The following is a 245,028-nucleotide window of genomic DNA, read 5'->3' as shown; positions in this document are numbered from 1 at the left end:
GCACCTGGGTGGCTCAGTGGGTTAAAGCCTCTGCCTTAGGCTCAGGTCGTGATCTCAGAGTCTTGGGATCCAGCCCCACGTCCAGCTCTCTGCTCAGCGGGGAGCCTGCTTCCTCCTCTCTCTCTGCCTGCCTCTCTGCCTACTTGTGATCTCTGTCTGTTAAATAAATAAATAAAATCCTTAAAAAAAAAAAAAAATGATGTAGCCTCTCTCCAGGTAGGCTTTAATGATATTTCAAAGTTTGCACAACTATAGATATGAATTTGTCATCCAGGAGTTCAAATCCTGTACGTGGCTTTTATTAATTCATCCCCTCCTGCAGCCACCCGATCCCTGATACATGTCAATTTTCCCAAACAATCACCTCCCGTAGACCCCCTATCTGCCTGCTAAATAAAGAATACCAGGTTTTACTGTTATGCCTGGTTTATACTGCCAATGTGAGACCCCGGGAAAATAAAACAACGAGCAGAATCATTGTGCTTTCCTGCGGAGCAGCTAGCCTTTAGCAGTGAAACCCCTGAGAAACACAGCTGATTGGGGTTCCTGGAGCCCTCGTTCCCCATTCAGTGAAGCATACTGCCAGAAAGTGGCTCCCCGGCTAAGCGGGTGGGAGAATTTGATAAGTTAAACAAGGCTGCCCTCTCGTGGCCAAAAAAATTACGTATGTAAAATAAAATGCATTTGATTTTCCATACACAAGAAATTTAGGGCACCCTATTGAAAATATGAATAATACTGATAGCTTCTAAAAAGCAGATAATTTACAGCACACTTCAGTAAACTTCTAAGATAAAATGAGTGATAAGTAAGATTGTAAGTGAAAGGTACATTCACAGCTTAAAACCTGCTCTAGATTGAATTATAATCATCATCAAGTAATCATGGCTGGTTCCAGAATTTAAAGGCAGATGGAATAATTCCTTGATACATGGGATTTCTTTCTTTCTTACGTGATTTATTTTATACTTTGGTTGCCTTACACAGCAGTAACACAATTTCCATTCATACATTCATTTGCTGAGAAATTATCTATAAAGTAAGTACTTTACTAGGGAATTTCAACAATTCTAAGATATTCTTTTTTTTTTCTTCTCATATTTTAACATTTCTGATGCATTTTTACAACAATGGTGTGTTATCATTTCTCTTCAGGCAACAGATATGTATGTATTTGCCATTGCCTGGGCATGTGCACTCTGCTTCTTGTTGCTGGGGACTCACAAAACCACTGCAATACCTTGATGTTTTGGTCCCAAATCTATTTAAGGATCATTTGGGCGAGGGAGTGAGTCCTGCTTCTTGTCTGAAAAAAACTTTCATTGACACTTTCTGGTAAGATTTTTTTTTTAAGATTTTATTTATTTATTTGACACAGAGGCACAGCAAGAGAGGGAACATAAGCAGGCAGAATGAGAGGGAGTAGCAGGCTTCCCACCAATCCTGATGCGGGGCTTGATCCCAGGACCCTGGGATCATGACCTGAGCCGGAGGCAGATGCTTAACAACTGAGCCACCCAAGTACCCCAACACTTTCTGGTAAGATTAAGAAAGCGGGGAGATTCCTCAAAGAATTAAAAGTAGAGCTACCCTATGACCCTGCAATTGCACTACTGGGTATTTACCCCAAAGATACACATGTAGTGAAAAGAAAGGCCACATGTACTCCAATGTTCATAGCAGCAATGGCCACAAATGCCAAATTGTGGAAAGAGCCAAGATGCCCTTCAACAGATGAATAGATAAAGAAAATATGGTGTGTGTGTGTGTGTGTGTGTGTGTGTGTGTTGTGTAGTATATATTTATACATACAATGGAATATTATGCCTCCATCAGAAAGGATGAATACCCAACTTTTGTATCAACATGGACAGGCCTGGAGGAGATTATGGTGAGTGAAACAAGTCAAGCAGAGAAAGTCAATTATCATATGGTTTCACTTACTTGTGGAGCATAAGGAATAACATTAGGAGAAGGAAAGGAAAAGTGAATTGGGGGAAATTGGAGAGGGAGATGAAGCATGAGAGACTGTGGCCTCTGAGAAACAGAGGGTTTTGGAGGAGAGAGGGGTGAGGGGATGGGTGAGCCTGGTGGTGGTTATTAAGGAGGGCACGTATTGCATGGAGCACTGGGTGTGGTACATAAACAATGAATCTTGCAACACTGAAAAAATAATAATAAAAAAATAGTAAATAAATAGATAGAAAAGAAAGCACCACCATTGAAACTTGCAAAATAGGTGTCAACAGCTTAAGAAAAAATAGTAGGAGAGTGTAGAGGGCACTCTTAAGAAATGCTGTGTTCCCAGTGCTCTTAATGGCCCGGAGGATGACATGGTGCTAGAAAACGCATTGACACACTGACATCTCGAAGTCAAAGAGTGAGTCGGGAGCGTTTGATCCTGTATGGGAAGGAAAAAAAAAATCTTTCTTAAATTTATTTTGCTTACATTTTCCATTTCGTATGTAAGCAGAGGTCCTGTGTACAAAAAAAAAAAAAAAAAAAAGTCTAGTTCTAATAAGTCTCAAGGGGTTATTTGAGTTATTTGAGTAAATATAAACATTCTAAGTGATAAAGAAGCGGGAAGTCATCATTTAATTCAGAACTTTTTATCTTTTAGTAGTCCTTAAAATACAACAAGGCATCTTGCAACAGAAGGCGTTTTAGGTTCAGTGAACTATGGAAAGTACTGAGTAATGCAATGATGGACAGAACAGACCTTTCTCTGCCCTCACAGAGCCAGATGAGGGGAAGACAACGATAAACCTGCAAATAAAGAAATGAGACCATTTCCAATACTCGTAAGTGCTATGAAGACAGTGACACAGAGGAATAGGATAAAGAGAGGCCAGCATGGAGAGGAAGGCTTTAGATAGCACTACTAATCGGGAGAAGTCCAGGAAAGTGCACCATCCCATTACAAGCGGTAAGAGAGGACGTGTGTTCAAGAAACAGGCACAGTTAGCGGGTGACAAGTGGTTTTAGGAGGGAAAGCAAGATGAACGAGAGCAGTCTGTCCTTAGTATTTGCATTTGAAAGGGACCTTAAAGCTGGACTGACTTGGGCTGAGGATGACTGGGGAGTGTGGATGTAGGAGTAAATATTCATCTTTTTGGGTGGGTCTGCTCTCAGGGGCAGGTCTTGCTCACAGGCAATGCAGAGTGGCTAGAGAGTGTGTTTTGCAGCATATGGGAGGCAACAGTAAATCTTGCAAACAGGCGACAAGTAAATACTTGCCCAAGACAATTTCAGATTACAATCAGTGTCATAAAGGGCATAACCACGATGGTATGGTAGAAAGTAGGGAATAGGAGCCCACTTTATTTAGGCTTTGGGCTTCAACAATTAGTGCGCACCAGTGATATGCCAAGGCATTTGTTAAAGGTGTTCCAATGTTGTCATTTAATCTTGAGACCTGCTTTTTGAGAAATGTGGAATTAGCTCCATTGTTCTAGATAAGGAAACAGGTTCTAAAGGAATGATTTGCTGGTCCAAGGCCATAGTTGGTGAGTAGTGGCAGTGGGATTTGAACCAATTTTGGCATCTAAATGAAAGGCCTCTGTTCACCTTGCTGTCTACCTTCTCTTTCAAGGCTCTCCTGTGGGATAAAGCTCCCAGTAGCAGCCCCCTGGGCCTTCCCTTCCTTGACTCCAGCTGGAAATCCCATTTCCGAGTCTCCGGGTTGTTCAGAGCCCTATTCCCACAACGCCTTTCTTCAAGTACATTGTTCAGCAGATTATTCATAATGTGCTAATAAAAACTACATGTGTGATGACTGGCATAATGTTAGTGAGTGTTAATAGGACCCTCTTTTCCCAGACAGGTAACACCTACATATTTAAACATGACGTTTAGGGAGATATTGCCAAACCTCACTATTTCAGGCCACCTGGTAGGCTGGATGAAGGAAAAAAAAAGATAACTAGTTAATATTTATTTAGCTTTGTTACATGCTAAGCACCATTTTAAGTGCATACATTCGTCATCTCATTATTTTTTGAAACAACCCTATGGAAGTTGGAATTATTTTTATCATCTGAGAGCTGGGATTTGAACCAGGCGAGCTGACTTGCACATCTGAGCTAGATTTTCAAAAGAACACACAGGAATTAAATTACAAACCCCAAATGAGTTAAGTGTGAACTGATGAGATCATGAAATCCACAGAAAGACAGTTGGCTTGGGTTATGAAAATACTGGTTCCCTTAGTTTATTTTCCAAATAAAATGGATCTTAAGGTTCACAAGAATTCAGCCAACAGATTCCCTTTTGTCCCGGATCTCAAGGAAGATTCTTAATTGTAAGTATGATGAGGGAAGCTAATGAAAGCACTTCGGTGGTTTGAAGTTCAATTTTGGAGCAAGGGTCAATGTTTAAAGTCAACACACTCCTACTTGTCACTGCTGGATGAGGACCACTGGGCTAGATGCTGCAGGTCCTCCTTGAGATCCAGGACATGATCCTTTCTCTGGGGGCAGTGAGATGAAATGGGAAAAGGATCTAAGCTTCGGAATGAGACAAGCCCAAATGCATCCCCTGATTCTGAGTAACTTTAGGGAAGTGAGTAGAATAGGAATGATTCTTAAACTGTAAGATTATTATGAGGCTTACTGGAGATACCAAAGCACTTTGTACAGTGGCTGACCCAGTAAAAAGTAACAAGGGTTAGATTCCACCACTCTTGTGTGCTTTGTCTACTCTCACCTTGGGTCTCTGAGTTTGGCTGAAAGCCCACAGACATAGAATGAAAAAGTGCTTGGCATGGGGCTTGGGCAGAGAAGCCCTCTCATGGGAAGCTGATACAGGTGATCCCAAGAGCTGGAAGAGAGGGAGGGATGAGCTTTGAAGGTAATCTCCAGAATCCGGAGTGGCCAAGATTGAGCATATTAAAAATAACTGTGGAAATAAAGTCAACATATGTGTTTGTATATATGGTCTTCAAAAATAATTGGTAAATTCTTGTGTAAAAGACAGTAAATTTTATTTCATTTAAAGATTTTATTTATTTATTCATGAGAGACAGAGAGAGAGAGAGAGAGAGAGAGAGAGAGAGACACTGGCAGAGGCAGAGGGAGAAGCAGGCTCCCTTCGGAGCAGGGAGCCCAATGCAGGACTCTACCCCAGGTGCCTGGGATCATGACCTGAGCCGAAGGCAGACACTTAACTGACTGAGCCACTCAGGTGCCTCAGTAAATTTTAAAGCTAAATAATACATTTGTAGATGCTCAGGTTCTTGGCCATGTTTGGGAAAACTCAGGCTTCAGTCCAATTTCATCCCTAAACAGTATTAAGGCTTATGGCATTTAAGAACTGCCAGACTGATCAGTGTCTGTAAAGGGAAAAAAAACAAGGAGATAGAGATATAAAGAACACATGGTCAGGGAGAGGGGATATATTGAAAGGAAATAACTGGCAGAAAGGGAAAAGTTGGGGACAACTTTAAGATATTTTATTTGTGGAATAATGGGACCATTAGCCCATATGGGGATGTTTAAAAGTCTTGATGCCCTGGATGCATCCCAGGCTTGTGAGATCAGAGTCTCTGAGGCTGAGACACAGTACTGAGACACATCAGTACTTGCTACAGCAATCCATGTGACTCTAATGCATCAGTAACTGCCTTCCTCCCTTCCTCAAAAATGTCAGATAGGGGGGCACTTGAGTGGCTCAGTTGGTTGGGCATCTGCCTTCGGCTCAGGTCATGATCTCAGGATCCTGGGATCGAGCCCCATGTTGGGTTCCCCGCTCAGTGGGAGCCTGCTTCTCCCTCTCCTCCCTACCCTACCCATGCTCTCTTCTCATTATCTCTGTCTGTCTCTCAAATAAATAAAATTTAAAAAAAAAATGTCAGATAGGGGGGTGCCTGGGTGGCTCGGTGGGTTAAAGCCTCTGCCTTCAGCTCAGGTCATGATCCCAGGGTCCTGGGATTGAGCCCCACATCGGGCTCTCTGCTCAGCAGGGAGCCTGCTTCCCCCCTCTCTCTCTGCCTGCCTCTCTGCCTACTTGTGATCTCTGTCTGTCAAATAAATAAATAAAATCTTTTAAAAAAAATGTCAGATAGGGTATTGAGATGATAGAGAAAGCAGATGAGTATAATTCTAGATATATTAAGGTTAGGACTCTGACAAGGCATCCAGGAGGGAATTAAGGACTGGATCTCAGAAAGAATAGAGAAGTTCAAGATTTAAGAGAGCTGTTTATGTATTCCATAAACATCCCTTAAGGTCTGTTAAGTGCCTGGATAGCAAGTCCTATCAACAGGGTCCTATTCCCTTGGGGGACTTACATCTCAGAGACAGGGAATAGATTCCTAAACAAAGAAGTCATATAAAGTGTTGTGGACTGTAAGACACAAATTTATGTGTAGAAAAGAAAAGGAAAACTTAATTCCCTTGGGACTGGTCAGAAAAGACTAGAGAAGGGACCAGAAGAAGCTATCCCGAGGAAAAACAGAGACAGAGGAGAAGGCAGACCATGGAACTGTGGAAGGCTAGAGAGGAAAATGAATCCCAGTGGAGATCATGAGAAATAGCAGTCAGAAAAAGGAGTGCAGGATACAGAAGTGCCCTGAAAGTGAGGGGTAGTGGGGAGAAAGATGGCTAATTGGAAGGGTATCAGAGAGTCCCCTCACTAGCAAAGTGACTATGTGAAAAATGTGTGTACTTTGGTTTTTCTAATCTGTAAAATAGTAATAATGTTACTGGTTTCATAGAGCTTATGATAGGACTAAGTGATAATGCTTGTATTTAGAGCATAGCTAGCATATAGTTCTAGTTCAGAAGACATAGCATTCTTGAACAAGTACAGAAAGAACAACAGGGCTCTGTACCAGCGAACTATATGCCTGCCCCTATTCTTATCTTCTTCAAGAGGTTTCTCTTAGAATCAAACAGATTCTTTTAAAAGGGGGGTGAGGGGGAGATGTCATATTTTTGAGCAGATTCACCTAGTAGCGATATAAGCTTTAGAATCAGGCTGCCATTATTCAGACTCTAGCCAAGCTATGTATTAGCTTTATTTTTCTTAATTTCAGGTTACATATTTGTTTTTTTTTTAAAAAAAGATGTTATTTATTTATCTGAGAGAGAGAGAGAGCATGAGAGGAGAGAGGTCAGTGGGAAAAGCAGACTCCTTGCGGAGCAGGGAGCCCGATGTGGGACTCGATCCCGGGACTCCACGATCATGACCTGAGCCGAAGGCAGTCGCTTAACCAACTGAGCCACCCAGGCGCCCCCCAGATTACATATTTGTAAAAATAAAGTGAATCCCACTTGCCTCCAGGAATGTGGAGACTATATGCAGGTAGATTTCTAATTCCAGGTACTTCACATACTTTAAATAAAGGTTATTTTCTATGCTTCCACTTTGCATTCTAACTTACATATAAATACCTGGGTTTTTTTTTTTTTAAGACTTATTTATTTATCTATTTGACAGAGATCACAAGTAGGCAGAGAAGCAGGCAGAGAGAGAGGAGGAAGCAGGCTCCCCGCTGAGCAAAGCACCTGATGCAGCGCTCAATCCCTGGATCCTGAGATCATGACCTGAGCCAAAGGCAGAGGCTTAACTCACTGAGCCACCCAGGTGCCCCTAATACATGTTTAGAAAGTGTTCTTTGGAGGGGCGCCTGGGTGGCTTTGTTGTTTAAGTGCCGATTCTTGGTTTTCAGCTCAGGTCATGATCTCATGGGTCTGGAGATTCAAGCCCCAAGGGAGTTTGCTTGAAAGATTCCATCCCTCTGCTTCTCCACCCACTCAGTCTCTCTCTCAAATGAATAAATAAATCTTTTTTTTTTTTTAAGTGTCCTTTGGAATAGAAATTTTGGTGAGAGTTTTGCTCCTGGTATCCAGAAATTTTACCATTGTTTCTTTCTGGGATTCTGTCCCTTTCTCTGACCTTAGCTTGGTTGTGAATTCTACTGTCCTGCTCCCAGACCATATTAACATTGGCTGAGTTAATTTGCACCCCTGGGACATAGGGGAATCTTGCAGAAAGTGGCAGAGCACAGAAAAAGGAGACTGCAACCACCATAACACACTTATAGGCACATGGGGAAAGAAAAACTTCTCCCCAGGCATAGCTGAGATCTTGGTTCTGTTTACCTAGCCATAGCATCCTGAATATACTTCTTGGTGTAATTTCTCCTGTTCTCAGTGCCTCAATTCTGTAACACAAGAAAATTTAAAAAAAAAAAAAAACACAACAACTCTCCCATAAGAAGTTAAAAATCTGTCCAGGTGGTTGGTTCCTTCCTAGTTTTCAATCCCTGTTGGAAGGCCACTGACACCACTAGCAGCCTACACTAAAGCTGACTTTCTCTTTAAGATTGTTTGATTGAGGGTTCAGAGAAGGTGAAATATCTTTCTGGAATCTAAAACATGGATTGGAGATTAGGTGGGTGATGTCACAAAAGAGATTTTCAACAGTGTCAGCAGGCTGTAGTTATGACTAAGTAAGTGGCTAACTGGCACCATCTGAAACAGCCACTCACCCTGGATAAGCAGGTGGAGAAGATCGGTTACAGGTAGGACCAAACCCACCAAAAGGGAAGCCATCGGAATAAAGAGGTTTCATTCTAGATTTTAGAATCCCAGGTATTGGCTCACGTAGGTCAAGAAAAATTTGAAGTAACAGAAATAAGAAAAACAAAACAAAACAAAACAACAGTTGGTTCACCCCTTGGCACCACTACAATTGGTTTTGACGTCTATTTTAAAATTTAAGACTAAGGGCGTACGTAAGTCAGAACAAGCCCTCTTTGATCTCTTTAGTCACCATTTCCAGGGCCAAAGAGGGCCTTGTAGCCCTGGGCCAAGCTGACCGCAAAAAGCAAGGTCCGGAGGCACAGGAAGTCCATCACCTGTGACACGGGACTCTTGAGCAGTCTTTGGCATCACTGGAGATGGTTAACATGGCTAATCAGATGTTAATCGAATGCACAGGAAAAGGAAATAAATTCCGCTTCTGAAAGGCAGCTGGAAAGGGCTTGGACTGCTCAGGCTCAGATTTACATTCCAAAGCAGTTCTGCAGCCAAACACACTCCCTGCCTGAGCAGGAGGAAAGCCCCTCTCCTCTCCTCAGCTTTACTGGAAAACACAGCTCCCGGGAGGGAGGGTTAGGAACCCACAGCCTCCTTGGCGGCGCCCCGTAGTCCCTCAGGAAATAGAGCCGAGACAAAGGACGCCGGCTTCTGGGGCGTCCCTACATTCGAAGCCAATCCCTCTTCCCATATATCACCTCCTCTAAGGGACAGGGAACACACCTCAAGATATCTGGGGTGAGGGAGGGGGTAGGAAGTAGTTCTAGTTACTCGATTCATTCAGTGGTTAAATATTTATTTTGTGGGTACCAGACACCGACCTAAGCGGTTTACATCCTTAATTCTCACAATAATCCTGAGATTTGTGTTATTAACCCTGTATTTCCTTCTCTACAAAGGGGAGCAAGAGGCGCAGAGAAGAGCAGTAACTTGACCAGTCAACGGCGGTGTCAGAGCACGGGTCTCTAATCCCCAAGCTGTGACCCCAGAGCCGCCGGTTCCGCGGGGACGACAACTCCACCCGGGTCCCCCAGCCCCGCGCGCGCCCCGCGGCTCTCCCGCGGGCACCACGCGGCAGCTGCCGCCCGCCCACACCCCCGGCGGCCCGGAGCGCCGCCTCCTCGCCGCTCCCGCGGGGCACGTGGCAGGTGCGCGGGCGTCCCCGTGTCCCCGCCCCCGCGCCCCACGCCGGGTGCCTGGCGCCCCGCAGCGGTCGGGCAGGTCGCGCAGCCTCTGCAGAGCCCGGGAAGCGCCCGGCCGAAGAGGAGGAGCCAGGGGCACCGAGCGGGTGGAGTCGGGAGCCCAAGAGCGGTGGAGGCGGATTTCCTGGGCCCGGCTCGGTGGGGCTACTATGGCGTTTGGGAAGAGTCACCGGGATCCCTATGCGACCTCCGTGGGCCACCTCATAGGTAAAGAGCGGGAGAGGGAGACGCCAGGGCAGGCTTTGGGGACCCGGGGCCCCCTTCCCGCTTGACTCCATTCTCGGCCTCGTCCAAGTTTGAGGAGATCCTTCCCCTCCCCCTGCAACTTTCCCAGGGCACCCGAATCCCACCCACCCAATCTCTGGCCCCTTTGAGGCATTTCTTTATGGCTGACACCCCCCCGGAACCCCTCCTTAAAATCTGCCTTCCTTTTTGGTGCTGTCTGGGGCGTGGGACCGAACAGGTGACGCACGCCCGGGATTCAGGTGTGGAGTGTTCGGGCCTGTGCGAGGAGAAAGGGTCAACTTCTGAGCCAGGGGAAAGTTGTCCGTCAAGTTTGCTACTCCCTGGAGGGCCCAGTGTGGCTGTGTCTGTTTTACAGGGAAGGGAAAGACGGGTTCAGGGAGGTTGCGTGATGTGACTTCACTGTGAGAGGCAGGTTCCTTTAAACCAGTTCTCTCTCGGCGTCGAGCCCTTAACAACCTGAGTTACTTTTTCTGGGTAAACAAAGAGAATGAAAATGCCTAGCCCTGGAGTGAAGGAAGCGGGGAGTAGGGGAGCAGTCGGGGGTCACAAGAGGCCTCTGGAGGGACCACGCATGTATTTGCCTGTGTCCTTTCTTCTGTGGCTGTACTCTGAATAACGTAGTGGGAAGCAGAACCCAGGGACTGGACTGTTTTTACCAGCACGGAGCTCCCTTCCTTCTGCTCTCCTCCAATTCTCCCTTGGGAACCGGGTGTGGCACGGTGCCTGTGGGTGCCAAACAAAGCGTGATAATGTCAGGAACTTAGTGGGGTGATGAAATCCTAAGAACTGAGAACCTGGCGGTTACAGTAGGGAGACTCAGGTCTGGACAGTTTTGCCTGCAGTTCAGTTAACAGGGAACACACCACTCAACCTGAACCTTGTAAGGTTCCCCCCCATCTTTGGAAGATGGGGAGAGTGACTATCACTGAGGGGCAAAATGCTTTCTAAACTGTGGCGGGCTGTATTCCTATGGATATTAAAATGAATTTTGAGCAGAAATAGATTCAGACTACATTTTCATAGGCTGATGAATTATCTAATACTGTAAATATTTGCCCACTGTCAGCTATATGCCTGGACCTGGATGAAGCAAAGATGAGACATGGTCTCAACCCTAAGGGAATGTGCAATCTTGTAGGGAAGACAGACACAGTTATGTAGTAACTACAGTATGGTACCTTTGCAATGCAAGAAAACTGCAAAACACTTAAAACTTCAGAAAAGGGAGAAATTTTGTCATGGCTTTTGAAGGATGAATAGGAGTTTTCTAGGAAGATGGGAAGGTGGGAGGAAGTGCGAGGAGTGGAGAACAGGGAGTCTGGCAGAAGGAACAATGTGTGTCTAAACAACATAAAGTTAGTCAGATTTGTCTTTGGAATGCCAAATTCAAATAGATCTTTTCCTAGATTGGAAGCAGGCTAAGCTTTGGGGTTCTTCCAGCCAAACCCTATTCTTTCCTCTTCATTATCCTTTTTAACTTCCTCTCCATTCCCCCCTAGACCTGATGTTTTCGTGCTGAGGATCTTCTCCTTTCATGAAGGGAATATATTAAGGTTATGTTATATTACTTTTCCCAGGTAAAATTTGGGGTTCTTAAGGAGAATGTGTGGAGAGGGGAAAATAATCTGATTGTTTGGAGTTCAGAAGCATTCAAGTCCACCTGGGGTAGCTTTGGTTAGTTCACGTGCTAGGAGTGACCTTGCTCTAATACTCAAGGACACAGACAATTTCAGTTCTGATCTCTTTCTTTCTCAACATGCCCCCCTCCCCACCATGACTTTAAAAAAAAAAAAAAAGTTAAATAATTTGAATTAGAATGCTAGTTCTACCTTGTATTGGCTGTGTAGCCTTGGGAATTTCCTTAACTTTTCTGAACTTCTGTTTCACCATCTATCACAGTGGGTTAAATGAAGTTGCATAAGATAAAATACATTGCACTATGCACTTGACTTTGTAGGTAGCTGCTCGATAGGGGCTTGTCTTCAGAAAGGCCAGCAGATGGACATTTAGCCAACCGGTCCTGGCCCTACCGCCGGGTGTTGTGTCTGCAGCTCTTTTATTAATAGGTCATTCATTACTGCAGTAATGGTAGCACTCTGAACTCGAGTTCTGATTGATTCCCGAATTACTGGGAATTGCTCAGGAAAAAAAAAAAAAAAACCTCTTTGCCTTTTGGTAATATAAACTTAATGGTACTTGTTAGTGAACCCCAGGCAGATTATTTCTGGAAGACCAGACATTTTTCATTCTGTTGTAGCTCAGACTCAACACAAGAGCTTTTTCTTTGCAGAAAAGGCTACATTTGCTGGAGTTCAGACTGAAGATTGGGGCCAGTTTATGCACATCTGTGACATTATTAACACTGCCCACGATGGGTGAGTACAGTGTGTGGTGCACGCATTTGCCTCTGATAAGAAACATCAGAACCACAGCACTTTTTCTCTTACGCTTTTTGGTTTTCTTGTTGAGTGTTTTCATCCCCCCTAGGGCATCACTATCTTTTAAAGACCTGTCTGGTGAAAACATAAAGATAGCTGCTTATTTCAGCATGTGGAATATCTGAGAATCCATTATAATTTTTCTCTTTGCTTTTTCTTTAATAGTTATAAATTTTGTCTTTGTGAAGCTCCAATTCCTTTTTCTTTAAAGAAAGCAGAATTGTTTCCTTCTTTAGAAATTCCCCCTACTCTGATTGCCAGTATTTTATGCTACTGTAACTGAAAAATACTATCCAGAAGCTAGTGAACTCCTGGTGGTGACCTTTCCTGGGCAGTTGTCGTTATCAACCAGGAAATAATCTAGCAATCTTTTTTTTTCCTCATTATAAGACAATTTTTTCTTTTTCTTTTTTTTATTTAAAGATTTTTTTTTTTTAATTTGTCAGAGAGAGTGAGCACAGGCAGACAGAGAGGCAGGCAGAGGCAGAGGGAGAAGCAGGCTCCCTGCTGAGCAAGGAGCCCGACGTGGGACTCGGTCCCAGGACCCTGGGATCATGACCTGAGCCGAAGGCAGCTGCTTAACCAACTGAGCCACCCAGGCGTCCCTACAATTTTTTCTTAATGTCCACTCACCCACCTTCATGCTGTGTTCTTAAATGATGTGCTATCTTTTGTTACACTTCTTAAACTTCAAGGAATTAAAGATTTTTTAAAAATCATTAAGGCCAACTATTTGTGATTTTAGTCTAATTACAAGTTGTTGTAAGAGATACAATTCTGTTAATTTTCCTGAGCACATTCAAGCACATTCAACTGATAGCAAAAAGGTTTGGTCTAGTTTATGTTGATTGTTGATGAAGAAAGCATTCCATTTAATTATTGACTGTATTAATTGAGTGTATTAAGGTTAGTTCTTTAAGGTGGTTATGTTGTTTTCCCTATAATGTTGTTTACCGTATTTGGTTCCTCTGAAACTTTTCTTCATGGATAATACTAATTTCTTCATTGATAATACAAAAACAGAATCTCAAAATAAAACTTTTCCTTTCAAAAAAGTATCTTTATTCTAAACTTTTCTAAGAATTTAATACTAGATTCTATATGCAATTCTTTAGAAATGTAGATATCTATATATTTATAATAGTTGTAATTCTATGTAAGCATGTGTAATTGTCACATAATAGAAATTCTACCCATACAAACACAGACAAAATTGGAAGGTAATATGTAAAAAGGATTTGTATTCTTTCTTCAGTTTTATTGAGATATAATTAGCATTTAAAGTATATAGCATTCATGCAAAACATGCAGCTGAGACACTGGGTCGTAGCAGTGTACAATTATCACTTTGACTATTCTACCAGATTCACCCCAAATTATGGCCTTCCTTGATCTGGATCTAAACTGATTCTTATATAAAATGGAATCTGTAGTCACTGTTCTTCCAGTATAAATCATACACAGATTTCAATATACTTCTTTCTCTTTAGGATTCTTTCTAAAAAGGCTTATAGTTAGTTTCAATTGATACCATGATGTCCTGTTTAATTTTTCCTACTTAAAGAGTCAATATTTCTTTCAGAAAAATGTAAATTTAAAAATCTGTACTTTTTAAAATGATATATTTTCCCCAGAAAAATATTAAAATTAAAATAGAATTGGTTAATGATTTTAAAAAGATAAAGTGGCTTCGCTATTACTTTTTTCAAATCACATACTTCATGGGACTGTAGTTTTTTTTTTTTTTTTCCCTAGTTTAATTCTTTTGAAAATTGTGATTCATGTTGCAGATACAGTCACAACTGGCTATCTTTCCAAGGAATGGGTCATTCCATCAGGACATATGCAGTTTTCTGTTCTCTAAAAACAGTCTCAGCAAGAAATGGGCAATGGAATTTTACTGATAACAAGGCAGAATTCTATAAGACACGTTGTAATTTTGAGATATATCTTGTACATCACCTTGAATTGATCCTTTAATACTGTTTTTCCATATGACAAACAAGAAATATGGATGGCCTTATATTTCTTGTCATTGTAAAAGTAAAGTATGCTTATCATATAAAAAGGGGGGAAGCCAAAGGAATAAAATACCGTATCTTTGACAGTATGTGTATGGTAGGAACACAGATTTTAGTGTTTAATTGACTAGGTTCAAATCCCATCTGTGCTGCCAACTAACTGTATGATGCTGGGAATGTTACTTTACTTGTCTCTGCCTTAGTTTCTTTATTTGTAAAATAGAGATGATGTTAACAGTAACTCTGCTCTAGGTTTGCTATGAAATAAAATGAGCAATTCGGAAAAACCTTCTGAAAAAAAAAATAAAGTATATAGCATAATGATTTGACCTACATGTATTATAAAATGATTACCACAATAAGTTAACATCTGTCACCTCATATAGTTACAAAAAAATTTTTTTTCCTTGTGGTGAGAGCTTTTAGTGTCTACTTTCAAATATACCATATAGCAGTGTTAACTGTGGTCATTATATTATACCTTATATCCCCAGGAGTTATTGATCTTATAACTGGAAGTTTGTACCTTTCGACTGCCTCAAAGTAAATTTTGATCCTCTACTTTTACATAATCCTTTGTTATATAATGTAAAATGGTAGTTGACCTAATTAGTCATAATTCCTCCCATATCACCTACCTTGGGGGGTGCTCAGGATATAGTCTTAATCGAAAATGGTAACCTTCATTGTTTTGGGAATTACATTTCCTGTAAACCAGTTTTGTGCAATGATAGAGGGATAGGGATATGAGTGCATTTCACCTGTAGTTCTTTCTAGGTAATACTATTATGTGAATATTCTGTTTGATAGGTGGGAGGTATTGTCTGCCTAGATGTAGGAGGAAACACGTGTGAGAAGTTAAGTACTCTGCTCAAGCAGAATCAAGGCCTTGGTCTTCTCCTTAACTACTCCTCTTTCCGCAATGCACGTTACTTTTCAGAGTGCTTATTTTCAACAATGCCTAATTGTTGATTTCACTATATTTATTGCTGTAGGCCAAAAGATGCCATAAAAGCTTTGAAGAAAAGGATTTCCAAAAACTATAATCATAAAGAAATCCAACTCACCTTGTCAGTAAGTACTTTTAATGTTATAATCAAGACTCTAGGATTTCCCAAGCAATAGACAGATTTTTAGTTTTAGGTTAAAAAAATACATATATCAGCAAAAAGCTATTTAGAGTATGATTTAAAACTGAGAATTACAGAATTGAGAGGGTTTTGCTGATTGTCACAGCATTTAATTTCGTGGAAAGAGTGTGTTCCTAAAAAATCAGCCTTTCCTGGTCAGGAGATGGGAACTGGTAATTCAAAGCCTGTAGATACTGAGCCAGTTAAGAAGTCTGTGTATGTGTTACCCATGAGGAGAACTGAAGTCTTGAAAAATGCTTCCCTGTTAGCTTTTTACCTCACTTGAACAGCTCTGTGGAATTCTGAGGTACTGGGAGCTCATTAAGTTTCAACCAGGCTCTCCTGCATAGTATAATTCAGAGACTGTTCTTTGTCGATTTAAACAGTGCTGTACACCTTATTGTCTATGACTTGGGTGTGGGCACTTAATGGATACGTTCCCATTTTTCCCCTCATCCTCGGCCATATGACCTCTTCAGTCACTTTGGTGAGTTGCCATTTTTACTATGGTATGTTTTGCCAACCCTGCCTGCCGCCTGAGAGTGAGCTGTATGGCTTTCTCATTGCTCCCGCATGCCTTTGTTTACCTCAGCCAGGCCCCAGACCACAAGGTTAGGGCCCCAACAACCAGGATCACCCTCCCCTTAGGGGCTCTGGGTGTGTGTTTCAAGAGGACTGAGGTGGGGCTGAGGTGCGCACAGCTCTAGTGTTTGAGTTTCATGGGGGAAGAACATTCACATCTTGCTGGGAGAGTAACAGAATGAGAAGAAATGAAATGAATTGAACGGTCTTGATGCTAACTCTGAAGAAACCCTTCAAGTTAGGATGTGAACATAGTTTTAGAGACCTTTTCCTTTTTTGTTTGTTTTTTGTTTTTTGTTTCTTTTTTAATTTTAACCTCTCCCTTGTCCTTTACTCATAGCAGCCACCTCAGGGAGGTCCCAGAATGGAAGAACTTGAGAGATGAGTAAGCGCTAAAGTAGAACCACCGGAACCGTGGGTTGATAATGGGGAAAGCCTGTGGTACTTAATGGATGCTCTTGCCAACCCTTTGGAGTAGTTCTGTTCTTTTTTTTTTTTTTTTTAGATTTTATTTATTTATTTGACAGACAGAGAGCACAAGCAGGCAGAGAGGCAGGCAGAGAGAGAGGAGGAAGCAGGCTTCCTGCTGAGCAGAGAGCCCGATATGGGGCTCGATCCCAGGACCCTGGGATCATGACCTGAGCCGAAGGCAGAGGCTTTAACCCACTGAGCCACCCAGGTGCCCCTGGAGTAGTTCTGTTCTTAACTGTTTCACAGATGAAGAAACTGAGACTCCGTGAGGTTGTGGGGTTTTCTTTTTCTCCATTATTTAAGAGTTATAGGCAAGATATCAACTCAGTCCTCCAACTCTAAATCCCAGGCCCTTATGTCATAGCACTTTGCTTCTTAGAATGGATCATCCTCCTCTGAAGAATGACTGCTGTGTTTCATCGGTATCTTCAACTCCTTAGTACCTGGTGCAAGACCTGGTATATCTGTGTTATCAGGGACTGAGCCAATTGTCCTTCAGCCCCAGTCCCACTCTCCTGGTATCCAGGAAGACTCCAGGGCTAATGGAATATACTATAGAACTGGGGTAGAAAGCGATGTAGCTGTGCCCTAAAGTGGAGGGGATCTGGGAAATCTCAAGGTTGCTGAAGGTTTGGAGTATTAACTGAAGGAGATAGGGGCAGAAGATAAATTTATACTACCCATGTTTTACTGTGTGGTATTTCACCTTCTTACAGTTGTTTATTCTGTATACTGGGTGTGTCTTTCTTGTGGTACCCAGACTTCCTAGCATTTCTGTGCTTGTTTCTAATCCTTTTTCCCTCTCTTTCTCCATCCTGATTCCTTCTTCTGATACTTAGCTGGGACCCTTCCCTGAGGAAAGCAGGGTTATTTTAGAGTGTTGTCTCTTCTGGCCCTCCATTTCTCTTTGGGTTCCCATTCTTTCTTCCCTTCAGGTAGTATGATCTCTGAAGCCGTACTAGTGACCCGTTCCCATTACCTATCCCACCTCAGTTAACTGTATGTCTTCCACCTTGTGTTTTACACACCAGAGCATGAGAAAAAGCGAATCTAAAACCTTTGCGAAAATAAGGGGGAGAGTCATGGGTTGGGGATCGGATCAGCTCCTCAGTTTTAGGGTTAGAGTTCATTAAGTTACCTACTTCTTGGGTTTTCTTTAAATAGCCCTTTGACTCTTGATGGCCTCCTGCATATCTGCCCGTCACCTCACCTCTGACTACTCATTGCATGGTAGAGGTGTTTATGGCTTCAGAATGGACTTTTAATATTAACTTAAGCCAGACTTAATTATGAGGGAAGTTGGTCATAGAAAGAATCATCTAATGTCTGTCAAAGCAATTAAATGTTTACCAATCAATTCTTTAAAATTGAATCCCCAAATATGACATTTTATTACTCTGAAGTGATGAGATCCTGTCAAAGTCAGTTATAAATGTTCTTTGAATTATGTGTCATTTGGTTTCTCCATGGACTTGTTAGCTTTGATTAGGTCTTTGACGGGACTGGACTACACTGTGATTTCCTACCATCAGTTGGTGACGTTTTGTCAAGAAGCCAGTAGTTTTTATTTTTTAAAAAAGCAGTTTGTTACCAAGCTTCGTAAGTCTTAGCCAGAAGCTAACTCTTTGAATGAGGCAATTGTGATAAGTCTCAGCAAGACACTATTATTGTCAAGTGGGAAGCTGTTGAACAGGTTCCTGGAAATCAATTAATTAATGGGCCTTTGTGGAACAGCACTGAGGTGGTGAGCTGTGGGGGCTTCAGAATATGCGTAAAGTGTGTCCATTCCTCCACGAGTAGAGAGAGCTCATCCTCTAGTGTGGCCATACCTTGGTGGGGTCTTCCACTCTGGATGGCCCCAAAGCCTCGTTTACTGCGCTTGGTTCAGAAATTTATTACAAGAACTGAAACTACCAAGTAGCTCTTTTTCCAGTCTTTCTAAGAAGAATACATATATCAGCTAATCAACAGATTCTCTCCTGATAGGAAATTATCTGGAAACAGATGATCAAAATAGTTACCATTAGGGGCGCCTTGGTGGCTCAGTGGGTTAAAGCCTCTGCCTTCGGCTCAGGTCATGATCCCAGGGTCCTAGGATCAAGCCCCGAATCTGGCTCTCTGCTCAGCGGGGAGCCTGCTTCCTCCTCTCTCTCTCTTCTCTGCCTGCCTCTCTGCCTACTTGTGATCTCTGTCTGTCAAGTAAATAAATAAAATCTTAAAAAAAAAAAAAGTTACCATTAAGTCTTGATGGATGTCTGGCTCTTCATATATATTATATTCATTTAGGCCTTAAAAGAAGTCTCTAGAGGGAGGTATCATGGCCCATTTTGCAGATAAGAAGACCAAGGCTTAGAACAATAAGCAAACTCTGAGTGAGGAGATTAGTGAGGCCTAAAGTCTTACTCTCTCTCTCTTTTTTAATTTTTTATCATTTTATTAACATATAATGTATTATTAGCCCCAGGGGTACAGGTCTGTGAATTGCCAGGTTTACACACTGAAGCACTCACCATAGCACATACCTTCCCCAGTGTATGTAACCCAGCCACCCTCTCCCTAGCCCCCTCCCCCTAGCAACCCTCAGTTTGTTTTGTGAGATTAGGAGTCTCTTATGGTTTGTCTCCCTCCTGATCCCATCCTGTTTCATTTTTTCCTTTCCTACCCCCCAAATCCCCTACGTTGCCTCTCAATTTCCTCATATCAGGGAGATCATATGATAATTGCCTTTCTTTGACTGTAAAGTCTTACTCTCTTTAGTCTCTCATGTTCCCTTGGTTTCTGGGTTCCCTATCCCACCTGAGATTATGGTGTCTTGGTTGTCCTGTTTCCAAAGATAGGATATCTGAACATGTAAATCCACCAAAACCCAATTTTAAAATGTGTAAAAGCAATGTATTAATTTTTCCAATTTGCCACAATAGATTTTAGTGCTTATCTCTGTGGGTTGTGGGGTGAAAGAGGTACCAGTGACATAATGAAAGAGGTGAGCTAGAAGTAATGAGTCCTGAAATTCTAGATTCCAGTGGGAAAACACAAAGAGCCATGATTTGTGATCTCCAGATGTTAACTTCCTCAACATTTCATGTTGACTCTCTGATTTTATGCATGTAACCTCCTGGGAATGATACCTATTACCATAAAATCTCAGTGATCCAAAGATAAAAATCGGTTTGTGAAATATTTGGCAAGAAACTCCCCATTCGTTTTACCATTAGGGAAAGTGAGACTTGGGGGCTCTCCAATGAGGCTGCCTGATGGAGTGGATGAAGTATTTCCGTAAATTCCCATTGAACTAGGGATTATTTTCCTCTCTGCATTTCAACTAATAACTCATCACAGCGCATCCAGCAAAAAGTCATTCGTTATTCAACTTTTCAACTTAACTTTCTCTAAACAACTTGCCTTCAAATATTCATCTCAACAGGTTTCAGGTTTTGTTTTTATTTTCCTTCACTTTAAATATTTTCTATATTTCAGGGGTGCCCAGTGGTGCAGTCAGTTGAGCATCCCTCTCTTGGTTTCAGCTCAGGTCGTGATCACAAGGTCTTGAGATCGAGCCCAGCATAGGGCTCTGCACTTAGAGTGCAGAGTCTGCTTGCGAATCCCTCTCCCTTTGCGCTTTCCCCCTACTTGTGCACGAGCTAATGCACGTACTCTCTGTCTTTCTCACTCAAATAATCTTTAAACTGGTAAGAACAAGTACTACACTTGTTAAAAATCAATAAATATTTTCTGTGTTTCAGGTAACTAGCCCCATGTGTTCCATTTCTGTATTTTCTGATTGCCTTCTTAGCCACATTGCCCTTAAAACTACAGCTCTCATACCTTTTTGTATTGCCATTCTAGGGACACAGCACAGAGCAGGGTGGAGAGTCCATTTTCAGGGAGGCTTTTCTGCAGAGATGATCATGCCTCTCCTGGTCACATTATGGTTTCTGTGACCTCTCTAACTGGAGAGGGGGCAGCACAGAAAAATAGATGTAACTCTGTTTTTAGATCACTTGTAGAAATCCACATTCTGCATGCAGGTCTTCAGTGCCAGCTCATTTCTTCTTAGCCTGACTTCTGCTCATGTTGCTTGATTGAAAATGTCCCCTCAACCCCACTAGTGGGACTCATGACCCCAGTAATCGACCTAGCTGAGTTTTTTTCTCCCTACACATCCTTAGCTGTTTTGACACACGATCCTTGTAGAAACTGCCCTCTTTTGACTTTCCCAGTGTTATGTTCTCTATATTTTATGCTTTAGTTTCCATTGGTTGCTCTCTGGTTGCCTTCACGGAGTTTTCTTCTGGCCTGTGTGGTAGGTGAGCCCTAGCGTGCCAGCCATTCTTCCCAGCTGTTCCCATGCAGCCTTGGTTTCTCACGTTAGGCTCTCTCCCTCCTAAGCCTCCCTCCCTCCCTCCCTCATAGATAGCTCCGTTAAATACCTCTACCTGAATGTCCCACCATCTCTTTTGCCTTCATCATCTTTGGGCTGCTGTAATAAAAATACCACCTACTACCTGGTGTAAACAAGAGACATTTACTTCTCTCCGTTCTGGAGGCTATGAAGTCTAAGGTCAAGGTGCCAGCAAATCCAGTGTCTGGTGACAGCCCACTTCCTGGCTTGTAGATGGCCATCTTGTCATTGCATCATCACACAGCCAGGAGAGCTCATCTCTCCTCTTTATTTGGGCACTAATCTCATGCCTCAGGTCTACATGCTCCCAATCTAATTATTTCTCAAAAGACCCCGTTCCAAATACACTCACATTAGGGATTAGGAATGTCAACATATGAATTTGGGAGGGACACAGACACTTAATCCGAAGTACTGTGAAACTCAAAATATCTAAAATTCACTTCATTGGGGTGCCTGGGTAGCTCAGTAGGTTAAGTGTCTGAATCTTGATTGTGGCTCAGGTCATGATCTCAGAGTAGTGAGATCTGAGCCCTGAGCTGAGCATGGAGCCTGCTTAAGATTCTCTCTCTGCCTCTCCCTGTGCTCCTACCCTGCCCCACTTGCATGCTCGCCCTCTCTCCCAAAAGACAAAAATTAATAATAATAAATAATAAAATTCATCTCATCATTTTTACCCCAGACCAAGCCTGCAACCCGATCCACTTCCAAATTTTCATCCAAGGTGCCATCAGTGTCCTGCAGAATAACAGTGGCTTAACAGTCAGCCGTCCTTTTTCCAACACATGTCCATTGTAAAGCTCTGCCTTCATACTTCTCTCCTGTCTTTACTTTCCTCGTACCCATACCACCCTGGTTTGGGCCTTTCTGCCTTGGTTCTAGTGGGTCTAGGACTAGTGGGTCCCTATTGGATTCTCCATCCTTCCAGGTCCCCTTCGTAGAGCGCTGCTTGAAAACCTTCCCAGAGGGGTGCCTGGGTGGCTCAGTGGATTAAAGCCTTGGCCTTCGGCTCATGATCCCAGGGTCGTGATCCCAGGGTCCTAGGATTGAGCCCCACATTGGGCTCTCTGCTCAGCAGGGAGCCTGCTTCCCTTCCTCTCTCTCTCTGCCTGCCTCTCTACCTACTTGTGATCTCTGCATGTCAAATAAATAAACAAAATCTTAAAAAAAATTTTTTTTTTTAAATTTAAAAAAAGAAAACCTTCCCAGAGTATTACTTTGCACTTATAAACCTTTCTCTCAAGTTCAGAATGAGGTATCATGGTGACCAACTTAACAAGAACACTTCACTGGCTTCTTAGTGCAGTGGCCAGACTCTTCCCATTCACTGCCACACATTTCTCTAAAGTCTGTATAATGTCCCTCCACACTATCCATGCTGGATAAAGACACTTCCCAGTGTCTCTAGTCTGCCTCCATGAAGAAGCCCCTGCAAACCAGAGTACTCATTGTCCTCCTGATAGCTTAAATGCTTTCATACATTCATTGATTCATTCATTTAGATACCACTTACCTGCCTAGAATATAGCTCTGCATGCCTTTGTACTTAACTATTTTTTAAAAACCCAGCTTAGGACCAGCTTTTTCCAAAAGTCTTAAGACCACCTGGCCCTAAATTATCCCTTGGTTAATTATCTACCCGTAAAGGTCTATAATGAGGATGACTGGGTAATTTATCATCCAGACCAGGACGTGTTAGAGAGTGGAAGGAGTATCATCATTAATAAAGCCACCACAATACGAATGTACCAGAACTTCTCTGGAAAAACAAGGACACTGTCACCTAGCCTATAGCCCATGTGTCTTTACAACTTCCCATTTGGTCCTTGGCACTTACTACCTTGTATTGTTGTTCATGCTCTAATGATGGTGTCCCGACTCCCCAAGGAGTCTGTCCTCAAAGCTCTTCCTTCATGCCTTATGTACTTCCTCACATTCCCAGAACCTAACGCTTTGCCATCAATTTTAGTAGACACTAAATCCTGTTTAGTTGGAATGCTGGTAGAAATCATTACTTAACCATTTTTACCTTCTATTTGGGAGGTGGTTTTGCCAGAGATATAATTGAATTTTAATTTTTCTGTCTAATTTAGCTTATTGACATGTGCATGCAGAACTGTGGTCCAAGTTTCCAGTCTCTGATTGTGAAGAAAGAATTCGTTAAAGATAGTCTCGTTAAGCTGCTCAACCCCAGATACAACTTGCCATTAGACATTCAGAATAGAATCTTGAATTTCATTAAGGTAAGTCTTTTGTATGCCTTATGGGATGGTAGACCTCTAAGATTAGAGCCCTAATTATGTACCTCCCAATCGGTTTAGTGTTCCTCTACAAACCTAGGATCAACCCAGGGAGCATTTTACTCTTCCATTTTCCGAGTCGTGATAATTTCTTGGTATGGCATGGTGCCCTTTTTTTGAGGAATTTGTAGTTTTCTCCCTACTTTCTCTCAGTTTTTATCTTGTTCATGTCAGGTAAGAGAGTATTGTGTACATTTATTTGACATACATGGAAACTGTGTTCTAGAGTACACAACGGACTACTTTCCAATTTATTTGGCAAAAGAACTACTGATGCTATTTTAGAATCTATTAATTCTGGATTCAGTACAGTGAAGAAAACAATAAGTACCTATTCCAGGCTTTCTTTAAAATTCTAAGGCATGGGAATTTGATGATTTAAAATATATTGTTTTTCTAGTCTCTGAAAATGTACATTTTTATCCATGGCATTCAAAAACCAGCTTTCTCTTTCTGAGTAAGATGCATAATTGTCAGTTTCTCATTTTCTGTCACCAGCTTAAAAATTCTGTTTTGATTTTCTGCTATTTTAACTCTGGAACCATCTCTTTGAATTCAGACTTGGTCGCAAGGTTTCCTGGGAGGTGTGGATGTCAGCGAAGTGAAAGAAGTGTACCTTGACCTTCTCAAGAAAGGTGTTCAGTTTCCTCCCTCAGAGGCAGAGGCTGAAACAGCGAGACAAGAGGTAGGACACCTCTCTTGGGCTCATACAGAATCAGATAGTATATTCTGTGAGTCTTCTCTTTTTGAAAGGGACAATCCTACCTCCGTCAAATCTAAGCAAAAAGGTGAATTTATGAGAAGGCCATTGCAATATCTTCTAAAATAACCAAGTCACAAGAAGGTTGGTGTTAGCTGGATCTTTGAAACAACAGAGAACCAACCACTCAAATATCTTACGACTTGTCTTTCATTGCAGACCAGCTTTCTCCACATAGTAGATAACATAGGTCTTAAATTGTCATGTAAGAGCTTTAGCTTTTTCAGATTCCAAGCTCAAAAATCTTGGAAAAGGGACCAACCTAGGTTGGTTTCTTACTTCTGAACAAATTAACTGAGGTCATATAAGAACATGGTGGCTCCAGGTGGAAATCATTTGTAAAGAGCCAAGGAGGGGGCAATTTTCAAAGGAAAGAACTCATGCTAGACAGGCAGGGTTCTCTACCATGGGGAGTTATGTATCAAATAATAATTTTTGCAAATAAGGTTCTGAACTTGTAATACGTTGAGTACTGGTTGTCATTCAGCTCTTAACTCTGTAATTTATTTCCATAATGTGAAAACAGTGATTCTTCCCTTGTGTAGATCAGTGAGTCCTGCCTTGACGGAAAAGCAGTTCAGGTGTGTACCAGAAGTCTGATCTTTGTGGAGGTCTTGTCCAGAAGGCTCACACTTCTACTTGTGCTGTCTGTTCCCTGGCCACGAGCCCCCTGCCCCAACCTCGTAACTTCCATGAGTCTGTTCACCATGCCCCTTTTAGTCTTTCTTTCAAGGCGAAATGTAGTAGTGGTGTAGGACCTTGTTATGTGATTTGGGGTAATTGAACTCCTCATTTTTTACAGGACTTCTAGGTGACTTCTCTGTACCTAATGTCAAAACACTGGCCTGAGCCCTGTGCTTCGGGTTCTCTGCTCAGTGTTGTCAAGGAGGCATTGACTTTGAGAAGCACTCATTAGGGGAGAAGGAGGTGTCTTTCCAGTTGTGGCCTAAAAAGATTTGACATGAATTGACTTAGCATTTCTTTTTAAAAACCCAAAGAGAGGGCAGCAATAATCTCACATGGCAGTTTATTTGTAGATCTTTGTTCGAAGCTAAGAGCACTTTATTAAATTATAATTTAGTTATTATAACAGCCACCTTTTATTGAACACTTACATATTATGGGCACATTAATAGCAGTCTTCTCAAAAAATTCTGGGCAGGTTGCACACTTGACAATTGACTCTGGGCTGACACCCTCTACCCAAGACCTTGGGTTGAGAGAAGTGATCGAGCCATCTGAATGGAAAAACTGGGCTTGGGGTGGCTGTGTTCATTCCAGTAGTAATATTTCCGTGTTTCGCATTGATAGGCCATTCAGATCTCCTCGAACCCATCAACATCTGTTCCTACTGCACCAGCTCTTTCTTCCGTAATTGTTCCCAAGAGCTCTACTCTTACACTGGTCCCAGAACAGGTAACAACAGTGACAATTATATATACTGATGACTCTTTCTAACTTACCAGCACCTCATATACAGTTTATTTCTTCTTCTTTTTATTTATTTATTGATTTATTTGAGAGAGAGCACAAGCGAGCATGCATGCAGGGGGAAGGGCAGAGCAAGAGGGACAGGGAGAGTCCCAAGCAGACTCCCATGCTGAGTGCAGAGCCCGATCTCATAACCTGAGCTCAGTCTCACAACCCTGAGATCATGACCTGAGCCTAAACCAGGAGCTGGATGCTTAACCAGCTGAGCCACCCAACTGCCCCTACAGTTTGTTTATTCTTCTTAACAACGTTAGGAGGTAGGGGCACATTATTACCCTCACTTTATAGAGGAGGACATTGAATATGTCATATGACTTAATCATCATTCAGTTGGAAGTTGAATGAATCCTTTGGATTCTACCTGATTCTAAAGCCCAAGCTTTTAGCCATTGCGCTTGGCTAGTGGCTTTGTCTTTGTGGAGGCTGGGCTGTGGAATGGATCTTGTGTCAACCAGCTGATTCCTGTTGCTCTCCATAGGACTGTCCATATCTCATTTCAGGGAGCTCAGTAAGTGGTAGCCTTATTACTGGCATTAATTGTGCCAACTGACTTACATTTACTTTTTTTGTTTATATCTGTTTATCAGAGGTCCAGCTAATCAGTTATTACTGATGCTTATTTATGTTCTGCTCTGAAGGAACTGCCATTTAAGACTTTATATTATTATTCAGTATTCTATAAAAATTCATGTGATTGATTCCTCTTAGAATTTAATGCAAGAAGAAAAAAAGTGTTTTTCTCTTGATGTTTTTTCTCCTTTTCTTTCTTTTTTTTTTAAGATTTTATTTATTTATTTGACAGAGATCACAAGTAGGCAGAGAGGTAGGCAGAGAGAGAGGAGGAAGCAGGCTCCCTGCTGAGCAGAGAGCCCAATGTGGGACTCGATCCCAGGACCCTGAGACCATGACCTGAGCCGAAGGCAGTGGCTTAACCACTGAGCCACCCAGGCGCCCCTTTTACTCTGGTTTCTCTTCAGATCGTATAAATCTTTCACCTTTTTTCTCCTTTTCTAACACCATGGGAAGTAGAAAATGTTCATTTTTTCCCCCATTGGTTTTGCCACTAATATTTGTCATTTTGTCCGGTTCCTACTATAGTCATCTTTTCCCTTCTCCATATTGATTCTAATCTAAAATTTTTCCCCTTTGCTTTTAACTTTCTTAGCGCATATTTCTAGCATGAATCCAGAAATTTGTTACGTAAGGTCTCAAGTCCTTTTAGAAGGTAACAAATTGTGCGTTTATTAAACAATTAGATACTTACATAAATTTGAAAATATTAAATTTGAAAAAGCCTTTTCTCTACTAGAAAATATCTCCTTGGTAGCAGAAAACAAGGTAACCATTCTTCATGTCACACTTGTGATTGTGTTGCTCCCCACAGATTGGAAAGTTGCACAGTGAATTGGATATGGTGAAAATGAATGTGAGAGTGATGTCCGCCATATTGATGGAGAATGTTCCTGGGTCTGAAAACCGTGAAGACATAGAGCTTCTACAGGTGTAGTATGATTTCAAGAACAGTCACACAGTCTTTTAAGGTGTCTTCTATTTCAAGGCTCTAAGAATAACTTTAATATTATCTAGTTAATCTTCGGTGATTTCTAAACTTAACAAGGAGATGTGAGGAGGTCTTCATCACAAACATAATTGTTACTTATACATGGTTCTTAATCTCTCACAGTAAATAATTTAGCAATGTTAAATCATTTATATTCTTGGTCATGTACAATCTCTGTTAGCCACTAACTGTTTTAAATATGTACAAGTCTTTATATCCATCCACTCAACAAACATAATGAGTAACAACAATGGTGCTAGGATATAGAAGTGAGGAGGCTGTTTTAGTCCCCAAGGAACTTACGTCTAGTGAGCAAGATTGTTTTGTCAACAGCCAGTTTAAGTATTGTAGATGCTGAAATAGAAATTTGTTTATCATGCATTGGGATCAGGGGGTAGGGGGTACAAAGAGAATGGTGAAGGATTTTGGAGAGGATTAGATGAAGGCAGTACTCACGCTGTGAAAGAAGACATGAACAGTGCGTTTGTACCTGTATGTGCATGTGAGGAAAACCACGGGTGGTTCATTATTGCTGAAACCATGGCCCTCCTAGACGTTTCCCTGTGTCTGTATATCCCTCTAATAATTCTAATTCCCAACTTTAAATTTCTTTTTTTCTCTTTTTTTAAAAAAGATTATTTATTTATTTATTTGATAGAGAGAGAGAAACAGCAAGAGGGAACACAAGCAGGAGTGGGAGAGGAAGAAGCAGGCCTCCCGCTGAGCAGGGAGCTGGATCCCAGGACTCTGGGATCATGACCTGAGCCAAAGGCAGTTGTTTAACGACTGAGCCACCCAGACGCACCCACCCTCCAATTTTAAATTTCAGCACACACTTTAACACATTAACTTAGATGGGGGAAAATCTGTTTCTAAGTCTTTTTCTCCAGACCACGTTATAGAATTTTATCTTATTTTTACATTTCTCTGACTCCCACTCCCCACTGCTCATGGTGCTGTTATCGTTCCTTTAACTGCTTATACTACTAATAGGTAACATTGTTCTTGATCATTGCTTACTTGAGAAATAAATGGTAAAAATTTCCTCTTTCAACATTACTACTTAAATATTCCTGCTGTGTCATTGAATCACTACTAGTGGTAAACTTTGGGCATTTGCATGTCCAAAAGTGTCTTTTTTTTTTTTTAAGATTTTATTTATTTATTTGACAGACAGAGATCACAAGTAGGCAGAGAGGCAGGCAGAGAGAGAGGAGAAAGCAGGCTCTCTACAGAGCAGAGAGCCCGATGCGGGGCTCGATCCCAGGACCCTGGGATCATGACCTGAGCCGAAGGCAGAGGCTTTAACCCACTGAGCCACCCAGGCGCCCCCAAAAGTGTCTTTTTGCTGTCATATCAAGTGCTAATAGTTTGACTAGATACAAAATTCTCAGTACAAAATTCTTCAGTCCTTCCAAATACTGCTCCATTGTTCTCTTACACCCAGTGGTGCTAATGAGAAGTATAAGTTATTCTGATTCTGTAAAAAGTGTTTTATAAAAAGTTTTTTTTTTCTTGTTGCATTTATGAGTTCTGTTTACCTTAATATTTCTGAAATTTCACTCTATATGTCTAGGGATATCTGTTTATGTATGTGCCTGTGTGTGTTCCCTTTATTTATCCTGCTTAGAACATGATAGGCCTTTTTACCCTATTCCTATCTGGGTATTTTTATTCTGGGAAATTCTCAGCTTTCCAAGTATTTCTTTTCTACCATGTGGTCTCTTCATATGCAACTTTTCTTAGATGACGAAGCTTCCAGTTGTACTTTTCTTCTTTCTCAACATTTTTTTAATACTTTTTCTCTTCATTATTTTGTGTTGTAGTTCTAGGCAATTTTCTCCGTTTCATGCATTTCTCTGAAATTTTCATATCAGTTTGTCTCTTCAGCCCTTCCAATGAACATTTTATTTCAAAAACTATTTTTTCTCAGGGCACTGGAGTAGATCAGTCGGGTAAGCATCCAACTCTTGATTTTGACTCAGGTCATGATCGTGGGGTTGTGAGATCCAGCCCTGCATGGGGCTCCTTGCTCCGAGGGAAATCTGCTTGAGATTCTCTCCCTCTGTCCCTCTTCCCCCTCTTTTTCTCTCTCTTTCAAATAAGTAAATCTTTTAAAAAATTGTTTTCTTAAAGTTTGGATTTTTGTAACTTTTTTTTTCATGGATATGCTCTCTCCTTCTGTCTTTCTAAGGATAGTAATTATTTTTAAGTTGCTTTTTCCATTTGCTGTATGGATTCTCATTCCTTGATTGCAAATTCTTCATCACTTCTTTCAGTTATGTTCCTCAGGTATGTGCTGGATTGCTGATAATGAGCTCATTTTTGGGTGCACTTCCCTGGCATCAGCTGCATTGTGTGTGACACAGCTCACCTGTGCCCGTGGGGAGGACACTCACAGAGGCATGTGCTTGCTTGGTACCATTTTCAGAGTGTGCGGGATTGGCAGGGAATCATGCTGGGTGGGCTGTGTTGGTAGCTGGTCTTCTGAGTTATATACTTCCTATCTTTCGTTCATGCTACCAGTAACTGGAAGTAATACCCCATGTCTCTGCCCCAAGCATGACTCTCACCTGGCAAGAGATACTCCTGTCTCAACTCTTTGGTGTCAGATGGGGAGAGAGGCATGGGCCTGCTTGTCCTGCCTGGTTGTTTCACATCCGTCCCTCAGCTGTCTCTTAGCTGCCTCTTGTGCCATTTTGTTCTAGCCTCTGTAGTCTCTGGGAATGGAGCATCCATCCTTCATTTTCCTTCCATGTTCTGCTGCAGTACTCCTTGTGGGCAGTCTTCGATGTCATGGGTTGTTCTTTCCCCTCATCCAGGAGTTAGCAAACTGGCCGCTGGGCCACATGCAGGCCTTGGTCTGTTTTTATGCCCCCTGTGAACTCAGAAGGTTTTTAAATTTTTAAAAGGTTGTTAAAAAAATTTCAGGGGTGTCTGGGTGGCTCAGTCAGCTAAGGGTCTGCCTTTGTCTCAGGTCATGATCTCAGTGTCCTGGGATGGAGTCCCTTATCCGGCTCCCTACTCCGCAGGGAGCCTGCTTCTCTGTCTCTCTCTGCCTGCCTCTCTGCCTACTTGTGATCTCTGTCTGTCAAAAAAATAAATCTTTAAAAAAAAAAAAGATTTTATTTATTTGACAGACAGAGATCACAAGTAGGCAGAGAGGCAGGCAGAGAAGGGGGGGGGGTAGCAGGCTCCCCGCGGAGCAGAGAGTCCGATGCGGGGCTCGATCCCAGGACCCTGAGATCATGACCTGAGCCAAACGCAGAGGCTTTAACCCACTGAGCCACCCAGGCGCCCCCCTGCAAGTGCTTCTTAATCTGCCCCTTACCTCGCTCATGTTTGTGCATGCACGCATGCTCTCTCTTAAAAATAATTAAATCTTTAAAAAATTTTAAAAAGTTCGTGTCTTAAGCTATATCTGTGCAGGCCCACTTCCAGAGAGGAAGTGGGCCTGACTAGGGAGTCGGATAAACCTCTTAAGGAACCCTGCACCACCCCCCACCCACTATTAATGGATTTGAGTTTGTGATACCTCTCAAGTACCCAGAGATAAGAAGAGGATTTAAAACCACAGCTTGAGAACATAAAGCCCCAAGGGAGGAGTGGTCAGATCTGGTCTATACAGGTTATTGAGGACTTTCTACTCACTCCGATGGCAGAAGGGAACCCTAAAGGGATAGAAGCTGAAGGACACTATAACTCGATAAGATTTTTAAAAGATTCATGTGGTGATGTTGAGATAAGTTCTAAAGAAGTAATACAAAATTCTAGGAAACAGTTGAAGACATCATTTACCACTTATCTTATATTACATTCTGTGTGTGGGAAATGACCTCTGTGGTCAAATAGGTTTGCAAAACTACCTATTATATTTCTCCTCTTGGAGGTTCATAAAGCTTCTTAGTATAGTAAAGGTCCCTCAGAGTCTTTGTTTAACCCTACATTTACAAATGTATTTGACCAGAGACTCTACATTGCTGAGCATGTTGGCATCCTACAGAACATCAGCATAATATGCCTTGAGGAACAATATTTTATTTTATTTATTTATTTTTTTAAAGATTTTATTTATTTATTTGACAGAGAGAGATCACAAGTAGGCAGAGAGGCAGGCAGAGAGAGAGAGAGGAGGAAGCAGGCCCTCCGCTGAGCAGAGAGCCCGATGCGGGACTCGATCCCAGGACCCCGAGATCATGACCTGAGCCGAAGGCAGAGGCTTAACCCACTGAGCCACCCAGGTGCCCGAGAAACAATATTTTAGATCAGAGGCTGTAAGTATATTATTTTTAGAATATTTTACAAAGGAACCTCACATCATTTTGCTAAGGAATTTTGGGGTTCTTGGCTTTGGACAGATCATTTATTATCTTTGGACTTTTTCTATATATATAAAATAAAGAGCTAAGAGGATACTTTACAAAGGTAGTATTAATATATCCTATTAGGAGATTAAAAGGAAAATTAATCATTAAATACAGTTCCTATGTAGTAATCCTTTTTAAAAAAAAATCCTCCACTGAAGGCTTTTACAGATAATAAACTTTGTGATTCCTGATGTGTAACAAGCATGTTAACTAACATTTAAAAACTAAACATCAAAGTAAGACTGTGGGATGAATAGTATTTGTCAGAAATAGCCACAGCAATATTTCCAGTGCCACATGGGCTTCCCAGCCTTTCCAGAGCTTCTAAAGTGACATGATTTGTGACTTTTCTCCTCTCTTCACCCATCTGTGGCAAACAGTCTATCATTAAAAATGTACACTGAGGGGCTCCTGGGTGGCTCAGTGGGTTAAGCCTCTGCCTTCAGCTCAGGTCATGATCTCAGGGTCCTGGGATGGAGCCCTGCGTTGGGCTCTCTGCTCAGCAGGGAGCCTGCTTCCTCATCTCTCTCTGCCTGCCTCTCTGCCTACTTGTGATCTCTGTCTGTCAAATGAATAAATAAAATCTTAAAAAAAAAATGTACGCTGAAACATCCCCTTTAAATATGCGAATCCAGCTTTATACTTTGTGCCATCTTGGAGAACACAGAAATGGTTTTTGTGCCAGAGTCTTTGGGTACAGATGTTTGATTGCATTTTGCAAGGATGATGCTAATATGCTGTTTGGATGCCAGTGTTTAGGGCTGTGTGTTGCCTTGAATAATAAGGAGACTTGGGGTGTAAATCAACATTAGAATACCACTCATGGGCCATTGAAGCTGAATGGGTTCTGGCACCTGACCAGCTTGTTGTATGGAGCCTACTGAATGTGTAACTTTATTTTTCTTTTTATGTTTTTCATTAGTAACACAGAGAGATCTCATGAGGAGTGCTCTTCTTACGTTCTTTTGACAAGAATTGAAATTTTTTTCTTGGACGCTCAATTAGTTCGTAAAAGAAAACTATTTTTCTTCTCACGACACTTCTTGACACCAAGTGTGAGAGGCTTTTTTTCCCCCCTCACATTAGACAGTTCTGACGCTAACTACCCAGAGTTAGCACAGACCCCACAGGTGAAGGGCTCAGTCCTGGGACACCATCCCCACTTCAGAAGCCTGTTGCAAAAATCTGAGGATCCCATACTTCTGACCAGTAAGCTGTAAATGGGGGGTTCCCACAACCCCCTCCTTTGGTTGGACCATTTGCTAGAATGCCTCACAGAACTCAGGGAAATATTTATATTTGCTGGTGTTAAGAAGGGTACAGATGAGTAGTCAGGTGAAAGATATATAGGACAAGGTCCAAAAGGCTTCCAAGTGCTGCAAGAGATTTTGTACCCAGGGAGTTGGGATGTAGATGTGTTCACCTATCTGGAAACCCGCTAAACTTCTTGTTTTGGGGTTTTGCGGAGGCTTTATCACATAGACATGTTGACAATTACCTCTAATCTTCAGCCCCTCTCCCCACGCAGAAGATGGAGGCTGGGGGTGAAGTTCTAAGCTTCTGATTGTGGCTTTGTCTCTCTGGTCACCAGCCCCCTTCCAGGAGCCCACCAAGGGTTGCTTCATTAGAACTTAAGATGCTCCTATCACCCAGGGAAGTCCCAGGGATTTAGGAGCTCTGTGTCAGGAATCAGGGTCAGAAACCAATATATATATTTCTTATATTACATGTAGGTTAGCTATTTAGGTGTCCCAGCTGTATATGGGCGTCTTTGATCCATCATCCCACCTTGATAGCCTCCAGCCTCTCAAAGTTACTATATCTTGACAGATGGGTGCCTTTCAAGCCTTGTACCTTTATTTCCTCTCCTATCCTTGGGGTCCTATATGGTTTTTCAGCCTTTGAGGGTTTCTCATTTTTTTCTTGAATGCTTAGGTATGTATGTTAAAATAGCATTATATTGTACCCAGCTTTTTTTTTTTTTTTTTTGGTATTTTGTTATTGGGAAGGTTTTCAGGATCCTGAGTATAATACTGTGCTGGAAACCAAAAACTATACAGCTCGCTTTTTCTAAGAATGTAGGTAAAATCTACACAATAAAGAATTAACTAGGGCACCTGGGTGACTCAGTCAGTTAGGCGTCTGCCTTCAGCTCAGGTCATGATCTGGGAGTCTTGGGATCCAGCCGCATTGAGCTCCCTGATCAGTGGGGAGCCTACTTCTCCCTCTCCCTCTGCCTATACACCTGCTTGTGCATACACATGTGCATGCACACTCTCGCATGCGTGAATCTTTTTGAAGAAATAAAAAGAATTAACCATCTTAAAGTATATGATGTAGTGGCATCTAGTACATTCACAGTGGAACCATTTCTTCTGTTTGGTTCCAGAACTTTTGGAACTAGTTCCAAAAAGGAAACCCTATACCCATTGAGCAGTCTCTCCCCCTTCCTGTCTTTGCCCAGTTCTACCTACCTGCTTACTGTTTCTGTGAATTTACCTATCCTGTATATTTTATGTAAGTGTAACCATTGACTGCATGGCTGTTGTGTTTTGTTTCTTTCACTTCTGCATCACTAACCTTGTTTTCAAGGTTCATTCATGTCGCACCTGTCAGAATTGCATTCCTTTAGTGGATAATATTCCATTGTGTGGATATGCTGCCTCTTATTTATGCATTTATTACTTGATGGACATTTGGGCTGCATTCACCTTTTGGCAATGAATGCTACTATGAACATTCATCCACCAGTTTTATTTTGTATTCCTGTGTTCATTTCTTTTGAGCGTATATCTAGGAGTAGCACGCTGAGTTGTATAGTAATTATGACTCTGGGTTTAACTTTTTAAGGAAGTATCAAACTGCTTCCCATGGTGGCTGCACCATTTTACATTCCCACCAACAACGTACAAGAGTTCCAGTTTCTCTGCTTCCTTGCCAACACTTGTTATTCTCTTGGTTGTTTTTTTTTTTTTTTTTTTAAATAAATAGCTGTCTAGCAGGTGCGAAGCGGTATCTTACTATGATCCTGATTTGCATTTCCTAATGACTGATGACACCAAGCATCGCTATATAGCTTTTTAAAAGGTAGAATACCGGGGCGCCTGGGTGGCTCAGTGGGTTAAAGCCTCTGCCTTTGGCTCAGGTCATGATCTCAGGGTCCTGGGATCGAGCCCCGCATCGGGCTCTCTGCTCAGCGGGCAGCCTGCTTCCCTTCCTCTCTCTCTCTGCCTGCTTTTGATCTCTGTTTGATAAATAAATAAAATCTTTAAAAAAAAAAAAAAGGTAGAATACCTCATGTCGTCCTTGCTTGGAACCATCCAGTGGCTTCCCATCACACTTGGAATAAAACCCCTGCCTCCTTATCCTCGCCACAAAGCCCTCTCTTAGCAGCTCCTGCTACCTCTCTTTCTACAGCCCACAGAGCCTTCTCTTTGGTCCATTACACTGGCCACTCCTGTTCTGCAGACACACCAAGTTTGTTCTTAACAGGGGAGGATTTCGTGCTCAACCATCATGCTCCCCCTCTCTTCTAATGGCCAGCTTTTTCCCCTGACTCTGAGCTGAGTATGTCACCTCCTCTGAGAAGCCTGTCCTGAGTCCCCAGGCATTGGACTCTTGATTTGTCTCCTGCCCCATCACCATTTCATCCTCCCCCTAGCTCTCAGATGCTTTTCTTGAATATTTATTCAGCTGCCTCTGCCTTCCAGAATGGAAGCTCCACAAAAGTCATCAGACCTAGAGCTCAGCTTCTGGCTCGCAGAGTAGTGCCTGGCATGATATAGTCACTCAATAAAAATAGCTTTGATAAATTAATGTTTTCTTTCCCCAGATTTTATGTAGTTTAAAATAAAAATCTTGGGCTCCTGGGTGGCTCCATCGGTTAAGCTAACCGTCTTCCTTTAGCTCAGGTCATGATCTCAGGGTCCTGGGATGGAGCCCTGCATTTGGCTCCTTGCTCAGTGGGGAGCCCGTTTCTCCGTCTGCCCCACCCCCCACTTTGTACTTGCTTGCTGCCTCTCTCAAAAATAAATAAAAGATAAAAAATAATCTTTGGGGCACATGGGTGGCTCAGTTGGTTAAGAGTCAGACTCTTGATTTCAGCTCAGGTCACGATCTCAGAGCTATGGGATTGATCCCCACATCGGGCTCTGTGCTCAGTGCTGAGACTGCTTCGCATTCTCTTTCCCTCTCCCATTTGTTCACTCTCTCTCTCCCTCAAAATAAATAAAATCTTAAAAAAAAAAAAATCTTTATCCTTGCAACGAGAGACAGAATCCTTTTTTTTTTTTTTTTCCCATTTCAATGGCTGGTTGTCTAAATAACATTTACTAACAGTTCATACCATCTCCATTAATTTTGAACACTCCTTCATCATATTCTGCATTCTAATACAGGGACATCCTTCTGGAGGCTGTTTTGTTTTGTTTGGTCTGTTTGTTCAGCCCTGTGCTGGCATCCTACTATTTTAATGATTCTCAGTATGTATTTTCATGCCTTTGTAGGGTTTGTCAGTGAAACAGATGGCATGCTCAATTTAGATAATTTGAGGAGAGTTTAATCAAGGTACTATTTATTCCAGCAAGATATTGCAGGGTTTAGGGAAACGACAGGAGCTAGTTCACTATCCTCCGCTATTAACTAATATCCCGAGGCCTAAATAAGCAAGAGGGAACTTTTGCCAGAACCCGAAGGAAAGAATAATGGAGGTGCTTTTGGTGGAAGGAGTAGAGGGAAATATATCCAGATGTTACTCTCCTTCCTTCCTCCCACTTCCTGCCAGTGGTATTGCTTGCTAGGCAGGGGACTTGGTGAGGTGTTCCCTATCAGCCAGGCCCCAGGGCGTGCAACAGGCCAGACTGTGTGGTCGGTGCATCTGGAGCACAAGAAGCATTCAATGCTTAGGAAAACTGAATTTCACTGGCTTTTCTTGTATATACACGTTAGCAGTGGTCACAGTCTTCTTATGAAATTTATTAATGTTAAAACCAGCCTCTGTGCTTGGAATCTCTCCTGTTTTTGTCTGTGGGCGCTTACCTGCTAGTAGCTCTTCTGTTTATTGGAGCCCGTTCTCTTGTCTGTGTCCCTTCATCTGAGATCTGGTATGTCAGAACTCCCTTCTCGGTTCTTCCAGGCCAAACAATTAGACCCTGAAGCCCCGCTAACTAGCCGGGCTCCTGCTCTTTGTGAAACTCGTAGGCGGAAAAACTATTTTGTGTAGTACACACCTTTCCCTGCTGCCATATTGCTCGTGGGCTTTGACCTTCACTGGGGGTGGCCCCAGAATGGGGTACAAAGATTCTGAGCGGTGTCCAGTCTGAGTGTTGTGATGAATGAAGAGGGTCAGCTCTGGTCACAGGGTTGAAACGTCGTGGAGTGAGTCTTCTTTGCCTTCTTGGCGTTTTACACTTGGCTTTGGGCTACTTTACTCTTACCTTGAACAGCTCACATGCCTGTACCTCTCGTTTCAGTCTTCTGTTTTTGCCTAGCCCCAGTAGGGCAATGAAAGAATGCTTTAGTCTTCTGTAGGAGAAAGCAAGCTCTGATTTTTCGGGGTATAACAGGAGATGGGGCACCTGGGTGGCTCAGTTGGTTAAGCGTCTGCCTTCAGCTCGGGTCATGATCCCAGGGTCATGGGATCAAGCCCCACTTCTCATCAGGCTCCTTGCTCAGCAGGGAGCCTGCTTCTCCCTCTCCCTCTGCCTGCAGCTCCCCCTGCTTGTGCTCTCTCTTGACATCTCTCTCTCTCTCTGTCAAATAAAGAAATAAAATCTTAAAAAAAAAAAGTACAACTAGAGAAAGCCTTAGTCTAAATTAGTAGAGAAATTTAAAATCAAGTCAGTCTAAAATTTCATCCTATAAGGATAATTTGTTACCAGTTTGGAGGATGGGGGTAAAACAGTAAAATAAAAAGCCCTCCACTGGACACTTACTGCCTCTACCATTCAGAAACCTGGGGAAGGGACTTGCAGTGTCTTCCTTCCTTTACGGTGGCAAGTCATGGAGCTGGAGGGAGAACCTTGTTCTCCTGAACCAGTGTTCTATCCATTATACCAACTTGCTTCTCATTTTGAGTCCAGAATTAACTTTCTAGTATAGGTGGCTCACCTGTTTTTTCCTAGCTCTCTAGCTAGGTTGGAAGCAACTTAAAGGCAGTAACCAAGTTGTATGCTTTTAAATCTGTACAACTATGCATGTTTATTTATAGCACATACTTTGCACACTGAATGAGTTCATTAAATTTCTTTTTTTAAGATTTTATTTATCCATTTGAGAGAGAGAGCACGAGCAGTGGCAGAGGCAGAGAAGGAGGGAGAAGCAGACTTCCTGCTGAGCTGGGAGCCCAACCGTGGGGTTCCATCCCAGGACCTGGATATAATGACCTGAGCTGAAGGCAGACACTTAATCAACTGAGCCACCCAGGTGTCCTGAGTTCATTACATTTCTGTTGAATTGAATGGATTGATGCTCTTTGTTGAAGAATTAATGATTTTAGGACAAAGGAGCTAAGGAGTTACTGAAGACAAAGGCTTTTGGGGAAACAAAGTGGATAATATTTGGTTAGGAGAAAGCATCAGGATTCTACTTAGTTAATGATCTTTTTGAGCATAATTTTTTTAAAGACTTTATTTACTTATTTGACAGAGAGAGAGGGATCACAAGTAGGCAGAGGCAGGCAGAGAGAGGGGGAAGCAGGCTCCCCGCTGAGCAGAGAGCCCGATGTGGGGCTCGATCCCAGGACCCTGAGATCATGAACCGAGCCGAAGGCAGAGGCTTAACCCACTGAGCCACCCAGGCACCCCTTGAGTATAACCTTGACCGTTAATTTTTTCAGCTGATATCTGTATAAGGGAAAGGACTATAAGCAAGTGTCGCTGAGAACTGCTCAGTTTTAGGTTGGGAGGGGTAGCTTTTAATTTTTTTTCAGATAAAGATGTTCTCTGGAGCTCCTGCAGTCTGGATAGGGAGGACAGAGAGGGAGGAAATATGTTATGGGCTGATAATAAGAATATCGCCATGCAGATATTATTTCCAGAGAAGGCTTGCAAGAAACACATTTCTTCCCGTTTTCTTTTTCAGGGAAGATGTTCAGGCACTTCTATTTTTCTTTTTATCAAGTTGCACTGTGTTGCTGAGAGTGGGCTGCTTACAGTTGGAGTTGAAAGTGCAAAAGGACCTCCTTCCTTAATTCCTGAGTCCTCCGTGGAAGACTAAGAGCCATCTGGATGTCAGGAGGAGAAGCCCTTAATGAGCTCTTTGTTTTGCTCCAAAGACTTTTGAATTGATTGTTAAATTCCCTTGAACTGAGAAGCCTACCTTTGCTTTGATATGGTATTTAAGGGGGGCAATTCCAGGGGCTCTGTGAGGGACATATGCACCAGCAGCTGTTACTCTGTTTTGACTCTCTCCCCCCTCTGGTTCCCCACATCCACAGCCCTGCAGGTGCCTGCCGTGGGGGATCTTCTGACCCATCCTCTTGGTTCATGGTGCTTGATCTAGGCTCTTTCCAGGTGGCGTGGCCCTCCTCTGAGACAGACATCAATTGCAGAGATCAGAGTGGGCTGTCTTTTGAAGAGGTTTTTCAAATTCTGCTCTGCAAACCTGCTGAGAAATGTGGTGTTCCTTTCATGTTTCCATTCCATCTGTCTTTTGAGAGGGCAAGGAGAGGGTCTTCATGTGACTGGGGGCTATTGATGTTGGCTACAAATTCATTTCAAATTAATTTCTACATTTTTGTCACGGGCGTCTAACAGCCCTTGTATTTCCTTGATCTTGACATTGCTCTAGCAAGGCTGCCAATGAGCAAGAACAATTTCATTATACTCGGTAATGGGAAAGTTCTCCTTCATCATGGGGGTTATGTTAAATGCTGTTCTTTTTTCTCTCCTTGGAATAATATTGGGTCCTGAGTAAAGGTGTATTACAGGGTTGTATTAGCTATCTAGTTAACTTTCCAGTGATACTTCCTTATGCAATCATTAATACATTTATTGACTACCCACCATATGCCAAGACACCCTGGGGTTTCAACTTTACCGTTTCCTATTTTTTTTTTTAAAGATTCTTTTTTTATTTATTTGACAGACAGAGATCATAAGTAGGCAGAGAGGCAGACAGAGAGAGAGAGGGGTAAGCAGGCTCCCTGCTGAGCAGAGAACCTAACTTGGGGCTTCATCCCAGGACCCTGGGATCACGACCCGAGCTGAAGGGAGAGGCTTTAACCCACTGAGCCACCCAGGCACCCCTACCGTTTCCTATTTTTTTTTTTTTAAGATTTTATTTATTTATTTGACAGAGATCACAAGTAGGCAGAGAGGCAGGCAGAGAGAGAGGAGGAAGCAGGCTCCCCGCTAAGCAGAGCGCGCGATGCGGGGCTCAACCCCAGGACCCTGGGATCATGACCTGAACTGAAGGCAGAGGCTTTAACCCACTGAGCCACCCAGGTGCCCCCCCCCATTTCCTATTTTCTGAACAACACTGCAAGATACTTGTTATCCTTGTTTTATAGATGTGTAAAAAGCAAAACAAAACCGAATCTAAAATTTAACTAGATAAATCCCATGTCAGATATGCATATGGGAGTGGCCTTTGGTGTACCGAGTCTAAAGTCTGCTCTCTTTGCACTATTCCAGGAGACCATACGAAAGCCAAATTTAGCCTGCCACCTGTCTTTGTTTCATTAGGATATGACCAAACCCACTTATTTGCATATTACCCAAGGTTGCTTTCATGTTATAATGGTAGAGTTGGGTAGTTGTGTTCTCTGACAGAGAACATATGGTCCACAAAACAATATATTTAATACTATCTGGGCCTTTAAGAAAAAAGTTTGCCAAAAAAAAAAAAAAAGTTTGCCAATCTCTGCTGATAGTGGCCACGTCATTAGCAAATAGGGCGGTTTTTCCAACTGCAGATGGGGGTTACAAAAACCAGAGTCTATCCTTTATCTGTCTTTATTGTTTTTTTGCTTTTCATTTCCCTTTGTCTTCTAAATATTTTTGTTAGGATTCTATAGAGGGTAGTGGCTTTTACTTCTGAGTCCAAATGCCAATGACTAATGCTCTGATGGGTTTATTTAGAGATTTCCTGTCAGGACTCTTGTAATAGATGGTTAGAGATTCTAAATGGTTTTGTCTGTCTTTCTTGAGGGGAAACGAGTCAGATAATGGAATAGTCTGATGATCTAGCAAGTTCTGTCACTCTCATTTTGAAGGTGTTCTTGCCTCACCTTAATGGACTATTATGTTTACAAATTCTAGCTGGGGTGGGTTTGAAGAAATATGAGTATTAGTTATATGCTCCTCAGGCTTGCCTATAAGGATATAAGTTGTAAGGAAGCAGTTTTCAAATTGTCAGTGTACATAAGAAACACTTGAGCATGCTTACTTAAGAAAAAAAAAAAAAAGATTCCCAGACCCTCCTCAGCCCTGGAGATGCTGAATCAGTGTGTCAGCTGTAGGTGCCCGTGATGCTTATGAGGAAAAGCTAGTTTGGGGAATGCAGTCCTGGCTTAATGCAGTGACTCCAAGTAGTCCTAACAAGGATAGTATCCCTGACTTTTTTTTTTTTTTTTTTAAATTTTGATTCGGTTTACCTTGGAATCCGGTACTGTAAGTAAACTTTAAATATTTGTTTAAGTAAAATGTAATAGGAAAATTGTGCCACTATAAACGTATTTTAACTACTGCTTTCTTCTACTGTCACCATAGCGATGGTAAGCATTTTGTGTTTTATGTAGTGCTTTATAGTCCTAGAGTTCCTCATTTCATATCTCATTTGCTTTTTATGTCACCCCTTGAGGTAGATGTGGCAACCAGTATAACTTTCATTTATCAAATGAGGAAACTGAGATTTAGAAAACAGGTGATTTCTGTATTCTGCAGTTGTAAGCAGTACCTCTAGAATTCCCACATACCAGTTCTAATTTCTAGTCTAGTGTTCTGTGCGGTGTACCGTAGTATTCTTATGACACCTATTTTGGTTTTTAGAGAAAATATAATCATGTGTAACTCATTGCCTTCTGATAAGAAGGACACGTTGTACATAATTAAATACTCTGGTAATCTCCCATAGGTGACTTATGGGGGACGTGATCAACCAGCATACACGCATTGGTGCATCAGTTCTTTATAGGACTTCCCTAGCGTGGAAAACGAAATGTCTCTCCTTTCTTTGACAGAAACTTTATAAGACAGGTCGGGAGATGCAGGAGAGGATCATGGACCTGCTCATAGTGGTGGAGAATGAAGACGTAACCATTGAGCTAATTCAAGTGAATGAGGATTTGAATAACGCCCTCCTTGGATGTGAGAGGTGAGCCGATGTGCATCCCCTCCACCCTCTCCCACTTGTGGTTTCTTCCACAGTGACTCGGCATTCTTGTAAGAGTACCTGCTGGGTAAATACTCAGTTAAGATCAAGGCTGCCTTCCTTCCAAGAGAGGGAATGTGGTCCTGGCCTTCTGGGAGGTTGTGATATGGCTCGCAAGAGTAAGGGCACATCTACACAGTGCTGGGAGCATTCTTGGGCATTCTCATGCAGCATAAACATCTGACCACAGCAGGGCCTGGATCTTATTCACCTGATACTGTCTGCAATGAGCGCATTGTAGACGCAAACAGATGAACAGTATAAACAGAGCATCTCAGTAAGAGTAAGGTTTATCCTAAATTCGAGATGGACAAGAACATAGAACAGTGCAGAGGAGAGGGGAGGACATTGTGTATGAAGAAAACAGTCTGTACAACACCAGAGCAGTAGTGAGGACATTTTGTATATGAGCATAGTTGTTGTTTTTTAATTTCCATTCAGAAAGCCATGAAGGCAAAAATTTTAAATACTCATCATTTTGTCACTAATGTTTTCATATTTTTTCTACATTTTTTAATAGTTGTGATCATGTAAAGAACATACGCTTCTGTTTCCCTCGATTTTATTCACCGTGTAACAAGTATCTTTGTGGTCTGTGCTTTGAATTCCTTTTGATAAGCTGTTATGTTTAAGCACTCCGTAATAGTCTGTGTCTTTCCCAGTTCACTTATTAGGCATCTTAGTTGTTTCTAATTCATTCATTCATCAAAATAAAAGTCTTATAATCTATTGGAATAGACAAGGCTCTAAGTCAGAAAAACGCCTTTAAGTACAAATAGACACACTTGGAAATTGAAATAAGTGCAGTGAAACAAAGTGCAGGAAGTCTGCTTGGTAAGAGTATCAGCCAGATGTAATCCAAGTGGAGAGGAGGGAGGGGAGTGTTGATGAGGAAGTGCAGGTGTGGTGAGTACTGCAGAACAAGTGGGCATCGATGGGACAAGATGCAGAGCAGAAGCTCGGAGGGTTTGTGAAGCTACAGAAAAGCACACAGGCCTGGGAAGAGAGTGAGCAGCCAGGATCCAACCTCCCCGCCCCCGACCAGGAGCTAGGGCATGACTAGACTGACAGGTGACTTTTTCCTCTGTCTTAATGTATAAAAATATAGCTTCATGTGGAATCTAAACAAACAAAAAAACCCAGCAAGAAAAGCAAGAACAACACAAAACCAACCACGTTCGTAGATGCAGAGGAATTCAGTGCTGCTTGCTAGAGACACAGGAGGTGGGAGGTGAGAGGAATGGGGAGAAGGGGGTCAAAAGGTTGAAAAAAATTAAAATTAAAAAAATAAAGGAACAACAACCAAATGTGGTGTGTGGGCTTTGCCTGGATCCTACTTTGAGCACGCTAACATTAAAAAACATTTAGTTGCTAATGGGAGAAATTTGAATATGGATGGAATATTAATTTTTTTTTTTAGATTTTATTTATTTATTTGTCAGCGCACAAGCAGGCAGAGTGGCAGGGAGAGGCAGAGAAAGAAGCAGGCTCCCTGCTGAGCAAGGAGTCCGATGTGGGACTCGATCCCAGGGCCCTGAGATCATGACCTGAGCTGAAGGCAATGGCTTAACCCACTGAGCCACCCAGGCACCCCTGGATTGAATACTAATTAATATTAAGAGCTTAAGGGGGAAAATACAATGGTTAAGTCAGTGGTTAAGCTGAAACATGTCTTATTTTTGGAGAATGCCTTCTAAAATATCTAGGGATGAAATGTCATGGTTATATATTTTAATGTATTTATATTAAATAAACAATATATTTAATATAAATGTAATAAAGTTATATAACATATAATTTTAAATACTTCAGCAAAAAATACATAAAGCAAATATGGCAAAAGATACACAGTTATCAAACTTAGCTGAGGAATACAGGGGTGTTCAGTATATTGTTCTCTTTACTTTCGTATGGGTTTGAAAGTTTCCTAATAAAAAGTTAAAGTAAATGAATCTGAGTTAACAGTTAAAATCTTTTTTTGTTTGTTTGAGGGGTTTTTTGTGTGTTTTTTCTGAATTAACAATATTACCTATATAAAACAACTTATTTCAGTGCTTTTAAAATATTGTGTAAAACGGTGTACATAAATGCACCCAAAGATCCATTATTAGGAACCTGAAAAAATAAGGGGGAAAAAAAAGCCCCATAGCTCCAGGCAAGTCTTGCGGTCTCTTTCCAAAACTATCCCTAGGACTTCCTGTCCTAGTAATTCTAGAGCATCTGAGCTCCCCACACTTTTTCTAGATCCTCATTTCTCAATAGGAATGATGTTGGCATTGTGGGTGAGACAGTTTCCCCTTGTGTGGACCATACTTAGTGGTTCATAAGGGAAATAGGGGAACAGGGCTGGATTCAAAAAATTTTTTTTATGAATCAAATCTTGATGATTTCTGGGAAAATCGCTTACCTTTTTAAGACTTAAGTTTGTTCCTGTCTATTAAAGAGGATAGTATTACCTCTCTTCAGGGTTTCATTTTTGTTTTGAGAACTAAATGAATTAATGTATATAAAAGCACCTTGGGGAGTGCTAGCATGTTGACACTCATTAAATATTAATTTCTCCCTCCTCCTCATTAGTATCCCACTGGGCCATTTAACTTACTGATTAGATTTTTCTGTTGATCCATGAATGAACCAAGAGAATCAGTGACATAAAACCAGTAGCTGTGAAATGAGTTTTTTCCTTCACCGTCTCTTACGTACTACCTTATCAGAGACCACAGGCCCTTCATGTGAAAAGATGACTGTGCATTGACTGAGCATGTGAGCCCAGCAACCAGTGTTGTCTGAGCACTGAACAAACTCAACTTCTTGCCTTTTGTTTTGTGCGGCATAAATCTTGGTTAAGTGGGAAGATACCTCAGGAAGACCACGTGGCTGTCAGCAGAGTGCTGCCTTCTGGTTTGCATTTTGGCGAATTCTCTTACAAACCATTAAGACCATGGACTAAAAACTTCTTCTGAAGGGGAATGTCTAGATATCAAGAGGTTGGGTTCCTTTTGTGAATGGCTCCTTCCGGTTCAGCTCTGAACCATGTGTGCCAAAAGCAACTACAGTCAATCGTGGGACAGAAACACTTCAGTCTGAAGCTTCAGAGAAAAATGTTTTACCTGGAAAAGATACTAGTCTTGGTGTATTAGTTACCTATAACTGCTGTAACAAATCATCACAAATTTAGTGGTTCAAAACAGCATAAACATATTACCCTACAGTTCGGTGAGAGTCCAAAAATGGGTCTTGCCAGGCTAACATCGTGGTGTCAATAGGGGTACGTTCGTTTTTGGAGGCTCTAGAGGAGAATCCATTTGCTTAACTTTTGCAGCTTCTCAAGGCTGCCCACTCTCCTTGGCTCATGATTCTTTTTCACCATCTTCAAAGCCAACATCGTCTCGTTGAGTTTTTTAATATTGTATCATTCTTGCTTCCTCTTCTGCCTGTCTCTTCACATCTAAGGGCCTTTGTAGTTACATTGCTTGTCTGTACAGTCCAGGCTAATCTCCCTATTAAGGCCTTCCTATTAAGGCAACCTTCCATATGCCTTCCAAGTTAACACATTCACTGTTCCAGTGATAGGATATGGATATCTCAGAATGGGGGAATCTCCATTCTGTTCATCACAGTCTGCCCTCTGTTCCCCCAAAGATTCTCATCCATCCATGTGCAAAATACATTTGCCCTATTCCAACACCCCCTAAAGTCTCTGCTCATTACATCTAGAGATGTAATACATAGAGTTGTGCAAATAAGAAAACAGAAGTTTGTTGCTCGAGGGCTGATCTGTGAGGGGTGATTCATACCCAGCACATAACTAGTGTACAAGAAGCTAGTGCCATAAGGAGGTGGAGGAAAAAACGTGTTTTAGAAAGGGAAAAATGATTAAACCTAAGTGCATGTTCTAATTTAGTATGTTGCTAAGGCAACTCTTAGTTTGCAAAGCATTTCCGCATTAATCCACCTGTATTATCTTTCTCAGGGTCACCCCTGAAAATAACTTTCTGAGGAAATGCTTCAAATGCTGCTATCCTCTTTTAGCAGATAGAGAACTGAGGATCAAAAGTTATATACACAATCCTATGGTTTTGTGATAATAAAGCTGACACTTGATCCTTGACTACTGCCTTCAACTTCACTATTCTTTCAAAACTATTGTTTATTTATTTATCTGCTCCTCTTTATTCCCAATGCATGAGCAATGTAAATTTTAAATTGTAAAAGGTCAATATTTTTAGTAACTATCAGGTGTCATAAAATTCAAGAGAAACAATGAAAATAAGTTGAATGTATTTGAATTTTTATGGAACAGTATTTATAATGGCAGGATTGGAAACAAGTTAAATATTTAAGAGTAGTTAAATGTGGGGATGCCTGGGTGGGTTAGTCGGTTAACCAGCTGACTTCATCTCAGGTCATGGTCTCGGGGTCCTGGGATTGAGCCCTTTGCTGGACTCTACACTCAGTGGGGCATCTGTTTCTCCCTCTCCCTCTCTCCTTCTCCCTCTTTTCCCACTCATGTGCACTCTCTCTCTTTCTCTCTCAAATGGATAGATAAAATCTGGTTGGTTGGTTGGTTGGTTGTTTAAAAAAAAAAAGTAGTTAAATGTATGCTATGTTCATAAGGTAAAATATGCAGCCACTGGGAAAATGCTTACAACACAACTGAATTAGGATACAGAACTATGTGAAATATAATCTCAAATAAGTTTAAAAATAGATTAGTTCACAGAAAAAGATACCAAAAGGAAATACATCATGATATTAATAGGGCCCATTTCTAGGTGATGGATTACAACTAGTTGGTTGTTTTTTTTTTTTTAAGATTTCATTTATTTATCTGAGAGAGACAGTGATTGAGCGCATGAGCCAGGGGTAAGGGTGGGGAAGGGCAGAGGAGAGAGAGAGAACCTCAAGCAGACTTCACGCCCAACATGGAGCCTGATGTGGGGCTTGATCTCATGACCCAGAGATTACAACCCAAGCCGATTATCAAGAGTCAGATGCTCAACCAACTGAGCCATCCAAGCACCCCTATTACTAGTTTTTAATATATATTCATTTTCTCACAGTTTTCTCTAAAGGCATTACTACCCTTATAAAATGGAAAGAAATTTTTTTTAAGTTATTAACATACTTTATTGGGAGTCAGTGGGGATGAGGCTGATTATCTTTGTTCCTGAATATTTGCATGTTAATAATTTGTTAAGGATTATAGCATGTTCATATATTTTTTCTTTCAAATACTTATATTTTTCTAACTCAAACAGATTCACTCGGAACCAACAAAGGATTTTGGAGCAGAATAGGAACCAGAGGGAAGATGCCAATGTAAGTGAACAAAAATGTTATAAAAAACAATTGAATATTTTACAAATTGTAGGGAATAAGGCTTACCTAAAACAAGTCTTAAAACAGAGGAGACATTCGTTAACAATTTGGAGTGGTTTTGGTGATGGTATTTGCCTTAACAACTCAATATTATTAAGCTACTAGTGAGAGGTCATAAAAAGATTGTCTGATTAAGCAGCAACTCACGTAGGTGGTGAGATGCGATTAGTACGAGTGTTGCCTGTTGAATACAGTTCTCCTTCGAGATGCATCCAAATAGGATTTTCCTTAAAAAAAAAAAAAAGTCCCTGGGGAGAAAGCCATGATAAACTACCTGACATTTTTTTCTGAATTGTGTTTTTGTTTGTTTTCAGACTACCAGTGAACCTTCTGCCCCATCCTGTGATCTCTTGGACCTTAGGCATAGTTCTCCAATGCCTAGGGCCACTCTGGGAGAACTCAACACTGTGAATGCTCAGCTTTCGGACTTAAGTAAATAAGTACATGGGCCTTTCAGACCAGCAGAAGAGCTTGATGTGAAACAGTTCTGCTTGGTTTCATGATTAAATGCAACCTGGGAAGGACTGAAGTCTGTTTGAATATCAGAGAACTGTATCAGGAGATGTAGTTATTCCTTGGCAAATGGTTGGGTCAAACCCAGAAGTGGGATATATGGGAGGGGGATCCCTGAAACTCATCCCCTGGCTTAGATTCTCATCAAATCCACCTGGTCTACTTTTTTAGAGGTGGTTCAACATCATGGCCAAACTTAAAATCACTCTGTACCACACACTATGACCTTTGGGTTTCTCTGCTATGGTACAGCATTAGGTAAGGGAATATTTGATGCTGATTGAGAAAATCAGGAATTAGGAGGACTGACCTATATGGTGGTGAAATGTGGAGGAAAAAACACCAGTTTTTGAGGTAGAAGTCCAAGTTGAAATCCTCTGTCTGCTACCTTATAGCCACCCAACCTTTGAGACTTTCCTACGTCGGGGTGTCTCAGGATTATAGGAAGTTGAGAGCTTGGGGAGGAGAGGATAAAGGTCCATATATGTCCTACCTTTTTACTTTTGTGCCTGAGAGAACAAGACACAAAATCCCTTCTATTCTAGATCAGTTTGGGATTTCAGAAAACCCAATATAATAACATTTGTTACCTTCACAACATCCTTTTTTTGTGGCAGCATTTCTCTTTCTGGTTACCATTTAATAATGTCCTTTAATTTCCATTTGAGGAAATGATTTTATGGTGGCAGAAATATGTTTTATTTTTAATGTGGAAAATTGAGCAGAATAACTGAATGACAAAATGCTTTTAAAGCCAAACAAGTCCATTTTGTGTTCTAGATTTTAGCTCTCCAAGTTCTGCCGTAACAAACAACTTGAACCCCAGTCTTCGTCCACAGGTGGATTTGCTAGCCTTGGAAAATATGGAAACATCCTTGTAAGTATGTCCGGTAATACTGCAGAGGTAATACCGTCTTCTTCTGATTCCTTATATTTAAGAAAGCATGACATAAGAGGAAAAGTAGAGACTTGGGAATCAGACAGTCTTGAGTTAGAATCTCAGCTCTGTTTCCTACCAGCTGCGTGACCCTGGATGAGAAACTTCACCAGGGTGAACCTTCATTTTTCTTCTGAGAATACTTCCTAGGGTTCTTGCAAAGATTCTTTGAGATGCTATATGTACCCCCTAATACAGCAGTCTAGGTGGTAAGCCTTCCAAAAATTATTTATTTTTCAGTGGTAACAGGAAATGGGGGGGAAACAAGGGGAACTGAATGACAAGGGAGGTAAAACAAAAAAAAAACGGCCACATGAATTATGGAGCACTTGCCATGTGCCATGCACTTTGCTAGGCTGTGTTTGTTTATTCCATTTAATCTTTGCAAAAACTCTTGGACCTATGCTGTTGTCATTATGCCGATTTTACAGGAAAAGAGGCTGAGATTTAGGGAATAGAAACGGCCCAAGTTCATAAGCTATGAAGAAGCAAGTCAAACGAATTGATAGGTCACCAGACAAGAGGTATGGATGGCCCATAAACAGATGCAGTGATGCTCAACCTTACTTAAAATCATGGAAGTATAAATTAAACTACAGTGACTTTATTTTTCACCTCGGAGATTGGTGAAATGTTTGTTAATGGACTTTACTGGCTGTGGAAGGATAGATACTATCATAAAATTATGCAGTTCTTATGAGGGGCAAGTGGTAATATCTGTTAAAATTATAAATGCATTTGCCTTTGAACCCACCATCTCATTTCTAGGAATTCGTACTTGCTTATGCAAAATGAGGTGATCACAATATTCTTCTTTTTTTTTTAATATTTAATTTATTTATTTGACAGAGAGAAAGATCACAAGTAGGCAGAGAGGCAGGCAGAGAGAGAGGGGGAAGCAGGCTCCCTGCTGAGCAAAAAGCCCGATGTAGGGCTCGATCCCAGGACCCTGAGATCATGACCTAAGCTGAAGGCAGAGGCTTAACCCACTGAGCCACCCAGGCGCCCCCACAAGATTATTCTTGACAGCACTTGGGCATAGCTAATAATTGGAAATGATTCAAGTATGCATCAGCTGTGGCCTAAATATCTACACAATGTATTATTACACAACCAGGGGACAAAAGTAGACACTCTGTGAGGGACAATCACCAATATATTATGATGAAGTGAAAAAGCATGCAAAGTAATGTGTGTATACTTTCTTACATTTGCATAAGAAAGTAGGAAATAATATAAACATTTGCCTCTTTGTGTTAAGAAACACAAGGAGGGTGCAGAAGAAACTGAAAAAAGCACAATTCCCTTAAGGTCAAGGAGAAGCTGGATACACTAGATATAGCAAAAAATAAACCGAAGTTGGATTTTCTGTACATGAAAGGCTGGGTTTTTTTTCCTTTTAAATGTAGTATTTTAGGTAATAGACAATGCATTTCCATGATTCAGGTATCAAAATGATATAAAAAGATCTACAAGGACAGTACTTGACCTCACCCCACCCCATTACTTCCCCTTATGTCACATCTTGCTCCTACCCTGGTAGCCACTTTGTTATTTGTCCTTCCAAAGTGTCTTTGGGTAAATAATGAATATGATTTTTTTACTCATTTATTAAATGCAGCATACTCTACATACCCTAATGAACCTTGCGTTTTTCACTCAACATAGCTTGGCATATCTTGATAAAAATACATGGGTTTTCACATCAGTGGATTTAGACATGTTTTTAGAGTTGCCCAATGTTTTTACTCAAGCACTGAATTACTTTTCTACTTAAAAGGAGTAGGGGGCGGGGGCAGAGAAGGGAAATGAGAAAGGAGAATCAAAGTGGGAAGAAAGAGAGACAAAAGGGAAGAAGAGGACTGAGGAAAGCTTCATGTGTTGGGAAAGAATAGTGTCAGTGGCTGTGTTGTGAATGATTAGTCGGTCAGTACCATCACATAACTGTGACGCAAGTGATGCTGCAATGCTGTCGGCAGATTTCCAGGAAGTTGCTTAGTAAATAATGTGATCCAAAGTAACTGATTCTGTTTTCCTTTATCCTGCAAATAATGTTGTGTAATGAGAAGTGACTATATAGATGAAATCCAATTATAAAAATGTCTCTATAAAGCTTATAAAAAGATCAAATCCTACCTAATAGCTGCTTGTTTTAATCTGTAGTATCAGGAATCTTTAGTGTGCATAAAAATAACTTGGGGGTTATTAAAAAGTAAAATTGCTGGCCCCCCAAAATCTGACTCAGTAGTAGGACTCCTCAGTTGTTGTTGTTGTTTTTAAGATTTTATTTATTTATTTGACAGACAAAGATCACAAGTAGGCAGAGAGGCAGGCAGAGAGAGAGAGGAGGAAACAAGCTCCCTGCTGAACAGAGAGCCCTGCTACAGGGCTACATCCCAGGACCCTGGGATCATGACCTGAGCCAAAGGCAGAGGCTTTAACCCACTGAGCCACCCAGGACTCCTCAGTTTTAAAAAGCATCCCTGGAGAATCATAAAGCAGTACTTTGCTGATCATACATTAGAAACCCTATAATGGTTGTCCACCCAACATCCAGATATCAAAATAATTATAGTTCTTAGAATTCACTGGAATAAAAGATAATGTGTAATATCAATATTTTGTTTTTTAGACTAAGACTTTTGTATCCATTTTCTAATTTTCAGAAGGGCTTATACCTGAGTGAAACTATAATAGTGTCAGGAATTGAAGCACTAAAGTTACCTAATATGTGTACTGTGGGTTAAATATTGTGCCAGAGATCACACATGAAAGGCAAAATTAGCCATCAAAAATATGTTAGAGTCTTGAGAATTTTCTACCCCTCTGTGTTTGTTGTTCACCATCACGGAACAAATGAGTGATGGAATTATTCTAACAAACAAATCTTGAAAAACCATGATTATGGGATAAAGTATAATAGGTCATATTTATAGTCCACTTACTATCTGGCAACAGACTAACAAGAATAAGTAAGGTTGACTAAATTACTTATTAGTGCTCCTTATAGGACTGGGAGGTAGAAATACTATCATTCTCATTTCTTCACAAGTGAAGAAACCAAGGCTGAAGATTAACCTGCCCAAAGGTGTTGCAAATTCAAGTGGGTCAAGGATTCAAATTCAAGTGGGTCTGATTCTAGTGCCTGCTTTTTTTTTTTCTCTGCTTTAATTAACCTTATTTTTAAAATTTCCATAAGGTGAAATTTCATCTATTTAAAATTGTTTTTCTTTGGTGTATGGTCCCATGAATTTTAATGTATGTCTAGATGTTGTAACCACCACTACAGGATATGGGATAGTTCTTCACCCCCCAAATTCCCTTGTGGTATTTCTTTATAGTTATACTGCCCCACACTCACCCGCCCCAAGATACCCAGCAACCACCAGTCTGTTCTCTGTCCCTGTAGTTTGTCTTTTCAAACATGGCATCTTAATAGAATCATACAGTGTGTCCTATTTCTAGAAAACGTTGTGTAAAATTGGCATTTGCTTCATATATCCTGAAGTTCTATTATTAAGTGCATGTGCATTCAGTATTGCTGTGTCTTCTTTGTGAATTGACCCTTAAAGCATTGTATTGTCTCCTTTTCATCCCTTCTGATTTTCTTTGCTCTGATGTCTACTTTGATATTAATATAGCCATTCTAGCTTGCTTTTGATTAGTGTTTGTGTGGTGAATTGTTTTTCATTTTTTTACTTTTAACTATATAAAAATATTTGAAGTGCATTTCTTGTAGATAGCATATAGTTGGGTCATGCCTTTCTATGTACTCTTGTAATTTCTGTTTTTAACTGTACGTTTAGACCATTTACATTTAATGTAATTAGGTTTGGATTTAAGTTTAACATTATGTAACTTATTTGTTTTCTTTGTTGTTGTTGTTGTTGTTTCTGTTTCCTCCTTACTGCAGTCTTTTGGATTGTTTGAATGTTCTCATTCCATCTTATCTACTATGAGTTTGACTGTAACTCTGTGTAGTTTATATTATGAGGAGGGAGGGGAAATGGTTGCTCTAAGGATTGCAATATACATAATATTTTGTTCCAAGTACACCCAATATTTTACCGCTTAAAGTAAAATGTAGGAAATTTAGAGATCCTCCATTTATATTGTAGTTATTGTATATATCTACATTGAAAAAAAACCCAAGACAATGTTATACTCTTTGTGTGCAACCCTCAAGTATATTTTAAAGAACTCAAGAAGAGGAGCCTACCCAGTATTTGCCATTTCTGTTGATGATATTTTATTTTCTTGTATGATTTCCCTTCTCTCTGAAGAATTTTCTTTAGCGATTCTTTTAGAGCATGTTTACTGGCAGTGAAAAATATCCTTTTACTTCATGTGAGAATGTCTTTACTTCGTCGTTGTTCCTGAGGGGTTTTTGCAATGGATACGGAATTCTGGGTTGATGAGTTGTTGGTTTTCTTTTTTTTTTTTCTTTAAGTTTTCAAACATTCCTCCACCCTCTTCTGCCCTATGTGGTTTCTAATGAGAAGTCTATATGCACTCACATCATTGTTCTCCTATAGATAATATGTTTTCTCTATGTTACACTTTAAGAATTTTTTTTCCTGATTTTGAACAGTTTAATTATGATATGTCTGGACATGGATTTCTTTTGGTTTATTCTGTTTGGGATTTGCTGAGAGTATTCATTTCCTATGGCTGCCATCAAAAAAAAAATCACCACAAGCTTGGTGGTTGAAAACCACAGGAATTAATTTTCTCATACTTCTGTAGGCTAGAAACCTGAAATCTGCAGGGCCACACTCCCTGCAGGACTCTTAGAGACTAGCATCATTCTTCATCTCTTCCAGCTTCTGGTGACTGTTAGCATTTTATTTTATTTTATTTTTTTTTTTTTTTGCTTCCTTGGCTTGGCCCACATCACTCCACTTTCTGCCTCTACCTTCATGTTGTCTGATCTGTGTGTTTCAAATCTCCCTCTGCTTTTTTCTTTAAGATCACTCGTCATTGGATTTAAGGCTCATTCAATTAATATAGTTCAATTAATATAACATTACTGTAATCTCAAGATCCTTAGCTTAAAAACATCTGAAAAGATCCATTTCCAAATCAAGTCACATTCACAGGTTCCAGGAATTAGGACAAGGAGATACCTTTTGTGGGTGGGGCACCATTCAACCTACTATACTGCATTTCTTGAATCTGTTGGTTTATGTCTTTCACCAGATTTGTGAAGTTTTCAGCCTTATCAAATACTTGCTCAACACTACATGTTCTACTGTTCCTCTGGGACTCTTAATGACACAAATATTAGATCTGGTATCATTGTCTGGTAAATGCCTAGAGTTCTGTTCCTTATTTTTTTCCACTCTTTTTCTGTTTTGTTTTGTTTTGTTTTTCCTTAAGATAGGATAATTTCTGTTGATTTAAGTTCAAGTCTGCTGCTTATTTCTTTTTTTTTTAGATAAATCTTTTATTAAAGTTCAATTAATTAACATTTAATGTATTATTAGCTTCAGAGTTAGAGTTCAGTGATTCATCAGTCTTATATAATACCCAGTGCTCATTATGCCCTCCTTAATGTCCATCACCCAGTTACCCACCATGCAGCCCCCTCTCCAGCAACCCTCAGTTTGTTTTCTATGTTTAAGAGTCTCTTGTGGTTTGTCTCCCTCTCTGATTTCATCTTGTTTTATTTTTCCCTCCCTTCCCCTATGATCCTATTTTGTTTCTTAAATTCTACTTATGAGTGAAATCATATGATAATCGTCTTTCTCTGATTGACTTATTTTGCTTAGCATAATACCCTCTAATTCCACCATGTTGTTGGCAAATGGCAAGATTTCAATTTTTTGGTGGCTGAGTACTATTCCATTGTATGTATGTATGTATATATATATATATACACACACACATACACATACATATATATATATATGTGTGTCACATTTTCTTTATCCATTCATCGGTCTATGGACATCTGGGCTCTTTCCATACTTTGACTATTGTGGACACTGCTGCTATAAACATGGGGGTGAATGTGCCCCTTCTTTTCACTACATCTGTATCTTTGAGGTAAATACCCAGTAGTGCAATTGCTGGGTCATAGGGTAGCTCTACTTTCAACTTTTTGAAGAACCTCCATACTGCTTTCCAGAGTGGCTGCACCAGCTTGCATTCCCACCAACATTGTAGGAGGGTTCCCCTTTCTCTGCATCCTCACCAACATCTGTCATTTTCTGACTTGTTAATTTTAGCCATTCCAAGTTTGTGAGGTGGTGTTTCATTGTGGTTTTGATTTGTATTTCCCTGATGTTGAGTGATGTGGAATATTTTTCATATGTCTGTTGGCCATTTTTAAGTGGTCTTTGGAGAAATGTCTGTTCATGTCTTCTGCCGATTTCTTGATTGGATTATTTGTTCTTTGGGTGTTGAGTTTGATATGTTCTTTGTAGATTTTTGGATACTAGCCCAAAAAATAAGATACTAGTCTTATCCAAATGATAAGACATTTGCAAATACCTTCTCCCATTATTTCGATTGTCTTTTGGTTTTGTTGACTGGTTCCTTTGCTGTGCAAAAGCACTTTATCTTGATGAAGTCCCAGTAGTTCATTTTTGCCTTTGTTTCCCTTGCCTTTGGAGACACGTCTAGACAGAAGTTATGGCTGCTGAAGTCACAGAGCTTGCTGCCTGTGTTCTCCTCTAGGATTTTGATGGATTCCTGTCTCACATTGAGGTCTTTCATCCATTTTGCATCTATTTTTGTGTATGGTGTAAGGAAGTGGTCCAGTTTCATTCTTCACGTAGCTATCCAAATTTCCCAACACCATTTGTTGAAGAGACTGTATTTTTTCCATTAGATATTCTTTCCTGCTTTGTCAAAGATTAGCTGACCATACAGGTCCATTTCTGGATTCTCTATTCTGTTCCAATGATCTGTATGTCTGGTTTTGTGTGAGTACCATATTGTCTTGATGATTACAGCTTTGAAATAGAGCTTGAAGTTTGGAATTGTGATGCCACCAGCTTTGGTTTTCTTTTTCAACATCCCTTTGGCTATTCAGGTGGTCTTTTCTAGTTCCAAATTTTAGGATTATTTGTTCCAACTCTGTGAAAAGAAGTTGATGGTATTATGGTAAGGATTGCCATCAATGTGTAGATTGTTTTGTAGCAGACATTTTGACAATATTTGTTCTTCCAATCTGTAAGCATGGAACATCTTTCCATTTCTTGTTATCTTCTTCAGTTTCTTTCATGAGTATTCTATAGTTTTCTGAATACAGATTCTTTGCTACTTTGGTTTGGTTTATTCCCAGGCATCTTATAGTTTTTGGTGCTACAATTGTAAATAGGATCAACTACTTAATTTCTCTTTCCTCTCATTGTTAATGTATAGAATGTGACTGATTTCTGTGTATTGGTTTTGTATCATGCCATTTTCAGAATTCCTGTTCTACCAATTTGGGGGTGGAGTCTTTTGGGTTTTCCACATAGAGTATCATGTCATCTACGAAGAGTGAGAGTTTGACTTCCTCTATGCTGATTTGGATGACTTTTATTTCTTTTTGTGGTCTGATTGCTGAGGTTAGGACCTCTAGTACCATATTGAAAAACAGTGATGGTAGACATGCCTCCCTTGTTTCCGACCTTAGTGGAAAAGCTCTCTGTTTTTCCCCATTATGATACTGAGGTATGTTCCCTCTGTCCCTACACTGTGAAGTTTTAATCAAGAAAGAATACTGTACTTTGTTAAATGCTTTTTCTATATCTACAGAGAGGATCATATGGTTCCTGTACTTTCCTTTATTAATGTAGAGTATCACATTGATTGATTTGCAAATGTTGAACCACCCTTGCATCCCAGGAATAAATCCCACTTGGTCGTGGTGAATAATCCTTTTAATGTACTGTTGGATCCTATTGGCTAGTATCTTGGTGAGAATTTTTGCATCCATCTTCATCAGGGATATTGGTCTATAATTCTCCTTTTTGGTGGGGTCTTTGTCTTCTTTTGGGATCAGGATAATGCTGGCCTCATAAAAAGACTTTGGAAGTTTTCCTTCCATTTCTATTTTTTGGAACAGCTTCAGAAGAATAGGTATTAATTCTTCTTTAAATGTTTGGTAGAGGGCGCCTGGGTGGCTCAGGTCATGGTCCCAGGGTCCTGGGATCGAGCCTCACATCAGGTTTTCTGCTCAGCGGGAGGCCTGCTTCCTTCTATTTCTCTCTGCCTGCCTCTCCACCTACTTAAGATCTCTGTCAAATAAATAAATAAAATCTTTAAAAATAAATAAACAAATGTTTGGTAGAATTCCCCCTGGGAAGCCATCTGGCCCTGGCCCCCCTTTTTTGGAGATTTTTTATCACTTTTTCAGTATCCTTGCTGGTTATGGGTCTTTTCAGCTTTTCTGTTCCTTCCTGTTTCAGTTTTGGTAGTTTATATGTCTCTAAGAATGTATCCATTTCTTCCAGAGTGCCTAATTTTTTGACATATAGTTGTTCATAAAATATTCTTAGAATTGTTTGTATTTCCTTGGTGTTGGTCATGATCTCTCCTTTTTTACTCATGATTTTTATTCATTGGGGTCCTCCTTTTTTCTTTTTGATGAGTCTGGCCAGGAGTTTATCAATCATATTAATTCTTTCAGAGAACCAGCTCCTAGTTTTATTGGTCTGTTCTACTGTTCTTTTGGTTTCTATTTCTTTGATTTATGCTCTGATTTTTATTATTTCTAGTCTCCTGCTGGGTTTAGCCTTTACTTGCTGTTCTTTCTCCAACTCCTTTAGGTGAAAGGTTAGGTTGTGTATTTGAGACCTTTCTTGTTTCTCAAGAAAGGCTTGTATTGCTATATATTTCCCTACTAGGATTGCCTTTGATGCATCCCAAAGGTTTTAAACAATTGTGTTTTCATTTTCATTTGTCTTCATGAATTTTTTTAATTCTTTAATTTCCTAGTTGACCCATTCATTCTTTAATAGGATGTTCTTTAGCCTGCATGTATTTGAGTTCTTTCCAAATTTCCTCATGTGATTGAGTTCCAGTTTCAAAGCATTGTGGTCCAAAAATATGCAGGGAATGATCCCAGTCTTTTGGTACTTGTTGAGACCTGACTTGTGACCCTAGTATGTGATCTGTTCTGAAGAATATTCCATGTCCACTCAAGAAGAATGTTTATCCTGTTGCTTTAGGATGGAATGCTTTGAATATATATGTGAAGTCCATCTGGTGCAATGTGTCATTTAAAGCTCTTGTTTCAAGACAAAACCAGAGAGGGAGATAAACCATAAGACACTGTTAATCATAGGAAACAAACTGAGGGTTGCTGGAGGGGTGGGGGGTGGAGGGATGGGGTAAATGGGTGATGGACATTGAGAAGGGTATGTGTTGTAATAAGCTCTGGGTATAAGACCGATGAATTACAGACCTCTACCCCTGCAGCAAATAATGCATTATATGTAAATTTTAATAATAAGGTAAAATAATAATAATAATAATAAAGCTCTTGCTTCTCATTGTTCTGCTGTTTAGATGATCTGCCCATTGCAGTGAGTGGGGTATTTTAGTTTTGTCATTAATTGGTTTATAGAATGGGCTGCTCCCATGTTAAGGGCATAAGTATTTACAATTGCTAGATGTTCTGGTTGGATAGACTCTTTAAGTATGATACAGTGTCCTTCCTCATCTCTTATTATAGTCTTTGGTTTAAAATCTAATTTGTCTGATATAAGGATTGCCACCCCAGCTTTCTTTTGATGTCCATTAGCATGATAAATTGTTTTCCACCCCCTCACTTTCAATCTGGAGGTGTCTTTGGATCTAAAACGAGTCTCTTATAGACAGCATATCAATGGGTTTTGCTTTTTCATTAGTCTGATAGCCTTTGTATTTTGATTGGGGCATTTAGCCCATTTACACTGAGTAACTATTGAAAGATACACATTTAGTGCCATTGTATTACCTGTAAAGTCACTGTTTCTTTATATTGTCTCTGGTCCGTATTACTTTTAGGCTCTTTCTTTGCTTAAAGGATGCTCCTTTATATTTCTTTAGATTTTTTAAAAAGATTTTATTCATTTATTTGAGAGATAGCATGAGCAGGGAGAAGGGGCAGAAGAAGAGAGAAGCAGACTCCCCATTAAGCAGGGTGCCCAATGTGGGACTTGAGCCTAGGACCCCAGGATCCCAATACTAGCCAAAGGCAGACGCTTAACCAACTGAGCCACCCAGGTCCCCTCCTCTTTAATATTTCTTGCAGGTCTGTTTAGTGATCACAAATTCTTTCAATTTGTGTTTGTCCTGGAAGCTCTTTATCTCTCCTTCTATTCTGAAATACAGCCTTGCTGAATAAAGTATTCATGGCCACGAATCTTAGCATCTTGATTCTGAGACCATACACTGTCCCACCTAAGATTCTACCCTGCTTTGCCACTTGAGTGCCTTTCAGGCTGGGATGTCCCTCACCAGAGCAGAGTTCTAAAAGTTCTGATTTTGTGGGGCGCCTGGGTGGCTCAGTGGGTTAAAGCCTCTGCCTTCGGCTCAGGTCATGATCCCAGGGTCCTGGGATCAAGCCCCGCATCGGGCTCTCTGCTCAGCAGGGAGCCTGCTTCCTCCTCTCTCTCTGCCTGCCTCTCTGCCTACTTGCGATCTTTGTCAAATAAATAAATAAAATCTTTAAAAAAAAAAAAGTTCTGATTTTGTGCTCTGCTGCTCTATCACTTTTGGGTAGCCAGCTTACAGAGGCTCCCTCCCCCCATGGTTTATCTTCCAATATGTCACCTCAGATTCATTTCTCCACACCTCCTACCTTGCAGAAAGTGGTCTCTTTTCTATTTGTAGAGTTGCAGCTATTATTTTCTTAGATTGCTGGTTGAGTTCACAGGTGTTCAGAATGATTTGATAGCTATCTAGCTGCATTTCTGGGGCCCAACAAAACTAAGGTGTCCTACTCCTCTGCCATCTTGGATTTCTCTGCTACCTGTTTCCTCTGTCATCCCCATTTTTCTAGGGAGCTCATTCTGTAATTTTTTTTAAAACCTCAGTTATTATATTTTTGATTCTAAAGTTACTATTTGGCTCTTCTTTGTATCTTATTTTTCTTTGAAACAACTATTTTCCATCTTTTTTGCATGAGTGTTCGCAGTTGCTTGTTGAAGCACTTGTATAATAGCTGCTTTAAAATCTGAGATCATTTTAACATCTGTGTCCTCTTGATACCGACTTCTGTTGATTGCCTTTTCTTTTGCCTGTTGAAATTTTTCCAGTTTTTCACATGCCTAGTAATTTTGGATTGTATCCTGGGCATTTTTAATGTTAGGATACACTTCCTCTTATTTATATCCTGTCGTGGATGGGGCTGTTTTGATTTTAGAAGGCAAACAACCTCCTTGGGTTCATGATTCAGCTTTAGCCTACTGCCTTTGTGCTGGATTTGGTAATATGGAGGTCGCTGGTTCCAAAGTAGTTATGTTTTCAAAGCTTTGTTGTGCTATTCTGATCTGTCTCATATGTGCCACCCTGAGGTCTGGATGGCTATGTGTTTAGTTCTCAGTATCTTTTGCATCCTGATTGGGATCAAATCCACAGAGGCACAGATCAAGGAGTGAGCACAGGATGTCATACAATACTTTAAGATTTTTCTGAATTCCCCCCTCTTTGTTATTTCTCTGGTGCTTTGCTTTTCTAGGATTTGCCTTTTTGTTCCTCCAGTCAGAAAACTGGAGATTCAGTTGCCCTGTTATATGTGATGCATTTCCTTGACTGTGCATGTGTCTGGGACCAAGTGGTGGGACAGAAAAGAAAAAACCAGCAAGACAGTGTTTGTGCTGTCCTTGGGATCACAGTTACACTTGTTGGACAAGAAGGGTCCCCTCTGATGAATAAACCTCTGCAGGTCCCTCTTGCTTCTATTGTCACTTCAGCCACTTTGGGATTGCCTCAGGTTTAGAGGATGAGAGAACAGAAAGAAAAAGAAAAAAGGGGAAAGGGGATTTCCACACTGCCTCTGAGCAATTAGGATTTCAGAAGCTAGAACAAAAGAGCTTTTCCTGGAACTGGTTGTCCTCACTGCCCACTCTTGGGTTTTAGGCTGCATTGCATTCAGGTTTGGGTATACAAGAGGGGGGAAAAAAAGTTAAATTCACAATGATTTGGTGATACTCAAAATCTAGTCTTCTTTCCCAGTTATCCTATAAACTATTTACTTATCAGCCCTCAAATATTTGTCCCATGCATCCTTTCCAGGTTTTTTAGTTGCCCTCAGTGGGAAAGACAAGCCGAAGTGTGTGTGCTATCTTACATCAAACTAGGGCCCTTCCTACCTCATTCCTAACCTCTACTCTGGATTGCTTCTCATCCTTCAGGAAATGACAGGGTGGTAGCTTCTCTGATGGAAAAACTGACGGCTTGTTCTCACTAGTATATTATGTGTACTTCAGGATCTCGGGGCTACCACTGCCATGGGATAGTGCTTTGTCTTTATTCTCTTTGGTATTTGGGCATCAAAAGCTGATGGGTACTGAAACCAGATGGCTGTTGTTATATAAAATTAATATTTCATTGCAGTCTGAAGGTTTATTTTAGATTTTGTTCATAGGAAGTCATCTTTTTGCATTTGTGCTCTCACTGTAGGGTAATCAAGCTGTCTTGTCATACTCTCCTAGGTTTACCCAAAGGACCAGCCAAAACATCACCTCAGGTCCTACATATGAAAGTGTAAGTACTGAAACCCTTCCCAGGCAGCACCCTAGTCAGCAGATTATCATGGCTGAGAAGGAATTCCCGGTCATTAAATCTCATGTTCTGTTCAGTGTTGTTATATGTTCTGTAACCTGTTGATACAGTCCTTGTTAGGACCTCTCTTTATCTTCTTTTTAGCCTTTCAAAATAGGCAGGCTGAATCTTCTGTTAGAAAAATGGTTACAGATCAAAATTCCTTTAGTGTTTATAGTAGCTGTCTCCTCTTCTTTCCTTCCATCCTATTTGATGGGTTTCATACAGGCTCTCATTCCTCCCAGTGTGCTGGTATAGCTCTTCTCATGGTATCCAGTGACCTCCATTATTACCAAATCTACTACCGTAATTTTCACCTGATCTTAGCCAAAAGGCCGAGAAGCGATCTACTACCGTAATTTTCGATGCTCATCTTACCTGATTTATCGGCAGCAGGTGACAGAATCACTCACTTCCTCCTTTTTTGCACACGTGCCTTTCAGACACCACTCACTTTTCTTCTCTTAATTCCCCTTCTCTATCTTCTTTGCTGGCCTCCACTCCTCTACTGGCCTTCCAGGGTTGCAGACCCCAGGGCTTAGGCTACAGTCTTCTCTTTCCACATTTGTTCTTCCAGTCTTTTAGTCTCGTATCTTTTTTTTTTTTTTAATTTATTTATTTGACAGACAGATCACAAGTAGGCAGAGAGGCAGGCAGAGAGAGAAGGGAGGAAGCAGGCTCCCTGTTGAGCAGAGAGCCCGACGCGGGGCTCGATCCCAGGACGCTAGGATCATGACCTGAGCTGAAGGCAGCGGCTTTAACCCACTGAGCCACCCAGGTGCCCCTTAGTCTCGTATCTTAAAATACCATTCAGACTCTGACAATTTACAATTGGCATTTCCAGCCCAAACCCCTTCCCTAAACTCAGAACTCACAAATCCTCCTTCCAAGTAGTCTCTTTTTGTGTTCTTTCCAGTCCTGGCTCTCCACATGCTCTTCCTTCAGGCTTCCCCACCTCAGTAAAGGACCCCTCCACTCTTTCAGTTGCTTAAGTCAAAACCTTGGAAAACAGTGCGTGACCGCTACCTTTTCACCTTTTCCTTTCACAGCATACCTATTTTCTAGCCACTTCTCACTGCCTCCACTTCTGCATCCCAGTCCAGTCCATCAGTTGGATATTGCAGTGGCCTCCTCAGGTTACCCTGCTTTAGCCTTCACCTCCCTCTCCACGCCCTTCTGTTTTACTCTGTAAAAACCTGAAATGCTGATCTCTCCTCTCCCATTACCTCTCTAACCTTACCTCTCTTCCTTGGCTCACTCTACTCCAGCCACACTGGTCTCCTCTGCCTCAGAGATGACCTTGTGTCCCCTCAGGTGCTCCCAGCACCCACCTCAGTCAGGGCTCTACCAGTGAGGCATTCCCTGACCACTACTATCACAGCAGTAGCCCACCCCGTCTACCCCAGGCTTTCTTCTCCCTGTTACCCTGGGTTTTTTTTGTTTGTTTGTTTGTTTTGTTTTGGGTTTGTTTTTTTTTAAAGAGTACTTGTTATCGGACATCTATTTACATTTGTTGATTGTCTGCTTCAAGGGTACAGGGACTTGGCCTATTTTATTTATAGTGCCTGGCATCTAGTAGGTGCCCAGGACATATTTGTGAAATGAAGGAGGACTTTACAAGAAGAAAGATATTTCTAAGACTTTATCAGTTCTGATTTGATGTCATCACCTTATGCCCTTCTGTAGGGTTAAGATTTATTTTCCTGTTTGAGGGTGAGATTTTTTAGTCCATGGGAAACAACAGAAGCTAGACTGAACCACACATTTTTTTTTAAAGCAACATGTTAATTTTACATTTTGTATGGGAAATGAGGTACAGTGGGCATGGAACCAGAGAGAAAAGTAGTAAGTGTTATAAATGGTTATTACCTAAAAAAGTAATAGTTCGTAATTTCTAATTCTGGTCCAATTGAGAGTATACGGTTCTTGGAATAGTGCCACTTAGAAGCCTGGGAATCTAACAAACAAAAGAAAAGTTTAATGTAGAATGTTTATTTAAACATTGTGCTATGCTTTCTTCAGTTTCCAGAATATTCAAATTTAGTACTACAGCCAGTTAGTCTGCAGGACATTCCAGCAACACTGTCAAGCCAGAGATTGCCTTCCTTGCCCAGCAATCATCCAGGTACTTGAGACTTATTATTGGCATCGAAAAAGAAAACTGGTGAGAATATAGGAGTCTGTCAGATTTACTTCTGATTGGAAATAGGTATATAGAGAGGAAAAATGAAGACTTCATATGCCCTTTTAAGCTCCATGAAGTAAATGCATGGCAGATACCATTATGACCGACATTAGATTATAAAAATGCTTGTGTTGTGCTGAATGTTGTATTTGGAATGCTGAGGTAAATGGATCTTTAGCTGAAGTTTGGAAGACCTTTTGTTATATATAGATTTGTTGCATGTGGGAGTAACATTAGAATACCAATTGCATTTATTCCTGGTTGTCAGGGTTTCTTAGGGTTTAATGTTTGAAGTCTGAATCATAAAGAGAATATTAATTGTGCATGTGTTCTTGAAAAATACAATGTGTGTTTACTGGTTGGGTGTTTTGTTTGTTTTTGTTTTTTGCCTAAAGCACTGACAAAGAATGATCTCCAGCCACCCAATTACTACGAGGTAATGGAGTTTGATCCCTTAGCTCCTGCTGTCACTACAGAGTAAGTCATTTACAAAATGATTAACTTATTTTTGGTCTTGGTTCCTTTTGGTAACAGAGCTAACAGGGCTTGGTTTTACATTTAACTTTGTTTAGGTCTTGGCAGAAATTGATGACCTTATTAAAAATGACTTACGAGGTTTTATGGAGGCTGTTGCTCTTAGTGGTCTTATTGTGCTCAGCCTTATGACTAAAAAATAAAAATGCTGGGGCTGCACATTAAGAAATAACCAGAACCATCGTGTACATTAACGGGTTCCTTATAGATGCCTTGGGAGAAAGGTTCTCTCCAGCTTGAGAAGGGCACTATATTCGCTAATTGGTGACATAAGTAATACCACATCGATGGATTATTTTAACTGTTCTTTAACTACTAATCAGAAAAAAAAGTTGTTTTTAGTCTTCGCTCTATATGTCAACTTAAAACGGGTTAATAAAGCATTAGTGTAAACGTGTCTTCTTAACTTGAAGGTCTTAGAGCATTATTTTATATCATGTTGGTCAAGTGTATATAAATATTTATGCAACAGTAAGTAGGCTCATTAGAGCTTTAATACTTTGACTGACAATTACCCCCAGAATTCTTAAAAAGGATTAAAGCACGTTTATAGAAACCATTGTTAGGAAACTGGCAGCCTTTAGGCAGTATCTTCCTTACAGCTGTGCTCTGTTTGACCTATGTGGAATTTAAACCGTGCATTTAAAAATTAATTGCCAAAAATTAAAAACTGGGATATCGTAAAAATAATATATATATGTATCTGGTCTTGTGGATTCTTTTGGTACTGTGGCAAAGCAAGGCCTGCATTTTTAAATGCTAGCACTACATTAGGACTGAGTAGTAGCTGCCTCATTAAGGCAAGGTATGTGCTGCAGTTCATCAGGTCCCGGTGGGCCCTCTTCGTCCATTTATTTGATCAGCCTGGCATGTGTTAAACATTTGAGGGTTTGACCCCTGGTTTTAAATTTTAAATAATGCAGTGATCCATTTTGGAATAATTTATGAATTTTAACAGACTTAGAAGCTCATTAAATACTTTTTTTTAAAAGATTTTTTTATTTATTTGACAGACAGATCACAAGTAGGAGGAGAGGCAGGCAGAGAGAGAAGGGGAAGCAGGCTCCCTGCCGAGGAGAGAGCCTGATGCGGGGCTTGATCCCAGGACCCTGAGATCGTGACCCGAGCCAAAGGCAGAGGCTTAACCCACTGAGCCACCCAGGCACCCCTAGAAGTTCATTAAATACTTTTTTCCTAATGTAGGATTGCAAAATTTCCCTACGTCATTCTGGTTGATAAAGTATCACTGAATATATTTGTGGCTTAAGGAATCAGAATCACATAGCATCCAAAGAGGAAGTGGAGTTTATTATATTCCAGTTAATTGGGAAATTATAAGTAGATATGGCAGTGCAACAGATATTAAATGTGAGAGAGAGTGAGAAGAGAAGCTGGAGAAGTGGAGCTTTGGAATCCTCTACCATTATGGTTCTTACTTTCTGAGGGGTAGGGTGTGTTTCATTCCATTAAAATTCACCTTAGGGGGACGCCTGGGTGGCTCAGTTGGTTAGGCAGCTGCCTTCGGCTCAGGTCATGATCCCAGCGTCCTGGGATCGAGTCCCGCATCGGGCTCCTTGCTCAGCAGGGAGCCTGCTTCTCCCTTTGCCTCTACCTGCCACTCTGCCTGCCTGTGCTCGTTCGCTCTCTCTCCCTCTCTCTCTGACAAATAAATAAATAAAATCTTAAAAAAAAAAAAAAAAATTCACCTTAGGAAATTCTCCCTAAGGAAAACCACAAAGCCCTGTAGAAAAAGTTGTGGAATTTTCACATCACTAGTTGTCCATGAACCCTAGGTTAAGAATTTCTGTTCTGGTAGGATGAGTACAATATTTATGTTGTATACATACATTTGCACATGATTCATCTGGCAAATGCTTGAACACTATATGCCAAGGACAATAACTGATGCCTAATTTATAATGTTGAGTGAGAGGCGTCCTCCCCATCCTCATGGAGGTTAAATCTAGCGTGGAAGAAGAAATCAGGGAGCCTAGGTGGCTCAGTTAGTTAAGTGTCCGACACTTGATCTCAGGGTCATTAATTCAAGCCCTGTATCCATGGAACATACTCAAAAAAAAAAAAAAGAAAAAGAAAAGAAAACAGGCAAACATATGTTTACAGATTGTGTTAATGGTATGAAAGAACATGGTGACTTGAAAGATTATAACAGGTAGAACTAATTTAAATGACGGGTAGAGAAAGCTTGAGTAAGTGACAGTAAGGTTGAGACCTGAAATTATCAGTCAGGTGACAAGTTTGGGAATCAGTGTTGTAGGCCCAGGGAACAACAGGTACAAAGACTGTGAGTAGACAGAGTTTGGGCACATTCAAGGAAATGAATAGCTAACGCCAAGAGCAAAGAGAGCAATAGGGACCCTATTATTAGCAGATGTGGAAGAGCAATTTGGAAACCAGGAGGGAGTATACAACTGTGATGAACCATCAAAGAGGACATGATGACTGAAAACTAGTTAATGAATTAAGTAGAAGGAAATCCTTGATGTAAGCTGTTTTGCTAGATTGGTGGGGAGAGAAGCCAGATTTTAGTGTGTTAACAGAGGGGAGGAAGTAGGGATGGTCAGTGCAGATGACACTATAAACTTCCATATGAAGGGGTGGTGGACTATGGCTTAGTAGCTAGAGGTTACTGAGATGATCACTCCAAGCAGACATGGGATTGAGGACTGCCTTATTTTAGAAAATAGGAGACGATGGAGAATCTGTGAATGCTGACCAGTAGGATCTAATAGATAGGGAGACCAGAAGTTCAAAAAGGGGGAAGACTGAATGAGTAACATGTTTGAGAAGCCAGGTGTAGCCAGAAACAGATGGTGGTGACAGAAGATGAAGACTTGAAGATTTGGTGATAGGGAGATGAGAAAGTTTCCATACCACGGCATTTAATTTACTTTTAAGTGCGGTTTCTGACCAAGAGTGGTAAGAGGAGGGGCACCAGCGATTTGAGGAGTGAAAGAAGTTGAAATAGCTTTGTGGAAATAAATTAAAATTTCTGGACCCTCTTGGGTCCTCATACTGTTGATGAACATGACTTCACAGTGCTATGATTTTTTTATAAGATTTTCTTTCCCCAGCCATGTTTTACTATACTGTATCAATGTTGTATTTGTAGGTTTAGATGTTTTCTTAGGTATAGGCCTATGTAAGACAAATATGAAGAATTGAACGATGCCATGAAAAATTACTATAAATGAGGTATAGAGATGACACTTATAAGTTGAAGGGGGCTCAGGAGTTTTGACTGTAATAACATAGGTTAAGAAGATAGAATGTTAGTATTTTTAAATGCTTTGAAACCTGGAAAAAATGAATTTTTTGTTTTTTGGGGGTGGGTTTTTTTTTTTGTTTTTTTTTTTTGTTGTTTTTTTTTGGTAAAGCAGAGAGCAAACTGTCCAAATTTGAGCCACATTTTTCATTGAGTCACAACTAAAATGAATTGGTTGTATGAGATACATATTTGTAAGATGCATGGGAATTACATTAGGCTCTAAGAAAGCTATAATATAATGTAAGCTTCAAGGGCAGAGATCTGTTTTTATTCACTGATACAGCCTGCATACCTAAAATGGCAGATTTTTAGTTAAGGTGTTGGTAGTTAAAAGCCAAAATAGTACTTTGAAATATAATAACCCTTTTGCCATGATGGTTTGTTTGTTTCAGAGCTGTTTATGAGGAAATTGATGTTCGTCAGCAGAAAGGAGCTCAAAGTCATAGTGACTGCTGAGGTAGACTTCAACTTACACAACATACATTCCCCATTCTATAGAATTCCAGTGTAATTGTCACTTTGTTTTCAGTATTTACATTTTATAAAGGCCATTCGAGTCTGACACTTTGAGTGAAATCTTAGTACAAAAGTTTCTCCTAATCACTCAAATTATAATGAAATACAATTTTTGTGAGCTTGTTAGCTAAAAGTAATGAACCTTTGGAATGTAGAAGTTGGTTTATGGTACAGAAATATTAATGCTAACAAAAATAATGATCAATAGAAACTTCTTAAGCACTGAAGTAGACATTTATTTTTTACGTACAGTTAATATCTACTAACTGGTGAAACCACTCATTGCTCATCCAGATAGGCCTGGACTCTTCCTATTTGTCATATTAGTCATCGTGTTTTATTTACTAATGAATGCATGGCCATCAGTAACCCATTAACCTTATTTATTCCCCTTACACCTACCCCCATCGAAGTAGTACATGCCCACCTTTCTGCATTAGATTGTGACTCTCTCATTATGTAGGAATGAGGAAAGAAAAGGAAAGGATGAAGGGTGGCTATATTCTTTCTATTCTAGGGGAAGGCGGATGACCAGCTCACTAACTACAGTAAAGGTGCCAATTCTCTAAAAGGTAGACCCTGTGAAACTTTGAGGCCCAGAAGACAAGACCTACCAGCACATCAGAAGCTTAGTGGAACATTTCTCCTCTGCAGTAATGAAGCTTCACAGAAGAGTAACAATTCCACAGGAATATTTATGCTTCCAGACCACAGTTTAAACTTTATCTCAAAAGAACTTAGTTGTAACATATATTCACTTAAAACTTCAGCAGAAGAAAAATCCATTGTACTGAGGCCAACTAGTTTAATGACAGCAGCTTAGGTTTCACAGGGCTTCCTACTTTTAGAAAAGAAATCCTCACACAGCTGTGATAAGAGTAGATGAAGATTATTTTATTACAAAATAATTATGAAGACTATTGAGTGCCTTCATTTAACTAAGTTGAATGTAAAAGTCAATTTGTACTTTTTATAAATAATACTTGTTTAGAATTATAACTTGTAAAAGCCTTCATGATTGTAGTTTATATTTCAGATACCTTGAAGAGGTCACTGGACTCTTTATTAAAGTTGCCTTTAAATACAATTCTTTATAATACTAGATGATCTTTTTTCTCCCCCTTTACTGTAATATTTCTATCTGGAACAAACACTACTAGAAAATATTTAGAATAAATTGTGCATTCATTTATGTCATAAATTACAATGAGATTACTATTAAAACAATTAATACATTTTTTTTTCCAAGTAGCCTGAATACTTTATTTTTTTAATAAACATATAATGTATTTTTATCCCTAGGGGTACAGGTCTGTGAATCGCCAGGTTTACAGCACATACCTTCCCCAATGTCCATTTCCCCACCACCCTCTCCCATCCCCCTTCCCCCCAGCAACACTCAGTCTGTTTTTTGAGACTGAGTCTTTTATGGTTATACATTTCTTTTAAGAGTTTGTTCATAGAACTTCTGATATGAGTCTTCACAATTCCACACTTATATTTTAACATTCAGGGACTTGAACTATCAAAGGAAATGCTATAATCCTAGTTAATATATTTGTGCATTTTATTTCACTTCATGATGCCAAAATTTCAGAATATAAAATAGCCCTAGGGCCTAAAGGAAAAATAGTCAAATCTGAAGTATGTTACCTCTAGGCAAGCTGTTAGGGCTCAGTGATTCTTCTTCCATTGTGAGCTTTGAAAGTAGTGACTATTCACAATAAAAGAAAAAAGTAGTAACCCGACTATTTTAGAAATAATAAAAATGGGCAGAAGACCTGGAGCCTAAAACAGATAACCCTGGGAATAACAAAAATATTCATTGCTACAAGTATGAAGGGCTAATAATCTGTAAGGGGAGCAAACAGAATTAATCTGAACCATCAAGTCCATGCCTACATATTTAAGAAACAGGAGTTTCTCTTATTGTTACTTACCAATATTATTTATATTACTCTATGGCTTTGAACAGTCATACATTCAAATAGGCATGTGGATTCCTTATGATAGAAACCGTTTAATTTTAAGTAGGGTAAATTAGTTGGGGAAAAAAAAACAGCATTAAATAATATTTAAAATAGCTTCACATTACTGTAGAATATTTCTCCCCTGAGAAGAGTAGATACATGATTTTTCAAAAATCACAAATCTGAAGCAGGACTTAGGCGCTGACTTCAATTATAGCCTGGAACTGGCAACTGCTGTCCCTCCTTTGCTTCAAAAAAAGTGTAGGAAAGTGTGATGAGATCAACATTCACCATTCTTGGATCTTCAGCAAATTCAGGATCAATGTAGAAAAACACTGGCATATCTACTTCTTCTTGTGGATTAAGCCTTTGTTCCTCAAAACAGAAGCACTAGAAGTTATAGAAAGATATTTCTTTAATTTCTTTTAGAATAGAAATATTAATAATTGTCTATTTCTTGGCTTTAGTGAGCATAAAATTGAATATTATAAAAAAATAACTAAATATAATCTAAGTTCTGAGACAAAATGACAGTATCTTTGATTTTTGCTTTAAATTGAGACTCAATGGGCTCCCCCTGCTCAGCGGGGAGTCTACTTCTCCCTCTGCCCCTCCCCTCAACTTTCGAGTATGCACACATGCTCTCTCACTCATAAATAAAATCTTTAAAATTTCAAAAAAAAATACTGAGACTCAACAAAATTGGGTTGGGGGGCAGATGGAGAGTGGGAGAAAGAATCTGGAGCAGACTCCCAGCTGAGCACAGAGCCCACTGCCGGGCTTGATGATCCCATGATCCTGAGATCATGCCCTGAACCAAAATCAAGACTCCAACACTTAACTGAATGAGCCACCCAGGCACCCTGTTCCTCTTCTAATTTTAAAGAAATTAAAATTTGGTTCATCTCAACCTCTGCATACCTGTTTAAGCAATGGAAAAAAAGTTTAATGTTTAGAAGAAATGAATTTTCGGAAATTAGTTTCTACTAAACACTGCAGTAAGTTTAATACTAAAGTTTGCATATATAAGCTGTACCTGTATTTTATTGAAATACTGTCCAGCTTCAAATGGTACAACATTGTATGTAGAAATTCCAATTACTGGTTTGTCTGTAGGATTCTTAGCTTTATAAAACGCCAGTGCAGTCTCTCCTGGCACTACCTGTTTTAAGGAAATACACATCATCAGTATTTCAAATCTCACAGCTCCTCCTTTCCCTTATATTAAATTAGTCATTTTATTTTTCCTATCCATCAGACCACAATACTTTATCTAAACTAATATTGAGGATCAACAAAATAAATTGTGAATACTACCCATGAATATCTTTTTTTTTTTTAATATCTGGTTTTCAAATTTTACTTGCATATGTCAGTGGAACCAGTTTCCTATTCATAATTAATTGTGCATTGTCCTTTTGTATATCTCAGGTCTTCAAGTAATAATATGCAAATTAAATTACTTAAAATGTTCAAGGACAGCCAAGCCTATCACAACCCAAACCTGATTTCTTTTTTTTTTTTTTTTAAGATTTTATTTATTTATTTAACGGATAGAGATCACAAGTAGGCAGAGAGGCAGGCAGAGAGAGGAGGAAGCAGGCTCCCTGCTGAGCAGAGAGCCTGATGTGAGGCTCGATCCCAGGTCCCTGGGATCATGACCTGAGCGAAGGCAGAGGCTTTAACCCACTGAGCCATCCAGGCACCCCCAAACCTGATTTCTTAACACTGATACCTAAATACACTGACTGACATTCTTTTTAAGAGGTTACCAACTAGAGCAAGTTAAACTTATAACCAGAATAAAACTGACTGAATAGAACTTTTATTTAACCAAAAAGCATGAAAACTCTTTGAGAGAACACATTTTTAAAACTTGCAAGGCTTAAAAAAAAAAAAAAAAAAAAAAAAAAAAACTTGCAAGGCTTAAAAAAAATAGATTTCCAAAAGATTCTCTGTCATTTATACCAATTCAGCCACTAATACCTTAAATACTACTATGTGATAAGAATATTAAAAATCATAACCTATAAAACCCTCAATCATTGAAGAGATTCAGTAATGTTTACTAACCTGGGGAAACACCAGTATTTATAAAGGTTTTCCAGTAAGGGTCACAATGAAGCATTTCTGGCTATTCCTCAGTTCATGAAATAATTTCAATTAAATCCTCTAGGATTCCAGTTAGTCAAGATTTTAGGAAACTTTTAAGGTATAGTTTTTCTGAAGTAGAACATGACTATTTAATATGATTACTTCAAAGCTTCTCAATTTTTTTTGATACAGGCATATTTTTGACATAATCAGTAAACTACTTTTCATAGTAATCAATGATTTTCAACCTTTCCCCCTTATCTATACCTGAGGGAAAGTTAACCACATAGCGTAAGAGAGTGAATTCTTAATGTGACTCTAATAAGAACAAATGACATTTTCCATCATTCCAAACTGACTTTTACTACAGTATCACACAATATACTGTTACATTAGGGATAGGGCACTGTCAAAAGTAGTCTGTGAGAATAAAACAATTACATTAATGGAGTCTTAGTATTTTGAGATTAAGTTTACATGAGTGTTCCCTAAATTGTTAAACAGTTTAAGTGATGATAATTTTTACAATGAAAAAAATAATCTTAATAACTACTTATAGTCACTTACATATATTTCTGTTTGCTGCGGTCTAAAATTCCACTGGAGACTTGCATGCACATCTGCATTAAAGGTGACTTTAATAATTCGATCCTTAACAGGCACCATGTTTTCAATCTGGTCTGATGCATGACCTGCTACTGCTGATCCTCCAAGACCAGTAGTCTAGGTATTAAAGATATTAAGAATATTACAGGGTAACATGTCAAATAATACTTTCAGGTGATGGTTTATTGGATAAAAACAAGTTTTAAAAACAATTTAGTAATCTAGTAGAAGCCCAGTTTATATACTGTCACTGGCCACTTCCTATGAATGTGTCAATGGCTTGACCACCTTTGGGGTGTCAAGGGCCTCTATTTGTTAGAGTCACTTTATTTTTTCAGTAATCACTTGGTTATTGGACATAGTAAAAAATGAGTCATTTGAGAGAAAGCAGACTCCCCACCAATAATATATAGCTCAGAATTTTAGCTTAACTTTCCAGTAAACATATTTCTACATATTGCTAGTGTTTCATATACACTACTAGTCATTAACAGAAGTAAAAATTACCCACGGCCCTATCATTTCAATGAAACTAATTCTATTATCCATAGTCCTATCTGATCCTTTTCCATATCATGATTTTAATAGCATAGATTAGTTTGTAGTTTCACTTCCGTATTCTGCTTTTCTCAAGCATCATAAGTATTTTTCCATGTTGGTAAATGTTTTTGTAATTTTTTTCTGTACTTTGTACAGTATAGCTTTTATAAATATCATTGGTTAATCAGAAAAACTGATCCCTTTGGCAACTGAATAAATCACAAGACAACAGAATAATCTGTGTCTGACATTTCTTGCCTATCTTCATTGCCATTAATTATCTCCTTATCATCAGAGATGTTTAAAAAGAAAAATCCTTACTTCCAGGGTCATCATTCTTCTGATGCTTGAGGTTGCCAGAATTCTGGTCTCCGGATAATTAATCTGTTACTATACTAGGAAAAAAATACCAAATTTGAGGCTAGGGGAAGACTCCCAGCAAGATGTAGTATTACTATCTTCCATGTATTACACAAGTCAACTAACTGCACTCAACTGCCCTGCAACATTACTGAATTACATTATAAACCTAAAAGCTGCTAGGGTAAGCCTTTATCCTGTTTAATAAGTAAATTCTTCTGCCCAAGAAAGCTATAGTGCTTAAGTTTTAAGACGTAACTCCTTAAGAATTTTGAGTCACTTGAATAAAGATTCCTTAATGTATTCTGACAGTCTTTGCATATAGATTCTTCAAATTTGCAAATTTGATAATTAGATAACTTAAGAACAGAAAAGGGCAATGAAAATATGTCCTGGGCTCTAGTCTAGTTCTGCTACTAACTAGCTCTAAGAACTGAATAAATCTTACTTTGGGGGGCTCTATTTTCCATATTCGTAAAATGTGTGGTCACTGTATTAAACTTTATATAATTCCTTATTTTTGGCTCTAAAGTTCTGTGACTCCAAAAGTAAAAAAGAGGCTCTTTTGGAAATGTCACTGTGTAACGTCCAACTTGATTTAAGTTTAGGATTACAAATTACAATTTTTACTATCCTGCTCTGCATCTGCATACACAGGTACAAAATACTGTCATTCACTTAAGTGTGAAACCGGGGGTTTCTCAACTTTGGCACTAAGGGCATTTCAGGTTGGATAATTCTTTGGGTTTTTCTGGGTTTTTTTGGTGGGGGAGGCAGGGGAAGTGTCTGTCCTGTGCAGTATTGAACGTTTAGCAGCATCCTTAGCCTCTACACACTAGGACATCAGTAGCACCTTCCCTGCTCACCTCCCAAGTTATGACAACCAATAATGTCTTCAGACGTTACTAAATATTCCCTGAAAATAAAACTGACCCCCTTCTCCCCTCTTGGTTTGCGGAGATTTATACTTGCTACTTTGGATTTAGTTTTATGATTTAACCAACTGCTAGTTTGGGGATCCATGCTAGGTCCAGACTGCCCTCTGGTTAAAACTAATTCACATTCTATCATCATCCTCCCAAATTAAGCTACTGCTTACCCCATAAATACTAATATTAGGAGACTGAAAAGTCCTTTAGACTTCTGCTGTTTTAGTCATTATGGAAAATAGCATCTTCATGTCCAAAAGGAGAAGAGAAGTAAGCGAGGCATTAACAATACTGGCAGTTAACCAGTGATTCCCAAATTTTGCTACACACTGGGATCACCTGAGGAATCTTTAAAGAGTTACAAATGCCTGACTCCCTCTGGGAGACATTCTGATTTAACTGGTTAGGGATGTGACCTGGGTGTCAGGATTTTTTAAAGCTCTCCAGATGAGTCCCCCTCACAACAAAGTTGGGAGAACCACTATCAAACACTTAGTGAATGACGTGAACGTAGCTCTCACTTTTATTTCTTAAAAAGAAATTCCTGGCCCCTTCCCAGACCTAATCAGAATCTCTGGGGTGAGGAAGCCCCAAAACATACTTTTATTAAAGAAGCTCCGCTAGTGAACCTAATGCCTAGCCAAAACAGCAAACTATTAATTAATTATTAATTAATTAATTAATGCCTTAATTCTTAAGGAAAATATATGTGAAATACGTAAATTTACCTTTGTTTATGGTTCTCAAATACTAGTCTGCATCAAAAACAGCTAGGCGACTTATTTAAAGCACAGATTGCCGGGCCCCTCTCGCAGAGTTTCTGATTCAGTAGCTCTGGAGCTTGACTTGGTAACGTGCACTCAAGCTCCCAGGTGATGGGACGCTGGTTCTCTGGGGGACCACACTTGAAGAACTGCATTAGGGTTTCTGATCTAAAAGGGGGCCCCGGGTAAGCAGATTACACTTATGTATCAACAGTGGAGGGAAGTCCCAAACGCCCAACTCATGCCTTTGTAGGGATTAAAAGTCCTTCCAGCTTAAGCCGGATTGACAAACATACTCCCACTTCCAGGGTTAACCATCGCACATAAACCACATATGGTTCACAGAAGGAATGTACCAATGTAATTCACATTTTATAAAAGAACACGTGTGTGAGCAGCCAAAGGGTAAAGCAGATTGGTGGAGAGCAAAGTATAGGATGCGGACGTTTTCAGTAGTGTAGCTCAGAGATGGGAATTCCACTCCCGTGTGGTCGGGATAAGCACGACTGCTATAGGGGCTTGGGTTCTACTTGAAGCTTTACCACTAACTACTTCTGGTAAGCCCGGAAAAGTACTTTTTAAAGCCTGTTTCCCCTCTGGTAGCCAACCTCAGGCCCTTCCACACGACACGGAGGAGCGATCGCTGCCTAGGGACCTGGCCCACACCTCCGCACCCCCCGCCCATGACACCGCCCAGAAGGCAGCACCGCCCCCTACCTGGCAATAGAGCCGATAGAGGGGCACGGCGGCGTACGACGCCCCTAGCATGCCCACGGCGGCGGCGGCCACGTACGTGAGGACCGTCTTGTTCCGACGCCGCCAGTCCTCCTCCTGTGCGCGTGTGAAAGGGTTCGTGCTCTTCGGCCGCCGTGGCGGCTGCAGGGCCAGGTCTGGGCCCGGGTTCGTGCGCCTCCATGTCCCAAGCCGCCTCAGCCCCCTCTCAGCACTTCCTGTCCCACTCCTTCCTGGCCTGAGAAACGGCTCTGCGCTCCCCGCAACCTTGGTCGGGGACCCAGGGTGACTCCAGCGCCAGCCACAGAAGGTAATGCGCCTCCATGCCCCACGCCAGAGTCCTCCCATAGCGCCCAGAGAAAGCTCCTGGCATCGGAGACGAGAAGACAGATCTCGCGATGCCTGGCCAGTCTCGCGACAACTGGGAGGAGCTTGCCGCTGCTCTGGCTACAGGACTCCTCAGGTGGTGGCGCTGGCAGTCGGGCTACGGAGGCCGGGTTACCAGATTACGGGTAAGTTCGCGTTTTGCTTCAGGACTGTTCCTCCCACTTTGCTTTCCTCCAGTGCTTATTCAAAGTTACTTTTAGGGAAACGCCATGCGCTCCGCGGGGTGCAAACACATCATCCTTTGAGCTTGTGTCCCAGGTCTTCCTAAACTCACTGCACCATCTTTTGTCTCGACCTAGCGGCCCTCAGCCTCCTACCGCTGCTTACTGCCCTGGACTTGAGCTCGGGGATCACCTCCTCCAGGAAGCCTGCCTGTGTTCACCACAGCGCACAACTACACTCGCACATCTGCATTTTCTCAGCCGCTGGGAATCGGCTGCCTCGTCTCTGATGCCCCTTAACCATTTGTCCAGTTAAAATAACCAGTTCTGGAGCAGAGAGACGTTGTCAAACGAGTTTGTCCAGAGGAGAATGACCAAGGCATGAAGATGCCTTAAGGAAGGATTGAAAGAAATGGGGATATTCATCTTGGGAAAGAACCCTTTGGGGGATGTAATACCTTTCCTCGCTTGACGCACAGGACAAAGTAGGACCTCAGGGGAGCAGACAGCATAGCCTTTTTTGCTGTAATGGAAGGAAACATCCTTCTAGAAACTATCAGAGTGAAGAAAAGCCCACATTCTGGGGTTCAGCACTGGGGTCATGCCCGCGTCCCACTATCACCTTGTGTTCTTAGGCCAGTTATTTCACCTCTGTAAGAAGTGGCGGCCTTATTAGTAAAATGGAAATCATAATAGTATGAGAATATGCATATAAAGTGATTTTTTACTCTCCTTGAGATACAGTAAAAATTTAGTACATGTTAGGCTCTATTTCTAGTGAGTGGTGCAGGTATAATTATTCCCTCTTTTACGGATGAGGAGACTCAAAGCCTGAGACTTACATAAATAACATTAATTTAATTTAAAAAAAAACACAATTTACTTATTGCACTTTTCTATGGCCTAGACCTTGCTCAAGCTACTGGGACTACAGCACAGAGAAAGGCAAACACGATCACTTCTCTTCTGAAGTGTACTTCCTGCTGGGGGACTACTGGAGATAATCAAGTAACAGATACATAAATGAGGGAATTTCAGATAACAATCAGTACAGTGAGACAATAGAAGAGGATAGTGTGATTGAGAATAATAATGAGAAGGGGTAGTGAAGTCTTTCTGAAAATGTGACATTTGAGTCTAGTCCTGAATCATGATAAGGAACCTACCTGCACAATGACAGTTCCAAGCCGTGCAGAGGCCCAGAGGCAAGTAAGAGCTAGATAGTAGAAGAACAAATGAGGCCATTATGTTCCTAGCATAGTGAGCTTGGAGGAAAGTAGTAGGAAATAAGGTCAAAAAGGTATTGTTAGGGGCCAGATAATACGGAGCCTTTTAAGCCATGTCCAAGGGTTTGAATTTTATTCTAAAAGTAATAGGAAGGTACTACAGAGTTTAGGTTGAAGCATACAAGTGATATGATCTGATTCACATTTTTTTTTTAAAGACCTTGGTTGTGCTGTGGAGAACCCATTAAAGGGAGGGGGTAAAAATGAAAATAGAGCAGTTAGGAGGCAGTTGAGGTGAGTAATGGTGGTCACCTTGAGTGAGTATGAGTAATTGATTAACTTGTAGTCATAGGGCCAGAAAATTGCAAAGCCAGTAAGATCCAGGTATCTTCTGACTCTTTCCTGCTGTGGCACAAAAACCAAGATGCTATGATTCTGCAGATTTATTTGTATTGTTTTATGTTTGAAAATCTTTTCATCTGTACTTACCTTAGTTCTTATACCAGATTGTCAGCTTTTCCAGGACAACACCTGTCATATATTGAGTTTCTTAACAGCATAGACTCAGACCTGATGCAAACATTAATGTCACTGAAACCACCAATACATTCCCTTAACCATTTTTTTCCTCCAGGCACCCCTTCCATGTAGCATCAGGTAGCGGTATAAATGTATCAGTAATAGTGTCTTTGTCTTGGCATCTATTACTTTGTTTTGTAATTACAAATGAAACTATTCCTTTCCAAGGTAATCTTGATAGCAGTAAAATGGTATTAGCTATAATTCTCTTGAGTCTGAGCATGGTTGTGATATTGCATAAATCATTATGATAACTAATGCTAAGTAATGAGTTCTACCGTGAATGGAATAGGAGCACCTCAGGGCAAGGTTAGTACAACCGTGTTCTGCAGGTAGAGATGTTGATTACAAACTTAAAATATCAGAGGCTGGACTGACATTTCAGACTTGGCACCTTTAATTTATATCATTCTTTAGCAGTAAGTAACTAAACATTGTGAACCCTTCCTAGTTAGCTATGATCATGTCCAGTTTTACATAATAGGTAAAATTGGTTGTTATACAAACCATTTAGGGGGCTGGAGGTGAGCAAAATGGGTGAAGGTGGGAAAAGAGGGAAAAATGGGGGGAAAAAAGAAAAAAAGAGAAACCATTTGATAGTCACACATTTTCTTTTTTTTTTTAATATATTTTTAATGGTTTTATTTATTTATGTGAGAGAGAGTAAGCGAGAAAGCACAAGATGGGGAGGGTAGAGGGAGAAGCAGTTTCCCCGCTAAGCTGAAGCCCCATGCAGGACTCCGTCCTGAGACTCCAGAATCATGACCTGAGCCGGAGGCAGACTTTTACTGGCTGAGCCACCCAAGCCCCCTGATAGTCACACATTTTCTTATCTGATTATTGGTTCTCAGGCTTTATGAAAACTTAGAGATTATAAAGATGTATCATGTTAAAAATGTGGTTTGTAATTACATTCTTTAGTATTTTTAATGCATATTATAAACGAAGGAAATTTCTAGTTAAATCTTAATGTGTTAGTCACATAGCTGCATTTCTTAGCTATATGCCTAATAATGCTAGATCCATTTGGCAATGTGAAACACCTAGCAGTTATTCCGAAAGTACTAACAACTCTTTATTCGGCTTCTATATATTATAATAATCTCCTTATAAGAGGAAGAATAATGCATCTCAATAAGTAGTAAGAACAAGTGAGTTATAGTTTGTTTGAGAATAAGCTGGATCATCACAGTTTTCAGTGATTGCAGTGACATCATGAAGTTGTCTCAGTAAATCTTGATATCCTAGTTTCTTATTTCCTGGCAACTTCCTTTAAGCCACATGTTTGAGGAGCTACTCTATTTAAAAGATCTTGGAAAAGTTTATATATTTGATAGACCAGGTGAAATGAGAGCAGAAATCCATCCATAGAAGGCATTTTTAAAAAAAATATTTATTAAGATGAGGGCCAGCTTTGTGAATAGGTGACCTGTGCAGTCACATAAGAGCATCCTTTTAAAAGGGCCCTTTGCCCCAACTAGGGGGAATGACATTTTTAAAAATTTTATTTTTTTATAAAAGATTTTATTTATTTATTTGACAGAGATCACAAGTAGGCAGAGAGGCAGGCAGAGACAGAGATGGGGGGAAGTAGTCTCCCCACTGAGCAGAGAGCCCGATGCGGGGCTCCATCCCAGGACCCTGAACAAAGGCAGAGGCTTTAACCCACTGAGCCACCCAGGCACCCCCGGAATGACATTTTAACATAATTCAGGATAAAGCCATGTCAGCCTTCCTGAGATAAGCAGAGTTAAAGGCAGAAGCAGAAAACTAGGGAAAATGCAAAAGCAGAGAGCTGAATCTCAGGAAGTAAAAGGTAAGAGATAAGGCAAAAGGCAAACTCAGGTGTCCTGAGAATAGTCAGGGTACATGAAATAACATCAAACAAAATCCAGGCTCCTTACCGTGGCCCATAAGACCCTAGGTCAGTTAGACCCTGCCTGCTTCCTGAATTTCATCTACTCTTTCTCTCTCCCCACATTCACCATGTTCCAGCCACACTTCTTTTTGTCTGTAAACATCCCAAACCTGTTTTGCTTCCTTGGGACCTTTTCTCTGCCTGGAACACTTGGTTCCTCGGTTTTTCTCCTGGCTGACCTATCATTTGGATCTCAGCTGGAACACCACTACCCAATCTAAATCAGCCCTTCTCTGTCCAGTCACATTTGTGTATCTGAAATCCAGTTTGTTTTGTTGTTTCCTTTTTTAGTAATTTTTCTCTCAACACTAGAATGTAGATCCCATAAGAGCAGGGACCTTCTCTGGTACACCATATTATCACAAGCACTCAGCATAGTGCACATGGTTGTACTGAGTAAATGTTTGGGGGACGACTGCACCAGTGAAAGCAAGCAGAAGGCCGTCTGCTAGTGTAGGGAAACTTCTGAGAGCAGTGAGCTCTTGCTCTGATGAAGATCCCCCGAGGTTAGGACTCCTCCTTTCAAGCAGTTTTCCAGTGTTTCCCATAGGGCTGGTGGGTGTGTTACGGGCTGTTGCTACGTGTCCACCCCCAGGGCAAATGAGCAGCATTCCTGAACTGCTTAGCTTTTTGTTTTGTTTTGTTTTGTTTCTTGCTTAGATTCTTGGAAGAAAAAAAGTTCATTAGCAGTAGGAATATTGTATTTGGGTACAAAATAAAGGAGATAGTAAAATAAGCCTTTGATTGATCTTTTAGATCTTGATTTTCTAAAACTTTCATGTAATTTTTTTTTAAAGATTTTACTTATTTATTTGACACAGAGAGAGAGATCACAGCAGGCAGAGAGGCAGGCAGAGAGAGAGGGGGAAGCAGGCTCCCTGCCGAGCAGAGAGCTGGAGGCGGGGCTCAATCCCAGGACCCTGAGACCATGACCCAAATTGAAGGCAGAGGCCCAACCCACTGAGCCACCCAGGTGCCCCACTTTCATGTAATTTTTCAAAGATCAATTAAGTCTAGCCCTGGAAAGGAAGCTGTTCCTGATTATATAACCCTGGAATCATTTACGTACTAACGCTATCTCAAAGAATCTCTGCTGTGATAAGGTATAGGACAGTTTGCCACAGTTTCTAAACACTTTGTTTTGTCTCTTCAAGTATAATGCCGAATCTAAGGGTCCAACTTTATAAGAACTATTTAATTGTTTTAATAGTAATGCCAGTTAATCTATAAATAGTAAGCATTTCCAACTTGTCTGTCCCAGAATCCAAACAGATTATTTATTAGGTAACCAGCACCATCATTCCCTCCTCCTCTCTTGAAATTACCTTAATGTAAAATTTTACTATCCAACTCCTTTTTTTTCCCCTCCCCTCCAATTCCTTCCAAATGACCTGACTGCCAGCTGCCCTATCCCATTCACGGATAAGACTGGTCTTAGAGGTGCATGCACATTTTAAAAACAAAGTCCTCCCCTGAAAAAAACGTTGAGGGGCTTGTAGTTTAGTAAGCCAGGAATCGACTTTTTGATTCATAGAACCAAAGAAGAACCTTTAAGGATCACTTAATGAATGATCTTGTCATTCTACATATAGAGAAACTGGAGAGCAGAGTCATTTAGTGAGTCCCTTGGTTAGTGGACGGCAGAAATAGAACTCAAACCTGGATATCTTAACTTCTAAACTACTGCTCTTCCTAATGCAATGCCCTTGTGTATATATATATGGCGAAGAGAATTCTAAAATGGTTAATGAGGGAGGAAATTAACATTACACACTGTCTGTACTGTGAGTTCTTTTCTATAAGACTTACTTCTTTCTAAACTATAGCAGGGAAAAAGTGTCTTTTATTTATTTTTATTGCTTGCCAGTTTGCTTACAAAGGAATAGTTATGAAAAATTATTTGAAGGACATAGCCAGTTTTCTCTGGTAAATACCAGATCTATGTTATTTTCTCTTTCACCTTGCAAAATTTGCTGATACTTTAGCAAATGGAGATAAAAGAAGAAAATGACGTAAAAGGAAAATGACATTAAAGGAGACAGAACCAGAAGGGACTAATTTCCTTCCTCCCTCCCTTCCTTCTTTCCTTCCATCCGTCCTCCAAGAGAGGGGGAGAAAGAGACAGTGGGGGAGGGGCAGAGGAAGAGAGAGAATCTTAAGCAGGCTCCATGCCCACGGTGGTGGTGGTGGTGGTGATGGTGGTGGTAATGATGATGATGATGATGATGAAGAAGGGACTGTTTGGGTTTAGTAGTAAGTCCACATTTCTGTCCTTTGTTGCCACACCTCGTGTTTCTTCCCTTTACTTCTGGTTCATTTTCACTTGAAAAACAACTAAATGGCATTAGAGTTCCTTAACTATGCAGCTTGTTAAATACCTTGAAATAAATAATAGATGTTTTAAAGGCATTAAATAAACAACAAAAAGTTTAAAATACTTAGAAATTAAATGAGAAAGTGTGAGACCCATATGAAGAAAGCTTTGAAAAACTACAGAAGGTCACAAAAGAAAACTTGAGCAAATGGAAGGACATACCAGTTCTTGGGTAGCAAGACTCAGCCGTATAAAGATGGATACCGGGGCACCTGGGTGGCTCAGTCACGCTGGGATCAAGCCCCGCATTGGGCTCTCTGCTCAGCAGGGAGCCTGCTTCCTCCCTTCTGTCTCTGCCTGCCTCTCTGCCTACTTGTGATCTGTCTGTCAAATAAAAAAATAAATCTTTAAAGATGGATACCAATACTTTCTCAATTAACTTGTAAACTTAACTTGATTCCTCAGCAACTGGCATTATTTTGTTTTGTTTTGTAAACAAGATGAGATTTTGAAGTTAATGTGTAGAAATAAATAACCAAAAATAGTCAAGAAAACTTGGTTAACAAAAGAAGTAATGAGGGAGGGTTGGATTTACCAGCTGTAAAACAGATAAAGACCCCATTATTGAGATAGACTAACCAATGGGCCAGAATAAAAAGTACAGAAGTGGGGCCAAATACGTATGAGATTTGATATATGATAAAGGTCTAATCTCAAATCAGTGAGAAAAGATGGATTGTTTAATGATATTGAGACAACTGAGGGATGTTCTTGGGAGAAAATAAGAGTTGGATGTATACTTTTTTTTTTTTAAGATTTTATTTATTTGCCAGAGAGAGAGTACACACAAGCAGGCAGAGCAGTAGGCAGAGGCAGTGAAAGAAGCAGGCTCCCTGCCGAGCAAGGAACCCGATGTGGGAGTCGATCTCAGGACCCTGGGATCATGACCTGAGCCGAAGGCAGCGGTTTAACCAACTGAGCCACCCAGGCGTCCCGGATGTATACTTTATACTGTGTTCTAGGATGGATTCCAAATGACTAAGATTTTTAAATGATATTATAAAAACAGTAGAAGAAAATATGAGAGTTCTTTATAACTTTGGTGTAAATAAGGACTTATATTTGATTTAAAACCCCCAAATCATGTAAGATTGATAAATTTAGCCATAGGCTTTTGTGTAACAACAATAGCAACAAGATTCATAACTAAGAATAAAAGAGGAAAATATATTTGCAATTCTTAGTGAAGACAAAGGAGATAGTCTCCCTGGGACATAAGAACTCCTAGAAACTAGACAGAAAAGAGCTAACCATGAAGAGAAAAACTGGCAGAAGATATAAAAATACAGTTCACATAAAAGGAGATACTAAATGGTTCTTAAAACATAAAAACAAATGTTCGGCCTCATCAGACTTAAGATCTTAAGAGCCCGCTTTTATCAACAAGATTGTAAAAAAAAAAAATCCAATAGTTATGTAATACACCATGTGGGTGAGGATTGGGAGTATCAGGCACTATTATTGGAGGGATGGTAAATTAGGGCAGTTGATGATTGGGGGCAGTTTGGCAATTTCTATCAAAATATCAAGTGTGTGCAAATGCTGATAATCTGTTTTTGTGAATTTGTCATACAGATAAATTTGTACACATTCAATATGATCTATATATAGGGTTTCATTATGGCATGTTTATAATATCAAAAAATGTGAAACAATTTTAAGTATCTATCAATAAGGGGGTAAATAAATAGGGTCCATCCATAAAATGGAATGCATGCAGCTATGGAAAATAAGAATTGGGGGAGTTACCTGGGCTCGGTCAGTTAAGTGTCCAACTCTTGATTTGAGATCAGGTACGATCTCAGGGTTGTGAGATCAAGCCCTACATCAGGCTTCACACTGGGCATGGAGCCTGCCTAAGATTTTCCCTCTTAAAAAAAAAAGAAAAAAAGGATTAGGGTGCTATGCAAAAATACAGAAATAATTCCAGGTTGTACATTAATTAAAAAAAAAAAACAGCAGATTACACCAGAGGACCTGTTTATATCATGTATATGACCCATTCCCTCAGGGGTTGTACAGTGTACAACATGAACAGCTACATGCTTTGTGCTGGTTATAACCTACTTTCTTAGTTGAAACAAAAGCGAAGGAGTCAATATGTATTCATATTTGTTTATGCATAAAGGACTAAAAGTATTCACAAGAAACAAAAACGGTGAGTACTTACATGTGTGGAAATGGTGTGGAGATAGTTAAGATGGATATATACGTTCATTACATATACCTCATTAGAATGTATTAGCTATTTTTAAAAGACTAAAAAGACATACTGTTTCACTATCAATATTATGACCATTCAATATTGTAATTTCATCAAGTCAATGTTTACCATCTTTTCTGCCAGATGTTTTTGTCCCTTTCCTTTTTATTTTCTGTATTTTTGGTCTGGTAAAAAGAACCAGTTTTAGAAAGTATTGTGTGCCATCTCTTGGGGAATATAAATTATTAAGTGTTATTCAAACATATGCATCATGGGCGGGTTTTTTATCTAATGAGCTTTCTAATGATATAGAATTAAAACTTTTAACCAAAGTAAAGCTCTAATTTAAGTTTTCTGGAATAGATTTATTGTATGAAACAAGAATTTTTTCCTCCAGTGTTCCACTTTCTCTGTTTTTTGCTGACCTCACATTTTCCCCCTTATGAGTCACTAAACTAGAAAAACAGTGTATTTTCCTTGAATGGGCATATTTTTTTGTAAAAGAATAGAATGTTTTCCTTCTATGTCATTCATTAATAATGTGAAGTTTGGGGTGTATGTGTGTCTGTCTGTCTGTCTATGTGTGTTTGTAACATAGAACCCCTTTTGGGTGAGGGGCTTGCTAGCTTCTGTAAAGGAAGAAATAGGGAATAAATAAAAGAGAGGGAAAGGAAAGGCATTTTATGATATTTAAGGTTTAAAGATACGACAGTGAATACCTAGCTTATTAAAAAAAAAAAGGCTGCTGTTTGGATGGATAAAATTAAACCCATTTCTGTTTTTTTTTTTTTAAGATTTTATTTATTTAACAGACAGAGATCACAAGTAGGCAGAGAGGCAGGCAGAGAGAGAGGAAAGGAAGCAGGCTCCCTGCTGAGCCAAGAGCCCGATGCAGGGTTCAATTCCAGAACCCTGGGATCATGACCTGAGCTGAAGGCAAAGGCTTTAACCCACTGAGCCACCCAGGTGCCCAATTTCTGTTAGTTTAATCAACAGTATCATCTCCATATAGACAGCCTACTAGTACTGTTAATACTCTCTCATCTTATATTTTCAGAGAATGTTTTCCCACATAAATCAGTTTCTCAGCATGCTGTAGTGGAAAAAGGTTGGGTTTGGATCTTGAGAGAACTGGATTCATATTCCACTTTAAAAATTGTTTAAAATTTAAAAGTGTGCCTGGGTGGCTCAGTCAGTTAAGCAGCTGCCTTCAGCTCAGGTCATGATCCCAGGGTCCTGGGATAGAGGCCTGCATTGGGCTCCCTGCTCAGTGGAGAGCCTGCTTCTCCCTCTCTCTCAACCTGCTGCTCTGCCTACTTGTGCTGTCTCTCTCTGTCTCTGTCAAATAAATAAATAAAATCTTCAAAAAAAATAAAAAATAAAACTGCTTAGTCTTATGGTCATGGACAAGTCACATAGCTTCTCCATGACGAGGTTTTTATTTATGAAAATACCTTTCATTTATATAAATATAAATACGTAATAATACCTGCCTTGTGGGGCTCCTTTGAGGGAGGGTAAAATCTTCTAACATGGTGCCTGGCCACATTGGTGCTTAATGATAATTCCATCCTGGGCAAGTGGCCTTCATCAGTGCTTTCCTAGCCCTCCTGCGCACACCACTGTCAGAGCACCTAGCACCTTCCTGATGTCTGTTTACTTGACTATTCTCTGGGAACAGACTTTGCTTTTTATCTCACCTCCAGCACTCAGGACACTGTCAGGCATGTTAAGTGAATGAAGTAATTTAAACACTTAAATTTCATTGTAATATTTTAAAATGCCTTGTTAAGTTTGACCTTATATGAAATCTGTTGTACAGTTTAGCCACGATATATCCATTAGACCCAGGTTAGGTTTCATCACTTGAGGACTCTATGTCCAGTTAGGAAAAATTACCACTAGATGGGGATCTTACTCACTTTGGCTTCATTTCTCTGCTGCTTTTCATCTGCATGCTTCCCCTGTTCCCGTTGCTTGCTACCACAGAGACTGTGAAAGTTGAAGCAGGATTTTAACATTCAGGCCAGTGGAACAACACTATGTTGGGTTCCCAGAAGGACCATTCAAATGATTTACTGCAGAATCTGTGATTTCTTCCTCATTTAATAGTTAGAGAAGAGCTGGGATGATTGCCTTGACTGTAGTTCTGTGCTTTGTTTTGCTCTCCCTAGAACTTTGGGTTTCTTAGTCCTCAGCCTCTCTGGAATTCTGCAAGACAGGTTCTTCCTGCATCTCCCGCCAGCTGTTTTTGAGGCAGAATTTTGCTTTGAATCAGTTACTGGTGTGGTGAGTTACTGATTTCCCTGCAGTAACTTAGAGGTATGGCATGCCACCTCTGTTCACCCCAGTACACTGTACACATATTCCCATTTTCTCTCTCTGTGCTCCAGCTCACCGATGTTTAAGAAGTCGGGGCACCTGGGTGGCTCAGTTGGTTAAGTGTCTGACTTTTGATTTTGCCTCAGGTCATGATCTCAGTGTTGTGAGGTGGAGCCCCACATGAGGCTACGTGCTGGGCATGGAATCTACGTAAGATCGTCTCTCTCTTTCTCTGTCTCCTCCCCAATCCACCCCCCCCCCCGCCCCGCTCTCATGCTCATTCTTTTTCTTAAAAAAGGAAAGAAAAAAAAGTGTTCAGGAGGCCTTGCCCCTAGCTTTCAGCTTCTGTGGTCTCTCTTTATGAGTTATCATCTTACCATCCTTTTTTTTGTCTTCCAGAAATTTGTCAAACATTTTACATGATGGTTCTTCTCCCATTTATTCATGAATATTATGAGTTTATACTTATAAAGTGGGCTCTTTATGACTTATTCTATAACTGGGACCCTGTACCTCCACTCCCCTTCACCTATTTTGTCCATCTCCCCAGCCCCTTTCCATACTGGCAACTTTAAAGATTTTATTTAATTTTTTTATTTATTTGACAGACAGAGATCAAAAGTAGGCAGAGAGGCAGGCAGAGAGAGATGAGGAAGCAGGCTCCCTGCTGAGCAGAGAGCCCGATGTGGGGCTCGATCCCAGGACCCTGGGATCATGACCCGAGCTGAAGGCAGAGGCTTTAGCCCACTGAGCCACCCAGGCACCCCCCCATTCTGCCAACTTTAAATGAAAATCACATTTAAAAAAAATTTTAGCTTTCTTAAGATATGATTTATTTTTGTTTATTTTATTATTATTATTCTTTTTTTTTTTTAGAGAGAGAGCATGTGCACCTGCAAGGGAGGTGGGGAGGAGTAGAAGGAAAGACTCTTAAGCAGGTTCCATGCTCAGCATGGAGCCCCATGCAGGGCTTGATCTCACAACCCTGAGATCATGACCTGAGCCGAAATCAAGAGTTGGACATTCATCCAACTGAGCCACCCTGGTGCCCCAAGATATAACTAATTTATAACAAAGAGTACATATTTATCATTAGAAAATCTGGTAAGTTTCGACATGTTTATGCGTTTGTAAAACCATCACTACAGTCAAGGTAGTTCCTGTACCTATGAAGAAACTATAGCTTGGAGAAGCCTAGAAGCTCAAATTGGAGTCCAGGTGTCTCTAATGTCAAGGTCCGTGCTTAAGGCTCTGAAGCCTGAAGTGCTAGCTAGAAAAACAACCACTGACTATTTCCTCTGTTTCTCATTTTTGTGGGGAACAGCACACAGTTTCTGAATCTAGTTATTCATTTCTTTAATAAGAGGGTTGTGCTAAATGTTCTTAATGTCTTTAAAGTTTCTATACTTTATTTATATTTTTTATGCAGAGATGGTAAAGGTCTATTCAAATACAGCTTTTTTAGTGCAGTGAAACTATACCATTCTCTTTAATTTTCACAGGGGAGCTATATGCGACATTAAAATCATATATGTATATTTTTTCTTTTCATAGGAAAGTATTTAAGAAGCTTATGGCATAATATGCATCAAAGTAATATAAGATCTGCAGGAAGTCCCTCAAGATAGCTGGTAAGACGATAGGAATTTCTTTTTTTTCCTTCAAGGATGTATTGTATAATTATTTTACACACATTCTGACTATAAACTTTCTAGCCTTGTGATTACAAGAGATATTTGTCACGGTCTTTTATTATTATGTGATTTTTAAGTGTATTAACGATGGAAACTGTAATAGTTACCTGAAGCTTAGCTATGTTCTTCACCTCTGCCAGAAAAGGCAGATTTTATATAGATACAGATAATCATGTGGATGTGGTCCTATAGCTATATTTATCTGTCTGTTTATCGAACTATCTTTGTATTTCTCAGATATTATCAGCATTGACTGAAGTGCCGTACTTCAGAATATATAAAACATACCTCACATGTACATACGTGTATGTGATGTTTTATGCAAAGTTGACATTGAATTTGACTACTCTTAAGACGTGAACATTTATTTTCTACTTCTGCATTCTTAGGAAAAGAAGAATTTCTAGACTCTGCATCAAGATCTTCATTTACCCAGTTAAATCCAAGGCTCCTGTTGAAAAATCATGAATAAAAATACATCTGCTGTGGTATCATCCAATCTACTTGAAAAGTAATCTTTAAATTAAATTTACTTTGTTTTGAGCTGTCCTAGTTTGAAATATGTGGAATGTTAATGAGCTTCTGATTGAAAATTTTATATAGTTAATTGTGGTCTAAGGTAGCATAATAAGGAAGTTGATCAATAGTTACCTTCTAATGTAAATCAGTGTAGGGGATAAATTCTGCATTCTTTTTTATAATTCTTTGTAGAAATTGCTTTTTTAAAATTTTGATCTGATTTTTTTCAAATATCTAAAATATTTTATGATCCCAGTATAAAAATAATGAGAGATTAATTTTTGCTGAGTAACAAATCACCCTAAATGCCTCAAAACAACAAGCATTTATTCTTTCTCATGATTTGGAGTTTGGCTGAGCAGTTCTTCTGGTATGTACCCAAAGTGTAAGATGGCCCCATTCACATGTGTTGGCGCCTCATCTGGAAAGGCTAGACTGGTGTCTCTTTGAACCTGATCTCATGCTCTAGGAGGCTAGCTCAGGCTCTTTCATATGATGGCAGAATGGTTCCAAGCAACACGCCCAAGTGTTTTTTCAAATGTCTATTTCCCTCACATTTGCTTGTGTACCACTGACTGAAGCAATTCAGATAGCCAAGTCCAAATTCAAAGGGTAGAGATACAGACTTTACATTTTAATGGAAGAAACAGAAAAGTCACATTCCAAAGGGCATGCAGACATGTAAACATGTAACACACATATAACAAGGTATATTCAGAGAAGTCATTCTTGGCCTTCATTCACTCTGTGACTTCATTCTTCCTATAGATAACCATTTTTATTCTTAGTTCCTTTTCAGTGCTGCTTCTGTATAAGCAAATACATATAAATATATATGCATGTTATTATATGTGTATATATAACACTGAACAAATGCACACCAGTCCTTCAGCTCAGGCTCACAGGTCTTCCCTGGAGATGAGTATCAAGCCAGTTAAATTCAGAATTTCTTTCTCTGACACCTCCTCCTAAGAGCACTGGAAAACTCTAGTCTCCAAGGGGCACAGGCCAGGCCCATCTATGTGGTATGCAAAGAACTCCATGCACAGAGCTCTATGCCCTGGTGCTGAACAGTTTGACTTCCTGGGACAGCACAGAGTTTTGTCCAACTACTTAAGGCAAAATCAAGCCAATGGGAAAGAATCCTATGACTGAGGCAAGATGGCCCCAGATGTTTTGGCTCCGCCTCTTAGGTTCCACTTGCCAGCATATTCTTCTTCCTTTTTTTTTTTTTTTTAAGATTTTATTTATTCATTTGACACAGAGAGAGATCACAAGCAGGCAGAGAGGCAGGCAGTGGGGGAGAGTGAGGAAGCAGTCTTCCCGATGGACAGAGAGCCCAATGTAGGGCTTGATTTTGATCCCAGGACCCTGAGATCATGACCTGAGCCAAAGGCAGAGGCTTAACCCACTGAGCCATCCAGGTGCCCCATGCCAGCATATTCTTAACAAAAAGGTAGCTATACTTTTTGATCTTGCCTTTTTTTTTTTTTAACTTAAATTATATCCTGTTGATCCTATCAGTCTATAAACGTCTTCATTGTACCTTGTTATAACTGTGTAGGTTCTATCCTATGAATGTACCATAATTTATTCAGCCAGTACCTTTTTTTTTTTTTAATTTTTTTCTTAAGATTTTATTTATTTATTTTACAGAGAATGAAAGAGTACAAGCAGGGGGAGTGGCAGAGGGAGAGGGAGAAACAGGCTCCCCACTGAGCAGGGAGCCCGATGAGGGGCTTGATCCCAGGATCGTGAGATCATGACCTGAGCCGAAGGCAGACACTTAACGGAATGAGCCACCCAGGTGCCCTCAGTCAGTACCTTATTGATGGACATCCATTGTTTGCAAGTTTTGGACATTACAAATTATGTCAAAATAAATAACCCTGTAGACAAGTTATTTTGTATTTTATGCCAGAGTATCTTTGGGATGAATTCCTAGAAAGGGAATTTCTGGGTCAGAAGGTAAATTTAGAGATTACCAAATTATCTCGTTAGGAGTTGTGCCATTTTGCATTCCCATCAACAGTGTACAAGAGTACTCTTTCCGGTATCCTTACCATCTGAGTACATTTTCAGTTTTAAGTTTATGTTGATCTGATAGGTGAGTAGCAATATCTCTGCCTGGTTTTAACTTGCAGTTCTCTGTGATTAACGTTGAGCAGCAGAACTATTTTTAATAGCCAAAAGAAGTAAATAATATAAATTCTTAACATAAGGGGGTTTTAAAATAAGGTCCTTGCAAGGAAATACTGTATGAAATACAGACACTCTGTTGGTATTAGAAAAGGAGGGACCTTTTACTGAAACAATAATATATGGTAGAGATTATATGCTGTCCCCATTGAAGGAAACCCGCATTTAGACGGTTTAAGAGGTTATGGGAGGCACCAAATAAGGTCCTTTAATTCCCTTTCCCGTTCCACTCTCTCATGTCTAGGTTTCACTCCGTTATGCCCGTACAATTTAATATTCCATCAAGAGTGGGCTGAGCTTCTGAAATCTGTAACAGTGAAACATTGTGGACCCAATCCCAACTGCCTCTTTTCCTAGCTAATTGACTTGCCCTAGTAACCAGATAGGCCATCCAACATTAGAGCCTGATTCAGTATAATGCAACCTTGGAGGCTGTCCTGCAGAGAGAGCAAAATATTCAAAGGCAGGGAGGTTTGTAAGGGTTTGGGTTTTTTTAAATATATTTTAATTTCTTTCTTTCTATTTTTTAAGATTTAAGTTTTAAATACACACTTTCTTAAAGATATAGTTAGAATTTCTATGGCAGAAGCTAAGAAAGTCTTTTCTGAAAGCTATAATCATATGTAAGATATGAGGCAACTCTTTTTTAATAGCAGTTTCAGTTTTTTGATATGTTTGAAGATAGCTGAAAGTCCTGTAATTCAACAATGGCTTTAATACAGCAACCAAGGAGATCTTAACACCACATTTTGCTTCTGGAGTAAGACAAACTGGGTTTCCATTGCTGTTCTCCAGCTTCATAACCTTAGACCACCAAGTTAACCTTTCTTGATTTTGGTGTTTTTAGAATAATGAGGGTAGTAATCTTAGGAGTTGTATAAATACTAAGTTGAATGGCATAATGTGTGTATATTCTTAGCACAGTACCCAGTACATCAGAGGAAAGCAGGCAGCCCTAAGCCTCATTTCAAACTCTGTTCAAGCTCTCTCAGACTGGCACAAGTCTCCTCTCTTACTGGAGTGTTCAGAAGCACGACTTGGGGGTATACCTTTTGCAGAATTCTTTTGACAGTTCCTTCTTTTCTAATGGCATTGCTCTTACGTCTGATGGAAATTATGGGTGGAGCACATGCTTTCTATCAGAAAACACTCTTCCTAAATTAAAAAGATAAACTTTTCTCTTTGAGATTCAAGTGGAGGTCAGATTTATTTTGCTGTAAATGGCCACAGACATGTCTTTTAAAAAGTCACTTACCTAACTCACTAAAATAAAATCTTTAATTTTGGAATCCCTTAGTGTAGTCTAAAAGTCAGCTAAAAACACATCTCTTCAGTTATCTTCAATACATCGTTAAATTTATTTAAATCCTGTGTTGAAGGTATTTTTCTTTGTTCTGCTCCAAAGAAATAAGCATTATTGCTGTGATTTCTTCTATGGTTTGATTGTTTCTATAGAAAAATAAATAAATAATAGAGGTAACAGAATCCGTTTGATTGCTTTTCTATCACCATACTTTTCTAAATGTCATTGCTAGTATATACTGAGTATTTCGGGTTATCTAGTTCTAAGAATGTGATTTAGCACGTAGTTTAAAGAGAAAGTAGGCACAGATCTCTAGGCTAACCTGTGAATGCTAATTTACTTTATCTTAGGGATCCTGCCTTTCAGATGATTACAGTTACCAAGGAAACAGGCCTTGGTCTGAAGATCCTAGGAGGAATTAACCGGAATGAAGGTCCCTTGGTATATATTCAGGAAATCATTCCTGGAGGAGACTGTTATAAGGTAAAAATGAAAGTAAAATAACACTTCACAAAAAAACCCAGACCACCAGGGTGAGGTTTGTTTTCCTACTACATCAGTAAATTTTTAGTATTAACTGAATACCACTGTGACCAATTCTCAGTGAAAGGTCCTACAAGAACTGGAAAATAGGCCTTTACCTTCAAAGAGCTTTAACCTAGTGAATGAATAGGAAATAAATAGGAAACTAATAGATTTCAGACTCTTTTAACTAAAGGAGATATATATATATATATATATATTTTTTTTTTTTTTAAGGGAATTTGTTTATTTATTTATTTTATTTTATTTTATTTCATTTGAGAAAGAGCAGGGAGAGGCGCAGAGGGAGAGCGACAAGCTGGTGCTGCACTGAGCACAGAACCCAGCCCTGGGCTCCATTTCAGGACCCTGAGATCACAAACTGGGCTGAAACCAAGAGTCAGATGTTCAACTGACTGAGCCACTGATATGCCCCAAGGTTACATATTTTTAATTATGGGCTGTTTAACTCTTATCCAAAGTCTGGTTGAGAGAAATTGTTTTTGAAGACATGTTCTCTCTCCACTGCTCTGAGAGTTTGGATTAAGTCGGATCATTTAAACTTGAGCTACATTCATTTAGCCTCTCCTAAGTGCAAAACAAACAAGCAAACTCAGCATATAAAAATCTCATTTCTGAATTTGCAATAATTCTTGTTGAGTTTGTTAATTGTATCACTTGTTAGTTGCCCACATGATAAATAAGATTTAGAATTAAGACCAGAACATACTTTTTTTCTGGGGGTGTGGGGTGGGGGATTAAAAAGCCTTACTCTCCTCTTTGCTGTAAGAAGTATGTAAATCGTGATTTCTTTTTTACTCTGGTTGCTAGGAAGCTCAGCTCCAAATTTGAAGCACAATATCAGCAACTTAGTTAAGAAACTAATAGGGGCGCCTGGGTGGCTCAGTGGGTTAAAGCCTCTGCCTTCGGCTCAGATCATGATCCCAGGATCCTGGTGATCGAGCCCGCATCGGGCTCCCTGCTCAGCGAGGAGCCTGCTTCCCCCTCCATTTCTCTGCCTGCCTCTCTGCCTACTTGTGATCTCTGTCAAATAAATAAATAAAATCTTAAAAAATAAAAACGAAACTAGTCAACTATGTTTGCATATTCATTTCTCTTGAATTTCATTTGCCATTTCTGTTTTACTAATATGATTCTATATGTCTATTGTTGAAAATTGCCTCCAGTCCTTTCTGGAGAGAAATAGGATATAAAGAGTTTAATAAAATACTATATTAATGTCAAGGTATATAGCATGAGAAAGGATCCTTTTAAGTTTGTTCATATTGTTGTTTTTCTCTTACTTGTTTTGGTTCGATATATAGTCTTGCGCTTACCCTACCCTCATCCCAGACACTTACTTAGCAAGCATTTTTTTCTAGTCAACTGCATTTTTTTTTCCTTGTTAGGAAAAAAATTAACTTCACCATTGATTTGCACAATAATAGAAATGATTTCAATTGTTTCACGTTTGTTGAGATAATAGGATACACTTACCATGTTGTAAGTATTATACAATAAATTTAGGATATTATAATATAAATTTTAGCTATTGAATTTAAATTATTAACCAAATAAAAGTATACTTAAATACTAAATTTGAACAAAATCAAGCAAAAAATGAAATTAGTCTTGTAAGAATTGAGATATTTAGGACTACTTTAGTTGTGGGATGTGTGTGTGTGTGTGTGAGTGTGTGTGTATGTTCACTATAGCCAAGATAGTTCCTAAACCACACTTCATATAATGCAATAACAGATCATGGTATCTAACAAGTGATAAAAATTTTAAAATTTGCTGTTATGATAAGCGTCAGTTTCTGCTTTTTATTCCCATGAAAAATATTTTTAGTTAAAATAATAAATTGATAGCAGGGTGCTGAGTGATTCTTCATCTGTTATCAGTGGTAACAGACTGAAAATGACGCTTAAATACTTTCATTTGGTTTTTCTTAGAATTTCACTGTTTGTAAGGGTCTCAAAAAGCAGTCACTTACAAACTATATTCTGTATTTACCACTAGAGAGCAGCACAGAGTTATTAATGTTCCTTGACAGTATCTGGTCAAGCTCAAAGGAAGAAAACAGCTAAAACAGAGAAAGGTGGAGACAGTAGCATAATAGGCTTGTGATGCTTACACTTATTTTTTTTTCCTGTCTCATTCATATTTTTATTTTTTAATTTTTTTAACTTCTTTTTTTTTAACTTTTTAAAATTTTTTATTAACATATAATGTATTATTAGCCCCAGGGGTACCGTTCTGTGAATCGCCAGGTTTACACACTTCACAGCACTCATCATAGCACATACCTTCCCCAATGTCCATAACCCAACCACCCTCTCCCTACCCTGCTCCCCCTGGCAAACCTCAGATTGTTTTGTGAGATTAAGAGTCTCTTATGGTTTGTCTCCCTCCCAATCCCATCTTGTTTCATTTATTCCTTTCCTATCCCCCCCAAGCTCCCCATCTTGTCTCTCAACTTCTCATATTAGGGAGATCATATGATAACTGTCTTTCTCTGATGGACTTACTTCGCTCAGCCTAATACCCTCTAGTTCCATCCATGTCATCTCAAATGGCAAGATTTCATTTCTTTTGATGGCTGCATAGTATTCCATTGTGTATATACATATATATGTGTGTGTGTGTGTATATATATATATATATATATATATATATATACCCCACATCTTCTTTATCCATTCATCTGTTGATGGACATCTAGGTTCTTTCCATAGTTTGGCTATTGTGAACATTGCTACTATAAACATTCCGGTGCACGTGCCCCTTCTGATCACTACATTTGTATCTTTTTTTTTTTTTAAGATTTTATTTATTTATTTGACAGACAGAGATCACAAGTAAGCAGAGAGGCAGACAGAGAGAGAGGAGGAAGCAGGCTCCCTGCTGAGCAGAGAGCCTGATGCGGGGCTTGATCCCAGGACCCTGGGATTATGACCTGAGCCGAAGGCAGAGGCTTTAACCCACTGAGCCACCCAGGCACCCCACTACATTTGTATCTTTAGGGTAAATACCCAGTAGTGCGATTGCTGGGTCATAGGGTAGCTCTATTTTCAACTTTTTGAGGAACCTCCATGCTGTTTTCCAAAGTGGTTGCACCAGCTTACATTCCCACCAACAGTATAGGAGGGTTCCCCTTTCTCTGCGTCCTCTCCAACATCTGTCATTCCCTGATTTGTTCATTTTAGCCATTCTGACTGGTGTAAGGTGGTCTCTCACTGTGGTTTTGATTTGTATTTCCCTGATGCCGAGTGATTTGGAGCACTTTTTCATGTGTCATCTGGCCATCTGGATGTCTTCTTTGCAGAAATGTCTGTTCATGTCCTTTGCCCATTTCTTGATTGGATTGTTTGTTCTTGGGGTGTTGAGTTTGATAAGCTCTTTATAGATTTTGGGTACTAGCCCTTTATCTGATATGTCATTTGCAAATATCTTCTCCTATTCTGTCAGTTGTCTTTTGGTTTTGTTGACTGTTTCCTTTGCTGTGCAAAAGCTTTTGATCTTGATGAAGTCCCAATAGTTCATTTTTGACCTTGCTTCCTTTGCCTTTGGCGATGTTCCTAGGAAGAAGTTGCTGCAGCTGAGGTCGAAGAGGTTGCTGCCTGTGTTCTCCTCAAGGATTTTGATGGATTCCTTTTTCACATTGAGGTCCTTCATCCATTTTGAGTCTGTTTTTGTGTGCAGTGTAAGGAAATGGTCCAGTTTCATTTTTCTGCATTGTGGCTGTCCAATTTTCCCAACACCATTTGTTGAAGAGACTGTCTTTTTTCCATTGGACATTCTTTCCTGCTTTGTCGAAGATTAGTTGACCATAGAGTTGAGGGTCTGTTTCTGGGCTTTCTATTCTGTTCCATTGATCGATGTGTCAGTTTTTGTGCCAGTCCCATACTGTCTTGATGATGACAGCTTTGTAATAGAGCTTGAAGTCTGGAATTGGGATTCCACCAACTTTGGCTTTCTTTTTCAACATTCCTCTGGCTGTTCGAGGTCTATTCTGGTTCCACATAAATTTTAGGATTATTTGTTCCATTTCTTCGAAAAAAATTGATGGTATTTTGATAGGAATTGCATTAAACATGTAGATTGCTTTAGGTAGTATAGACATTTTGACAATATTTGTTTTTCCAATCCATGAGCATGGAACATTTTTCCATTTCTTTGTGTCTTCCTCAGTTTCTTTCGTGAGAACTTTATAGTTTTCTGAGTACAGATTCTTTGCCTCTTTGGTTGGGTTTATTCCTAGGTATCTTATGGTTTTGGGTGCAACTATAAATGGGATTGACTCCTTAATTTCTCTTTCTTCTGTCTTGTTGTTGGTGTATAGAAATGCAACTGACTTCTGTGCGTTGATTTTATATCCTGACACTTTACTGAATTCCTGTACAAGTTCTAGCAGACTTACACTTACTTTTGTGTACTTCCTCAAGATGGAGAGTTACGTGCACATTATTCTGCAAGTGCAAACTGATGCAATTTTATTTTTAAATGTTCTTGTTAATAATAATAGCATTTACTATTACTATAATAGTAAATAATAGCATTTACTATACATATACTTCTAAATGAAATTTTATTTTTAAATGTTCTTGTTAATAATAATAGCACTTACTATTACTATAATAGTAAATAATAGCATTTACTATTACATATACTTCTAAATACTGTTAGGCATGTTAATAATATTCTAATCTGCACAAAATTTCTGCAGTAGTAGATGTATTCATACAATAGGAAACACAGGCTCATGAGATTATCCTTATTAAGTTGCAAAACTGAGCAACTTACATATTTTTATATTTTATACTATACTTTTTTATATTTTATACTTTTAAAATATTTTATATTATATACTTTTATATTTATATTTATATTTTTTAAATGCATGTGACTGCTTTTGCTTGCTCTAATTTTATTTTAATATGATATTGTTTCAGAGCTAACAATATATGCAGTCCCCAAGATTATAGATGGATTATATAACATTTATATTCCCAAACTTCACATGTTAAGGGGGCTGTTGGAACTCAGAAGGATAAACATATGTGAATGTTTCCCAATGGCCGAAACAAAACAAAACAAAACAAAAAACAATACTGGTTCAATGACCAAAACACCATGTTTCTTTGAAAAACATATTCAGAGTTAAAACTTGGGACATCTTGACATGTTTTTTCCAGTTGGAATCGAAGGAAAGATTCTTCCAGCGCTAAGTGTTAGAGGAAGCCTATAGGATGAGAACAAATACGCTAGGTACTGAGTTAAGGAACTATGAAAACTTCCACCCCACCAGCCAGTCCCTTAGCAGTCTGAAGTCCTCAGTGTTCAATCTCAAACCTTTCTCGGGCTGAGACACTCCTTTGAGCTTTATTCCCACATATCCAATTGCTTGGTCAGCATTTCCATTTGGATCTCCTTAAGACATCTCAAACTCACTGTATCTGAGGCAAGACTCATAAAAGTCACACCACATCCTCATCTGCCCATCTTTTCCCAAACAGAGCTTCTTCCTCTGTTCCCAGTCTTGGTGAGTGATACCTTCCAGGTGCATAAAGTCAGAAAACCTGAAAGCAGCCTATCTACTTCCTCTCCCTTAATACTCATACCCAGTTGATTAGCATGTGCTGTTGCCTTTTTCTACTCTCTGAATGTCTCTTAAACCCATCAGTCTCCTTGACCTCCACCATCATCACATAGTTTATCAGATCCCACAATAGCTTTGCCTGCTCTCATGCACCACGCTTATCCCCCTCCCACCACCAACCTATCATACTAATACTCAGTTGCCTGCAGAGCTCTGTATAATGTGACCTCTGCCCCGTATTTCTTTGACTCTCCATCTTTACGCTTCCAGAATGGTATTCTTTCAGTTCCTGAAAGCTCTTTTTCATTTGCAATTCCCTCTGACTGATAACACAGCCATGGCACCACTACCATGACTTACAAATATCTATTCAAAGACTAATTCCTAAGGAATGTGTTCTCTGTGCCCTTCAGTTTATTTTATCTTTTTTTTTTTTAAGGTATCGTTTATTTATTTGCGAGAAAGAGGACAAGCAAGTGGGGAGAGGCAGGAGAGGGAGAAACAGACTCGCAATGAGCAGGAAGCCAGACACAGGGTTCAATCCCAGGACTCTGAAATCATGACCTGAGCCAAAGACAGACGCTTAAACGATTGGGCCACGAAGGCACTCCTGTGCCCCCAGTTTATTCCACATCTTTTCTCCTATATGTGTTCCTGGATCCTGTTCCTTTCCTTTGTATCACCTGTCTCAGTTTGTAAACATGCATCCATATCTGTGGTGGTTTTATCAAGTCTGTCTGAACGACAAGACAGTGTGTTTCCTTAGTACAAAAAGTTTTATTCATAATAATATCCTTCATCTCCAATATGATGCCAGGCACATACTAATTGCTCAGTTGATATTTTTGAATGAATGATCCCTTAGGCATTCGGTCATGTTTTTGAGAGTTACTAATCTCCTTGTTTGCTATTCCACTGCCACCATCTGGCTCCATACCAAGTACCTCTCTTCCCTGGCCCTTTGTGTCAGATTCTGAACACGAAATGTCTTTGAAGTTTTCAAATGTTTTTGTTTGTTTCTTTGTTTCCTGCTATTAGCGTAAGGAAAGCAGGCAGTAATCAAAAGCTTTTTCTCAAACCTGATACTACATTTTATATTTCATTTAACTGATTCTAAGACATATAATAAAACACAAACAAGCTCTATGAGATGAGTCTTAACAATCAGTTTCATTTTCTTTTAGCATTTTCTTGTTTTAGTACTACATAAAATAATGGCATATTTTACAAGTGTCACTTTAAATTTTATAAATTCAGGACTTTTGTGGGGGGGTTAAACTCTATAGATAAAGACAATGATCATGCAGCTGTAAAATACTAATGGTTAGTCATTGTTCACAAAGGGTTGAAGTATGGCATATTTATCTTTCAGAAGAAGTCTGGTTTCAGAATATGCTGAGCATATCCCTGGAAGCCTCTGGATGACACAGTGTAAAGAAACCAGTCCCATTGATAGGAGCTGAAAGAAGGAGTAGCAGCCAAGAGCATTCACTTTATAAGTCACTCTCTTTTCTCCTTTGCCATTATTACTTCTTTCAGAGCCACCTTAATTTCCTCAGACTGTTTCCTGCCCCTGATCAGCTGATTGTGGACTTACTCTGTACCCGGCACTGTGCTGGGGGAAAAACTCATGAAAAGGACATGGTTCTGGCCAACTGAAATAATCAGCGCTGTTAGTTTGGAAGTGGGTGGATTAATGTGCTCTAATGGGAGAAAAAAAGATATGTAAACAGATAGGGACACTACAAAGTAAATGTAATAACAGAGGTAAGTTAAAATGCTTTTGAAACAGAGAGAGAGGAACAATTAAGTATTTCTAGGCAGTGGGGCAGACTTAATGCAGAGAAAATGTTTGCGTTTGGATGTGAAGTTTTAAGTGTGAGTTTACCAGAGAAGTGTCAGGGTTGGTGGTGGCATTCTAGACAGGAATTAGGATGTGTAAAAGCATTAAGGTTCCAAAGACCATGGCTGATTTGAAGAACTTTTTTTTTTTTTTTTAAGATTTTATTTACTTATTTGACAGACAGAGATCACAAGTAGGCAGAGAGGCAGGCAGAGAGAGAAGGAGGAAACAGGCTCTCCACTGAGCAGAGAGCCCGATGTGGGGCTCAATCCCAGGACCCTGAGATCATGACCCGAGCCGAAGGCAGAGGCTTTAACCCACTGAGCCACCCAGGCGCCCTGAAGAACATTTTTTGAGACTCGAATGAAGAATTTATGTGTTGAGGAGGGAAGTGAGGCTTTTTTCAGGGAGCCGAAAAAAGTTGGTTGCAGCTAGCTTGTTGTGCTGGGTTTGCAAAGTTAAGGAGTTTCAACTTTTCTTACCCATGGACAGCCATTAAAGGTTTTTGTTGTTTTTTAAGAGAAGGAGGCGGGTAGGGGCAGGGGGAGAGAGAGAATCTTAAGCAGGCTCTACACCCAGCAGGGAGCCTAATCTCACAATCCTGAGATCATGACTTGAGCCAAAATCAAGAGCTGGGCACTTAACTGACTGATCCACCTAGGCATCCCTAAAGGTTCTTAATTTGAGGAGAAACAGGACTAAATTTGCTATCAATGGGAGAATTACAGCAGGCATGGAGTTTTGATTCAACTCACTTTTATTTAACACCTACAATGTGCTAGGATTTTATTTTATATTTTATTTATTTTATTATTTATTTTATTTAATTACTAATAGCAACCTTGCGTGACAGGTATTTATCTCCCCTTTACAGCTAGGAAAATGAAGTCTCAGAGAGATTACGCAACTTGCCTAAGTGCAAATTAATAACTGGCAGGCTATAGAAATTGACAGTTTCTGAAAGTGTGGGAAAGGAACCAGAAGTCTTGCAGGAGCATTCCTTAGTATTTAGGACTAAGGAGTTAGTTAAATCAGAGGTCAGTCTGTGTCCATGGTACGGTAACATAGTAACATGTTATTTAGAAAACTATATAATGGCCATTGTAAGTGAGCAGCACAGGTAGTTTTCAATAGAAACATGTACGTGGTCATGAGTACTTTATTACTTTTAACGCTTTTGTAGATGTTGATGGGAAAGAACGCAGACCCTGACATGTGGAAGGAGGGCATGTGAAAGTTGTACAGTTGCTCAGTAACTGCTGTATCCAAACCCAGACAGTGTGGAAGAAGCCTCAGCATGTCCCCAAAGTTAGTATCTTCACATATACATTCATCCAACTGGGGCAGGGCTCACTGGTTTGAATGCCAGACTCTAACAGAAATAGCTTTGCTTGAGTTTGCAGGTTCTGACTTTTAAACAGGTTCAGAAATTCACACGATCAGCTAAGATCTTGTTCTAGGAGGCTAAGAAAAAAAAAAAGAAAACACCACTGTAAATACTTTTTAGGAAGAAAAAATATGTATAAACACTAGAAGCCACCATCAGAAAGCATTATTCTTCCTTTCTTCTCTGACCCTTGCCCTGCTGGAAAATGCTCCTTCCGTACATCAGTGTGCTGTAATATAAGATACGTTATATTGTGTTCATGAGAGCTTTTCCCACTGTGTTGCTAATACCTCTGAAAGGAGGATGTAGGAGATAGTAGGTCTGCTGAAATTCTACTGCCTGCCTCTGTTTTCTGTAGCTTTTTTCTCTGCAACCCTGATAGCAGCTGTGGTCTGTGTAAGAGGCATGGACACAGGAGCTACCTCCAATAGTTCTGAATGTAGTTCTGTAGATGAGACTGTGTGACTCCCCCAGCCCCTTTCCTCTTCCTCTATTCTTTTATGAACATCTAGCTAGCAAGTTGTAGAGCTCAAGTTTGTATTCGGGTCTGTCCGGCTGCCAAACCTTGTGCTCTTTCCACGTCTGTCCACTGCCTTCTGAAGTCTCCTACCAGTTGAAAGAATTGTCACCTGACAGTATTTACTGTTACTACTGTCTGCCACCCCGATTCTAAAAAATCCTTTGTTTCCTTGTCAATGGCCTTTGTATGCTTTGCCCCAGTGAAACAGGGCTTCTTCATTTTCTCCACTTTTTCTCCTAAATTGTTGCCAGGCTTTGTGATACAAATCAATAGTAGTATAGCCATTAAATTTCAGCTGTAATCTACTTTATTAAGCTGATTCTAGTAAGGAACTCCTTTGTAGATTCCAAATAGGCTAGAGCTGGATTTAACAATGGCATTTATTTAATTTGACTCATTTATTAATATACTTATTTTAAAATTAGATTAAAAATTTATCCATTTGACCCTTATTTCCAAGACCAGTTTTGGAATATAAAACCAAACGTAATCCAGCCTAATTAATTTCGGGCAGATATTATGAGCTCTTTTTATTTTGGGAGATAGAGAATTTCTTTTTTATTTTATTTTATTTATTTTTTTAAGTAGACTCCATGCCCTATATAGGACTTGAATGCACAACCCTGAGATCAAGAGTTGTATGCTCTACCAACTGAGCCAACCAGGCGCCCCTCTTTTCTTTTTTCTAATGTGATACTTGACACATGTAAATTAAGCATAATAATAGAATGAACACCTATGAATCTGCTTAGAGTTCACCACTTGATTTAAAAAGTAGAAAATCTTAAGTGCTACTGAGGCGTTCCTGATCACATTCCCCACATTCCCCACCCTTCCTCCTGGAAATAAGCACTCTGGGATTTTGTTCATTCTTCCCTATTATTAGCCTTATCCTTTTGCCTGTGGCAAAAGAAACAGGTTGTTTCTCTTGTTTACTGCCATTTCATCTTAACTTTGAGTTAACCCTCCCGAAGGTAAAATTTCACATATTAAATTGCAGGCTAATGTATGTGAGTGTCTAAGTATGTCTTGGTAGAGTTGATTTAAATGCATATGTAACCGAACTCTGTACTAAGGTTTGGGCCCAATAAGTACAGAACTGTGTTTACAAAATTTTACAAAGTCAGCTCTTTGATTTCACTGAACATGTAGGATCCTTATGGTGGATGCTCTCTCCATACTGCTTAGTCTTTTCCAGCATTACTATTGTGTTTTACTCCTCATACATTAATCAGTGGAAGGGAAAAAATACAGCATATTATATAGCAAAATATAGTGAATATAGCAATTGTGTTGTGTTCTCTCATTTTGCTAGTTATATTTATAAAATACAAATATCTAAATTTTATGTATTTTAAAATCATTTCCTTTTTCAGTTTAATTTTTAAAATAATGTTTGTAATTTAGAAGGGTCATAGAGTCATTATGCATTTAGATGATAGTGTCTTTTACATAGCATTTGAAATAACATGTTTCCATGACTTTTTTAAATTAATATTTTATATTTATTTATTTATCTTCCTGTGTATTCAGTATTCAGTGTTAAGAGATAGCAGTAAGTGTGTTTTTATTTCTGTTTAAGATTTGTTTATTTATCAGAGAGAGAGAGAGAGAATGGGGAGGGGCAGAGGGAGTCTTAAGAGACAGACAAGCAGACTCCCACTGAGCAGGGAGCCTGACAGGGGGCTCATTCCCAGAACCCTGGGATTATGACCTGAGACAAAGGCAGACACTTAACCAGCTGAGCCACTCAGGCACCATAGTACCAATCTTTTAAAATGGGTCTTTTCCTGGTGTACCTGGCTATGTCTTCATGTGTGTCTTCAGGATTCCTTAGTGTGCAAATTCAGCTCACATATACAGGAACTGTTCCATTTCATTCCGTATGTAAGCAAACCAGGCTTTTGTAAAAACTTTTAGCTAGTGAGGTTTTTTTTTGTCTAAGATTTTCTTTTTACTCCTTCTTAAAAAGACTGTTCCCTGAAATTTTTCTTTGGTTTAGTTGCATCAGTTTTTTTTTTTTTTTTAAACACCATCATTATTAATTTCTTTATATTTATTACTACTTTTGTTAGGATGGACGTTTGAAGCCAGGAGATCAACTTGTCTCAATAAACAAGGAATCTATGATTGGTGTATCCTTTGAAGAAGCAAAAAGCATAATTACCAGAGCCAAGTTGAGGTAACTATCCTATCCATAAAATAGAATGAATTAGTTAGCATGTCTTCTCAAAAACAGTAACCTAAGAGGTTTAAATAGTTTAGATCCTAAAAGCATGCATGTGAGCCGGGTGGGGGAGGGCAGAGGAAGAGAGAGAATCTCAAGCAGACTCCTCACTGAGCAGCAAAACCCAACATGGGGCTTGATCTCACAACTCTGAGATTGTGACCTGAGCTGAAATCAAGAGTCGGCCGCTTTAACTGACCACCCAGGTGCCCCCCAAACAAGTATATTTTAATAATAATTGAAACATTATCTTAAAATTCAGCTGTACTGTATCCACACTATATCCATAAAGTGATTTCTTTTTAATGCTAGGTCAGAATCTGTTTGGGAGATAGCGTTCATAAGACAAAAATCTGATGGCGGTCACCCAGGAAATCCATCCTGTACATCTCTTTTACAAGCTTCAGGAGAACATGGACCTCAAGTCTCGACATTTAGCCTTCTTCCATCTTCCCCTGAAACACTAATTCCGAAGACCTCATCCACTCCCCAAACTACAGATACCATTTTACCTTCTTTTAGGATAAATCAGGTAATCTTACATTTCTCTGTATATTTATGCAGTCTGTAAATCCCCTGTATGTTTTTATGTTTGTTATATGCAATAGAATTTTAACTTTGTTAGTGTAGTTTTTTTTTAACAGATTTTATTTCCTTGAAAGTTCTTTTCTTTTTCTTTTTCTGTTTAATATTTTTATACTGTGCTATCAATAATATAATTTTTCAAGTCAGTGTGTCTTTTGTCCAGAAAGTCATGATCAGGAATGGCCTCGAGGAGATATGTCTAGTTGTCACTCAAAACTATGTTAGGAATGTCATACTTATTTTCAGAAAATCTCTAATATGGTTTAATTTATTCTTATTTCTGTTTCCTGCTTGACTGAAGACAGTCAGTCTTCCTTCTGTTCCTTAGCTTTTTTTTCCTGCACAATGAGGCTAATCCTAATTACCCAGTGTAGGTGGCTATGGTTCCCTCACGTGTGCATGCTAATACCTAGTTCACCCCAGTAGACTCACCCAGAAGAGGGAGTTTCTACATCAGAATCGACAGTTGCTTACTAATTGCAACAGGGCCTTAAAAAATCAAAGTTATAAAATAGAGCATGTACTCTTAAAATATATGTTAGCTATAAAACAAAATAGGAAACTCAGGTAGGCTTTCAGTCAATGGAATAAAATTTGTCAAAGGCAATTTCAGTTTCAGGAACCTGCTAATAAGATACATAGTGTAAGATTTTCTGTCAGCCCCTTATACTTTTTTATTTGGGGTTGTAATACCTTTTCAAAGATAAGGTGCGTGGCCTTATATTTTGTTGTCCTTGGACATGGTAGAACTAAAAGCAGTTGTTCTTTAATTCTGAAATGCTTTGCTTAGAGATAAATATACCAAAATTTTAGAGATCTCATATTTTTTTGGATTACTGCTTTAATCTCTTAAACCATTCTTTTTATGTTAACGTGAGCTTCTAGTCTGGTCTTTGACCTACTTTAGAAAATGACATTTTATGTTCTTCCTTTTCTTTCATAGATGAAAACTGGATACAAGAAAACAGAACAGACTCCAATTACTTCTTCGGGAAACAGCCCAACGGATATGTCTAATACAGGTAAATGCACATTTAATTCCTCTTTATTATTATTTCTTTCAATTACTCTTTCTCAATGAGGAGTACATAATGTGACTTAATAGACTTTAAAGAAGGGTGCATTATGCCCTTTTTCCTTCAGTGAATAAAAGAGCAAAATGAATGTATTGTGCAATGGTCCCTGTTAGATTAGATCTTTTATTAGAAATTTTCCTGAACAAAGGGTTGAAATTTTAAGATGCATTATCATAACGGTGTCTGTGAAGCTGTAGTAATCAATGAACTGTTGAAATCAAATAATGTAAATTCTTCTTTAAATCAAGATTAGGTTGCCTTGTCCTTTTAGGGAAATACTGGTGAGGTTCATTAAATGCACCTTTCAGAGAAATTATAGATGGGAGCATAGCTTAAGAAAAGAAATATGTTTCTGGTTTTTTTAAGAAGAGATCGTATAGATGTAAATTAAAAAGAACATCAGTATTATGAATTGAATATTATTAGTTATAATTACCATGAAATGATTTACTGACTTTTTAAAACAATAAAATGTTAATTGTGTGAGCCACCCATTTAAAAAAATTGCTTTTTATCAAACTGTGAAGTATCTATTTGTGGCTCCAATATCAAGAAAAAAACTTTCCCTTTAAATTATGTCCAAATATTAAGTACAACAACAATCAAAAACCAATGCTTAAGGAAAGGAAGAGTTAATTACATATGTCTAAAAATTATAATGTAATTTCTTACCTGTATATTTTAATTTTTAATAGCATTCATCTAGATCAGAATTGCAAAATAAGGACAAATTAGCATAAAGTACATGGTATCTTCTTCCATTTGGGCTGCTATGACAGAATACCACAGACTGGGTAGCTTATAAACAACAGACATGTATTTCTAACAGTTCTGGTGGCTGGAAATCCAGGATCATGGTGCTAGCATGGTCCCAGTGAGAGCCTTTTTCAGGTTGCAGACTTCCCATTGTATCCTCACATGGAGTCACAATACTAATCCCACTCAGGAGAGCTTCACCCTTGTGACCTCAGCCCCTCCCAAAGGCCCCATCTCTGAATACCATCATCTTGGGGGTTAGGATTTTGACATAGGCGTTTGGGGAGGACACAGACATTCGGACCACAGCACACAGGCATCACACTTATTGGGAATTTATGGTGGATTCCACAGTTTTTTCCTCTGATTTGGAGACCAGTATTTACAGTGGGTTGGTAGCAATCTCTAGCCGTAAATTAAATGCCCTTCTACTTAGTGGGATTCCTTGACTCTTAGAAATTTTATTAGTATTCTTTTTTTTTTTAAGATTTTATTTATTTATTTGACAGACAGAGATCACAGGTAGGCAGAAAGGTAAGCAGAGAGAGAGGAGGAAGCCGGCTCCCTGCTGAGCAGAGAGCCCAATTCGGGGCTCGATCCCAGGACCCCGGGATCATGACCTGAGCCTAAGGCAGAGGCTTTAACCCACTGAGCCACCCAGGCGCCCCAGTATTATCCCTTTTATGGAATTAATTCCATTCGCTTGATGTATTGTTTTTATTTTAAACTGTGAACACATGTGAGGAAGAAAAAAAATATAGATGAAAGAAGTGAATGATGGCAAGGATACATTTATGTAACATGATTTTAATTTTGAAAGTAATTGGACTCTCATTACCTCTCTTAGTCTTTTATTTATTCAAGAAGCACTTACTGAGCATGTCATGTATGTAGAAAACATAGTTCAGTAGGAATTATGAAGGAATTAGGATATTTTTCATGAGATACTTAAGAGTCTATGGTGAAATAAAACATAGGTTAAAAAAAACCTTCATCATTCAGATTAGAAAACATATATGTATGTGTTTATTCTATTGAATAACTACCATTTGCGGTATTCTGTGTTAACTAGAACGGGGTACGGGTGCTTTCTGTACTCGAAGGAACATAACTATCTTGTCCAGATAGTGTGAAGATGTGAACAAAGTGGAGAAGGAAAGAAGTGGCCAGAGTGTGGTGTAGGGAAGGCACAGGCTCTGAATGCGAATGTAGAGATTCATTTCTTCACTTCCAGCTTATTAGCTGTATAACCTTGAAATAGTTGCCTCGTGGGTCTTTATGAATATTAAATGAGATCATGCATATCAGGCACTAAGCATTGTAATTGGTACATAGCATATGCTCAGTAAATTTTGCTGTTATTATTAATATTGCAGAACCCACTGACTATAGGGTAGCTCAGATAGTATTTTGGGGATATTTTTAGACTGGAAACAAAAGCTCCCATTCTTTAATTCAGTTTTGCATCCTCCCCTCACCCCCCAAATTAGTACATAGTAAAGAATTTGTCACAACATGTAGAAATTTCTTAGCAAAAATCAGACATCATCCAGATCATTCAAGAAGTGGTAAACATCGATTGATGGGTGGAGATCTTCCTAAGTGAAGGAAGCACCGTGAGCAAAAGCATAGAACAAAGGATGAGCTAAATATCAGGTTATCCTAAGAGGCAGATCTGATTAGAATAAAGAGATCCCAGAATAATGAATAAAATGAGGTAAATTCACATAAGTGACTAAAAGAAAGAGTGCTATATTTTATAATAGAAAAATGATTTAATGAAAATATATTTGAGTGAGCTGTATGAAAAGTAAATTTTTTTCTTTTTTTTTTTTCAATTAACATATAATGCATTATTAGCCCCAGGCGTACAGGTCTGTGAATCGTCAGGCTTACACACTTCACAGCACTCACCATAGCACATACCCTCCCCAATGTCCATAACCCAACCACTCTCCCTACTGTCTCAACCTAGCAACCCTGTTTGTTTTGTGAGATTAAGAGTCTCCTATGGTTTGTCTCCCTCCCGATCCCGTCTTGTGTCATTTTTTCCTTCTGAAAAGTAAATATTAAAATACAATTAAAATTGAACACTTTTCTAGGGTAGAATTAGCATTGAGTTAGTCTTATTTTTTTTTATTTTCACGTAAGTGTAGTAGCCCAGATCTTTCTAGGGGGAAGAAAAACCAAAATTAACTCCAAATTATCTCTAGGTAACTTACGTACATTGTGATTTGTCTATTATAAGCACTTAATTATAGGTTTTTCCCAAATTGGACCCTTAACTGTCACATCTAAACTTCTTCAGCCAGTTGGTATTTATTCAAAAAATGTAAATAAGTTTTAATGTTAACCTCAACAAAAACAAACTGAATTGTAGCAAATCTACCCATGTTCCCGTCTCAAAATTATTCCAAAGTGTAAAACTGGTTAGAATTTTAAAAATCCATGTAATACTTAAATATGTTTTTAAAAAGCTATTTTATTATATAAATGTCTTATTTCAGAACTCAGAGTTGTTTACTATTGCTATAAGCTGACTAATGCATGAACTTGTGAGCTCAAAGCATACTAAAGACATTCCTGAAAAAATGAGTGAAGAATTATTGCATAAAGAAATATTATCATTACTTTAACTTTACCAGAACACAAACTGTAATCCTCCCACACTAAGGTTTTGTAACTGAAACAAAATAGTGATGGGGGAAAATATCCATGGAGGATTCGTGGTATAAACCAAATGGTTTTGATCCTGCCCTCTTAAAACATTCCCTTTCTTCCCCTAAAAAGAGGAATAGAAGAGAAGATCCAAGAGAATAATAAGCTATCCTTTGAAAATCCTCACTCCCCCGGAGAGGAGCAAATCAAGAGCTTGAGGCCAGAATTGAGAGATGTCACCAGCAAATGGGGAAAGCTGTCTGTCTATGAGCAGCTTTTCAGGTCAAGCTCCTCTGAATCACCAAAGCATGCCGGATTTATGCACAAATCTCCTGAGGTTTTGGCTCAAAGGTACAGGTTTAGGGGAAGGTTGTCCGAAAGAAAGTGAGATTTTGTTAAGCCATGACTGCATATTGTTAAATATGCGGGGGCGGGGGGGGGCGTAGTTACTGTAATTTTACTTTAAATCTCCTGTTTATATGTCTGTTTGTTAATATTAACAATATTCTAAGGGTGCGTGGGTGGCTCAGTCTGTTAAGCGTGTGACTCTCGATCTCAGCTCGGGTCTTTATCTCAGGGTCGCCAGTTCAAGCCCCGTGTTGGGCTCCACGCTGGCCATGGAGCCTACTTAAACACAAACAAATAATATTCTCTAGTGTTCATAGTATTTTTCTCTGATTCTATATTTTACCTTTACAGTTTCTGTAAGGTGCACTATTTTATTCTAACTACTTTACAAATGAGAAAACATGATGAAAGATACTGACGACCTTTAGGAATAATGGCTTTGGGAGTCACAAGAGACTAGAATCCTGACATGGTCACTTTCTAGCTGTGTGATCACAGGCTGGTTTCTTTACCTTTTGGGGCCTTGATCTCTCCATCTTTGGGATGGCAGTAATGACACCTATGTCATTATGGCTATCATAAAGCTTAATGAGCTCATCTATATGAAGTACTTAGTGCATCGCCTGGTTCGAAGTAAGCATAAATAAGAGCTGATCTGCTGTCATTTCCACTGTTACAGACGGCAAATTTTTACGCTTATGTGTAGTAATACATAAGTGAGAATGCATGCCTCAGTGTGTGTGAGTGCTGTGTGTGTGTCTCTGTGCCTCCCTGTCCTTTTCTGCTCTGTCTCCCTCCCATCCCCCAGCCCTTCCACATACTTAACACTTGCACAGGGTAATTCACTCCCAGGAGTAGGATTATTGGTCTGAAATCATGATGAGGCTACTTTGGGTCCACCTAGTAGTGCTCGTGTTCCTTAATTGCAGGTCAGGCGTCAAACTGAAGGTCATTGACAAGCCTCACAAATCCAAACATTAAAAATGAAAAATAAAGTTTGACTTTCCTGCTCTTTGGTCTTCTATACCACTCCACTCCATGCTGATCTTTTGTGCCACACTGTAGGTCTGGCACAGAATTTCTCTTAAGAGAAAAAAAGAAAAAAATACGTATATATATATATATATACTATTTTTTGTCTCATGGCTAACAATTAAGTATCATGATGACAAAAGAGACTTTGCTGCTTTTATCAGAAATGTAAAAATTCTATTATACTAAAATCACTCTTCCCCAAGGTTTGATTCCATTTGAAGCTAAAAGTCAGTAACCATTTTTTTTATGATCTTGACACCTATAAGCTATATTCAAGATTTTACATAGAATGTTAAGGATGTGTTAAAGGTTTAGAGGAAGACTATTTATTTTCATATGCGCTTCTTATGTTCTTAAGAAAGAGAATGCAAATCATTTTGTACTTAGAGACAGATGCTCTGAGAAATTAAAAAAAAATTAAAACACTGCATAAAGATGTGACATTTCAAAAAGTTTTTTCTCTTCCTCTTGTTTCTATGTAGAACTAGTAAAATACCATTTAGAAGTGTATTTAGAATAGTGACAATTTAGATACAAGGATTGACATGAATTACAAGAATTTGTTTTACAAACTTTGACATATTAAAACAAATAATTTTTCAAGGTCTAATCCTTTGTGGCATATGATCTCTTATTCATGCAAAAAGGACAAAGGCTCATCTAAATCATCATTGTAGATTAAGAAGGTATTAGAATGGATGAAAGGTGAATGAAACTCAACTCTTGGAAGTCCATCTGTGCTTCCTGAAATATAACCTTAATGTAAAGTGAAAAATGGGACTTGGGGTTCCAAAAGTTCCTAGTCTGTATCATACTTTATGTGCAAACTTGAAACAATTTGCACTTATGAGTTTTTCCATAGTACCTTCAGAACTCCATAACAAAACCACTTCTGCCAAAGAAATATCATGATATTTTTGAATTCCTAACTTGATTTTACTTCTTTTGGAAGATAAAGGCTTGACTTTACAATTAGTAAGGCATTTTGATGATGGGGTACTGGTGGGATGTATGTTTATCTTTTAAATTAATAGTTCCATGGGATTTAAGGCATAATTGGCCATTCTTTTTGTATTACATCTTTTAGTGCTCAAGTGAGGGTGAATTATATGATACATTTTAGATTTAAAGAAAAAAAATAATGAAAACAAAAGTAAAAACTGCCAACTGATTAGCCAGAATTATTTTTGAACAGCAGGAGCCCAGAACACATCCTGTCAAATGAAAAGTTCTATTCCAATTAAGTTTCCAATTAACGTGCACCCTGTTGTCTCTTAGATATTGCCCCTGCATGGACTGATAATTATGGACCACAAGGAAAGAAGATTTCCCTAAATCCCTCTGTTCGCCTCAAGGCAGAGAAACTGGAAATGGTAAATACTTTAAATTTCCATTTTTCTTCTGTAAAATAGAAGTAAGGAAGTGTTCTCATTCTCTGAGAGGATAAAGGAAGGACTGGAGCCATTACTTTCTTGAAGAATTACTTTTTTACGATTAAATGAATGGCAGTTTGAGTTTTAATTATTTATGTTTGAGTCAAGCAGCCTACTCACAAGTACAAAATAGAAATAAAACCTTTTGTAACCTAAATTGACACCAAATTAATCAGTTTCCTCCTGTGTAGGAATAAAACAAACGTGATGTTTTACAGTGTAGAATCAAAGGAAACAGAGAATGAATTATGCCCAAATATGTGTAATAGCAGTAAGTTCAACTTTTTAAAAAGCAAAGGGAAACTAAATCCTAAAGAACAAAATAGATGCTCACTAAATATAAAGAAGCTGGTAGCAATGTACTAAGAGGCACCAAAAATTAGTCCTGGGGAGAGTGAAATATTGAGAGCTTCTGTATGTCAAAGAAATGTAGGTGATTAAAACGGAAGAAGGAAAAGTAAAAAAGCATTTTAGAGCTTTTCCTGTCAGGTGACCTGGGAGCTCACAGCAAAAATGTGCTATGTCTTTTTTTAAATATAAAAATGGATATAGTGCTGCAGGTCCACAGCCTCTACTTTCCTGTCATTTTTCATGAATAATGATTTTTTTTTTTTTTTTTTTTTACATTTTAGGGAGAGTTTGAAAGTGCACAGCTACCATAAATACACTTTGCATTTAATCCCACAGTCATACCTATGCATTTTAGGGAGAGTTGAAAGTACACAGCTATAATAAATACACATTGCATTTATTCCCACATTCATACCTTTGCTTGAATGGTCCTGTACCAAATAACCTCTTCCAGAGTCAACTTGACTCTTGCCCAGTGTTCACATGCTAACTCGATTGCAACTCCTGTGTCCAGATTTTGCTAACTATTATAGTTTGGGTTAATATTGCCTTATTTTGCACATCTATAGCACATCACTTTGTGGTACTGTACAGTCTTTTGTGTATTTTGTTTTGACAACAAGATTAAGTTTCTTCATGATGATATCTAGTACACCTACCACTGTTTAAGCACCTGGTCTGTGCTCATTAAACTTTCCAATTAATTAGATACTTAAGATAGCTTGTTTAGGTTTTCAAAATCCTGAATCTCTTTTGCTAACTTGTACTCTCTTTTTATTGGTGACTTAAATATAAGTTCTGGCTAATGCCAAGGTTTACAATCAGTTAATATTAACATTTTTAAAAAATGTATATTTGAGGTGTAAAAACACCTATAAATATCTAAAAAATAAATAAGTTATTGTTTTTTAATGATGTTTTTAATGATGCTTTAATATGCGTTTCTAAACATCCGGATTTAATACTGTTTCTCTGGGTAAGGATAAAGTTATCCAGCTAATGACTTGACTTGGCAGCCTTTGTTTTCTTATTCAATTTAAGTTTTCCTAGCACATGATTTTTTAAAAAATCTAATTAATTGCCTTAGATATGAAAATCATCTAAATCTGTATTGATTCTGAGAAATTTGAGTTGTTTGACTGTTGAATCAGAATTTCCAGGGTTTGGTCCTCCTTTTAGCCTAAACAAATTATTGTTCTGGAAAAATAAAATGGCAGTATTATAGCAAAGGTGACCCACATTCTGTGTTAATTCAGCTTCTTATTCAAAGTATATTTAGTGACTTTATTTAATAGAGCATTCTGTGTTTTCAGAGTATGAAACGGCATCTTTCTTAATAAGAATTTTTTTTTTCCAGAATCCAAATTAGTTCCTATCTATCCAAATATTTGCTAAGCTACTCTTCCTTTTTTGTTTGGTTGCATAATAATGTAATAATATCTGTATCATTCCTTTCGAAATAGGTCCTTCTATTTCAGTTGCTATTTTGTAGACAGATTCAATTTTATTATCTATTATATTTTTAACATATTTACTATTTAGTAACAGATAAGGCCAATGTGATCAAATATTTAAAATGAAATAAAATTATCTTTTTCCTTTATCTTCTATAAATATATTACATATAGCATCTAGAAAATTTGTGTTATAATAAGATTTCACAAGGAAAGGTGTTGACTAGTCATGTGGTTATTAAGTAAATAGCCTACTCAGTACAATTCTTAAGACAAATGGAGAAATTAGAATTTGCTAAAGGAAATTACCTGTCAAGATATATACATATATATAAACATATATATATACATATATATATCTATTTATGGCATTGTCTTCATGAAATCCTCTATGTTTTACCAGTCTAAGTAACCAGTTTTGTGTCACAATATACTAGAAAATGATTTCTAATACTAAACTACTTATTTATTAATTACTTTTCTGAAAAATGGATTGCCTCTTTCTACGAATACTCTGAGGATGATTTAATAGACAGATATTTTAAAATAATTTCACCATATGTATTTGCAGTGCTGTATTTTTAAAGCATTTTTATGAGTACTGTGGGTCTCATTTAATCCTAATGTTAAACTTATAAGTAGGCACGGTAAACACAGCAAGTAGGTATACAGTTTATTAGTTGGCTTGAAGACCAAGAATTATTGTACTTCCATCCTGTGTGTATTTTTGTACCTGAGAAAGATGCTTTGGGATACAGATGCCATTTTGCTGATATTTACTTTACCTCTTGCCATTTCTGTAGCATTTGAAGAAAGCTGTAGTGAGCAATGGCATACCCCATGTCTGATTACAGTTAATGAGTTGTTCTTTATATTAGGTTGGGAAGTATGTGATGAATATTGTAAAGAAGTGACATTTTTAAAATTCATCATTCAGACATTAGAAAGAGTTAAGGACTTTTATTTGTCCATTAAACAGTTTGCGTTTTTGCTTAAGGTTAAAGGTTAAAAGATGACATTACTTATTCAAGAAATTTTTGGAACTTTATGAGCTTACCTCACCAATATGCTGTTTTTATCTAGAGTAAGTTTCTAAAGTTTGGCTCTAGATAAAGTTCCATTGTAGTTAGATAAAGTTCCATTATAGTTAGTATAATAATAATCATATATTTTGTACCTTCTGTGGCAGTTGTTTTGTTTGCATTACTTTTGTAAAATTGTTTTTATTTCTTTGCATGAAAACATCAGTCATACACAGAATGATTATACTGTGTATGTACAGTTTAAAGAATAATAAAACAAACACACCTGTACCCACCACCCAGCTAAGAATCAGAATTTTTGACATTGCCTGTGTGTTTCTTCTTGACCATATACACCTCTCCCTCTCCCCAAGAGACAATCTGTTTTAAATTTCAAGTTTATCATTTATATGCTTTTTTTTTATTTTTTTTTTTGAGGAAGAGGAGGAGTGGGAGGGACAGAGGGAAAAGGAGAAAGAGAATCTTAAGCAGACTCCACACCCAGCATGGAGCCCGACACAGGGCTCTATCTCACTTCTCCTAGATCATGACCCAAGCCGAAATCAAGAGTTGGATGCTTAACCAATTGAGCCACCCTGATACCCTATCATATATGTTTATAAAAACATGAAATAATGGTATGCAAACATGCCTGGGAACTGTCCATAAAGAACTCCATAAAGAAAATACAAAAAAGTAAAAAGTTGTGCTGAAAACTGGGAGAAAATACTTGTAATACAAATAATATAAAATATTGCTATCCAAAATACTTTTAAAAGTCCTACAATCAGGGGCGCCTGGGTGGCTCAGTGGGTTGAGACCTCTGCCTTCGGCTCGGGTCATGGTCTCGGGGTCCTGGGATCGAGCCCCACATCGGGCTCTCTGCTCAGCGGGGAGCCTGCTTCCTCTCTCTCTCTCTCTGCCTATGTCTCTGCCTACTTGTGATCTCTGTCTGTCAAATAAATAAATAAAATCTTAAAAAAAAAAAAAAGTCCTACCATCAACCAAAAAAGACCCACCAATACTTCTCCTGAGTATACGCCCTAAAGAAAGTTGTATCCAGGTGCTAGAGCAGATGTGTACAAGAATGTTCATTGTTAACATTCCTGGTAAGCAGAAAGCCCCAGTGTACTGGAGGGTGGATGAGTAAATTGTGACATATTCATCTAATCAGGTATTTATCAATGAAAATGAATGTGCTGATGTTAAAATAGCATATACAGATGAATGATGAAACCATACTGTAGGGTGAAAAAAGCAAGTTTCAGAATTATGACTACCTGCAGCATTTTTATGAAGCTAAAATATAGCAAAACAAAATAACACATTAGGGATACCTATGTATGTGACCAGGCATCTTAAAATAAGTCATATGGGGATGATAATCCCACAGTTCAATAGTAGTGGTTACCTCTCGTGTAGTAGGACAGGAGTATGACATGAATTCAGCCCTATTTGCAGTTTTGTAATTCTTAAATGTACTCATGGAATTTTTATTTTATTGCCCTGCTTTAAAACATGTATATCTATTACATATTTGTTTTTAGTAGATACCAAATATTATATAATAAAATACTCAGGAATATTAAACCAAATGTATAAGATGTATTACCTCTAGGGAGAAGTTCAAAAGGGACTTTTGTAATGTTTTGTTACATTCAAAATTTGAAGTATATATACTTGAATGTTAAGGCACTATTACACCAGTTTTGAAAAGTATGCAAAAGATGCAAAAATGTACAGAATAGAAAGCTATGATATATTGGTTTTTTTTAAAAAATGTATAATACTGTATAGCATAATTATTATAAATAAATACATAATTTATGTATATTTAATATTTAGGTTCTATATTCAAAGAAAATTTTCAGAAAATTATACACCAAACTATTAATAATAGTGTTTGTCTCTAGAGAAGTAGTTCTCAAGGAGGATTTGTTTTTTTGTTTTGGTTTTTTTTCCTTCCCTCAGGGACATTTTGCAATGTCTACAGACAGTTTTTGTTTCCATATTTGGGAGAACATCACCAAATTAGAAATCACTAGCAAAAAATACTTCTCAAAACTGTGTAAAAATTTAAGACATATTGCTAATTGATTTACGAGTCAAAAACTTTGCTAATAAACATGTAAAAGAAGTTTAATCTCACTTGTAACTAAAGGAATTCAACAGCATCCAAATCATATCAACATACTGACAAAATTTAAAGTGTGAAAACAACAAATGCTCTTAAGAATGTAGAAAAATAGGTCTTATTGCCAGTGGTGTGTATAAATTGCTGCAGCCAGTTTGGAGAATAATTTTACAATATCTAAAGTTGACAAAATATATATGTATACACACACACACACACACACACACACACACAACATATGATTCAGCATTTCCTCTTTTAGGGATATACTGTAGAGAAATTTTCACACCTCTGTACAAGGAGATATATATAATGTTTTGTAATATTTTTTTTTAAGATTTTATTTATTCATTTGTCAGAGAGAGAGAGAGAGTGAGCACAGGCAGACAGAGTGGCAGAGGGAGAAGCAGGCTCCCTGCGGAGCAAGGAGCCCGATGTGGGACTCGATCCCAGGACGCTGGGATCATGACCTGAGCCGAAGGCAGCCGCTTAACCAACTGAGCCACCCAGGCGTCCCAATGTTTTGTAATTTTTAAAAAAGCTGGAGTAATGATAAAAGCCCATCCATCAGAGAATATATAATTTGTATTTATACAGTGGCATACCATTTAAAGTTAAGTGAACTAGTTTCACAGAGAAGAATATTGAGCAATTACAAAATCATAACATGGAGGTAAAAACAACAATAATTTGTGAACAAATAATTTGTAAATTTATAAATAATAATGTTTATAGTACACTATTGATGTAAAGTTTAAGTGCATGGGAATACATAACATTAGGGAATACATGTAGTAATGGTATCAGATCGTGGACAGAAAGCATATACCAACCTTAGGATAGTTGTTCCTGCCGAGGAACAACAGCGAAAGCTTTCAACCAAGTCTGCAATGTTTATTTCTTAAAAATATATATAATTTCAAGAAAATACCAATGAGTATTTGAGTACATGGATGTTCTTTGTATTATTGTCTTTCTGTGTATGTCTGTGTGCTTGGAACATTTTTGTAACTGAAGGGAAAGAACTCCAAAAGTTAACAATTATTCCATGTTACACAAGGCAAATATTTATGACCATGTAGACAGAGCAGGAAGATGATACTTAGCTAAGCTCTAGAACCACTCTTGAATGAATCTATGACTCTTTCCTAATCTTCATTTCTTCTGTCTCTTCTCACTGTGCCCGGCCACCTATACATGAACAGGTATGTTTTGTAATGCTACTTATAGAAATTAATGTTTAATCTGATTTAATAGAATTTCCTTGCTATTATTTCTTCTGCCATAATCACATATTTTAAGCTAAGAAATTGAGTTTTGGTTCTAGGGCTATGCTTATAAATTTGGCATCAGCCAAAGTGCTAGTCTTGCAAAAAAAGGGAAAGAAAAAAGAAAAGAAGCAAACCACAAAAAACTGAGGTGGTGGTAGAATCGGGAAGCTAATATTTTATAGAAAATTAATCCATAAATAGCCAACAGACTCTCTCTGGGCATGTAATTCGGGTCCCTGTTCCTGATATTGATTCTTTTCATTGGGTTGTAAAATAAAGTTGTAATGAAAAGTTTTATTCTTCGGAGATTTGAAAAATTACTTCACATGAGTCCTTTTCCTTCCAGGCTCTAGATTATCTTGGAATTCAGCCCACAAAGGAACAACATCAAGCCCTGAGACAGCAAGTGCAAGTAGACCCAAAGGGGACAGTGTCTTTTGGAGGTAATATTAGGTATATCGTGTTGTGTCATCACAGAAGCTTGGTGGGAGAGTTATGGTGGCCTATTTTCATTATAGTGCATCTTCTTTAGAAGGAGATAGGGAAAAATAAGACCACATCTGTTTCAAGTTCCTTAGTCAGTACCCTAAAATGTTGTCTAGAATTAACTTGGCCTGGCTGGGTCAGCAGAAAGGCGACTTTCCTAGAATCTTCCAGCTCGAAAATACCTTCATTCTATCCTTCTTTGTTTCTTATTTATTGTAATGTAAAGAAATGTAAACATTTCTCACTAATAACAAAAGAAACAATATAAAATATCGAACTTCTAATTCTGCTGCTGGGAAATTTCATACTTTTTTCCAGCTAATATGACAGAATAAATATTTTTATGATGCTATATAATTATTCTTATTAAAGTTAGAGTAATTTTGACATACTTAGTTGATGTACTATAATATAAACCCTTTCTACTTTTGGGAATTTTGATGGTTTCTCAGTAGCCGATAGAATAAATAAGTCTATATTTAACATCATAATGTTTTTTCCTTCTTTTTCTTAGGATAAATTCCCACAAGTGGTTTAGAAATTTGATAGGTATTCATAAGTTGTTTGCAAGAGACATTATACATAGGCATTTGTTCTGCCACTAGTAATGTTTAAATATAACAGTTTTTTATATCATTGATAACATTCAGTATTTAATTTTTTTCTTATACAATAGATGCAACATTGTATCATTTTTAAAGTATCTGTATTACTAAAAAGAAATTCACTTTTTAGTTTCAAAGTGATAGAAAAAATACACATTTGCGTTCCTCTCCTGTTTGAAAATTACCCCAAAATAGGGAGGAGAACAGAAAACAGATTTGCATATATTAACCAAAACCATGATATGAAAGGATGGAATGTGGATAAGGATAGTCAATGAATTAGTGAATAGAGGCCAAAAAGCCCAAGTGATATTTCCCCCAACCTAAAGCAATGGGGGAAACACAATAGGAAACAAGCTGATTTGCCCCTAAAAAGGCTTAGGAATTAAATCAGGTACTTCTGAAGGCCAGGTGTAGGCAGGGCATTTCAAATAGGGTTGTTAAAAATCTGCATAAGAAGTTTTTATCGAACTGTTACCTGTCCCCTCTCAAGCAGCCCAGGATGTAACAGTCCGTTATACCTGCAAAGAAAAGAAGTATATTCTCTTGAGAAATTAAACCAGAGAGCTTCTGAACCTATAGTTGCCAGCAGTCAGGGAATTTGGAGGAGTGTATGGTTAGTTATCACAATACACACCCAGATTGCTTGGAGAACTTTGCAGTCATGTTTATCCTCTGTAGGCAAGAGACTGTAAGATTCTCACTGAAGAAGCTGCACCAAAATGTCAGTTGGCCCCCGATTGCTCTGTAGTGAAACTGGCCAGATGACAAAGCAAGTTATGTACACAAAATTTCCAATCAGTGTTTTGGTGGTGATTCTTGTTAAATGTGAACTCATAGCCAAGGGTCACCAGACATTTGGAGAAATTCTCCAACGTAAAATAGAAGAGCCCAAAACTTTCTGACAAAGAGAAAAATAGAACCCTGAAAAAGGAGGAATAATGCAAAATCAGGAGAGAACTTCAGACAAACCACAGTGAACATCTTTGAAGAGGTTAAACAAAGATAAGGCATCCAGGAAATAAAGAATGGGATGTTGTAAAATAGGAACCATCAGAGAATACAAAAAAAGGATCTTTGGAAATTAAAAGTGTAATAGCTAGAATTAAAAAATTTGAAGATGCATAGATGAATGGGTCACACTAATGTTTGAAGAAGCTTACAGTTTGCTAGCCAGCATCAGGCAGGTTTTGGGGGGTCTTTTTTGTTTTGTTTTTTTAAGATTTTATTTATTTATTTATTTGGCAGAGCAAGAGAGCACAAGCAGGGGGAGCAATAGAGGAAGAGGGAGAAGCAGGATCCCTGCTGAGCAGGGAGTCAGATGCTGAGCTCCATCCCAGGACCCTGGGATCATGACCTGAACCGAAGGCAGACTCTTAACCTGCTGACCCACCCAGGCACCCCAGTATTAGGCAGTCTTAATTAACAGTTGTTAAGAGTATATTATTTGCCTTGGAGTCGGACCTTAAATGGAATTCTGGTCTGCTACTTACTTGCCATTTGGCCGTGGAAGTTGGCCGTTAACTTGTCTTAGCTGCCATGTGTAGAATGGAGAGTATAAGAGGACCTATCTCAGAGAATTGTTGGGGAGATGAAATAGCAAAGCACCGTGCTGAGCACAGAGGCTGTTCTATAAATATTAGCTCCTGCTATTATTATTATTAAACCTCTGGCTCCTGCTAGAAAAGCTGCAAGTCACAATATTGTCCTATGTTTCAGAGGGGTTCTTGCTCATGATAAAAGAGTTGCAGAAATAGATATGCCTGTGACATGTATGTGCTTTGTTGTTAGCTTAACTGATTTATTAACCTCAGGAAAGTTAACTGAGGTTAGTTAAAACCAGTTTATCTCTCACTTTTTATTTGAGGTTATATTTCTGTCACTTCAGTTAATACCACTTTGAGGTAATCCACTGAGAAGTTAAGTTTGAAGTGTTAGTTATCACGCATAGCTTCAACTTCATTTAGAAAAAGGTAAGATGTATTTAGATGAGGTTAAATGCCATGTTCCTACTGAAGTGCATTCCATTTCAGATTTTGTCCAGGTTGCCAGAAACTTGTTTTGCTTGCAGTTGGATGAAGTGAATGTCAGTGCACGTGAAATTTCCAGCATATTAGATTCACAGGTAGGGTATGCCTTATGGAAATGTCTTGATTGTGCCTGGATCCTAAGTCTTGACTGTTATATGTCATATATGTAGCCTTTTTTTCATTTTTCACTTTAAAAAATTATGCAAATAATAGATACTTCTTCATATAGCACACACAGATTAATTTAAAATCAAAAGTAAAATTTCATCTTGGTCTCTTCTGTTCCTCCTCTCTCAGTATTACTCCCTAAATTTATCACAGAAAGTACCCGTAAGTGTATTCCCTCTGAAATTTTATAGTCTGAACCATCCTCATACATCAGCATCCAGATCAACATGAAGGATGGCATGCCTGCTTGGCCTCTGCCTGCGTGGCCTCAGTCCCTTAAGCATTCGACTCCTAGTTTTGGCTCAGGTTATGATCTTAAGTATTCTTTTGCCTCCTCTTTTGCCTTTTTTGTGCTTTATGTAAAATGTAATTGTGAAGCCTGTTAACTTCACACATCCTGTGTTCTACAGAACTTTGGCATTTAGGGGTGCCTGGGTGGCTCAGTCAGTTAAGCGTCCAACCCTTGATTTTGGCTCAGGTCATGCTCTCAGGATCCTGGGCTTGAGCCCCCGTTGGACTCTGCACTCAGCAGGGAGTCTGCTTGAAGATTCTCTCTCTCCATCTGCCTTGCCCCTCCCCCATCCAGTCTCTCCCCCATTCTCTCTCTGTCTCTCAAAATAAATAAATCTTAAAAAAAAGAACTTTGACATTTATTATATTTATATGTCAGATTTTTCAGGCCTTTTCCTTACGGAGATTCTGTGTTATTGTATCATTCAGGAAGGTCTTCCCAATTTATGTATTTAGTTCACTCAAAATCTGTTCTTATCTGTGCATGAGTTAGGGCTCCAGAGAGATAACCACTTGCCCTTGTTCCACCATCATTTACTTAGTAAGTATCCTTCTTCATTTTTGCCACTAATTTGAAATACAGACTTTATCCTATACTAAATCTCTGTTACACAGATCTGTTTCTAGACCCACCGCTCTGTTCCATTGATTGATTTCTCTCTGCCAGTACATTACTATTTTAATTATTCTAGGCATATATTTCTAGGTTGTTGCTATGTGGTAGGCTAAGTCCTTAATTTTTTTTTTTTTAACTTCTTGGTTTGATCTTCTAGATGTTAGAATCATTTTTGCCATGGTAATAAAAATTTAATTGGGACTTTTTAAAATTGGAATTGCATTGAATTTAGAGAGTGCTTTGGGAGAGATGAACGTGGTTTATTTCCACATTCATTTAGGTGTTTGTTGATATTTTGGAAAGAGAAAATTGTATCTTGCTTCATATATGTCTTAAATATTTCTTGTTAGTCTGAATAGGTATGTTATAGTTTTATTGCTATTAGAAATGGGATTTTTTTAGCAATATTTTCTTTTTTTTTTTAAGATTTTATTAATTAATTTATTTATTTGTCAGAGAGAGAGAGGGAGGGAGCACACAAGCAGGCAGAGAGGCAGGCAGAGGCAGAGGGAGAAGCAGGCTCCCCGCTGAGCAGGGAACCCAATGTGAGGCTCAATCCCAGGACCCTGGGATCATGACCTGAGCCAAAGGCAGCGGCTTTAACCCACTGAGCCACCCAGGCACCCCACAATTATATTTTCCAATTGATAATTAGTAAAGATATTAACTTTTTTTAAAGACTTTATTTTTAGTAATCCCTACACCCAGTGTGGGGCTGGAACTCAGAACCTCAAGATCAGGAGTCTCATGTTCTACCATCTGAGTCAGTAGGCTCCCCAAGATACTAATTTTTGAGTGGGTATGTTGTACAATACAACTTTATTGAACTACCTTAGTTCCCCTATTTTCCTGTTGTCTTGGGTTTTCTAGGTAGGCTTTTTTTTTTTTAAAGATTTTATTTATTTATTTGACACACAGAGAGAGATCACAAGTAGGCAGAGAGGCAGGCAGAGGGAGAGGGGGGAAGCAGGCTCCCCGCTGAGCAAAGAGCCTGGTACTCGCCTGGATCCCAGGACCCTGAGATCATGACCTGAGCCGAAGGCAGAGGCTTAACCCACTGAGCCACCCAGGTGCCCCTTCTAGGTAGGCTTTTTAAGTTAATTACATTTTTGTCTCTCCCACAAAATTTTACTTTTTTTCAGAATTACTGTTGGAATAGGAGCTACAAAAGTGACCAAAAATCTTTTTCATGATATTTGGGCCATTTTATATTTTTAATTTTTTAAAAGAAGCTAGCATTATCTTATTTAATAAATAAGGTTTGTAATATATCTACTTACTTAAAAATTACTTAAACATTTTTAAATTTGTAAATACATTTATGCCATTTCTGTTTTCTGTAACAGCTTACATAATAGAAACTTTATCTCTTCCTTTAAGGTTTGAAAGTGTTTCATATGCCAGATGGTCTAGGCCTAGGTCTTTTTGGAAGAGGAGATAGTTCCTATTTTTTAAATGCCTTCTAGGATTATTTTATTCAAGTTTTTGTCCTTTTCCTGAATAATTCTGTTAATGGATATTTTCCTAGAAAATTTTCCCTTTCATCAAGATACTAAAATTTGTTTAAAAAAATAACACAGGGGGGCGCCTGGGTGGCTCAGTAGGCTGGAGCCTCTGCCTTCCTCAGGCTCCTCCTCTTTCTCTGCCTGCCTCTCTGCCTACTTGTGATCTCTGTCAAATAAATAAATAAAATCTTAAAAAAAAAAAGTAAAGAAATAAGAAGATAAAAAAATAACACGGAATTTTTTTAGGTTTGATATATTTTTGTGATACTACTTTTTATCTCATAGGTGGTACTACACAATTCTTACAAAGTTATCACAGCCACAAATTTCTATAGATCATATCTTAATTATCATTCAGTATGTAATATTTCCATTGTCATTGCTTCTTTGACTCTTATTTTGAACTGTTTTAGACATTTTCTAGTTATATAGTTATATAGTTATATAGTTCCCTTCCGGTTGCTGATTTCTGGTGTCCTTCACTGAAGTCAGAAGCACATTCTCCATGGTATTAATCCTTTGACCATATATTCAGCATATAGCCAATTTTATGAAATATTTCCCATCTTTTGAAAAGCATGTCTGTTCTGCCCTGAAGTGAGTATAGTGTTAGTATTCCCTATGTATCAGTTAGGTCAAGGTTGTTAATCATGTCATTCAAATTTTCTGTTCCCCCTTTTTTTTCCCCCAAATTTTCTATTTCCTTTTTTATTTCTTATCTTCTTTTATTATCAGTTATTGAGCAAGAGGCATTTCATTTTAAAGTTTCCCTTAGTTCTGCTAATTTTTACTTTCCATATCATAGGCTGTATTATAGGTATATTAGGATTTTAGAATTGTTATATCCTGACAGGACATTGAATCTCTTGATCTCTAGAATGTTTCCTGCTTTAAAATCAACTCAATCTAATCATAAAGTGATACCACTTTTGTTTTTGTTGGTGTTTTGATTTGGTTTCCAATGACTATAAATACTTCTCTTTAAAAAAAAAAAACTGTTATATAACCCTTTAAATGTATCTAATGGAATCTAACTACTATAGTTTTTGGTACTCATAATCATTTTATTTAAAAGAAAATTCATTCATGAATTCTTCTCAGAAATTTATCATCTTTCCTTTTTTTCTGCTTTTATTTTTATTCCATGTTACCCTAGAATATTATCTTGATATATCATAATTTCAGGAATATAGTATACTGAAGTTATAAATAAATAAATATAAATAAATATTTTTAAAATATGGTATACTTAAAAATAAGTCATTGAAAAATATCAGTCATTGATCATATTCTGTTGTAAAAATTTAAATAATTAAAATGTATTTGTTTTAATTTACTGTATTCATAAGCTCTGACATTAAAATTTTCTTCTGAATTGAGTAGTAATTCTGCCTTATTGGTACACAATCAAAAATATAAATATATAAATTTTCATCAATTATTTTCATAAAGGTAACTTTTAAAATATAAATTCATATTTCAGGGGATGAATTATTGCATTCCAGCTCTGTCATTTATAAGATTTCCATATTTCCATGGGCATTTTTAGATTCTTCAGTACTGACATACTATATGGTGACTAACATAACATAATAAAAAATAATAAAAAGATACATATTGATATCTAATATTGCATTCTTCCACTTTGTTCTTCTTTTTAAATATTGCTTTGGCTAATCTTTTTTCTTGTCCAAATAAATTCTAGCAAAAATCTTACTATACTGAATTTCTACATTATTTTGGAAAGAAACAACATTTTTATAAATTTAAGTCTTCCTACCTGCAAGCATGTTTTGACTTCTTAATTTTATCTTCTTGAATAGCAAATAATACATTTGATATATTTTTCCCAGTATGAGCTTTATTAATCTTTTGTTATATTTCTAGTTACCTTTCACTTTTTTGCCTTTATAATAAATGGTGTCTTTTTTTGTTTTTAAGACTTCATTTTTTAGGACTTCATTTTAAGACTTCATTTTTAGGTTCACAGCAAAACTGAGGGGAAGGTAGGGAGATTTCCTACCTGCCCTCAGCCCCAACACGTGTATAGCCCCCTTCATTATCAACACCCTGCACCAGAGTGTGGTACATTGTTACAGTTGATGAACCTGCATTGATATATCATTATCATCTGGAGTTCATAGTTTAGATTATGGTTCACTCTGGGTGCTGTACATTCTATGTGAGTTTGGACAAATATATAATGACATGTATCCTTCATTATGGTATCATACGTAGTTTTTTTTTTTTTTTAAGGCTTTATTTATTTATTTGACAGAGATCACAGATAGACAGAGAGGCAGGCAGAGAGGGAGGGAAGCAGGCTCCCTGCTGAGCAGAAATCCCGAAGTGGGGCTCAATCCCAGGACCCTGAGACCATGACCTGAGCCTAAGGCAGAGGCTTAATCCACTGAGCCACCCAGGCACCCCCATAGATAGTATTTTTACCACTCTTGATTTTTACTTCTGTGTGCTGCCTGTTCATCTCTCCACACCTGCGCCCCTCACCCCGGCAATCACTGATCCTCTTATTGTCTTCATAGTTTTGCCCTTTCTATAATGTCATATTGTTGGAATCATACAGTATGTAGCCTTTTCAGATTGGCTTTCCACTTAATAAAATGCATTTAAGGTTCCTTTGTATCTTTTCATGTCTTTTCTTTGCTAATTAATATTTCATTATCTGAATGTACCACAGTTTATCCATTTACCTATTGAAGGATGTTTGCTTGCTTCCAAGTTTTGGCAGTTGTAAATAAAGCTACTATAAACATCCATGTGCAGGTTTTTGTGTGAACGTAAGTTTTCACCTCCTTTAGGTAGATATCAAGGAGCCCAATTGCTTCTTCCTATAGTAAGAAGATGTTTAGTTTTATAAGAAACCATCAAACTGTCTTCCAAAATGGCTATTCCATTTTGCCATCACAGGAGCAATAAATTAGAGTTCATATCATTGAGAATGAGAGTTCCCATGATCTAAGTATTTGGAAACCTTTGGAAGATCACCCAGTCTTCTAGAATTGAGGCACTGATTTATCAGAACTATTTAGTAGCATTTAAGGTAGGAAAACTGACCCTGTAGGAGCACTGTTTTTCTTCTGCTGTTTAAGGTGTTCTGTATTTTCCCAGCTAAGGTTGACAGCAGAGCATTGTTTTCTTACTGTCAAACAGTTCTCAAAGCTACTGTCCCCACTCTTGATAAGGAAGGGCAACAGTGGAGGTTGGGTGGCTTACGACATAAGAGAAATGGGGAATTCAGAGGACTTTGGGTGAGCATGCAAAGGTTGCTCAGCAGCTGCAAAAAATACTGGTGCTCCGAATTAGTAATTTACTTCCTTTCTAACCAATGATTTTAGGGCAGATAAAAGTGTATTAAGTCTGTGATACTTTGATGACAAAAGCCAAGTGCCAGTGGTAATTGTGCAAGGTCTTCTGCATGCCAATAATTTCCTGTCTGTGGCTTCAGATCAAAATGTTGTGCAATTGTCATTATATCAGTTTATAAGGCTTCCTTTGTTGTGTTCTGCTTGTCAACATGTAGAAGATATCCCCATAAAATGTTACCTTTTTTTTTCACTTGAATCCATAATAAGAATACCTTTTACTTTACCACATTTACTTATATAACTGAAACAAAAGTCTCGATGTAATACTTCCATTTTCTACGTCATTGCATTGTTATTTAATATTCAGTTCTATTTCATTAAATATTTGGACCTAAAACTCACTGATGGGTCATGTACCACAGTTTGAAAAATACTATAAAAATCACTGCTTGTCAAGTAGCTCATCAGAAACAAATGAAAAATATCTTAATATTGTATTAGTATTCCTAAACTTTCTGTTGTTGTTGTTGAAAAAATCACCATAGTGCCTCATCTGAAGTATCAATTGATCTGTGGTTGAGGATGCTGACAGTCTGTGAAAGTAGGGAAATTCCACTATGGTTACCCCCTCAACCATCTTGTCACAAACAACAGAGTCAAATCTTATAATCCATCTGTTAGGGATGGTTGTTTTTTACTTGTGTTTTCTTTTTCTGGCTTGTCTTTTCCTTAATTTATTTTTTTAAAAATATTTTTGCTGAAGCATAATGGACACCCTGTGAAGTGTAAAAATCTCAAGTGTATGATGTGATGATTTCTATTAGTATCTTGTGTATAATCACCACTCCAAGACTCCATTGTACCAACTTTGTCCCAGTTAGCTACCGCTCCCACCTTCACAATGGAACCACTCTTCTGACTTCCATTAGCGTAGATTACTTTTGCCTGTTCTTGAATGTCCTAATAAATAGAATCACCCAGTAGATACTCTTTAGTGATGAGCTTCTTTTGTTCATCATTTCACCTGACTCGTAAGATTTTCTGAGATGCCATGTTTCAAGAAAGAAGAATTGCTAGGTCAGTCTAAGTCAGTCCTACTTTTGTTTCGCTGACAAAAAAAACCCCAAAAAACAAAAAGCTGATTTTGGAATAATACAGCATTTAATTCTAAAAATGTAATTATCCTACTGTGATTGTAATCATCATTGCTATATTAAAAATTCACACCATGCTCTACCTGTGGCTGGGGCAAGGTTACATACAGAAAAGCAAGGTTGGAGCCTAGATTTAGCAGAATGCTAAACTTAGCAACCACAGACTTGAGTCTATCATAATAATATGGTGGGTTTACCATCCTAATTAAATATCATACAGGGATTATCTTAAAATCACAGAGAGAACACTGTAAATTCCCTAAAGTAGACTTTTCACAGTTTGGTTTCTTGCTAAATCAATTTGGTGGATCGCAACCCCCCATTTTAACAAGTGAGAGAATACAGTGGAAAATATCATAGTGAATTGTGTGTGCATTAGTAATGTTTCACTTATACTGGGGTCATAACAGAAAAGGCATTTCTCACTATATGTAGCAGTATGTACTCCTCTGTAAAACATTAGATATATACATTGAACAACTATAGCGTGTGGCATTGTGTTAGCTGCTCCAGTTTATTATTAAAACAAAACTCAAGCCTGTCCCTCAAGGAACTTAAGGGTATTATGTAAAGAAAGGCATGTGCACAAATAATTATAGTTTAAAAAACCTAAGCGTTGCATGATAAGGCCGTAGTACTGACAGAGCTCAAAATATTTAGGGAAGATTCCTAACAGTCTTGGCATTTGAATGAGTTTTAAATGATATACAGGATTTTATCTGCTTAAGAAGTGGATGGAACGTGCTAAGAGAATTAGCATGAATAAAAATGTATATATATAATGTAATGGTAAGCAGAGAGTATCTAGTTTTTTTTTAAAGTGAGTACATGCAGATCAGTGAAGGGAGTTAGGCCTAAAAGGGCAAATATTACACTTAGAAGTTTATACTTTACTAGTCGCCAATGAAGAGCCATTAGGGAGAATTTTATGACATGATCAAAGTAATTAGAAATGGTAATCTTGTAATAGTGTTGATTATCTTGGAAGGGAATGAAACTGGTGGTAGGTAGCCTAGATAGTGGGCAAAGGAAAGAGTCCAAATACAGAATATTAAGAACTAAACTGTGGTGAAGTTGAGGATAATGGGAAGGAATAAAGAGACAGATATATAATATTATATATAACATATATATAATAAGTATAATAATATATATAACATATTTTTATAAATAACATATGTAATTATGTATACAATTATATGTAATATAATAATAAGTGTATTACCATTAAGACTTGCATTTGGGTGTAAGAACCAAGGGAGAATGAGTTAAAGATAACTGAGAGTTTTGATTCGGATGATTAATAATAGGTTGGCTCTCAGTAGAAGTAGGGAAATAAGTGGAGATGATGATAGTTGGATTTTAAAGAGTAAATTCAATATGCTGACAGGTGTAAATAATCAAAAAGCCATTGGAAGTAAGGAATTGGACACAAAGGGGGATTGGGGAATGATTTGGAGAGCAATGGTTGAAGTGAGGCAGTGAACATGAGCACTCAGGGAGAGCTGATAGAGAAAAAGGGAGAAAGGAACAAACTCTGAGGGACCTCCCCTCTCCCATTTAAGGAGTGGAAATGAAATTAAGTCATTAGAAACAGCGTAAATATTCTGAAGGTTAGGTGAGATGGTGGGATATCAAAAACCTTAGGGAAGAGAAAATTTCAAAGACAGATGGCTTAAGCAATGTTACATGAAGCAGAGAAGAAAAGTTGATGGAGGGGTGCATTTATTTTGTCAAATGCTAGGTTAGCTACTGACATTGAACATAATTATTTTCAAAATGCGGGGACGGGAGGAACAATTAAGCAAATTACAAGAAGTAAAGGAGGGAGCAAGAGAAAGGAAGGAGAAAATAAGGGAATATACAGAAACTTTAAGGAAAGGAGGAAATTGAATGGGTTTCTAATAGAAGGCTTTCATCCAGGGGGGAAAATTTGACCTGAAACAGACATTATTGTTCTGTTGAAGATGAATTGAGTTTCAGAATGAGAACAGTGAAATAGTAGCTATCCAGAGTAGAGTAGAAATGATTTACAATATTGTTTACGGGGTGTTTCAGAGGTCAGAATTTCAGAGGTTGGAGGACCTGAGGATCACAAATGATACTGGGAGAACTAGACAGGAAAGGAATGGAGAAAGGTAAGGGTACAGTCCAATAACTGGAAGGAGGTTAGAAAACAGTTATCTGTCTGAATCCTTTGAGGTTAAATAGCAAAAATTCATTTCATCTGCTGCTTGCTTATTTGAAGCATATTCAAACTCTTATTAACATATGACTGAGCCCGGAGAGGCTTTTCACAGAATTCACAGGTACCACCTATGAGCAGTACTCTGGCTATAAGTTTTCACTGCTTAGCCCAAAATAGCAATAGAATTATAACACATATTGTTTTGTTTTGTTTTTAAGTCATAGTTTGTTCTGTGATTGTTCAAGCCTAGTGTTTTGTCTCCTAAAATGGTACCATGTGCCTTTTTCTGCATGATTTGCCACCATGTTTTAAGCTCAAAAGTTTTTAATTGCATCCCTAAAATCCCTGTCTATAATTTCACTTATTTACAAAAAAAAAATATATATATATATATATATATATATAATTAGCTCTGTTATCTAGATTCTTATTTAAACTTTTGAATTATTTCACATTTAGGTAGCATGCAAGATAACAATAGGCTTATCTGAATACTGAGTAGCTGTGTTTCCCAGAACACTTTGTATTTGCAGACATTAGTCCAGTGAGGTGCCACAAAATAAATAAAGGTGGGACACCTGGGTGGCTCAGTGATTAAGCCTTTGTCTTTGGCTCAGGTCATGATCTGAGGGTCCTGGGATAGAGCCCCGCATCGGGCTCTCTGCTCAGCAGGGAACCTGCTTCCCCATCTCTCTCGGCCTGCCTCTATGCCTACTTGTGATCTCTGTCTGTCAGATAAATAAACAAAATCTTTAAATAAATAAAGGTGTAGTGGTCAAGGGTATGGTCAAATAACTTGAGGAAAAGTAACAAGTTACTAAATTTTATTTCCTTTGGGGATATTAAAAATGCTCGTTAGCATATTAAGGATGTTGGAAGCCCTGCAGGAAAGAAGTTCATTTTTTTCTAAATCCTAACATTTCTCAAATTTACCTGACCACAGGGTCAGCTGCCATCATCACCACCACTCAGTTTGGCTTTTGTGCAAACCTAGTTAATATCCTTTAGAACATACTTTGGGAAATATTGTTACATTTGAAAATGTCTTAAAAACTAATCCTAAACAGTATAAGAATGAATTCTATGAGTGTGTGTTGAGTACTCAAGAAAGAGTAGAGTAACAGAGACAGATGAAGATGATGTGATGATGTAAATTGTGAAACAAATAGATACTCAAAGGTAACTGTCAGGACCAAAGGAAACAGTAGTGTGCAGGAAAAATATTTCTCCCCCCAAATTGAGGAATGGCTCCTACTTCAGTTATGCTAGGATTTAGAAATCAAACCTGAATTTATCGTATTTATTCCATCATGATTTCTCTTGGGCAGTTAGTAAAAATCCAACTAACGTCAGACTTCTGTGGGAATCTTGGGGTGGCCATTTATTAGCTGTGAAACCTTACATAAGCTGCTAACCTGAGCCTGTTTCCTCCTCTGCTAAATGGAGACAAGGTTATAGGAAGGTATTGAATGTATGTGGCCCTTAGCAGTGTGTCTGCACATAGTAAGTTCGTAATAAATGTGATACCATTAATTTGTTTTTAAGATTTTATTTGTGTATTAGAGTGAGAGTGTGTACAAGTAGGAGTGGAGGGAGGGAGTGGGAAGGGCAGAGAAAGAGGGAGGAGTAGGCTTTCTGCTGAGCAGGGAGCCCATCGTGATCCGGGGTCATGATTTGAACCAAAGGCAGAAGCTTAACCACCAGGCACCCGTATCATTAATTATTTTTATTACCTTTTGTCACTCTGCATTCATCTCTCCTTTCTGAAAGGCTCTGCCTTAAGCCCATACTTATAAAGCAATCATTTTCTCCACGTAATCCTTTAAATTATATTTTCTGAACTTTTTTTTTTTAGTTCTGTTATAATCTATACATACAAGATGGCTATAATTAGACTTGGATTTTTATCTCTGATTAGATTGTCATTGTTTTTTTACCTTATAATTGACTGTCAGAGAGATCATGCTAGCAGTTAGAGAAGAGGAATTGCCATCCCTGCTATTTTGTGGTGGTGGTGGTTCACTTGTGCCTGAATTATTAATATTACCTTCAGTCCACCATTTCTGTGCATGAATCTTTGTAAGCTGCTTGGCTGTTAACATTGCATTTCATACAGATAAAACAAGGTGTGGAATCAATCAGTGACCTTTACTGGGTTCACATAAACTCTCTTGGTTGATAATGTCCAGTGTTTTGCTAGCCTCAGATGCCATGTACATGGGGTGGATATTTTGGGGGAGTAGTTTTTTTTAAATTTTTTTATTTTTTATAGTTTTTTTTATTTTTAAAATTTTTTTAATTAATTATTTTTATTAACATACGGTATATTATTTGCCTCAGGGGTACAGGTCTGTGAGTCGTCAGGCTTACACACTTCCTAACACTCACCATATCACATACCCTCCCCAATGTCCATAACCCAACCATCCTCTCTACACCCCCTCTCCCCCCAGCAACCCTCAGTTTGTTTTGTGAGATTAAGAGTCTCTTGTGGTTTGTTTCCCTCCCGATCTCATGAAGTCTTTTTGACATCATAAACACAATCGTAGAATTTGGACTTTTAAGGGAAATTATATTGTTAAAATTGATGACATAAAGGTGACAACAGGGTATGTATACCTTATAATCATCTAGATTCTGTTATAAATAACAGCAGTGCAAACTCAAGCTTAAATCAAGTTACCCCAGATTGCTTTAACATTCTCTTTCATCTAATCAGATGACTCCAAAGTAAAAAAATAAATTTGGTTATTAAAATGCAAAAGCTTAACACTCGTCAAAAAGGGTTTTTGTGCTAGTTCTCATAATTAGCATCTAATGCATAACTTTTTTCTTATGTTTTAATGTTGACAGCTTCTTCCCCGTGATTCCTTAGAGGCAGATGAAATAGAAAGGCTTAAGCGTGAAAGAAATGATGCCTTAGAGGAAGTGAATATGCTCAAGGTAATCTCCAATTTCGCCTCCTTACGTTTTGTTGAGAAAAAAGAAACGGAAAAATATTACTATAAATTATCAAATATTTGATATTATTTGTGTTCATATTAATACCAAATATTTTATAATTCATTTATTCAGCAGATCTTTAAAGAGTCCTTTTGTGCGTGTGTGTGTGTTTACGTACTTTTATTTCCAAATACCCTTGTAAGACTCAGTATAGACAGTGGTTTTTGCTCATACCTGCGGATCTGGCTACTTCTCACACCTTTTTGCTCTCGTGTTGGTGGCAAAGATGAGAAACCAACAAAGGTTAGATGAGTCAACAAAGCAAGCCATGACCATTTTGAATCCTTAAATGTTTACTGGGAAATACATTTTTTCATGTTCGTAGGCATGTTTCAGAGGCCTCTTGTTTTGGTAATATAATTTGGAATTAAGGTAATACGATTAAGAGAAAAAGACACACAGTGTCCCCAAATATACTTTAAGATTTTGGTTCTTTTTTATATATTTTCATTCTGTTCTTAACAGGATATTAAATTTAAATTATACTGTAATTTTCACAGAAATCCATTGCATTTTTCAAGTCTTCAAGAAAAGTTGTATAAACTACTTGATTTACCCTTAATTCACTATAGGAATACTTTTTTTCAATTATTTTAAATTATTTTCTGAAATAAGTAAAATTCTGTGTTTATTTACTTAATTTTTATTAAAGCAAAATCTTTACACCCCCCCAAAAAGGAAGAAATTTCCTTCCTGCCTTAGTTTTTAAATTCCAACCCCTAGAGGAAGCCATTGTTAAACACACCTTGTTTAGCCTTTCAGAGACTTTTTTCTCTCTACAGCCAATTATATTTCCAAAAATAAATGTATATATACATTTTAACTTTTATGTAAATCTCTTTACACTGAAAACTTTTTTACAACTTGCTTCCTATTTCTTTTTTCTCTTTGTTGGCCTTATATCTTGGGCTACTTTTTGAGTTAATATGTGCAGATCTGCCAAAATCTTTTTTTTTTTTTTTAAGGATTTTGTATATTTATTTGTCAGAGGAAGAGAGAGAGAGACTGAGCCAGCAGAGTGAGCAGCAGGCAGAGGGAGAAGAGCCTGATGCAGGGCTCAATCCCAGGACCCTGGGATCATGACCTGAGCCAAAGGCAGATGGTTAACTGACTGAGCCACCCAGGTGTCCCCTGCCAAAGTCTTCTTAATGGTTCTCCTATCATCCAGTGTTTCTGTCCTAGATTATCTAGCCAGCTCCTTTTTTTTTTTTTCTTTTAAGATTTTATTTATTTATTAGAGAGAGAGAGTGAGAGAGCACGCACACATGCATGGGAGGGGGGCTGGGGGGGCAAAGTAGAGGGAAAGAATCCTCAAGCAGACTCCCCGCTGAGCAGCAAAATGGATGTAGGGCTTGATCCCAGGATCCTGGGATCATGACCTGGGCTGAAGGCAGACTTGTAACCAGCTGAACCACCCAGGCACCCCTAGCCAGTTCCTTAATAATGAATATTTAGGCTACTTCCAGTTTTCCTCTACTAAAAATAAGTCCATTATAGATAGCTTTGTAGATGTATCCTGGGGCAATTTGTACAATTGTAAATGTACAAACTGAATACATTTCTGAAAGTAGAATTGCTTTATCAAAGGATATGGACACATAAAATTTTATACACATTACTAAGTTACCCTTCAAAAGGCTTTACCAATTCATGTTCCTTCCAAGTGTGTACGAACATTCCATTACTAAAGGAATATTTTATAGACTTTTTTTTACAACTTTGAAACCACTTCTCATTTTTTGTTATAATACTTGAGAATAAAAATGAAAAAATATAAATTTAGTTTTAAGAATAAATTGACAATGATTTCCTCATATTCTCTTTGAAAACATTTCCAATGATGGCTGTCTTGGTAAAATAGCATTTTATGTAGTCCGTCTCTGCATAAGCCATTAAATTTTATGGTTCATCAGAACTTTCAGAGGTGCCTGGGTGGCTCAGTAGGTTAAGCATTGGACTTTTGATTTTGGTGTGGAGCCTGCTTAAGATTCTCTGTCTCAAAAGAAAAAGAAAAAAAAGAAAAACCTTTGGAGGCTCTCAGATCTTTTCATTTTCTTTTCTTTTTTTTTTTTTTTTTTTTTAAGATTTTACCCATTCATTTAACAGACAGAGATCACAAGCAGGCAGAGAGAGAGGGGGAAGCAGGCTCCCTGGTGAGCAGAGAGCCCAATGCGGGGCTCGATCCCAGGACCCTGGGATCATGACCTGAGCCGAAGGCAGAGGCTTAACCCACTGAGCCACCCAGGCGCCCCTCTTTTCATTTTCTTAATGTATATCATTGTTAATGATATATTGCAGTTTTATTTAGATATCAGTATTATTAGAATTTTAACTTAAAATTGCATTTATGTAACATTTAAACAGGGCTCCCTTAAAGAGCTCTTAAATAAATCAGGGTTCACACTTAAAGTCTATGTCATGTAACTAAACATGTTCTAATGCGACAGGACCTGAAATCCCAGATACAGCACATTCTGTATTTTATAATTTCCTTTACCCACAAACCTATCTGTTGGCTGAGAACCACTTGGTTTGCCATGTAAAAGAGTGTACACAGCCACAAATACTTCTTCAAGGTAACATGTGTACCTTCAGTATTTCTACTTGTCTTACACACACACAGATAACAGGGGTTGTTCCGTGAAGTTCATAGAGGGCGTAGGTGTTCTCTCATCACTTGCGACATCTCTATTCTTCATGCCTGATTTGAGGCTCAAATAAAAATGAAACCAGTATCATTTGATGCCAGTGGCTAATTTTTATTGGACGAGAGTGATTTTTTTAAAAAGTGCTGTGGGCTTTATTTAACTTAAAGCCTTTCTGCAAAGTTCAAGATTGCTACTGCTTTGCAAAGCTGAATGAAAATAGATGTATTTTCCATTTACAGATGCAAAAAAACTAGGACACAGAGTGAAGGTGACTTGCTAGAGCATAAAAGCATGAGAGCCAGCAGTTTCTTGGCTCCTGGTCTGTGGCAGATTCATTAGATTGCTATATTAAATTCATCTTCATATACCTCCATTTCATATCTTAGATAAGAATGAGCTGAAATATACCAGGAAACAGAATGCTTCTTATAAACATTGCAGTATTGCCATGAATATTTACCACTCAATTTAATCTTCAAGCAATTCTTCTGCCCAAGTTTATAGTAAAATAAAAGTCCTTATATTACTCTTAGTATTTCTGATTTGATCAATAAAATGTGGATTTATTTATGATATATTTTTAAAAAGCTGAATACTTTAGGGTATGTGCTTGAATTTTAATTTCAAAGATAATATTTAATTTACATGTGTGATATTATTTATTCTATGATAGTAACTATTATTTTATATTTTGGTTACATTAGTCATATCTTCATTTGTATGGATAATCTTCCAAGCACAAGGTAAATTAGAAAAAAAATAGCCAGTCCAATTTCATATGTCCTCTTTAGCGTGCTAAGAGACCTTTACTTCTAAGTTGTGATAATCATCCTCTTCAATTTGGAAGTTCTTTGGTGATGATTGCTATTGCCCAAAATTTAGTTAGTATTTACACATTTTCATCCTGACTGAATTATTTTGGAGCTCAGATTTTGAGATGATACAAAATGACTAATCAAAGTAACAGAAAATGCATTTACATCACAACTGTACTGTAGATAATTAATTTTAAATGGTATGTGTAAAGCCAGAAAAGTGACTAAGAACTACATTTTCAAATTGTCGCAATTGGATGTTTGTAGAATTTATAAATTTTGAAATAAGACTCATTGATACTTCATAATTTGTTATTAATTCAATGGTTTTTAAATATAGGAAAAGTTATTTGAATCAGAAAGGCAAAAGAAGCAATTGGCAGAAGAACTCCAGAATGTGAAACAAGTAAGTGCATGTTTTGTGTGTGTGTGTGTGTGTGTGTGTGCGCGCGCGCACGCGCTCACGTGCGGATGCGTGCTTTTGTTAATGTGGATAAACAGCAGTGATGCTGTATATGTCCTGGACCTTACAGATGTGAATACTATAGTATAAAATAGCATAAGTCTTAAAAGCAATCTCTTTCAGAGCTATCTGTGCTGAAGTCTTGCTACTATTGCTCAAAGAAATTGCTTTCAAAAGCAGATACCTATGGTTATCAGAAGCAAATGATCAATCTCACTGCTTTCTATTCTTTTTTCTTTCTCTTTTACTTTTCCTTTCTCTTTTCTTCTGTTACTCATACCTGACTATATAACAGAAAAAATAAAACAAGAAAAGAAAACCTCCAAGGCAGAGCATTTTTTCCTGTTACTTTTTAATACTAAAAAGTAATTTATTTTTACATCATTCTTCACAGAATTTTTGGTCACTTGCAACAAAATAAATACAATGGCATTATAAAATAGATATACAAATAAACAAAATATTGATAAGGGTAGAAAGATAAAAAGAACATAGCTAGAGAGCAGTGGCAGTCACCTGATTTTGAATTGCCCAAACATTATCTCCTCAGAAAACATAAAGTCAACATAGTAAGTAAAATCATATAGGACTCATACCTTCAGTATGGCTGTGACATAAAAATGCCACATCCTTCAAAGTACATATAAATAGAGTAAAAAAATTTCAACAAAGTCCTACAGCCTTCCTGCTAATGGAAGTTGGGATACAAAGAACAGAGGTGGTAAGCTTTCAGTGACTCTGAGAAAGATCAGGAAAAAAACAAAGCAATTAGATGAAGTACAAACACAATCACCTCCAAAAAGAAAATGCAACAATGATTGCCAGAGTCTAAGCACAGATCAGTATTGAGTGGTTCTCAGGACTTGAGAAAGTGTGCAACCGGAAATGGCAGCCTTGGAAAATAATTGCTTCTGGGGAATAAACAAATGAACAGAAACAGGGTAGTATCCTTTGGAGATGAAGCAATAAGGAAATAAGAGGGGAAAATTAAAGATCTTGCAAAAATGAAAGAGAAACAAGACATACCATTCCTTTCCGTCTGCCCTCACCATGACCTTCAACAACATGATCCATGAAGACACTGCACAGAAGAGCATGCTGTTGAACTAAGAACTTTTTCTCTGCAAGGGAAAAAATATGGAATAGGAAAAAATAAATAAATAAATCTGTCCCCCTTATTATAAAACAACTGAAAAATCAGACAATATGAATTAAAGCTGTCCTAACGAATACTCTCCAAAACAATTCAACCACAAAGCTAAAGAAAACTAACACAACACTCGAAATTCAATTAAATATCCTCATACAAAGCATTTAGCTTTGAATCTGTTAGTGAGTACTAGGTAATCTGACCTGGAAAGATCAACTCGAGGACATATCCAGTAAACTTACTAGGCTTCAGAGATAGAACAGAAAATGAACAGTGTCTCTAAGTGAAAAGATCAGACAACTTACAAAGGCAATAGAATTTAACAGCATCAGCCTTCTCAACACAACAAAGTAAGACCATAGGAGAGTAACATTTTCAAGAAACTAAAGGAAAGAAAGTGTAAACCAAACTGTATACAGCCAACCTGACTTTCACATATCAAGACCCTGGAAAAACCATTTGGAATGTGCCAGTATTCAGGGAATACTTTCCTGAAGAATTTAGGAGAGGATGAGTTTCATCCAGCCAAAAAATTACTCGAATAACTTTGTCCAGAGTTTCCCAGAGAGTGAGCATCTCACAGATGTTATTTTATAGCAAAGACCAAAATAAGAGTGAGTTTGCAGGTAAAAGAATAACACATTAATGGTACATGTCAGACAAAAAAAATCAAAAGATGCAATTTATTTTTAAAAAATCAGAGGATAAAGGGGGAAGAAAAAAGAGGGAAATAAAATATAATTGCTTTGCTGTATAAGTAAAGGTATGATTTAAAACTGATGTTAAATAGTAAAATATTAGGAAAAAATAGAGATTTCTGACACTATAAAAAAGTAGTAATACAAAGGTAACCTATAGAATGAAAAGACAAATCTTCCTAAATACCAAAAGAAAATTTTTTTTAATATTTTATTTATTTATTTGACAGAGATCACAAGTAGTCAGAGAGGCAGGCAGAGAGAAAGGGGGAAGCAGGCTCCCCGCTGAGCAGAGAGCCCGATGTGGGGCTCGATCCCAGGACCCTGAGACCATGACCGGAGCCGAAGGCAGAGGCTTAACCCATTGAGCCACCCAGGTGCCCCACCAAAAGAAATTTTTTAAAAAGCAAAAGGAGCACACAAAATAAATCCATATAAATATAATATATCCACACAGTAATTTCAACAAAATATGACCAAATTGAGACCAAACAGAATAGTTATCTCAGTTAACATGAATGGGATTAACTCGTCTATTAAAAGGTTATCATAGGAAAATACAGTTTACCAAAACTGACCTCAGTAGAGATGGAAAGCTTAACAGACCAATTTCCGTAAAAGAAATAAAGTTATCAGGAAACTACCCTCTAGAAAAAGACCAGGTCAGATGTTTCACAGAGAAATTTAACCAAACCTTTGACAATCCCAAAACCACGTAAATATCCTCTGAAGGATTTAAAAAAAAAAAAGAAAAGAAAGAAAATTTCCTTTTTTTTTTTTGAAGCTAGTGTAACATTGATGCCTAAACCTATAAAACCACACAGAAAAGGAAAATACAGTTAGACTAGAACAACAGCTAGGGGCATATGAATTAGAAAAAATAAATAAAACCATCTGCTTGCAGATGACATAATAATAATCCAGAAACCTATAGATAATCAGTGATAAAACTAACTCAGTGACAAATTCACAAGCTAGCAAGATATAAAATTAATATACAAAACTCAGTTGCATCCATATACATAAATAATAACCTGTTAGAAGTATTAACAGTTGAGAAGCCAAAAATGATGTAGAAAAATTGGCAAAAGACATGAACAGACACCCAAAAAACATTATAAAAATGTCCCTTAATTATATGAAAAGACAATCTTTCTCATAATAAGAGAAATACCAGTTAAAATCTACACTTCCGGGGCGCCTGGGTGGCTCAGTGGGTTAAAGCGGCTGCCTTCGGCTCAGGTCATGATCTCAGGGTCCTGGGATCGAGCCCCGCATCGGGCTCTCTGCTCAGCAGGCAGCCTGCTTCCTCCCTTCTCTCTCTGCCCGCCTCTCTGCCTACTTGTGATCTGTCTGTCGAATACATAAATAAAATCTTTAAAAAAAAAAAAATCTACACTTCCATCTTCTGGTAATGACAGAGGGAAACACTGGTGGAAGACATCTTCCAACAGAAAACGATTTTTAAAAACTTGGGCGTTATACAGTAGGCAACTGCCAAAGGAATTGGAGAATGAACATAATCAGACAGACTGCTCCTCCTGGCTGTAAGCCTGGAGCTAACAGAGTGTGACACTGGTGGAAATGGACCCACACTTCGAGTCACTTGGTATTCTAAAAGGTTCACAGACAATTTACTGGGGAAAAGATGCTCGTTATAATACATGGGGGTAGAATAAGGGAATATTTGAGGGAAAAAAATGAATCTTAGCCCTTATGTCATACTCAAAAACTAACTGTGAATGGATTATAGATCTAAACATAAGAACTAAAATATTAAATTCCAAAAAAACTTCTGTGACCTTGGGTTGAACAAAACCATTAAACTGTAACCTAAAATTAGTAAATTTTACTATATTGAAATTTAGGTAAATTCTACTTCAACAGAGGTTTGTCTGATTGTTGTTGTTTTTTTCTTTTTTTTTTTTTTTTAAGAAAACCATGCCAATACCATTTCTTATCCATCACATTAGCAAAAATTCACAAAAAATTGACAGTACTCTGTAGGCTTTCTCATTGGGATTGCAAAATGGTACCCCTATGAAGAACTGGTAGTTTTAACAAATCTACATATTATTTATCCTTCTACCTGACAATCTCACGTCTATGAATTTACCCTGAAGGTATACCTCTAATAATATTAAAATAGATATGCACAGTATTACAATATTATTTGTGATTAGAAAATATTGAAAACTACTTTAATCTCTCTTGAGTAATATGGATTGATTTCCAGGAGATACTACTGAGTAAAACAAAACAAACAAACAAACAAAAAAACCCACCAAAATTCAAAAGAATACAAATACTATGCAATATTTAATAAACAAGAGCAGTTATATATCTGCTTATCTTTTACAAAAGACACCAAGGGAAGGATAAACTATACAGTGATGAAACTGGTTATCTACAATGTGGGTGGATAGACAGTAGATACGGTGTAAGAGAGACTGACACCTGTCTGAGAATGACTTTTTATATAATTTTTACTTTGAGGTGCATGTTAATATCCAACACATTCAAAAAATATAAGAAAAGCAATAAAGATAAGGAAGGGAAAATGAACTTAAAGGTGCAAGCAGACCAAAACAAATGAATCCATTTGTATTTCAAATGAGTACCATGTCCATGCTAAAGAAAACCAATTTAAGTAACTTACAAACTCAGTATTTGTGTTCAGACTTTGACAGGTTGGGTTGAGTTGGAAAAAAAAGTACAAACAAATCCTAAACCTTTTTTAGTATTTTTTGTTGTTTTAGTGGTAGAGACAAAGCAGTTCTTTTTTTTTTTTTTTTTTTAGGAGATTTATTTATTTGAGAGAGAGAGAGCTCAAGATGGGAGTCAGAGGGAGAAGCAGGGCCCCCCATGAGTGGGGCTGATGCAGGACTTGATCCTGGGGCTCTTGGATCATGACCTGAGGTCAAGGCAGATGCTCAACCGACTGAGCCACCCAGGCGCCCATAGGCAAAGCGATTCTGAAACCCATTTTTGATGTAGCATAGGTTTTAGCAAATGTGTTGACTGTCATTGAGAGCCAGAATCTCAGTGAAAAGGCCTAGACATACAAAACAGAATGAAGGAAGTCACGAAAGAATCCTGAGGGTTGGACTGCAGTTTGGAGGTATCATTTCTAAAATATCATCGTTTCTAAAATATATATGTATATGTGCATATGAATGTACATGTGCACATATCTATATGTATGTTTGCATGTATGCATATATATATTTTTTTCCCATTCCCTGGCTCTGTCAGCTGTAAGAGCCAAGAAGCAGACAACCTAATAGCAGTGAGCACATAGCATATCTAAGTGCCCATATATCATTCCCTACTAAAGGAACCCAGTTTCCTTGAAGAAATGACTAATTTAAGCATTGGTGGAGGGTAAGTACAAGACAAACTTGGAACGTCTCATTTTGCCAGAAAATAAGGAAGTGCTCAAAATGACGGAATCTTGTCACAAGGAACAGTCTTGAAAGGGGTTTCTTCTGGCCAAATCTGGAAGGACTTGAGTACCAAAATAATTAAATACAGTAATGAATTGCAGACCATTGAAAAAATAGTAATTCATAAGTCTGTACCATTAGTAAATGGATTAATTAGTTAATTAATGGGGAGAAAGGAGAGCTCTTGCTCAATATAGACTCTTAAGTGCTGATGTAACTGCAGAGAGGCTGCCAGATTTGGGAAATCAGCATTTTGCATCTGTGTTCGTATAGACTGAATCAGGCTGGAGTCATCAGATGCTAAATCTAGGGGGAAATTTTGATGAAGAGCAGAGTATTTACATATTTACATGATTTTAAAGTAGCTCTCTATAAACTGCTTATTAATTGCTAGGGGAAAATAATAATTATACAGTAGTGAGATAAGACAACACCTTGACTAGTGCTAAAAATTGATAGTACCAGTGAAGAATAGATGGAAAATGTGACTCCAAATGTGGAACCTTGAAAAGGACTCATCACCTCTGTAGTAGTCTGGCTAAGAACATGTAACCTGAATCTAGCCATGAGGCAGCATTAGACAAACCCAAGATCAGAGATACTTTAGTTTTTTTTTTGAAGTGGGGGGTGTGTGTGTGTGTGTATGTGTGTTTGTGAGAGAGAGACAGAGAGACACAAAGGAGTATGAAAGAAAGAAGGATTGTATTCTTCAAAAATATCATTGTCATTAAAAAAGGAAGGAGGAAAGGCAATAAAAGGTCCCAGATTAAAAGAGCCTAAACAACAACAAAAAAATAATAAAAATAAAAATTTTTTAAAAAGAACCTAAACAGGGAAAGTAAATATAAGACCCGACTATAGTAGTTTGGATCCTGCCCTGAAATGGAAAAATGTTCTAAGCGGTATTATTGGGTCGAGTGATGAAATTGGAATACAGATGGCAGATTAGGTAAAAGTATTGAATCAGTGTTAAATTTCCTCAATTAGACAACTATACTATGGTTATGTGAGAATATACTCAGGAAAATACTGACGTTTTTAGGGGTGAAGAGCCATGATGTATGTAACTTACCCCAAGGTTAAGAAAAAAGTGGTGCGTGTGTATAGGTGTGGATGTGTTTATGTATACACATCTGTATGCATGTGTGTGTGTGAATATGTGTCTATTTACATGTGAGAGAGATTGAGAATATGCAGAATCTCAGCAGCCTCCACGTATCAGCGCCTTACAAGAAAGAATACTTTATTTCTCATTCATGAACGTGTTAGCGAAAGGATGCATCTGGTGAACGAGGTAAATCTGGGTGAAGGGTGTGAGGGTGTTCTTTGTACTATTTATTCCTAATTCTTGCAACTCCTGGGTACATTTGAAATTATTTCCAAATAAAAAGTGTTTCAAAGTCCTCTATTTTTTGGCCAGTTTTCAGACTCATTAAGTATTTTTGTACTGTGGTTGGTTTGCCTTGTTAGCTATTTTAATTCTATACCTTCGATACCTGCATCAGTTCATATGGCCAGGATTTTTTTTTTTACATTTTTAGTGTTTCTTTGCATCCTGAAAGTAGACATTTTACATCTTTGTTTTACATTTAAACATTTTTTTACATTTAGAACAAATTAGAGGGTGTGGTTTTTTCGTGCATTTAATTAAAATTTTCTTTTTTCCTAAATGCTTGCTTAAAAGCTTTAGAATGTCAAGCATGCTTGACACAATAATTACATGAAAGACTGATTAAGAAATGAATCTAAAGAAAAAAATTTTTTTCCTTGCAATACCTACTTCTTCCACTTGAGGCCCTCCTGTATTTATTTCTCTGAATGGATTAGTTTCTATTAAGGAAGGTCAGGTCATCATGAATAAATTATCTAAGACAAATCTGGATCAGAACTTAACAAGATTCAGTAGGAAAGGATGCAACATTTATGAAAAAATAAACAGGAAGAGGAATCTTTTATGAGGAATGGTGAATTAGCATGAGGAGTAATATAGGAGATCATGGGCTTTGGAGTTAGACCCCACAGGTTTATCCAGATCCTGCCTCCTTCTTTGCTCTTGACCTTGGGCAAGCTACTTCATCTCTTCAAGCCTCAGTTTTGTCATTTCTAAAATGAACTTGATAATAGAATCCCTCACAAAACTGTCAGCAGCATTAAGATAAATAGTATAAATGTGTACAGTTTATAGTAAGCACTCAACAAATATAAACTATCATGGTCATTATTATAAATAATAGAAAAAGAAATATTAGGTGCTGAAAAAAGATAGAATGATTTGTTTTAAGCATTTGATTTAGAGGAGGAAAAATCTAATTCTGCCTGCAAGGATAATGAGACTTTTTATGGAGAGGATACACATACATGAACTGAGCCAGACATAGAAAGGAAAGAGCATTCCAGACAGAGGGCACGGCATGCAAATCATGCTGCCAAAGAAAAAGTCTTGTCTTGGGGCACCTGGGTGGCTCAGTCGGTTAAGTGTCCAACTCTTGATTTCGGCTCAGATAATGATCTCAAGGTCGTGAGATTGAGCCCCTTGTTGGGCTTTGCACTGGGAGTGGAGTCTGCTTGAGATTCTCTTTCCCCCTCTTCCTCTGCCCCTCTCCCAACCCTCTCTTTAAAAAAAAAAAAAGTCCTGAGAATCAAGATAGGCCTTTTGTACACTAACTGTAATAATATTTGTTAGTATGTTTATGTCTTCATGTCTAAAAGTATAATAATGATATCCGTGTTATAATTTGTTCATAGGAATCAAGAGTGCAGAGTTAAACTGTTAGGAATATAGTAGGTTCCTCAGAAATAATAGTTTTGATCTGTATTCTTTTATCATCATCATCATCAAAGGCCCAGGAACATAAGGGAGCTATGGACAGATGAAAAGTGTTAGAAAGTGATATTTGGGTGGGTATGTTGGGACCAAAGCATGTAGGTGCTTGAATACCAGTCTAAGATTTCAGACAGCAGACTGCCTCTGAAGATATTTGACAAGGGGAAAAGATTATCAACTTGCTTAACCTACAATCTGACCCCTTTACTTCATACTCTGCATCTAGCTTCTTAGCCCTATTTTTTTTTTAAACTGCAGAATTTTACCACTTTTCACCACTTCATCGCTAGTCTAATCCACTGTCACCTGCTGCCTGTGTTGTAATGACATCTTCCTACCAAATCACCCTGCTCTTAACCTTTCCCCACCGCCATATGGTCTAGTCTAAACAGCAGCCAGAAGTATCCTTTTAGAACTTAAGACAGGAGGCGCCTAGGTGGCTCAGTTAAGTGTCTGACTCTTGATTTTGGCTCAGGTCATGATCTCAGGGTCCCAGGATCAAGCCCTGCGTCAGGTTCCATGCTTGGTGCAGTCTGCTTGAGATTTGCTCTCCTTCCTTCTTTTCTCTGCCCCCTGACTCATGCTGGGGCACGCTCGCGCTCTCTCTCTCTCTCTCTCTCTCAAATAAATACACAAATGTAAAAAAAAAAAAAAAAAGGAGAAAGCTTTAATTTTTTTTTTTAAATACAAAGCTTAGCTTAGAACTCTTTAGGGATTTCCATCTCAGACTTAAAGCCAAAATCCTACAAGTAAATATGACAGCCTTTAAGAGCCTACCTGATCTGTCATCCCCACACTCCTCTTACCTCAGCGACCTCATCTCTTATAACTCTCCCATTCCCCTCCCTATACCATCCCCTCCACTGACCTTCAACCTTTACTGTGTGTAAAGTTTTGTGGTATTGCTTTCTTACATGTTACATGCTTGTCATGTTTTTGTCCTTATGTCTATCAATGAGAGGTAAGTTTCACATCTTTGATATGTTCACAGATTTGTATTAGAATAATATCTGACACAGAGTAGGAACTCAATATTTAATGAATAGATAAAGGGATGAATGAAGACTATCTGTACTTTTCTTAAAAATTTTATTAATTTTCTTAGAGCACACGTGCATGAATGGTGTAGAGGGGGAGAGGGAGAGGCAAACTCCCCACTGAGTAGGGAGTCCAATGGAGAGCTCCATCCCAGCACCCTGAGATCATGATCTGAGTTGAAGCATCTAGGTGCCCCCAAAGGATCTATGCTTCAGAATATTAACAGTAGGTTGGGAAGTAACTGAAGATCAGAGAAGAGACTTTTGTAATAGTGTAGACCAACACTGTCCAATAGAGATATAATGAAAGCCATCTATGTATCGTTAATTTTCTAGTAGGCACATTTTTAAAACAATAAAAAGAAATAGGTGAAATTATTTTAGATATATTTTAGTCTAATATATCTAAAATATTGTTGAACATGCAATATTAGAAATTCATTAAAGAGATATTTTTACATTCTTTTTTCATACCGTATCTTTGAAGTCACTTAGCATATCTTATTTTGTACACTAAATTTTCATTGGAAATACTGGATCTGTGTTTAGATGTAATAAGATTTGCAGTTGAAAAAAATAGATTCATATACCCAAATGTTTCAAACATATTTAAAAATTTTCTACTAACTGAATACCAAAATGTTTGTCTTTTAATATTTGCATCCATAAGGATAAAACTATTCCTTGTTTTTCTAAAAGACTTCATCTTTCAAGCAAAACCATTTCAAAAGTGCATCTTTTCAAATTAAGTATATCACTAATTCTTAATACCATTACTATCCAATTCATAGTAGTGTGTACATTGAAAGCAACTCTAAATTTCAGTATCAACTTAGCATACCTCCAGTTTTTCTTAGTTTTTGTAACTAATATATATAACTATAATTAACACCTGCATATTGGTTTATGGTAGAAAAATGTGTAAAATCATTATTATTGATGTATATTATTGAAAGTTTAAATATCAGTATAAATTGTTATACTTGTTCAGCTTCACAAATAAGGTTTCCCTTTTCTTAGAGCTTTAAATTTAGCTCATTCATGTGCAGTGTGTTAGTGACTTTTTGTCTTTGATTATTGAATGTTAGGCAAGCATTCCTTCTGTTTTAAGAAAATTTTGATTTGAAATTGAAAGTGCAGTAAATCTTTGTAAAACTCTTCCCACAACTTGGGGCGCTTGGGTGGCTCAGTCGTTAGGTGTCTGCCTTCCTCTTGGGTTGTGATCCCAGAGTCCTGGGATCGAGCCCCACAACGGGCTCTCTGCCCGGCGGGAGGCCTGCTTCTCCCTCTCCCACTCCCCTTGCTTGTGTTCCCTCTCTCGCTATGTCTCTCTCTGTCAAATAAATAAAGTCTTTAAAAAAAATTTTTTCCCCCACAACTCAGCCAAGGAGCATTAGCAAAGAACACAGGATCATTAAATTCACTGTCTTCTAAACTTAGTAAAGAGCCATAGAATTTGCACATATGTACTACAAGTTGTTAACTGTATCCATGATATTTTTAGCACAGTCAGCTTCAAAAAGCTTTGCACAGATATTTTCCACATGTATGGTACAGTGGAATGAAGCAACAGGACAGTCTCTTGTTTGAAAATGTCAATAAATTTGAATTTTTGATCCAACATAGCTGGAGCACCGTCCATTATGATAAACAGTTTTACTCATTATGCAGGTGAAATTCTTCTTCGAAAGGTGTTAAAGTTAAAAATATCTAGACCAAAGCTTGGTGGTTTTTGTCATAAATTTGGAAGTCCTTTAAGATAATACATGCATGACGCTTGAATTGGGTAGTGTCTCCTGAAGAAAGGTACTTGTAATTTTCTAAGTTTTGAATCAATGGATTATTGATGCTGTTAGAAAATTCTTGTATTTTGGGGGCGCCTGGGTGGCTCAGTGAGTTAAAGCCTCTGCCTTCGGCTCAGGTCATGATCCCAGGGTCCTGGGATCGAGCCCCGCATCGGGCTCTCTGCTCAGCAGGGAGCCTGCTTCCCTTCCTCTCTCTCTGCCTGCCTCTCTCCTTACTTGTGATCTCTATCTGTCAAATAAATAAATTAAAAAAAAAAAAAAAAAAACAGCCTTACTCTTAAAAAAAAAAAAAAAAGAAAAGAAAGTTCTTGTATTTTGTTTTTTGGGTTTTTTTTTGTTTTTTGTTTTTTTTAAAGATTTTATTTATTTATTTGTCAGAGAGATAGAGTACAGGCAGGCAGAGGCAGAGGGAGAAGCAGGCCCCCTGTGGAACAAGAAGCCCGATGTGGGACTCGATCCCAGGACGCTGGGATCATGACCTGAGCCGAAGGCAGCCGCTCAACCGACTGAGCCACCCAGGCACCCCTAAAGTTCTTGTATTTTGTAGGCATTTGTTTTGTGACATAATTGAAGATCTTCCATTTTTGGTAAAATATCTCCTCTAGTCTTTTATCATAAATGAAATTACAATCTTGATCTAAAAATAGTTTACTCTTTTGTGCAACAATCCAAGCCATTTTATAGCTAGCCAAAGTTACAAATGTTGAACATTTTACTTCTGATTTCAGGTGACAGATTTCATTGGTTCTTGTTTGACTATTAAGAGAAACCTTCTTAACAGATTTACCATGTAAATGCAAAAATGTCTCTTAAAATTGTTCACTCTTTATATATTTAAAAATTTTCGTCATGACAGCTTTATAGATTGCAATTACATTTATCATGAAATTTGCAACATACTTTCTTCTAGTCTCTATTGTCCTGATTATGTTACTAGTTAATTATCTGTATTTTGCACCAGAAATATGTCTTCAATTTAAATATACATTTTTCCATATCTGGTGTTTTAAATAGAAAAAATAATTATATTCCAATAAAAATAAGCATTTCAATTTAAATACAAATCATAATTTACATTAACTATTACTGTAATTCATGTTGTTGCATAAAATATTCAGATAAGCCCACTATTACATTGTTGCATTAAAATTTTTAAATTAATTCATTGGGAGTAACCAGATCAGTTTATGTATACTACTCAAATGATTTGCATACCTATCGAACACTACAGTTCAACAACAATATCTTAAATGATGCAGTGATTAAAGTGAAACAGTTCTATCAAAACAACAAAGTTTTGTATAATAAAAAAAACATTTTTTACTTAATATTTTTAAATTTAAGTGCAAACTGAAATTAAATTTAAAATTCAGTTGACTAGTTGTACTTCAAGGGCTCAGTAGCCACCTATAGCTGGTGGCTACCACAGTGGGCAGTGCAAATCTAGAATTCTGTGTTCTTGCTACTCTAAATGTGGTCCAGGACTAGCAGTGTCAGTAACACCTGGAACTTGGAAATGCAGAGTCTCACATGCCTCCACAGACCTACTGAATTACAGTCCATATCTAACAAGTCCTCAGGTGATTTGTATACACCTGAAAATTTGAGGAGCATTCGTCCGGGTAATAAGCAATGGAGGGTTTAACCCAGTAGTAGCAGTAGAAATCCACCAACAAGGTCTGTAGGAAAGATGCCGTGAGGGTAAAGGCAACCAGACTTAACCATGATAGAAGGTATAGTAATAGAGCAGTCAAGGCTTTGTACTGAGGCTGTGATGAATTCGCGGTATTTATAATATTATTTAATGCATCCAGTTTAGTAAAAATAATTTAAAATATATGTATGTGTTTGTCTGTACAAACACATGCATACATACTGGCATGACTGCACCTTTCAGAAATGCACACTTGCAATAAAAAATACCCAAAATCAGCCCTAAAACTCTTCTTTATTTAAATATATTGACTATGAACACCATTCAGCTTTTCTTATGTACACAGAATATTATTCCATTTAAGAAGATTTCAGCGATACAGATGAATTGTTAATGAAAGAGTTTCTATGCTTTGTTGAAATTGCTAAAATTCTAACTTCTCAAGAATTAGTTACTTTTTTCACAGTTAGCAAAAAAAGTCTTTAAAAACTACAAAGAGAGGGATGCCTGGGTTGCTCGGTTGAGCAGCTGCCTTCGGCTCAGGTCGTGATCCTCAGCGTCCTGGGATCGAGTCCCACATCCGGCTCCTTGCTCGACAGGGAGCGTGCTTCTCCCTCTGCCTCCATCTGCCAGTGCTCACTCGCTCTCCCTCTCTCTCTCTCTCTGACAAATAAATAAATAAAATCTTTAAAAAAAAAAATTACAAATAGAGAATGTGTAGAACTCTTCTCTTAAAAACTTTTAAAAACCAGAAACTTGATGGCAAAGTTTCTTTCCCTTTTCTTGGTAACCTTTTGAAGGCCTTAACATGAAGTCAGCTCAGTGCTAATAATTACACCATGTAAATCCTTTAAATACATAGGTAACCTGATTATTAAAACACGGCTAGATTGATTTTCAATTTGTTTTACAATGATGCTTACCAGTTGCCTCCAAAGGGAGGAGAGAACGCAATTTGATATCCTTTGTTCACTCATTTATAAACTTTTAATTGAATTATTGTGAGACAGTGGCCTGATCCTAAAAACAGAATAATCTCCCCCTTTTGAAGGTCCATTAGCTATTATAAATTATGGAAATTAATTTACCTTTTTTATTGGCCCAAAAAGAAAGCAGTGAAGAACTGAAAGAGAGGGAGAGGGAGGAAAAAAATGAGTGAAAAGGAAAGGACAAACTATGCAGAGATCCTTTCTCACTGGAAGGATCCAGTACATTGCTTTTTTTAAGCCAGGGCTGACTACTAGAATACTTAACTGTTCTGTAAGGAATTGGTTGCACTGTTCTCTAAAATCTCAGTATTTTGGGTGAGTTTTCATGCTTTACAGAATAACCCTACCTTACTGTCTAAAATCACAAGCCACAATTTCCCATGAAATTAGACTTCTCATTTTTTTTTTCTTCAAGTTCTAACAACTTTTAACAGGCACAGGCCGTTCTTCTAACAACTTACTTTGATCAACAACTTTCTAAGATGTACTCTCACACCAGAGTTGTCTCAGGTTCCTTTCAGCAGTGTGTTATGACCTAAGGCAGCTGTGAACTGGTGAACAGTCCAAAGCCAAAGTATTCGGCTTGCCTGAACGAGCCTTTGCCCTAAAGAAACCATGGGAAATTGCTCATTTGGCAGCTTCTTTAGGTTCAGATAAGCTCAGTTGCAGTCGGCCTCACCTGTGCAAAGGTTGGGTTGAACGCTTGACGAGAGCATGAAGTCCTGAGGCAGCCACGTAAGGTCAGCTCAGCACAGGAGTCTCTGGACAGTTGAGGTTGAACATGAACTTAGTCACAGCCAGTGCCCCTGGCATGTGAGCTGTCTTGGTTGATGGATGAAGCAACAAAGGAAACTAACAACAGATTAAATATATCTCTAAAGGGAACAGCGATACTATGCAATTACTAAAGAGGTATTCATGTTTTCACACTTTGAGAAATTGTGTTCCTTTGTGTATTTATTAAAGAAACAGTAAAGCCTCTAATGTTGAGAAGTGGTATCCATCCCCACACCCTTTTTATTTTTCTTTTGGTGACCTGAACTTTTTATAGTATTTCAGTATAGCCCTAGTAGATATTCTAAGATGCTGTCTCATCTTTAGAAAGGAAAGGAGAAAATACATCTATTTGATGTGTCAGTCTTTTCTGTTCTAAAAGGGTACTATAGTAAAATTATTCCTGTTTCCATTTCAGATGGTCACTTGTGACCTCAAAATGTCAACTTTTGTTTTCTGTTAAAAATCATCTTTACAAGCATCCCTCATGCTCCTCTTTTATAGCCACAGCCACCTCCTCCTGTCCTCCCTCCGCTAACGCCTTGCAACCAGTAATCTGTTCTCTATCTCTATAATTTTGTCATTTCAAGAATGTTATGTAAATGTGATCGTACAGTGTGTCACTTTTGGGCATTGGCTTTTTTCACTCAGCATAATTCCCTTGGGACATATCCAGCTTGTTGCATGCATCTATAGGTCTTTCTTTTTTATTGCCAAGTGCTTATAAAACTGGTAAAGTCTGGGGGCACCTGGGTGGCTCAGTCAGTTAAGCATCTGCCTTCAGCTCAGGTCATGATCCCGGGGTCCTGGGATGGAGCCCGGCATCGGGCTCCTTGCTCAGCGGGGAATCTGTCTCTCCCTCGGCTTCTCTCTCTCTCCCTCTCTCTCTCTTTCTGTCAAATAAATAAATAAAATTTTTTAAAAAATTGGTAAGATCTGATTGTTTTGTGGATTGCATCAATGAAGTTTCCTGATTGTGATATTTTATTATAGTCATGCAAATTACAACCACTGGAGGAGGCTTATTGAAGCATACGGGGAACCCCTCTGTATTATTTCTTACAACTGTGTGTAATCTACAATTATCTTTAAATGATTTTTTTAAAGCCCCAAAAGAGTCTTTTTAAGAAAATAAATTAAAAATCTCTTACCATGATAGGCAGCAATCTGAGTGGAGAAACTTACTTTAAAGAAAAAAACTCAGTCGAATTTCTTTCTCAACGTTAATTCCTTTTTTGTGAAGCAAAACATGACCCATGTATTTTCCAACATTAGACTTTGCCCAAGAAACTGCCTGAGTTAAAGACAGCTTGCTTGGAAAAGGAACACAAGAGCAGCCCGGTTGGCATCCTTGTTTGCCCAGACACCAGCCATCTCCAGTGATTCACTGGACGTGAATGTGGCATTCTCATCAAGCATTGGCAAAGATGTCTCTTTCAGAATCCCTGTTCTCAAATAGTTTTCTTTTTTCATGTAGAAAAGGCCTTAACCATTTTAAGAAAATCTGAGCAGTAATTTTGTGATCCTGTTGATAGTACAGAACCCATTTGAATGGTGTCAGATCAACTAGAATCACAGAATTTTCCAAGTCTCAGGAATTTGGAAGGGAAGTGATCTTATTCTTCACAGAAACCTTCCAGTTCATTTGATGACCGTATTTTCTGTAGCTTTTTGGCTCAGTTAGAACTGATGTTGGGGTTCTGGGTTCCCTGCTGTGAGCCACTTATTTTCTGGCTGTTCAGGGACCAATTCAACGCTCTGTCATCAATTGTTCCACGCACGCCTGGTAGCGACTTACAAGGGAGACTTGGCAAAGAAATCTAAGACACATTTATTAAATGCGCTTTTCTATGGATGCACTGGGAAAGCCAGATGTACTCTTGATGAGGAACTTTCATTCCAGTGAGAAGAAAGTAAAATAGAGCAAAACCACCCTCACTTCCTAGAAAGCATTGCAGAATAGGTGCCCTTTCGCTGGTGAGTTGTCAGAGGCATGTTTGTCTGCCCGTGTAGGCATTTCTCCCTGTAATTTTTCTTACTTAAAAAAAAAAAAAGAAGAAGTACAAATCTCTAAAATTTCATTAGTTGCTAAGAGAGTGCCTTTCAGGGTGTGTTTTAAACATTTATGTAGAGGCCAAACATTTTCTGTTTCTTGATGTGAGAGCAGTATATATTAATTTGCTGACAAACTAGTAAATTTTACCCAAGGAGGAAGTAGTGATAAGGCAGTTGACACTCTGAAACTCTTATCTTGGCGGTTCACTATGTGAGAAACGCTTTTGGTAGTCTTACTTCAATATGGGACTTTTGACATTGGGTTAAGTGATTTATTCACAAACTATTTTAGAATTAAAAACAAGACTTCTCTAGTTGTATCTCACCCTACATAAATAAATCACCCTATTTAAAAATACTGTACTTTGATTTACTGTCATCCATATTAGATACCAAGGTCTGTCTGTGACCATGAGTTTCAAATCAAATGGTGAATTCCATCATAATTCTTTAATATTGAAGGTAGCTGATTTCCTGATCTGATGGCTAGTGACATTCTGCCACTCCTGACCATATGGCCTTCATGTTATCCTGTATCCCCTCCTACTCCCTTTGGTTCTTCACTTCTCGTATAGTCTTAATAATTACCCCTTTTCCCAATAGATCTCCTTACATTGTAGGTAGTAACCTACTTTCTACCAAATCTGTTGCAAATATGTTCCCCTATATATAAATTGCCTTTCTGATTTTTTCAAAGATTTTTTTTAATACAGGTGTTTTTGTGTTGTCAGATCTTTTTCTTTCTGCTTTCTCCTTTTTAATAATTTTTTAAAAGTCCATTGCGTGCCAGATTTCAGATCCATATTAACCTAGTTTTCAACTGCCCTGCCCTCGTGTCTGTCTGTATTTAACCCATTTATGAAATTATTTTGTTTGGTATAAAGTATGAGATGAGGGGCTACACTTTATACTTTTGTTTTCCCAAATAATTTGTTGTTGCAACTACTCATTTTGGGGCTATTTTTTTTTAAAGATTTTATTTATTTATTTGACAGACAGATCACAAGTAGGCAGAGAGGCAGGCAGAGAGAGAAGGGAGGAAGCAGGCTCCCTGCTGAGCAGAGAGCCCGATGCGGGGCTCGATCCCAGGACGCTGGGATCATGACCTGAGCTGAAGGCAGCGGCTTTAACCCACTGAGCCACCCAGGCGCCCCGGGGCTATTTTTTTTTTTAAAGACTTTATTTTTTTTGTTTATTTGACAGAGAAAGATCACAAGTAGGCAGAGAGGCAGACAGAGAGAGAGAAACAGCCCCCCCCCCCCCCAAGCAAAGAGCCCGATGCCAGGACCTGAGATCATTGTTTGGGGCTATTTTATCTTTCATTTGCTTTGTCAATAAATATTTATTGGGTGAATGAGTGTTTTATCTAACCCTTTGGCCAGTACCAACTATTGAATAACTTTATTTATGCCTTAAATCTTTGAGCCATGTCCCACCCTGTTTCTTTCTTTCTTGTTATTACTGTTGTTTTTCAAAATCTGCATACCAGTTCTCACTGAATTCTTTTTCTTCCAAATGAACTTAAGAATATTATTACCATGCTGTCTAGATTAGAACTTAGAACTCTTGGTCATGTGATTCCAATGAATTAAAACTCTGAAAGTTAAATTGAAAGGAATATATTTGTTTGCAGCCATCTCTCTCTTAAACCCCAAGCTTCAAATAAATTCTAGATGTTTGATAGCTGAAAAGTAGCCTTTGAGCTGTAGCAAGTTACAGTAAGCAGAGTTTACATTCTGATCAGGAAAGGAAGTTTGCAGTAGTGTAAATGTTTCCTTGAGCACCTTTGTAATCAGAATTGGAGAAGTAGGAAAATAGTTTTTTCTTTTATGTCAACCTTCACTAAACCAGTTAAGTGCTTGTTTAGGGTTAAATGCATTTAACTGGATTTGAACTAATTAATATTTATATTGTGAACAAGTTGCATGGTAAAATTTATCAGATAGGTGTACCTGCGTATCTGTCTTTGATTAGGGACTTCTGTTTATAGACAGAGATTGAAAATTGTTTCTTTGGTTTACTTTGATGTTCAGAGTCAGAGCTCAATTTTGCACCTTTTGGAGAAAGAGGCAGGTGCAGGTAGAGAAGCTGACAGCTCTTGGGAGGGTTAATTAGAGCTAATTATAATTTGATTGACCTGCTTTTCCTCCAAAAAGCTTTAACCAAATCTTCCTTTGCAAAATGAGGATTTTGCTTTTTCAGACAAACTGAAGAAAATCTTTATTTCCTGGATTTACAAATGTCTATCATTTAACACACTTTACAAAGAAGTGTCACCATATAATTCATAGAAGCAGGAATGTGGGGGGTGGGAAAGGATGTTCACGATTATATAGTCCTTGAGAGCATATATTATATTAGCTTGCGATGAAAAACTGTACTTTGTAGGGAAATACAAACTAGTGTACATAATTATCTATGTAATGAAAAAAACAAGAAATAACAATTGTCAAACACAGTGAAGTGTAACTGTCCCTCGTCCCACATAGTTTTAATATAACCTCATTTGCTTGATAAATACTATGAAAGGATTTTTAAATTTATATATAAAGAGAATATAATGAAATGATTTACTTTTCATTAAGTCCTTTTCATAGCATAGTTTATGGTTGTTATTGTAATTATTCAGATGAAATAGTTCTACTAATAGTCTTATAAAATTGAAACATTTTATGAACTTTTCTATGAAAGCTTCTTTCCTAATAAAATTCTCTAAGGCGGTTACTATGTATGCAAAACAAAGTTGTCATTTTTACCGTCAGTCCAGTTATATCTCATTTTCATGGTAAGTGGAGCACCTATGTTCATATTACATAGGGTTTTACTCTCAGTTTGTGTTCTAATTTGGGCAGTCAAGATTCTTTGGCTTTAGAAAGTTAGGCAGTAAAATACTTAACATTTTAATGACAGTTCAAGATAGGAGTAGGAGATACTAAGCATGTGATTAATTACAGACAACAGATATTATAAAAGATAAAAGTAGGAAAAAATCATTGTAAGCTGAAGTAGTCTGGCTGCTCAGAGAAGGTAAAATCTGAAGTAGATTTGAATGATAGACAAGAACCAAATGAAGAGAAAAGGGTAAAGTGGAGGGAACAATGTGCTGGAAAGTGTCCTCAAAGCAGGAGAGTTCAGTGTAAGGAAATTTGGTAAGTCATGTAATTACATGGTAATCATGTAAGAGGGTGCTAAAGCTCGGATGATAGATTTGGAACAAGTAGTGGAAAGCCTTGAAGTATGGATATTGAGGATGTTACCTAAGGTTATCTTAGGTTAGTTACCTGAGCAGTATTTTAGGAAAATTGGTCCTTCAGAAGCATGCAAATACGTGAGAGTGAAAAACACAATAGGCAGGGTGATCATTTATGTGATTTTTCATAGTACCTAACATTGAGGTGATGAGAACAGAAATCAGTAATGTGGTGGCAAGAATGCAGATTAAGGAGTGGCTACAAATCCATCATAAATGAAGACTTCACAGTGCTTAATAAGTGGTTAGGCTTGAAGGTGGGATGGTGGGCTGGATGTATGCATGGAGGAAGAGCAAAGAAAGAGAGAGGAGAGAGCACATTTCAGAGGCCCATAGAAACTTCCATGAATTCATTTTCTTCCCCCAAGTGCATCCATGCTTACAGAATGAATTGTGGATTCATTCGTGAATACCTGCAAATTACTTTGAGATGATCCATTGGGAGAAATAGTATACACATTTTAATAAATCTGATATACAAGTTAAGGAACCTATACATAACTTGCTTTTAAACACTTCTCCTTCAACAGCCTTCTTCCTGCAATAACCCTTAATCTTTTCTCACAAGCTGTAGTAGGACCAGGACCAACAAGATTTCTCCAGTGAGTGAATGTCGGAAGCTGATAAGAGAAGTATTCTTTCGGGCTTGGTAGCTTAAGTTACATTATACCAAGACATATATCTCTTTGCAGTCTCTTTTTTTCTCCAGTTGGCCATTGACATTTTGAAAGATTTACTGATTAGCTTGAAAATTACAGAATTTTGAAGGTTACTGATATGGATGTACTAGCCTAATTACAAACGTGCAACTGCTGTTAATGCTTTTTCCTTCTACTTTAGGGAGCCGTTACAACTCATAACTAGAGAAGAGAAGGTTTTACATAATTGTTGCTAACATTAAAAAGACCTGTGCACATTATGTTATTATGTTCCCAAAAACTTCTCTAAAGTTCAATAACTGGTATTACTAATTGATTGCCTCAGGAAAGCCCTTAATAAATTGTCTAGTCTAACTCTCTAATCACATAGGTGATTATGTATATCTTTCAAAAGCAGTAAAGCAGAACTGTACCAAGAACTGTAATTGTTTCTTTAACCTTCCTGTGAGAGTTATTTTGATACTATAAAGTAGGCATTGTTATTTCCCATTGTACAACTGAACAAACTGAGTTTCTTAGAGCATTAGAGAATTACACAGCCAGGAAAAAAAAAAAATCACAGATCAAAGATTCTGACCTAGGTATAGCTCATTCTAACAGGCATGTTTTCTCTTCTATGTCATGTTCCTCGTGGGGAAGAAATGCTGTATGTGGAAAAACACACAGCACATTGTCTTTTGTCTGAGCTTATACTGCCCTTTGTGTGAGTTGATAATACCCTTTGTCTCCTTTGTCAAAGGAGTGTTTGGTGTGATCTTTCCCGAAGATTCATTGTGAAATTGTAAGGTGGAAAATCCTCATTTTACAATGAGACAGTATGAGTTGGAGGTATTTCCTCAGTGTCACACACACACACACAAAAAAAAAGCCAAGTCAGAGATTGGACTTCATAACTCAAGATTCCCTTCCAGTCCCCATGCTCATTCTGCTCAGTATTAAAAAACATAATGCTTGTGTTGATTTTTCTGATTGCTGTTGCCTCTTGGTTTCTCTTTTATTTCCTAACTTTCTAAGCTGAATTAATATCTACCTAATACAAAATAATTCAGTGAACTGGCTGCAGCATCTACCCCAATGGGATTTAGGGCTCATAGCGAGGTACTCAGAAAATTCTGGCTCAATTGTTACTGGCATGGGAGGCTTTACAGTAATTTATTAGAAGACGACCTGGGAGGAAAAGGAAAAAATAGATTTATGTGATCCTGCTTTGCTAAATACAGCACACTGCTGCTATCTCTTTTTTTTACTGCTTCCTCTAAAAGTCATCATTTCAATGCACTAATCTTTTAAACAGCCATTCAGTGGGAATTGGGCTAGAACTTTGCTAAGGGGTCACATTTACCAACCTGACAGTTATACATTGACAAAAGAAATAGCATGAATTTATTCAGCATCAAAACCTCTGCATCTTTTACCACCCAACTGCATTTCACACTGTATTACCATCAGTGAACTATCGTGGCTATATAAATTCCATCCAGATTCTTCATTTAATTAACTAGCATTCTTTGAACAAAAATAAAAGTGCTGTTTTTATAGAGGAATAAAAGCTGCTTGAAGTGAGTGTGAAGGAGACAAATCATCAAATTAGTTATTATTCATTGCAGCTATGGAGAATTCTCTGCCCCTCCTCTTTCTCTTCAGCGGTAGTATATTTTTTTCCTAGCTTGATTGAATGGAGAATGGGGAGCGGTGTAGCAGCCTCGAAGATATTTTAGCGTATTGTCATGTCCACATCCTAAGCTCCTGTAGGGTTGGGCTGATATTGTCATCTATGAGTGTTGTTGTTCTTTTTTTAATCATTTTCTGAATTTGAACAGACAGTATGGCTTTGTAGCCAAGAGCATGAACTTTGAGAGTGCACTGCCTGAGTTCACATCCCAGTCCAGCCACTTTTTAGGTCTGTGATTCTGAGCAACTTCCTTGACCTTTCTGTGCTTTAGTTTTCCACCTATTAAATGAGTATAAGAATAGACGTGCCTCCTACAGGAGTGTATGGATCCACTGAGCTGGTCTGTGTAAAACATACAAAGTAGCACTGGCATCCATTTCCATCCTGTATGCACAGCCACAGCCTGATGTGGGTTAATCAAGCAGTAACACTCGTGACGTGGTCACCTGGCCTGAACCAAACGATGTGGCTTGGTAAATGTTCTTCTGTTTCCCCAGGTATTTCTTCCTAACAGTACCCTTTGATGAGAAGACCACTGGGTTTAAAGATAAGGAAATCAAGTTCTTTGGGTTTTTTGCTGTTGTTTGATCTAAGTATAGTTGACACGCAATGTTACCTCCATTTCAGGTGTACAGCCTAGTGATTCAACAACTACAGTTATGCCATGCTCACCACAAGTGTAGTTACTGTCTGTTACCAGGCAACACTGGTGTGATACCATTAATTCTGTTCCCCATGCTGTACCTTTTGTTCCTGGGACTAAAATCAAGCCCTTTGAATCAGGTGTAGGAGGCCGTTGGTCAGCTGTACCTCTCCGTCCTGAACCCTGCTGTCAGGTTTAGCTTTCTAAAGCACTCTGATCTCAAATCAATTTCTGCTCAAAAGTTCTTATGATTTACCTGATACAAGCCCTTTTGCCGGTCATGCCATTTCTACCAAAGCCTGGCTCTTTCCCTGTCTCTCCTCAGCCTTTTTTTTCCCCATTGTTCTCCCAGGAAGCACCTACTCCAGTCAAAATCGATCTAGTACCATTTCTCAAATGTATCCCTTCTTGTCTTCTCTTCCTTTGTTCACATTGTTCTTTTTGTCTATCATGCCCTACTCTGTTCTTCCACTTACGTAAGGCGTACTTAATGTTCTGAACGGAACCAGGAAAAGGAAAGTATCCTTCATCCCCTTTGTATGTTTGTTTTAATCACATAATATGATTATCTAGATGCACTAGCTGCTAAGTAAATGTTGTTAGTGATGACGAAGTCTTCTGTTAGCTGTATTTTCAAACTACATTTAGAATCTAACCACATTATACCATCTCCAACACTGTCACCCTTGTTCAAGCCATAGTTTTTATACCTGTCCCCTTCTCCCTGCTGCACCTTGGCCCACCTGCAGCTCTCTCTCAACCCAACAGCAAAACTAATCCACTTATAATTTAAGTCAGATCCTAATCATTTCTCTGCTCCAAACCCTCCAGTAACTTCCCATCTCACCCTGAGTAAAACCAAAGTTTTTATGATGGCCTACAAAGCCTCTTAAGATGGGCCATTTCACCCCAGCCTCATCCCTGCCCTCACTCCTTGTGTCCTACGAGTCCCTTCTGCCTGTCTCTTACCACTCTCAACTTCATGCCACACTGGCTTCCTTACTCTTCTCTAAAGATGCAACAAACAATTCCATCTCAGGGCCTTTGCACAAACTATTCCCTTTGCCCCAAAAAAAGCTTCTTGGGAAACCTTCATGGCTCCATGCTTCGTTCGGGTCTCTGATTACATATAATCTCAGTGAGATCTTCACTGATAATCCCTAATTTACTGTATATCTCCCCAAACTATAATGTAAATTCAAGTCTGGGAAGGGCACGAGGGAGGACTTTTTGTCTATTTTGATAGACAAAAAAGTACTATTTTGATAGTACTTGCTATGTGTCAGGTTCTATTTCAGTACCTGAAACAGAACCTGACACATAGCAAGTACTTAATAAACATTTATTGAATGTATGAGTGAAAAATTGACCCTTAAAAATATGTCCATGTTCTAACTCTCCCTTCATTTCAAATGCATTTAGACTCAAAAGCGGGCATCCTATAATAGCTCCAAGAAAATTAAAATAGCCATACTTGAATATTAACCATGGCGATTGGAGCAGAAAGTTTCATTGTAGAAAAATGAGATTTCTCCATCAAGTAAAGGAAAAGAAATGGTTTATAGTATAATAACTGCCATGCTAAATTATATTGGTGTCCATGGGGAGGGGACTGTCGTTGACCTAACACCAAAGCACATTTTGAGGGAGCAAGTATTTTTGGTCACCCCATCTTCTTCCTAAGGTAGAGAGTGTAGCTAGTATATAGTTTTATTTTGTTTTATTTGTTTCATCATTTAGTAGCAAAGTAAAATGGTGAAAAGAGCACTAATGTTGGAGTTCGGCAGACCTAGATTTAAACTCTGGCACTGCTTTGTGTCCTTGGACAGGATATGTAACCTCTCTGAGCCTCTGTTTAATTATGTATAAAATGGTTTTTAATAATGACTCTCTCTGGGGCACCTGGGTGGCTCAGTGGGTTAAAGCCTCTGCCTTCGGCTCAGGTCATGATCCCAGGGTCCTGGGATCGAGCCCCACATCGGGCTCTCTGCTCCGCGGGGAGCCTGCTTCCCTTCCTCTCTCTCTGCCTGCCTCTCTGCCTACTTGTGATCTCTGTCTGTCAAATAAATGAATAAAATCTTTAAAAAAAAAAAATAATGACTCTCTCTGATATTATTCTAAAGGTTAAATGAGAAAAGACACATGAATCATCTAAGACATAATATATCTAATAAATTGTGAGCATTGTACCCTATAGAAATAACAAGATGTTTTGCTACTGAATTCCACCTTTTGGCTTTTTTTTTTTTTTTTTTTTTTTGAGAGAGAGAGAGAGAGGAGGGTTGCAAAATGGTGCTTTCGTTAAAGCATGGGGACAGGACCCGTGGGCAGAAAGAGCTTCTGCCCCAGGGTTGTGAGGGGTATCTGATTATATACTTGGGAGTTGGGGGAGGTAAGGAAAAAGGAGGTTTCAAAAGGATTTTCATGTGTCTTAACTCACAGGATACCAGAGGCCTTACCATTGTAAATCATAAGCGGGGTGTAACAGTTAGACTGATGTCTAGAAATAAGCTTTGGATCCTGGGCTTGGACCACAAGGAAGTCCACAACACCACAGATCTCTCAGCTATTTTTGAAGCTGCAAGACTCTTCCTAGAGCATCAGCACTACCGTGTACCGGAGTTCTGTAGAAGCCTACTCTTTGTATCTGTTGAACCTGTTCTTAATTCTGTTCTCCCAATACCCTTCTACTTCCCTTATTTCCAAAATGTTATGCTAGGTGTGTGAAGTTGGGGATTCCATACTGAAAACTATCCAAGAAATTGAGAGAGGAAAAGTAAGATCAGGCATTTGCTCTACATAATAAAATAAGGTGAATACTAAGTTTTAAATTGAGATGTGAGGAGCACGTATCTATTGATTGAGTTTGGGAATTATAACTTCCAGAGGAAGTAAAAGATTTTGTTCCACCTGTTTTGCCAAACTGTTTTTAAACATGGCATTTTTTTTTTCAACGGCCTGAATTTTGAAATCCTCAGGAAGCCAAAGCTGTGGTTGAAGAAACCAGAGCCCTGAGAAGTCGGATCCACCTTGCCGAGGCTGCACAGCGCCAGGCACACGGGATGGAAATGGACTACGAAGAAGTGATCCATCTGTTAGAGGCCGAGATCACAGATCTAAAGGCTCAGCTTGCTGATTATTCGGACCAAAATAAAGTAAGCAAAACCGTCCTCTCTCTTAGTTACCATGGTTTCCTTGCCGTTGTCATGTACCCTGTTTTCATTTCCTTTTCATCTGCACTTCTAAACTAGGTCAGTGTTTGTCTTCTATTATTCAATGATAGGATGGTGTGTCCTGATGGGATGGGGGCGGGGAGCTCATGTGAAGGTTGTGAGAGTCCCTTTATCTGCATAGCTTGGGGTTGGAAAAGCATGTGCCCCAAATTGATTTGGGTCATTGGTCAACATTGTACAGCCCAGGCATTAAGTCCTGGAACTATTTAACATCTAATTGATTACATTGTTTTTTCCCCTTTTGTTCCTAAACTTGCTAATTTGCCTGGTGGGGATGAGAGGAGGAGAGTCTGGGGATGGGTTTTTCTCTTTGATTAGAGCACTCGAGGAAGTGTGAATGTTAAATAATTTTTGCCCAGGGCCCAAGATAATTAACAGAAAGAAACTGAGTTTGAATTTAATAGGCTCCAATTTCAATAGCAAAATACCAAATGCCGTTCAGAAAGCAATCTGATCTTTTTTTAATGTGAATTTTTTCAGTTTGTGATTTTTTTTATAACATAATACATACTATATTCATTGAAAGGTCTTCAGAAACTATAATAGATATTTATTTCACCAAGATAGAAAATTAAGTAAATTAAAATCTATGTTTTATAACTTTTAACGAGTTCACTTAGAATAGGTATTTATATCTCTAATCCAGTAAACTTTCAAGAAAACTTAAAGCGAATTTGAATACTTCATGTTTCTTTATATGAATATAAAACAGTTAAATACCTTAAATATACCAAGTGGAAATGAAACCACTTTTAGAAAAGTAAAATACGGGAGAAAATCTGAAATTTTCTTTGGTCAGCTCTATGAGTCACTATTACATTTCTCACATCTGCCCATTTAAACCAATTCCAAAAGACAGCTGATTTTCTTGTCACTCTTTGATAATACACAAGGCCAAGAGAAAATCATATTACTTGAAAAGGCAGCTATACTCAAAAATATTACATATATTTATTATTTTTGGCCCAGTGTTTATGTTCTGAAATCAGACATACATGCTTATTTCATGTGAGTAACTTTAACATGATGCTGAAAATACTGGGAATTATCAAAATATCAAAAGTACTGTTTCTTTGCTGTGCAAAAGCTTTTTATCTTGATGAAGTCCCAAAAGTTCATTTTTGCTTTCATTTCCCTTGCCTTTAGAGATGTGTCTTGAAGTTGCTGCAATATTGGGATGAGTACTGGGTGTTATACATAACTAATGAATCGTTGAACACTTTAAAAAAAATTTTTTAATTAAATTAATGAAATTCCAAAAAAAAATTAAAAACACATTTAAGAAGTACTGTTTTATAAAACTATGTACTTTTGGAGGGATAATCAACAGTCTTTAAAAATACTTTCTAGGTAATATTCAAAGAGTTCTCATGAATTTATTCTTTTTTTTTTTTTTAAAACACAGATTATTTCCAATTCTCTGTCCCAGCTCCTGGCTGAAACACATTTTTGTCCTAAGTTGTCTGGCAATATAATTAATTCAGGTTTTCTCTTTTTCAGCATAATGGGGTCTCATGCCATTCCTCGTAACAGGATTCTAAGCTAAGCCCTTAATTTACCTCTGAAAAAAAAAATCTTTTATTTTCCTTTTCTTTTTTTTTTTTTTAAAGATTTTATTTATTTATTTGTCAGAGAGAGAGAGAGAGAGCACAAGCAGGGGGAACTGCAGTCAGAGGGAGAAGTAGGCTTTCCATTGAGCAGGAGACCAATGTGGTCCTGGGATCATGACCTGAGCCAAAGGCAGATGCTTGACTGACTGAGCCACCCAGGCATCTCTGTTTGTTTATTTTCCAAAGAGAAAATGATAGTTGAGAGCATCTCAACATTTCCCAAACTCAGTGCCAGTGGAGAAAGAGAAGGAATCGTGTTTTGTTTTGTTTTTTAATTATTTGGGGTTGCTTTAAGAGACATGGACCAAGATATTACAGAACTCAGATTCAAAGATTCATTTTTAAGACACAGGTTCTTCTTTGTAACAGTGTTTTTATTTTTCACTGTAAGTTTTCCCTTATCTCATCTCTATACTTACTTAATGACCTTTTTTGTTTTTGTTTTTTCTGTTTACCTCCAGCTTAGGAAGTAAAACATTGCCAATACCTTTGAAGATCCAGTGTCCCTCCCCAGTTGGTATTCCCCTCCCTCACCCTCAGAAGTAACCGCTTTTCTAGATTTAGTATTAACCACTTTCTCGGTAATTTTACCACGTATCTTTATATCTCTTAACAATAAATGTTGTTGAGTCTTGCCTGTTCATCAACTTTATATAAATAGAAATGTTCTACATGTATTCTTCCTACTTGCTTTCTTCACTCACCCTCTTATTTTCACAATTCATCCATTTGAAATTTATAGCCAGTTCGTGTATTTTCATCACTTTTTTTTTTTCATCACATTTTTGTACTCCCTTAAATGGATATACTCCAGTTATCTTGGTCCATTCTGTATTTGATGAACAGTCCGATTGTTTCTGTTTTCATTATTATGAACGACGCTGCTAAAAATATTTTTGTACATACATCGTGCTCCGCATGTGTAACAGTTTGTCTTGGGTTCATATCTTCGAGTGGAACTACTAGGTTGAACGATGACCAATGAACTTTACTGGGTAATGCCTAATTGCGTCTAAAAGCTTTCAAACCAATTTTTACTGCCACCTGTAATGAATGAGAGATACCGTTCACCCCATACCCTTGCCGACACTTTGTTTTCATTTCCTTGTAATTTATATCAATCTGGGTAGGTGTGATAAGGAGATCTCATTGTGGTTTAATTTGGATTTCCCTGATAACTAATGACTTGGAGCCACTGGCGTGCTGGGACCAGCTGGCCCTGGCTCACGGTCGGCGATTGTGGGCATCTCTTCTTGATGGCATATTGAGCGCTATCAGATCGGTAGCTTGAAATCAGCCAGGAAAGAGGTATTTACATCCCCAGATGCTGTACACCAGGGCTTTTCCCCCTGGCCCAGGTAGCCAGTTGAGCATATGTTTATATACTTGTTAGGCATTTGTATTTCTTTGTGAAATGCCTCTTCATTACTTTCAACCATTTTTTTCCATTGGGTTATTCTTTTTGTATTAATATGTAGTGATTGTACATATATGTTCCAGTTCCTAACCCTATTTTAAGTTATATGTTATTGAAGGCTTTTTTCAGATTTATGGCTTGCCTTTCCCCCAATGGTAAGATAAACATTGGTTTTCATATAGTTGAACTTATCAGTGCTTTCCCTCCTGTCTTTTTAGAAGGTCTTCCATTCCCAAAGATATCCTTTCATATTTGCCTCTCAAAGTTTTAAAGTTTTGGGGGCATCTGGGTGGCTCAGTCAGTTAAGTGTCTGCCTTCAGCTCAGGTCATGATCTCAGGGTCAGAGGATTGAGCCCTTTGTCAGCTCTCTGCTCAGTGAGTGGGGAGTCTGCTCCTCCCTCTGCCCCTCCCAGTCCCCCACTCATGCACATGCTCTCTCTGTCTCTCTCTCTCTCAGATAAATAAAGAAAATATTTTAAAAAATAAAAGTTTTAAAGCTTTGATCCTTCTGCCATTAGTTTTGTGGCATTATGTGTGGGTGGGGATCCATTTTATTCTGACTTGATTCTAAAAGAATGAACTATCCCAGCACCATTTATTCAAGTCTCTTGTTTCCTGATTGATCTGCAAATCAGCTCTGTCCCATATCAAGATTTCATGTGTGTCTATCTTACTGAGGACCCTTTGTTGTCTTTCATTGGTTTATTTGTATGTTATTGTGCCAATAATCCACTGTGTTGGTTACAATATCTTTTATAGTAAGTCTTGATTATCTGATCACCCTATCTAGTTCTTTTTCTTTAAAAGTATGTTGGCCCGGTGCCTGGGTGGCTCAGTGGGTTAAAGCCTCTCTGCCTTCCGCTCCGGTCATGATCCCAGGGTTCTGGGATCGAGCCCCGCATTGGGCTCTCTACTTGGCAGGGAGCCTCTTTACCCCTCTCTCTGTCTCTGCCTGCCTCTCTGCCTACTTGTAATCTCTGTCAAATAAATAAATAAAATCTTTAAAAATAAATAAATAAATAAATAAAAGTATGTTGGCTACATGACCCTTTGATCTCTTACATGTATTTTAGACTTGGCTTATAAATTCAAAGGGAAAAAAAATAAACTATTGGAACTTTTACTGAAAGTGCATTAAATATATAGATTAATTGGGGAAAATTTACATATTTATGATTGAGTCTTTATTAATAAACACCAGTGAGGCACAGAAAGGTTAATTGCATTGTGACCAGAGAATCTAGTCTATAGCGTACTAACTCTAAAATTTGTTGATGGCTGCTTCACAGTTTACTATGTGACCAGTGTTCACACATTTCAAAGTGAGCTTGAAAGGAATTCTGCAGTTTTTTGATGTATCATTTTCTATAGTCTACTAGATCAGGGTCATTAACTGTGGAGTTCAGTTCTTCTCTAATCATTTTAATTTCCTTGTCAGAGAAATGCATTAAAATCTCCGTTTTTTTAAAAATTTATATATTTTGAAGTAATATTTTTAGCAACAGACAAGCTTAGAATTACATTATCATCCTTTATGGAATGTTGTGACTCTTCAATTTAGCAATCTTTTTCCCCCCTAATATTTATTTTTGATTGATATTAAAATAGTTACAGCAGCTTTCTTTTGGTATTTACCTGTATGTGTTTTCCTTTCTTTTACTTCTAATTTTGCAGTGTCCTTATGTTTCAATTGTGTGTGTGTGGAAAACAACATATATCTGAATTTTTTCCTCATCTTACTAATTTTTGACCTTTAGTTAAAAAAATCTTTCCAGGGGCGCCTGGGTGGCTCAGTGGGTTAAAGCCTCTGCCTTCGGCTCAGGTCATGATCCCGGGGTCCTGGGATCGAGCCCCACATCAGGTTCTCTGCTCGGCGGGGAGCCTGCATCTCCTCTCTCTCTGCCTGCCTCTTTGCCTGCTTGTGATCTCTCTCCCTAAGAAAAAAAAAAAATCTTAAAAAAAAAAAATCTTTCCATTTATACTCTTTTATTTGCTAATGAACTTGACTTCATTTCTACCCTCTTTTAATTTATGCATTTTATGTGTCCTGAGTTTTTTTTTAATTATTTTTTTAGTTGTCATCTGTTACCTGTTTGTTTGTTTTTTAATTGGTTCAGATTTCTCCTGTTTTCCCAGTTCCCATCCCATTTATTTCCTTCCACTAGGCTAGAAGGTATGCACTCCATTTCTAAGTTTTAATGATTATCTTAGAAATTTTAACATTCTGTGTTAACGCAAACTATAAAACTAATCACTAGCTTTCACCTTTTTCTAAATATTATGAGCACTTTAAAACATAAATCCTAGCATCCCTTCCTACTTAATTTCTATTTTTGTCAGCATTTTAGTTCTTTCTTGACTTTTAACACCATAAATTAGACACTATTACAGTTCATTTTGAGTCGTCAACCTTTATTTAAATAGATGCCCATGATTACCATTTTTTATGTTCAGCATTCTTTTTTGCATCTCAGACCTTATTGCTAAAATTATTCCCTTCCTGAAATACATGTTTTAGAAATGTGTTTAATGAGGATCTATTGGTAACAAATTCTCTTCAGTTTTGTTGGTCTGAAAACATCTTTATTGAACTCTTGCTCTTGAAATACATTTTTGCTACATTTAAAGTAAGTTGGCATTTAATTTCTTTCAGTGTTTTTATTCCATGATTGCGGTATCAGCAGTCAATCTGTTATTTGTTTGCAGTCCGTTGTTTCTTTCTAGATGATTTTCAAATCTTTTTATCTTCAGTATTCAGCAGTTTGACTATGAGTCATGTATTGATTTATTTTTATTTATGTTGTTTGAGATTCACTGAGCTTCCTGGTCTGAGGAACAGTGTCTTTTGTTATTTCTGGAAAAACCCCAAATTATACTGAGCAGTTTCTCCTTCATTCTTTCTGAACCCTCATGTGTAATTCAGATGGGGAGTATGCGAGATCTTCATCTAGTTATATTCTCCTTGCTTCTTCTCCTTCTTTTATATTTTCCATTTTTATTTTTCTGGTGCATTATGAGAACCTTCTTTGGCTCTGCCTTCCAGTTTACCCATTCTCTTTTCAACTATATCTAATTGAATATTAAACCCATAAATGATCTTTTAATTTAGATTATATTTTTATTTTTAAGAATCATTATTTTATGTCCAATGGATCTATTTTTATAGTTTCTTTCCCCTTTGTTATGTTTTAAATTCCTCCATATTTTTTAAGACATTAAACATTTTAGTCTGTATCTGATCATTACAGTATCTGTTGTCTTTATGTGTCTGTAATTTATTTCCTTCAGCTGGCTTTTATTCATGGTAGCTTACCTCCTGAGGTCATGATCTTTTGACACATTATATGTACACATTCTTTGGGATCTGAGTTTAGAAAATATCCCTCCACGGAAGTTTTGTGTTTGCTTCTACCAGTCTGGGACTGTTTTAAACTAAAATTTAAGCTTACAAATTTACAGGATACATGGGTAATACAGATTATGACCTCAAACCTTCATGAGTGGTGGCTTGTGATTAGAAGTTACAGGGGAGACTTTTTTTAACCCACTTGGCAGAACCAAAATCAAAATCATATATTTACTTCTATAAGGTTTGTTTCTTTCCAATTCACCCATTAAAATTCTCTCATTTGCCATCTGTGCCTAACGATGTACCCTCAGAACAAATTATGCTGCACTGCATGCTTACTCTAATGACTGAGTTCACCCAGCATTGTTGTTGTTTGTCTTCATGGAATTCCTTTACTGTCCATGGGATTCCTTTACTTCCTTGCCAGCTCAGCTTTACATTGGACATATTATGTTAAATATATATGTATATCTTCAGCAATTTTCGTTGTACCACACTGGTAGCAATTTCTGTCAGCAGCTGGCAAGCCATATTGTAAAAAACAAAACAAAACAAAAAACTGATAAACTTAATTTAAATGTATTTTACTGTAAGAATCAACAAAGTCATCTACAGCTTATCTCATAAAATTTGCAGCATCCCTGTGCAGTTTAACTTCTAAATATGCAATTAGTTAAATGTCTCCCCAGATCAGAAGATAAATACAGTGAGAGAAAATAAATAATATGGTAATGTTGGTATCAGTTAGTAAAAACTGAAAATAGGAGCCACTGATGTAAAAATCAAAGAAATGAGTAAAACCTTCTTTTTAATACCTCTGTCCAGGAAAGTGTTCAGGAGTTAAAAAAGAGAATTACAGTACTCGACTGCCAATTGCGAAAATCAGAAATGGCTCGAAAAACTTTTGAGGCATCCACTGAAAAGCTTCTTCATTTTGTAGAGGTAAATTTTCCCATTACATTACTTTATGTCCATTTTTAGGATATCTGTAGATGACTGACATATAGACAAGTGTCCTAGTGTTTGGTGGCTATTGAAACATTCTCTGCCCCAAAATAATGATGCTAACCTATAGTCAGTTTTAAAATTGCATAGATAATGAAAAGGCCAGCTAACCAATAGATTGTTAAGAGAAATAATCGAGATAGTTTAACATGATCCGAAATATACACTAGTTTTAATGAACACTTTCTCAAAACTCTTAATACTATGTAAACGTTATTTGATAAAAATTTACCCTATAAAGAAATGTTTCCATAGTTATTACGTATCCGAGTAGAGGTCTGTGTCAATGTAATTGATTTTTCCCCCATGTAATAGAAACACCTTTTAATCAATGGGGAGTGGAAGAGGGGGGAGGTTATAAATATTAGTTAAATAAGAAAAGACATCCTAAAAATACCAAACTTAAAATCTCCTTTACTGTCTTGTTTGTCTCTAGACCATTCAAGAATTATTTTCGGATAATACTTCTCCTTTACCAAATTTAAGGTAAGAATATTTAAGTGTTTTCTGTAGAGTATGATTACGTTTTTCATTTGGTAATTGTGATTAAAATACTAAAATCTCTTAAATAATCTTAAGATGTGACAAAACTCCTACTGGATGCTGTTTTTTCATGTTTTGTGGAAATAGATACAAGGACATGTTGTTTTGACCCCATCTCTGTAAAAGAAATTCCTGGGGGGATTTAGCCAGTCATTATAACCTAGAACTTGAAAATTGAGGTAGGAATCACCTATATTGTTTTTGTCAGGAATTCTGTAAAAATGGGATTACCTTGAAGTTCTGTAAGCATCCTGTGTATGAATAAAAATTACTTGAAAGGTCAGTCTCAAGCCAGCAGATCAGTTGTTATGGCAAATAGAATTTTATAAAACATGTTCATACAATCACTTTCTTTCATTATCAACGTTCAGTAGACACAAATAAAAGGAATACATTTGGAGGATACACCTTGGTTTTGTTATTATTCACAGTTTGTTTCCAATTTAAAGTTTCTTACTAAGAGCTACAAACTTACTAATAAGATTTATGTATTTCAAAATGCAAGTTTATGGTCATTTTGATACATAATGAAAGATAGACAAAAGAAAGTTTCCTGTTTATACATTTTCAAAGCAGTTTTTTCCCTCATCTTATAATAGCTGCCACTAGCAATGTATTTCTACTTGTAGCAATACAGGCTTGCAGAAACAGGAAAACTCTGCCCTTCGCTATAAAAACAGCAGTTTGATAAATGAAGTTGATTGGGCACCTGGGTGGCTCAGTGGGTTAAAGCCTCTGCCTTCGGCTCAGGTCATGATTCCAGGATCCTGGGATCGAGCCCTGCATCGGACTCTGCTCTGCAGGGAGCCTGCTTTCCTTCCTCTCTCTCTGCCTGCCTCTCTACCTACTAAATAAAATCTTTAAAATAAATAAATAAATAAATAAATAAATGAAGTTGAATCATTGTGTTCTTATTATATTTTAGGGTTTCACATGGCATTTTTTTTTTTACTTTTAGAAGAATGTCTATGGTAGTATACTTTTAAAAATATTTTATTACTGAAATATAGTTGACATACAATGTATATTAGTTTCAGGTGTACAACATAGTAATTTGATTATTCCATATGTTATGCGATAATAGTACATTTTTTAATTTGTTTTATTGTAATGCCTTATTCTAATGAAAAATCTGACATTTTATTGCTATCCATGCTGCTAATGATGTAAGATAATTATGTGAATTTCATGATAATTATTTTCAATGAGAATTTAAAATACTTAGCAAGCAGATTCCCCTTGTGTGGTTATGTATATCCCCCATCCCAAGCATCAAGGTCTCATGCCCTTGAATAATATTTCAAAAGTTTTGGCATTCAATATGAAGGTTAAAAATGACTATTTAAAAGCCAGAGCCTGGGCGCCTGGGTAGCTCAGGGAGTTAAAGCCTCTGCCTTGGGCTCAGGTCAGGATTCCAGGGTCCTGGGATCGAGCCCCACATCAGGCTCTCTGCTCAGCAGGGAGCCTGCTTCCTCCTCTCTCTCTCTCTGCCTGCTTCTCTGCCTACTTGTGATCTCTGTCTGTCAAATAAATAAATAAATAAATCTTTAAAAGCCAGAGCCTACCCTTGCCTTAAACTGGTTCAAGAAAAAAGGGTAACCTTAAAAAACAACATTAAGCAAATTTTCACCACATCTGGGAAACTTAAACTCTAGAAAAATATGGTTCAGTCTTTTTTTTTTTTTTAAAGATTTTATGTATTTCTTTTAGAGAGAGAGAGCATGAACAGGGGGAGCAGCAGGGCAGAGGTAGAAGCAGGCTACCCACTGAGCAGGGAGCCCCATGTGGGTCTTGATCCCAGGACCCCGAGATCATGACCTGAGCCAAAGGCAGATGCTTAACCTAACCAACTGAACCCCAGGCACCCCATGACTCTTTCTTTTTAATATACTCTATTTTCTGTTTAATGCTTCATTTGAATTTTTACAAAACTAAAGACTACATCATGTTAGCATAACATAAGCACTCACAAAATAAGCCCAACAAATGATTTATTCTTCCTTATTATGAGGTCAATCTAATTCTTTAAATATGTCTTTGCTACATAATAAAGAACTGAAAACAAATGTTTTGTGATTACTTCATTTTCTGGCTGTAAGAATACACTGTTCCCAGAAGTATAAATATTTTTATACATAAGAATTTAGATTAAGTCAAAATAGATGTTATTTATTGAATGATAAGTTCAACTTTATGTTACTGCCCTCACAGTGAAAGAAGAGCCATGTTAGCTTCTCAGACTTCTCTTACACCACTGGGAAGGAATGGACGTAACATCCCAGCAACGCTGGCTCTTGAATCTAAGGAACTCGTTAAATCTGTTCGGGCCATACTTGACATGGATTGTAAGTTTTCTGCAATTTTTCACTTTTTTTTTTTTTTAGTAATTTATTTAACAGAACAAAAAGGAATTCTAAGCTTGACAGTTTAATTTTGTTAAATGTGTTGGTTTTCCTACAGTAAAATTAATAGCTAATTGATAAGAAAAACAATCTTAATACACTAATTGTAGGGGGAGAATATTTACTTTATTTAAAGTGCCTGAAATGGCTTCTAAGAGAAGAAAGCTGATTACCTCTACTTCCATCCAAAGTCTTTTTGAAATGGGAGAGTAAACAGAAAAATAAATCCATGGCAGTGGAAACCTGAAAGGTTAGAACCCACATTGAGGAATTTTTGAATAATATGCAACAGATAGGATAAAATTGAAGGTACAGCCCAGCTGAGCAAAAGACCCCAAAACACAATAAAGATGAACAACAAAACTGCTGAAACAGTGAGTTAAGTAGAACCATGAAAAAACTTCCAGGATCACAGGCAGGGAAAACTAGGAACAGACCCTTGGGCAGTCGGCAGGTAATTAATTAAAGGGCTGTGGAATAGCTGAACCAGTTCCCTCCTCATCAGAGCTGCTGGCTCAGGCATTTACTCCTAAGCCGGGGCCAAGAGAATACCTTTCTTAAAAGAACTGCATGATCTGTCACTGGACACCCCCAGCGTCAGCACTGGGCTAGAAAGAGAAGCAGGGGAACTGGCTAAGTAACTTCCAACAACCCAGCACACAGGGAGATCCTTGGGGAGAGCTTAAATGATTGGACATTGCCATCCTTCCCTCCTCCTGCCTCCCAGCACTTTTGGCTCTTCATGGATTTAGACTCCGTTTTTATCTGTTTGTTCTTATGTCTGTTTCCTTGATGTCAGTCTGTCTGCTGGTTGTCTTTGTACTGGCCTCTCCCATTCCACTATCCCTGTTTGCCACTCTTAATCTTCCCTATGCTGGGGAACATATATAAATACACGTGTGGAGAGGTACAGATGAAATTCTTTGTTAACAAAGTATCCACGTTTTGAGTAGAGTCCTAGGTAGCAAATGGTTTGGCTTCCTTTTTAAAGACCCTTTGGGGGTAATTTTTAACTTCAAAACTATGTCACAGAAAGAGGTTTGGAAGACATGCCTCTAATAGTATCTGCTCAATTTCTGCAGTGAGGTCTTTTGTTCTTAATTTTGTATAACCTATTAAATTTTTAAAAAATCAAAAATTATATTTCAAAAACCCTATAAGAACTCTTTATGTAAAGCAATTCTGTAAGTTTCAGAGTAGATGAAAATAATCAGTTCTAATGTATTATATGTATACTCAGAATTTTATGTATTAGACATTTTTAAGTGAGGGTGGGAACAGTGGAGGGAAACACCTGCATACACACACATAGCCCAGCGGACATTGCGATCATCAGTTTTAATTACCTCACTAACATTAACCTTTATATTTGTCAAACATGATTATTCAAAGAAAATATTTGAAATTCAGCAGAACTTCTATGGAAGAAAAGTGAAAAATTCCATCTGCACTTTTTATCTGTCATAAGGTTGTACCAAGTCTGCTGTTTAAACTAGCAAATAGTTTCTGCATTGTCTTTTTATGTAGAAATATAATTGCTAATATTGGCATATATTCCCAGTCCTTTTATAATTTTTATGACATGTCTTTTTATGTTTGATAATTCAGATAAACTCAGCTCATTTTTCTTTTTCTTTATGCAGTAGCTTTTTTCTGTATGTAATGAAAAGCAGAAAATCGCTTCCATGAGGTAGATAATTCAACTGCAGTCTCTAACCTCATTTCCTTTGGCGTGACTGTCTGCTTATCTCAAGTAACAATTTGGAATTTTCTCTTGGGTAATTACCTCTACTTTCTTCTTAGCATAAGTACACTCTGGGATGTTATATGATGGGATTTCCTCAGAAATGAGAATCAGATTTCTTGGGTATTATAGCTTAAAACCAGTCCCTGGGGAATATGTAGGAGATAATTCTGAACCTTTTTTTGGATGGTGGTCTCCACTGAAATCTCACAGAAGCCCTGTTCCCAGACATGTGCAATCACACACGTTTGCATCCATCTTCAGAGTGTGCATAAACCCCCACTTAAGATGTAGGATCACAGAGAACACTAATGCTTCCTATAGCCTTGCAAACCTGGCCCTTCAGCTCTCGTCAGGATGCCTCTAGCAATGGAGAAGTATGGGGCTCCTGGAGGCAGCCCAGAGGACCAGTCTGAACCCACGTAAACAGTGCTCTGCAGAAGCCCTGCAGATCCCTGGAGGTGCCCCAGGGAGCATCCCAGTTAGCCAGCCAACTCCACTGGGCAAATGACTTCATCTCTGGTTCTCTCTCGCCATGTGAAAGGTGGAGCTCACGATATCTGAAGTGACAGGATTGGGGGATCAAGCGAGATACTTGGAAAGTGGCTAACCAAGCACCCGGTAATAGAAGATATTCCACGAGTGGACATCGCTGCTGCTGGTGCTGCTAATACTGGCACCACATTCTTACTATTATTTAAAGCATTTAAATAGCATTTAAATCATTTAAATGTACTTTTTCCTCTGTGCGGAGTATTAGGTAATTATTGTCTAAATCTTCTTTTAGTTTGGAGCCATTTGAAAATAGAGTAGATGAGAGCTTTTCTTAATATATAACACTTACTGTTACTTTCAACTTTGAGTTAGAATGTAACCATCACAGGAAACCGTGGTTAAGTGTCTGAATCAGCAGCTTATCTTTCAGTTGTTTATTGCTAACTATAACAAAACTTAGGTGTGTTCCATTATACTGCCTCTACTGAAATGTTATATAGACAAATAGGCATTTTTCAATCGGTATTGGAACCCTTAGAGGTGCTTATGTCAGTCTCCATCAATATTTACATAGTCAGTATCATAATGTGTTAGTGTAATCTTTATTTGAAAGAGCTACTTGTTTTGAGCTGCAGTCTTCGGCCGACATCTAGATTGACAAAATAATCCTGTAACAAAAGCAGGAAGAAGCAGTTCCTTTTTTTTTTTTTTTTTTTTTTTTAAGATTTTATTTATTTATTTGACAGAGAGGGAACAAGCAGGGGGAGTGGCAGAGGGAGAAGCAGAAGCCTGCAGAGCAGGGAGCCCAGTGCGGGGCTCTATCCCAGGACCCTGGGATCCTGACCTGAGCTGAAGGCAGACGCTTAGCAACGGAGCCACCCAGGCACCCCTGCAGTTCTGTTTTTAAAATGCATAATAAAATAATATCTGGCCAGATATTCCATAGGAGGTTTTTAATAAGAACTTATTGACTTCTTGGTAAATTGGCAGCCAATCCCAGGCATCTAAGTTCCTTCAAGATTCCCAAAGAAATGATAAATGTAGTGTAAAAATAGAGTAAAAATCTTCAAAAGCAGTAGTCGTTACAGGCAAATCCCAAAGTTTTCGATAGGGCAGGTGGGACCACATACAGTGAAAACACGAACCACCAACTTGTTAGCCCCCCTGCTGAACAATAGTGGCAATTGTGGGAGTAACTGGAGGTCACTGTGGCAGGAGGACAGTCCTTAATGCATTCTGATTTGAAGGGGTAATGAATAAAGCCAACGACTGGTGAGGGGGTAACTGGGCTCTTTTTCTTGTTTTATCTTGGTGAGTCAGTGGCACTTTTGAAATCCTCACGATTCACAGATTCTGTGTCAAGCAGAAGGCCAACTGGGGCTTGGTCCTTTAGGCAGTGTAGACATACTTGACATCTGACATGCACTGGGGTACATTGGAAAGGGAGCCCGGGACAGTGGCTTCTGCACCAGATGCCACAGTGCTCTTGACAGCCACCTCTGGTCCTGGCTCACCTCTCACTCCCCTCAGATTGCTGCATCATCCTTCTACTCAAAACAGAAGGGCACGCTGGCCAGCTCCCTGCCAGAGCTGCGAGAGGGTAACACCAACAACAACTTGGTTGAATGTCAGTGCAGCCACAGGGTCCACACATCCTTTCAAAGGTCAAAAACCAATTCTGAGTAGAGAATTCTCTAAATTCAAGCTTTTATAAAGAGAAATACATCACACACACACATACACACATGCATGTGCGTTATGTTTTTTATGTTTATGCATTTATTATGTGTATATATATGCATATATATGCACACACATTTCATTCAAAATCTTTTGAACAAATTTATATATCCATAAGCATACCAGTATATGATCCTGAAAAAGTCCACAGTATTAAAGCAAGAAAATAGAGCTGTCAGGATTCAGAATAGACTACCATCTACCAAGATGGCAGAGTGATCTCATGCCAAAACCTCCCCATTCTGCTCCTACACTTAGAAATGACATTTAAAATTATGTTTGTGTATTTAAAAGATGAAAACCAAGAAATGCGCGTCTCTCTGCACCAAGAACAGAGGGTAAAACTGTAATGATAAGTGAGCCCTTAAGCTTCAGAGATTCACGGGATTGAGATGAGCAGCTGGAGCCAAGGTTTCTACACCCACGAGGACCCAAGTGATGCCTGAGCAAAGGAAGCAGGGAGCAGGAATCTTCCTGTGGAGAATGCACTTTCTTAAGTTATATATTAGGCATTAAAAAAAAAAAAATCCATCCAATTTAGGAGCCATCTGGGCCTGCCACTAATTAAAGTTGAAAGTAAATATTCTCATCCACTACAGGTGGGAATATAATTTGGCACAACGTCCCTGGGAATCAGTTTTGCAGTATATATCAAGAGCTTTTAAAATATCTATTTGAAAAGTGTTTTTGAAAGTTGAAATAATATTTTAGTGGTCATGTATTTTAACCCAATAATCCCACCTGTTGGTATTTTGCAAAGAAAATAATGAGCAATGTGCATAAAAATATATATATAATTATTTGCATCACAGCATTTCTTTTAATGGCAGAAATAAAGATGTTCAACTGTTAAAAATTGGTGGAATAATCATGTAGTTTTCACTCAACCAGTTGAAAACAAAGGTGAAGTTTGCCCCTACCAAACAATGACCAGGTGATTATATAGATTTGTCTATGCAACCTTCCTGCATCAATTCAGGTGTTCCTGTCTGAAACTGGCAGTATTTTAGCTTTTAAAATAAGAATGTCAGTAATAGCTGCTTTTTGTCTTTAAATTCTGACGCTAATTAGAAGTTATTTAGGCAGATGGGAAAACGTTCTATGAGAAAAGGGGGAAATGTTGTACTGCACATTTGAAGGACTTTGTAATTTTTTTTTTTCCTTTTAGAAGTCAGACTTGATACAGCATTTCTCATTGTACTTAGTCTAGGTCTCAAACTGTCACCACTGCTTCTCTTATTTCCCCCTGCACATATTTTTATTAACTAACATGAGTTTATCAAAGGAAAAGCTATAAATTTTTTGTGAAAGTCAGCTGTCCTGTTTAGAATTGTTTATAGTATTTATTATAGTATTTCCTTCTTCATAAAGTTATCATTGCTATTTATGTATCTTTTTTCTCCTAGAATTGGGACAGATTGTTCCAAGCATAAGGGGATAGTTTATGTGACTCTGATGTCGTCTCACCTGTTTTTGTAGTGAGTTGAACCTGTTCTCTAGTGGTGTGATCATTCAGAGCTAGATAATACCTGTTGTAAATACTGGTGTTGTCACACCATTCAAGAAAAACCATGAACTCACATATTCTCTTGTATTGTTGCAATTTGAAAGTAGGTCACTGCTGTGATGTTCCATTAAGAAAATATATCGAATGTAATCTCGGGTGATCTCTGGAAAGGAAACTGTGCTCGGGTTATTTAATTTTGCTTTACATGAGCAAATTATTGTTCGCTTCAATAAAAATAAGTAATTTCTTTCCTGGTACAGTTTTATTTCCAGGGTAAAAAAAAAAAGTGAGAGAGAAATACCTCGTGTAAGAAAAGGTAGCCATTTAGATTTATTACTTCATTCCTTCATGAACTATTTATTGAGTATCTGCAATCAGCCAGACCCTGACCTAGGCAGTGGGGTACTAGCTTCCTTGCTGTTAAGCTGCTTAGGTACATTGTAAGGGTAGAATTGGACAAACAAGTTAGCAAGTCAGTAAGTAATTCCAGACAGCAATAACTATTACGCATACAATAAAACCAGATGATGTAGGAGTGGGAATCCTAAGCCTCTTTGAAGAGGTGACTTTTGAGCCAAGATTCAGCCAGGAGAAAATCTATAGGAAGAGATTTTTTTTTTTTTTTTTTTTTTTGCCAAATCCTAAAGCCTTGAGGTAGGAGCAATCTTGACATATTGGAGGGACAGAAGAAAGCCTGGGTTTCTGATACGTAGGAGGGAACAGACAAGTAAGCATGAGATAAGGGTGGAAATGTAGAGCGGAGCAAGACCACACAGGGATTTGAACAACATTTTAAGAAGTTTGGATTTTCTTTTCTTTTCTTTACTTTTTTTTTTTTTTCTTAAAATATAATGTATTATTTGCTTCAGGGGTGGATTTTCTTTTGAGTGTCATAAGAGCCCCTGATGGCTTTAAGCAGGAGAAAAAAACCTGATCTGATCTACATTTTAAAAGATGATCCAGGCATTTGTTTGAAACTGGGCTATAGGATTCGCAAGAGTAAGGAACTCAGGAAGACTGGTTGGTGATGACCGTGATTGACAAGGAACAGAATAGTAGCTGGGGCTGAGTTTGAGTAGCAAGGAACAAATATTCATTTTTAAGAAGAGATTCAGTAGTTCATCACTGTATATCACATTTTGGAACACCTGAAATTCAGTATTCATATTTAAACCTGATATTCATAAATAAAAAATTCAAAAAAAAAATTTTAAACCTGATATTCATGTGCAGACTGGGTCAGAAGTCCAGATGCACAAAGCAGTTCTCTTGTCATCTAGGATCTTTAACTATCGCATGTTGTCCTGTTGCTCCTTCTGCACATTAATTAATTCTTGGATATTTGCCTTTTTCATTAAACAAATTCCTGAGAATTGAAATGCTAAAGTTATGTAACAATACCAAATCTGTAACTATCTACTATTTTCTGTTGGTACATAAGAAGCAGATATAATACAGCTTGCCAGTCATAAAATCAGAAAGCCACCATATTTCCAGTATTTAGCCTAGACACAAAATACGTAGTGTGAATCAATCCCAGAGCTACCACATGGTCTTCTTAGAAGACCATTTCCAGGGAAATATTTCAGATACATACTTTAATCACGTATACTGCCAGCAGCTGGAAGCTATGAAGACATGTCCAGATGAACAAGACTCAATTCCTCCCACCAGGCAGGAATAGAGTTGTCAAGGGGATTGCAGGATATGCAATATCTAGGATTTATTCAGGGAAAAGCCTATATACCTTCGCACTAACATGGGAACACAGAATGATTTCCAACACAAAGGTAAAAAAAAAAAAACAAGGACTGCTTCAAAACTTCCAGAAGGCAATGATGTTTGAGTGTAGTACACCATCTCTCTTCCAGAAAAATGGAACTCCAGTTCCTTCACAATTAGAACTGACTGCAGTGATAGTCTACCATGGGGCTCGTGTTTCAATCCTATAACCCGACAAGCAAAATGCGAATGATGCCAGAAAGAAATATTTTCCCTCAAGGCCTGAAAATGTCCTCATCCAAACGGAATACATTCTTTCGGGTTAATGAAAAGGTATTCTCCAGAGTTCATATGAGGACAGAGTATTAACAGCTCATCTCAAGGGAGACAGTGGCAGTAGCTGTCGTGTGCAGGAACAGCTTTAATAATGATTTAATATGATACACCAGTGTAGATCAGAAGTTCCTGCAGTGAACAGTAGAGTATTAATATTACTACTACAAATAAATATATTTAAAGATAATAATGCCATAGGTAGTTTGAAAGTACTATTTTGCATCCATATGTCCTCAAGGCAACCCTGTGAGATAGGCATTATTGTTTTCTAATTTAAAAGATATGAAAAGATCAAGGCTCAGAGAACTTAAATGGTTTACCTTACCCGTTTCTGATGTGTACCAACTACTTCATGTTCTCCTTGGCTTTTTTCCCCCAAGCACACTTCAGATGCTGAGTAACCATTTATTTTTAGGGGCGGGGGTGGGGGAGGAAGGTTTGCCTCAGTCACACGCTTGGAAAGGGTAATGCCAGACCCCTGACTCAGGTCTTCTAATATTAAGTCCTGTGAGTCTCACACAGTCCACTTAGGTCATTATGTCACGACTGAATTGGCGTTTTTGTTTTTGTTTTGTTTTGTTTTTTAGCATATAAAATGGCAAAGTGTGGTATTCTCAGTGGTGTCTTAGATTTGATAAGTTACGATGACCTCTTGGAGTCTTGGCTTTCCGTCTGGAAATTAGGGATACAGTCTTCCTAATAAGGTTGTTTCAAGGATTGAGTGAACTAGTATAAAAGTGCTTTGTAAATATAAAGCACTATATAAATATGATTGTTTTATTAGAGTTCATTTTTTATTTTAATTAGAATCATTGACCAAAATTTACCTCAGCTTAACTAATTTTCATGATTTACAAATATTATGAATAAAACAACAAGGCTTAAAGAGCTTTAATAGCTTCTAAACAGGTATAGATTCCAACCTAACTCATTGATAGCAATGTTTTTCTCAGGAGGTCAGATTGGAAAAATATCTGTGGGTTGTTGTTTTTTTTTAATTAGAAATCTTTATTTTAATTTTTCTCTTTTTTTGGAGTGAGCATTTGTTAATTCTGAAATTTAAAGCATCCTTTTTAAAATTAAAAGAGGGGCCCCTGGGTGGCTCAGTGGGTTAAGTGTCCTGGGTCAGGGCCCTAGGATCCCAGGGTCCTGGGATCAAGCCCATATCAGGCTCTCTGCTCAGTAGGCAATCTGCTTCCCCCTCTCTCTCTGCCTGCCTCTCCATCTACTTGTGATCTCTCTCTCTCTCTCTCTGTCAAATAAATAAATAAAGTCTTTAAAAAATTTAAAAAATTAAAGTAAAAGAATTTTTAACTATCATAGAAAACTTACAGTAAAAAAGCTCTCTTTGAAACCATTTACAAAATAATGCATAAAGAAGGAATAACAAATGTGCCTTGATGAAGATTTTGAAACTAAAGATAGAGTCAAGAACTGAATCTTTAATAGTGTTTTTAAAAAATATGTGACTTTATGAACTATTCTAACCGACTTTACCAACTAGACTAAAAAAAATGATTAGGTCTTGGGACTATACAGTGCTATTTGTGTTTCTCGTTTCTTTTATAGTAACCACCAAATGCTAATGAAAGTTAAAGTTCAAGTAGGATAGAGAGAGAGTATTGAGAGTGAGAAAACCTGCATCTAGGACAAGATTTTTTAAACCTTAGGTAAATTCCTCAACCTCGCTTTTGCTCCACTTATGAAATGGAAAGAAGGAGCATTACTGCTCATTATATCACAGGATAAAATGAAGTATCATTTGTGAAATTGCCTTTAGTTTTTACAGCAAAAAAATAGCTATTTGCACCCTAAATGATATCTGTATCAAAAAGATAGTTTCATTGTTACTTGTAGAAAGACAGAATAGTATTAAAAAGACCATATGCTACAGGGTTCAAATATCAGCCCTTCCACCTAATAGATTTATGCTTTTGGGGTTCTGTTATCTCCCTGAGTCTCATTTTCTTCGTCTATGAAATTGGAGATATCACTAACTCATAGGGTTGTTTAGAGGATTAAAACTAACATATCTGAATAGGTTAGCTGATTAAAGAAGATGTTTATAAAGTGGCTCCCATCTGGTAGGTGCTCAATACATATCATCATTATCTTCATCATTATAACCTTCATCATTCATGGTCAGTGTGTAAAAAGGGTATTTTACTTTGTCCCTGCAACCTAGTCCGATATAAACTAATAAACTCTTCTCTCCTTACCCCACCTTTATCTTCTTTTCTTTTCTTTTTTCCTTCCTTTTTTTTTTTTTTTCTTGAGAGCTGGAAACCTTAGAAGGTGGTAAAAGATGTCTACTCATGTCAATTTATGTAATCTATCATTATTAAATTACTCCACTGAGAACATGTGAGAAACCAAGTGCTAAAATGCCTCTAAAAACAGTTGCCAGTAACATTTCATTCTTTAAAGGAGCAGTAGAGAAGCCCAGCTTCAGCTCAAATTTATTTCATGGCTATGAAGTTTGAAACAATAAAGTTTATGTCTAGCTGGCAACCTCAAGGGCTCTCCAGATGTCCTAGTCTTTTAATGGAGAGGGAAGCCTTGCTGAACTTGTATAGAAGATAGCAGTACTAATACTACCTGAGAATGGGTACAGCTAGCACCAGTTCACTGCAAACCCTTAAACTAGACTTGCACAGGCATTTCACCCATACAAGGAAGGAGTAAGTCTTATAGTTACCTGCTAGGAGAATGTTCTAGATTATAAGTGCAAAGGCCCTGAGGCAGGAGAGTGCCTGATACTTGAGAAAATAGGACAGTATGGATGGAGAGGTCCAGTTCATGGTATCATTCAATCCTCAGCCTGGTTACTTTCATAACCATCTATTTCTTTTTTAGAGTTGTTTCTTATTTATTTAATCTCTACACCCACCATGGGGCTGGGACTCACAGCCCTGAGTTCAGGAGTCACATGTTCTTCCTACTAAGTCAGCCAAGGGCCCTAACAGTCTGTTTAATGTTGGCCTCCTCTCTACCTCCAGATCTCTGTTTCACTCCCATAATTTATTCTCTTCGTAGGACTTCACAGTATTATTTGTTTGCTTACTTGTTTACTGTATGTTTCCTCTATTAAAATATGAGCTCCTTGAGAATACGGATCTTGAATATCTTCTTCATTACAATTTAGGTAATGTTTAGAACAGTATATGGCACATAGTAGGTGTTCATGAGATATTTCTATTTTATAACTGTGATTAATATTTATTTAATAATGATACTTAATATATGTGAATGTTTAGTATATATGTTTTGATGTCACTTAGGAGTGAGTTTAAAATAATGAGGCCATTTTTATTCACCAGAGGGCCACATATCTGTGGTGTTAGTGAATACATAAGGAAACCCCAACACACTCATACACCATTGACAGATTTCACTCAGTTCAGCTATTGTAGAGAACAGTCTGTCTCTGTCTCTGAGAGTCAAAATGTACATTTTCTTTGAACCTCAGTTTCATTTCTAGGAATTTATTAAATACAATAAATGCCCATCCATATGAATGAATCTAATACATAGCACTATCTACTTATACATAGAAGTAGATGCTAGCCAATTCTTCCCACAAATATTTGTTGAGCACCTATGTATGAGACACTAAAATCAGACTCTGCCAATGTTGAGGATGCCCCTGTTGTAGAAAGTAAACAGCTAAAGCTCAGTCATGAGGTAGGAGAGACTTGTGGAAGAACAGAATTAACTCTTCTCTCTCATACATACTGACCCTAGGTGGGTGCTACACACCATCAGCTGGGGATTTGTGACCAAAAAGTATTTCCATGAATGACCACACCTTTTTTTCAGATCTGGTAGAAGGGGTGTAAGACTACAGGTATTTTCCTGTCAGAAATCCATGAATGTGAAGGGGGTGATGCTCCAGAAAGAGCAATAGAGCTGAAAAAAAAAAAAAAGAGAGAGAGAGAGAAAGAAAGAGAGAGAGAGAGAGAAAGAAACCAAAGTGAATCTGTAAAAGTGGACCTCAAACAGCCCAGGCAGAAAAAGAGTGTGGATGATGCTTTCATTAAGGTGGATTGTTAACTGTGTGTGCCAAGCTATTGTAATAGGGAAGCACTTCAACTACTGTAACACCTGCTGGGATTGTAGTTCTACTAAGAGAATCTAAAGAGGATGCAATTGTTTAATTATGTACATATCTGGACATATACCACAGATTCCAGTTTTGTTTTATTTTAAACTTGGGTTAAATGGGCTTGTTCTTAATGTTTAGAGACCATGGATAGCAATGTGACTTGTGGAGTAATAAATCTTAAAAAAATGAATTCCATTCAGAATTTCCCTTATAGTCTCAGCAAGAAGGAAAGGGCAGAAGTGTACATATAAATCAAGGAAAACTTCCCAGAGTTCTATGCTAAGCTTAGATGTTCAAACAAATGTATAAAAGCTGGACAAACAACCTAGAACTAACAAGAACTCTTAAGAATAGTGGCATGAATGTTAAAGCGAGGATTAAGTTCAGCTTTTAAAAATTTTTAAAGATGGGAAGAGCTGTATTTGAAGCAATAATAAAAAGAAGGCTCAGTATGTTAAATTAACATAGAGGGGACAAGTCTAAGTAATGTGGTAGACCCTCTTTTAAGTCAGGGTCCCTATGATCCCTCCTTCTCAGTGTTCATGCTTTTGTGTGATCCTGTCCCATGGAGGATGTGCAGGACCTGTGATTTACTTCTAACCAATAGAGCACAGCAAAGACAAGATATACATGCTAACATTGCACAAGATTTTAGTGCCCATTTTGCTATAGTCTCCCACTCCTTTCTGGCTTCAAAGAAGTGAGTTGCTATGTTGGGAGACCCATATGGCAAGGAACTGAAGGCAGCATCAGGTGGATAGCCAGGGGAACAGAAGCCTTTATTAGTTCTATAACCACAAGGAATTGAATTCTTTTGACAATAGCAAAACCTTCCCCAGTCAAGCCTCAGATGAGACTGCAGCTTTGTGAGACCCTAGGTAGAAGACTTGGCTATGCTTTTCCTAGAATCCTGATGCACAGAAACTGTGAGGTAATAAAATACATGTGTGTCATTCTAAGCTGCCAAATATCTGATCATTTGGCATAGCAATAGAAAATAAGTATCATAAACTACTGCCATTTGCTTCTGTCTTCTCAGTTGAGAAGACAACCTTTAGAGTGGCATAGCTAGAATTTTCCCTGGAATACAGCATCCCATCCCATTAGAATAAGAGATACAAATTACATTTAGAGCTTCGAGTCAATCTTCACACCCCCATGAGATGACTCTTCTCTGTCTCCTTCACCTCTTTGACTCTTTTCTATCCAACCGAAGGAAATTTGGAGGAAAAAATAGAAAGGATACTTTTTTACAATCTTAATTAAGACACCAGCCTCTAGAAACAGCTGCTGTTATGTTAGAAATGCTGTCTTGAGTCTTCCTCAGAGAAGCAGCACTCCCTTCTCACCATGTGATGTCGTCTTTTTTGGCTTAGTATTCCTGCTACCTATTACGGTGTTTGACACATGGTTGATTCTCCATGACTGTTTGATGAATGAATTCCATGTTAAGTTACCTCACCCATAAACCCAGTAAGAAAGAAAGTCATCATTCCCTACTGTGGTGCTCTTCCCTTTTTAGACTTTTGGGAATGAAAAGGCAAGCATGACATTTATTTATGTACATGGAAGGAAATGAATAAGCCCAGAAAATACAGAGATGAGTGAATTGCTTTTTGAATAAACCCAGAGAATACAGAGATGAGTGAATTGCTTTTTGTAAATAAAAGGAACCTTCAAAGCCTAATAGGAATACTGATTATTTCATAATGGTCTTTTTTTTTTCTTCTCAATCTACCACGTTGTGTTCAGTTTTATAGGCGACATATTCAGTGTTGGTAGATGCTAAAAGCTTAATTGTCTGACTCCAAATGATACTGACATAATAGACTCATTTGCTATGCCTCCATTCTCTAGCTTCACATGACATAAAAGTACAAACCTTTTATAACCTGACAATAATTGAAATGCCTTTATCTTTTATTCATTTTATTTTCAGCTTCCTTCTTTGTAGACCCCTAGTGAAAACATAATTTTAGCATTATTCATTCCTGTTTGGCACACTGAATGCCTGGTCCATTGTACCTCATTACACACAATCTGTGAATTTTTTATAAATACTTTTGTTAATTCATTCCTAATTGTGCTATTGGACATTACTGATGGCAAAATGCCCAAAAGATTTGGTTTCATTTACATAACATATAAGTAGAAAATGAGCAAACCTATATGCTCCATTGCTTACTGTCCATTTCAGAAACATGGTGTTATTTTATTTTTTTATTTTTTTTATCTTTTTTAAGATTTTATTTGTTGATTTGACAGACAGAGATCACAAGTAGGCAGAGAGGCAGGCAGAGAGACAGAGGGGGAAGCAGGCTTCCCGCTGAGCAGAGAGCCCGATGTGGGGCTCGATCCCAGAACCCTGGGATCATGACCTGAGCCGAAGGCAGAGGCTTTAACCCACTGAGCCACCCAGGTGCCCCCATGGTGTTATTTTAATCTAAACTAAGGAAATGAAAGTATTTCAACTCATAATGTCATTATTTATGAATGAGGAAATTGCGTATCTGTTGAATTGAAACTTTCATTTATAAAAAAGTGGCTCAGGGTACCCAGCTGGCTCAGTTAGAGTATGTGCCTCTTGATATCTGGGTTATGAGTTCGAGCCCTATGTTGAATGTAAAGATACTTTAAAAAAATCCAGAAAGTGGCTTAATGGCCATGTGTATTGCCTAAGAATATGGTGTGGAAAAATTAAAAAAAAAAAAAAAAAAAGAATATGGTGTGGATTTTTTTGTTTGTTTGTTTAACAAGTACTATATTACTTTCCCTTATAGTCTGTTCTCTAGTGGTCTTTAATGCATGAATCAGACCCCATCACCCCCTAAGTCAAAACTCCCCAAACATTTCCCATTACACTTAGAATAAGATCTAAACTCCTTACCATGGCTTGCAAGTTCCTTCATTTCTGCCCTATCTGGTCTCATTGTCTACCACTCTTCCCCTGCTTATTTATACTACACCAAGCACGTTGGTTTTTTTGTGGTTCTTCAAACATGCCAAATTCATTTCCACCCCAGTGCCTTTGTACTTGCTGTTCCACCTCCCTAGAACAGTCTTTCTTCAGATCTTCACAAGGCTCACTTTCACATTCAGGGAGCTTTAATGTCATCTTCTGAAGAGGCTTTTCTTAGCCAATCTGTCTGAAATAGTAGCCCCTGTTACCACTATCAATCACTCATGATCCCTCTAGGTTGTTTTCCTTTTTTTTTTTTTTTTTAAGATTGTGTTTATTTGGGAGAGTGAAAGAGGATGAGAGAGTGTGCATGCATGCACGTGCATGGGGGGAGGGGCAGAGGGAAAAGCAGACCCCCTGCTGAGCAAGGACCCCCCCCCACCCCCACCCCCACCCCCACCCCGACTCAGGGCTAGATCCCAGGACCCTGGGATTAAGACAAAGGCAGACGCTGAACCGACCAAGCCACCCAGGCACCCCTGCGGTATTTGTTTTTCTAATAGTACTAATTGCCACCTGAAATTGTGTCTGCCCTACTAGAATATAAACTCCAGGAAGGCAGGGTTCTCACTTGTCTTGTTCACCACTGCAGCCCCAGAATCCATCCCTACAGCAATTACTCAATATGTGTGAATCGACTAAGTAAATAAGATCATGGAGGTAGGTGGTATAGGACTAAACAACTGAAGAGAGAAACAAGGAAGAGAAGTCAAAATGGCCCTGAATTTTTGAGCCCGGATTATTGAAGGGTGGTAGAACCATTAAAAGTCACAAGTAGGGGCACCTGGGTGGCTCAGTGGGTTAAAGTCTCTGCCTTTGGCTTAGGTCATGATCCCAGGGTCCTGGGATCGAGCCCCGCATCAGGCTCTCTGCTCAGCAGGGAGCATGCTTCCCCCTCTCTCTCTGCCCGCCTCTCTGCCTACTTGTGACCTCTCTCTCTCTCTCTGTCAAATAAATAAAAAATATCTTTAAAAAAATAAATAAATAAAAATAAAAATAAATATAAATATAAGTCACAAGTAACCCAGAAGGGAAGACGACTTTGGGATAGAAGAAAGACGAGTTCTGTATTAGACATTAGAAATGCTGGTAGACATCTAGCAGGGAGATTGGGAGAGACCACAGGATTGGAGATGTTGCCCTGGGGATTGTTCTGGTAGTTCTGATAACTGAAGCCCTACAGAGAAAGGGTGTAACAGGAAGAAGGAAGAGTCTTTTAGGGACAGCTCAGAGAAGGGAGAAGGGCCAGATGGGGAACAGTCAGGATGATAGAAGTAGAAACGAAGAGTAGAATACTGGGAGATTTAAAAAAAAAAAAAGCCCAGGAAAAAAGAATTTCAAGGAGGGAGTGGAAAGCATCGCTCAATGCTGGTAATAAGAGGACAATATGTGGGCAAGGGACCGGCTGTGATTGTAAGCATTTGTGACCTTTAGGCGAGAAGCTCTGGTAGATTGGTGAGGGCAGAAATACATCTTACACCAACACTGTCTTGAATGTCAGTTTAATCTTCTGTGATTCATGAGGCATTTCAATATCTCTTAGGATCTCCTGGTCATATGACAAATATCAGTTATGTAACTCTAGTTTAAAAGGTGTAGGGGTAGGGGAGAAAAGGTATAGGAAACTGAACTGAACCTATACCAATCCTACAGCATGTGTTGGAAGTTGCTTAATCTGAACGCATCCCTGCCTGGGCCCAGGTTTCTGTGATTTTTCTAAGGAGGGATGCCATGTGCTCTGATAGCTGTCAGCAACATGTCATTTCAGTATGTGCTTCGTTTTTCTAAATTGAGAAGTGCTAAGATAAGAGGGAGAATGTTAGTTAGGCCAGCAATATTTTTATTTTATTGTCTGCTGACATAAAAAATGTGTTAAACTTTATTTTCGTTATTTTGCAAAGATCTGAAAAGAATGAATAAGCAGGAAAAATTGCTCATGATCCACTACCAAGAGGCTATCATTATTTACATTTTGGCCTTCTTACTTTTTGGTCCTTTTTTTTTTACCCCCAGCTTTTTGAAACTTCTAACACTTTCATGTTATTTTTATGTAATGGGAGAAGTCATACAGTGGCTCTAGAACCAGGTATCCTGGGTTCAAATCCACATCTGACTCTTATGAGCAATAAGACCTTTATGTGTCTCATAACCTCCCTGTGCCTCGGTCTCCTCACCTGTAAAATGTGGGAACCACCAATTCTTTATTTTTTTTTTTAAGATTTTATTTATTTATTTCAGAGACAGAGTGAGTGAGAGAGAGCCTGAGAGGGGAGAGGGTCAGAGGAAGAAACAGACTCCCCACTGAGCAGGGAGCCCGATCTAGGACTTGATCCCAGGACTCCGGGATCATGACCTGAGCTGAAGGCAGGTGCCCAAACCACTAATTCTTTTGTACATTCATTTGTTCTGATATTTTGGGTACAAAAGACAGTTGTTCCCATATCCTTTGCACCTTTCCAGTCTTATTTGTTCCATTTTCCCCTCCACTGGCAGTCATTTAGAAAAACTTCTCATCCCTTCTGTTATTTTGCTTATCTTTCCCCTGATGTTCTACTTTTGTCATATTGTCTTGATATGCCAATATTGTTTACAAATAAAATATGGGTTAGAAGCCACCTCAACTCCTGGAAACTGAGCTAAAGTGAGAGACAGAGGAACCCCGTTGAGGATTAAACTGGTCTGTAATGGACTTAAAGTTGTATTGCCCTGTACTCTCACATTTAAGTCAAGTATGGCCTGGATCTGTTCTGAAATTTTAAAAAAGGGTAATAAACTAATTAAAGCATTTGATTGTCTGTATCAGAGTTATTATCCTAAAAAGCCATTAACCATACAATGATAATCAAAAGACTGGATGGGCCATTAACAATAATATGTCCCTTAGGGGCAGCACATCACAACTGTGGGTGCTGTGTGCAGACTTTGTGACAGAAATGTCTCTGAGACTAGGCTAACCGTGAACTATTTAAGTAATAGAGAACCCAAGGGAAAACAGTTTTTCTTCATCTTTTTTTTTTTTTAACTTCAAGAAAGGGTAATTGGTCAAATTACCCTTTATCCTGTTTACTTCAGGATAATTGGTCAAATACCATCAAGGCAGAACATGGCCATAAGAGATGCAACACCTCTCATGGTTTCATGACTGAAAACAAAACTAGGCCCTGAGTTCTCCCCATCAAACTCAGTGGATCCCATGGATATTACAATCATGGATCTATTTTCCAGAGCCAACCTTGATTTTGAGTGTTTTGGGACCCTTTTAATTACTGTCCTGATTTGGGGCTCTGGAAGAAAATTTTAAAAAAGGATTGAAGTATCTGTAATATCCTTTCTTTGTGAGCAAGGCTGTTGTCAACTTTAGCCTTCTTGAAAACATCTTTGCACTGTCCTAGTCCTGTAATGTAGGTTGTGATCCAAAGGTGGGTCTGTCTTTATTGATAAGGTACTGACAAAGTTCTGTCCAGTGCATTGCTATGCTTTAGGTTGAAGAGTTTTTCTGAGCAGCAAAATGCCATTTTATTGCTTGAGAAGATGGTGAATTGACATTAACTTAAGGAAACAGACTGCTGCAAGTTTTTCTAAGTATCTCGCAGTAAATCAACCTTCAAAGACTTCCTTAGGAAACACATTGGCTCTTTTTAAAAATATAAATACCTTGAACAAAGTTCTTAAATCATGGAGCTCTTTTTTCTAATCTGAAGACAGAAAGATATATTGGTATGTGATATGACTTCCTAGATAGTTGAGCAACAGAAAGCATGGATACGCCGAATCCCACCGAGCTGTCGGCTTCATGGTTCATGGTGTGTTCTTGTTTGTTAAGGGTGGGCCAGAAGGAAGGTCCTGTTCGTGCGGTCACTTGTGTCCTCTCAGTTCAGACCTTGAAGTTTTCCTCTAAAAATTGACAAATTATGTACTTCTTCCCAAACAGAAGAGCAAACTCCGTTCATTTTCTAAATTTTTTAACTACACCCTCTTTTTTTTTATTGTTGTTGCCCTTTGAAGTGGAAACCGTTGTTTGTTTTCTCTTTAATGAGATGCAATGACACAATTATTTTTATTTTTTTTTAAGATTTTTAGAACTTATTTATTGGAGAGAGAGAGGTCACAACGAGGCAGAGAGGCAGGCAGCGGGGGAGGGCAGCAGGCCCCCTGCTGAGCAGAGAGCCCACATGGGGCTCGATCCCAGGACCCTGAGATCATGACCCGAGCCAAAGGCAGAGCCTTAACCCACTGAGCCACCCAGGCGCCCAACACAATTATTTTTAAATAAGTTGTTGACTAGAGTATTGGAGGCTCTGGCCCAGTCACAGTTTATAATAGTAACTCCTCAGAGGGTTCTGCCAGTAAGGAACCTGAAGTTCAGAGTTGTAAAGCAATTGCAAAGGAAGCCGATCTAAACGATGATATCTGTTAGGAGACAGAGATGTTATCTCCCAGCACCTAGGATTATTCTTTAAATTTGCAGTTCAGGAGTCAAATCTGAACTAAAGTTGACTGATCAGAAATGATTCATGCACTTGGTTTAACCACGGTGGGAAATAACAGAGAAAGACTTCAGTTCTTTTTCTGAATTGTTAGTGTGGACATGGTGTAGGTTAGGTCTCCTGCCTTAGTATTAATAGTCCAATAGAGGAGTAAAGACACATTCCAGGAAATAATGTCTTGTTTGATTGTTTATATTTAGACTATAACATCTGAGCTGTGTTCTCATGTCTCAAGGACTAAAAAGTTTAATGAGAAACACACATTTGTAAACATATTTTTTTTAAATGCTCAAAGGAGACAGTACTGTTTCCCAAAAAACTCATCAATGCACGCAAAACATTGCTGTGGAGTATATTTGCATTTGAGAATATAGCTTAGATATTTTACTGTCAAAATATTTTGTGGTGCTTGTGCTGTTTCCAAAGACCATGAGCCCCTAAATTAAGCACACAGATAAGTGTTTACTGTGACATCAGATTCAGAAGCCATGAAAGCAAGCGAATCCCTTGGAATGTACAGGGCCGTGAGCATCTCTCTTTCCTATATAGTTGTTGCCTTGCCCTGTGACATGCCAAGTTTCCCCATCTTAACTCTACTGCCTAATGATGCTGCAGAAACTTCACTGGTGTTTAAAACAGTTTTGAGATTTCCAGGTAAAGATTTCACAGAAGCACAAATTTTATTATCTGGCTTTCTTTCCAGTGGTTGCTCTTCGTACACACTGAACATAACCTCCTTGAATATGAAGGTAACATGTTAAGACTGTGTGGAGGTCAAAAAGGATAATTATGGCTATAACTAATTATCATGTAACTTAACCAAATGTAATTACAAAGCAGTTTTTAACTTTTGTTTAAACATAATTTTCTTATTTGAGCGGAAGACAAAAAAAAATGAGCCTTTGTGTTCTTCTTTTATAGCAGTGCTCAGTTATGTGACCTAGATTTCCAAATCTCTGTAGTATTTCCTGTACAAAACCAGTGTATTCCCTTCCTGCACACCTACCGCTAATAATAAAATATGAGTCAGCTACATAGAGGCACTATCTGTGTAAAGTTTTTAATCAAAACCTTTTGTTAATGAAAAACAAGTACCTAGTGCTATTATAATGCAGATGAGCTAATAAACAAAGTATAATTAAGAATCTTTCTAGAGGGAAATTTCTCAGGAGGTAAATATTTAAAGATTCACTCTTAAGTTGTTGGTTTTTGGTTTTTTTAATGTGCTTTTTTTGGGGGGCTACTTAAAGAACCCTGTTTTTATGTCTGATGTCATCTTGGAATTCTTGGTGGGCAGAAACTCTGGCTCTTTAATTTGACACTGAAGTAAACAAATATTTTTTGGGCGATTCTCTTCAAAGAATCTTTCCTGTTATTACAATCTACTATAATCTCGCTTTTTTTTTTTTAAAGAAGATGTACACACTCTGGAAAGCAAAACACTCTCCAGCTCTATCATGTCAAGTGATATGGCAGATTTCAGCCATGCTACGAACTTTCCTCTTATCTCAACCCATTCTATAAAAAAGACAGGGTAATGAAATCTTCCATTTGTGATCCATTCCAATTTTCATGATAACCAAAGTTCTTAGACAACCATTATGGCATAACATTATTGTCAAGAAACTGGACAAACTCCAGGTTTCTTCGCTGAACACGCATCACACGTGGGATGCACTTCCCACAGTGAGAAGCACTGTGGCTTTAACTGAATAGCACAGCCCTCATTCGGGAAGGGTGTATCTTAAAGAAACACAGATCTATTCAAATTGGCTGCACTAATAGACAATAAAATGATAGTTTCGGCTATATAGATATAACATCAAACATCTGTGTTATGAGTAAAATGCTGACTCCTCTAGCTGTTTCCAAAGGTATAGATGTTGACATTATAGGAGCAAAACAACTGAATGATGGATTGAATGGTTTTAGCTTGTATTGGAATTGTTACCATAGTCTCCAAGAACTGCTGTAAAGCATTCGTTTTTAGGGTCTGTTCCCTCCTAGAGTCATTTCACTGCTTCTGTTCCTTCCTTCCCTCTCTTCCTTTCTTCAACAAATATTGTGTACCTACTATGTGTTAGACACTGTGTGTTGAGGGAAAGAATAAAATGGACATGGCCTCCTTAGAGCATACATTTGACAGGGAGTAATTGCATATCTTTTAAAACTTTAATTATATACTTACGGATGTGGTAAGTGTTCTAAAAAAGAATAAGGTGCTAACATTTTCAAAGCAAACGTTTTCAAAGGCCTACCATATGTCAGGCATTTTGCCAGGTTCATGGTAAACAAAGGTGAATGAAACAACATGATCCCTATCCTTATTGAGCTTACACATTGTTGAGGAAAACAAAAAATAAACAGAAACACCAATAAATGTCATTTCAGACTGAGAAAAGTGCAGTGGCTTTAGTGTGTATGTTGCTCTGATAGAAATGGAGGGAGGGCAGGGATGATCTGTTTGCCTGATGAGCTTCCAAGTGGTGACTTACAGGATGACTAGGAGCCAACCATCTAGTGAGCTAAGTAGAGAGCATCCCAGACAAAGGCAAAGAGCTGCCTACTCCAAGAAATGAAAAGAAGGCCAGAATAGATTGACTTAGTGAGGTGGGGGAAGATTTCAGGGAAGATCTGCTTTTGAGGAATACTACGTAATTTTAGAAGAATTACATCTAATTTGCCTATGAGACATCTGAGTGGAGATGTTATTGTTGCTTATACTAGACTGAAATCAGAGGAAAGGGCTGGACTCGCCAAATATGAGAGTCAGCAGCACAGGTAGAGTTTTTTAAGTTTTGGAAGTTGTGAGATCACTGAGGATGAGAATGTAAGTCCAGAAAAGAAGGGGATTCAAGACTGAATCCTAAGAACAAAATTTAAAGGTCTATAGAGAAAGAAGAAGCTAGACAAAAAAGTAGTGGTCAGAAAGATAGAAACCAGGATAAGTGTAGTATTGTGGAAACCAAGGAAAAGTGACTGGTTTTAATTTTTTTTTTTTTTTTTTGAAGATTTAGTTTGAGAGAGAGAGGGTGTGCATGTGTATAATTGGGGGAAGAGCAGAAGGACAGGGAGAGACACCCTGTTGAACATGGAGCCCAATGCAGGGCTTGATCCCAGAATCTGAGATCATGACCTAAGCTAAAACTGAGTCAGCTGCTTAACTGACTGAGCTACCCAGGTGCCCCAAGAAAAACTGAGTGATTATAAAGTATATGCTTTTGAATAGTTAAGCAATTGTCCTGTTAGATAGTAAAATTTTAAAAAACTATCTCAGTAAGTTATAAAATACTCCACAGTCATTAATACTGTGTGTATGTATATATGTATGTTTTTAGAACCACTTGCCCCAAGAAAGTAGAAACGGACTTAACCAGGTTAACCAGCTGATCTTTTCTCTCTGTAAAGCATACTCTTCGATGCCCGTGGGTGATGTCTGTCCTGTCTTCTTTCCAGCGCTACCCTGAACTTAAGCTGCTGCCAGTTAAAATGTTTATCAGAGTTGGTTGTCTTTGTTTCCAAAAGGATTAATGCCAGGTGTACTTGCTACTCTAAATTAATTGCATAATTTGTAATTTAATGAAATAATGTAAAAAGAAAAAGTTATTTTTACAAAAATTAAGTTGGTTGCTTTAGAGAGATTTGATAAAGGTGAGCTTATAATGCTATTGATTAGATGTGAGGGAGTCATCTGTAAAAGACTGGAGGGAAATTATAAAAGTCTAGAAGAATTCTGCCATTGGATTTTTCATAACTTTTTAGTTCTCCATCCACTTTAAAGAAACTGAAAGTAAAAATGATAGTTGATGCATTTTGAGTGTGGTTTCTGAAAACAAAACAAAACAAAAAAAAAACCCAGAACACTAATCAGGGGACTAATCAACAAAGAAAAAGCTTTGACCTAATAAAGATTGACAAATGAATATATATTTGTATGTTTTGATTTAAAATAAAATATACAAATATAAGCATATAAAATAAAAATATATCTGCATATATGTTATACCTTAACTGATGGTTAATCTTCTACTCTAGCCAAGTATCTTTGTATCTAGTTCTGGCAAATGATACAAAGATAAACTTTAACTCAGCCTATGTTCATTACTAAAATGTACTAATAAATTATTGAGTAAGTGGAATTTCCTAAGCATATTGTGTTTCTGCCCCTACCCTTTGTATTTCTTTGTTATACTGAAAACTTTTAAGAATGTATTTGATTAGTCATCAGATCAAACCAGTTTTATTCTTTTTTTTTTTTAAGATTTTATTTATTTGACAGAGATCACAAGTAGGCAGAGAGGCAGGCAGAGAGAGAGAGGAAGGGAAGCAGGCTCCCTGCTGAGCAAAGAGCCTGACACAGGGCTCGAGCCCAAGACCCCGAGATCATGACCTGAGCCGAAGGCAGAGGCTTTAACCCACTGAGCCACCCAGGCACCCCAAACCAGTTTTATTCTTAACACATAACCACAGTTAAGGTTACCAAAGCATGCCCCTCAAGTAGAAAATATACATTAAGAGGATCCCCTCTCCACCCCCTTTATTTTCTGGAATTCTCTTTTCAATTAATTTCAGACCTTTCCCAAGTTACTTAGAGGACATGAGAAAGAATAATTTTTAATACTGCTACATTTTAAATATCAGTTCTTACTGTTCTGTAAATTTACCTGCAAGCATTTAACTTTTTATCAGTAGTCATATTTTCAAATTAAACTCCATAGTTAATTGTTAGATGGTCAGTGATCAATGTGGCGTGGCAAGTGATTAAATAAAGTAGGCAGGTCATAAAATAGAGGAAAATAGAAGACGGTGATTCCGTGGGGAAAAAGCAAGGAAGTTTAAGATTCCCAGGGTTTATAAATTAGATTCCTAAAGTAGATTTGATCTACTGGATTTTAGAGGTGTTTACACATACACACACATGTCTGATAATCAAATACAATGTTCTTGGTTTCTGCCTATAAACAGTTGCATGCTATTACTTGCGTGTTGCTCAGGAGACAGTTTTAATGCCAATGCTTTGAGACATGGTTATTATATATAGCATCAGAGGTAAAGTCTTTGGACCATCAGATAGAAACAACAGAAAGACAGATTTTGGTTCAATTCTGAGCAAGAACCTTGGACAGTTAGACCTATACAAAAATGGGAAGTTCTGTGTTTTGCCCATCACTGAGAGCCTGGAGCAATCCCAAAAGACTTGTAGATATACTGGGTGAAAATGAGTCTTTTCTTCTGAAACCCCTTCTGTATGCTCTGTATGCAGAGCATTGAGCATTTTGTGCAAAGGGCAAGTGAGTATGTGGGGGCTGAAGTGCAGCCAACTGGATGCTCTGGTACAGGACCTCGTTTCCCGGAGGAAGGGGCACCATTTTATAATTTTCACAAAAAGACCAGTACCCTGGCAAGCTCCATGCCCTCAGAGTCGCAATCAGCTCAGAGGATGTGTTCTATTCCAGACATGGAAGGGAGTGCCATTTTCAACACAAAATGGAAACTTTTTAGCCATGCCACAGGCTAGCAGTGGTCCTGTTTTCACACATGTTGGTCTTCCTTCCATTCCCTTCTTTCCAACACCAAGAGTCTCCATAAGCAAATGAAAGGAAATGAATTAAATATTCAGTTCACAAGATAATACGTCTAGAACCAAGTATGTCTGGGGAAGAAGACTCAGTACCCTCCAGGTGTTAGCCGTCTGTAGGAGGAGGGAAACAAAATATCTGTGCAAATTATCATAATGCAGAGTTGAAGACGCTAAGTATTTGATGAATGATACAAAGTGCCAATAGCTCAGTAGAATAAGGAGGGAAATTATTTTAAAATCAGTAAAACCTTTATAGAGAATGAAACATTTAATATTTGGCTCGGAGAAATTTTGAGTGGCGGGAATGGAACCAGAAGGCAGTTGAGGTGAATGGGAGACAAAGGAAACCTGTCATAATTTAAAAGCACTGGAAGAATTATGGGATGCAAGATTGAAACAGATATCTCATTATTTATGCCATTATAAGCAACCACGGTTGAGAAAATATCTTGAGAAAATAATTAACTATATGCCCGTTTGCACTGATACCTTAGGGTCCTCCAAAGTCTCAGGCAAACTCATTCTGGTACCTTAATATCTTAACCTTAAACCACTCTCCTGTTATCTTTTTGTTTTCATCACCTATGGCCAGTTCAGTGTTTGCCTGACGAGGTCTATCACACCAGAAACTATAAAATCAGGTACTTGCTTTCTCAGCCTCCCACATCTGGCGGTAGCCCCACAACCCAGTTCTGGCCAATGAAATATCAACCAAAGTCTGCTTGGGAATTTCTGGGTAAGTTTTCAGTTAACAGATAAAGACAGCCGGAACTGGACTACCTCTTTTTCCTTCCTTTCTGCCTGTGATGTGGATGTAATGCCTGTAGTTTTGGGGGCCCTATTGCAACCAGAAGGTGAAAGGTGTGAAGATGAACCGCCTATACACTAAGGATGCTGGAGTAGAAAGAAAAAACATGGAGCCTTGATGTTATTGTTGAGAAACCTCCCAACTCCTTAAAAGTAAACCCCTGTGTGTTTGCCCAGCTAATTGGACAGCCTGTTCTTTTCACCTGGAAGCATTCCTTACGAAAATGCCAATTTTTTTTTCTAAATCTCTCTAGGCAATTTTGCCTTTTTTTTTTTTTTTTTTTTTTTTTTTAAAGATCTGAGGATAAGGTTTAGTTCTTGGGGTGTAAGAACTCAACAAACCATTGCTGAACATTTATTGTGCACCAGAGACTATCCTGCATGCCGGAAAGTGATACAGGATAAATAAAACATGGTCCTTGCCCTCAAGGAACTACTGCTGTGATAGAACCTGGTGCAAACCATGTAAGTGCCATAAAGGAGGGGAAGGTGGGTTCTGCCAAGGAAACCCAGGAAGGACGCACACAGGCAGTACCATCTAAGCTGGTTCTGGATTGATGAGCAGAAGCTTAAAAGTCAGGGAAGAAAAGAAGGGATTGTGACTCTAGGCAGAGTTAGTAGCCTGTACACATGCAGAGATGAGCGAAGGAGTGGGACCTCGATTGGGAAGAGCAAAAGTTCAGAGTAGTGGGAACATTTTTACTTCCTTCTTTTTCAGGTATGACTATATTTAAAAAATGAAAATAGATTTTATTCCACACAGCAATTCGTATCATTCATAGAGGGCAGTTAATTTAAGCTCCCAAGTAATTTGAGTTTATAAAAAGTCATCGCAGGAGCTGATCAGAAGTTTCTCTCTAGATTGTAAACTTCCATATTTAGGCATGTATGTTGATGTTTGATTTCCTAAGCAGATGAAAATAATAGAAAGGGATTGGTTTAGAAGAAGAAACTTTTAAGAACTTTTGAAGCATTTCTTTAACAATAAATATGTAAAGTTTTTAGTGACAGGTATTTATCCAGTTGTTGAAATATATCCCGAAAGAGGGGTGCCGGGGTGATCATCTTAAATTTTTTTATTATTTATTTATTTTTATTTTTATTATTTATTTATTTATTTGGTGGGGGGATGCATATGAGCCAGGGGAGGGGCAGTGAGGGAAGGAGAAAGAGAATCCCAAGCAGACTTTGTGCTGAGTGTGTCGCCTGACGTGGGACTCGGTCCCACAACCTTGAGATCTTGACCTGGGCTGAAATCAAGAGACCGACACTTAACGAATTGAGCCATCCAGGCACCCCTCTTTCAGGATATATTTCAACAACTGGATAAATACCTGTCACTAAAAACTTTATATATTTATTGTTAAAGAAATGTTTCAAAAGTTCTTAAAAGTTTCTTCTTCTAAACCAATATATATATCCCTAAAGATCATTATCTCAAATCAAGGTGCACTTAAAAGTAGGAAACTCCATTTTTAAATTAGTGAACCTCTTCCAGTGATTTCACTAATCCTTCATTTTATTCAAATTCGTGTGACTTTATATCCCTTGTATTCATTTGTTATCCTTCTTTTTTATTATTAATTAAAATAGACACACAATTTTAAATGGGAGGTTTGCTCAAATGCCAGTCCCAGAATTTGGGTTGTTCAGAGGACCCCAAATTCCAGCAACATAGTTGATAGCCTCTTGCCAAAGTACATTTGTTATCAAGATCCCCAAATATAACAGCTTTTCTTTTTGTTCAGTAATTTATTAAGCTAATTCAATGAACGGGGAAAGAAATGCTTTGAGGTCTTACTACAGCTGAATGTAACAGTATAAAGTTAAAGGGAAAGTTGGCAGAATTGGCACCTAACTTACTTGGAATGGTTGTCTATATCAGTCAAACCAAGTCACTGTATAGAAATAAAAATTAACTATAATCGCATGTGTTTTCATCCAGAATTATCAGAAATTATAATCATCACTGATCAGATGAGAGATAACTCTCCTATTTCTTAGCTTATGATATGAATGATCTTTACTAAGTGCTGCCAGACAGAGAGGCAGGATAAAAGAAAGAGTAAGAAATGAAATATTGTGACCTAATGTTACCATAACAGACCACCTGATTACAACAGCAAGTGGCAGTGAACCAAAAGAGAAGGTGGCGGAGGGTGGGGGGGGTGGTGGTAGGAATAAAGGAATAATGTAAAAAGAGAAATATGACTTGAAATCCTAATAGATAATGCGTTCCTGATTGTACGCCGTCTTTCCTAATTTGTATTCACTAAAATGCTGTTTACTTATTAATGATTGGTCACTGCTCCATGTCCAGGCGGTGCTGGGTTGGGTTGACATAAAGATATGACAGGATGCCGGGACAAGTCACCATGGACATATAATATCAAGAATGTTTGGGTAGCGGCACCTGGGTGGCTCAGTTGGTCGAGCAACTGCCTTCAGCTCAGGTCACAATCCTGGAGTCCTGGGATGGAGTCCCACACTGGGCTCCCTGCTCAGCAAGGGACCTGCTTCTCCCTCTGACCTTCCCCCTCTCATTCTCTCTCATTCTCTCTCTCTCTCTCAAATAAATAAATAAAATCTTAAAAAAAAAAAAAAAAAACTTTGGGTAAAAAGGGAAGTGGGGCCCTGGTGACACCATGAGAAGAGATGGAAGTAACAGCTTTCTGTGGAGAATCTGAGGAGTAAGATGGAGGTCCAAATGGTAGGGCAGGCTGTGAGGCCGGGAGGTGTGGAAATTAAGGAGGGAGGAGCAGGGGTCCATCACGGATCAGGAAGCTGAGTCTGCAAATAAAGTGTATGCGTTTGGGTCTGATCTTCCTTTTCCATGGTGTCTGTGTATGTGCTGTTTTGGAAGGTATGACTATTTAAGGAATTATAGACTAGACTGATTTTTATTAATAGTTTTATATATAAGCATTTAAAAAAAATAAGAAAAGTAATAGGATGAAATTGTTCTAGAAATGCTGTTTGCCCTCCAGCCTCATAACAGATTTACTGAAAGTGCTGGAGTTAGCCCTCAAAGCAACTTTACTTTTATAGTACTGATTGGCAGATTTTATATTTCTGAGTTCAAGCTCTTTTAAAGAGTATGAATTTACCTTTGCATAGTCAGGCTGAAGTAATTCTATCAAGTAAGCTGATTTACCAGTGTGCAGATTTGGATCCATTTTTATAGCTGTGTTAGTTAGCTCAAGCTGCCATAACAAAATACTGTAGATTGGGTGATTTAAATATCAGAGATTTATTTCTCACAGTTCTGGAGGCAGGGAAGTCCAAAAACAAAGGCATTTACAGAATAGACTGTGGGTTTCATTCTGAGACCTCTTGGCGTGTGATACCCACATGACCTCTCCTTTGTGCACGCATAGGGAAGGAGGAGGGGTGGGGTGCTCTCTAATGTCTCTTACAAGGACAGTAATCCTGTTGGATTAGAGCCCTCACCCTTATGACCTCATTTAACTTGTTTCTTTAAGATTTTATTATTTGAGGAAGAGAGAGAGAAGGGGGTGGCAGACTCCCCACTGAGCAGGGAGCCTGACATGAGGCTCAATCCTAGGACCCCTGGGATCATGACTTGAGTCAAAGGCAGATGCTTAACAGACTGAACCACCCAGGTGCCCCTGACCTCGTTTCACTTTAATTACTTCCTTAAGTGCCCCTGTGTGCCAGGACCGGGCATTGGGGCCTGGGGCTTCAACATACACATTTTGTGGGGACACAAACATTTAGTTCATAGTAATAGCAAACTGTTAAGCAGGCAGTAATTAATAATTGAGAGCTAATACACTATTTACATTTGCAGAAGAGGTCTGAGTACATTTTACACCCTGCACAGAAATTGTTCTTTCAGCATTGTTGTGGAGTGGCATAGAGGATGATCACCAGATTCAGAGTTACATTACTGTCTTTCTCTGTAACTGACTCTGTGACAAAGCCCTTCAACCTATTTTGGTGTCAGTCTCCAAATTGTAACATCAGACAATTGGATAGAGGATTCCTAAGATCCCTTTCTATCAAAAAATCTGTTAGTTTTGCTTCCAATATGGCCAAGGAGGCTCCTGGCAGACTAACCATCCTGCCTAACCCAATTATAAACCATGGACAAAAATGAAAGACAACCACCTGAAGCCTCTGGAGAGTGAATAAAATCAGGCAGGTTCCAGGGATTAGTCAAAGCTTGAAAGAAGAAACCAACATGGGATAAGTTTCTTATTTATTCCACTTTTATTTTTTTTTAAGATTTTATTTATTTATTTGACGGAGAGAGAGAGATCACAAGTAGGAAGAGAAGCAGGCAGAGAGAGAGAGGGGAGAAGCAGGCTCCCTGCTGAGCGGAGAGCCTGATGTGGGGCTCGATCCCAGGACCCTGAGATCATGACCTGAGCCGAAGGCAGAGGCTTAACCCACTGAGCCATCTAGGCACCCCTTATTTATTCCACTTTTAGAGTGAGGATAAAGGTACAGGGACTTCAGAGTGTCTGATATAACTATGTGCAAGAAAATATACCCACAATCAGTGCAAAAATTGGCAGTCTAAGCAAAGAAATAGAAATCATTTTTTAAAACTAAGTGGAAATTAAAAAGTAGAAATTATAATATTTTTAAACATTGGAACAGTGTTAGCCTCTGGGGGGATGGTGGTAAGTATCCCCTGGAAAGGGATCTTTCTAGGATGATGGTACTATTCTATATCTTGAAAAGATTTGGGGTTACATAGCTGTAGGCATTTGTCAAAATTCAGTAAATGTACACTCTGATTTGTGCATTCCACTGTGGGTAGATTTTTCCACCAAAGGAAAAAATTCTGGATAGACTTCCCAATTGAAAAATCTCTAAATCAGAGACCTGCCTACAAGCTGGACAAGGAAACTCTGGTACATGACTGTGATCTTTGAAATTCCTTCAAAATTATTGATTACTGAGTGACTGTATTCCATAGTGATGAGCCTTCCAGGCAGAAAGAACAGTATCTGGAAGAGCATAGAGGGAAAGACAGACATGGTATGTGCTAAGTAATAGCTCAGTGGCTAGACAATGAGTGGGATTAATAGGACTTGAAGATAAAAACAAAGACTGGAGGGGCACCTGGGTGGTTTAGTGGGTTGAAGCCTCTGCCTTCGGCTCGGGTCAGGGATCGAGCAGCGAGTCGGGCTCTCTGCTCAGCAGGGAGCCTGCTTCCCTTCCTCTCTCTCTGCCTGCCTCTCTTCCTACTTGTGATCTCTGTCTGTCAAATAAATGAATAAAATCTTAAAAAAAAAAAAAAAACAAAGACTGGAGCCATATTTTAAAGTGGTTTTTTTTTTTTAATTTTTAAAGATTTGTTTATTTATTTGAGGGAGAGGCAGAGGGAGATAGAAAGAAAGAATCTCAAGCAGATTCCCTGCTGAGCACAGAACCTGATGTGGGGCTTGATCTCATGACCCTGAGATCATGACCTGAGCCAAAATCAAGAGCTGGACCCTTAACCTACTGAGTTACCCAGGCACCCCAGTGTTGTTTTGTTTTGTTTTGTTTAAATTGGGGTTGTTCATACCACTGCTTTGAGAGCTTTCCCTCTGCTCTTTTAGATTAAGTTGTGTAATTTATGTGCAATAAAATGGAAGTGTACAAGTCACTGAGTTTTGAGCATGTGTACAGTTATAGACCACCACCATGACTCCAGAACTTTATCATGTGCGCCTGTGTAATCAGTCTTCTCCATTACTTCTGGTCCCAGGCTTTCTGCCACTATAGTTTTACTTTTTCTAAAATTTCATATTAGGCTATAAGTATGTAACATCTTCTACTTAATGGTATAGTGCTTTTAGGATTCATCCTTGGTGTTCTGTGTCAATAATGCTGAGTGGTATCCCATTGGATTAATATTCCACAGTTTATCTAGTCACTAATTGATGGACATCTGAACTGGGGATTTTACAGAAGCTCATATGAACATTCAAGTATGTGTCCTTTTATAAATATGTGTTTTGAAAGGGTCCTAAATGCTATACTGTGGTTTGTTTTAAAAAAAAATTTAGATGATCATTATACTGTGAGAACTAATGTTCTTTGTAGAGGAGAAAAGGCAAAGTTCAGATCACTTTTATTTGAGTTTGTAACTCTTTCATTAATATTCAGTTTATCTGACTACATGAAAGTTATTATTTGAAATATCCCCTTGCTCTACAAAGGTGTTTTTATTGCTTTTCTTTAAATCTTTTTACAACATAAATATAATAAAAAGTTAAATCTTAAGGACAAATATCCAAAAGTTTTGGTTTTCTGATTTGTTCAGATTTTACATGAAATCTTTAACAAATTTCCAGATAAACTTTTTTTTTCTTTTTTTTTTTTTTACTTAAAGACAGTGTTAACAACAAAATGCTAACTGGGAATTAGTGATACTTAGAGGTATTGTTATCCTCAATACAGAAAACATCAATGATCTTGATTTTTTTTAACGATCTTGATTTAATTTCATCTGGTCTGTGTCAATGTTTGTAAAAATTGCCTATCTGATGGTCCTCCACTACCCTGTTGTCAAAATCTACAAATAACAGTTGTGCAAATATTTGTGAGAAAGTTCCCCTGGTGAGTACAAAGACCTTAGAACAACAGTAAAATTTCAGATATGTGCAGGATTCACTGAAACATCAGCCTTCATGGGAGTCAAATTTCTGTAGTTAGTCAACAAATACTTCTTGAGTGCCAAGTGTATATGTGTGTGAGGCATTGTTCTGAGTCTGGTCACCATTCTACCAGGCCTTGGATAGTAAGCACTCAACAAATGTGAGTGGAAAAGGTGTTGAGCAAAAGTTCCTGGCAGATCCAGGGTCTGGGCATTTAAGGAGCCAGTAGCCTGCTAAGGTTGTTTGAAGGTTACCATGCTGGACAAGTTCTGAGGGACATTTTAACTGGCTTTACCAGCTTGCATGAGATTCCAAATCAGATTGAAAGATGGAATATGGAGATTTGAGGCCAGCATATCCAAACCCACTTTACCTGCCAAACTTAACTGTGCTTACATTTAACCTGCCCCAGTCTTTTTTTATATATTCACTCTCCCACTTTTTTTTTTAATACAGTCTGTAATTATACACATAACTATAAGGTTTCATAGCCAATTTTGTTGGGAGCAGTGAGCATTTTTTTTTCATCTCTTTATCATCTTTTCTTATGCTCTGACCTCTCATTCTCTTGTTTTCTTCCTTCTCTTTTTCTACCCCTTTCTCTTCTACTTTCTTTCCCTGACTACAGAATGAAGGACAAAACTGTTTTTTAGTTTTCTGGACTTACTGGGGAGAAAAGTTTACAATCCCATAATTTAACTAATTTAAATTGTAGAATACTTTGATATTTTATACATCTCCTTTAAAAATAAAACTGAAATTAGGGGTGTCTGGGTGACTCCGTGGGTTAAGCCTCTACCTTCAGCTCAGGTCATGATCTCAGGGTCCTGGGATCGAGCCCTGCATCGGGCTCTCTGCTCGGCGGGGAGCCTGCTTCCCTTCCTCTCTCTCTGCCTGCCTCTCTGCCTGCCTCTCTGCCTTCTTGTGATCACTTTCTGTCAAATAAATAAATAAAATCTTTAAAAATAAGTAAATAAAATAAATAAATAAAAATAAAACTGAAATTAGTTATGAAGTTTTTTTTTAACTTTATTTTTTCAGTGTTCCAAGATTCATTGATTATGCATCACATCCAGTGCTCCATGCAATACGTGCCCTCCTTAACACCCACCACAAGGGTCATCCAACCACCCACCCCCCTACCCTCTAAAACCCTCAGTTTGTTCTCAGAGTCCACAGTCTCTCATAGTTCGTCTCCCTCTCTGATTTCCCCCAACACCCTTCTCCTCTCCTCCTCCCAGTGTGTCCTCCATGTTATTCCTTATGCTCCACAAGTAAGTGAAACCATCTTTTAATTTGTATGTGGCTTTTGATATATTTTTTTGTCAGTGACGCTTCCCTTTCTGGGGACAAAAAAGTGTCACACCTCTGATTTAGACATTAAATAAAATAAAATGAGCATTGTGGTAGACAGAATTCTAAGATGTCCCCTCAGATTCCTGGCCACTGGTATATAGACACACTTTCTACCAGTTACTCAACCAAATACTAACCTAGGAGCTGCTGTGAAGAGATTTTGCATATATATTTAGTTGACGGTAAAACAGGGAGATTATCCCAGAAGGTCTAATCACACAAACCCTTTAAATCTGAATCTAGAAATCAAAGACAGAGAAGTCAGATTGAAAGCATGAAAAGATGTTCCATGCTATTGCTAGCTTGGAGATGGAGGCGGGGTCACCTGGCAAGGAATACCAGCCACATGTAAGCTGAGAGCAGCCCCAACTAATATCCCACAGGAAAATGGGGACTTTAATCCTACAGCTTGAAAGGAACTGAATTCTGCCAACAACAAAAATGAATTTGGAAGCAAATTTTCCCCCAGAACCTCGGATGAAAACTCACCTCAGCTGACACCTTGATTTCAGTTTGCATACCCTCAGCAGAGAACCCAGGCATGCCATGCCTTGCTTCCAACCTGCAGGATTATGAGCTCCTAAGTGGGTATTGTCTCAGGCTGCTAAGTTTGTAAGAAAACGTGTACAATCATGAACATATGTTTCCTTGAAAGCTCACTTCCAAAATACATAATTTCTAGAGTTCTGGTATTCTGGTATGGGATACTTTTATAAGTATGTGATGGTAGTAGAATGCTAATGACATTCCATTGATGTACTCATGAAGTCACCTTGAGAGGTATGTTAATTTCTCTGTTGGTTCGAACCTAGCTAGCATTTTGACCTAGTTAACAAACTGTTCTTCCTGTTTTCTTCGGAAGTCTGTCTTCCTATTACTGTCAGGCAACCTGCTAGTTGGAGGCAAATAGTGGTGTCTATTTTGGACTACCCAACATACTGCCATTAGTCTTAACCAGTGAAGATCAAACTTTCTTGACAGCAACTTTACCACCTCTAGTCACTAAATCTGTTTTCCTGAATGGTGTAAAAAATAAAGAAGTGCAATTCCTCTTCCCCCCCCCTTCTAGTTGATCTATTAATTCATGTTCAGCAGCCACTAACCTCTTAATATGTTTATTTCTCTAATAACAAAAGTGCTTTAAGGAAATCCTGTTTATCGTTGTACACTAAAAGGAATTAGGACCCCCTTCACACACACACACCACACATATATCACCTCTATAGACTGATTATACAAAGAAAGATCTCACACTCTTGTGAGGATAGCTTCAGCAACTTTTGTGCTCAGTCATATTAGTACACTGAATGAAGTCCATTGTATGTCACTGATTTTAAGCAAAACCAACCTAAACCAGATCATTGCCCCAGCATTGTGTAAATACCCAGAGAAAATTCAGTAGAAGCCTGCATTCTCTTCCTCAGTCTGGGTCATGGGATGAGAGTGAACAGTGTTAAGAAAGAACATTTAAACTGGCTTCTCAAATATCTAGACCCCATGATCTTAACTGGAAATAAAGGACTTCCAACTGTAAAAATACTGAGTTTTGCATCTGTCAGGAAGAGAAACATAGAAAATTAATATTAGCTTTTTCCATCCTGTTAAGTGGATATTAGTGTAGTATTTATTTGACCAGAAATGGTGACAAGATAAAGAAGACTTCTGAACCACCAAATAACCTCTGGAAATATTTTTACCATGTTGTTCATTTAATATGTTACAGCTTTTTAACTTGCTCAGTGAGTGACTTCTAACTAGAAAGAACTTATATCTGTTAGCATTTCAACTTCTGAATTTGAGATGTACAAATATCGAAACATATAAAATCTTTCTACATTATATATGTCATTTGATTTTTTTTCTATGCTCGTTTAAATGATTTATGTAACCATGTGGTAAAAACTCAAGCCGTGGGTCTAAAATTATGTCTGTTTATACTTTATGCAAGTCTAATTTCAAGGAGTGTTTAAAACAAATTCAGAAAATCTATATAGTTTTTTAAGAGATTATTTCCTTAGAAATTATTTTTATATTTAAAATACTGCATTATTTGGCTATTTTTAGATTACAATCATCTCTCAGTATAATAGATTCCTTTTTCATAGTAAAATTAGCTGGTAGTTCTTTTAAAATTGGAACTACGATTCAGACCTACAAATTAACTTGTACAATTGTAAATCTAACATAAAATGTCTCTAAAATAGACTGCTTTGTGTTCAAGCCTAAAAATTATTTTAGTTCCTTTCAAAAGAGCATTTCTGTGGGTAATAGTGCAGAAATTGAGATATGGGAGTTTTGTTTTCTTTTTTTGTTGTTGTTATACAAAAGTTAGGCAAAGGTGTTATTTGACCGTTTTGAAATGTCGATCGTTGGCAGTGCACCCAGGAATTAGGGAAGCGAAAGCATCACAGCACTGATTAAACGCCTAGGCTGTAGCACCAGATTGCCTGGGTTCAAACTGTGACTGCTCTGTTTATTAGCAGTGTGACAATGGGCAAGCTACGTAAAGCTCCATACCCCTCAGTTTTCTCCTGTCAAATAAGGTCAATAATAGTAGCAATCGCAAAGGATTGTTATGAGGATACAATGAGCTAATGTTTAGGAGATGCCTGGAAGAATGCCAGGTACCTAGAAAGCTTTATGTAAACATTTACTAAATACACCATTCACTATTAGGGCAGTGATTCTTCACATCATCAGATGAGGGTGGTAATAATCAGTTTCATGGAATCACCTAATGGACAAAATGGTATTTCTCTCATTTGATTTTTGGAACTTTCTATTAGGACTAAGGAACTAAGAGAGAGGTGGGCTCCACAGAGATTATATTGGAGCTGGCTAGTACTTTTTAATGTGCTGACTGTCAAACATGGACTTTATTAAAAATCAAAATATTTAAACTGTAAATTTAAAGTACATGTTTTTAAAAAGGTAATAAATACTCAGAACTTGGGGTGTCTGGGTGGCTCAGTGAGTTAAAGCCTCTGCCTTCGGCTCAGGTCATGATCCCAGGGTCCTGGGATTGAGCCCCGCATTGGGCTCTCTGCTCAGCAGGGAGCCTGCTTCCTCCCTCTCTCTCTCTCTGCCTGCCTCTCTGCCTACTTGTGATCTCTCTCTGTCAAATAAATAATAAATAAAATATTTTTTAAAATACTCAGAACTCACCACTTCCTAATCATTTTCCTACACTGTACTATCATCTTTGTTCTTATCTAAGTCTGTTAGACCTGGGAACACAATGCATTGGTGTACCACTTGGCATTGCTTCCCAACCCTGTAGCCAGTGACATCACATTAGTAGCTTGAAAAGAGTCATGGTAGGAGTAATTACACTACAGAAATCAGTAAATGCTACAAATGAGCTCTCTCTCCAACCCTCCCCACCCCCGCAAGAGGTGGTTGTCAAATATTTACCATCACACCACTCAACAGATTTTATCATGGGTGAAATAGAGACTATATCATTTCCTGTATTAAGAAGAGGATTGTATAAAGATGTACACCTTAGTAGAGATTTCCCCTGTGGATAATTTAAATACTTATTTTTTATATGAAGCATCCATTACTCTATATTATCTCTAGAACCATAGCTCTGAAGAATGAGCTGTTATTTTCATTACTATGACTAATAATGGTCTCCTTTTGTATATCATTGTTTAGGTTATATTATCTAATGAGAGTCTCATGATACCCCCCAGGTGAGACAACAGCTATTAATCACTACTGTATACTGTAGATGAGAAAGTTGAGACTTCATAAATTATTACTATTCCATGGTTATTTGAATTGTACTTGAAGAATATTACATACAGATTTGGATTTTCTGACTGCAAATCAAGTGAAAATTGTACTGTGTGATGATTCTTTAGGGAAACCTTACTATGAGTTAGAAACCTCTCTTTCACCTTCTCTGTTTTCCCTTCCCTTACCCCACCCTCTTCCCTCACCCTCTGCTTCTCTCCCTCCCTCTCTTCCTCTCAAGTTAACAGATCCTAGAAGTAAGATGTATTTGAACTTTTATAACAATTACACTAGCAAGTGTTTTGTTTTTTTTTTTTTCTTTTCAGCGTAACAGTATTCATTGTTTTTGCACCACACCCAGAGCTCCGTGCAATATGTGCCCTCCCTAATACCCACTACCTGGCTCCCCCAACCTCCTACCCCCCGCCCCTTCAAAACCCTCAGGTTGTTTTTCAGAGTCCACAGTCTCTCATGGTTCACCTCCCCTTCCAATTTCCCTCAACTCCCTTCTCCTCTCCATCTCCCCATGTCCTCCATGTTATTTGTTATGCTCCACAAATAAGCGAAACCATATGATACTTGACTCTCTCTGCTTGACTTATTTCACTCAGCATAATCTCTTCCAGTCCCGTCCATGTTGCTCAGAAAGTTGGGTATTCATCCTTTCTGATGGAGGCATAGTACAAGTGTTTTTCAAGTAAATTTGGCTCTCTTTGAATTCTGAGATTGATGGTATTGTCTTTATTTTATTCTCAGAATTCTCATTCTCCAGTTTTCTCCCCTTCCCAGCTCCTGCCATTGCCGTCCATGTGAACCCACCACATTTACTCTTCTGTGCTTTTGTCCACTGACATTTGTGGTCCTCTACTTTCACCGAGAGCCCTGGCATCAACAGATGGTGGCTCAAACCTCCCACTTCCCCAGCTCATTACATGCTGTATGGTCCTCAGTCAGACCTCCCAGCCATTTTCTCTATCCTTCAGCCTCCACTGTAGTTTTTACTTGTCTTCTCATTCATTTTGTTGTCTGGGGCCCAGTATTTCAAACATTCTTACAAATCCCTTCAGTTCACTCGGCTCTCTGTCCTGTCACGCTATGTCACAAGACTGTAAGCCCCCACAAGCTCAATCTTCCACCTTCTGCACAATATACATAAGTAACGAGCATTGGTATAGGTTAGACAATCATAATTCACTAGATTCCACTAGATCTTTTATTGCATAATCATAATTTTAAAACTTTTTTTTTTAAGATTTTATTTATTTATTTGACAGAGATCACAAGTAGGCAGAGAGGCAGGAAGAGAGAGAGGAGGAAGCAGGCTCCCCGCTGAGCAGAGAGCCCGATGCGGGGCTCCATCCCAGGAACCTGAGATCATGACCTGAGCCGAAGGCAGAGGCTTAACCCACTGAGCCACCCAGGTGCCCCAATCATAATTATTTTAAAGTCCAATATTATATTTATCCCTGAATCTGATTTTGTTGGTAGTTTTATCTTTTGACAGCGATCCCTATTTTTTTTCTCTTGTTTTTTTCCTGTGTCTCATAATTTTGATTCAATGTCAGACATTGAATATACAGAACCATGGACACTGGAATAAATATTATTTAAGCCCAGAAGTGGGCCTGTCTCATCTCTGTCAGGCCCTTAGCGTGGCAGGTGATGGTAGTGGGGGAGGGTGGGGCATTCGGTCTCATTTGTAGGCAAGCTGGATTTACATTCGTTTCTACAATCACAATGAATTTAGAGTCGTCCAGTGGTTTTCTGCCATTCCCTTGTGCTTATGTAAGGTCCAGAAGGCTGGAGGGTTTTTCTCAGTGTTCCTGCTTGGTCCTCAGCCGGAAGGCAGCAGGCTGTACACACATCACAGTGGATGTGGATGTTTAATGTTGCTCCCTTGCCCTCTGCAACAAATAGATGGCTCTTGCTTTTTGTTCCGTGCAAGGTTAGAGCTGGATGTGGGGAGTAAGGGCTGGGGAGAGGCTCTTGGTCTTCCTACTCCAGTCTCTGGTTTAGCAGACCCTGTGCCCAAGTCACAGGGTAAGGACTTTCTCAGCCTTCCTGTCCCTCCTCAGTGGCAGACAACCCTATTTCCTACTTAGTGCTCAAGTGGGTTTCCTGCCCGTCTCCTTGTGGATGTCAGATTCTTCTTTGTATCATCATAGGATTCTGGATTTGAAAAGTTTCCTGCCCTTGCCCCTACAGTGACTTAGTGCTCATGCAGGATGAAGAAGACATCAGGTTTCCTATGGCTCTATGCCCCTCACTGGGACAAACAAGATTTTCCTGGAGTTTGGGCAGGGGTTGGGGTGTGACAGTTTCTATCCCCCAGGATCAGATGACTTTTCTTCATGTCACTCAGTGTCCTGTCCAGGATGGGGAGGTGTCTCCTGCCTTCCCCCGGCCACAGCCAGCTATTCCTTCACATTAGAGAGGGTTGAGGGCTCTGCAGCTTTATGCTTGTCCCTTATAGTGTAGTTGATCACCATCTTGTACTCATGCAGGGCCCAGAACATGGATGGTACACCCTCTTCCTCTCAAAACTTCGCAGGTTTTGCATGAGCTTGCACCACCCATAGGGCTCTCTCAGGTCTCTTGCCCATCCCCAATTTTTCTCGTAAGCAAGGAGCTGTTTAGGGAGAGCAGATTCTCCTTGGGGAAGGTAAGGAGCTGAGCTCCCAGAAATACTAAAAACTATCATGCTAGCCCATAAGTCTTACAAATTTGTTAAAATTTTAGATGTTTCCTTCTTACCCACTTTAATGGCATCGTTTCTTACTACGCTCTGCCAAGAGAGAAGAGTTCACGCGCCGCATCTTTTCTTGGAGGAGCTCATCACCCTTTGGAATTCAGTTCACCTCAGGGTCAGCTCAGGTGAGGAACTCAGTCTCTGAGGGACTCAAAAAAATTATTATATTTTTTAGGTTGTACAGCTTTTCCCCGCATATGGTGGGAGCAAAATTCTTTGCAGTTTTCCTCATCTTAATGAGAAGCAGATCTCCTGCTTCTTTTTTAAGAAACTTTCAAACAATTTTAACATGCCCTGCAAAACCTTGCACAGTCATATTTGCTTATCTGTCCAGCCAAATCTTGTATCATCCTCTCCTTCATTCACTATACTCCAGCAACAGTGATGTCTCACTTCCTCAAATGTGCCAAGTTTGTCCTATCCCCAGAGCCTTTGCACATGCTTGTCTGCTCAGCCTAGAGTGTTCTTTCCCATGTCTATACCTCCTTAACGGCAGTTCCTCCAGGGGTCCTTTATCCCACATCCCCTTTCCAAATTAGTGCAGAAATTACTTCCTCGTTTTTTCTCACAGCCGGACAATATCCCATTATCTGGATATGTTGTCTCCAGTCATTCCCCATTGGTGGTCATTTAGATAATTGCCGATCCTTGTTTGTTTTAACAGTTAATCTTGTACAGAAAACATACCTGTGGGCTAGATTCCTAGAAGAATTGCGGGTTTAAATGGTACATGAGGACAGTGAAGATAGTGCTTCAGAGTCTGGCTGCTGCCACCTGCCAGCCATGTAACTTGGACAAATGATTTCACTTTTCTGTGCCTCAGTTCCCTCATCTGTAAAATGGGGATGATCACAGTACCTCTTAGAATGGCCATGAGGCCGAACAGAGTTGGTACATGTGTCGTACTTGGAACAGTCTAGCACATAACCACTCAACAAATGTCAGCTGTTATTATTAGCACTTAAGATTTTACACAGATAGGGGAGCCTGGGTGGCTCAGTGGGTTAAAGCCTCTGCCTTCGGCTCAGGTCATGATCCCAGAGTCCTGGGATCGAGCCCCACATCGGGCTCTCTGCTCAGCGGGGAGCCTGCTTCCTCCTCTCTCTCTGCCTGCCTCCCTGCGTACTTGTGATCTCTGTCAAATAAATAAATAAAATCTTAAAAAAAAAAAAGAGGGGCGCCTGGGTGGCTCAGTGGGTTAAAGCCTCTGACTTCAGCTCAGGTCATGATCTCAGGATTCTGGGATCGAGCCCCGCATCGGGCTCTCTGCTCAGCAGGGAGCCTGCTTCCTCCTCTCTCTCTCTGCCTGCCTCTCTGCCTGCTTGTGATCTCTGTCTGTCAAATAAATAAACAAAATCTTTAAAAAAAAAAAAAAAAGAAAGAAAGAAAGATTTTACACAGATATTGACAAGTTCCTATAAATATGTTAACAATTTATACTCCCATCAGTATGGGAATGACTGTCTCTTCACACTTTCAACACAGTGTCTTATTAAACAACTTTTTAATCTTTACTAACATGATATACATGACATCTCATAACAGTTTAATTTGTATTTGTCTCATAAGGAGTAAAGTTAAGCATATTTTCATGTGTTTAAGTGCATTTGTCTTTTCTGTGTCCTGAATGTTCAGCATGTTCCCCTGACTCCTATTCATCATTGGCCTGTTCTTACTGATTTGTGTAGTTCTTTGTGTGTTCAGGGATTTAGTCTTTGTGCTGTAAGTTACTCTTTCACAGTATTCAACACTTTTCTGTCATTGTACTTCTATTTTTAACGATGTCTTTGTTTATAATTATGTTTTAAGGCTCCATAGACCAAGTCCAAGTTTATTTGTTCATCATTGCATATTGAACACAAAGTAAAATACTGAACACATAATAAGTGATCGATACGTATCTGATGAATGGGCCAGATATGACAAAGAGAATCTCATTACCTAAATAGACTGGAAAATTGGAAGGAAACTAGTTTGTACGAAAACATGATGAGTTTAGTTTTGGATATGTTGAGTTTTAGGTGACAGCTAAATATGTATAATACTCTTACTTTGGCAAGATACTCACGAAGATTTTGGAGCCATCCCCATGAAGTGGTTGATTTGAAACAGATGATCACTGATGGAGAGAATGTTATGTGAGAGTCTATGGACAAATACTTCCAATCAGAAACAATTTCAAGTGATTATGGTTATAATAATAGTTTTAAGACAGATACAAAATGAAAAGGAAAAGTAGAAACATTATGTATTTATAAGAATAAAGCAAATGAGGAATGGAGAAAAAAATGTAATGCCTTGGAATAATAATGGTTATTGAAAAGTATTTAGATCATATTATAATTTTGCCCAAATCACTTGCTGTGAAGAAATGAAATCATTTACTAATGGAAAACGGGGTCTAGCTTAAGCATACAAGCTTGTGTAAATCAAAAGTGCTCTTTTTGTATAAAGTAAGCTACTTGGTTTATCAGTATTGTGTTTTTCAGTTTATAACTGGACAGTGATTGTGTTTTCTAGTACTAAACTATCACTAAGAGATTATTACTATCAATTTAGCCTCCAGTTCTGTTTTTCAGATTATAGTAGCTGCATGAAAAAGAAGAAACCATTCAGTCTTCTAAAAAGAAATGCTTATTTTTTCAGAATAGAGAATTTATCCTAAAATAAGCTGTGCATATTATTTAACACAAAAGAATCATCTTTATGGCTACAGTCATTCATTAACCATATTGACTAAAATGAATATGGATTAGTACCTTTAATATGTCTGTTGTGAAGTTACAGTCCTTGTTTAATAATTTTAAGAAAATAATCAGGAGATGCCTGAGTGGCTCAATTGGTTAAGCATCTGCCTTTGGTTCAGGTCAAGATCCCAGAGTCCTGGGCAAGGAGCCTGCTTCTCCCTCTGCCTCTGCTGCTCCTCCTACTTGTGCTCACTCTCTCTCTGGCAAATGAATAAATAAAATCCTTTAAAAAAGAAAAGAAAGAAAGAGAAAAGAATCAGGGCGGGAATTCTATTTTGATGACAGAGAGAATGTGTGGTACTCCAATGTCAGTCTCAATTTTTAAAGGACACTGTGGATTAAAAGGCACTAAAGTGTACATTTTTTTCTCCTTTTTATGAAAAAAAAACTGTGATTTAAAATTTAGAAGGTTTTTGTCCAAATGATTTGTTTGTCCAACCATTATTATAGCTACAATGGTTGGACAAACAAATCATTTGGACAAAAACCTTAGTCCCATTAGAATGACTTTCTCCTTAACCTTGAGCTGTCTCTTTGCCTTTTTGACTGGATAGTCTAGTATTTCTGAGCATTTTTATCATGGAAGCAAGATTCTTCTGTACACTCATGACATTCTTCCCTGCAGGCAAGGTGGTTGTCCATGATCAATGATCACACAGAAAGTGTGAAATGCAGAAGGTGTGAAAAAAGAAAATAAGCCTCCTTGAGTAGGTGCAGCAGCAGATTATTGGGGCCCGTGTGCCTGGGCATGTGCTGCTGGAAGAGATGGATACGGTGCCACTTCGGGGGCTTCTAAGAAGCCAGCCATTCGCTTATGCTGCCTTCCCAGAAACACTCATTTTTTACTTAAGAGAGGAACATTTATTCACCAAGAGAGCAAAGAAGCTCCTAGGTGGCCTGTGTTCATCGACAAAGGATACCGTTACAGAATTTTTAGCCAAGGTCTTTTTTTATACAACTTGTGTTAATGCACTGGAAATAGATCTAAAATAAAAATGTTCTTGTTTTCCTTAATTATAAAAGCAACTTCAGAACCGTTCTCAAGGAAGATTCTTAAAGAAGGGAATGGTGACAGAGTGATGCTTTATTTCATTCAAATAGTTCGTGCATTTTTTTTAAAGATTTTATTTATTTATTTGACAGACAGAGATCACAAGTAGGCAGAGAGGCAGGCAGAGAGAGAGAGAGGAGGAACCAGGATCCCCACCGAGCAGAGAGCCCAATGCGGGGCTCGATCCCAGGACCCCGGGAAGATGATCTGAGCCGAAGGCAGAGGCCTTAACCCACTGAGCCACCCAGGTACCCCTAGTTTGTGCATTTTTGCTCAGCCTCATGCTGAGACTTAGGGGAATGTAAGTCAGTGATCTATTGTGGTAGCTCAGTTTCTTTCCAAAGAAGTAGACTACCTGAGCCATGGAGTCTGTTCTCTAGTGCATTAATGTAGATTACACCCATCAGTGGATTCATGACAAGCCAGGATCAAAAGACTGATCCAAAAGGTCAATTAAAATCCTTAGCAGCATGCAGGGATATCGCAGAAGGATAGAAACCATTGTATTCTAGAGGGGTGCCTTCCATAGCTGCAATATAAAAGAATGGGGCTGCTCAACGTGGGCCTGTTCTCTCGATATGAGGACACAAATGTACTCATTTACAGAAATATGGCCAAATAATTTCTTGCTTACTTCAATCTGCATTTCTTTATAGCTCAATAACTACTCTCAATCCCATTAACAGAAATGAAAGCTAAGTTTAGCAAATTGTTTGGCCGTTTATGTTTAGTACACAAAATTCTTAATTAACAAAATAAAATACCACAATCCATTGTAAATCACTTTGCTAAACTTTCAGACTTCACAAGGAATTCGGTCTTGTCCAGAAGCTACTTTCAAGCCCCTGCTGATCGGGCACTCATGCACCAATACCCTGTAGAGCTGAGCGAAAACATGTAAAGGGAGCCAATTAAGGAAATGTCGAGCCAGAATAGACAAGTAAGGTCTGTCTTGTCCATCCTTCTGCCTTCAGGCAAAAACCATCCCCTGCACCAAAAATTTTTGCTTGAATCCTGCTGACAAAAATGCTCACCCCATGTAAATGACAAGTCATAATCCAGTTAATGCAACTAAAGCAGATTGTTAACTGTTCCAGACTTATTTATTGTGTTCTGAAGATGCTGAATCTGAAAGCTCATCTGAATTGTTTTAATTCCTCCTTTCGAGAAAATTATTTTGTACAAGAAATGTACTCAAATAATTGTAAAGATGTGGGAAGTTTGCATCCAGGAAATAAAGTTATCTTTATCATCTTATTAAATGTATTTTTGGTTTCCCTTCACTCTAGATCTACCTTATGGGTGGGAGGAAGCTTACACAGCAGATGGAATCAAGTACTTCATCAAGTAAGTACAAGCATCTCAACCAAGTAAGCAATTTCCTTCACATCTGGAGAGAACCTGGAAGTTGCAGAATAATCAGCAAAACCAAGAAACCCTCTCGGAGGTTACAAAAATTAGTAACAAGAAATGAAGCCTCACCATTTTCATTTCATGTGATTTAAATGCTAATATCAGATATCGTTGGGTTGGGGGAAAACTGGTAATTATTTCAAGGGAAACAGCAAAAAGTTGGAACAAGATCACAATCTGAACTTGAATATTGGCTGCCTGAATTCACTTCTGGCTAAAAGTATTAATACTTATGAGAGTTAATATCTAATGAAAAAAATCGACTTTGTATGTCTTAACACTTCTTAATATTTAATGCAGTAATACTAATAATAATCAGCATTTTTAATGCTTTGCAGTTTATAAAGTTCATTCATTCTGCAAATATATTTTGAGCATTTGCTCTGTGCTATGCAATGTCCCATGCCTTGGAGATCCAGTGGTAAAATATACAGACTAGTTGTCTGATGTCATGGAGTTCATATAGTAGTGAGGAAAGACAGACCGTAAATAACTACTAACAAGATAAATGAGGCATAATGTGAACAAAACCCTATCTCAGTTCAGAACACCTTTTGAGGTATGTGTGCCTTATTTTCGCTGTTTTATGGATGAAGAACATAAGAGCTTGCAGGAATTGCCCAAAAGTCCACAGCTATTAAATTACCAAACTAGAATAGAATCAGAGTCTTTTGACTCTAGGATTCTTCTGTCCTGGACTCTTTCAAAGCTAGGTCTCTTTGAAAGCCTCAACATTAATACATATTCTATCTGCTGAACTGGTTATTAGTTTTACCCTGGACAAAGCAGACTGATCTACTTCTACTCTGTTCTGAGGAGCTCCTCTCATGCCAGAATTGACATTATGGGAACACAAATGGGAATCCCAAAGACTCTGAGACCTAAAAGACTCCCTTTATTGTACCTTCTAGCAATGTACTCTTGTTACACATTTGGAGAGGAAAGGGGAGATAATGTCCTTGATGTCCTTTCAGGTGTGCAGGTATTTTCCAAAGCAGTATCTAGATTCTGGATGCCCAAGCTCTGTCACTTTACACAGGTTCCTATACCTCTCTTTACCTCAGTTTTCTCATCATAAAGTAAGAGAAGTATGGCCTACTTCATACAGTCTTTAAATGTTAAGCTCTTAGCATAGAACTCTGAACATTGTAGATGCCCAGTAGTTATGATTAACTTGCCATACGGAGAAGCCCATAATGAGGGGTGGGGGGGGGCATGAAAAATCATATGACCATTGAAAACAGTGAGAATTCAAAAGCTTCATATTTTAAAAGATTTGAGGGGAAAAAAATAGGGATAAACCTGGCAGAGTGTTTTTGTGATGTATTTTTTTTCTTGTGTTCTCTAGCAAAAAGTGATAAAACAAAGACATAGTTTATAAGGAATGGAGAAAGGGACTTTTGGAATAGAGGACCCAGGAATCCCATGCATGGATTACATGAATCATGTCTCTTCTGGAAGGAGAGTTGTGCCCTGATACACTGGGTTAACCTTGTTGAGCTCCTGGAATATTTGAATCATGGTACTGTAGAGGTGGCAGGAAAATGAAAAACCATATTCACGTTTTCATTGGGTTTTTCACTCATATTAACTTTGTAATGATGTATTTATTTTTTGAGAGAGAGAAAGCATGTGAGCAAGGGGAGGGGCAAAGGGAAAGCATCTCAAGCAGACTCTCCACTGAATGCAGAGCCTCACACAGGGCTTGATCTCATGACCTCAGGTTCATGACCAAAGCTGAAATCTAGAGTCAGACCCTTAACCGACCAAGCCACCCAGGTACCCCAAAAATGACCATTTATTGACCAAAACCTGATAACCAGGTATGTGTTAGGTATATATTTCTGTGCAATGTATCATTTAATTCTCCCAAAAGTTCAGAAAATGGACACCAGTTGGCTTTTATCAGGATGGTATTATGGTGGTGGTGAGTTGCATCCTGCCTTCAGCCACGCCTGTCTCATAGAAAGTCCCCAAAAGAAATGCCTGATCAAAGGAAGGCAAATGTAGCATTCAATTATTTACCGGGGTTCTGGTTCAAAGGCCTTTTAAAAAAATGTAAGTAAATGAATCTGGACCCTGTGGGGACTCCTTAGCCACAGCCAGCTCTTCAGTAGTATATACTAACTCGAAGCTGAGTGTCAGCACCTAACTAGTGCCACGTGAAGAAAGGATATCAAGGGCACAATCACTGATCACCAAAGACAAAGAGGGAGCAAGAGATGGCCAGCCAAATGGTGAGTGTTTCCCCTTGCCTGGTACCCAGCTGGCTTAAGCCACTGTGTCTAGCGGACTAGAACAATAGTCTTGGGCTGGACTCCTACCACAAGGAAGAATAGCATCCAAGGAGGGGAGAAAAGAGAAAGAATAAACAAGCCATTTGCCCTGAGGTCTAACTCAAAGTCCTGTGGAAGGAACAGAAAGAGACACTTACACTTATGTAGTCTACTCCAGCATAGAAAATATATCCCTCAAACCTAAATCTAAATATATTCCTTAAACCTGTCTTTTGGGAGCCCATCAATTCTCTTCCTAGACCTTAATATTGACTTATAAAGAAAGCGGGAAAGAGATAATAAGATAGATTTGTTTCCCAGAGGACAATGGTAGATATCATTGTGTCTCATTGTGTCACCATTACAGTTGGAGAAACTGTGGAAAAGAGGCTAACTTGGTCAAGGCCACACAGTAGGAAAACACCAACACACACACACACACACACACACACACTTTACCACCTCCACCTCCTTATTTTAATGTCGTATGTTTCCATGTGACAAGAAAGATATTTTAAACATTAGGGAGAGCTCCATACCTTATTCATTTTTTTAATTAACATCTAATGTGTTTTTACAGGGCTACAGGTCTGTGATTTATCAGTCTTACACAATTCACAGCACTCACCTTAGCACATACACTCCCCAATGTCCATCTCCCCACCACCCCATCCCTCCCCACCCCCCCTTCATTCCAGCAACCCTCCATTTGTTTCCTGAGATTAAGAGTCTCTTATGGTTTGTCTCCCTCTCTGGTTTTGTCTTGTTTCATTTTTCCCTTCCTTCCCCTGTGATCTGTATCTTTAGAGTAATACCCAGTAGTGCGATTGCTGGGTCATAGGGTAGCTCTATTTTCAACTTTTTGAGGAACTTCCATACTGTTTTCCAGAGTCGCTGCACCAGCTTGCATTCCCACCAACAGTGTAGGACGGTTCCCCTTTCTCTGCATCCTCGCCAACACCTGTCACTTCCTGACTTGTTAATTTTAGCCATTCTGACCGGTGTAAGGTGGTATCTCACTGTGGTTTTGATTTGTATTTCCCTGATGCGCAGCAATGTTGAGCACTTTTTCATGTGTCTGTTGGCCATTTGGATGTCTTCTTTACCTTATCCATTTTAAAACAGCAGAATAGAAACTTGGTTCTAAGAATACTTAGTTATCTCCTGGAGATTAGAAAGGCCAAATAGTAAAGATAAGAAAAGCTAACACTGTACAGTGCTTTCTCTCCTTAGCCTCGTGGAGGAATGGGTAGCTTCCCTAAGTTAGTTTTTCTGCTAGAAGTTAACCCCATTCAAGCACCAGTATTTATTTTAGCTTGACTATTCTTGATCAAAGTTTTACTTAATAAGTGTTACATACTTCCCTGCCTTCCTACAATGAGGCCACTGAACAGAATCTTTAGTGAGTTCTGCAGGGGCATGGTAAGCGATATAAACTAGAACGAGACCCAGCTATCGTCTCTTGCGGCTCTCAATGTGCCAGCTAGGCCATCCCCTTATCCCCATTCTCCTTTTTTATCTTTTACTCACCCCACTCTCTTCCCCAGGCGTTTCTCATCTGAGGAGGCCAGGACGCCAGACCATGGAACTCACGTGAATCACTTGTGAAGAGGTCTTGGGTGTGGGCCTGTAGGGGTTTGTGTGAGTCAACTTCAGGAGTTCTAGTGCCGGTAGAACTGATTATAGGAAAGCCATCTGATACAGGGGAAAGAAGAGCCTGAGCTTTGGGTTTGGAGGAACTTGGGTCCAAATGCTGGTGTCTCCACAGGATAGCTGAACGACCTTAGGCATGTTTACTTAAGCTCTCTGAGCTTTAATTCTCCATATTTGCAGAATGGAGAGAATATTAGCACTTCGTAGGGTTCTTGTCCAGAATGGATGAGCTTATGTATGTGAAAAGCCTATCATAGCACCTGAGCCAAAGTACACACTTCCAGCCAAGTTCAGCCCGCCCCACACCCTCCCCTCACTCTTAACATTCTGATGGGGGTTACTTCCTGCTCCTAGCTGCTGGGTTCAGATAAGTGATGTTGCCACGTCCATAATGGCTGCATACACAGACATCCATTGTATGTCCTTCATGGAACTGTGTAGCTTTTTTGTCTTATTTTTTTCTTCTTCATCCTCCCATTTACCCCAGCTGAAATTTTGAGCCTGGATAGCCTTAGATTTTGAGGTAGGAGTAGTTCATTTACCAGGTAGATGTACTTTGGAGGCAGGAAATGGCAAGTAATGAACTCAGGTCATTGCCTCTCTCAGGTTTACTTAAAAAGAACAGGTTGAAATTGCCCTTCCAGGACGCTGGAGGAGATAATAGCCTGTATACATATAATCTCTTCCCTGAAACTGACACCTGTCACTGTCTTCCCGGAAATTGAATTGTTCCATCTGATGGAAGCCAAGCCTCAGGCAAAGGAATAACTGTCAGTGCTGTCCCAAGAATGCCCAGACAAATATAGTCCTCATTGAATATTCCTGCACATGTCCATTGCACACCTAATAATACTTTGTAGTCATCTACTTAAGTTCTCATGCAAGAGAAGAAGGCATTTTACCTGGTATAAACAAATTTAATCAAAATGTTGGCATTGCTAGAGCCAGCATTTCACAGAACTAAAAAACATGTGTCTGTATATATGTATGTGTGTGTATATATATGCATATAGGCATATGTGTGCATATTGCCTCACTTTTGTGTGTACATATAAATACACACACACACACACACACACACACACACACCCCAGTGCATTCAAGGGAAGACTTCCATATTTGCTCCTTAGAGATTTGCAGCATTCTTAAATTTAGCAACAAATGTCAGTTACCGTGATGGTGCTGTGATGAAATTATCTGATTTACTTAACCATTTTCCTACCCAGTTTCTTCCCTTTGAAAATGGTATACTATTATAGATTTACAGTAGTCCTTTGGTATGATTCCACTTTAAAATGTGTTATAAAATTTAACAAAATTGCTATGAGAGTTATGTTTAGCAGTAAAACCTAATTTAATTCTTACAAATCAGACATTACTGCTACATTGCTTTCATTGTGTTCTTTTTCTTTGCTATTGAAAAATCCAGATTCACTGTGATTGATGATCATAATCATGTGAATTCTATTGCTGCATGATAAATTTCTCCTAAATTTTGCAGCTTAAAACAGTAAACATTTTCTCACCCAGTTTCAGTGGGTCAAGAATCCAGGTGTGGTTTTACTGGATCATTTTCACTCTTTCTCTCTGGGTTTCTCATGAAGGTGGGATCAAGCTATTAGCCAAGGCTAGGGAATTCAAGAGTGCCTTAGTGGGGCTGGTGTATTTATTCCAAGCTCACGCATCTGGCTGTTGGCAGGAGGCTTCAGTTCCTCACCAAAACATGAACCTTTCTTCATAGGGCCGCACACAACAAGACAGCAGGCTTCCCCCAAAACAAGAGAGAAGAGAAAGAGTAAGAGCAAGAGAAATATGAAGACAAAAGCTACAGTGTCTATATAACCAATCCTAAAAGTGAGTGGTATACCATCACTCCTGCCATATGGAATTGGTCACACAGACCAACCCTGGTACAGTGTAGAGAGTAAGATTGCCAAAAGGTGAGGATCATTGGGACCTATCTTAAAGGGTGCCTACCACAGTGCTATTTCACAATATATGTAAATACACACACACACACTCATAGTTTGTATATATTGTATGTAAACATCTATATTTATATGTGTGTATATGTGTATGTTTTATATATGTGTGTGTGTGTGTGTGTATAACCTATACATCTGTGTAAGTAACACAGATATGTCAGTATTAGACGCTTGCTTCAAACATGGAATGCTGCTATGTATAGTGATTAGTGAGTTTTCCAGTAGGTATAATCATTTGGGTTTGGTGTTTTTTTTTTTAAGATTTTGTTCATTTATTTGACACAGAGAGAGAGAAATCACAAGTAGGCAGAGAGGCAGGCAGAGAGAGAGGGAAGCAGGTTCCCCACTGAGCGGAGAGCCCAATGCAGGGCTCGATCCTAGGACCCTGAGATCAGGACCTGAGCCAAAGGCAGAGGCCCAGCCCACTGAGCCACCCAGGCACCCCTAATCATATGTTTTTAAAAGTTACTTAAACTTATAATTCTCAATGTGTCTATTTGTGTTGATATGCCTTCAATGTGAGATCTCTCCTCGTGTTATAAAAACTTTGTCCATTACATCGGAAGAAATATACTTAGAACAATCAAATATCTATCAGTAGAACCTAGGAAGTCTGTAATTTCTGAATGAAACAGAAGTTTTGGTCTAGAGCAGAGAAGGCAAATAGATTTCAACTCACTGTCTCAAACATGGTTTTGTGAAGAATTCTAAGCTGTATTCATCCTCGGTGATGTCTGTCAGTAGGGTCTGCTGTGGGGGCAGAGGGGGAGAGGTGTAGGGGACACATGCCACATCTTTGCATCTTTGGTCTTCTAGAGCATTTTGCTAATGCAGAAACTCTGCCAAGGTGATAATACAGAGGGTAGGTTGAAATAATGAAATAAATGATGATAAGCCACCCAAAGAAGTTCTTGTAAGATAGTATTTAAAAGCTTTGCCTTAATGACTCTAAAAGATAAATAATTTCTGGTAGGCATGGCTGTCTTCATTTCTCTCCAGTCAGAGAAATTAATGACCCTAAGTGATTGTCTTCATTGACTTGAGGTAGGACATCCTATTAGATTGTTCCCAGGGAGGAAAGAATGTGGATCATAGCCTATATTTGAATAAGACTTTGCCATTGTCAGCTTACTGTATTAATTAAAGGCTTAAGTTACATTGTGTCCTCTCATTTATAAATTATATAGAGAACACAGAAGAGAAAAAAATGGAGGTTATGTTTTCTTACCCCCTAACTTTATTTTACAAGTATAGCCTATGCTGGGTAATTCTAATGTAATTACAAATTTGGGTGATTGGAGGGGAGGTTGGAGAGGAAACGGATGGTTTCTGGATTGGAAATAATAAGCTGCTACTTTTGACTTTTCCTCAGTCTTTGGCAGACTAGTTTAGTTCCACTTTAGTGGACACTATCAGGAGCCCTCCTTCTGAAGACCTCATTAATTTGGCTGCTTTGATTCATTTTGGGTGAATTAAGAAATACCCATTCACAGACGACTATAAGTCTTAGGCTCACTTGATGAGGCACGGGGCAGTTTCTGGGCACCTAATTTCAGCATAGATAAGGAGAGTGCGTGTTAGCTCCTCACTGCCTTCTACGCGCATGAGAATCCTGAGCATTTCATTCTTCATGAGACTGTAATGAAGAAATCAAAAGATGGCTTGAAGGAGGACATATTTTATCCCCAAACACTTCTTACTTATGAATAAATTGTATTCAATGCACTGGTTTGTATGTAACTGTTAGAATATCCATTAACCAGAACAGTGCCTGGTAGGTATAGGGACTGAATAAACATTTATCAAATGCATGAATACTGTCATTGCCAATTTGGGGAAGCAATTGATGAGGAAAAAAAAATACAGACCATAATGTCAGACACACCTGGATTCTAGTGTTTATGCACGATTTATGAGGGTGACCTTGGTATAATCGATGCCGTTTTCAGTTGTCTGTATCCCCTTTTCTCATTCAAAAATGATAGAGGTTTATATCTCCTAGGCTTGTTTTGAGAATTGAATAAAATAAGGGGGGGGGCGGCAAGCCCCTGACAAAATACCTGGCACATGGTGAGTGTTGAACAGAGGTTAGTTCTCCCTCCCTTCCTTTATTTTACAGTACTGCTATTGGACAGTGGTGGGGCTGTAAATGACAACATTTGCACAGCTGCAAATAGAAACCACTAGCCAAAACAGAAGCCCTGTGACAGGAGCCGAGAGGTTGCATTGCTCAGGAGCCTGAGACAGCTAGCTCTGGATTTTCCATAAATATCTACGAAGGGGTATAGCAGTACAGAGTGCTAGATGAGCAACTGTCATTTAAACGAAAGGCCAGCCAGCTGGCTTGGGTTATTCAGAGTGGCAGAGCCCACTGAAATGAATAAAACATCCAGATCTAGACAGCCTGCATCAAACTCCTTTTTCCCCCCCATTTAACCAGTGACAGGTATGAGGCATCAAGCATGTTTTTTAGCATTTTATTGGGATACTGTAAGCAAATCCTCTGGGATTGCAAGAAGTACTTGGGAAATTCATCACCTTTCTGGGGTTATACTTTTATTTAGCCAAATGTGGAATTATCTCTGCCTCCAGGACCCTTTATTTAAGTTAATTAACAAATACTAACTTATTTGTCAAACACTTTCCTTTCCAAATTCGGTTGCTCTATCAGTCTGCTAGAACTGCCAAGACTGGCTTAAAGAGCAAAAATTTATTTTCTCATAGTTCTGGAGGCCAGAAGTCCAAGGTCAACATGCCATCAGGATTGGTTTCTGGTGAGGCCTTTCTTCCTAGGATACAGACCGTTACCTTCTCACTGTGTCCTCACATGGCCTCTTTTCTTGTCCATGTGTGCAGAGAGATCAAGCTCTGGTGTCTCTTCCTCTTCTTACAAGGACGTCAGTCCCATTGGACTCAGGGCCTCACCTCCATGACCTCATCTAACTTTACCTCCCCAAATGCCCTGTTTCTCAATATAACCTAATGGGTTAGGGCTTCAGTATATGAATTGGAGGGGGTAAGGGCACAATTCAGTTCACAACAGTTGCTTCTTTATCTGAAACTACTTTCCATAAATTTTCCAGCCCCTTATTTTTCTTTATCTAATAATCTCCATTCCAGAGCAGTATATCATTTTCTTATACACTTACCAGGTTTTAGGCACATTTGCAAGAATTAATCCAAACCAGTGGCTTTTCCCTTGTGCCCTAGTCTTTAGTAGATGAAGCAGCTAAGGGGAGGGGGGTATGTGGCAAGGAGAATAATGACCTCCCCCCCCACACACACAATGATGTCCCAGTGCTAATCTCCACAACATTTGAATACATTAGGTTCCATGCATAAAGTTTGCACATGGAATTAAGGCTGCTAATCAGCTGGTCTTAAAATAGGGAGATTATTCTGGATTAACCAGGTGGGTCCAGTCTAATCACATGAGTCCTTAACAGTGGAAGAGGGAGGCAGAAGAAGAGGTTCAGAGAAAAAGATAGGAAAAGTGGAAGCAGGGACTGACAGGCAGTGTTTCTGGCTTTGAAGATGGGGGCCACGAACCATAGTATGTGGGTGGCCGTTAAGCTGGGAAAGCAAGGAAACGAAATCTCCTCTAGAGCCTCCAGAAAGGAACATTAGCCTTGCCAACACCTTGATTTTAGCCCATCAAGAGCCATGTCGGACTCCCGAGCTACAGAACTGTAAGCCAGTGAATCTGTGTTGCTTAAAGCCACTAAATTTTATGTGGCAATTTGTTACTGCACTAACAGAAAACTAATACAGGGAGTCAGAGGTGGAGGGGAGAGGGTAGTGGTTATGACTTGCGCCTAGAATGCGTCAGGCATGGAACTAGAGGATTTATACATGTTATCTCTTAACACTATTTGAGGCAGGTGTTGCGTGTTTTCTAGATTAGGAAACCGAGACTCGGAGTTCAAGTAACTTTCCCAGAGACACACAGTAACCCAGTTAGTACATGAGCCATCTGGGATTTGAAACCAGGTCTGCATAGTCCGTATGAAATTTACTGAATAGTAAACTGTGTGAGCTAAGGGTACTTGAACACCCTGAGCCTCAGTTTCTTCAGTTGTAAAACTTACAGAGACAAGTCAGGTTTATGAGCTTTGTATGAAAAGCAAATTGGGGAATCACTATCAAAAAACATTGTAAAAGGGTGCCTGGGTGGCTCAGTGGGTTAAAGCCTCTGCCTTCAGCTCAGGTCATGATCCCGGGGTCCTGGGATCAAGCCCTGCATTGGGCTCTCTGCTCAGCGGGGAGCCTGCTTCCCCCTCTCTTTCTGTCTGTCTCTCTGCCTACTTGTGAGATCTCTCTCTCTCTCTCTCTCTCTCTGTCAAATAAATAAATAAATAATTTTTTTAAAAATCTTGGGGAAAAAAAAGGCATTGTAAAGTACAAAATGCTTATCCGATGTCAAGTTTGATCTAGCTGTCACACACCCAAACATCCATATCAAATGAATGATCTATGACATTGAGGGGGCTGGAGGGTCTTCTTAGACCTTACCTGAACGCACCTTGTTATTTAGTGTCAGCATTAACCAGGCCCCTTTAGGAAAAATCTGCATCCATTTGTTGGGTGTTAGATGCCTAGAAACATGGCTTTGGCTGCATCCTGAGTTACTTCAGAGGCTGAAAATTGCAGAATAGTAAAATCACTTCAGTAATGGTTAGAGAATTGAGGGGTAGTGTGAGCTTTTAGCCACCCCTTACCATCACATCTATTTGTCTTTGTTAGCATTTTATACTCTACCAGTTAACACAAGATTTGTTTAGCTAACAATAGTATTTGTTCGATGTAAGCAACTATAACTTAAATCCTGGGATTTGAATAAGTTTACATATAACTTTGGTTATTTAGGAAATAAACTCTAATCAAAATTGTTTGGATTATCATAGTGGTTCAGTTATTCCTTCCACCAAATAGATGAATAGACCTTTTCAAGTTACTCGGATATTAGAATATTGGTGAAGAGGGTTAGTAGTCCTGGCTATTTGGTGACGTTTAGGATATTTAAGTCAATTGAATGCTTTCCTGATAAAGTTGAGTGTCTTTATGCATATTTCTGAATCTCTTACGGTGAGGTGACTGCATTATCCCATCTGAAGATAGTTTTATCTGGCCCTCAATCATAAATAAGCTAGTTTACCACTTCTGAGCATTTTTTTACTTGTGGTTTAATAAAAATACCAGTGAAAAGTCTGGTGGATCTATACATCATACATTTATTGACCCCCATTTTCTGTGAGCCTGACACTGAGATTGTAAAGACACAAAGAAGGCTTCTCTGCCCTCCAGAAGTTAACAGCCTGGTGAGCAAGAAGACAGACACAGTAAGAATTCATTTTCATGATGTGAAAAGTGTAAAACTTCTGGGGAAGCAGGCTTCATGCTAGTACTTTTTATTCCTACTTAATAAAAATACGAGTTTTGTGGCAAGTGCTTTAAAAAATATTTTAGACTATGTAATCTATGATCAGTCAGCCCATCCTTAATTACCTCATTTTGTAAGTCTGAAGAGCCCTTTTAGGTGATCATTTAACCCATCCCAGAATCGCCATACACATTATTGTTGAAACCCACCCAAATAACAGAGCCTCAGGGAAGAGTTTAACAGAATGGCTAAATTCTCAGAAGTCAGATTTGGGTCCAGATCCAGGCTCTAACACGGTTTTATTACCTGAAGTAACTTATTTTGCCTCTCTCGGTATTAGTTTTCTCATATATAGCGTGAGGATAGTAAGTATAACATTTTCTCTTCAAAATAAACTAAGTTCCTAAAAGTCAGTTAAGTCCATTGATTAACAAGTCCAAGATGGCACTACTAGGAATAGTATTTTAGAGTTGATGAGAGAACTATAAAGGTTGATGGCACGTTTGGTGTTTATCCCATAATTTTTTACTATAATTGAAAGTTTCTATTTTATAGCGCTCACTCTTAAGTGGCTTTTGCACTTATGCATTATGGAGTCGGTAATATTTGGATAGAACATGTTAAGACTATAGAGATGGTGGGGGAGGGAACTTCTCAAAGTCCCATCCAGTTTTGTCATTTTAGAATGTTCAGTTCTTCTCTGATAAAATATGTCCATTCATGTTCTTATATTTTTAGTGTAGTTCACTTAACTTTGGTAGAAAAATAAAATTAGGGGGCACCCGGGTGGCTCAGTGGGTTAAAGCCTCTGCCTTCAGCTCAGGTCATGATCCCAGGGTCCTGGGATCGAGCCCCTCATCGGGCTCTCTGCTCAGCTTCCTCCTCTCTCTCTCTCTCTCTCTCTGCCTGTCTCTCTGCCTACTTGTGATCTCTGTCTGTCAAATAAATAAATAAATAAATCTTTTAAGAAAAAGAAAATTAGAATATGTATAAAATTAGTTGAAATTTTGTTTCAACTAATTTTAGTTTTTTTAAAGTTTCAAATTTGGTAGTTAAGAAAAACATACTTAATCAGATGTTCATTAAACTTATTTTATTGGATAAAAAAGTGAAACATCTGAACATTACAAATTGAAGTAGCTTTAGTATTTCATGCACTTTTGTTCATAAGTGAGAATTTAAGCTGGAAACTGGCAGTGGTCTTGCGAAGTTGTTTCTAATTAAATTTAGTTTTCGCTAATCTATATTCTGACAGTCTTTTGATTATTGACCTTTTTAACGTAGCGTGAAAATATATATATATTGCCTATCTTCTGTAGTTTTCTAGAAAGCCAACGTCTTTAGTTTGGCGAAGTTGTATGTACTGGGGGAGTGATAGTCACAGCTTGATCTTGAAAATACTCTCTTCAGAGCTTCCTGGTGGACGAGTGGCTTTTCTTTGCTTTGGCTGGTGGACTTTGGTACCCCAGCTCTGCCTAACTCATGGCTTCTCACCTCCTTGGTCCTCAGAGTCCTCTGCCTTCGTTTAGCAGATGAGGAATAAGAGTAAAGAAGGCACTCCAGGTCCTTAAAAACCCCTGCTCACAAGAGACAAGTATCATCTTGATTGGCAGCACCTAGACACAGGCTCACATAAGGATAGTTAGGACAGGTAGTCTGCATCTGGACAGCTACCTCCTGGTAACAACACTGTGATATGGAAGGGAGAATGTAAAGTTTGGTGGGCACTGCCAAAGGGAACATAAGAAGGTACAAATATACAAACTTGAAAATTCTGTGTTCATTAGTATCTAATAGTCCAGTGTTTAAATACATGTTCTTTGAGGCCTTCTGTATTCTGTAATCCTATCACAGTGAAAAACAGCATCAGTTTTCAAGAGTTGCCCAAAACTGTAATCTGTGACTGTAGAACAGTTTTTTTGTATCAGCTCTGGATCTGGGATGTTTTCGCTCTGTACAGTAATTGACAGCAATCTAAACCTGTATATATGATTTAAAGGATATATAAAAAAAGGATATAATTTATATTTTCCATATTTTTCTCAGGAATTTTCTTTTCAGTGTTCATCTTTTACAGGTCTAGAGACAGCAATGTTTTTTCCAATACTATGTATAAGTAACATATTACGATAGCTTCAGATTCTTATAATAATGTGATATCTGAGATACAAAGGTTTTTTAATTAGAGTTTTCAATTTTCAAAAGATACATATTTTTTATATAAATTGCCATAAATATGTAGCAAAAAGAAGTTTGTCTTGAAGACCATAAAGGTTTGGATGGGATCCTGCTAATATTTAGTCAGAGTCCCACTAGATTTCTAAATGTTTAATTACAAAATATGAAACTATTATTGTGATATTTACAGAGTTAATTACTGAGAAATATCCGTTTTGATTTTAGGGATATATTTCCAAAGTTATATAAGAGGGAACTCCTTATATGTCAGTGGGAACAAACAGCTTGTGATTTTCTCTTAAACATGTTTTGGAATGGATTCTTCATATTACTAATTCCTAGTCAGTCTTATAACCAGTGTCTGGCAAGATTATGTGCTGCCTCACCAAGGTTTGGTGACTTTTTAGTAATTTTATTGACACAGTTCACTTTCTGTTCTTACCTTCCAATTTGTTTTCTTTTTTTTTTCCAATTTGTTTTCAATTGGGATTCTTTTTTAAGTTTAAATCTTTTATTGTCTTTACTACTTGCTATTTATGGCCAGCTGTAAAATTTTCCAGTAATTCCAAGATACTGATGCTAGAAACAGATTGAATTAACATATATTACTTGTCTTTAATTTCTTGTTCATATGGATATTATGTGCATAGGATTATCTCCCACCCCCCCCAAAAAAGACACTGCAAGTTAATTAGTCACATTATATTGCAACCTTATCTTCATCATGATAAAATCATATATGCACTCTTGCTAAATTCACGATGATATATAAATAGTGACATTTATAATGGAGTTTAACAGAAGAACCTCTTTCATCATCACAGACAGTTATTAAGAATGAATTTCTTCAAAGCTAGTGTACTTTTTGTCTTTAAACCACTTTTCTCTTAAAGGCTGTCCTAAATTTTAATTTCGAAAGAAAGCATTTTGCATGCTAGGAGGGTAAGAAACATAAGGAGGGTAATTATAATGGGATTTAAATAATTCACTTACATTTCTTTGCCAATAAAATAAAGCATGTTCTCTTAGGGCTTTTTTTTTTATAGGCCCTAAAATATGTCTTTCAATTTACTAATATTATGGAAGAAAGAAAACACAACACCGTCTTCTTCCTAGATCGAATATTAGTGTTTCCCAACAACAGATTTGGCAAACACTCAGAGGCAAGTAGTATTATGCTTTTTAGATTTTCAGATATCTCTGAACTGCCGTTGATTGCACCCCAAATCAGGTCAGATGCACTCTCTGCAGGAACATTTGCCAGAGGTAGTGTATGTTCAGATGGAAGATTTTTACATTCCATAGTCAGCCTCATTTATTCTCCAGACCTCTAAATTTTTCATACTAAGTAGGAGCATCTCACTTTATGAACCATGGGGTCTTTATTAATTAAACAGAGTCAACAGGGCTGATTTATTCTCTCTTCTCAGTTGAGCTACCAAGCACACAAATCAGAGAGGAAATATCTCTAATACTAGAATGTTCTCCAAGCCAGTAAAGCTGGGATTATCTCATCATACCGATTATGTCAAAGCTCTTTAGGCACAATGCTCACCAGGACATAAAATTGAGTGGTATACACCCAGCTGGCCCTGTTCCAGCATCAAAGGAAGAATTCCAAATTTTTCTTGCAATAATCACAAAGTTCTAATTATTAAAAAAAAACAAAAACACAGCCATAATCACTTATTGAATATGTACTCTTTGCCAGGCACTTCACCGAAGTTTTAGCAGCTTTGGTTTTTGTTTGTACAAAAGACCTAAGTGTGAAATATGTACTTGAAGCATAGAAACCTTATCCCTTTGTTAGTTGTTGGATTTTTTTGTTGTTGTTGTTTGTTTGTTTTGTTTTGTTTCCTGGTAAGTAGCTGTTGTAATTGCACGTTTAGTGTTTGGGTGTGTGTTTTTTAAACAGGTACCAAGAAGTACACTTTGAACATAAGCTTAATCAATGAATATTTTATGGTGTTACTTTTCTATTTGGGAAAAGATCAGATGTAGACTTGTTGATTTAAAAAAAAAAAAAAAAAAGCGCTAAAGAAGTTTCCTGGCAAGGATAACCTTCTAGTGGAACTTTCTCGTAGTCATTGTTCAGAGTCAATAACTACATTTTTTTCTTAGACATTTTGCTTTTGCTTAGTTTACATTATAACTTTAATGGAATGTCTATATCGAGGCTGTTACACTAGTTTAAGCATAAGAATATTGTTTTTCCAAAAGTCTGCTAGGAAAGCGTGCAGCTGAACTTGCCTCTCAGGTGGTTATTCCCCTCCGCCTTCCTTCCCACACTTCCTAATTAGGGGACATTGTTGGGGAGGGAGGATTTATAATAGTTTTGAAGTCTCCTCTTTGGACTAAGATATTATAAATATGCTGGTAAACATCAAAGTAAATATACCAAGATTTTAAAATTAGCAAAACCGTCTCATTAAGTTTTTCCTTTTAGTTTTAAACAGGTGCTTCATACAGAATGACGTGTCCTCATTTCACCTTGCAGCGGCCTCCTGGCCCTCTTATGTTACACTCATTAGTATTTCTTTAAAACCACTTTCAGTTTAGGCAGACTTCCAGCTTTCCCTACCCCGGTCCCCAAGACCTTGAAATGAAGTTAACCTGTGCAGAATCCAATGCTTTAGTAAGTTTCGCCTCCGTAATAAGAAATTCCATTAAACCATAAACCATTTTAAGGAGATAATAGTAATGTGGATTACTGTCAAGAGAAGAATGATTCTTTGTACCACTTAACCACACTCTGTGCTTTTGAAATTACAAAGATGTTTGGGCCTTGCCACCTTAAAACACCTTGAATCCGTTTACCCCAGTATGAAACTATCAGTGATCTTCCATGGAAAGATGAATTTTAATATTTAAACGCAGGAGTTGAACAATTTGTATGGGGGGGTATGCATTGAATTTGGGATAGAGGGTCAAAACCAAACCAAATCACCATTGACAGTAAAACTGCCCATTTGTACTAAGTCCAACATTTTCAGTTATTGTCATCAACAGCCAATAAAGTAAGTGCATTTTTGTGATAGTTCCCCAGTTGTGGTCTGTGGAATGCTAGTCCCGTGTGTGCTAACAGGGGTGTGTTTGAATAACACTGCATACTCATGGAGAGTCATAGAACATGTTAATACAGTTAAGGCTTAGGGAAATCCTGCAGCAAAGAAACCCATTTAGCTCTGTTTAACCTACTGTATCTCAAACTTATTTGACCATAGAATTATCTTCTTTACATAAAAGTTACTAAAAACCCTTTAAAAACATTTTGGAAATGTCATTCTATGATTTAGGAGAAATTTTTAGACACACCCCCCCAATTGTATTTGATCCTCTTAAGTGCCAGCCCTCAGACCAATCTAAGACATGATACTACTTTCCATGGTTGAGTTTGGATAAGATACGCTTGGGGGAATTGACCTAGATGGACGAGGGCAGTGGGTAAGCCAATGGAAGAAAGAGTATCCAGGAAGAAGAAACAAATCATCCTAATTCTGGCAGCCACCTGTCCAACACTTGGGAGCTGGGCAGGTCGTGGTGGATTGAGGAGGTTCATTCAGCCAGACTGAGTGTTGGATAAGTCAGAGAAACAGCATGCACCAGGTAGGGGCCCAGGTTGTGATGTTTCAGCTGTTTCCCTGAACAGGTCCTGTACCTGTGGTGTATCCTTCCTTCCCTCTGCTTGTGTTCTTCCCTGAAATGCCTCGTCATCGATTCTGAGCACATGTGAAGCACCATAAATTCAGACAAGAAACACAGTTCCTGCCCTCAAGGAGCTTCTTATGCAGTAACGTCTTACTTCTTTACTGAAGATAAACAAGCACTTATAATATTATGAGTGTAACAAGAGATAAGATCAGGAGCACAGATTGGAGGAATTTTGAGGGAGATGGTTCTTTGGAATTAGTAGGAGTTAGCTAGATAAACAAAGTGGGAGGGAGGAAAAGACTGTGGCAGAGAAGAAAGTATTGTTGAGGCAGGTAAGAAAAAAATCAAGGTATTTCATACTATGGAGTATGTATTTGATCCAGAAGGCATGGGTTGGCACTGAATTTTTAGCAGGTGAGCCACAGTGTATGATTTGTTCTCTTGGCTGGAGTAGAGACTGAATTAAAAAGAACCAGAATAGACAGAGAGACAAGCAATTTCAGTGACCCAGGCTATAGCCCTGGAAGAGGAGAGGAGGTCAAAAAACCCCACAGATATTTCAGGAAGACAGTCCCAGGACTTGCTGACTGAATTTCAGGTAAGGAAAAGCAAGGAGTGAAAGATGACACATTCTCCTACATGCCTTTTTACCAAAGAAGAAAGAAAGAAGTGGGCGTGGTTGAACCTTAAAACTTACCCCAAGCATTTTTAAAATTATTGGATGGAGTTCCAGTTGCTTCCTGTCATGTCGTAGGGAGGAAGCAGTGTCGCTGGGATCAGGACGTGCGTGGACGGGTAGAAGGACAGGCAGTCTTTTAGATTATAATTGCATTCCTTGTTCTTCTCAAGTCATGTAACACAGACGACATCCTGGATCCATCCCGTGATGAGTGCACTGAATCTATCCTGCTCCGAGGAGAATGAAGAGGATTGTTCCAGAGAACTTCCCGATCCTAAGAGCTGATGGTCTTCTGTAGGAAGCTGAGCTCCATGGTCTTCTAACATCTCATTCTACGTGGATGACCCCCAACACGCAACGGTCTAAAATAGGAGCAAAACATACCCTACTTACTGAAGTTGTGAAATAGAGACTCTGGATTTAGGCTACTTTTGTAAAAAAAAAAAAAAAAAAAAAAATTTTTTTTTTTTTGCTTATGACAAGAATTTTTTCTTTTATTGAAGTGTCAACAACATATAGTGTCATATTAGTTTCAGGTGTACAATATAGTGATTCAGCAATTCTATACACTACTCAGTACTCATCACAATAAGGGTACTCTTAATCCCCTTTATCTGTTTTGTCCATCCCCCCACCCACCTCCCTTCTGGCAACCACCCTCTTGTTCTCTGTATTCGAGAGTCTGATTTTTTTGTTCTGTCTCTTTTTTTTTCTTTGTTCGTTTGGTTTGTTTCTTAAATTCCATGTATGAGTGAGAGCATATGGTATGATAAAACTTTTTGATACAAGTGTATGCATTTATAAGATCAGCTGCCGCTACAGGAGTTAAGAATCACCTAGTTGCATTTTTTGAAATCATATAATTAGATTTTATAATATGTATATTTTTTCATATATAATTAGATTTATAATTTTATTTATAGTTCTTTATAGAATATCAGATACCATGGTTTTTGTAATGAAGACTTACTGGAAAATTATGTGAACACTGTGAGCACTTCATTTTTTGATAAGTCACTGGCCTTTTATATTAGTATCTTAGGAAAGTGATCTGAGCAAGCTTTTGGAGGTTTCTTAAGGATCACATTTGGGCAACTGTGTCATAGGCCACGGAATATAATTCACATGTGTATGGGGCTTTCTCATTTACCAAAAGCTTCTCAGACCCTCTTTTATTTAAACCACACAACGTGCCTAAAACACAGGCAATCCTGTGTGTATTTTTATTCTTGTTTTTCAGTTAGGGAAATAGTGGAGAAATGAAGCACCTTGTCCCGGGGCTGAAAGTCACACCTGTCTTGTGATTCTGCATCCAGCCCCCTTTCCACTGCTCCCCACCGTCCCTGCAGATGGAGGTCGCAGCCCAACATGCAGGCCGCCGTGGTTCTGTTGACACAGCTGAGCTCCGCAGTTGTGTTCTCCAGCCGCCGCTGAGATCAGGGAGGCTCCTTCTTCACTCAGACAGAGCCCCCACATAACCCCACTGTTTTCCTATAAATGCTTCCTCCTCCCCCAAACCTTCACCAGGTCAGGGCAGCTCCATAATGCCCTTCCAGCAGTCTTCCTTGAGCAGCTCACATTTTTCTACAGTAAAGGGACTGGCTCCCATCAGGGGTCTGCCCTGTGTAGGCTGACCTTGCCAGAAGGAACATGTGTTGGTCCCTGATGGGAAGAGGAGCATCTGGAACCTCTTCTGCTGTCGGGACTCCTCCGTGAACTCCCCTGCTGTGAGTTCAAGACTGGTCTCATGATTGCTGATACCACTCTCCAAACTGATTACTTTCCCTCTTAAGCTATTTTGTTGTAAGGATGCCACTAGACAGTTCCTGGAAGGAAGGAGCCGTTGACTTGGAGGGCTACAGAGTTTCTCTCCATTAATGATTTAAACCTGGGGCTGGCAACTGGGGTGGAGTGGGCAGGAAGTCATTTTAAATGTCCTGGGCATTAGTTAGGTATGCACTGAATGGTATAAAGGGATTTATTCATATCCACTATTATGATATTGTTAGGTGATATACTTAGGAAGAAAGTGAGTAAGAATCATTACTTAATCGGAATACCCTGTTCCCAGACCATGGCTGGTAAGACCCAGAAGTCACTGTTTGTCACCATGGTCTCTTCTCACCACTCCCTCCCTTCTCCTCCTCCTCGTTCTCGTCACTCTCTCCCCACCTCTGAAAAACAATGACAAGAAAAGGGACCCCAACCTTGAGGATCTTGGGATTCAGTGATGTTCAAACATCTTTTGGAGAAAAAGACTCGTTTTTAAAACGAATTCTTAGGTAGAATCCTAATATATGTAACAGGGTTCTTTTTTTTTTTTTTTTTTTTGGCGGGGGGGCGGGTAATATTGCTGCTGTACTTGAGAGAGAAGCCTGAGGCCCACTTAAAGCAGCCCCCAGCACAGCTGTGCAAACCTAGAGCTCCTTAGAATATAAGAATTCTCAGTTGTAACCATTTTATAGATGAGTCAACTGAGATCCTAAGAGGTGACAGGCTGAGTTAGTGGCCAGGCCAAAAATGAGTCCTAAATCCTAAAGTCTCCTAGTCTGTTAAGTTTCATGTGGCACGTAATACGGATCTATATCATAAATATAGGTCTATGTTGTGTTCCCCTATTCACGCCTCACTATATATAGGACTTACAATTTACATCTTCAATAATAGCATAAAGTCAAATCCAGGCTGATAGGCAGTCATTAGCCCTGAGAGAAGTTTCAGAATGGCTGAACAAAACTCGTGCCTCTTCTGACAGCTACGTGAATATTAGCCAGCTTCAGGGAGGCAGTTTTTGAGAGAAGTCCCTGAGGGAAGCTCTTTCCTTGTGTCCCCCAGAGATGAGTGAGATTCTCAAACACCCGGAGTTACTTTTATAAGTTAGTGTCTATACTTGTGAAAGTGCAGACTTTTTGTTTTTGCTAAATTAATGGTATGAAATTTCCCTCCCCCGACTGGGAGTGTTTTTCTAATTTGTTTCTAAGTGAAGAAAACACAGAGGAGATGCTAGAGTCACTTGAAATCAAGGTCCTCAGGCATGCATTTTACTGACAGACACCTCATATGTTAACTTTGCTATTTTGTCCTCTTCTTTCCTTCCTTCCTCATGGAATATCTCATGGAAAAGGCCTATGAAAATTGTAATGATATTCTTTGTTGGGCATTTTGTGACATACATTGGGATGGGCAGCTTGCATAGGTAGTTACTTTATTATCTTCTTAAAACAACCCCATGGGGTAGAAACTATAATCATCCCCATTTTGTAAAGAAGAAATTTAGAATTAGAGAGAGTTACTAATCTTTGCCTAAGGGTCACAGGGCACCTACACGTGGAAGGTAGAGTTCAGGGCCGGTGTGGCACAGCCCATTCTCTTAAACTACTCTGCAGAGCTGCTTAGATCCATTGTGTGTGACTCTGGGGGCAGAGCTGGGTCTGTGGGTTAGTTCTTCAAAGGGACAGATTCCAGTTCTGTGCAGCCAGGAACTTTCTGGGATTTAGGGCTCACCAGGAAAGAATTCCCCCAGAGCAAGTGAAAGCACTGTTCCAGGAAGTGTTCAATCTGGACTCCTTAATGAGAGTGGCACAGAGGAGGTTCAGGGTGTGAACTGGCATGTTTGGGGTTTCTTCCTCTTTATGCTTCTGTGACCTCCAAACCCAACAGATAAATACCCCTAAGAGACACTCAAGGAAACATGGTGGGGACTCATGAAGAATCCTTATCTAATGCAAGTAGAACCCCCAGATAATTTTTTGGTGAGTTGATGTTTATCTAGTCAGTCAGTCTTAAACATAAGTCAGCCCTATTGATGTGATAAGCTTCTCCCTTGACGACTAGCTCAGATTCTAGGGTTAGAAAATCTCAGTGTTCTTGTGTCCTTCCACCTCACCTCATGAAAGAGTGACCAGGATTGGTCATCCTTACTCCTTTATTCCCTGGGTACTTACTGAGCACCCACAGTGTGCCAGGCACAGTGTGAGGCACTATAGCAAAGTAGAACAAAAGTATCCATTTCCTGCATCCTCTTATTCTTGGCTAAAAAGTAAAAATCTTCTCAGGTGGCCAGAGTTGGAACAGCTTCTCTTTAACATCTGGATGTGAAAATTAATCTATTTCCATTGAAAAATCAAGTGGTATGGAATTGTATAAAGTGAAAAAAAATGGCTCATCTCACTTTTCAGAGATAGTCATCACAAATACTTTGATGAGTGTTTTTTACTCAAAGTTAATCAAAAGTTAACTGTTGATTAACAGTTAACCGTTCAGCAGCTTGCTTTTGACATAATTTATTGGGGTCACTTTTTCATGTCAATATATAGATTGTTCTACTTCAAATGTCTATGTAAAATAACACTACCCAGATAACTCATAGTTTCGGCAGCCATCAGTCTGTTCATGAACCCTTAAGCTGTTACAAGTTGTTCTGTTACAAACAATGTCATAGTGAACATTTTTACATTCACCAAATCCTTTTCTTCATGTACGCGTGCCCTCTTGTACCAGTAGGTCTATAGCAGGAATACATTCATAAAAGCAAATTGCTCTGTCAAAGGTTTGTTCATTTTAGTTTTTGGTAGATATTCAAAAATTCTCCATTAAAATAGGACCAATTTACACCACCACCAATAGTGTAGGAGAGTTTGTTTTCTACGTATTATATGACTTTTTTTAGTGCAAAGATTGCCAATAGCTTTTCTGATTGTTTTCGTCCTTAGAAGAGTAATCATCTTTTTATCATTGTCTGAGGACCTGAATTTTTTTCATCATTAGGTTTTAGTTGTCCCTTAGCAGCAGAGAATGCTTTGCTATATATAGGGGAGTCTGGCAATGACTAATTCACTGTCTGTTGAACACATCATTACTCTCCTCTTTTTACTGACATTTCTTACTTTATATGTAATGGTGGTGAAAACCCACTCTTAATGAGCTAACTTGAGTGAGAGCCCTCAGTAAAGTACAAAACACAATGAAAACACATCTACAAGTTCTTTGAGCCTCAGTTTCCCCATCTGTATATGGAGGAGGGTAATCCCCTGACTCTTCCCAAACCAGTTCAACTCATCGACAATTTCCCGAGCACCTTCCAAATGCCAGACAAGATGCAAGGTGTTAAAGTTACCACACCAAATAGTTCTGATTCCCAAACCAAGAAACTCATAATCTAAAACCTTTTTCCTTTCTTTCCCTTTTTTTTCTTATGTTTTTCCTTATTTTTCCTTAAAAGAAGTAAGAAGTCAGGGATTTGTTTAGTAAGAACCCCTCAAGAGAGGCCCTTTATCACTCTCTCAAATTCGAATAATTCCAAAATAATATTAACACCCCTTGACTAGAAATGAAAGAGAAACACACTGTGAGAAGGGGCTCTCCAATAATAAATGCTAGGCAGCTGTAAAAATACAGAATCAAATGATACCTCCATAAAGTGTTTGCAAAATTAGAAAATATTATCCTTTTTCTGGGGGGAAATGGACATTTTTATTTTCTCTGCTGAAGTGAAATGCAGCTTTTTCAGGGGCCAACAAACTTGAATTTTGCCATCTACAGAACAGAAAGAACTGAACTACCATTAAAACAATTTGCATACTCTATTGCATGTAGCTTTTGAGGAAATGAACTGTAAACAGAATATGCCCATGAAAACTTAACTTGAGAAATAAAATAAATAAAAATAAAATGCGCAAGCTGTTTTAAACACAACTAACCACATGTGCCTGCATGATGATTACCTAAATGTTGCATGAAATTCTGTAGGCACTTTCTTCATGTGACTTTATGTTTAACTAATACTACTTTTGTAACTTCTTTTAAGTTTCATTTTTACTTTTGGGGGTTGGGGTAGTTTGAGGGAAAGTGCAATGAGATTACGAGCTCTCGCTGCACCCCCTACCCCCCATTCCCACATCACTAAATTATTTTCTCTTACTTCACTGTTTCTTATCCATTACTTACCAGTTTGTAATGATCTGTTTGTTTATTGTCTTCCCTATTAACAATGGGAGTAAGTTCCGCAAAGGCTGGGATTTATTCGTCTTGTTCATACTGTAGGAAGGATCTAGCACCACCAAGGAGGATCTCACACATTGCCTGTCACTTAGTAGGTATTCGATACATACTTGCCGAGTGGAATGGGTAACTTACTAACCATTACCAAGGCTTAGTCCCCAGTTTAACTCTCATGCGTTTGTATTCATTCATTCACTTAAACACTTAACACGTGCTACTAGATGCCAGGTACTTTGCTAAGTATTAGAGACGGCGACGCAAAACAGACGTGATCCTAGCCCCCACGTGAATATGGTTTATATAAAGGAAGTTCAACTGAAATTAACCAAAGCTTTTCCCATTTGTTTTCTTTCTTCCTCTTCTTTTTTTTTTTTTTTAAGATTTTATTTATTTATTTGACAGAGAGAGATCACAAGTAGGCAGAGAGGCAGGCAGAGAGAGGGGTAGGGGGAAGCAGGCTCCCTGCTGAGCAGAGAGCCAGATGCGGGGCTCCATCCCAGGAACCTGGGACCATGTCCTGAGCCTAAGGCAGAGGCTTAACCCACTGAGCCTTTTTCTCCCGCTTCGTTATCACATCTTTGAAGTTGTAGGCCATTTAATGTTCTTGCCTCAAGAACGGGGTGTGAGATCAGCATGTACTTTTTCGAGTTTCAAAAGTCTGGTTCCTTAGGGAACCGGAAAGGAATTGTGATTTAGATCAAAGTTTTGTGGCTGTGTCTGAGGAGGAAGAGCAAGGTTTTCCTACTCTCCATCTAGGAAGTAATTCCTGTGGCTGTGGGAGGAAAGAAAGAACATAAATGTTGGTGGGGACTCTGAAAAAGAGGCCTGGGCCCCCCATCCTGGGCCACTTTCCAGGAGCAGCAAAACTCCAATTATATTAGCTGTGAGAGCAGAGGAGACCCATTCCTCATTGTCCCTAGGATGGAAACGACTGCATCGTGTGTCTAGGCAGATGGGGCCTTGGACCACTTCAGTGAGCTTCCTCCAGCCCTGTGTGTGTGGTCTAGGGTGGAAGATCCAATTGGTTTCTGTGAAGAGTCACAGAAACCCCACAGGACATGAGTGAGGATTTTTTCCATTCAATCCACATGGCCTCCCAGTGAAACTCAGTTTGGACAGTGACATCAGCCATCCAAACCCAGAGTGCCTTGGCCCTAGATAAACCTCCTGGAGTATAGGAATGACTCCAAAGAACAGAGGGAACTGCAAGTTGGCAGAGATCAGTGTGGTTCAAGGTCATTAATCCCTACCTCTACGTGGAGAAAGCTCCTTTAGAGTAACACTCTTGGCCTTCCTCTGCCTCTGCCCCCTCGGGCAATGACTTCTATGCTTGGTGAGTTTGGAACAAAGGATAAGACAGGTACTGTTTCCAGGACATTTCTTAAATCCTGTGTTCCATGCAAACACTGCCTATCTGTTTTTCAGGGCTTTCCCATTTATTACCCGGATAACGGCAATGAAGGCACTATGCCT

At 38.4% G+C, this 245,028-nt stretch overlaps 3 protein-coding genes across 5 annotated transcripts; 2 read left to right on the top strand and 1 right to left on the bottom strand.

Moving 5' to 3' along the window:
• The first annotated feature begins 9,783 nt into the window (after window positions 1-9,783).
• Window positions 9,784-69,225, top strand: TOM1L1 (target of myb1 like 1 membrane trafficking protein). Of its 2 annotated transcripts, XM_080827190.1 has the most exons (16): window positions 9,837-9,949; window positions 12,279-12,363; window positions 15,443-15,521; window positions 23,126-23,275; window positions 23,892-24,017; window positions 25,404-25,508; window positions 26,968-27,084; window positions 41,692-41,825; window positions 47,144-47,204; window positions 47,579-47,696; window positions 48,558-48,654; window positions 61,350-61,401; window positions 63,481-63,583; window positions 64,039-64,120; window positions 67,856-67,920; window positions 68,497-69,225. In XM_080827190.1, the coding sequence occupies exons 1-15, from the start codon at window positions 9,892-9,894 to the stop codon at window positions 67,917-67,919; spliced, it is 1,431 nt and encodes a 476-aa protein (XP_080683316.1). In that variant the 5' UTR covers window positions 9,837-9,891; the 3' UTR covers window position 67,920; window positions 68,497-69,225. The 2 variants fall into 2 exon arrangements, with proteins under 2 accessions (XP_080683317.1, XP_080683316.1); XM_080827191.1 differs by lacking the exon at window positions 12,279-12,363 and having other exon boundaries at window positions 9,784-9,949.
• COX11 (cytochrome c oxidase copper chaperone COX11) lies at window positions 68,854-76,372 on the bottom strand. The gene is made up of 4 exons (XM_080827192.1): window positions 75,960-76,372; window positions 72,611-72,766; window positions 70,986-71,111; window positions 68,854-70,339 (listed from the first exon to the last, which is right to left on the bottom strand). The coding sequence occupies exons 1-4, from the start codon at window positions 76,320-76,322 to the stop codon at window positions 70,157-70,159; spliced, it is 828 nt and encodes a 275-aa protein (XP_080683318.1). The 5' UTR covers window positions 76,323-76,372; the 3' UTR covers window positions 68,854-70,156.
• A 39-nt stretch (window positions 76,373-76,411) lies between these two features.
• STXBP4 (syntaxin binding protein 4) lies at window positions 76,412-238,033 on the top strand. Of its 2 annotated transcripts, XM_080825321.1 has the most exons (19): window positions 76,446-76,486; window positions 87,291-87,354; window positions 88,699-88,775; window positions 89,228-89,349; window positions 93,210-93,342; window positions 104,809-104,915; window positions 105,273-105,492; window positions 106,489-106,567; window positions 112,697-112,791; window positions 119,430-119,526; window positions 122,208-122,299; window positions 134,306-134,395; window positions 138,259-138,324; window positions 164,016-164,192; window positions 171,472-171,588; window positions 172,088-172,137; window positions 174,406-174,539; window positions 219,630-219,687; window positions 237,726-238,033. In XM_080825321.1, exons 4-19 carry the CDS (start codon window positions 89,303-89,305, stop codon window positions 237,838-237,840), a joined length of 1,677 nt encoding a protein of 558 aa, XP_080681447.1. In that variant the 5' UTR covers window positions 76,446-76,486; window positions 87,291-87,354; window positions 88,699-88,775; window positions 89,228-89,302; the 3' UTR covers window positions 237,841-238,033. The 2 variants fall into 2 exon arrangements, with proteins under 2 accessions (XP_080681446.1, XP_080681447.1); XM_080825320.1 differs by lacking the exon at window positions 87,291-87,354 and having other exon boundaries at window positions 76,412-76,486.
• Window positions 238,034-245,028: the final 6,995 nt, after the last annotated feature.

The sequence above is a fragment of the Martes martes genome (genome assembly GCF_963455335.1).
Source record: "Martes martes genome assembly, chromosome: 16".
Taxonomy (NCBI): Eukaryota; Metazoa; Chordata; class Mammalia; order Carnivora; family Mustelidae; genus Martes; species Martes martes.
Note: the sequence above shows the minus strand (reverse complement) of the source record. Positions and strands in the feature narration are given on the sequence as shown.

What these genes read in the sequence shown, in the direction of transcription:
- TOM1L1 (XM_080827190.1), top strand. Translation starts at nt 9,892, where the DNA reads ATGGCGTTTGGGAAGAGTCACCGGGATCCCTATGCGACCTCCGTGGGC. An exon ending in CTGAAACAGCGAGACAAGAG is followed by an intron (nt 24,018 to 25,403) that starts GTAGGACACCTC and finishes TCGCATTGATAG; the next exon opens with GCCATTCAGATCTCCTCGAA. An exon ending in ACCAGAGGGAAGATGCCAAT is followed by an intron (nt 47,205 to 47,578) that starts GTAAGTGAACAA and finishes GTTTGTTTTCAG; the next exon opens with ACTACCAGTGAACCTTCTGC.
- COX11 (XM_080827192.1), bottom strand. Translation starts at nt 76,322, where the DNA reads ATGGGAGGACTCTGGCGTGGGGCATGGAGGCGCATTACCTTCTGTGGC. An exon ending in TCTATCGGCTCTATTGCCAG is followed by an intron (nt 72,767 to 75,959) that starts GTAGGGGGCGGT and finishes TTTAATACCTAG; the next exon opens with ACTACTGGTCTTGGAGGATC. An exon ending in AGTATTTCAATAAAATACAG is followed by an intron (nt 70,340 to 70,985) that starts GTACAGCTTATA and finishes TATAACTTCTAG; the next exon opens with TGCTTCTGTTTTGAGGAACA.
- STXBP4 (XM_080825320.1), top strand. Translation starts at nt 89,303, where the DNA reads ATGAATAAAAATACATCTGCTGTGGTATCATCCAATCTACTTGAAAA. An exon ending in CTTCTTTTAGGATAAATCAG is followed by an intron (nt 105,493 to 106,488) that starts GTAATCTTACAT and finishes TTTCTTTCATAG; the next exon opens with ATGAAAACTGGATACAAGAA. An exon ending in AGGAAGTGAATATGCTCAAG is followed by an intron (nt 134,396 to 138,258) that starts GTAATCTCCAAT and finishes TTTTAAATATAG; the next exon opens with GAAAAGTTATTTGAATCAGA.